The sequence below is a fragment of the Oenanthe melanoleuca genome, chromosome 18, assembly GCF_029582105.1.
Source record: "Oenanthe melanoleuca isolate GR-GAL-2019-014 chromosome 18, OMel1.0, whole genome shotgun sequence".
NCBI classification, from domain to species: Eukaryota; Metazoa; Chordata; class Aves; order Passeriformes; family Muscicapidae; genus Oenanthe; species Oenanthe melanoleuca.
Window position 1 is genome coordinate 6,698,739 of NC_079351.1, and position 273,860 is coordinate 6,972,598.

Here is a 273,860-nt window from a genome sequence, read left to right on the forward strand (position 1 = left end):
TTTATCAAACTTGTTGCCTTCTACTGTTCACTCCATCACTCATCTTATGAGCCTTCCCCTCTCAAATCAGAAAAATCATTCGTGGCTTTAGAGGGAGCCACTGTTTCATGAGAAAAAAACAGACAATTCTGGGCAAGTTCCTGGCAGGAGTGGAACACTAACTTCCTGATGAGCAACCCAAACCCCTGTTAATTCTGTCCATTCTCCTTGTTTTCATGGCTGGGTTTGGCCTTTACCATGCAGGAGGAATACAGGCAGGAGCAGTTAACCTGGATTCCCATTTCCAAGAAGTACAGCCAGTCGTGCCTGGATTTCCTTACTGCAAAGCCCCATGGCATCCTGTGCATCCTGGATGACCAGACCTCCCTGCCTCAGGTGAGGAGCTCCCAGCCTCTCATGGGATCCCTTTCAAAGGATGGTGAAGGTGAGGCTGTTTTCTACAAAGGTTGCACAAGTATTCAATGTTTTTACCTTCAGTTTAACAGTGGCTTTGCAGCCCACTGAGTGTTGCAGCATCAGGAAATCTCTTTTGCAGGCCACAGACCACACTTTCCTCCAGAAGTGTCACTACCACCATGGAAACAGCCCTTGGTACACCAAGCCCAAGCTGCCTCTGCCTGAGTTCACTGTGCAGCACTATGCTGGCCCTGTCACCTACCAGGTGAGCTGGCAGGGGCTCAGAGCAGCTGGAGGAATAACCCATCCTGGGGACAGGCTGAGGGGGTCCTGATGGACCAGCTCTGGGAGCAGAGCTCTCCCCTTGTGGCTGCACATCCCTCCAGAGCATCAGTTCATCAGAAGGGAGGAGGTTGTTTTTAACAGAGCCAACCAAGCTGCCTCTGGGCAGAAGCAAAATAACAATTGCCCTCAGTGACACAACAGCCTCAGAGCCCTGGAAATGCAGGAAAGACCTTGCTGCTGGGGAAAAAACAGGAAAAGGTGAAAGCCTGCTGGGTGATGTGAAGGAGAAGCAGAAGTCATTGTCCTCTCTACCCTGGTGGCAGCAGGAAGATCAGCTTCATTCTCCAGGGCTTTCCCCTTGCTCCACCTCTCCAGCTGCCTGCCCCCAGTCCCAGTGTGTTTGCCTGTCTGAGTGATGCTTTAAATCAGACTTTGCCTCTGCAGGTCCACAAGTTTCTCAGTAAAAACCATGACCAGCTGAGGCCAGAGGTGCTGGATATCTTCTCCCAGAGCCGCCTCAAGGTACAGCAGTGGGTCAGGGGGGAGATCTCTGCTGCAGACACCCAGTGATCCTCTCATTGCCTTTATGTGAGAAGCAGAAAGCTGCTGGTCAGGTGTCAGGAGAACCTGGAGAACAACAAGTTTTATTTTACTGAATTTACTTGGGAATTGGGCTAATTGTCTTTGCCTGCAATTGATGCACTTTATATATAAAACACTCAGAGTGCCTCAGGATGCATTCCTGACACTGCCAGGGACAAGGGGAAATGGCCCCCTTAAGCTTCAGGTAGAAGAGATTTTTCTTTCCCCATAGTTGAGTGAGTTTTGGTAATTTCTCTGTGTTTGCAGGTGGTGTCTCACATTTTCCAGAGGGCCAAAGCTGCCTGTGGCCAGCGAAGGGAGCTGGGGGGCAAAGGGCTCAGGCCTCAGACCTGCACACTGGTGTCCAAATTCCAGCAGTCTTTGCAGGAGCTCACAGCCAGGCTGAGAGGGTGAGAGATGCTGCTGGCACACACAGGTGTGGAGTCCCAGGGCCAGCACAGGAGGAGGGTGACCCAAGTTCTCCCTTCTGCTTCCCAGGAGCCATTCCTTCTTCATCCGCTGCATCACCCCCAACCCCAGGAAGGTAGGGCAGCACTCCAGCTCCTCCTGGAGTCCCTCATCCTTCATGCTTCTCCAACAGCTCTCCTATCACAGCTGGGATTTAAACTGCTTGGTTTCATTGGATAGCTTGAGACTTTTCTTCCCTGTTCTATGTCCCACCCTTCCCTGTGGCCATGTGAGTTAATCCTGTGCTGCAGAAGCAGAACCAGGGTCAGCTGGACACCAAAGTGTTCCTTGGGCTTTGTGTTCCGTGGCAAGATCCAATCCAAGGACAGGACAAGAGAAGGAGAATCTTTCTAAACTCCCTGCTTTCAGTCTCCTTTCTTTATTTTTTTTTTAATTTTTATTTTTTGTTCTTCATTTTTTTTCTTCTGCTCTACCTTTGCAGCTGTCAAATGTCTTTGATGTGGAGTATGTGAGCTGTCAGCTGCGACATTCTGGGATTCTGGAGGCCATCCACATTCAGAAGGAGGGATTCCCAGTCCGCCTGCCATTCCAGAGCTTCCTGGCCAGGTACAGGGGTGTCCTGGCTGGGGATCCCCCAGCCCTGGATGGTTTGTTCTCTGAGGGCTCTGTGTACAGCCCTGATTCTGGTCACAGCCACTCCTCCTGTCCCAGGTACGGGCTCCTGGCTGGGGGCAGCCCCAGCAGCCTGCAGCAGAGGGAAGGCTGTGCAGCAGTGCTGGCTCACGTCCTGGGGAGCCCCTCGGATCTCTATCAGATGGGACTGACAAAGGTGACACCTGCAGAGGATCCCAGCTGGATCACACAGCCCCACCCAGCCATTCCCAGGCTGGCAAGCACAGAGAGGAGCTCAGCCTCTGCCCAGAGAGGGAGGACCTTGCACACCTTCCCTCTTACCTTTGCCTCTTGTCTCAAGTACCAAGGAGGCATTTTTAGCACTTCACATTAACAGGAGGCTCCAGCTCCAGGCTATTGTAGCACACCCAGCATTCCTGGGCCTCTGCTTTTGCTACCTGCTAGCCTTCATCATTCCTTGATGCCTTATGCACCACAAATGCATCCATCTCTGCCACCTGCACCCCGGTTTCCTTAGCAAGAACCCTTAAGGCTACAAAGGGATAAAGCAGCAGTTTTTGTTACTGATCAGCTCTGGGTGAAGCTGCAGCTTCCCTGGGGGCTCAGCAGCTGCTGCCTTTGCCAGGTGTTCCTGAAGGAGGAGGCCAGGCAGCAGCTGGAGAGGCTGTGGCAGCAGAGGCAGAGCTGGGCTGTTGTCACCCTGCAGAGGAAATTCCGGCGCCTGCTCCAGCGCCGGCGGCTGCGGCTGCTGCAGGAGAAGGTGACGCTGATCCAGGCTCACTTCCGAGGCTACCAGGCAAGGTCAGCAGGGCCAGCACCCCAGGGAATTGCCAAGGGACAGCCAGCTGGGGGTGTCCAGGTGTCCTGGTTTGAAGGACAGGTGTCTGCCAATAAAGGCAGGAGCTTCTCTTTGAAATGGAGAATGTAAACCCCCTCCCTCCAAATTATTATAATTTTGAAGTTAAGGGGCTCTCAGGCAAAGATATGGGAATTAGGAATAACAGTTCTTTACTAGGAAAATTAAAATAGAAATACAGCATTACACAGAACAATCCCAGCCCTGCCAGAGTCAGAATCCAAGCTGACACCCGTCAGTCAGTCAGGGTGTTGGCACAGTCCCATTCAATGGTGGCTGCATCCTCCTGCAGGGGCAGATGTGGTTCAGCTGGAGCAGTGCTCCTGGAGAAGGTGCAGTTTCCTCTGAAGCTCCAGGGATGATGTGGAAAGGTCTGGCTTTCCTCTGGAATCCAGTGGAAAGAAGGTGCCTTGGTGTCCCAAATCTCAGTTTTTATCTGGGTAGGAAAGGCTTGGCTCCTCCCCTGGCTGGAGCATCTCCCATGGGATGATGGAATTTTATCAGTCATGCCCTGGGACTCACTGGCCATTAACAGGAGATATCTCCTGGAGGGAGGATGGGCTGTGGGAAGATAAAGATGATTGCCCAGCTGGTTTAAAGATGGCCCATGAGCAGATAATGTGTGCCAGGAGATCAGGGTCACTGCCCCACCTGGCTGCAGCAGATGGGGACAGAATTCACATTTCTGGCCACATCCTGTATTGCCACCCAAGACACCAGGTGTCTCCTCACCTTAGCTCCTGGCCTGCTCCATGAGTATTTGTGTGGCTGATGAGTCCCTCATTAGACAATTCTTTTCTTTCTTTGTCCTTTAGGAAGCGTTACAAGAGGCTGAAGAAGACTTTGGTGCAATTTAAAACCATGATTTTAGTCTCCAGACCTCTGATTCAGTGGAGGAGGCGCTGCCAGGTAGCAGCAGTGCTCTCAGAGCAGGGGTGCAGGAGGGAACATTGGGGCTGGGTGAGGCCAGGGCAGGGATGGCTTTGGGAGGTTTGTGGGGAATGACCCACTGAGGTGTCCTTCACCCTGTCTGACACAAATGTAGTCAAATGAAGGAGCCACAGAGGCTGGAGCCTCCTCTCTCTAAATGGCATTCAGAATTGGCACAGGTGTTGCAAACATGGCTGAGTCACAGCTGTAAGCCAGGGTGGGAATGATGACTTTAGTTTTAGCTTTTCTATTTTTCAGATCCTACATTGCATTAGGGTATAACTGAACTCTAGATAGAGTGTTAGCAAGCTCTCTTCACATTCTGGTCAGACTAAACAATCCTTCCAGGCCTGAGAACCAAGGGCACCATGACAGCCTCAGGCCCAAAAAGTACAAACAAAAGTGAACTGGGGGGAGCAAACTGGGGGCATGTGACTTCATTAGCTGAAGCTGTAATTGGACAATGAACCTCTGATATGTAGACAGACCAAACTTATTTCTGTCTGAAAATCTCATGACCATTGTCCATCTTGGGTGTAACCTCTGTGAGGTTTTTGCTCTGCCCAAGGTGCATTTGTTAAAGGCCTTTAATAAATCCCCTCTTCATTCTCTAACTCTGTCCAGCCTCTGTTCTAGGCAGCCTCCCCAGGCACCACTCCAGGCTGCCCTACAAGAGACAAGAGCTAGTTCCATCTATGATCTTCAGAGCTGCTGTTCTGCTCAAGCTGTAAGGAGTCATTCATCCTGCTTTTTTTGTTGCCCAGTTCAGTTTCTGATGGTGACTGACAGCCCACAATTATCCAGCCTCAGGCTGCTGAAGCCCTTGGCCTTTGGAAATCAGCTGGGCTAAGAACAGGATGGCAGATTTCTGAGAGGATAAAAAAAATGTACAGGAGAGAGCCATGGTTCTGTCAAATGGGTATCATGTATTCTGCACAAAATACTAAAATAAAATTAAAGGAAAATTAAATTAAAAGGGAAGGACCCAGCACAGTTCCTGGCATGGCTGAGGACATGGTGCTGATACAAACCTGCAGAGGTGCCTCCTCTCCTGCCATGCCCAGCCCAGCCTGAGTTTCTATTGTTTCTTGCCCTTCCCACTTGGACTGGATCCAGCTTTTCGTTCTCCCAGGTAACCACAACAGTGCAGCTCTTTTGAATTTGTTTCTATTCCTTCAGTGTTTGTTTGCTGAGGTCTCTTTACGTGCTGTAGCAGCAGCAAAGGTCTCAAAGTTCATCTGCTGCAAAGTTCCTCCTTTCCCCCACCCCACAGCCCTGCCCTTTGGACTTTAGCTTGTCACTGTCTTTCTGAGCCCAGCCCTCATAAGCTCCCATGTAGTCACAGTGCTCTGCACACCTGAGAGGCAGAGAGAGGCAGAGACAGACAGAGACCCTCCTTCCCATCTGGAGTAGGAGTCAGGTGAGTGATGAGGCTGGGGAACAACAGAATGGATGGGAAAGGGCAGAGCTGAGAGGGAGTTTAGCTTCTGGTATCCCCCCACCTTTCTAAAGGGTTTTCCCTCCATGGACGAGTGCACCTGTCCGTGGTCAGGCTGTTATCATGTGCTCTGATGCTGAAGGAGGCAGGGAAACATTTCTGGCAGCTGCTGGGTGCTTTAGTCCTGAGCCACATCAAATGCTCAGCAAGGGAAGGTTGGCAGGGTGCTGGGCAGGGGCTGGAGCCTCCTGCTCCTGAACTGTGAATTGTTGAATTGTTGTGAAGGGCAGGAGGTGTTTCTGCAAAGCTCAGGTGTTTGCCTGGGCAGCCCCTTCTCAAGACACTGTGTTGGTGTCCCAAGGAGGCTCTGTAGCTGTTCTGTCATTTTATCTGCTGGATACCATGGGCAGGACACCATCTCCTGCCTACCCACAGCATCTGCCCCCAGAACAGCTGGAATTGACTTCATACACATCTTTTCCCATCCTCCATCCCCTTTTCATCTCCTAACAGCAGGAGATAGAGGAAAGGAAACAAAGAAGGAGCTCCCTGGCCTGTGGTGACACAGAGAATAGTCCCAGCCAAGGAATGGTGAGTTGTCAAATGGGTGGGAGGGGCTGAGATCAGAAACATCAGGTTCTCCAGGTGTTCTCCCTCCCTTGTGCCTCCTCAGCCCAGGCTTGCTGAACATCTAAAGGGGGCACACATGTGTGGAACCCAGTACAGAATGCAGGCTAGGTGGTATAAAGAGCCTTCTCATACAGGAATATCTCATTAGTTCAGTGTTTCCCAAACTCTGGGCACAGCCAGGCATCATAAATCAGTCCTGAGTCAGCACTGTGTTTGTTCACAGCACTGGACCTGGTCTTCAGAGATGGAGGGAAGATTATTTTTGGGGATCATCTTCTATTGTGAGGGCTGGGAACGAGACATTTCTGCATAAATATGTTAACAGAAGCTGATGTAGAGGAAGGGATGTATTAAATATAACACATTTAGCCTGCATCAACACTTCTAATTAATGCCATTATTTATGTGTCTAGACTGGACACACATTTGCTGCAGTGTCTGATCAAGGGAATCTGAATTGATATTATCCACAATTGTGTATAGATCTGTCAATAACAACAGGAATAATTAGCCCTGGGTGCTCTTGTATCACCTGATTCCTCAGGTGTGGATCCAGAACTGTAGAATTTCACAGTCCACTTCCTGAATACACCATTGAAAAGCCAGACTTGAAGTCAAGCATCCTCTCATGAGCAAAATCAAACTGATCAAAAATGCTGTGAATCTGTCTTTATGTGGAGAGAGATATGATGAATAATGTGCTATGCAGATCTTAAAAAAGAAACAAACAGCACACACAAAAAAAAAAAAGAAACCAAAAAACCCCAAAAGCTCCAGTTTTGGCTTGGTTTTATAGTGCCTTAGCCTGAGTAGTTCTGTCTGAAGTGCCCTGAGCTGTCTCTACATGCAGTGATGCTGGCACACACTCTGGTGTATTGGTCCATTTGCACCAGTGCAAGGTGCACCCAGTGAAACATCAACACTCATTGGCCAGATTCTCATCTGGATTACCCAGGTAGAGATCTGAGCTTTCTTAAGAGCCTCCAACATATATCAAAAATCAGAATCAAGACTCATTTTATGCCGTAGCACTTGTGGATACTGAAAAATCAAAAGAAAAAAGTCAGGAAAGTTCAGGAAGAAATGGCCCTTACCCTTCAGGTGCAATCTCTGCAATGCACTATGCCAGACTTGGCAGGAATGAGAGATAAACCAAAGAAAGCCAACTTTCCTGTCATTCCCCTTGAGGCAGTTGATGTTTTATTTAGGAATTGCTCCCTTTCCCTCCCTTGCTGACCCACGTCACACAGCTGTGTTCATGCAATACCTCCCTGTTTGCAAAGGTTCTGAATGCTGTGGAGGCAGAAGTCACTGCTTTGGCTCAGGTGCTCCATCCCTGTCCTGGCAGCTTTTCCAAGGCAGTTTCACCCAGCCTCAGCTCAGGGTTTTTATGTGTTCCCTGCTGGCAGCCAATGGCTGATTTGTCTGTCTCTGCAGGACGTGGGGCTGCTGGAGATCCCTGCAGAGCTCTCAGCCCTCCTGCACCGTGTGGAAGGTGAGGCATCCTCTCCCTTCCCTCCCTTCCCTGTTTCACTGAGCATTTCCTTGTTTATATCAATGTGTGTGTTTGTTCTCCCTGCTGCCTGTCACTGGGCTGGATTTGGTTCATTATCATTGCAATGTAAATGTGGTAAAGGCAAATGGATGGATGTTTCCTGACATGGTAGGGAGGAAAAGCAACTTGGGCCAGGGGGCAGAACACCAGCTTAAAAACCAGTATATTTGGTAATTTTTCAGCTTTTCTTTTGAACTGGGCTGGTAGAACTGATGGCAGGGATGGTGCAAAGCTCTTTGGTCAAAGTTTTGTGACAGCAAACTGCTTAATGAACCCAAGTCTCTGGCAGAGATGAGTCTGGGGTGGAAGAACTTAAACCCATCTTCTACCTACTCCAAAATCTTTAAGGAAATTAAAGGGGAAGAAAATGACAGTGTTGACAATTTCAAAGAAATATTTTTAGTTTTCATCAAAAATTACTTCCTCAAAAGGAAGTTTAAAACAGAGGGAAGGAAAAAGTAACCATGTGATTGTGGAACAATGTAATACCTTGAGATATAACAATTTATCAGTCCAATGATAACAATTTAATAACTTTAGGATGTAGCACTGTAACAAGTTGAGCACGTGTTAATATATCAATTTAGGGATGCACCGATTGGTTTTCACATCACCAAAACACCACTGACTGCAATGATTTCACAAGCTGTTGATCTGACCTTGAGCAATAAGTTGGGGCAGTTGTGTTTCCTCTGTAGCTCTTTACAATGTGAATATTTCAGCTGCAAATAGGTTGGGGCAGGATTTGCCCCTCTCTGTCTATGTGTCAAACCCAAAGCCAGCAGTGCCTGTGGCTCTCTGTGGGGGACAGGAAGGGACACGATGAGGCACAAGGGTCTGGTTGACCAGAGCAGACTGTGCTGGATCCCCAATAACTCACATTTCATGGCAGAGCCCTCCAGGGACTCTCAGCTGGTCTAGTGAGCAATGTGAGCCAGAGGGGCTCAGGGAGCAGTGAAACTGCTGGGAATGAAAACTGCTGGATGTAGATGGGGAGAGGGAGAGCATCAGGGGACGCGGCTGGGGGTGGAGGAATGCACAGGAGCTCTGCATTGAGGAAATCCCTTCATTTAGTGATGCCTGCTTCTCTCATCCATGATAAATCCCTCATTGCAAAGACCTCTCATGTGCTGTGGACTGGCAGTTGTCATCAGTGGCCCTGCATGGGCTCAGCATCTCCTGCCTGTAAATGCTGCAGGGCAGACTCAAATCTCCAGGGGTTCCCGGGGGAGAAGAGTCTGAGAGTCAGAGCTGTAAAATCTCCCTCCTGAAGAGAGTCCTGGTGGTCTCAGGGAGGTGAGGCTGTGCCTGCTGGGGGTCTGGGCAGCAGGGCTGGGCTGGGTGTCCCTGGAGCCAGGGGCTGGGGCAGGGTGAGGAGCAGGTCAGCCAGGAGCTGCTGGGTGAATTGTCTCTGTCCTGCCACCACCACACCTCCTTCCCTTGCAGGACACCGAGCCCAGGCCAACCAGATAACAGAGACAGAGCCCCCAGAAGTCAAGGTCAAGGATGGCCTCTCCCTCCCACCCACCATCAACAGCTATCCCTTCTCCTCCTTCATCAAATCACACTTCCAGGTGGGAACTCTTTTTATTCCTCTTCACTGCCTCCCCTGTGGGCAGACACACTGGTTTTAGCAACACCAGGAGCAAATATTTCTTTTTTTTTTGTTTGTTTGTTTGTTTGTTTTTTTTCTTTGTAGAAACCAGATTTCCCTGCTCCTGGTCAGCCTCTGCAGCACCCCTTAACCCACCTGGATGCTGAACACCAGGAGAGTGCCCTTGAGATAAACAAACTGGTAAGAGATGCCCTTCTTGACCTTGCTGAACAACAGGTGGGCACAGACAATGTTTTAATGACTTTATACAAGAAGTTGCTGGTGGTAGATACTGTTCCTAGAATACATGGAGAGCTGGAAAAGCAGAATAAATTCTAGGCTCTGGAGCAGCCTGACAGAGATCACACAGCTCCCAAGGGCTGCTGTGTTTTTGGGGAGGCACAGACCAGCCACAGACTGCTGGGATCAAACTGAATTGCCTGGTGATGGAGCCTCAGAGGTTGGCAGGACATATAGGAACAGGATTGCTAAACTTTAATGTCCCACTGTTGCAGACTCAGCAGCAATGATAAGGGAAGTCTGTCTTCTCAACCACTTACTCATCTATCAGTGATAAAGAAGTTTAATTTAACCCAGATCTTTTCCATGATGTGGTTTATAGCAAACATCTCGATTGCACAGATGTGTCAGTTCCCAACAGGAGACAGTGAACTGTTGTTTAAAGGCTGGAAAAGGGCAGGGACTTTGTCATCAGGACAAGTACACCTGGAACCACACCCTCACTCTGTAGTGTTTGTGTAAAGGGGATGGTGCTATGTCATCTCTGTGGATGTGAACATATGTCTTTATATTTCTTCTTTACAATGGTTGAAAATAGGATAAAACTTCAGATACTTTCCAAATAAATCTGGTAATCTTTTTGGGAATTACATATAATTAAATAAGCCCATTAAGAAAGTTAATACCTAAAAACAGGCTCTTGTTTTGTCCTCGTGATCCCAATTACAGAGGAGCATAAGTTTCAATAAAATCTTGTGAATAGGATTGTGTTTAAGCAGAATACTATTATTTTTCTAAAGATCAAAGGCAGTTTTTCTCCCTTGCTAATGAAGCAGGGATTTGCTACGAAGAATTCCATGAGAACTGAACAACTACCATCTCCTGTTCTCTCAGTGAATCTCTGACATGCATTAAGTGTTTTTAGAAGTGTTGTTACTCATAAATGTTCTTTCCAAAGCTGTACATTTTAGAAAAATATTAATTGGTGACACACTGAAGTGTAGAGATGAAAGAAATCATTCTGTACCTAAGGGTGAGAAACACAAACTAGAAAAGCATTGAAGGTGTCGATGTGCAAAGCCAAGAAGTTGAATCATTTCTTCAGTGAGTGTGTTGAGACACCACATCCCACAGTACTTGGTATAATATTAACTGTACCAAAGGTTTTAAACACTCAGTGGGCACAGCAAGTGCCCTGTGGTGATTTACTTGTGTATCTGAGCCCTGCCCAAGGGGAAGTATTTTGCTCTAGACCAAATTCTCAGTCAGACCTCAGAAGAGACTGAGGTCACCCTGACTTTTAGTCAGGATCCAGGCTCCCAAATTGCCCAGCACTTTGGTGGTGCACAAAAACCTGAGGACAGACCCCAGTCAGGCTCACAGACATCCTGGTGTCTGCAGCTCCTTCCAGCTCAGTTTGGGACAGAGGGTCACAGCTCCAGTTCTCTCTTTTTGCCCCCAGATTCTGAGGTTCATCGGTGACAAGAGCCTCCGTGGCTGGCAGGAGGTGCTGCTGGGCAACTTCATTGCTGGGAGGGGTTTGAGTGACGCTGCTCTGCGGGATGAAATCTTCAGCCAGGTGGTTTCCCAGAGCTGGAGGAACCCAGACACGGAGCACAGCCAGCGAGGCTGGGTCCTGATGGCCACTCTGCTGAGCTGCTTTGGCCCCTCACCAGCACTGGAGAAGCCACTGCTGAAGTAAGAGGAGAGGAGACCGAGCCAGGTTTCCAGGGGGGCTGGAGCAGTGCTCCATGCAGCTGCCCTCTCCTAGGTTTGTGTCAGACCATGGCCTGGAGGGCTTCAGCGCCGTCTGCCAGCGCAAGATGCTGACGGCAGCTCAGAGCACAGACACGGAGCCTGCGCCCTGCAGGGCTTACCCTCCCACCCAGCTGGAGTGGACAGCAAACCAGAGGAGAGGCAAGATGGTGCTGGATGTCCACACCTTCAATGGTAACTCACTCTTCTGCCCTCCTGCTGTCTTCTAGTCTCTAAGGACTTTTCCAGTGCAGAAATCAGCATTTGGGAAATAATTCCTTCAGCTAAGTAAAGTGGATCAGAGCACTGTTTGCTGGTACAACCATGAGGGAAAGAAGCATCTGAATTTAGACCCAAAACTTGCAAAGTCTAGGCCTGGTGGGACCTGCTTCTCAGGCTGAGGGGTGAGACTGTCCTGGGTTAGCACTCTGCTCAATAGGGGATTGTTCAGGCTGTGCATCTCTGCAGGGCTGCTATCCATTACAGCCCAGCCCAGGCAGCAGTATTTTGTTACAAGGGCTTTCTTCCCTTCTCCCTTCTCAAATATTACCTGAAGCTGCCTCTTGAGCAGCCAGCAGCTCTGTGAATTGAACACAGAACATCCCTGCTCTGGGTCCTTGTGAGTGGAGTGATCCTCAAAGCAAACCAGGACACTGCAAGAGTTTTGGAAATGCCAGCCTGTGTCCCAAACAGATATTTTGGGTGTGAATGTGTCCATGTGGAGCCTTCCATGAGCTTTCAGTCCTCCCATGGCCCTGCTCAGGAGTGTGTGAAACTTCCCAGCCTGTGTCCCATGGAATGTGGGTGCTGCTTTGGGTCCTGCCAGGGAGGCTGTGGGTACTGACTTTACTCTCTGTGCCAGAGGAGAAGTTCTCAGCTGAGGTGGAGTCCTGGATGACTGGGGAGCAGTATGCAGCCTGCATCCTGAGTGCAAGGTACTGCCAGAGGGTGGGAGGAGCTCTGGGGCTGTGAGAGAGGCTGTCACCAGCTCTAAGGTTCAGACTGGTTTGGTCTGCAGGCTGGGATTTATATGAACACATGAAGAATATTCACTTCTTGCCCACTCCAGCTTGTTCTCCCTTCTTCACCCTTCACATAACCCTCAGCCATAAACAGTGGGCTCCTTTGGGAACAGAGGAACCACTGGTATAATCTGTGAGAGCAGTTTCAAAGAAAAAAAATAGTAAAAAGGACAAATCTTGAATTATTCCTAATTTTTTCTAACCCTGGGCACTTAATAGTTGACTCACATCCTAAATCTGAAGGACTTAAGCCAGGATAGACAAGGCAAGAAGAAACTGAATGTGATGTTTTCCTTCCTCTTCCTTTCCCCTGCCTGCCTGGACACCTTTCCTCTCCCAGGGGCTGTGACAAGAAGACTCGAGGGTGGTCTGTCTCCATGTTCACTGGCAGCACGTGGCAGGACCTGCTGGGCTGTGACTTTGTGCTGGACCTCATTGGGGAGATGGAGGAGACCAGCAACTTCAGCAGCTCCTCCCAGGCCCCCACTGAGTACCCCATCACCCCAGAAAGGGACAGGAGCATCCTCCAGACCTCTGACCTGGACACGTGAGCCTCCTGTTCCTCCTGCCCCACTGTCACACATCTTTCAGCACTGTCCTCATCTCCTTTTGCTCTTCAACAGGATCCCTCCTGCTCCAGGTATCCAGGCCCCTGCCTTCCCCCCACCCAGCCTGCCTCCAGAACTCATTGGTCTCCATCCAGGTGAGCTTCAGCCAGGACTGTGGCTGACACTGGGAAGGGCCAGGTGGGCTCCAGCCAGGGCAGGGGGATTCAGGTGATTCTGATTGTAGGGCTCCACTCTGAATCATGGCTAATAGGGGCTGAGGAAGGGGAATATTTCCTGCCTGCCTTGTCACCAGACTTCTCTCTGCCCCAGACCCCAGGTTTAGAGAAGATCTGAGGACCCCTGTAGGCTTGGATCACTATGTGGATGATCTCTTCAGCCCAGTGCTGCATCAGGGCTCCAGAGTGCCTGTAAGTCCCCTGCTGTTCCTCCTGCTTCTCTCTGCAGCTCTCCTGTCCCTGGAGTCCTTCAGGCTTTTTCCTGCCTGTTCACTGCCCCTGCTCAGCTCAGACATGCCTTGGAATGTCTGTCCCTCTGGGAATCTGTCCCTCTGAGCTCAGATAACTGCTTTGGGTTTGTTTTGATGCAGGAGATGGAGAACAGGGAGATTCTCAGCAGGCGCATGAAAGGAGGGGGGAAGATCGGACCCACACAGAGAGGGATCTTTCCTTCTGCAGGTCTGTAAGGGCAGGGAGACACCTGGGAACACCTGGGAACACGTGGCCTTCAGTGAGCACAAGTCAGGGAGCCCCTAAATGCTAATTATTGCTTGTTCAGCTGGCTCATGCAGAGCACTGGCTGCACAGGCTGCACTCCTCACTCCCCGGAGACAGGTTCTGTGGGAAGGTGTTAGAAAAGGGAACTGCTTCGTGCTTTTCATTTCTCTTGTGAGCTGCTCTTGGGGTCAAGGCAGCAAGTAGCTTGTTTCTGACCCAGGCCATCTCTTCCCTAGACAAATACTTGTAAGTCATGTATTCACCTTCTATTCACCCCGTGCTTCCACAGAGCTGTTGGTGCCTTTATCAAGGGTGGTTTTAATCTTTCTTATTAATTCCTTACAGAACTTCCCATCATCTGTAGCTATTCCATGGGTTAGTAAGTCTGAACCTTGAAGAGGTTCTGGTTTGTGTGTTTGTTTTCTTTATTTTTCCTCATTTCTGTGGAGCTAAGACTGGCATTTGCAGCAGGGTGGAGTCAGACACCAATACATTAATGGCACTGACAAATCTGCATGGGTGGGAACACACCCAGCAGTCTCAGAGAGCTGGGGAATGTCCAGCTCAGTCATTCCTGAGACAAGGACTACTTCTGGCTGTTGGAGAGGCTCTGGGGCATGACAAGCCTATTCCAGATAAATGAGGCCAGTTTACTACTTATGTGCTCTTAGATGAGTGAGGTACATGATGATCTCCCCATGGCATCCCAGGGCCATTCTCACTGGTGAGGACACCATGATCCAGTGGATCTGTGCTGTGTGCTGACTCCTCCCAGCTGAGTCTGACCCCACAGCCCTTGCTCTGCTGCCTTTGCACTCAGTGGGGTTTGTTTGTGACCCCATTTGGGACTTGACTGCTGAGAGCAGAGGAATTCCTTTCTCCCCAGAGCTCCTCCCCATGGCACACAGTGCCATCCAGGCCAGGGCTCATTGTTCATCAGCCTGGCCACCCACTGCAGAGAGCCCAGTATGGATGTGACATTCCCAGCCCCAGAGATCTTTGCCAGTCCTCAAGAGAAACCTTCTGTAATCATACAGGAATTATAAGCTAAATCATGAAGAATGGTGGTGTCCTAAGCTAGACTGCAGAAACTGAGTCTGGACACTGTTATTTAAAATCTGACAGGCCACACATTTTTGTCAGGGCTCCTTTTCCCACCTGAGTTTTGCTGTGTCCTGCTGTGGTTGGTGCATGTGGAGAGCACCAGCAGTGCTCTCTGGAGTTGCTCAGGATATTCTTATTTGGGATTCTCCAAATTTGCACTTGTTTTTTTGCCTCTAGGCTTCTCTGGAATGACTCAAACCCCAGTTTACCAGCCCATGCCCTCCATGGTGGGGATGCCAGCAGCCATGCCCATGATGCCAGGGGTTGGTGGGATGGCACCTATGCCAGGTAAGAGCAGTGTTTCTGTCACTGCAGAGGGGAGGGGGTGGAAGAGAGTCAGTGGGTGCTCAGGCTGGTGCTCAGGCTCTGTGGGGAATGTCCAGCATTTTGAAGGTGTGTGTGTTGTCTTCCACAGCCATGGTGATGCCCCAGCCCATGGTTCCAGCTGTAGACCCCAGCCAGCTGGCAGCACAGCAGCAAGCCTTCATCAACCAGCAAGCCATGCTGATGGTGAGTGGGAGGGCCCCAGGACCTGGGGAAGAGCCACACATGGTGTTTGTGCCTTGGAGGGGAGCCCAGCTCTCCTGCCCTTTGTGCCTGCTCTGTGTCACTCCCTGCTCTGTGCTGGGCTGAGCTCTAGGAAGTGGGGATTATCTAAGACCACAAAACTGGGAATCCTCTTTTTGCCCCTTTGTGTCCATGCAGTGAGTCAGGAGCAGGGACAGGAGCAGGTCCTGAGAAGATTCAGCTGTAATTCCCATGGGGTTTTAAGCTGGGATTTGCTACAGATGCAGGTCTGCAGTGTTGTGCTTTCTGTGCAAAGCCCTGTGAGTATAGGACAGTGTCAGGCTGGCAGCTGAGCCTCTGTGGGGGTTAGGAGTTCTGCATCCTTGGCCAGGTGGGAGAAGACTCCCTGGAAATGCCTTGTCCACACACTGAAAAATTTGCTGTGCACCATGTGGATGTTTGAGGGTTGATTAACAGTGAAAAAACAGGACAGCCTGTGAGTGATGGCTGGGTTTGTGTAGCCTAGAGCTCACAGACATTGCAATTCCTTCCCCAGGCCCAGCAGATGACCCTTCAAGCCATGAGCATTTCCCAGCAGCAGCAGCAGGAGCTGCAGAAGCAGCAAAAGTCTCTTGAGAACTCAAGGCCAAGAGTCTCAAGCCCAGCACGAGCCCCAGCCCCAGCCACTCTCCCAAAACCCAAGAATCCTTTCAGCAGCCAGGCTGCTGCAGCATCATCAAATTCTCCAGAGCCACCTGCTAAGGCAAAAGAGCAGGTATGAGAAACAAACAGCTGAGGTGGATTTGGTTGGAATTTTGTGTTTGGTGTTTGCTCTGTGTCCATCTGTGTGTGGCTGTGGTTTGGCAGAGAGGAGAGCAGAGATTTGTGCTTACTGATGATTCTGAGACCTTTCAAACTCTGCTTGATGATTTTTGCTCTGTGGAGGTTTGGCTGCAGGTTGGCCAACTCATTTCCAGTTAAGATCAATGTTTCCACAGGAGAATTAATTACTCTGAGCTCTTTATCTTCCACCAAGCTGTTTCAGGCCTCTAACATAATCCCCTTTCTCTGTGCTTGGCTGGGGGTTCCTCATGTTGAAAACTGACCTACTGGATGTGGAGAGGTTCTAGATCAGAACTTTCTGGGACAAAATCACCCCTGAGCTGAAGGGCACTGCAGAGGTACTTGTTTAGAAAGTTGTGCACTCCCTGCAGGATTATGACTATGTGGAAGAGGAGTTCTCCAGCAATGAGGATGATGATTATCCTCGGGAAACCTTCCAGCAGAAGAGGGAGTACTTCCAGAAGATGGGTGAGCATCTGCCACTTTGGGAATTTCACTCCTATCACACCTTGCTCTGCAGCTTTCCTGGCATGCCCAGGTGTTCTTGTCTCCCTGTCTGGAACTCAGTTAATCCCTGCAGGAGCTGCTGCTGCTGTGTGTACAGGGGTCTGGGTCCTTGTTCAGCTACAATTAGATTGTGAGCTGTTGTGGGACCAGTTTTCTAGAAATCTCTGGGTTTGTGACTGCCACATTCTCCCTCACTCTAGGAAAAGAGGTTCTTGCTGACTGAGGCAAGACTGGGACCTGTGCCACCAGCGCCAGGTTTTTGGTGTGGGTTTGACCGGCTCACGTCCCCCTTTTTGTGCAGGAGAGCAGCACATCCGAGTGAAGAAAGTCAGACCTAGCAAAACCTGGACTCCTCCAGCAAAACCCCAGCCAAAGGAGGAGGAGGAGGAGGAGAAAAAAGAGCAGCTGGAGAAGAGGAAAGAAGTGAAGCCTGTCCCTAAACCAGAGCCAGGTAAGATGTTGTGCAGTGGAGACCCAAGCAGGCTGACAAGAAAGAACTTTCCAGGAACATCAGGCCAGGATTTAGGCAGAGGAGGGAAGGATCTGGCTCTTGTGGGAATCTGCATCTTTACAGGAGAGGAAAGAGAAACGTCAGGTCATTGCATCAGAGGGAAAGAAAGGGAAGGTTGAATGAGATAAAAGGATTTCTCCTGTGTCTTTGCTGGTCTGTTGATTAAAGCTGTCACCCCAATAGCTCCTGCTTCCCCTTTGCCACCTCCTGAGCCAAAACCAAAAATGGAGACACCCAAACCAAGGAAGGAGCCACCTGTAGTGAAGCCTTCAGGCCCTGAGGCACGTCCTGCACCCAGCCATGAGATTGGGAACATCATCAAAATGTACCAGAGCAGACCAGCCCCCGAGCCCCTGCCCCTCCAGCCTGTCAGGTGAGAGTGGGGGATCCCCTGGGCAGGAGGGACCTGGGGCTGCTCTGTCCCAGCTCTGCCACCTGCCCCATTGTCCCCAACTCCACAGTGCTGGTCCCTGTTCCCTTGCAGGAGAGTGTCCAAACCATTTATAAAGAAGAACGACCCCAAAGATGAGGCTCTGGCCAAGCTGGGAATGATGAAATCCTCACCTCAGCCACCAGTGAGTCCTTTGCTCTCAGGTTACTTCAGGAGCTCAGCACAGAGAGCCTGTCCATCCCACTTCCAGCAGGCTGGGATCTCCCTGGTGCTGCAGTAGCAGCCAGCTGATTCCTGGTTGGGCTGTGACATAACTGGGAGCTCACACCATGTGCTGCCACCCTAGACTGGGTTCCAGCCTGAAAAGTCATCTGAGGTCCTGAAGAAAAGGAGCAGCAAGTCCTATTGTGAGATGCTTAAGGCTGGTCTGGAAGCAAGCAACTCATGCTCTCCATGTTGGCACCAAGGCTTTGGCTTGCTAACATCCTTTTTTTCCTTCCCAAAGGAAAAAGAAAGATGAAAAGTTCACACAAGTGCCTGTGCATTTTGGTGAAAGAAGATCCAAAGTATTTGATCTCAAATACTTGGTGCTCTGGGTTTGGTTGATCATCTCTTTGCAGATTTTGTGTTGATCTAGAGGCAGTGGCGGGCTGCTCACACAGACCTTGCCCTAGGATGGTTTTTAGAACAGCAGAGCCAGTACAGAGCCCAGGAATGCAGGGAGAGACTGGCTCAAATGGTTTTGCTTCTTGCAGCCATCTCCTGTGCCAGAGGAGAAGAAAACACCTCCACCTGTCAAGCCCAAGCCAGGCCCAGCCTCCAGCTCTATCAAGGAGAAGCAGCTGCCTCTCCTGTCCATCTTCAAAGCAGAGGGCTCCCCCCCAGCTCCCCAGGCCCCTTCTGCTCCCCCTCAACCCCCACCAACAGCTGAGGACCAAGGCAGGCAGGAACCCAGAGGGGAAGGTGAGAACTGACTTCAGCCAGGTGGGGTTTGGTAGCAGGGCAGGGAGGGGATGGGAAATGGGGAATGGGGATGGGAAGGGATGGGGATGGGGATGGGATGGGGCTGGAATCAGCCCAGGAGAGCCATGGCACAGGTCCTGGCATCAGCCAGTGGGCAGGGACTGAGCTGTGTGGGAGCAGGGGATGGTGCAATCTGATCTGTGAGCAATCACAGAGATGTCACAGCTCCAGCCTGGCCCAGCACCCAGCATGGCACTTCCCAGCTCTTAACTCTTCCCCTCAGCTGAAAAATGCAGCTAAAAATAGAAAGGTCCTTTGGGCTACAGCTTTATCAAGGTCCAGCCCACCATGCTTTTATTGTTTACCTGCAGCATAATTATCAAAGTGGCAATTAGTGGGTGGACTTTAGTCCAGGGAGGGATGGGAAGCCAGGTCTTTCACTTTACAAATCCCTGGAGGGATCTTAGGCTGCAGAATGAGGGAATGTTTGTCAGAGGGAGGCTGAGCCTGGGAGACCTTGGACACCCAAAGAGTGTTTGGATGCTGCCCATTTAAAAAAAGTAGAGCTAATGCTTATCAGCAGTAGTTTGCAGGTGTTATTCAGTCTTAGTTTTGCCTCTGAATTTCAGTGTGAGTCTGAATTCATTTTATACATTGGATATCTGTACCAATGTATTTCAAGCTGTTTAAAATTTTCATCAGCACCACATTTCATGACCTGCAAGGAACAGTCAGTCAAACACGTTACTGAAGGACCCCATCCTGCAGCAACTTCCCTGTAAAAAAGAATTTCCCTGTTAGCTCCTCCTCTCTTCAAAAATGATTCTTTAGGAAGTCCTGTGAAAGTAACTGGATTAGCCTGAAAAACTATTTCATGCTTTGGAATAGGGATATAGAAACAGCTGAAGAATGGGGATTACTACATTATTTGTCTATGAACTGTGAAGTTTAGAAAGTTTGAAGTGCTTAAATGAAGACATTCCTCCCTCATAAAGTAACTTTGAACAGTTACCTTCAGACTGAGCCTGTCTCTAACACATCTGCAGAGAGACAATCCAGTGATAATTTTGGTGCCCTGTACCAGAGCCTTGCAGCCTCCAAGCTCTGGGGAGAACTTTCATGTCCCTTTGAAACCTCCAGCAGCCTGTTTATAATGACACAAAGTGAAACCTCTGTCTTCAACCTCAAGCACCAGGGGAGAATTTTGTGTGGCAGGCTGAGTGCTCCCCATGTCTGGAATTATTCTGTTCCAGCAATGAACTTACAGGAAGTGTAAATGCTACCAGAAGTTCTGGGAATGGCTGGTTTGTGCTCACATGAGCTGGTTGCTGACCTTCAGGAGAATCTCTGACAGGAATATTCCATCAGGAACTGCCCCCTTTCTCCTGGCAGGTCTTTGCTGGGTGGAAAGGATCTTTTAACCATCTCCTGCTTTTTCTGCCCCCACAGACTCTGCTGTGACAATGGCAGGTGATGATGGGATCAAGACCCAGCTGTACAAGCTCACCACCAGTGTCAGCTTTTCCTATGTCGACCCTGCCTGGAAAATTTTTCTGCGCAAAGAGGTTCAGTTCCTTGCTGAGGGTTGGCTGGGGGGGAGCTCCTCTCATCTTTGGTTGAAATGGGTTTTTTTGGTCATAGGCACTCAATGTAAGATAAGAGCACAAAGATAATTCTGGGATCAGACACAGGAGTTGGAGGCAGGGGATCATGTCATGGGGAAAATGAGCCCTGCTCTGCCTTCCTGACACTTGTCTCAGTTTCTCTGCCTGTCCTTTCCTTCCTCTGTAGGGAAATCTAAAAGTGAATTTGTTGTTGCCTGGTGCTTTCCTGTTAAAATAGTACAAATATGTTTAAAACATACATATATGTTAAATACATATAGTATTGGAGAGTGTGCTAAACTCACCAGGGCTCATCCCTTGGTCTGACCACTCAGGTTTGGTCCTTCTGTTCACATTCAGTGTCTTCTCCCTGCCTGTCTCTGGAGATGAATTCACTCTTCCCTGGCAGCAGGGATTGCAAAAAAGAAATTCCTGGGGAGCTACTTCTGCAATATCTGTAACACCACTCTTACCCTCCCCTTGCAGGTATTTTACCCCAAAGAAAATTTCAGCCACCCTTATTGCCTGAACTTGCTGTGTGAACAGGTAAGCACTGCAGTGTGGCTCAAGGCCAGTTGTCTCTCTGGGGACAAAACACTCCATAATTACATTGCATAAGTCACCTCCACTTCTCCATCTGAGCAGGGCAAGTCTCTTCTCCAGATCCATCCAGTCCAGGCCCTCTGAGACTCAGTTTAACAGCCCCAGGTGCTCCAGCAGAGCCAGGTGTGGCCCTTGCAATGGAAGCCTGTCTGTTCCCTTCCCTGCAGATCATCCGTGACACCTTCTCCGAGTCCTGCTTCCGGATCTCCAGGGAGGAGAAGCGCAAGATGAAAGATCTGCTGAGTAATTAACAGCCCCTTCCCCCTGTGCCCAGCCCAGCTTCTGTCTGGAATGACAAACTGGCCTCCAAGCCTTTCAGTCAGTACTTAGGGCACGGCAGAAATGTCTGTCACTGCAGCAGGAAAGCACATTTGTGGAGTGCAGTGCAGGAATGTTTGTTTATTCCAAATGGCCCTGAAATTTCTGTGAGCCAGAAAAACTTAGTTCTGGAATGTTTATTGTGGGGAGAGGAAACTGGAGCCCCAGGGTAGGATTTTGATTTGTTTCACATTCCACCTATCATCTCTGACATGATCTTCATGGAGAAAGGGGTGCAAACCAGTGGCACACAGGTCTGAGCAGGTGTCCTTTCTGTGCTGTGCACACAGAGGGACTGCTGGGAATGAACCCTGGGAAGAGGGAGACTTGGCCACCCTTGTCTTTCTGAGAATAACTGTTTTGTAACCTTGCCAGCCGAGTTCCAAGTTGGCAGCAATGCCCAGTCCATCCAGGAGGAGGGGATAAAGAAGAGGATTGTAGTGGCTGCTCGGGACAACTGGGCCAACTACTTCTCCCGCCTTTTCCCTGTTCAGGTGAATCTTAATCCTCTCACCAGACCCTGGGCTTGCTTTAGCTGAGGCTGCAGTTCATTCTTTATGTCTCCCCGCCTGGCCACACTGCAGTGATTCTGTACCTCCATCCCTGGCAGGGTTTCACTCCTCTTTTGTGGCATCTGCTTTCTCTGGTGCCACCACCCGTGCAGGTGGGATGGAGCCTTGATTCTCTGTGCTGCACTTGCCTTGCAGGGTGAAAAGGGAAGTGATGTGCAGATCCTGGGTGTTTCTCACCGGGGCATGAGGCTGCTGAAGGTAGAGAAAGCAGCTGGATACCATCCTGAGCACTTCAAGGTCCTACGCAGCTACTGGTGAGCAGAGGGGCCCTGCTGCTGCAGGACAGTTTGTGTCTGGCAGGGTGTTGGTGGCAAACTGAATGGGGCAGCTGAAAATTCCCAGTTGTGCTGTGCTCTCTAGGATTATCCTAGGCCAGCTGTGACTTACTGACTCTCCTTTGAATGAGTCTGGCTTCTCCTTTTCCTTCCCACCTTGACCTTTGCCTGAAACAAGTGAGCTGGGGGTGAATCAGCTCCCTGTGTCATCACAGGAGCTCCTGAGGGTGAAAGCCATGAGCAGCTGGTGGAAGGCCAGCATGGAGAATGTTGAGGCATGTCTCCATTCCCAGTCCTTGGAATGGGCACCCATCCCACATTCTGCATCCCAAGCTCTGGCAGGAGGAGCCTGAGCATGCTGGCTTGTGTTCCCAGCTTTGCAGATGTGCTGTCAGTGGAGATGAAAGGCAGCAACTCCCTGGAGTTCTCCCTGAAGACAGAGCAGCTCATCCTGCACTCTGCAAAGGCTCCGTGCATCAAGGCCATGGTGGAACTCTTCATGCAGGAGCTGAGGCAGGTGAGGCAGCAGCTGGAATGCAGTGGGGAATGAAGGTGAACCTGACAGTGTCCATGGGGATGAGATCTGAGCTGGCTGTGCCCTTTCCCCAGGACTCCAACTATGTGGTGGCTCTGCGCAGCTACATCGTGGATGACAAGAGCCTGCTCAGCTTCAGGAAGGGAGATCTCATCGAGCTGCTGCCCGTGCAGGGCGTGGAGCCAGGTGAGGTGTGCTGGACAGGAGCAGGATCAAGGGCCTGCTGGCTCCATGGTGCCCAGAGCCAGAGGAGCACAGGGCAGGCTGGCATCAAGGACAAGCCTTGTCCCAGCTCAGTGACAGGAATATATGTTCTATGTTTCCTTAGGGTGCAGGAAAACCTGGTGTGTCTGACCTCTCCTTTGGCAGCAGAGAGCTCAGTGCTGTTTCCCTGGGCTGCCCTGTCCTGACTGTTCCTCTGCTGCCTTTGCAGGGTGGCAGTTCGGCTGCAGCGGGGGCCGCTGTGGTCTGTTCCCCACCAGCCTGGTGCAGCTGGCTCCTGCCCCCGACTACCTGAGCAGCAGCATGGACAGGGCAGAGCAGAGGAGGAGCACCAGAGCTGCCCCAGAGAGCAGGAACACCAGCAGGGAGGTGGGCAGCCCTGGCAGGAGCAGCCAGGGGACGTGGCTGGGCTCTGTGGGAGCTGCCAGGCTGGTCCATGGCTCTGGCAGGGTCTGACCTCTGAGGGTGGGTGGTGGGTGCTTAGTCTGTGCAGATGGGACACTCAAATCCATCACAGTGTTGGAGGGGAGGCCTGGCAGCTGAGAATACACACTGCAGTTCCTCAGCTGATGTTTTCGGGCGGGTTTGGTGGTGTTCCTGCAGAGTTCTGTCCTCAGCCTGGCATCAGGAGCCACCAGCACCATGCTAGTCCCTGCTGGTGACCATTACACCATGACTGACTTCGCCAGCGCCTATTTCCGAGAGGCTCAGTCCATGTGAGTGCACGTGCTCCTTCCCAAACACCTGGCTAGCCTCACCCACACCAGGCCCTTCCTGGGGCATTCCTTGGACTGTTTGTTCCCTTTCCTCTGCCTAGGCAGGGCCTGCAGGGGAGCTCTGCTGACAAGAAGAGTGTTGCTGAGCTGGTGAGGCACAGCAAGGTGAGCTCAGCCTCCCCCTGCCCACAGCCAGCCCAGCACTGCCCCGGCTTTGTCCTCATGCCCCAAGAACAGAGCCTTGGCTGCAGCCTCTGGACAGGTGCAGGTGTCCCCTGCTCTGGGTGTGCCTGTGGGGTCTGTGGTGCAGCCTGCAGAGCTCAGCTCTGTGTGATCCCAGCCCTGTTTAGCCCTGTGCTCTGCCCTGCAGGTCCCCATCCAGGCCTCTCTGCTCCGCTACTCTGACAGTGAGCTGAACGAGCTGGCCACAAAGAACTTCCAGAGTAAGGCACTGCCTGGGACACAGCACTGCAGAGGGGGCAGTGGGGTGGGCAGGGGGCACACACACTTTGTGGGGTGCTCAGGGTGGGCACACAGACATTGTGGGGTGCTCAGGGTGGGCATATGTGGATGATACAACTGTCCCTGAAAAGGGCCCCTGGGATTTCATACCCTGACAATGAAACTTATCACGAGAAATGTTCACCCTTCTACTGAAACTCCTGTTATCATTTAGGATTTCTATTGGTCTTTACTAAATGATTGGTCTTTTCTCACCTAGAATCTTAAAGTAATTGGATAGTTCTCAACTTTAATTTTACTGGTTAGGATCTTAATCCCCCTAAACCCTGTAAAAACCCCTTGCTATGCTCTCTATCTGGATTTTGCTGCTGGAACCCTTCAAAGGGCACACACACACATTGTGGGGTGGTCAGGGTGGGCACACACACATTGTGGGGTGGTCAGGGTGGGCACACACACACATTGTGGGGTGGTCAGGGTGGGCACACACACATTGTGGGGTGGTCAGGGGGCACACACACACATTGTGGGGTGGGCAGGGGGCACACACACACATTGTGGGGTGGTCAGGGTGGGCACACACACACATTGTGGGGTGGTCAGGGTGGGCACACACACATTGTGGGGCTGTGTGGCTGTGCAGACTGGGTGAGCAGGGCCCTTGGAAGGAATTTCTGCAGTTCATAACCCCCTGAGTGCTGGCTGAAAGCTTCCAGCAAATGGGACTTTGAGTGCAAAGTGTCCCAGAGCACTGCCTGGGCTTTGGGCTGGCTCCACATGTGCTGTTCAAGCCTTGTAACAGCAGAGGAGTTTCCAGGACATTTCCTTGCCCACTGCCAGCCCATGGCAGAGGCAGCCCTGCTCAGACTAAAGGGCACGTTTGCCTTGCAGCACTGATGAGGTTCATGGGAGACCAGCCAAAACACAAGCACCAGACTGAGGTCCGATGCATCTATGAAATCCTCCAGGTCTGTTGGCTTCCCCTGGAAAATGTGAAAGCACCAGTGGGGATGGAGGGCCAGGACCTTGCTGGGAAGGAAAGGAGCAGGGAGAGCCATAATGGCACCTCCTGCTTGAGGAAGGAGCTGAAAGGGACTGTGGGGAGGGGCTGCATGTAAATGATTTCCCTGGATATCACTGGATGAGAGCACACCCGTCTCTCCTCTCTCCTTCTTTGAGCCTCAATAGCATTAGACACCAGAGGCTGCAAAGCCCAAGCTTTAAGCCAAACTGGCAGAGCTCTGAAGCTGGGAGAGGAAGGGCACAGAGATGACCTGGGGACATCTCTGATGCTGTTTTCTCCTCTCTGGATGCAGCTGTGCAAGGAGAAGGAGAATTTGCACGATGAGATCTACTGCCAGGTCTTCAAACAGGTCACCCACAACCCTCAGCAGTGAGTACCAGCACTGCCAGCTCCTGCGTGTGCACAGCTGGAGAGGAACCAAGTGCTGCAGGGACACCAGGGCCAGGGGGAGGGTGTCCCCCTGTGATGAACTGTCCCCAGCTGCTCCAGTGCTGAATCTCCTGCTGAGCACTCAGGAAATTGTGCCTGTGTAAAATCACTGGTCTGGAATTTTCACTTTAGTGGATATTTTTCCTTATATTTCTGGCTGCTGATCTATCTGGACACCAGTAAACATTCCTGGTGGTTCCTGATCGTGGTGCTGCTCAGAATGCTGTCCTGATCTCCTCCTCCCAGGCTTGGGGAATTGATAAAGACCAGTCAAGGACTGCCTTGGCACCTGTGTGGTGGCAGCAGTGGCATTGGAGTGGCCTCCATTGCTCCCCTTCTTTGCTTGCTGTTGGAATAACCAAATCAGTCTCTTGCTGGGCACAGAAACCTCTGTCCAAGGGCTGACACCTCCTTTTCTGCCCCCTGCCAGAGGTGTTCAGAAGGGCACAAGTTCACTTTGAGCTGCCCAGAGCAGGAATTGTCCTGTCCCAAGGTGCCCACAGTCCTTTCTGATCCACAGGGAGAGTGAGATGCGGGGCTGGCTGCTCCTCAACCTGCTCACTGGGTACTTCCTGCCTTCCAAAATTCTGATGCCCTATGCCACCAAGTTCCTGCAGCTGGCTGGCAGTGACCCATCCAGCACCCACCATGGTAAGGCTGTCCTGTAAAGCAAATACTCCAGATCTAATCCCCCATCCTGCCATTCCTCTTTCCTGGACACTGCCATGGTTTGGATGTGTCCTGGAAGGGTGGGAGCTGAGGTCAAGTCTCTTTGCTCCCCTAGCAGTGACCAGGGGTTAAATTCCACCCAGCCAGGATGAACCAACACCACAGCACACGATGTTTAGCTCTCTGTTTGGCTCAGCACGTGGAGCTTTTTCTTTTTCCTGCAGATATTGCCAAGATCTGCCAGAGCAACCTGCGCAAAAACTTCCTGCACGGGGGCCGCCGGCACCTCCCCTTCGCTGTGGAGATGGAGGCACTGCTGGTACGGGGCAGGGAGCTGGGAAGGGGGAGAGGCTTTGTTGGAGGTGCCAGTGCAGTGTGGCAGGGGCAGCTGGTGCTTCAGGAGAGGAGATGGAGCACGTGGATGGAAGGAGCTTGGGAAGTGCAGTGCCATGGAGCAGGCAGGGAGCAGGCAGGGGCTGTGCACAAGCAGAGGGAGGAGGAAGGAGGATGGAGGATGAGGAAGGAGAGGGAGAAGCACAGGTGGGGCTGGTGGGAGCCTGCCTGACATTGTCCTTTGCAGAAGGGACACGGTGCCCGCCGGCTGGTGGTGCTGATGCCTGGAGGCATGGAGTACCTCACCAGGATCAGGACATTCACTGTGAGTCCCCAGCTGGGAATTCCTTCGTTGGTCTGGACTCTGAGCCACACCAGGGAAATCCCTTATCTTGTCTACCTGCTCTTGGGCTTGCCTGCTCATGGTATTCAATTCCTTGTTTCCTCGCTTCAGGTGGCCAAGGAGCTCTTGCAGGAGATCTGTGAGCAGATGGGAATAGGTGAACAGCAAGAGATGGAGGACTTTGTTCTCTTTGCTGTCAGGAGTGGTGACAAAAATCTTGGTAAGTAAAGTCCAGCATGGAGCTTCTCTCTTCTAGCAACCTCTGCAACAGGGAGCACCACAGCTCCTGCTTGGAATAGTTCCTCCACCCTTGCTGGCTCCTGGGGGGGTCCTCCTAAGCAGCTTCCCTCTGTGTTAGAGTTAAGGACTGGTCCTTCTCAGGGGCTGTGCTGCTTGTTCCTGAAAGAGCTGTGAGGCTCCGTGTCTCTCTGGAATGGCTGATGGTTGGAGTCTCAGGGCAGGGTGGAACTGAGGTGTGCAGGAAGGCTCCTCTCCCAGTCTCTCCACCAAGAGGGATGGATGACCCTGTCTGTGTCATGTAGGTAGAATGGTGAGGCCAGTGAAACTGGAGGAGTATCTCCATGATTACCTGCTGGAGGACAAGCTGGTCAGCATGACCTTACGCAGGCTCACCTGGAGGGCACCTCTGCACTTCGACAACCAAATTTACACAGATGTCCACTATGGACAGGTAAGCAAGAGCAGGACCCTCCCTGGCAGGGACAGATGTGTCCCAGCCAGCAGGAAGGTCCCAGGGGGGCTGGAAAAGCAGGAGGGCTTGGGCTGCTAGGCTTTGTGTGCTGTTTCTGGGAGTGACTAAACACTGCAGCTATGGGTGGCAGGAAGGCTCTGTGCCTGTGGCAGTGCTGTTCCACACACTGTGCAGCTCCCCAGGCTCTTCCTGAGCCCAGAGCTTTGTTTTACATTATCAGCAAGGCAGGATGTGGGTCTGTGCAGCCTGGCACTGCCCAGATTTGCCTGTACCCTGTCAGGTGTAACAAAGGCTGTGCTGTCCCCCAGGTGCTTTGGGATTACCTGAATGGGAGGATCCTGCTGAGCCAGAGTAAAGAAATGGAGATGCAGGTGGGCCTTTTGGCAATGCTCCAGCACTGGGCCAAAGGGGAGCAGCAGAACTCTGCTCCCTCCAGGTATGTCTGGGGTAAAGGGGATCTCTCTTTGGCAATAGGTACCACAGGGGATAGGAACAGGCACCTGGAAGTCCTCTCTGAATAAGTAAGAAATGTTCAGTTCTGGAGAACAGAGAGGGTCATGAGGGTGCCATGGTAATTTGAGTTTATTGCCATGGATTTGTAACACCAAGAAGGAAGGGCACGAGCTCATGGTTTGGGTGAATCCTCCTTTGTTCTCTCTCACAAGTGCCAGAGGTTTCAACCCTGGACACCTGAAATCTGTAGTGAGATGCTCAATGGGAATAAAACTGTCCCTGGATACTGGAAACCTTCAGCCCTGCAGTTCCAAGCTGTACTTTGCCCCTCCTTCCTTTCCTGATGCACTTTGACTTGGAGTTGAGGTACTGCCTCCATCAAATTCCCTTAAAGCACCAGCAGCAGGGAAATGGCAGAACCCTCCAGGTCACTGAAGAGCTCTTGGTGTCTCCAGAAAGGAGGGATTTCTCTCCCTGCACTGGTCAGTGGTGCACAGCTGAATTCTCTGGGGACAAGGGTGGTCTCACTGTCTCTGGTTCCTTCCACCTTACCCAGTGCAGGCATCACCTGCTGTGCTATTCTTCTCACTCTTGTTCCCACATAAACAATGGAAAATTGGTTTTTTTTTTCCCTCCTCCTTAATCCACTGGTTCATGTTTGATTTTAGCTGGGCAGAGGGTGAAATAGAATCTGTTTTTTGGCACAGGGAAGAGCTGAAGGAATACACTCCAAAGAGCCTGCAGGCCTCCATCAGCCCCAAGGATCTGCACAACCACGTGGCCGCCCTGCTGAGAGCAAGGCAGCCCCTCCAGCCTCTGGATGCAAAAATCCAGTTCATAGGTGAGGAGACACCCAGATCTGCTTCAGTTTCTGAGCTGTTTCAGTTCCTGGAAGCTGCTCTGAATGCACTTTTGGGACAATTCAAGAGGTTGTTGATGATTCTTGGAGCCTGGAATGGGCCATGAGAATGGAATTCCCTGACAGCTCCTCACTGTGGATTAGATCTTGTTGCCAAGCACGGTGATCATGGTAGAAGTTTTATCTCTTGTAGGAGTCTGCAATGGATTTTCAGAGCTCTGTAGCAGCTGTGTTTCAGTTGATATTCTGCCTGCATGTCTGTTTTCAGGTCAGAAAAGGACAGGATATACATTCAGGCTGCTGACAATTGAGTCTCAGAGGCCAGGGAGGGAGGCAGAAGTTGTCAATGTTGCTTTTTAATGTAGAAAATCTTGGGAATGTTGGCAGCTTTGACCACCCCAGGTTGGTGCAGTAATTTGCTGGCTGAAAGCTGCTGCTCTCAGGCCACTCTTTGCTCTCTTCTAGAACATGTGATGAAATTGCCTTTCTTTGGCTACACCATCTTCGTGGTGGAGAGAATCAGCGATGAGAGGGTCCCTGTGCCCTGTTTCTTTGGTGTGAACAACGAGGAGATCATTGTGGTGGATGGCACCAGCCAGGTATGCCAGACAGCTCCCCCTGATGTCTGTCAGATACGAACTGAGACTTGAGAAGAACTTGTGCAGGAAGAGGCTGGACATCCCTGCACCACAGCCACTCTGACAGCAGCACTGCCCAAGGCAGGAGAGTGTAGAACAGGATTACTGCCATGGGCTCTTTGTAAGTCCAGTGTGCATGCTAACAAGCACAATCCACAGTAAAACTAAATGTAGAAATTCCTGTTTGTGGGAGTCCTGTGGGAGTTCCAGGGCTGTGCTGGGCAGCTCTGTATCCTGCACACAGCACCCTGTGCCCCAGACCTTCCCTCTTGGAGTGACCAGTGGTGAGAATCAGATGGTTTCACTCTCAGTGGCTGGTTCTGAGGACGCTCTCCCTGGCAGGTGGTGTCCCAGGCCGTGCCCCTGCAGCAGCTGCAGAAGATGCGCACCCTGAGGCCCATCTCTGACCGGGGCCTCCCGGGCCTGGAGCTCCACTACGGCTCCCCTGACAGCCCCAGGGCCCTGTGGGTGGAACTGCCACAGGTGAGACCTGCACCTTCCTCCTGGCACCTCCCCTGCCCAGCTGAGCCTCTGCTAAGGGAATTGCTGCTGCTCCTCCCTCCTGTCCAAAGGAGGAGGGGGATGCTGCATTTCCAGGCTCCAAAGTGCAGCTTGGCCCCAGCACGTGGCTGATATTTAATGATGAGAAGTGATTTATGGGGATATTTAATTAGGGGAAGCAGGTATTCCTGGGGCAGAGTGATTGATGCTGGTTTGTGTTTTGCCAGGCCAAAGAACTGTACCACACCATTGTTGTCATCCTGGATAAAACAGAGCTGCGCTCCTAGAGCCTAAGAGGAGGAGATTGGCCAAGGAAAACAGCACTGTTTCCCTTTCTCTGAACTTGACCAGTGCTCCCTGACCTGTCTTTGGGAGAGAACTCTTCCAGAAGACACCCATGACCTCAGCCAGCTGCTTTCTAAGAATGCCACCACAGTGTTTGTTGATGGAGTGACCATAACCCTCGTGACCTGCCCTCCAGTCCCCAAGCACTTCCCTGAAACAATCCACACTGTGGCTAAACAAACCCCAAGGGCCTCTCCACACCACAGCCCGTTCCAGCAAAGAGCAGCTGACCCAGAGCAAGCACTTGCCTTCAAGCTTTGCACTGTGCAACCCCTCCTTTCTGTTTTGAATTAATTACTATGAGCAAAGCCTGGTGCTTGCTAGAGCTTTGTGTATCCTGATGCCCAGCTGATGGGCCTGCATGGGCTGCTGGTGTTTTCCAGGACCCAGATTTTTCTCTGAATTGATATGCAGAGGTCCTGTAGCAGGACTTGTGAAGCAGCAGTTTGTAGAATTGAAAAGCAGATCAGTGTTAATCATACAATTAACACATATGCTGGCCACAGATTGAGCTGCAATTGTAAGGAAGTTTATTGTTAATTAATTTATCACTGACATAATTATATGCATATGGTTCTGTCTACTATAAAGAAGTCAGTCATGGCTGTGCAGCTGTCAGACTTCAATGATGGCTCCATGCCCCTGGAGCAAGCATCTTCAAACAGAACTTGTATTATACTGAAATGTTTTGGGTTGTACAAAAATATTTAATTTATTTTTATTGCCACAGCTCTCCTAATGACCTGAGGAGTAACTGCCCTTTAGGAAATTGCAATAAAATAATCACAGAGATGTTTTGAAGGTATGATATGATAGATTTTACATCTATCCTGGGAAAACTTAACTGCAGGAAATGGACAAAGATTGAGGAAAATGTTTCCACTGTTGGCAAGGAATGGGGACAGATCTGAGGGTGCTCAGTGCAAGCCCTGATGCACAGTTAGACTTTTGCTGGTGAGTTGATGCCAGTGGGAGCTACAGCATCTTCCCTGGCAGGTGCTTCCCTTTGAGTGCTGCTCAATGTACCTCTGACCAGTCTGTGTGACTGAGTGGTAAGAAAAAGCTTTCAGGAACAATCCACAGCAGTTGTAACATTGCTTTATTGTCAGTTCTGCATATACCCTTCAGAATATTTAAAAAATACAGCTGTGGGTACAGTGATCCAAACCCCTGGGCAGCCTCTGAGGCTGCACATTCCTCTAGCAGCACTTGAACCTGAGGCCACCAGCCCCTATAGGTATGGAATAGAGGCAGAGCCCAAGAGAAATCCAACAGGAAGGACTTGTGCCAGGGAATCAGGATCAGGTTCCATATAAACACAGCAGCAGAGGTACCACACTGTCAATTTGAGGGTCACAGCAGAACCTTACCCAGCTGTAACAGCAGCACTGCTCCCTGTACTGCAGACTTTTGGTGAGGCACAGGGAGCAAATATGGCTTTAGGGATTACAAGGTGGAAGTGTTGCAGAGGTTAATACTGAAATAGTATCAGCTCTTAAATTAAAGGGCAGATAGAATTGGACAAAGTTAAAGAAGTTCACATTAAAAGAAAAAGAATCTAAGTTTCTCCTCCTTTAGAAAGCAAGCACTGCCTCCATGGTAATTGCAAAATGCTCGTCCCCTGCCCTTCAAACAGAAATATTCCATCCAGGAACTCAAACACTGAGTTTGTTACTAGCAGCCCTGAGCAAAGCATGAGAACTTGTAGTATATTGGTGACACTGAAACAAGAGTAGGAGAGAGAAGCAAGGGGAGGAGCCATTTAGAAAGCAAGGTGCCATCCCAAAGCAGAGTCCCAGCTGGAATATCTGAGCCCTGCCCAGACTTGCAGGTAGTAGGGGTTGCAGACAGTGCAGAACATCCAAGGCAGCAGCCCCTAAGAAACACAGCAGGTACAACTTCACTCCTCTTGGTCCTTGAGGGTTTCAGCACCCCATTTACTGGGGAAACTCACCATGAGCTCATAAAAACTGGTTCCCTGGGAATGTGTGTCACTAGGGACAGAAGTGAGCAAAAATGCAGTGGGGAAAAGAAAAATAAATCTCATTTCTTCAGTCTCATAAAACTCTCCATGGCTGAGTTCTTCCACATCCCCTGGTGCTGCTGCTGCTGCAGGAAGAGCCCACAAGAGCAGGGATCAGCTCTCGGAGCTCTGCAGCTCCTCCCAGTCCGCCTCACTCTCACACCTGAGCCTTGTTTTGAAAAACTCCTTGATGAGTCTCTGGGCTTCCTCCTTCACTGCAAGAGAGGAAACACCATCTTTTGAGTTGATACTTAAGATATCTGCCCCCTCTAAAGCCATGAACCCATCTGGCATTGAAATCACCCCAGACACACCTGTCCTGCGGGCACAGCTCTGCTCCTGGGTCAGTAAGTGAGACAGGTGCCTGGCAAAGCCCTTGAAGAGATCCTGCAGCATTGGGAAAGACAAAGAGCAAAAGCTAACACCAGTTACCTCACCAGTGTTTCCATGCTTGTCTTGCCCTCAGCACAGACTGCTGTAGCAAAACCCCTCCTAGACTGAAAACACCCAGCTGGCCCTGCAGTGCTGGAGAAGCCCAGGCACACAAATCCTGCCTTGCAGGGCACAGCAAGGAAACTACACCAGCACTGAACCTGAGCTGTTGCTACTCAACAGGTGGGAGTTAAAAACGTGCCAGGGTTTAATGTGAAAATATGAACAATCACAAGGAAGTGTGGAACCAACACACACCAACCCTTCTGTGGGAGAGGGGAGTTGCTGCACCTGGAGCCACTAAAACAGCACATACCAAAATGTAACTTGGAAATAAAGGGTGGGGTCCAGATCATCTCCCCTTTCTCAGAGCCTCATATCCCCAGAAAGATGAATTCTCTGAAAGAAGGCCTTGAGCTATACCCTACCTTGGAAGCAAATTTGCCTCCCTTGTAGAATGGTGTCAAATACTTGACAACGATGTCTGCAGTCTCTTTGAGGGACATGCCTTTGGTCACTGGCTGTATGCTCTTGCTGCTTCCTTCTTTATCACACTGTGCTAAGTTTGAGTCAAAAGTCACCTTCTTCTTTGTTGGAGCACCACTTCTGACCTCTGGCTGGGTCAGAATTGAAGATTTTGCTGCTGTCCGGAGCCGCTTTTTTGCAGGACTTTCCATATCCTGGAGAGAGGACAGAAGAAAACCAAACCTACCAATTCCTGTGGCAGCATTGCTCTTCCAAGCAGCAGAATGTGAATCTTTACAGTATCCTGCAGCCTCTCCCTTCAGTGAATACCAAGTAGGAATCTCTGTAACCCCTTTCAATAGTGCAGACTCTATTTCCCACACAAAAGGACTTTGAAAAAAACCCTTTAAAGAATACCACACTTAGAACTATCCTGTGCTCCTATTGGGACAGCTAATGGCTAGACCCTGTCCTGCAGAGGAAAACTGACTTGAAAAGATTTCTCAGAATGCCTACTAAGAATACATCCCTCAGGAAGAATCAGCCACATCAGGAGAGCCATGCTCCTGCTCAGTTTGAAAGAGACAGGAAACTGAAGTGGCAGAGACAGCTGCCAAATGCAGAGGCACAGACTGAATGGCAAGGCAGGCTGTGAGCAGGGGTCACTTCCCAATGGTCCCCTGTGTCTCTGGCCTGTGCCTGTGCCTGTGCCCTTGCCTTGAGAAAGCAGCTCCCTAATTATAGTTAGTGACAGATCTCAGGGGGTGGAGACACTCATTCCAGGCAAGTCACCAGCAAGGGCACAGTCACATGAGTTGCACAGAGGAGGGAACAAAGCAGTGGAGGGAGAGCTCTGCACTGCAGCCCAAGGTGTTGGCACAGCCCAGAGGGCAGCAGGGAAACACCAGGAATGCAACACAACCGGGGCTCTCCTTTCTGCTGCAACTGCAGCTGGGCCTTCCCCAGATAAATGATACTCTCAGAGCAGGAGTGGCACCCCCAGAGAGAAATTTGGCATTAGATGAGTAGAAGGAATAGAGGAAATCAGCATTCACTGAAATTTTACCTCATCTGATCCTGGTCGTTTCCCACTGTCATTTTCCCCAACAACAGGCAGCTCAGATTCTGCAATATTTTCAGCAGCACTAAAGGGAAGAGTGGAGAGAAGGCCAATTGTAATCATTCCACAGTGTAAATATCTCTTTATTCACTGTCAGTGGCCATGCATGGTAAAGCAAGAGTCCCCTTCACTCACCCAGACCTCATACAGGTTTCCAGAACAAGGCTGGTGGGGCTCTGGACAGCACAAGGAGCAGAGAAGTACAGATTTTACCTGGAATTCACATCCATTTCCTCCTCAAGGAATTCAGAATCAGCAGCCTGCTGGGTCTTAGAATTCTCCCCTCTCTCAGTCAGTGCTACTTCTGTTTCTCTCAGTTCTTTATCCTCTGCCTGGAACTGCCCAGTCAGATCTCCAGAGGCATCTTTGCTTTCCTGAGGTGTTAGTTTCTCCTGACACACACTTTGAGAAGAAGCCTGAGGTAGTGTGCTTGCAGAACAGCCATCTTCCTTTGCTACACTGCAGCTTTGAGCTTTAGAGACACTTTTGGGGAGGGAGAAGAATTTGGAAATATCCTGTGATTCCTTTTTGGCTGCTTCTGCGAGCATTTGCTGCTTCTTGCTAAGTCTGGACTTCTTAGCAGGGCTGTCCCCAAGGGCAGTTTTTGTGTCTGGACTGGTTTGCTGCCCCTTCTTTTCTGGGTGCAGTTCTACCCTTGCACTCTCACCCACTGCTTTGGTTGCAGTTTCTTCCCTCTGGAGAACAGAGTTTCTGGTATCCAGGTCCTGACTGTAGCTGCTGTTGTCCTGCCCACTTGGGCAATCTTTTTTGACAGGCTTTGCATCACTCTCCTCCTTGATCTTCAGCAGTTCTGAAGCTGTCTGGAACAAGCTGGATTTCTTTGGAAATCCTGCTCCCACACGCTTGGGTTTGAACTGGGGAGACAAGAAGAAGAAATTTTGGATGTGAGATCCCTGTGTGCAGCACCATGAAAGCAGCTAAGTTTGTGCACACAAGACACCAGTGTGGGCAGCTGTAAGCTGGGAGAGGCTCTAAATCTGACTGATCATCACACCCATCAACAGAGACATGAGGGAAATGGATTAGGTGTAAGTCCTAGGCCAGCAATAAAAAAACAAGGCAGCATCCTTGGACAGAGCAAGATGAGAAAAAACTTATTAAAGCTGTGGCTGCACACAGATTATACTCACTAATAACAATGTGACAGACAGGAAAAAGCAATTACAGTAGAAATATGCAGTAGTGGCCACAGAAAGGACACAAAATAAATTTATAAAAAAGCAAACAGATAAAACACACCATTCCCTTGTGTCTATCTCACCAGTACTTACTGAGGGAACCTGGGATGCAGGAACAAAGTCTCCTTCTAGAGACACAGGTTTTGTTTCCAAATTGCTGTTACCACCCCTTCCAGACCCAAAGACTGAGAACAATTCCCCTTGTTTGGAGGCTTTATTGATTTCTGCCACCTGAAAAGAGAACAGAAATATTCTCTAATGGCCAGAAATATTTATGTATTCCTGTCTTTGTACATACTAAAAGCCATAGTAACAAAACAAGTATCTGCCCTGGAAATGCACCTGCCTTAAGAACACAAACATCTTCAGAGAGAATGATGGTAACCAGATAACCTAAACCAGCAGCAGCCTGAGGAATTCCCAAATCCCTGCATTGCTAGAACATTTCTGGATAAGCCTGCACTGCTATGTAGGTTTTCAGAGCCTGTAAAACCAACAAAGATGTGAACCTGAGGTGATTCTGGGCCCTCCTGGAAACAAAATCAGGAAGAAAGATTTGTAAGATACCCAAAGCAAAACAGAGCTTGTCCTTCACCTTTCCCACACAAACTCTGCCCTATTTGCCCTGGAGCTCCCACATGCCAGGGAGCAGCAGGTGTAGATGTTTGTCCCTACCTTCTTTAGCACAGCTGCCTTGTAGGAATTTGCCATTTTGCTGGTCTGGAAAGCTTCATATTCTATTTCCACTGCACAGGCACCAGGGTCTGACCTGAAACACAGGCTGGAGTGATTCCTGGCAAGACATACTTCTGCATCTGCAAAGTGAACACTAATGCTTAAGAATCTCCCAGAAAGTACAAAATTCACTCCCTCTGGTGCAAGAACAAGTGGTAACTTCCAGTGAAGTCCTAAGGGATGTAGTGGTGAGTTGATGGAGAATGGAAAGGGTGATGAAAACGGTTTTAAATGAAGATTCTTGCCCACTACTCCATTTGAGAAGTACACTATCCCCATCTTGTGGGATAGGGAAGAACTGCTGCTCCTGGGATCGAGCTGATAACATCGATCAGCCACAGGAATCCTCAGGTCTGATCTTCAACATCACTGCCAGAAAAATGCTGTTAAGTAAAACTACATCCTTGGACAAAATAACTTTAAAAAGCATTCCCTGAGAATGGTAATTGTGCTCAGGGAGGAGCAGGCCCTGTGTTAAAGGACTCAGTATACACCCCTTTTTCCTCATCTCATACCATTTTCCTTCTGCTGCTGGAATCTTTTGGTTGTTGCTCAAAGCTTCTTCCAGCATCTTCAGGCAGTGTTCCCGGCCCTAGGAAACATGGGATACTCAGTCATGCTCTACTGTCAGTGCCCCTTGGACTTCACCTCTGAAGGAGTAAGGACAGGCCAGGCAGAAGCCTTGTTGGTCTTTGCAACATCACTTACCTTCACAGTGAGCTTGGAGATCCTCCTGCTGGCAGCATCCTTCAGGGGACAGTCTGCACCTGCCACAGGAGAGGAATTTGGGAAAGGAGCCATGGCAGGGCTAGGCTGATGGAGAACATCTCAGCTGTCACAGAGAGGTGCAGGTCCAGGACTGCCTGGCTTTCTCCTCCCTGAATTGTCACCCCAAGGAACATTGTGGTCACCCTTTCTACCTGGAGAAGCTACACACTCCAAAAGAGTAGGCAGAAATCAAAGTGAGAATGTTTTCTCTGATTGAGAACATCTACTTTGGAGTTTAGGACTAACATCTTTCCAAACCCTTCCCACCTCAGAAAACCTTTCTTTAAGGCTCTTAGGAAACTCAGATATTTTCTGTTCCCCACAACATCAACCATAAAAATCAGGTTGGACAGAGTAACCTGACCTATCAAGTGTACTTTTGCAACAGCACCAGACAGAGCCCCACAGCAGCACAGTTACTAACAACAAAGGTTTTCAGCAGTTTTCTTATAGCATTATTATTATTGCTTCTGCACAACCTCTGCAGAAATAGCCAACACTACAAAGTCAGGTTAGACAGAGTTTTCCTTCTCTCTTGCTTATTTGGAAATGTTGTTCAGAAAGATTCATTCCATATCTTCACCCCAACCAAAGCTAAGCTGTGGTCCATCTCCTCCAGCCAAGTTTTCACAGCCAAAAGCTTGACCTCTGTGCCTAGGGACTGATCCCTCCAGTGGTGATTGCATGCAGCTGCAAAATACAAGACTTTCTTCTCCCCAAGAAAACCCATTATAAATCAAAGAAGATATTTACTTGGAGGAACAAATTCTTCCTTTTCTGGTTCTTTGCCCTGGAAGAAAACAAAGATCAGTCAGACATTTCCATTCCTACTACAGACATGCAGATCTAGAAGCACAAAAGACATGTTTTATACCCCTGCTCCAGGGAAAATTTAGGCTGAAGTTATAAAGGCATTGAATAAGTGCCAAAACAGGGCTGAGAAGACAAAGAATGAGAATCAAATCCAAAAGTTCACCTCTGCTATAGGAATATTTAAGAGAAGCTGAATAGGAAAATCTGTTTTTGCTACTACCATGGGCATTAAAACCAACAGGCTCCTCTTGCTTAGCACTACAGAGAAACCAGCACATGAATAAACTGCATTTCTTCCTATTATGGACTGGCCCAGAATATGGAGAGCTCAGCAAAAGCAGAGGTACAAGAAATGAAAGACAACAAGCAACACCAAGATGAAATCATTTATGTCATTGGTGCCAGGAGGCCATTGTGGCTGTCAGACAAGCTCACAGCACACCCTCTGTGCACCCCTCAAAACCTGAGCCCTCACCTTGCGCAGACTCATCTGTTTCTTGTAGAAGTTGTCCCACTCCCGTTTCCGACGCTCCTCGTTCTCTTCCTCCCAATTCCCACCGCCCTCCTCATCATACCTGGGGAAGGCAGGACAGCATTTCTGTAGCTGCAGCATTAACTGGGGGACAAGTTTGGGAAGTCATCCCAGTGATGTATCTCACACCATTTTTGAACATGTCTTCACTCTGAGTTTCTCTGCAATTCCCAATCAGGGCAGCAGTGAGTGTCCTCCAAAAACTCACAGCATTTGTTAATCACATAAACTAGTAGGCAGTGGCATGAACTAAGAGCATGTAACAAATGTCCTGAGAATGGAGGGCTCCATTTCAGAAGCTCTGTCAGATCCTCCCAGGGGGTTCAGGAGTCACTGCCTCATGTCATGTATCCCATCTGTCAGTCCCTCCTGCCATGGGAGCAGAGATGGCAGAAAGGGCACAACATCCATTCCTCAGCCTCACTTGTTCACAGGCTGCTGCAATAAATGAAATCCCCATCTCTAATACACTGAAATGCAGCAGCTGAACCTCACCAGATGTAGCCCAGGAGTTCACTGCTTCCCACAGTTGCCAAACTTACAGGTATCACAAATCTGAGCTTTAGAGCTGCTGACTATTACAACTTCTAAAGCAAAACTACAATCAGGTCATGGAAAGGTTCAATAAACCAAGTGGCAAACACTGTTCTGTACAACAGCATAGGCTGTGGCTTCTCAGGTCCTGAGACCAAGCACAGGCTTAAGCCACAAGTCCTGGTTTCCTCTGACTCAGCTGGACTTGGCCAAAGAACAAAGGTACCAATCTCGAGCTTTTTAAGGTAAAGCAGAGGGCCTGGCCAGCCTACAGCACTGTGTATCCTGGCACAGCTTCATGGGCAGTGCCAGCAGAGAAATTTCATCCTGACACAGCTGCACAGTCACTGCAACTCTGCCAGGGAACAAGGGGAAAGAGAAGTTGTCACCTCCACACTGCCAAACATTTTACAGAATTCATCATGTTTCCCACTGCACATCTTCCTTTTGCTGTCAGCCTGATAAGAAAATGCAGCAATCTGCAGAAGAATCTGACACTGGCACTTCATAACATCTGTGGTGACTAAGTCCTGTCAGGGCTCCTGGCCTGCTGGCCCACAGACAGTTGTGTTAAATCAGGAATGAACTCTGGACCATGTCATCTTGGTCTCAGTTTTAAACATTTTTGATCCTTTTGACTATGAACAGGCTGAGCCCATTTGCTGTTTTCAAAAATTTCAGGCTAGTTTCTTGAGCCAATTACACTGTACAGGGCAATTCTTAGCTCTGTCAAAACAGCTTTTGGTTCTCTGGGACACGAATGTGAACGAGGCTGCCAAAGTGTGTGGAAAATTAAATTCCAGCTGCTGCTGCCAGAAAGTTACAGGAAAATACCATCCACACAGAAACATGTGCTGCAAATAGGAGTGTCTGGGCCTGCTGCTGGTGGATGCTCCCATGAGATGAGTGTAACCTCTCAGTACAGACCTGCTGAAGCCTCTGCAGCCTCTCCTGCCACCCTCGTACAGCTCTGGGTCGTAGCTATCCCAGGAGGACCCTGTGGGCCCAATGCAGGTTTTGCTCCAGTGGCTGCTGCAGCGTTCCAGCTCCTCCAGCTGCCTTTTCACTGCCCCTGGGTTCTTGCAGAAGTCACAGCACTTGTTGCAAGGTGGGGTGACATCACCGAAGTACTTCGCTATGGCAGCGTGGCGACAGCTTGGAAACACAAGGCAAAATCATCTGGTCATCACTTCTATCCACAAAAACTCCACCCTTCAACTGCAATGTCTTTGGATAAAGAGTTGAGTTGTGTTTTTTCACAGAGAATGTCTATTCCAGCAGGAATCACAGGGTTTAGTCCCTGGAGCAGAATTTGGGCTCTATTCCTGGCACCTTAAAGTTTCTGTTCCTCCACTTCCTCATATGTACAAAAAAAGTGTTAATCTCCTCTGCTAAACCCTTTCAGATCTTTGAGATCTGCAAAAGAAGCAGTTGATAAAATAAACATCAACTAAAATGAAATATAAATATATTAATTCTATATCATTGGCTAAAAATATTCCCAGTCCTATCAGGTAAAGGGGCTCCATTGATCACTATACTCAGAGTACATCTATATATCTCACATTGAAGAGCTGCTAGGTTTATTATTTGTGATTTGAAGGTGAAGAAATATATATTTGAAGACACAGGAATGTAAAGCAAGTCCCAGAAATAGAGTCCAGAGTGAGGTCACACGGGAACACCATTCAGATAACACGGTCTGGATCTTGATGGACTCATGCTCCAGATCAGCTCCCAAAGTTTGGGTAGAGTCCTACATGAAAACCAGTCCATTTGCTCACACAAGATTGCACAACCAGTTTACCAGGATTAGCAAACCAGCCATGTGAAGATGATTAGATTCTTCCAGAAATTTTCAAAAGATTCTTGGCAGGCATCAGTGTTTTGGGGTACATAAAAAAGAATTTGGTGACAATATGCTCACTGGCAATATAGGAAGGAAGTAATTTCTCTTCTGAAACACTGCCTAACTTAAACCAGAATACACTGATTTTGCCAAAGAATGATCAGGAAGTTACTTTACCCCCTTTTTTAAAGAAAGCAGAATTTAGAGGAGATTTTTAAAACTAAAGTTTCACAGCAGAGGTGGTTGGTTGTGTGTTAGTCAAAATGCTGATAATAAATATATGAAAACATTCACTTCATCAGGCATTTAGAGATCAAATCCTGCAGCCAAGTGGGAACAAAAGTTATTTTATAAGAAAATTAGTTTTACTACAAGGAAGAACAAGGTGGAATTTTTTTCTTCTCTACCAAGGTGTGCCCTAGCGGGCTTCCCAACTTCATCTGCAAAAAGTGGGTCACAGACAGGAAAAGTAAGAGAGTGAACACCTCACTTACTCTTATTCTAAACCCTTTAAGGCATGTCAGAACTTGCCAGAGATCTTACAAACACAGTTTTCTTCTTCAGTTATGTCTGTGTGTGTCTGGGGGTAACACAACTGAGGGTTCCCAAAGCACCCCAAAGGGGCTGCAGTGGCTGCAGCTCACTCCCTCCCACGGCCTGGGGGTTGATCTGGAAGGCAGCAGAGCAGCAGGTCACAGGTTGCTGTCCCCCAGCAGTGACCTGAGTGTGCTGCAGTGCCAGGGAGCTGGCAGTGCTCAGGTAAGGGGCTGCAGCAGGGTGTGTGCACTGTGCAGGGCACCAAAGCCTGGAGAGGGCTCTGACAAAGCTGCCTTTCTATCCCCCTGCAGAGCCACACTGACTTGCTCTGCTCCTGCACTCAAAGAGCTCCTTTCACATGCAGGGCAAGGGTGGGGGGACCGCGATGGGGGCAACACATTCGATCCCCTTGTCCTGCCTTTCCAAAAGAACTACTGGTGCTGCCTGGCTTGCCAGTGCAACGTGACTAGAGAAATGTCAGCGAGCTGCAAGTCAGCTTTTTGTTTCCCCAAAAGAAAACAGGCAGGCATTCTCATTAGAGAATGAGTGTCTCTTCCCCTCGCACGCACTGATCTCTATTAGAGTTAACTGAGGCATTCAGAGAGGGACAAGCCCTCTCCCCACTCCCACAGCTCACCAGGCTTATGCTGGGGAAGGACAGCCACACACCTCTGTCCTTTAGATGCCCCAGGAGAGGGCTTTGATGGAAGCAGAGATCAGCTGTGAGCTCAATGGTATTTAGAGTTCCAGTTCCTAACCCATCAGGCTTGTAAAGCCAAGCCCTTTCCACCCAGCCTCCTGTAACTGCCTTTTTCTTCCTGAAGAATTACCCAGACTGGGGCAACAGTCCCACTTCAGCCAACCGTTTTCAGGAGTTGGGTCATAACGGAAATTCAGCTGCAAAACTAAAATTGCAATCCTATAATTAAGGTCAAAAGGCAAAAACCAAAAGTTACCAACAGGGATGCTGGGGTTAATCACTGGATTAATGCTTAACACAAGAGTTTCTGAAACATAGTTGGTTATGCATTAACATGTGAGGGGAATGCTTCCCCAGTCACACCAACATCTGACTAATGTCCACAAGATGGAAATGATTTACATAAATTAATGGTAGTTTATATCATTATACATGTCCTAAAATTATTTCATCTTTTAAATATGCTGCTGTATTATTTGCCTCCCCTTGCCCTTCAAAAAAAGTATGTATGAGCTGACCATTGGTGTCTAAAATGTCTAAACAAAATCATTATGTCATTTCAGACACTCCCCTCCCCTCCCCTCCCCCATTTGACACTATGGAATGGGATGAAAACCAAATAACAATGAGGTTTATTAATGCATTTTTGTCTCTGGCAATACATTTCAGGAAAGTGCTAAACTGACCACAAAGCTGCCTGCACCTGTGTCGTTTTGGTAGTCCTTGTTTTTATACACCACATAAAACAGGAGCCCTATTCCTGCAATTAGGAGAAGCAGATGGACAGCCAGAGAACAGTCACATATCCCAAAAGAAGCTCTGCCTCTCCCAAAAAACACCAGCAAAAAAGCATCCCCTTGAATAAGCCAAAGGGTACAGAGCCTCATCAGAAATGCTTTGTGAAATAAACGACTCAGCAAGTCTTGGAATAATGTGAAGTGAAAGGGTTAAAAAAGATAAAAATCATGAGGGCAAATTAGTTATGCAGTTGTCAAGCGAAAGCCACTTAATGAGCTTTATCTAAGAGAAGAACAAGTCATGAGGTTGATGAGAACTTCTAATTTTGCACCTCTCTGAATGGCTGTGTCCTTCCAGCATCACCCTCTGAGACACGACAGTGACAGTCAGCTGTCCCCAGAATACAAGAAGAGAAAAGCTCAGCATCAGGAGAGTGAATGACTTGGCCAAGGGCACGGAGCAAATTCACCATCCCAGTATGAAATGCACTGTCCTGCTGCCCTGTCCGGGGCAGGTCTCACAGTGCTGCACTGTCCTGCTCAATGAACACAAGAGAAAAGCTCCTTCCCCCGGCAGCCGGAAGGAAACTGGGCAGCATAAAGAAAAGTTATTCGCTTTAACATTGCCCCAATGTCGATTCAAGTCTCAGGGCAGAACAAGGCGTCATTAAAAGGTAAAGAAGAAACTCTCAGGGAGGAGATGCACGGAGGAAGGCAGCAACAAGTGCCGGCCCTCGGGCGCCCCGGGGAGCTGGCACCGGCTCTGGCTCAGCCTGCGCTGCCTCCTCTCCCTCCCTCCCTCTTTGGCACACATGTAACACGAAACTTCGCATCTCCGGGACAACCAGCAACAAAAAAAAAGGAAGAAAGGCAGAGACAACAGCTGGCTGTCAGCAGCGGAGCAGAGAGGAGCCGAGCGAGCAGCAAGCCAGGATGAAGGGAGAGATGACGTGAAAGTTTAAGAAGACGGAAAGAAAAACAAGAGGAGAAGACGAGCTGGCGGTCGGGGTAAGGCTGAGCTATCGCTGCTGTTCGGTCAAGCGCGGCACCCTCCGCTGTTAGCGAGGGACTGGAGCCTGGGGAGCTCCCCCTGCTCGCCCAGCCACGGAGCAGAGCTTGGGAGGCTGGATTTGCTTGCCAGGGAACAGAGGAGCGAAGGTGGCAGGAGAAAAGCTTTTAATGGGATTGCGGAGAGCTGCTGTGCCGCAGCCGCCCTGTAACAAAAGGAGCTCCGAGCCCGAGCCGGACTCTGCAACTCCTCTGCCGGGGACAAAGGCTCGGGTTTCTGTGCTCTTACACAGTGTGTGTCCTGATAAGCTGTGACCTGACACAGAAATAGTCGGTGTGGACAAGGCAGCTGGCTCCGAGGCTGTGCGTGCCCTTAGCAGCGCGTATGGAACCGCCGGGTGCCAGCCACAGCTTTTCCCCGGAGCTCCTCCCAGCTCCAGCCAAGTTTTATCCCCCAAATCCTGAAGCAGAGAGCTTAGAAAACAAACCCTGGTCAGGGAACTAGCACACTGTGCAAGTTAAGCATCTGTGTCCAATAGAAATAAACGGAAAGATTTTACACGGTTTATAATGAGAACATTTTAAAAAGAAGAATTCAGCCAGTGTATCAGGCACAGATGCTGGATTAGTGCTCAAAGCAGCATGAGAACCCGCTGCTCTGAGAGGCACGTTTATGCACATACAGCTCATGGCTTACAGTAACCAGACCGTCAAGTTTGAATGCAGTGAGAAGGGAAAAAAAGAGTAAAAGTTTCACCTAAATACATGAAATTATACAACATAGAATCATTTAGGTTGAAAAAGACATTTTAGGCCATTGTGTCCAAGCTTTGGTTTTACAGAGGTGTCCCACCGCCTGTGCTCCTGTCTCTGTTTTCTGTTGGGTAGGGGAAGAGGGGCTGGTAATGGAGACTGGCCTTATAAATCCCCATTTGCTGCCATCTGAAGCTGACTTCTCTGTTTGGAAGCTGCTGCAGCTCCCAGCACTGAGCTGGGACCCCCAGGAGGTGCATGGGCAATCATCTGTTTACAAACAGGAGCAGAAAGCCAATTCTCACAGAAAGAGGTCTTCCCAATCCTACACATGCCTGTAGGGAGGAATGCTAAGGATCAGGTATTTCCACTTCTCTCCATTTCCATTAACGAGGAATGGAGGGCAGGTCTTTCTGACCTAGTGTTGTACAAACACGGGATTGGAACTGCCTAAGTGAGGAGATGTTCTAGTTCAGACCCACACGCCTCCAGCCTGGCCCTAAGGCTCAGGGGATGGAGGGAAGTTTCCACCCTGCTTAGAGAGTCTCTCTAGGTTGGTTGTTACAGTTAAGATAGTTTCTTAAAAAAGCATGTGAAAAAACAAAGTTTAGGGAAACAACAACCAAAAAAAACCAAAAATTAAAGAGGGAGGAGTGAGGGGAGAAGAGCAGGGGAGGGAAGGAGGTAGAGAAACATGCCAAGTTTTCCTGGCCGAAAGAAAATCTTAATGGGTTTGGCTGGGGGCTTGTCCAGCTGCAGCCGTGCTGTTCATGTGTGGGGGGAGAGGCACAGCAATGTGAAACACATGTCTGGATAAAAGCAGCAGGACATGGCTTGTGTTACAGCTGTCACAGTGCCTCAGCCTGACTGCACCCAGCAGTGGTTGAGGCAATGAAGGTACAAAGTTTGATAGAGCTGCTCCTATCTGCAAGATAACCCTCTGATCACAGTGTGCAGTGGGCCAGAGGCACCCACTGGACAGCAGGGACTGTGAGGAGCTGGGAGAGAAATGGGGACAGGGAGCAGCACCCACCCCACACCTCCATGCAGGCTCTCCCCACTACCCCACAGCCACAGCTGATGAGGTTCCAAACAATTCCTCCTTGTTTGCAGGTAGCAGCTGCTGCAGATTCTGGTTTTGAGTTCCTACACCTTTACTAGGATTAGTCCAGGATATTTCACAAAACTCAAAAACGCATGTAAAAAATGAGACTGGTAGATGTGAGATCAAGGACAGGGCACAGAGGTGGCTGTTAAAAGGTGGAGGAGTTTCCAGCACTCCCAGGGCCTCCAGATGCTGGACCTCAAACACCAACTACTGATAGATCCCACTATGTTTGTGAAGTCACTAAAAGGCTTTCACAGGCACACAGCTACCTCTCAGTCAGCTTCTTGGGAAATGGATATTTTGCTAATATTAGAATAGACTTTTAGACTAGATTCAAGCATCACCAACCCTAAAAAAAGTTCTCTTGTGGAAGAGCTACAGGTTTATTTTTAAAGTTGACCTTTTCCTTTCATTGGATGGCTTAGTGTTTTGGTTTCCCTACTTAAGAAATTTCTAGTAGTAAGGAATTATCTCATGGGGTTTTGTGGATGTATTTGTGGGATGCACTGGAGAAAACCAGGGTGCTCTGCAGAGGTGCAAAGATTCCCAGCTCAGTGCCCCAGTGGGTACCTCTGCTACTGAAACTGGGAATTCAGTGCCTTTTTATATTAATCTAATATTAGGTTGTAGGGAATAGAAGGCACATTTACAGTGCTGCCTCAAAACCCACCTCCAAACAGTGGTGGTGGTGATGACAGGGTATTCCAGCCAAAGGGTGACCCAGGCAGGGCAGCTTTAAAATCTCAGGAATGTGTGGCCTTCTCTTCCAAACCAACTGACAAAGTCCCAGCTTTTCTCCCATGGCATTGAGCTACAATTTACCAGTTTGGGTGTGTGCTGTTAAAGGGCTGAATTCTCTTGATACTGGAAACTATTTTCATCTGCTTGGGAATGAATTATAGGTCTGTCTGGCTCTGTGCACTCCTGTTTTAGGAAAAATGGGCTTGTCTGAACTATAGTTAAGATTTACATGGCTGGTCAACTACAGTCATGGCAGCAAACACTGCATCAACAATGATGAGGGAAAACCATTCATTGATAATACAACTGCATTTCTATGGCCCTTTTCATCTCAGCAGTACACTAAAAGCTTAGAACAATGAACAGTCAGGCAGGAATTATGACACATTATGCCAAAATACATCTACACTATAGACACACCTAGCAACCCAGCATTGTTTGAGAACAGGAAGCACTGCAGACCTTATCCATATAAAATCAGAAGGACATTTCAGGGCCCAAGAACAAAGCTGGTACGTCCTGAAACTGGCCAAGCCTTCACGTTCTTTAGAAAGTGGCCAAGTACAGTCAGAGCTCATTTTAGAGTTTTAGAGCAGAATAAAAAGCATTCAAGCATTCCCCCCCTATGGCTGCTCAGCACCCTCCTTCCATGAGGTTGGGCTTGCCTTGTAAGATTTCCTACCAGATAAGGCCCCATAATCCATACAAACTACCCATCCCTGTACAGGTCCAATTTCAACCAACTTATTGGATTTGTCTGAGTAAGAACAACACAACATTTGCTTCTTCAGAGCCACATTCTTAAGGAAAAGCCAAGGTTGCAATGAGAATGTTGCCCTGCCATTCTACTTGATGGGAACATCAGGAAGGTTCTGCTTTGTAAGGTCTCTGGAGCACTCTTGCTGTGGGCAGTGGGCAGTGGAGGAGAGCCAACTCATCATCATTGGGACTTGCTGCATTAGGACTAGAGGCATTGGCAGCTTCTTGTTCCCCCCAAAATTCTCTGCTCCAAAGCTTTACTCCATTTTTAGGTTACAAGAGCAACAAACCCGTGCAAGCACAGTAAAACTAATGGATCAGGATCATGGCAAGAACAGTATGAGGAGCATGGTTGGATTAGGAGCAAACAAGAGTGGAAACCACACTTTCATCTATATCCATCCTAAACAGGCTCAGTGAACAAAGTGTAAGAAATTCTGAGCAAAATAATGGCCAGTTCAGTTTGGAACTGCAGCAAAAGCAGGGACTTGTTGCCTTTCTATCTAAAGATTGCCAAGCATGCTGGAAACTTGGACACACAACAATTAACAAACAAAGCTCTGATGTGGTTCCATGTTCCGCTGTCTCGCAGAGATGAAGTCACCCAACAGTGGGATGTTGATGACTTACCAAAGTCACACAACCAGGGAGCATCACTGGCAGGCCAGGGAGACTGACTATATTTACTAACTTCCAGTCCTGGGGCTAAACCACAGACTTAAATGTGTTCCTTTTGCACTAAAAAAGGCTGCTCAAATACCCCCAGGGTTATGTGTAAACAAGTGTCTCCTTCTCAGCAGTTAATTTCAGCTCACCCACTCCCTACAGCTCACCTTTGGATGCAGCTGTCTCCACACACATCAGGACAGACTAAAAAACTCTGATCAATGTACAGCAATTCCAAAAGGCTCACAGCAGGCTCACCAGCTTCTGGCAGACACAGGGATGTCAGCCCCACTGCACATGGTCACCCTAAAGCTCTTTTTCTTGGAAGAAGCCTCCATATGCAGCCAGATGACAACTAAAAGGAATCTTGATGGAGGCTTTTCCCTTGAATTTCTAGATTGAGGCTTTTTAATGGCTTTATTCTCCAAAGGGCTAAGTAGCCAACTTCTTTAAGTGCTTTAGCATGGCATGAGTCCATTAAAAGAACTCAGAAAGATAATTTCAGTGCTATTATGGCAATTTTCACAGCTTTCTTTGGTGGGCACAGCAAGATGAATCTGCATTAGTGCTTTCTGGGAATCTAAATCTATGTATATCCCAAACACAGGACCTACCTGCACTTTGGTTTTACAGGGTCATGTAATCCTTGCAGCTGAGCAGCACACCTGCAGCTCTTCACCATTCCCCTGCATCATTTCTGTGCTCTGTCCTTTCAACCAAGGCTAATAACTCATGGCACGTGACAGAATGAGCCTTTTTCTCATCAAAACCAAATAAACCCTAATTAAATTATTTGTTTTATTCCCTCCTCCTGCTGGGCCTTCTAACATTAGAGGAGGGCAGAAAGGTCTGATGATCTAGTTCCACTGGTTACGTGAGTTATTTCTTAAGTCAAAACCATGAATTTCAGGCTGCCACCCCATCCCAGCAGGATGTCACAAACTGCTGTCACAAGACATTGTGTTACTTTCTTTTCTATGTGAGATTCTTATCTTTCCTCTCCTCATCTGATTTTCACTTCATGGGAGCTCTAACTACAGCTGTGGAGCAGAATTTCCTGACTTCAGTCTGACAGTGTGTTATGAAGACCACATTGCACTGTGGTCATTTGGGATTTTTTCCATAACATGGATCAGTTCCATCAGCTCTGCTGCCCTACAGCCAAGTCTCCTCTGCTCTGGAGGGTTCCCATCCTCAGTGGGTGAAATTTTGAGGAAGGACAACGGTGAGCAAGAAGAAATTTCCAATTGAGGGAATTAAAAACACTGGCAGACAATTATGTTTGCTCCAAACCCCTGAGAATCTCTGAGGTACTAATTTGAGTGGCTCTTCCAGGCTCTAAAACAGCATTCCAGACCTAGAAAGTAAACTGTCAATTAAGGCCTACAACTTTAATTTTCAAACCTTTTAAGACTTACTTCCCTGTTTTAATAATAATCATCACAGTTACTGCTTCAAATGAGTATCTTGCACCACCTGGCCTTACTACTGCTGGTGACTGGAAGCTTATTTGAACACAATATAATAAAACAAATTAATTCTCACAGCTCCACTCTGTTATTATAATTAATGTCATCACCCTTGTGTTGTAAATGATGCAGATGCATAAGACAACTGGTTTAAATCACATTATCCTTACCCTTGTGCTAATCCCAAGGGTAAAATATTGGTTCCACTGAAATCAATTGGTAAAAGGTCACAACAAAACTAATCCTGAACAAAGATTTTACATCACAAGTAGAATGGAACATACAAAATTCCATGAATGTAAGTGGCTTCCTTGGGGTTATTTTACATTTTTTTTAAGAATTATTTTATTCTTCACCCTTTTGCCTTGCTGCAGAAACAGAAATCCCAAAGCAGAGAGGCCTTGGAAACAGCAGAAAGTGCAGACAACCTGAAAAACATTTGCTTCCTCACGAGCAGGTTGGAGACTGCACCACCACCATCAGACTTTGTCCCTGATGTAATTCAGACCAAGGTAAACAAGCAACATCCACTGCAAGTTTTAGAACAAAAACTCCTTCACTTAGCTCCAGATCAGGTACCATTGGCAGAGAGGAATGTCCATTACAGAGACAGGCTTTATCATTTTTGACCAAGCACTAATCCACATGGATTTCTACAATCCTGATCAGTCATTTTACCCTGTATAACCAAACTTCACAAGTCTGGCTCTTATTATACCTGTTGCTTCTGGTGCAACCCATAGCATGGTATGGAAACTTACAGCAAATTCCTATGAGAAGAGCTTCTGGACAGGCAGAACCACCTCCAAAGTGAATAAACATTTTCACAATGTTAGAGCCAGAAATTTATTTTTTGAATTTTTTTCTTCTAGAGGCAAGAACAGAAAACACAAATCACTTCACCTCTGCCTCCTCCACCATCTCTTGGAATGGAAACAAAATTGAAAACCTCCTGAAACAGAATCCCACAGCACTAAGGATAAAGCAGCCATTTCTGGAGTAGCTCACTTGGGGTATGCTATCATCTGGAAAGAAGTATTTAACCCTAGTCTCAAAAGTGACCTTCTCAGGTCAAAAGACCACAGCTCTGCCTCCTTCCTAAGTTGCACAGTGATCTTTCTGTGGATGTAGATTTTCCATCCACCCCCATTTCTAAAAAACCAGCTGGTTCCGATTTTTATTACTTAGCTTGGATTTAAAAGAACAAAGAAACCCCTTTTTGAATTGCATAAACATACAAAACTAATTTAACTTGGCACTGCAGTACTTAAGCCCAGCATGCAAAGAAACAGCCAAGGTCTCTCTGCCCTCAGTGTGTTTAGAAAAACTGAACTCCAAGCATCCATTTGTTTGAGTAACCAAGCCAGATGTGCAATAAGGAACTAGCTGGTTTGTACTGGAAGTGCTGTCTTGGTCACTTGGATTTGTGTTATCACCAAGATCAGGATATTAAATTGCAGTGTTCAAGTCCCAAAACACAGTGTTGACTGTTACAACACACACAAACCAGTACATTCTGATATAATAATGAAGTAAGAGTTATAACCCATTCAAATGTTGCCCTGTCCAAACACTTGTTTTAGGTGGAACTATGGATATTTCTCAAAAATATCCAATCCCAGTTCCTGACTAAAGCAAAATTTGAAGATTCATAAGTCTTACACCCAGCTAGTTTATTGCAATGCCTCCCAAAATCTTGCTCATGGGGTAAAGAACAGCAGATATTGGTGACAAAACTGAGGCACTTAACTTAGCTAGACTAATAATATTTTCAGTAACAATAGCTCCTGATGATCACTCTGAGAATAAAGAAGACCTAAGATTACTGAGCAGGGCAGAAAGGATTAGCTCCATAAGGGAGGTATCTTCCTGACAGATCCAGGAGCTTTTGCTTTGCTCATCATTAGCAGTGATGGATTGAATCCACTGTTCAATTTATATATTGCTCTGTGGCTTGAAAGGAAAAAAAACCCAAAATTTAGCTTTCTTTATAAAACTACATTTATCTGTAAGAACTTGAAAAGTAACCAGCTGTCCCTAGTGAATGCAGACTTTAATATACATACAGTAAAACAGGTTAATAAAATATTTATTAATGCTCTTGTATTGAGGTGTTGAGGTAAATGCCTTTGCTTCTGAAGGGGAGTTCTGTAGCTCAAAGTGCAAGCAGCCTTCAAGGGAGTCTGCTTTGTGTAACTCAGTAAGAAACAACTGGAGACTATGTACAGTGGAGTTCAGCATTCAGAATTCAAGCTGGGTTAGAAGTGCATTTGTTTCTGGAAGGACAAGTTAGCACAACTGGAAAAAAAAGTACTTTCATTGGGTGAGAGCCAAGAGCAGGCACTGTCCAGTCCAAACTCAGTGTCTGCTGGAAAAAGTGTCCTTGTAGAAGGAAGACTGTTTGGGCTTTGCTTAACAGTGCAGTTGACAAAAACACGCTCAAAGCTGGATTTTGAAATTAAAACAGTCCCAGAACATGCAGCCAATAAACAGTCCTCCACCTTAGCTACTGGGAACAAGGACTGAGACCAGATAAACTTGTTTTCCTTGTGATCACCAGCTGTGTAAGAAGGCTGGGAGCTCCCTAGCATTAGTCAGTGAAAAGGTTTATTCTCTGCTTCTCCCACAGCATAAAGCCTGGAGAGGTTGTGACAGAATGTCTTCTGAACGCTTTCTGAAGGAAGTTCAAGCCATTGGTGAGAAGTTTCTCCTTAAGCTCCAGAGACTGCCCAAGGCTGACCCAGTGGAGATTGTCAGCTTTTCTGTGGTTCTTCTGTTTATTGGTGAGTTTGTGGGTGGAGGCAAAGGGGTGTCAGAATTTCTCTCCTCTCCTCTGGGGTAACTTGCTCCCCAGGGTATGTAGGTGGGTTGGTGGTGTTGGCTGCTGTTTTCTAGGCTGTGCTCTAAGGCCCAGGTTAATTCCTGGGTGATTTTTTAGCACTCAACATGTACCTCTACATGGTTGCAACAGTACAGCTTTCCTCAAAGCTCCCATTTTAAACATTAGTTAAATCCGTAATATTTTAACCAACCCAGAGCTACTGTAATGTTTTGATGCATAGGAGACAGTTTATGACTAAAGGTCTAAGAGCATCTCCCTGCCACAGAAGACACTTAAGAGAGACTCTGAGTGTCATTTCTGTATTGGCTCAGTGGAAACCAATATGCTTCAGATGAGCCTATTTATTCTCCTCTGGTAATGGCAAGATCCCTCCTGCTGCTCTGTGTGGGGATGGCATGGAAGGAATAACAGAGAACTGCTGGGTCAAGGGGGATGAAGTTCGTTTATACAATGGGAAAACAAGCAGGAAGGAAGACAGGCCCTGCTCCCCAAAGACAGGGCTTGCTCTTGGCCAAAAGGAAGGGTGTGTATCCAGCTGGACACTCCTCCCTGGGCTGGAATTCACAGTCACACCTGCTGCTTTATTGGGTTCATCCCTACAGCTGGTTCCTCACAGGTCTGGTTACATGTCAGCCCAGGTCCAGGCTTTAAAGGAACACATGCACACACACAGGCATGCTCACACTCTTACATGTTCTGCAGGATGGAACATCCTTTTCTACTCCAGATAAACTAACACACCCCTGCCAACACCAACCATCCTGGCTAGAGTAGAGGACAGTAAGTTAGCCCACTGCTCTGTGAAACAAACCCCTGCATTTGAAGTATCTTATTTTTTCAAGCTAAATACAGAAGAGTAAAGCCAACCCAGTCATGAGTCTCCATGCTTAAAGAGTATGCTGAATTCACTCTTCAGAAATACAGCTGCCAGTTTGAGTAACCAAACTCCCTCAAGTTTGGATTTTTGTCCTTTCCAGGAACATAGCTGTGCTTAGGTACTGCGTGTCAGCTCTCAAGTAACAGCCGATTAAGTGGGTAAAGAAACCCTCACATGGTTTGGAATGTAGCTCTTAAGGTCTTGAAATACCTGGTAATGATTGTCCAGATTAAATGGAAATCCAATACAAAGGAGCAGGAACTTAGGAGGACGAAGATGGGGATATAGGGCAAAAAGAATTCTCAAGAAACCAGGCTTTGCTCTTTTTGCTGCTCACCAAACAACTTGGAGGAGACACAGGGTTACTCTGCAGAAATTGTCCCTACACTGTGAATATCCTTTGTTTCTGTTTGCAGTTACTGTGCTGGTGCTCATGATCATTGGCTGCAGTTGCTGCTGCTGCAGCTGTGATGGACGCCCTGACCCCAGGCACAGGAAGAGCCAAGTCCGCCCAGCTGCCCATTCATGAAGTGACACAACTGAGGACATGGATGGACATCATGATTCAGTGCTATGGCAATGACTTTCCACGCTAGCCCACTGAAAATGGCAATAACAATATTCATTAACATGACTCAAAGGACCAGAAATCACAGTGTGGAATTCCTTCTCTCTGTGACAGCCACTACTGTGACCAGAAAGGTAAAGCTCCTTTACCATCACTGTCTCCCTCTTCTGGGCTGGGATGAGGTGGGAGGGCATGGACACAGATTGCGGAGAAAAGAGACAGCTTTCCCAAAGACAGCCCTGCAGCTGGGCCAGCTGAGGATCTCCTCTGGGACATGGAGCCACAGAGCAAAGCAGAGGCCAGGCACACAGCCACACACAAGGCACTGCCAGCTCTGCTCACCAGAAGAATGGTATTGGGCATTAGAAGAACCAACTGACACCACTGGGAGGTCCAATTGCTCAGGTCATGGTGGATCAAGGCCAAACCTGCTGCAGGAGACATGTTTAGCTGAGATATCTGCTGAAAACAAATGGTGGACCTTGTGATCCAGATGTGCCAGCTGAGGCTCTAAGTGCAGCTGGTAACAACTGCCCCGGTGTCATTTCATTGGTGATACAATGATGGGAAATTGCCAAAGAAAAAACCAGATCATGTGGAATACTCTTTGTAAACAGAAGGATGAAGGCAAAAGGGAAAAACTCACCAATCCTATGGCTTATTTTGATCATTCTCTGCTCAACATGCTCCCTCTCCATCCCCTGTGGTTCTACTTTTCTGCTTATTGCAGATGAAAGGTTTTTGCAGAGCATGGGAGCTCCAGGAGATGAACAAATCCCAGTCCTTACTTGAGAGATCTGTGTGCCTGACTCCCTGCACTATGTGCAGTTTATTTTAGTAGACATGAACATGATGCCAGGGGTGTATTTATGAGCATGCAACAGAGGCATTTCAGAGGAGTGGCTCATGATGGGAGCCATCACTTCAGGGTATGTGTGCAGCAGCTGACAGCAGGCAGAGTGACAGAGCAGAGCCAAGAATGGGCTGGAGTTACAAGTGCAAATAAATCCCTTTTCCATGCTGCAGTACTGTGTATGTTTGGTTTACACTCTGGTGAACTTCCGAAAGGGATTTATGGACGGACAAGGCTGTGGCACAGGCCACGACTCCACAACTGGCACAGCACAAAAAGGCCACAATTCTGCACTAAACTCTGAACCAGTGGTGTTTCAGCCCCAGATGGGAGACCAACCTTTGTGAGAAGGTATAAAAAATTACATGCATATAGAGAAGTCATCTTCTGCCTCTGCATCCCAACTAAGTGTATGTACTAAAGCCAGTGTCTAGCCAGGGAGAACAGAATCATCAAGCTTTTAACAGTGGGCTTTAAAATACTCTTTACACTTCAGAAGGTACAGAAAATAAAGAAAACTCTGTAAAGAAATGTATTTTCTCTGTTGCCTGCACCCATATTAGTAAAAGGCACATTACATCAGCTTCTTATGTTATTTAATGCACTTTATTTTTTGCCAACAGACTGGATCTAGGTATTTGGTATTTTTGTACTGCTGCACATTGGAATATATCTGCAGCCAGAGAATAGTGAATAGTTTACGAATTATAAGAAAAATAAAATTCCTGAAACTACCAGTGTTACTTTTAAATTAATAAAAAGAAAAACTGTCCAGTAGAAAATGAGGATGTTCTTTAGAAATGAATATTTGAGACTCAACTGAGACAATTACTCAACCAAGAGCAGACTGCAGTAGCATGAGCTACGGCATGCACAGTTACACTGAGACTAACAAACTGTTAAAAAAAAAAAAAAAAAAGAAAAAAAGAATTTATTAGGCTGTCTCAAAGCTGTCACTGACAACCAACATGTTAGGGGGAAACAATCTCAAGCACAGCATCGATTTAAACATTCAGAGGTGCATCACACCAATCTCCTGTCACATAAGTCTTTGCTCACTTCACTCACAAACAAGTGGCAATCAAAGTGACATCAGGAGCCTCAGAACCTCTTTTGGAGACAGACTGAGCAGATGTTTTTGTATCTAGATTAAGTCACGAGACCCAGGCAAGAACAGAGCTCACTTTCCTTCCAGGCTTGTGCCAGACAGTGCCAGCTGCAGACATTAGCAGCATCCCATTGAGGGCTGCTCCAGCAGCACGGAGCCAGCCTGTGCTGAGACAGGGAGAAGCTTGGCAGGCTGGACACACACCAAGGGCTGACAGGTTGCTGTCACTGGGAACAAGCTGCCAGGCCTTATCTCAACAGGAAAAGCCACAAATGCATGTTTCCCAGTGGTGGTACAAGTTAAAGCACTGACAGATAGCAGGCAGAGGACCAAGAGAAATGGCTCCTGTCTTATCTTGGCCACTGTGAGTTCCTGAATTAGAAACAGAATAAACACAGCACTGTTAAAGAAAGGGAAGGAAAGAAAAACAGGCAATCCTCTAAAGGATTCAGGTGGCTTTCTGGAGCAGAGGACCAGCTACCATGTAGAGGGGGCCAATTTCTACACACCTGTCTGGACCTCACAAGCCTGATGTTCTTCTTTGGACTATTTTGTACCATTGCACTCAGCTGCACTGTTCCTACAGCTGGGGTTCAGACATGCCAGTTATTTGTATGCATTCAGGGTAGCCTGAAAGATGCCAGCAAGTGCTCAGCTTCCTGCAGCTCTTCAGCTTCTGCTGACTATAAACCTGCTGGTCCCTGGGTCCCTGCTCAGCCCTCACACAAGCTTTTGTGTTTTGCCTTCAATCAATACTCAAATACAGGTACCTATAGGGAGCAGCAGTGAGGATGGATCCTCTTGTTTCAACCTGCACAGGGAGATTTAGAAAAGCACAGAATAAGGCAAGGCTGCTTCTAATACAGCAGCTGCCACTGATACTGTGAAAGCCCAGGAGGAACTGCATGGGAATACTGTCACTTCAGCCATGATGATAGAAGTGTTGAAATAGTTTCTTTCCCTGAGGAACCTCAAAGAGCCAGCAAGGCCAGCCCCTCCAGGAGACGTGGTTGAAGTTCTACTGATGACTTAGTGGAATAGCTTATGTTCTTTAACATTCTGCCTCTGGTTTGCTTGGCTTGTGAAAAGTAAGTTTCCTTTTACACACAGTCTCACACACCTTACTCCTCCCTCTTCCCTCCCTTCTCTCTCCAGCACCATCCCTCTGGTCTTCTCCAGTCAGGAAAGTGATAGAGTTTTATTGCAGCTCACAGCAGTGCAGAGCTCTGGTATGGGTTTATTCACCTAAACTGTCACAGTGAATTTTGGACTGCAGGGCAGACTTGTTGGCAGTCTCACTCCAGTCTCCTACTGGAGTTTGCAACTCAAATCCAGTCAGGATCTGGGAAATACAGCCCTCTTCTCTCCACCACATCCTGCAGCCTGCCCCAGAGAGAGGTCACAGTGGGCCTTTACAAGCACTGCAACAGCTGTAGGAGTGCATAAAGCCATGAAGAGGAAGAAATGTCTGAGGAACAGCTGAATTAGGACATTTTAGTCAGGTTCAAGGCCTTCCATTTGATTAGATTAGCCACACCTTTGCAGGAAAATCAGCTGTTAATTATTTACTGCAGCCCAAAGAGGCAACTTCCAGGCTACTTCTACAATTCTCCAGGTACAGCAAGGGGTCCCTCACCATAGGCCAAGATCTCTTGGAGGGGTGAAGAGGAGGCAACAGAGGAAACACCTACTACAAACCACAACAGCTTCAGGTATTTATAAAATGCTATACTGCTCTCTTATTCTGGGAGGTGAACTGCAGTTAGCAAAAGAGACAGGAACTTCCTGGGGTGTGCAGTCCCATGGGATTTCTGCTTTGGGGTCTGTGGAACTTATATCTAAGCTGCCTCCTTTTTGAAGGCAAAGGAATCCAAAACAGCTTTGATGTCCTGTGTGCTGGTTGGTTAAAGACTGAGCACAGTGATCTGTCATCTACCCAGAAAAAAGACCATGAACTGAATAAATCTGACTGTTGAGAAAGAAACAAAAACTTCAGTAAGTGTGAGCTTGTGTTTTGAATCAAATCCATCTTGCTGGGGATGGAACTCTCTACAGGAGTAATTATTTTTTTTAGAATATTCAGGATACAGACATAAGAGGCAGCAAGTCAAGTAAATTTTCAAAAATAACCAATATCTCTTCCTGTATTACATCTGCATAGTCACATTTACAAGAAAGTGTGAGAAATATTCCATCCTCTCCCTTGACAAGCCAGGAAGCTTTAGTAAAACCACAAGATGCTCACAAAGAGATGCTGGATGTTCTTTAGAAAGCTGACAGCCAAGTCATTATTCACAGTATCAGTGAAAGAGCAAGTGAGTAGAACCCACTGAGATCCCACTTTAAATTATTACTGGACCTCCCTGTGGGAGGAAAATTTATGCTTCTATTGCAGAGTAACAGAAACCATTACTAAAGCAAACTCCATTAGCAGGACACCCTTTTTAATATAACTGGACTATTCTAAGCCCTATGGAAGAAACAAGTTGGACATGATCCTTGCTTATTTTTGGTGGGGCTTTTTGCTTGTTTGTTTTTAAATAAGTGTTCATTTAATCTCCATTGTGTCCTCAGAGTTTAAGCCCCCAACTCTCCCTTTCAGAGATCCTTCCAATGGTGTCAAGGAATTTCTCCCATTGAATACCAGCCTCTCATATATAGGTTGTACAGCTGACAAAGAGTTCACATTGAACATGCTGGAGAGACACTGTATTATTTAAAATATTGATAAGCTATGATTCAAACAAATCTCAAATGCCAAAATGCTGTAGAGTGAGCAGCTTTTCCTCTTTACATGTCTATAGATGTGATTATTAAACCAGTCTCAGCCACATTTCCTCTGGCTTATGCTCCCATTTCTGTGACTCCCCTTTTGGAGGGGGATGCCTGCAGGCACAGACACTCTGCATACCTGCACTGCTTTTGGGGCTGAGGGCATGGAGAGAATACAACACCTGACCCTGTTGTTGTCTGTCCCCAGCAGGGTGGAAGCCAGCATGTCCCTAGAGCAAGAGGCATCCTCAGTTCCAGAAGACCTGAAGACACTGATTGCAACAAGTGACTGGGCTCTTGGAGGGCTGGTGGTGATTGCCATCTTCTGTTTTGTTTTTCTTGTTCTCATTTTATTTGCTGTTCTCTTTGGGTGCTGCACATCTCCAAGGCACAAACGGGGTAACTTGTAGACAGCAAAGTGAGGACACAGAACTTGGTACAGCTGAGCAAGAACCAGCCTGGGTACAATCTGATTGTGTTGTTCACAGAAAACTCTCATCTCACTCCCCACGTGGTTATTTCTCTCAATGCAACTTCCCTGCATCAAGAGCCATGTCCCAATGCCAGCAACTTGTTCTGGCACAGAACTGTTGGCTGTCCACAGCAAACTCAATAGATGAGACTGTCTGGATTCAGGAACTGCAACATTTGCTAAATACCAAAGTAAACTCATCTCTGATTTTCATCTTTCAAGCAAAACCACCAACTAGAGGTGGCAAATGGTCAGCCACCACCTAAAGAAGACAAAGATGTGTTCTGCTGCTGCTGCAGCTATGTGGGTTGGGTTTTTTTTTTCACCTTACAGAAGAGCAATAGGAAACTCTGGCCACTGAAAGCTTTGTCTGAACCCACTCTCTAAAAGCAGTTTAGACCATTGCTCTCCTGTCATACTCAGGCCTAAATACACTATGCAAAAACTTGTTTGCCAGCACACAGTCTGACTTTATTTGTTCTTATTTATAACCTTGCAAGGTCAGAGTTTGAGGTTTGCTTTCATTGTTTGGATAGTGAGTAGAACTGTATTAATTCAATATGTAAAAAAGAAATGCAACGTGGCTTTGCTTTCCACAACACCTCAATTTCCTGCAGAGTTATGAGCAGGGAAGCCAGGCAGAGTGCTGCAATATGTGACTCTGGGATGCACATCCCATGATCTACAGCTGGAAGAACGGATCAAACTGAGTAAGGGAAGAAAAATTCTGGGAGGGGTGATTTCTAATTAGGTCAGTGATATTCCCTTACTCAGATTATTATTTGAGGATGGTGAGATACTGGTATAGGTTGCCCAGAGAGGTTAAGGATGTCCCATCCCTTAGAAGGCCAGGTTGGATGGGGCTTGGAGCAACCAGGCCCAGGGGAAAGTGTCCCTGCCCATGGCAAGGGGTTGAATTAGGTCACATTTAAGGTCTTTTCCAACCCAAACTATTCTATGATTATACAAAACCCAGCCACAACAGCCACCTGTGAGCTGGGAAAATACCCCAGAAGGAGCAGAGCTCCTCAGACAAGTGAATCAAATTCTTAGAACAAGGAGCCTCCCAGCAGCTACTTCACAGCATCACCCTGACTTTGGGCAAAGAAGCCCCTTCAAGAGCCCCAGGGCTCAGTGTTGTGCCACACTTCAGTACAAGCAAGACTATCCCATAAACCCAGGATTTGTTTGCCAAACATGACAAGGAGAGAACACTCTCACCAAGGCACCAGAAAAGCAGCACGTGTTACATTCATGCTGAAAAAGCTGCCCTAGACCCACATGTGAAAAATGAAACAAACAGAACTTGTAAGCATGACACACAAAGACCATTTTCAGTTAGTGAACATACACAGCTCTCTTCCTGGCAAAATTATAGCTTTGATGTCTTATCCAGCACAGAACAGCAATTAGTGCAATTACAGCATACAAGGCATGAACTAAACCTGAACAAGGCATGTTGTGGTTGCTAGTCTGCATTTAGATTGAGCACATCCATAATTTGAGCCTGTTTCTGAAACATTCTAAGCACCACCAGGTCCTTCTAAGGTCAGTGAGAGTCACAGACACTTTGCAGAGCAGAGACACTGAGATTTACAGAAACAATAAATCTAAATGCTTCCATCCCATAGCTTTCTGTTTGCCCCTAAGGAGAGGGGTGATGTACTGAAGGAGAGTCAAAGGAAAAGCAAATACAACTAAGTCAACCCATCATCAAAGACAGAATATTGTAAAATGCATCACTAGAGAAGTTAAACATCCCCCTGACTTGGTCAGACTCCTAGACAAACATCTCAGTTAACTCAGAGGTGGGAGTGATGAGAGATTTCTCAGGGACACAGACAGGATCTCAGCCATGACAGTTCCTTGGAAGAACAGGGCATGTTTTCCCCAGCAGTAACAGAGGTGTTTGAAAGAAATGCACTCACCCCAGCTTCTCACAGAAGTTCACAATGGCATCAAAAGCTGTCATCACAGCTTTGTCAGACTCTTTTAAGGTGCCTTTTTTTTCCTGAAAGTAGATGGGAAAAGGAACTGTAGTCTTCAATTTAAGTATACACAGATAGAGTAACTAGCAATAATCAAATCCAACCCTTCTGAGCTACATGGCAAACAGCTACAGACACCTCCCTGTCTCTGCTCCAACTTCTGCTCACCCATTCCTCTCTAAGAGCTGCCTCTGGCAGCCTTTTCCTTCCCTGCTTCCCTTCCTTCTGCTATCCCTTGAAACTGGGCTCCACACAGCTCTAGACTCAGAAAATTTAATTTCATCTTTTCATATTCAGAGGCTGCTGCAGGCAAACCAGAGCAGAGCCAAGGCAGTGTACCCAGGCAGTGGGTACTGCTGTGCAGCTCTCACCTGGAGGTTAGAGAGCTCCTTCTTGATCAGGAAGCTGACTTGATCCCGGTCATTCCTTGAGTAGTAGAGGCGGCAGCAGGATGGTTTTCCATCTCTCCCAGCTCTGCCAGACTCCTGGTAATATCCAGCCATTGACTTGGCAATATTCCAGTGGGCAACAAATCTGCATGTGGTAGAACAGGGAACATGAGGCTGCAGGTTTCTGAGAGCAGTGCACACACCAGTGTGGTGTCTGTGGGCATCAACAATAGCAAAAAACAGGGCAGCAAAACATAAAAGAGGATGGTCACAGCAAGAGAATTTGCACACTGAAGTTTTAGTTCTCTTAACACACAGACATGAAAGCAGCAGAGCTGTAAGAATACAAGTGGACCTGGACAGCATGTGAACAGGATATCACTCCACATGGATGGAAAAGAATGAGCACATGAGTATCCCAAACATGCATACAACTGTGCAGCTATGAAGACTGAGAATAAGGACACTGAATGAAAGAGTTTGGAAGATTTTACCATAAAATACAGCATTAATAAAAAAGTCATATTTATTTTGTGGGACTCAACTGCACCATTATGAAACACATTTTTATATACTTCATTTTAAAAAGACACTTAGCCAAAATCTCCATGGGAAATTCCACCTCACTATGCTTCTCAGATTAAGGCAACTTTCCTAACCAGCAGATATGACTACAGAATCATTACTAAATTTTATATAATCTCTGCAGGAAGATTTTCAACACAGCACTGCAAGACTGCTTAAACCTGCTTGTACCTGACTATTCAGCAATTCAGCTTTTACCTGTTTAGAGAGGATTTGACAGCATAGTAATGCTGCCAATGTTTTCAAGTCTTCCTCAAAGCCAGCATGACCCAAGGGCAGGTATGATGCATATGGGTGTAGCTAAAGATTAAATGACAAAAGCAAGCAAACATACTTCTTCAAACACAAACAGCCCAGGAACAGGCCAAGCAGGAAGCATCAGAGCCCTGCACATTTAAACACCATCAGGAAGTTTGTTGAAGAAATTGATAAATAATTTCAAGCAGAACTGAATTAACAGTGAAGAGAGAGGAGCAGATTCCACCAGAAAAAAAAAGGGACACCACCTCTGTTTTCCCTTTTGTCCAGAAGAGTCACCTCCAGAAGTTGTCAGACCTGATCTTATTTGATAAAATATGCATGAATACTCAGAATTCTGCCAATGCAGAGCAAAGGTTAAGCAGCAGTGCCTTATTAACTAGGCTTGGGTATAATGTTCTTTAAGTTATTTTTAAAAAATCCTGTAAAGTGTCATTTTAACTCCATTCCTTGTAAACAAATCAGATTACAAGCATATTTCAGCTATGTTTCACTTTCAGTCAGCCCTATGCATTTCAGTTACTCTTTGCCTTTTTAAATGATCAGTGGGCAGGGCAGAATGGCTTCAGCAGGTCATTAATTCATGTCCTAGGAGACTCCTCACTTCTCTATCTGGAAAGATTCTTCAAGGAGTAAAATTGTCAGTGCAATGGGATCCTGTTCCTGGCAGCACAGGGACACAGAGGGATGACACAGCTGTGAACTGATGGGATTGGCTCAGTGATATCCTGCCCTTCTCTCACAGTATTCAGAGCAACTTCTGTATGTGGATTTTAGAGATCTGATCTGTTGTGGTGTTGTCTGAGCTGTATCTTTAGTAAATGATCACAATAACAACTCAGCACAGCCATATTGCAGGGCAGGAATTCTAATCCAGAGCTCCTATGGGGACAGCAATCTTAGCAATCTTAGTTTCTGTCCTTGGACTAGAGCTATATTTTTATATGGTTATTGCCATTTGTGAAGGGCTATTTTTTCCTCCTTGCCCTGCAAGAGATCTCCAAAAAAAAGCTGGCTCTGACTATTTTAATAGAGGGTGGATGAATTATTTTAGGTGCAGATTTTATTTCCACTGTTTTTTAACAGCAGCTATTGCACTAAGAGAAGTGAAAGAGACAGCTGTGATTGCACTGAGATGGCTCTTTCTGAAACCCTGGAGGGTGTGGCAGAAAAGCATCCCTCCAGTTGTCTTGATTTTGAGGATGGCTGGCATAGAGGAGCTCTGCTGCCCTGTGTTTAATGTTTTTACAAAGCCCTCTCAGGTTTGTTTTTGCTGCTTCTAAGATAAAAAACTTCCAGCACTGGTTTTGTTGGTTTAAGCAAGTGTTAATCAGGCAGTTGAGTGAGGTGTGTTAGGTAACAGGGCCTGAGACTTTTCCCTCCCCCTGCTCAGGTTTCAGTCTCAGATTGTGCAAAACATTCAGCCTCACACACCTGACATTTGCTTTGTCTACTCCCATTCCAAAACTGATGGTTGCAACAATGACAGGGATCTTCTCCTCCATCCATTCATTCTGGACAGAAGTCCTGTCAGCTGCCTTGAGCCCTGGGAAGGAAAAGAGAAGAGAGTAAACAACATCACAAAAAATAAAACAAAAGAAACAAACAAACCGCACCCTCAACAAGGAAAAAACTAAAAAAACCACCACAAACAAAAAAACCCAACTAACCACCCAATAAAACCCAAACCAAACCCAAAAAACAAAACAAACAAACAAACAAAACCTCCCCAATAAAACAAAGAAAAAAAACCCCAAAACCCTAAAAAAACACAAAGAAAACAAAATCCCCCAAAAAAGCAAAGAAAGAAACAAGAGGATTTTCTTTCTCATCCATTCCCCCATTGCAGGCCAACTTCCTCACTAAAACTGACTGATGCACATACTCCTCTCTTCCCCAGGGTTTAAAATGGCCTGGGACCAAGCAGAAGTCAGCAACAGCTGTTTTTATTCCAAAGAAAAAAAATCCAGCTCCCCACTCGGGATAAAAGCAGTTGTTACATTCAGGCCATGAAAAATCCAACAAAACCAGCAGCTCTGGAGACAAGGAATGCCATTGTGGTGAAGGGCCTGCACTTACCTCACAGACCTGATGTGTGAGCATCACACAGAGTGCAGAGCATGCCTAGAAAGCTTTTTTCTAGATAGCCCCAACCCAGGTGGCAGATTTCTGTTCTCCCAGCTAGTAAGAGATGCAGACTCCAGTACCTGCATGGTAGGCTTTGGCTTTCAGCCCTCGGTAGCTCAGCTCAATGGCCAGCTGGTCACACACATCCCTCATCCTGCAGTACACGATGCCACAGCCAGAGTACACCTGGGAGCCAGGAGACAAAGGCCAGGACACTGCCTGAAGTCAAACAACAAAGCTGCAAGTACAGCCCTTCATCCTCTCCTAGCAGACACAAGGCAAGAAGCATCTCACAAACACAGCCAGGTGCAGAGGTTATAGCTGAGCTGCACAGAGTTGTTTGGAGAATTCGTGTTAGAACAGGAAATTTAACACTTCAAATGCTTCTGCTCACCCTCAGCACACTAAAAGAGCAGAACACAAACACACAATTGTCATGGAGGATGTAACAAACCATGTGGAAATGCTTGTTTCATATTCCAAGTCAATTTTTTTTTAGGCTAACCCCCTTCTGAGGACACGTCTGACAGGAACACAACCTTCACATTCTACTTGTTTTAGAGGAACTAAAAAACATATGTGAGCACTTTCAGAGGACTTAGAAAATACACATGAACACTTTCCCTCCTGGGACCTCCTCCTTTCCTGCCACAGACCTGTCAGGGCCTTACCAACCCCTTGAAGGTCAGGGACCATCAAGGTAGATTTTGTCCAGTTTAACTTTCTTCCCTAAAGGTCAAACCTACCCCAGTGGTGTCCTTCACTTCAAGCGCCTTCAGACAGAAATCCTTCAAGTTGGCGTACGGATCAGTCAGGAGCTCTTTGAACTGCACATCATAGAACAAGTTAGATCTGAAACAAGGAGTCTTAAAGGTGGAAAGTGGCTGCTTGAGCTTGAGTGCTGCCACCACGTCCTCCTGGACCTGCTTGGTGGCAGTGGCAGTCAGGGCAACGCAGGGGGTGTGGGGGATGCGGGCGCGCAGGGAGCCCAGGCGCAGGTAGTCGGGGCGGAAGTCGTGTCCCCACTGGGACACACAGTGAGCTTCATCAATGACCAGGTAGGACAGCAGGTTTCTGGACACCAGGGAGTTCAGGGTTGGCTGGAAGGAAGAGGCAGCTGCCATCTCTGGAGTGATGTACAGCAGCTTTACTTGAGGCTTCTCGCTTGCCAAGTCAGCCAGGATGGTTTTCTTCTCCTGGGCAGACAGCTTGGAGTTGAGAGAGCAGGCTTTGATCTTCAGAGCCAGCAGGTGATCCACTTGATCCTAGAGTGAACACAAAACAGAAATGAAAATCAAATGGGAATAAAGAAAGTCACCAGCACCAAGGAAGATTAGTAGGGAGGCTCAGGTGTGGCCCTAGCTTCCACCTCCAGGATCAAATCCCAGGACAACGCACACCTACAGTCCTGTTATTTAAAACTTCAACTCGAGAGCTCCATCCAACAGCTTTTTTGTGCATCCATTCACTTTAAGACAGACTTAACACTTTAAGGTGTTCCCTTTTTGCTGCTAGGGAACAGCAGCAGGGATCTGTGCAAAACTGCTCATCACAGGCACCATGACCTGAACACATTCAGTATTTACAAACCAGAGTTGTCACAGATGGAAAATGAACACTCCCACTCTGCAAGAACAGGGAGCAATTCACTCCAAAATAACTGAAGGATGTTCTAACATGAGACAAAGTACAAGGATCAGGCAAATAACTACTGCAGCAGGACCAGAAGAATGGATGAGAATTGTGTCATGAAAACCAAGACAAAAATGTGGCATCACATCTAGATGAACAGTGGCCATACAAATTCACTTCCCATCCCCTGCTCTCTTGCACTTGACTAGCACCTGACATTTCAGGATATGAAGAGTCCTGAAAAACAGGTACCTCATTGTTTTACTCAATATCTCATTTCAGTCATTAATTTAATGTCTGTTTCTGTTCACAGTCACCCCTCAACCTTCCCTATAATGAACTGCCACAGGCTGAACTCTTGAAGTTTGGCTGCACTGAAATACATCATTGATCATTTCAGGCACAGCAACCCCTTCTCAGGGCTTGATGAGAAGACTCTGGGGGTTTACTCCAGCTCTTTCCCCTAATACTCATCAAGCCCATCTCAATCTATTTGTAACTTTCTTATCAATGGTATACCTTAATCCCCATTTCACTAATTGGCCATGCTGGAGTTTAATCAGTGGTCTTCACACTTGGAAAAAATTTACTCTTTATAGTATCTTTGTGAAAAGTATCACCAAGCCTGTTATTGTCTTTAATATGTATTACAGTGAGACTATAAAAGAATTAAAATAATTCCACAAATAACAAATCCCAAACCAGAAGCCTGCAGCAGATGTCATGCAGTGCTAATGGTCTACACAAGTCTAAGCAATGCTACAGCTGCTCTTACAGGGATTTGTTTCTCCCAACAGGTGATGAAACAGGAGAAAAAGCAGAGGAAAAAATGTCTCACAGATGAAAGTGTTCATGGAGCAACTCTGCTAAACCACTTCTTCCCATCACAGATTGACTGCAATGAAAGGACATGAATTGTGCCTTCAAAGGCAACTTCATCACTCCTGGAGTTACTACTTTATAGGTAAAGTGGCAGATTTTTACTGGGGAAGGATCCATCTTTTGGTGCATTTGAATTACTCTGCTTTGCTGCTTATGTCTGGAGAAAATAAAAACCACCACATTATTATTAAAGGCAAAACTATCCTTTTAGAGAAATGCAAAATATCATACCAGAGATACTCTGCTGTCCTCACCTATCCCAGGGCAAGGAAAGCACATTGAGACATCAAGAGAATCCAGAGGTAGCAGCAGAGACTCATGGGCAGAAAGACAAGAGGGCAGCTGTTGTGCCTCTAGTCTCCTGATCCCTTCCCTACTGCTATTCCCCAACTAACATGAGACAGTTACCTGAATCAGTGCAATCAGAGGTGAAATGACAATGGTGATGCCCACTGCCAGAACTGCAGGAAGCTGGTAGCACAAGGATTTCCCTGCCCCTGTGGGCATGCACACAAAGACATCCTTCTCTCCTGCAAAAACAACAGAAGAAAGCTCAAGGCCTCTGAGTGGTGTTGAGTTCCTGGGGCTTAGGCTGGAGGGGTGGGTAGAAACAGCACATGTGTGCATAGCTACAAAACACTTCAGTTTAGGTTCTAAAAGCACAGCAATACTTTGCATGCCAGCAGTGGTTTCCTTCAAAGAACCTCAGATTGCTTTGTAAACATTTAGAGGCAGCTGTACAAAAGTAACAGAAGATACACAGAAACCAAGATAAAAAGAAGTTAAGTTATTCATGCTGAATCTCCTCCAGAAAAGCTGCTTTTGCTAATTTTACAGACCTCCATTTACCTCATTACCAGCCCCATGACAGAATTTCACCACATCCTCTTAAAGCTTATCCCAGAAAGGCCCCTCACATGAAACAGGAGTTGGAAATCTCAACCACATCAATAATGTCCTGCAGTGAGTGACTGTTCCTGCACTAACCAGGATCCAATTCAAGCCAGGAAGGTGCCAGTGGCACCAGAGACATCTTGCATGCAGAATCCCACTTCTGACAGGTCTGCTGTCAACAGTGAGTGGTGACAGATGGAAACTGGACTGGGCACTGTTCTGATTCACACTGAGAGCTGCTGGGGGAGCTGGCAGCTCGTTTGTGTGAGCTGCCTGTCTACCCCCAGCTGGCTGTTAGGGAGTGTGTCAACATCAGCACAAAAATGTTTCTGATAATGGCCCCATGATTCTGAGGATCTCAGCTATGCCAAGAAATCAAGTCCTCTAGTGGTATTGTCTTTAACACAAGGACAGTTTTACTCTGAAAATGTCTGAATGTTAACAGGTTTGATGTCATCTGACCACAAACACACTGGCAGGTGTGAGGGGACAACTAGAAATGACACCAACAGTGCTGCACTTTCCTGTTTCCCATTTCCATGGCTGATGCAATGGCAGTGTTACAAAACAAATGAAAGGAAAAGATGCAGAGAGCCACCAAAACCATCTCAGAGCAGAGGAGGGCATGGAGGGCTGGGCACTCCTGCTTAGTGTAGGTGAGCTCTGCTCATATCAGGCACAGCAACTCCTGCAGTGTCACCCCACACGGGGATGGGCACCCAGCCGAGTCCCACACGGGGATGGGACTCCCAGCCGTGTCCCGCACGGGGATGGGACACCCAGCCGTGTCCCACACGGGGATGGGCACCCAGCCGAGTCCCACACGGGGATGGGCACCCAGCCGTGTCCCACACGGGGATGGGCACCCAGCCGAGTCCCACACGGGGATGGGCACCCAGCCGTGTCCCACACGGGGATGGGCACCCAGCCGAGTCCCACACGGGGATGGGCACCCAGCCGAGTCCCACACGGGGATGGACACCCAGCCGAGTCCCACACGGGGATGGACTCCCAGCCGTGTTCCACAGTCTCCCATGCCAAGCCTCACCTCTCACCACAGCCATGGTCGCACTTTCCTGCAGGGAAGTCTTGAAGGACTCGAACCCGAAGACCTTCTGCAGTGTTTTCCGGACCCTGCCCTCCAGGCCCGGGGGAGCCTTCCCGCTCATCCTAAGGATGCTGCGAATGGCGACAGGAGCCTGAGCTCGGCCCGGGCGCTGCCGCCCTCCTCTCCTCTGCCCCAGGCCTGCCCCGACCCCGCCACCTGCACGACCTCCCCAGGCCTTCCCTGCCACACTCTCCCTGTTTTTGGGTCTCTCAGGGATGCTTATCCACACCCCCTCACGGAGAGGGCCACGATGTTTATTCTGGGTCAGTCCCCTTCCCACGGGCACAGCAGAGGGGGATTCATGGCGGGGGAACCTCAGTGCCCACGGAGAGGGGTGTAGGGGCAGGCGGCTCCTTCTCACCCACCCGCCTTCCCTTCCTTTCCATGGGCTTGTGTCCTTGCACACCCCACGTCCCCTGTCCCCTCCGCCCTGTCCCGGCCCCCACCCTCCGCGCTCGCTCCACACCCGGCAGGTGCTGTCGCGGCGCCACAAAATGACGTCAAAAGCTCCAATTAAAGGGCCAGCCGCGCACTTTTCATGCCCTCTCCTCTCCCAAGACGCTCCGCTCCGCCTCGCTGGGGGTTTCCCCTCACGCCTGTGAGTCCCCGCGCAGTTTCTCCTCCGGCTGTGCGGACGGGATTCCCCCGCTGAGGGCGGAAGAAGGGCAGTGTTGCCATGGTGATAGCGCCGTTACGTCATCCCCGCGCGCCGGAAGTGCAGCGCGGCCGGGGCGGAAGATGGCGGCGGCGAAGCGCAGCGTTCTCTCCTCGCTGGCGGTTTACGCCGAGGACTCGGACCCGGAGTCGGACAGCGAGGCCGGCACGGCGGGGAGCGATGGGGGAGCGGCCGCGGGTGAGGGCGGGCAGGGGCCGGGACCGGGACAGGCCAGAGATCCCCCGTGCGGCCCGCGCGGCCTGGCGCTTTCCCCTGTGTGGAGGGAAGGCCCCGCACGCTGCCGCTTCCCCTTTCCTCACCGTTTTCATTTTCTCTTCCTCCTTAGGAGAGAAAGGAGGCCTGGTCTCAGTTGGGTACGGAGAAGATGACTTTAGCCGCGTGGATGGGGACGAGGAAGGGTACGAAGAGGAGGACGATGAGAACAGCAGGCAGTCAGTAAGTACCTCCTGCTCCGGGAGCTTGTCTTGGCCCCTTACACAGGTTATAAAGGCTTTTCTCTTTCAAATAAAAGCCCCGAATAGTGACCTGTGATGGAACCTGGAATATCTGATTCATGGTGTGGGTTTCAGCACTTTCCACCTATTCCTTTCCACTTTGTTTTCAAAGTAGAAAGCATTTGCCCTGAAACCCATCAGCAGCTTGGCACAGCTCATGTTGCTCGTTACTGTGTTGGTGTCGTTGGACTCTTTTGTGGGAAAAAGTCTATTAAAGCCATTCCAAATAAAAGCTACTTTTTAAACATAGTTGACATATAAGAACTTTGTAAGAGGACCACGCTGTCAGCTGGTGGATTAAAAAGAATAAACTTCTTTGCTGTCTTAAATAATTCTTTTGTGTGTAGCTCAGTCCACTCCCTGCATTAGGTCACATGATGTAACAGTGTCCTGTCTGCACCTGGGTGGCTTTTGTGTGTCACAGTGCATGGCACCTGTCTGATATCACCTGAGTTCTGAGATAATGACAGGCTGGGGGGACAGGACATGGAGCTCACAGTCTGTGAATGCAGCTGCAGGACACAGAAGGATGTGTAGTTCTGCCCTGGGTCTGGGGGACTGAAACAATAAGTTTGGAGGGGAAAAGGGGAAGTTTTCATCTCCTTTATCATCATCCTTTTTCTTAGCACTGTGTTATCTTCTGCCTGTTCCAGTTCTTTCTTCTACCACATAGCCAAAACCCCAGGGCTACTCCTATAACTTTTCCTCACTGAAATCTGCTTTGTGTGTGTTAGATCAGTTTCTTAGCAGACACTATTTTCTGCCATCTGTCTGCCCAAGTAGCAGCCAAGAAATTCTTCAGTCTCCTGTTCCTGCTTGAAGTTCTGTTCTGTTGCTCTTGGTGTCTCCCTTAACAAAGCAGTGAAACTTTTCTACTGCTTCAGTGATTCTTCTTTTTGTATCCAGCACTTCTAGACTCTGTTTCAGTGAGGTGTCTCTAGTTCAAAGGAAGCTCTGTGTGTGATCCAGGGGTTGCCAAGGTCAGCTGTGTTTAGTTAGTATTGAAGAGGGGTTGGAAGTGCAGTGGCTTTATTGCATACACAGCTTTTGGTGCAGGCTGCTGTCTGTCCATCATCAGCTGCTGTTGGAAATGACCATCAGTCACTGGTGTCAGCCAGGGGATCTTACATAGGTTTATGGTTACAGTGCAGGTTGCACAAGTTACTCTCCTTGTTTTTCTTTTCTATTAAACATTCTCTGAGAAGACTTGAAAACTTCCTTGGCATTGCTTTTGCTGGTAGCTCATGGGGTTGTGAGTTGTTTTTAGAAAGCAGGATGAGGTGGACTCAGTGCTTTGCTCTGTACAACTCAGTGGGTGTTTTAACTACTTTAACAGTGACTGAAAAACCTCTGTTTTATTCAGAGCCAGTTCTCAGTAATACTGCTTTGTTTGTTAATGTTGTTACTCCCTGCTAAGTCAGAAGTTTTTGAGAGCTGTTTCAGTTACTGTCTGCAACGTGGGTAATTCAACCCTTTATTGCTGTGATGAAAATCACTTTTATCTATATAATAGAGACTGTAGAGGGGAGAGCAATCCATTTGTGGTAAACACCAAGTTAGTTGGTTCTTTTCTACTTACAAACTCACTGTAATAAACCTTTGAGCATCTGGACTGAATTATTGTCATATGTGCATCTTTCAGAAAGGGAAGGTGGAGAGTAGCTGAAGTGAAGGAGTTGCGTCTCAGATCTGTAAGAGAGGCATCTTAATTCAGTCAATTAAAACTTCCTGAGGTTATTGGGTGGTCATTCTCTAGCTTGCCAGTCAGAACTAGCTCATGTGCCAATACTTTGAGGTGGGCATTTCATTATAAACTCTTCCCTTCAGTTGCACCTCTCTTTTACTTTCTCTTTTGTTTCCCTTTTTAAAGCTGAAAACACCACGTTCTTGTTTTGGGGCCAACATTGAAATTTGTGGGAAAATTTGGAAGAAAAACCATTTTGCTGAGTTATGTGAGCATGAAAAATACTTTCTGCTCCTCAGACTTGTTTTGAACCCAGAGTATGTGCTTATGTCTAGAAACAGGGGTGCCTGGAGGATGCCCAGTGAGGGGACAGCAGCAGGTTTACTGCCAGTGGGGACCAAACTGGAGCTTCCTGCTCACCTGGTGTGGATTTACACACAATGCTGTGTTCAGTATTTTAAGCTTCATAAGGCAGAAGTTTCCCCAGTTCTTTGGTTTATTTCTGGTTCATAAAATAGATTTTTTAAAAATGGAAACTGTTACCTGAAATTTGTCAGTGTTCCCTTCTGTGGAGGTTCACAGCATCTGCAAGCAAGGCACCAGAGCTCTGCACCAGCAAGGAAGTTGTGTCTGCTGGATCCCTGGAGCTTGGTGCTAGGCCAGAGCCTCTCCAAGCCTGCATGTTTGGTTTGGTGGCAGGCCAGCTGTGTGTCCTGTGTGTGTTGCTGATGCTTGGGACTATCACAGGTCTTGCAAATGCTGCTTTTTCTGTGGGTACTGCTGAACAGAGGCTCTTCAATCACCACCTGCCAACTGGATGGGACAGAATTGCCAAAGGACAAATGCTTTTTCCCCAGTTCTGCTGCTTCTTGTTGTCTAATTCTGAGCATTCCAGAGCTGCATGAGTTTTGTAGGGACAACTGCTACTGAGTGATGCTTTTGCCTACAGAAACCCCCAAAACCAAACAAACACTTCTTTCCCTGACTGTAGGACTTAATTTGCTGGTTGTGAGTGGGTGGGGCAATACTACCTTCCATGGAAAGAGTCTTGGACTGCTGCTGGGCTGCTGAATGCCCTTTGCTGTAACTTCAGTTACTTGTCAGGCCTGGTCTTTAAGCTTAATCCTGTAAATTCTTGTCTTGTAGGAAGATGACGATTCAGAGACTGAAAAACCTGAGGCTGGTGACCTAAAGGTATTTCAAAGTGTGGTCTGGTGGTGGTGGGGAAGCTCAGTACAAGAGGAGTAAGTCTTAACAGCATGGCTTGGTGTTCATTTGTGATCTCTAGTTAGTTGCATACCTTTTTTAGCTTTAACCTGTGTTTCTGACTTTAGTTCTGGCTTCTGCCAAAGGCAGTTAACAGATCACAGGCTCTGAGTCACAATGAAGATTGGCCTTCATGAATTTGGTCATGTTGAGCATTAGATCTGAAGTTTGCTGACAGCATCTCACCTGTTTTGCAGTGATATGGGAGATGCAGTACAGAATTCTGTATGACCAGTGTTAGCTGGAATAATTTCTTCATTTAGGACAACTTAATCAATAAATGATCCTGTGCTCTTAGAGACCACGGAAGGTGTCAAAACCAATTCATTCTCTCCAGCTCTGTCCTTCTGAATGAAGCAGTTTTGTAAAAGTCATAGATAAATTTAAAAATGGAAATAAGATCCCCATAAAATAGCTATTATCATAAATAGTTGAAAGCATCTTTATCTTGGGATTTCACCTTGTTTCTGCTGAACAGGAGGTATTTAACAGCACACAGGACATGGATCAGGCTAAAAGCTGGAGGGCAGAAGACCAAATCCATTTAAAACTATAGACAACTGTGTTTAAATTTTTTATGTTACTTCAGTAGAAGCAGTCCTGTTCATCAGGGATCCTGAGTGATGAACAGTTGCAAGGGAATTTATTTTATCCAGCAGCTTCCTCAAGGATGCAGACAATCTCTGAACTCTGTTACAAAAATCAGAGGACTGTACTGCAAAGCAAAGTTCTGTAGAGAATTTGATTTAGCACAGGGCTGTGATAGGCTAAGATGGAGGCAAATGGATGTGTTTAGCTATTCTATTTGAATTAGTGTCATAGCAGCACCTTTTTCCAGGTCCCACAATTTTCTTACGGATTTACAGTGATACACAGCTGGAAATGTTGGCAGCTGCACTGCAGCTGGTAAAGCCTCAGTGTGTGAAATGGCTCCCAGCACTTGGAAATGGAATCTATTGTCTCCTTTCCTTGTTGCAAGAAAGAAACATTTTTGAAAGAAAGGAAAAGGGAATCTCTCACTTTAATCCTTTTTCTACTTCTACTTTTTTGCCATGGTAAACATGCTAGCAAGATGTTTCTGTAAGAACTGCTGGATTCAAATGTATACTATGAAATAAAATGTGGGATTTCCTTAGAAAATAAATTTGATGTAAATCGAGTTTTTGAAGTTGTGTAGTAGGGCCCTGTTGCAATTGTGTACATTTCTGTCTTCTCTAAAAGGGCTGCAGGACTTCAGGGCAGTGGAGAATAGGTCTGGCAGAGAGAAAGAACAGAATTAGACTGTGAGTGCTCTTATCTGAGAAATCATATGTGACAGAAACCTCACCTCTGAATTGTGTGGTTGCTGCTTCAATATGTCACTGGCATTTCATGTTGGCTTGTTTAAAAAGCCTCTTGCTGTCAATGAGTTTTGTGTGCAGCTGTGCAGGTGCATTTTGTGCTTCTGAAGAGCCACACATGGCCACAGAGCAGCATTTCAGCTTCAGTGAGAAAGCAAAGAAATAATGAATGTATTAAAAATAAAAAGGCACTTTGTATCTTTGTAGACTGTGCAGTAGTAACTCTGCAAGACCTGAAAATGTGAATTAAAGGAAATAAATAAAATAAATGTAAAATGTAATTCCTTTCATCCCAGCGTGGTATGAAAGGTGAGGATTTGAGAAAAGTAGGAGGGAGGCAAAGCTGAACTGAGTCTGAAACTCAGAAGTTTCAGACTTCCATATCATCCTTAATAGATGTCTTCAAACACAGGTGGAAAAGGAAGTATCTCCTTTGGCCTTTTGGGTTTTTTGAGTATGAAGTCATAGCTGTGGAGCCAGCTGGCACTGGGCAGGGTGGGGCTGTGGAGACAGCCCAGTGCTGTACTGGGGTGTGGCTGTGTGTGCTGCAGCTGCACCAGCCATGCTCTTAAAAATTCACTTGGGATGGGGAGAGATGGAACATCCCTGTGCAAGTATTTGTGCTTGGAGCAGTTGGAAATGTTTCCTCTCCCCTTTTTCCACCAAGTGGCAGTGTTCTCCTCCATCCTCACTGCTTGGAGCTTGCAATGTCTGTGACAGCTGACAAGTGTTGCAGTTACTGTAAATCCCAAGTGCAGCAAAAAGGGAGGCCCTGATTGTGACTTGCTAACACTTTTGGATAACTTAATTTTGTTTTGAACCTGCTGTAGTTATGCCTGCTCAGTTTCATGGAGACATCAGATACCTGGAAACATTTTTAAACAATTCCCCATGCTCTTTATATATGGCTAGGGTTTTTCCAAGCTCTGAATCTGACCATAGGAGAAAAGAAATAATTTTAAAAGCATGAATGAATGAAAAAAAATGCAGTTAATTTTTTTTTTTTTTTTTGCTGGTGTTTTGCCTCTTTGTACATATTGTAAATGAGCTACATAGAGTTTATAACTTGAATAATGGAGCCAGTTTGTGTGGAGCACTTGTTGCTGGTGCATCCTTTGATTTGGCCTCATTGTGCACTTGGATAGTGCCAGACACAAAACCTCCAGAAGGGTCAGTTGGTGTCAGTTGTGGATGGAGACAGAAAGTGGGGAATGATGTAAAAATTCTTTAGTAAAGTGATGATGGGGAGAGTGGAATTTGGATCCTGCCTCAAGTAGCCCCACTAGGAAGATATTTTGTATTTGTCTCAGGATTTTCTCTTGATTCCAGGGAATCTGCCCATCTTGTTTTGATGAAGGAGCACCTCTCTGGCTGTTCAGCCCTAGTTCCTCACTGGAGGGGAAGCCAGTACAAAGTGCAGCTTGGGACTGCAGCTTTCCTCTGGGTTATTTTTTTGCCAAGGAGCAAGTCACAATAGGCTTTCCAAGTTCTAACATTGTAATGTCAAACCACTGTTTTCCCTCTACCCTTGGCAAGATAGAGAAGTTTTTGAACACCTGTTCAGAGGAAAAGGTGTGCCAGGAGGAGGAGAATATTTAAGCCTCATCAGTCACCTGGAAGCATTCTTCCAGAGCAGACTTCTGGCCCATGGAGTTCATGTTACTGAGCATCTGTGAGTTATTAAAAAACACACTGTGCTTGCAGCAAAAAGTAGAATCCTTCTCTTTAGGCAGCAGATTCACATATATTCAGTGGCATCCTGTAACTGCATTTTGAAGTGCTTCAGGCACTCATGTGGAACTGGAGATTCAAATCTGGGTAGAATTAACTACTCTTCCAGAAATCAAACCTGGATGGATGTGCCCAGGCTCTGGAACAGGACAGATTTTTGAACCACCACAATTGCTTTTACCTGAGCAGTCTCCAATTGTAAACAAGCATCTGCCTTAAAAGCACTTTAGAAACAAAACCTTCTGCTTTGAAGGGAAAAGAAACAGGCAACAAAGTCTGTTGTTTAACAGTGATGTTAGAACAGTGAAATCCACAGCCTGGGTGAGTTCTTTGTGCCCTTTCCTCAGCTGATGGAGCCCTGGGTACAAGCTGAAGGAGTTTGGGGTTGGGTGTGAAATGTGGTGGTGTTCTGGTTTGGAAGGACAGGGTTAAAGGGCTGCAGGGGCTGCAGGTTGCTGAGGCTCTGGTTACAGCCTTGATGCAGTAACAAGATACAAGCTTTCAGAGCTCACTAAATGGACCAGCCCTGCTGGAAAATGAAAAATGAACCTTAAAATACTGACCTTGTGCTCCAAGCCTCACCTGAGCAGTTCTGTGCTTCATATTGGAGGGCTGGATGAATAACAGGTTGCAAGTGTTGATCAAGGACAGAGCCCAGCCCTGCAGCTTGGCTGCTGGAGCTTTCCCAGAGGGAAATCATTAACTCCTGAGCCTTGGTTGTTGTATCAGGACCAGCCAGTGCAGGAAAGCTAAGAAATTTGCCACTCCCTTGGCAGATGAATGCCTGACACATGGTAGCAGTTTTTAAGAACAGGTGGCTACTTTGATGTTTTCCTTTCCTTTTGGTTTTGTTTTAAGGGTCCCCTCTGCATCCTCTGGATGTTGTATGGAGAGGCAGCCAAACTGGAATCTAGCAGAAGGCTGTCAAATTTTCAGAGGAATACTATGCCTCTAAGCATGTCTAAGTGCCTCCTCTTAATAATCATCAGCTCTTTATTTTGTTTAGCTTTTATTGATCCAGCATACCTGTAAAGTAATTCTACTGTTATGATGTGTAGGTGTGTACTAATACTTAGAGGCTTTTGACTGTGGTGGTTTTTTTTATCTTGCCTACCCATTAACCTGTTTGTTTAACTACCAAAATTATCTTGATTTAAAGTAAAAGTGGTAAGTGCTGAGAACCAATAAATGGGTGTGTGTGCAGTTTTGTAATCCCTGAAATTAACTCTTACTTTGATAAGGCATATTATTTTTTTATGAATTCTCCATACATTGATCAAGCCAAGTTCTCAAAAAATGCTTGAACCTGCTCATTAACTTTCATCTCAGGTATAATTATTTTGCTCCAAAGAAGGGGAAAAGTATGTTTGGGAAAGGTTTTCTCCTTAATGTGGCCTTGCATTATGCATGGTTGTGAGCATACCTCCCTGAACACTTTCAAAGCATGAACTGTGCAGTTCCCAGGGTCGGGGTCAAGGTTGGAACTCCAATAATTTGTTTCCTCACTCATTCCTTTGCCTGGAAACACAGCCTGAAGCTGCAAGTGATAAGCACTCAGATTCTTTTTCTGTGTTTTAACTTCCTTTTAATATAATTGTGTAAAATGCTGTCTGTGCTTCCAACTCTGTGTGGTTTTCTCTTGTTTTGGGTTTCACAGATGCTTTTTCAGAGCTCTGTAGAGAGAACTGGAGAATTTTGCAGAGTTTAGAGGGGAGTAGAGGTAACTCAGCTGCAAATGCTGTTCTCTGCACTGCTACAGTGAATGCCCAGACATGAAACCAGCTGAAACCTGGTTCCCATTTTATCTGGGTGAACCTTGATTATTGCTAGAGAATATCACAGGCAGTCAAAGCTGTTCTGCATGCAGGAAGTAAAACAACATTTGGCATCTGGGATTATTTTACCCCTTGCCACACGTATTCCTGTCTCCAGCTCTGTCTGAGAGGGAGACAGATCACAGCCTTGGAGCTGGAATACCTCCTGGAGAGCTCCTGGCTTCCATCCAGCTCTGGAGCTGTTTGGAAGATGAGACATGTCCATGGACATGCTTGTTCCTTCCTCCCCGCCGGGCATACATGTTGCAGCAGACTCTTCACTCCCTGCAGTACTAAATACCAGGGATTATTGACACAGGTGTGGCTTGCCTTCCTCCAAAGAAGAGCCAGCCTTGTTCTGTTTGTCTTTAAACTTGAAGAAAAGTCCTTTCTGGAGCTGCTTCCCCTCACATATTTCGCCTGATAAAGGTCTGAGTTCTTCAAGTCCAGCTCTGTAGCTGCAATTATTTCTGGCTGCTGTTCTCAAGTAGGCTGTTGTGAGTGTGCAGGTCTGTGCATGTCAGTGAGAGGCTGAGCAGTCAGGAGTACTGCCTCCAACACCAGCAGATAGCTGAAAATAGCTCCTTCCAGCTGGGTACAGAAGGAGCAGAATCTGGATAAACTCCATGGGATCCATTCATGGAGGAGTGAATTTCTCACTGAGGATACTGCTCTTACACCTTGCCTATACTCCAAACCATGGAGAATTTTTAGTACTATGTACTAGGGGAGAAAGCTTGTGCAAGTTAATTTTGTTAACTCTCCTGAGCCTTTGCTATGCTGCTGTGAGGCTTCAGAATTTTCACAGCCCACCTTCACCTTCTACTTGATTCTGCACTGCAACAAGCTGTAAAAAATAAAATCATCAGAGTACCTTGACACCTCCAGCCTTGTCATGTCTTGCTGGTACTTCACCAGAGAATTTCTGTTTCACTGTAGGAAGCAAAAGTGACTTGAAAGCAGAATTTTTGGGCTGTACAGATGAGGGGCAGATTGCTGGGAGCTCTTTTGCTCCTGGGGCTGTGGAGGGAAGCAGGTAGCTTTGGGAAGCAGGTGTTATTAACTGTGCCTCCATATAGAAAGCAAAAGTTCTGGCACACAGTTCCTTGACTGGAAATTACTCCTAACAAATGATCTTTGTCAAATATTGAAATACCATATGTCAGGTGAATAGAGTCAAGTTTCAAAGAAGTTATTTAAGGGCTTTATTCTATGAATGCTTCCTTTCTAAAGCACTTTCTCACTGAAATGTTTTGCCAGGTCTTGGTTGGGATTTTTTCAGTGGTTTTTTTTTTTTTTTTCCACTTCATTTACAAATGTGGATTTTTAGATGCAATTTAGCTGGAAAAGTAAGAGGTAGTGTCAGCTAGACACATTTTGATAGGGAATGTCTCAGGAGCTGACTCTGATTTGTTCTTCCTTCCCTTTCTTTCTGTGACTGTATCTCCAAACAGATTTGTAAAGCCTGTACATAAATGTCATAAATGAAGGGGATGTATCAAGGTTTTTTTCTGTGGTGACTTATTTCTGAGCTGTTGGACTTCTCTTGGTATCTAGATCATGGTCCCTACAGGTTTTTCTTAGTTAAATTTCTTATGCTGAACTGGGCACTTTGCCAGTAGCAGAGCTGGCAAACAGGATATGGCTGTAGGAAATGTGCTTGTTTCAGTCTTTCTCTTGGGATTCTCCTCTCTCACAATACAAGAAAAAAAAAAAAAAGGGAGTGGATGGGGGAGGAATAAAGGCATTATACTCTTGTTGCCTGGCTTTCTCTTCCCCAGACTCTAAATACACTTGACATGTACTCTGCTGCCTTCAGCCTGGGTGCACATCAACATCAGGCAGATCTGGGGAGCAAGGAATGAAATTGTTGCTGTCATGAACTTTTAATATTAAATGAGACATTTCTGGTGTTCTGTTCCCATAAGCACTTCTGATCTTTGTAGAGGAAAAGCAAGAACATAGTTGCTGCCATGTTCCTTTAAAAAAAGAAAATAAAGGGAAGAAAAAAAAGCACAATGCAGGGTTTGGGGTTTTCTTTCTCCTGCTGCCTGCATGATGTAGATGTTTCACCTGTTTGCTCTGGCAAGGCCATCACCACTATTGGCTTAGACAACTCTTCTAACACTTTCTGCTAAATTATAATTTCTTTCCATCATACTCAGCCAAGTGAGGCTGTTTGTGTGTTGGGACTACAGGAAATATTCTGAATTGTAGAGAGGAGGGAAAATTACAAAAACTTGTTGCTGGCACTTGCTCAAATTCAAGAAATTCACTGTAACAGCTGTTAAGAGCCAGATCCCCTTGCTGCTGGTGGAAGGACTGTAATGAAAAATTCTCTGTAATATCTTCAAACTAATGCACTGCTTGACAATGATATGACTGATCTGTACATTTTGTGGCTGGCAGTTTAAACTGGCATTAAATTTATGTGACAACAATCAGGTGAAGTAGTTGGAAGAGAGAGAAAAAATTCTGAAAAACAAGAGCTTTGCTGAAAAGAATAGAAAATGTTGAGGGGGAGATACTGTCTGAGCTAGTTGTTTTTAATATTACCTGGAAGTCAGTGGAAAAATGAAGCTGCAGGATGTAATTGGCTGCAAGTCTGGGAATTCAACTGAGTGATGGCAAACCTGGCATTAACTTCACCATTTTCTTAAAATTTGCATCTGGTGTTGTATCTTCTGCCTCCCTCTTGAACCTTTTCTCCTGGTAGATTGAAGTGCACCTGCACTGACATGTGCACCTGCTTCTGCAAGCATTGCTTGAATTTGTACCTTGTGGTGACAGTTCATGCCAGCAGTTATGCTGGATTTTATGGATCTTGTTTCAGCAAGTATTTAGTGAGCATTGTTTCAAGTCAGTCCATTCTTTCCATTAAATAAAGCTGTTCTGGGCAAGCCTGTCCAAACTGGAATTCTTCAGTCTCAGATTCATATTGTTTTGCTTCCTTCCTTTAATCTCTGTTCCATGCTGTGATGATTGTGTTTGGTTGTTTTTATTTTCCATGGAGCCTGAGCAGACACTGTTTTTTATGGAACTGGATGGAGAGACTGTAGGACTGAAAAGATGGTCTATATTTCACCCCAGTGAGGTGAAATGCAGCACTTCCCCTGTGTGTGTGTACACACACTCTCTTCATCTTGCTCCTCTTTAACTGATGATGATACATGAAAACTGAACCAGCACTCTGGGTGCTCATGAGCCAGGCTCTTGCCTGCAGAGTCATCTTGTCCAGGGCTTGAAAAAAAACATTTGTCTTGGGAAAGTGGAAAAAATGAAAAGCCATTTCCTATACTCAAACAGCATTAGTAACAACATAAGCATTGTCTGCCATCAGTGAGCTGATGTGCACAACTGTTCTTGGAAGCACAGAAATCTATGAAAAAGATGTGGTTTGGGGTTTTTTTAATACTTTGTCCATAGCAGCTTGTGCTCTACAGAGTCTGTTCTTTATTAGTCTCCAGATCAGGGGAAAGGACTCTCCCTCCTGCTTTTTTTTGTATTTCTGATCTTCTTCCAGCTTGGCTCTGGAGCACCGTGGCATCCCTTGACTCCTTTCAGTGTTCTGCTGGAGTGAGGCTATCTGGCTTTGGGCCCTTACACTGTTGGTCTTGTGAGATCAAGGCTACAGAATAGACAGCAGCCAGAAAATGAACTTGCTGAGTGCATGATAAAGCACAGTACTGCTTTTTTTTTTTTTTAGTATTTTTTTAAACTCAGTCAAGCTAGAAGTGAATTTAGAGTTGCTTCTATACAGATTTTCAGGGGTTTGGTTTGTGAAAACTCTGTGGTACAGATGCCACTAGCAAAGTCTTAATCTTGCTATTCTTTGAAATGCCTCAGAATTCAAATGGAAATGAACCCTTTAAGTGATGCCTTTAGCTCTGGGATGCTTGAAATCTCTAATAATTTCATATATTTACTGTGATAGGGAGATGTGACATAAAATCCCTCCTGCTGGAACCACTCACATGTTTGATTTTTCTGCTCCATGTGAGATCCTGATAGATAACACAGTGGGTATTGGTGATGTAATCTACAGAGAGATCACCTTTGCCTAAGTGGATTTAATAACTATCCTATATCAAATTCAGTTACCTTCAAATTTTCCATTGTTTAAATGCTTTGGAATTCCTTTGGAAATCTCTCATCTATGCATAAATATTTCTTCTCTTTCATAACCAAAAGGTAGCAACTTTTCAGTATTTATTGTACCTTATTTTTCCACTTGGTGATTCTTCATTTCATTCCACTTAATAGATTAGATCTGCAGATTGGTGGTTTTTATGCTGTCTTCCCTAATCAGTTCATTGTACTCATCATTTGTCTCAAACTTAAATTAGCCTGAGGGAGTGTAGAACAGTTCTTGTTGTGTGATTGCTCCACTGGAGGGTTTTAGAATGTTCTGGATCTTCAGTAGATACTCAGAGGTTTGAACAAGGTTTAAACCTTGCATCTGCCAACCTTTGGTCAAGTTGTTGGTGCTTGCCTTGTAGTTTTCAACAGCAAGCTGAGCAAATATGAACAAGCACTGCAGGAGAAGTTGGTCATCCATTTGTTTTTTGAAGGCATTTAAGAGGTTTGAAAGCAGCCTGAGTTAGTGTTGATGTCTCAGGATGGGTGGAGGTATGAAGGAACTCATCACTAAGCAAAATTCCTGTCCCCTGGGCAGTGAGGTGTGGCTGCAATGCAGTGCTGAACGTGTTTGCTTTTGCTTGGTGTAGCTCTGGGCTCTCTGATGTCTTGGCTGAGACCTGCAGCTGTGGGTTCTGGACTTGCTGGAGCAGCTGTGGTGGGAAAGTGTGGGCCAGGGCTTGATTTAGCCTGTTATGAATGGGACAGACTCAAAGGATGCAAATTAAAGAAGAAAACTCTGGTAAAAGCAAATTTACTGATGATTCTGGAAGGTCATAGAACAGACTATTTAACAGCAGAGATCAGTATCTAATATAAGGTACATGACAGGACAGGGTTTGGCCATCAGATTCTCTCTCAGCTTCTTGCTTCATGTTTCCTGAGAGCTGTGTGCTTATGTTTGGTGTTAACTCCAGGCATACAGGAGACTTGAAAGTGGGCTTCTGGAAAAGTCAGAAATGCCACACAGCCCCTTGCAAGGCTGTTAGTGGCCCAGATAGAAGGCAGACGTTTTGGGGCCACATAGCCAGTGTCTAATGCACCTGAATTTGTCTGTGCCACTGGGTTGCTTAAGTGCCTGCTTGGAAATATTGCTATTTTGGGGAATATTTCTCTTGCCCTTGAGGACAAGTGAGCAGAAGGAGATGAGGAGCATAATGGAATAATAAATGCAGTGCTGGGTATGAGGAAGGATCAAGAGGTGCTCAGGGACATAGCCTGTCTCTTCCACTTCCCTCTCAGTTCCACTTTCAACTTCTAAGAGATGAGTGCAGGATGTAGTATAGTCAAGGTTGGAGCTAAAGCAGTTCCTCCTTTCACCTCAACAAACATTTGCTTGTCTCAAAACAAGGTGAGAAATAGTTTTAATTACCCATCTATCAAGTTCTCCCCTGAAAGGGAATGAGCAGCCTGCTGCCCACCTGTATGTACTGCTGGTGAGTCACTGGATGTGCCTGGACAGATGTTACCTTGCATCTGCAGCTCTGTGAGCTTCTCCAGCCTCTGTGTTCATCTGGATTTGTCTTCACAGCCCATCCATTACCACAGAATTGCTTCCACTTCTCCAGTGGTGACCTCAGTCCCCACTCTGAGGCTGTGAACTCCCCATCCATGTAGGTTTGTGGAGAGCACAGTTTGGATTCCCTGGATTCCTGTCCAGTGCTCTCACTAAAGAGAGCTACTGCTTTGGCATAAATTTCCTACTTTGAAATGTCATGTTCCTGTTTAATTTTTTCTCTGTCTGTGCTGCTGGAGGCCCTGAGAGAAGAGCTGTTGATGCATACACCAAAGGCATTGTCTCAGAAGTTGGAGCTGTGACACTTCAGCCATCTCAGAGGGGCCAGGGGCCAGCTGGCCAGGGAAAGATGCGTGTTCCTCTCTGTACTCCTTTCTTTTCTAAAATAGCTTTAGCCTTGTATTTTTGTGATCCAAGTGTACTAATGCAGAAATAGTGCTTTCCTTTTTCTTTTTTCTTTTCTTTTTTTTTTTTTTTTTTTTTTGTGTGTCTTCCATGAATAGCTAGAAAAATGCCCTGTAGCAGTTAGTGCCGCACAAAGAATTTGTTTTTCTGCTTCCAGAGGGCTTTGGCTTCTCTGAAAATGGGTCATTTTCAGGTGAGTTTGGCACAGGCTCTTCCCACATCTGGCTTGGTGACCTCCCTGCTCTCTCCTCACCTGATGCACCTCTCACCTGACTGGAAATGGAGAAAAGGAGGGTGGCAGGGGGCAGTTACCAAGCAGCAAGGAGGCAGCATTCTGTCAGTGTCAGTTCAATGAATGGCTTCAGTGTCTGGAGGCACTGAGGAATTTTGGACAAACAGTCCAGTGAGTCACAAAAGGTCTTTGGGAGGGAGGCAGGGAGAGAGGGCAATGCTGAGATGCAGCTGGTACTGTTTCAGAAAGTTTATTTGTGCTGAACTTGATATCGCTTGTGACTCTCCTGGGATCTCCCAGAAGCACCAAAATGTTTGGGTGTTGGTCTCAGTGTGGTGAAACCATATTTAAGAGTATCTTATCTTACATAATGCTCCCTGGTCAGCACACTCTGCTGCAAACATCTGCAAATGAAGTGTCCTTAAATTCTATAACCAGGCAAGGATTAGCTGTGTGGAGATCTCCAGGCAGAGCACTGCAAGCCAGTGGAGCTTGCCCTCAAGTCTCTGGTGTAGCAGGTTGGCTGTATCACTCCTGGAAAGCAGCAGCAGGAGAACTGACAGTGGGATCATCCTGAGTTTCATTCTTAAAATAAAAAAATTCATAAAATTGAGTCTCATTCTTAATTTTTATTCTCTTGTCTCAGAATAAAGTTGTAAATTTCTAAATGAGTAAACAGCGAAGCATTTTAGGTTGTAGGCATAACTTGATTAAAATCTGTTTCTTCCTCCTTTTTGCAGGAATTCTCAGAAGTGGAGAAAAGAGATCCTCAGGAGCTAGTTGGTAAGTTCATTCAGAAGTATTTATTCCCAGGGTTTTTTTCAAGATAGACCTTGTATGTCCCACTTTGTAAAAAGCATCTTCCCTCTGCCCTGGCAATGCTGTGGTTTCAATTACTGCCTGAATATTTTCAGTGAACTTTTCTTCTGGAAGAAGGGTTTCATGTCTAAAAATAGGAAAATAATTTCATGTTTAAAACATGTATGTAAAGGGCAGTGTTGGTGTTTTTCTAGATGAGCTTACAGCCAATAGTGTAGCTTTGTCTAGACAGAGCCAGTGGAACCAGAAGTGATAAATTTGTTCTGTGGCTTCCAACACTTACCAAAAGCATCCCCATTTAAATGTGAGCCACTTAGAGATTTACAGCTGCTATGCTGACATAGTACTGTATGTTTTCTAATGGTTACTGAAACTTACTTGATTTTTGTAACATTTCATTCATTCATTGCACAATTACTAGATTTGTAAAGTCCAGGGTTGTCAGCTTGAAATACAATCCTCTGCTTGGTCTCTTTGGAGCTCCACAGAAACTGTATTTTATATTGCATTTCTGACTGTCTTGAACTCATCCTCTGTTCCTGAGGTTACTCCTGCAATTGTATGGTATTATGTAATAATATCATTAAAAACTAATTATTTTGGAAGGTGCATTATCTCTCAAATCAGTTTGATATTTCAGCCATAAAAAGTGATCAGTGTAAGTTAAGGTGGTAAATACTCAGGTGCTGAGCTTTGACTTCTACAACAGCCATCACTGAAGTCTGGGATTTTTAAGTCCTTTTTAGTTGTCCTGCCCAGGCTTTGCAACTGCTCTGTTGGATTTTCTGCCTTTAGAGGGCAAAACTGCTTCAACAAATCTCATCATCAAATGCAACAGAAATCTTTCTCCAATCTGCCTCAAAATGCACCCTGGAAACATGGATGAGACAACTGCATTTGGGGTAAAAAGTACAGCAAAATATCTGGAAGCCAGCTGACCTTTTCTTCTGTATTTTACATATGGGTGAAGCTGTGCAGTTGTGAAGCAACATAGTGGGAAGTCCTTTCTTAATGAAGGTGTAGGATTCAGGTTACAATTCTGTTTTTTCCCCCAGTGAGTGCCCAGACTGGATTTCTTTGTTCTCACAATGGCTGAGACTTGCACATGGATTTAAAAGCAGCACAGGGAGCTCTTGCTAGTGCCACAACTCATGGGTGAACAGTTTTGGAGGGTCTGAGACCTGGGTTGAGGTCTCTGCAATCTTATCTTTAATTCTTTCCTAGCAGCAGTGTGCAGGCTGGCTTTGTGCAGATGCAGGTTATTAGAGGTCAGCATACTTGCCATGCAGGATTCTGTAGCTCTGTTCCATTAGACCATATCTTATCTGGCTGAAAAGGAGCTGTTGCAAGAGACTTACAGTTGGAGTAATGTAAGAACCACTCCCTTTCTGGAAGTTTGGACTTTCACAGTTAAAATTCTTTAATGGAAAAAGGTGCAAGATTTTCTGACACAGGGCAAGTAGCAGCTCCAATCTGGGCACCTCGAGTTTTGTCTATCAGTCTGTGGAAGTCAAGGTCCTCCTTGGACAGTTTTCCACAACTGCTTTTTGCAATAAAAGTGTAGAGGCCTGCCCTTCTCAGAAGATAACCCTACATTTTTCAGCATCACCTTTATTAAAGTCTGTGATTGTGCAGTTGTTAAGTATTAAATAAATGTAGGCTCCTGCCAAAAGCTCTGTTTGTGTTCTCTCTCCCCCGGCTGCACAGTAACATTGGAGCAGCTCTGGGAGTGGGAGCCAGCTGGGATCCATCTTCACTGCTCTTTTCTTGTTGTTTTTTTTTGTGGTTTTTTTTTTTTTCCTTTTTTTTTCTTTTTTTTTTTTTCTCCTCCCTGTGAGTCTTCCAGCTGGATCCATTCCCTGGTGTGCTTAGTGCATGTTAGGTGGGCACTGGGGTTGGCACAAAGAAAGCAGCAGGGCTGAGCTGCTGAGATGGGCATAGTTGTCCTGACTTGTGCCAAAGTAGTGATCACATAATCAGTGGCTGACAGAATGAGAGGGAAGGTTTCAGCTCTGTGGTTGAGAAGGAAATATGAGTGAAACTTCTTTTCATAGATTCCTACATCAGCATTGTCCTTTTGGCCTTTTTGTACCACTCTGAAGAGTTCATGGTGCTGCCACAACATTGCATTTGCTGTTTCCTGCAACCTTGCAAAATAATACTTTTAGGATGTAGGGGTTTTTTGCCCTGAAATTCTTTGCAGTGTGGTTGTTTACCTTTTGGATCATAAATGTTCTCTCCAGTCCTTGGGATATCTAAGCACAAAGTCAGTGTTCATAAGAGCAGAAAGTATGGCTGAGTTGCAGGTCTCCCTCTGCATTTCTCAGCCCACAGAGCAGAAAGGGACCTGGTGTCCTTCCATGGATGGGTGACTCACTGGCATGTTGTTGTCTCCAGTTCTTCCCTCTGATTTGGTTGTTCTGGTGCCAGGAAATCAGAACCCCCCACACCCTGGTTTATGCCAAGCCTTGACTGGAGTGCCAGGGAATGCAGTTTTAGAGACCAGGCACCACCGGTTTGCATGTCTCCAGGGGAAACCCTTGTCACTGATCACTCTTTCCTTGTTTTGTGTTTTTTGTTTTTTTTTTTTTGTTTTTTTTTTTTTTTTGTATAGTGTGACCTTTAGAAACAAACTGGCATCTGAACTGCCTCTAATCCCTTGTGGCTGCTTCAAGCACAGCATATAAGTGACCCCTGAAGGGGACAGGAGTTCTTCATCCTGCCTGGGAGCAGCATTAATCCAAGAGCCATGATCCATACCATGTCTGTCCTGTACAGCCAGCTCCTGTGCTCTCTGTTCTTTTGGTTTTCTCTGCACTAGGAGAACATTCCTACCCATCTGTAGGAAACAAAATTCCTGTGTGCTCTGTGACAGTGTCTCCAGCACAGCCTTTGGACTGAGAGCAGTCCTTTCCTTCTGGAAGTGGAGCTCACGGTTTGCACTGTGCCACTTTCTGTCCTGCTTTGCAGATTGTCTCCTGCTATTGGGTATAGGTCACAATCCATCCATCTCAAACTGAAGCACATTAAATGCAGCATTTCCATTTGGTTTTCTGCCTCACCAAGATGGGGTGAGCAGATATCCTTCTCTGACTGCTGAGGTGCTGAGTCTTTGCAGAGTACCCCTAATATTCCTTTACCACAGTGCATGTGCTGACTGCACAAAAAGCTACAAACACCAATTGCTTGTGCTGATGAAGGTTTTAATTTTTAGGCCAGCTTCCAGTGGAAGGAAAATGCATGCACTAAGCACCAGCAGCAGTGTCCTTCAGCAGCAGGATGCTTTCAGGGGCAGTGGCCCCTGCTTTCTTGAACCCCATCTGACTCATGGGATCTGCTTCACAGCCTTAGTTCTTTGTCAGGACTGAGAATCTGATTGGGGAAGGTATTTACTTACTGTGAGCCAGAATCTGGGTGTGCCTGGAGTGATTAATTGTGCCAACAGCCACTTCCTGAGGTCCACACTTGGAGATCCTCTAGGCTGTGAGCCTGCAAATCACAGGGCAAATTAGGGGCTGAAGCCAGTGTCACTACCTGTGACTCATGTCAAAGTAAAACTTTGATCATGGCAGGAATAACAGGATGCACAGAGCAGTTAGATATATCCTGTGAGGACACACCTTGCTGTGAGCTGTTCATCTGCAGTTATTGCTGTAGAGATGGTGGAAAGCTGCCCTTGGGACTTGGAAAACACAAAATGTTTTATACAGGAGTGTGTGGCCATACATGCAGGTGCCAGGATTATAATCCCAGCTGCCCTTTCCTCCAGGGTGTGAAGATGCTGTGTATTCAACCATTCTGTCTGTTTAGGGAACAAGTTTGTGGACTTGCTGGAGGGCATGGATAATTTTTACTTCCTTACTGTAAATAAGCCCAAAGGGGTTAAACTCACCTTTAAACTCACCCTTAAACTCACCCTTTTCTTCCTAATGATGTGGCAAAGTGATGAAATAACTGACTAATGCTGCAAGTTTGTGCTCAGTTTATGAGGTGCATGTCCTGCCTTGCTGCTGGCAGTGTTCAGCTGCCTCCAGCTCTGGTGGGATTGCAGAAGGCAAAGATTCCTTAGTTCCAGTTTCTTGTAAACCATTAAAAGATGCTTCCCCCCATAATGCTGATAAAGGATTGTTTTCACAAGGCTCAAACAAAAGAGGAAATGAGCACCAATCTGAAAAGTCATGCATCAAAATATATTGTCTCACTGGGAGCTCTGCCTCCAAAATGATTTCTTTTTCAAGGGGGCTTTGAATGGATTGCTGAAGATACTCTTCTGACTTCCATGTTTTTTGCTGGTAAAACAGAAGTCCTGCCCAGAGTTCCTGAGTTTACATGAGCACACAGTTCCCCTTCCCATAAATGTTTGGTTTCTCTGTGGCTCATCTGCAAAGACAAGGGAGCCTGTGGGATATCTAATGGGGAGCTAGGCTTGATTTTTTTTTAAATTTTTTTTTTCAGGTGCTTTCTTTGCCTTATGAAGTCTGGATTTAATGGCCTTTTTTTTTTTTTTTAAATGTTTCTGCTGATGGTGTGAACCTCTTAAGCTATTAATCAGCTTTTACCTTTCCCAGCAAGCCTTGTGTGCTGTGTATTATCCACACTTCTGTGTCTTTGCCAGTGTCTTTCTGGCTTTCCTGGAGCTCTAATTAACCCAGAGGCCTCCCCATCCCACCAGCAGCTGTAACCTGTAATAAATGTGTGCCTTGTTGTCAGGGAGCTCCCTTTGCCTGCCTTTCTTTGGGGACTCTGGCAAGCTTTCCTCCTATAAAGGCTCCCACTTGGTAAATGCCAAAGGACACTTTTTGTTCATTACTGGCAACTGCTGAAGAATTTAACCCTCAGCAACATCTTAGTGAAATAGAATCAGTGGTTGCCTGCCAGCTTTTCCTCTCCAAAGGATATTGTCCTTAGTGTTTCATATTTTTACAAAGGACATGGAAACTGTAGCAGCACTGATGATGTGTGGTGTTGTTTATCTGTAGCCTCAGCTCTCCAGGGTTCCAGCAGCCCTGGAGCCTTTGGGCCCTCCTGGCTTTTATTCAGAGGAGCTGAGCTCTGGGTGCTGGAGCTGCAGCTCAGGCAGCTCTGTTGAGAAATGTGTAACTGAGGAGCTGCACTTGTGAAAAACTTGCTTGATGTGACTTCTGTGCTGCTCTCAGGTCTCTTATCCACTACAGAGCAACTCTGGGATGTGTTCCCTGGACAAATCATGCTTGAAAACAATCCCAGCTGCTTTACTGGGGATCAAATCTCTGCTCCAAGGCTTGGCCAGAAATCTGCCTGAGTTTCCCATAGTGGGAAAGTAGCAAGCAGTGGGGGGAAATGTGGCCATCTCTTTTGCTGATAACTCTGTGAACTGATCTTTACAAGGCAATCAGGTAAATCAGTAGTACATCCCAGTACAGACAGCTGTGGAAATTTGGCAATCTGGACTGGGCTGTTCCCAGTCCTGCAGGACAAGTTGTTCTTTCTAGCAATAGTCTGTCTCTGTAAGCAAAGATCAAAGTGCCTGTTAAGGAAGTGTTAACTTTAAAATGAAATGTAATTTCTTGTGGCTAACTCCTGACAGCCTTGGGGAGCATTGTTCCTTCCTTGAACCATTTTGGTTTATCCAGGTATGTCTTGAACTGAATAGTCACCAAGTAATTGTTAAAAATGGCAAAGAGCCAGACTGCAGAAAATGGATCCTGTGCTCCTCCACATGCATGGTCCAGTTCTCTCTCCAAGAGTGTAGGTATCAATAAAACAAGCATCACATCTCTCTTCTAATGACCCAATCTTTAGGTTCTTCAGTTGCTTCTTGCTCAGCACCTTGAAAACACCACAAGTGCCATTCTCAGCATTCTCATCACCTTTGCCTTGGATTCCCAATGAGGGAGTAGTGCTGACAAAGACATACATTTAATGACTTGTATGGCTGAAATTCCTGTCAGTAGTGCCAGAACTCATCCCAGTTTGCTCTCTCCAGCTTCTTTTTCAGAGAGAGTACGGAACATGTCTCCAGATGAGATCAAAATCCCTCCTGAGCCTCCTGGCAGATGTTCTAACCAGCTGCAGGTTGGTATAAGTCCACTTCATTTTTAATTTTTTTTTTAAAGACTTGTAGTTCAGGGCATATTTGGGAACCCTGCTCAGTAATTTTGCACAAGACAAAGCTCCAGCATAAAGCTGGGTTTTACCACACTGAGTTTATGAACACACCATGTTAATGCTTTAGGCTTTACAGCAGTTCTAGTTTAGGAATCTCAAAGTAGCTTTAAGCTGTTTTCCAGTCTCTGTGAGTTATTTATGCTTTATAACAGCTCTTGATCCCAGCAGTGACACAGAAGCAATGTTTACTGTCAGGGGTGCTTTCCTCTTACCTCAGCAAATTCAGCTCACTAGCAAAGAACAAATTGTTTTTCTATACAGGCCCAAAATCCCCTAAACTGGAATAGTTGAGGCAGCAATGCCTGGATTCCTTTTCCACCTACATGCCTCTGGATGGTAAACATTTAGAGGGAAGGCTGGTAGCTTAGAGGCAACAAAAGAACACAAATGCATGTAGCAGCAGTGACCAAGTTTGCAGTAAATTTTTGTGTTCTCTTTGAGTGCAAATGAAAGAGCAGGGACTGCTGTCTCCTAACACATGCTTGAGTCTAACTCTGGTTGTCTGCCCAGCAGAAATACAAGTAAAGAACCATTCCTGGACTGCTGTATAAAGTAGCCCCTAACATGGTGGTGATTCAGAGTGACTCACCATCCAGATGATGCTCTCTTCTCCACACACCATACCTGGGCACACCCAAACCTCCTCTAGTGCTCTAGGAGGATTTTACTGTTCTGATGTCAATGAACTGGAGTGTGTTAGACCTGAGGAATGCACAGAGCTTGACAGGGCATACAGAATAAAGCATAATTTTTCCCTTTTGACAGCAGTTTAGTGTGCTACATCAAAGGGGAGCTTGTCCTCTTTGGCAGGTCAAACCACATCTTAGAGCACTTTGAGCAAGGAGATGAGATTGTTCCTTAGAAATGCAAAATGTTCTGGGCTTTTCACTGGTGGTTTGCTCTTTTGTCACATTTTTCCTCTGATAAACTGTATTTTGGACTCTGCCAAAGGGAGGATTTCTTATTATAAAGCTAACTTAGTAGTTGCCCATCTGTGGACTTGGGGAACCCCTTTGCTACTCCATGGGGAGGGGATAAAAGGGAGCACCTATTCAATTATTTCTACTCCCCAGATTCACCTTTTTGCAGTTTGTTTCTTCAAACCTCACTATGTGTGTGCTGGATGTGGAGATTGTGTCATTTCCTCTTGATGATTTTGTGACAACCTGATGAAAATTTATCTTAAAAAACTTTTTTTTTTAATGTTGTTTAGTCTCATATCAGCTCTTAACAATCCTCCTTTATTCAGGCTGCAGCAAGCCCTTAAACAATAGTCAGCTCTGTGTTTGACTGTCCAGGGAGGGAGACATGAAGTGACTTAGCCAGAAGCAACAAAGGAAAATTGACTCAGCTTCTCCCATCCTCTGGTCTTGTTCTGGGTGCCTCTTGTACATGAGAAATTGCTATCATAAAGAAAAGATGATGGCAGTTACTGAGGATGTTTTAGCAGTACCACTTAACTCTCTGATCTGTCTGAAAGCTCCTCTGCTCCCTTCACCATCAGCAGAGTAGGAATACTTTTACATGCTTCCATCCACCTTGCTGAGGAAGGAAAGAATCTTGTTTGATTTGAAATATTTTAGCCTTTTTGGAGAGCAGGCTGCTTGACCTCTGTAACCTGAGTCAGTTAAGTTGCCTTTGGCATGGGCTTGTGCCTTGTGGGTGATGTGCAAAGAGAAGCTGATTCCATCTGACTGGTACCAAAGCAGGATTTATGAGCACATTGTTCCTCAGAGCATTTGGCTGCCAGTGGGCACCCCCAGCAATACCTGATGATCACTCTGGGTTTAGTTCTCCAGCAGAACTTGGCTCTGGCTCTGCCTGGGTAACAGATGAGCAGGAACTTTGCCCTGTGGGCAGTGTAGCCCAGCTGCTGCTTCTCAGTTGCTCACCTGAGGCTGCAGGTGAGTGTCGGTGCTTGCTGTGAGTTGTGGGACAACCTCTGGGTTTCAGAATTGGCTTCTCTGTGTCATGGCTGTAAAGGGAAAGAACAGACTGGGAAGGAGGAGTCTGTGCCTTATATGCAGATCTTTAATCACTAAAGCCTTCAGTGAGTGCAAAGATAATTCCTTTGCCAATCAGACAGTTTATGAAGGTACTTCAGGCATTCAAGGAAAAAGTGTCTCCTAAGCAGCCTGGCCTGGTGTAAAGGTCTGCTCAAGGAGGTCACTGGTTCAGTTGGCTTCTCTCCACATGTACAGCAGTCAGCTGGTGTGCTCCTCCTTTTCATCCTGGCTCACCCTATAACCTTTCTCTTTCAGGATAAAATTCAGAAGCTGTATGAGAGGAAAGTGAAAGAGGGCATGGATATGAACTACATCATCCAGAGGAAAAAGGAATTTCGTAATCCCAGGTGAGCCACCATTTTTTCATGTGACCACAGAGCAAATTTGAAGAATCTTCTTCTTTGTTGGAGTTGTAGCAGAAGGATCCTGAACAGGAAGGACTACTGCTTACAAATTGTCTTTCTCAATTTTATGACTGAAACAGTAAAACTCTTCTTTGTGTTGGGTAAAGCAGCAGTTAGATTGTTGATTAGATTTTAAATGTGAAGGCTCAGGATGAAGTCCTTTAGAAGATATGACTGTTCTGGGAGCTGGGAGGAGGAGTAGGAAATACTGTGGATAATGGGGTGCCACATCCATCATAGCAGGTGCAGCTTCCCAGGTTATTTCACTTTGTAGTATGAAGAGGTAACAACCTCTCTCTGTTGACACATCTGAAATACTTCTGTTCCCTTCTGCCTCCCTGTTGTGTTCTGACCTCTTGCTTTTCCTTTGCAGCATCTATGAAAAGCTAATCCAGTTTTGTTCCATTGATGAGCTTGGTACCAATTATCCAAAGGTGAGGGGCAGTGTTTTTCAGTGGAAAAGGAGTGGGTAAAGGTAACACAGAGGTGGAAAGTCTCCCCTCAGGCTTTCTTGAGCCTGCTTGCTTGGACATCCTGTAGGGCATCCTCAGTCTGAGTCTCTGTGGTGAAGTGAACATTTTTGTGCAGCACTGAGCCTCAGTGCCTCAGCCTTTGCTGCACAATTCTGCACAAAAACTGCTGAAGTGTGGAGGTCTGAATGGAACTCCTTGAGGGGGGAAAGAAGCTGAGTAGCAGAAAAATGCATGACTTACCCCAGCATCCTTTTTGCTCCAAAGCTGTTCCTTCATTCACAACTGAACAAGGTCCCATAAAGGAAGGTCTGATGGGATCTTTGTGTCACTGGGTACAGGAAGAAATCAGTGATGATTCTCATTGTCACCTCTGATTATCATCAGAGAACAGAAATACCTAAAACATTTTTGCACTGGGTTTTGTGTTTCTGTGGGAATAGCCCTAATCTGATTTCTTTCTTTTTTTTCAGGACATGTTTGATCCTCATGGCTGGTCAGAGGATTCATATTATGAGGCACTAGGTAATTCCAGGAAGTCTTTTTTTTTGTCCTGGCTTAGGTCTTTGTGTTTTGTACTTAATTAACTGCACTGGAGTCTTCACTTTCTGTATAAATGAGAAGTCATCACATGCTGCTCTTCAGTGACTCCATTCTGGTTGGATCTGCCTGAATGTTATTGATGCTTCATCAGCTTGGAAAGGCTTTTAATTTAAATTGGTTCTGCAATGTTTTCATCTCTAAAATCATTAAATTGGTGCTGCAATGATTTGTTTAAAAAGCAGCAGTTGCTTTCAAGGCAGTTTAATTTTTCTATATAGAACTTAAATTATATTTTTTTTTTATCATGAGAAGTGTGTGAATGAGAACTCTAGAATTTTACTGATCTCAGTGCTTCACATCTTCTGCTCTTTCTCAGCCAAAGCCCAGAAGATCGAGATGGACAAACTGGAGAAGGCCAAGAAGGAGCGCACAAAGGTACCTACTAAACCTAAAGAGATGCAGCTGCAGGGCTTTTGTGTCTTTCCCTGCTGAATTTTAATCTATTGCTTTGCTATTTCTGTGCTAGAACTGCTTGTTTTATCCCAGATCTCTCTTTTCTTCTTGCATGTGTTTTCCCAAACTGCACAGATTAAGTTATTTGCCCTTCCTTATAGGTCCATTTATAGGTTGTTTATTCCACTGGATTTCCTGCTGTTTTGTCAGTATTTTTAAACCAGAGCTCTAAAAATGGCATTCACTAAGTCAGATACAGGCTAGATAATGAATAAAGAACAGCTTTTTCCTTAATTTATGACATTTTGCCTGGTGCCTAGCCTAGTTAAAGCTTAATTTCCTCACCAGGTCTGAGTGTGAGACAATATCTGCTTTCTGTTCTCTGTGATATTGCCTTGTTGCATCCAATTTCCAGAAAAGCTGGGCCTATTTTAACTTTGTGCATTTTGTGACAAGCCCAGTTATTCTTAGATATGCCCCAAAAAGAACACAGCCATGCTTCAGAAGAGATTTCATTCCTGTCCTGTGTCAGTGGCTGGCATTAGAACATGTCTAATGTTAGAGATTTCCACCTAAGCTGCAGAAGACTCCTTCCATCTCCAGTTCATGGAGGGTTTTCTGTGCAGTGCATGCTGTGTCTTGCTGCTTGTTTTGTTGTTTTGCACAGTAGCCCAGGTATCTGATCATGCCCTTGCCCAGATCTGCAGCTCTGAGGCTGCAGTGCTCTTGGAGCTCTTGTTACCAGGTTTCCTGCTGTGATGCAGTCACAATAAATTGTGCAAGCAGGCACTTGCCTTGCATGTTCTTTGAAGGAAAATTAATAAGAACTGCTAAATGCATAAATACAGTATTTAATGACCAGGATCTCTCCTGTCTGAGCTGTATCAAATCTTGTGCTTGTACCAGTTGACAAACACATTTTATTGTATCAGACTTAGGGCAGGGTTTCAGTTTAGTTAATCCTTAATTCTCATGGCCAAAAGTCTGTGTCTTCCTTCCTGCATGATGGGCAGCTCAGAGGCCAGTCCAGTGTCTTACATCACATTAAAGCTGTTTGTAAAAAACATAGAGAGGTGCTGTGGGTTAAAAAAAGGCTGTGTATCCTAACACTTTATTTTATCTTCTCCCCTTTCTCCTGTGTGTCTGTCCCTTCCCAGATTGAATTTGTGACTGGCACTAAGAAGGGAACAACAACAAGTGCTGCTTCCACAACCACCACAACGTCCAGCACCACTGTGGGAGGTAAAGAATAGCTGTGAATGTACCCCTTGAGCTGCAGTAATGCTGGGATTAGTGCTTCCTGAAGCCTGGAGGCTCCTTAATGATCCTGTAGATAATGCAAGGCAGTGTTTCTTCTAAGGGGTATTGGACTGGCTTTCCTCTGGTCCCTGTATTCATGCTTGTCCTTCTGGAGTGAAAGATTAGGGCCAGGTGGGATAATGAAGAGACTTATTAGTGGGTCAAGAAGCCTGCTGCTGTCTGTGGTTGTAGAGTATCCCTGGGACTGATAGATTTTGAGATTTGCAAACACTGGAAACCGAGGGGAAGGGAGGAAAACCACTGAAGGCTGATGAGTGTGTCAGTGCCTGTAGCTGAGCAAGTGGGGTACATGTACTCTGTTGTAATTAAATCTGCTTTGGGGCAGGGAGTGAGTGATCCTGTCTCCCCTTTGGCTGGAGTTCAGGTCTAAAGTTCTACTCTGACTCCTGGCACCCCCAGAGAAAAGTTCCCTTCCTCCTCACCATTTACTGCCAGTGTGTGCTGAAATTAATGTGAGGGGGAGCTGTCCAGTCAAGCAGTGGGATATTAAGGGTTGACATGACAAGCTGTTAAGAAGGGATTGGTGACCTCTAAGGTGATGTTAATCCTTGTGTGCTTGGTTTAATCCAATTCACAGATGCCCAGAAGAGGAAGAGCAAGTGGGACTCTGCCATCCCTGTCACGACGATAGCTCAGCCCACCATCCTCACCACCACTGCAACACTGCCAGGTGTTGTCACAGTGACAACCAGTGCCAGTGGCTCCAAAACCACAGTGATCTCAGCTGTGGGCACCATTGTGAAAAAGGCCAAGCAGTGACTGCTGTGCTGGGCCTGGATTCTTGGACTTGTTTGTCACTGAAGCCATTGTCCTTGGAAGGGAGGGGTGGCTTTCCCCTTTGGTAAAAGATGACAGGATTCTTTGAAGCAGCCCACAGTTCCTCTTTGGAAGGCTGGGGGCAGGAGCAGGATGCCAGCTGTGTGCCCACAGGAATGGACCTCTGCCCACCATGCCTCTGCCTTTGCTTGCTGGGAGAAGAACCAGGCTGCCTGTGTTGTGCTGGAGGAAGGTGGTGTCTGGAGTCAGCTTGTAAAAGTTTGCTTATTAATCACTGCATTGGGGTCTTACCTACTTGCAAGTTTGGTTTAGGGGGAAAAAAGAAAATAAATTAAAAGGGCAAGCAGTGACAGACTGTCAGTGTGACCCCTGTGTGTGCCAGGTGGTGCTCCAGGACTTCCTGCAGCCTGTGTAGGTGCCTCCCTCCAGAGTCAGCTCAGTTCTGAGGGAGCTGAAGCAGAGACAACCACTCAGTGTCCACGTGCAGATGTGTAGCAGAGACTTGAAGCAAACTGCATCAGTGAGTGTAGGCTCACTCTGTTCTAGCACTGACACCTGTACCCTGTGCTCTCTGTGTAGATCTTAGTGTCAAACTGTGGAACTCTTGAGGAAACTGCTGGAACATCCTGTTACCATCTCACAGGGATGGAGATTTCTATGCAGAACCCTCAAGCTGTAGAGGTTTGATTTGTGAACTCATTGCAAAGACCTGTGCAGAAAACTCTTCCATTGCCACGGAATGAGGTTGGACAGCAGAGGAGAGTGTCTGATCCTATTTGTGATGTTGTCCATCTTTGTTTTAGCTTGTGATGTTCTGTGAATGCACACATGGCAGTTACTGCTTGCTCCACTGTTGTGAAAAAGTATTTTCAGTTGAAAATTTTGTTGTATAAAAATTGCAAAGTCTTTTAAAAAAAACCCTGGTGTCATTGATGTGTCTGCATTTCTTTAGAGTTAAATTGGAGGTAAAAGATGGATACTCAGGTTGGAAACTGCAGTTCTGAGGGAAAAGCCTTTTTCCTTGCTCTGAAAATGGGATTGGACAGGTTGATGACTTGCTGGGCTGTGGTCAGTCAGTGCCCCTGAGAAGCTGGAGGCACACAAGGGTGATGTGGGAGGGACAAGGATCCTTCTTGGCCTGGGAACCATGGCCTGAAGCCCTGAGACAGGAGTTTGGGCTGGTGGTTTTGGAGCTCTGGCTGAGTGTGTCAATGCCTGTGTGCTGAACAGCCCCTGAGGATGCAGCTGCCCCAGTGTGCCCTGAGGCAAACTCAGAGCTGACACAGAGTGAAAGTTCCTTGTGCTGCTGCAGCAGTGCCTGCTCAGGCTGCTCTTGTGACTCTTAAAACTCATTCTTACCTCTCCCTCCAAAGCTATGCTAACCATAGCCAGGAGAGTAAAACCAGTCCCATTTTCATCATTCCTTAATCCAACAATTAAATCTCTGCTCCTTGAACACCACAGGGTTTCTCTTTGCCTATCTTCTCCCTAAGCAGTGGTGTCTCCTAGCTCCAGGAGCTTTGTCTCAGCTGAAACTCCACGTTCAAGTCTGTGTCTCTCTCAGGAGAGCTGCAGAGTGAAGTCATCCTTGGCAGAGCTGGTTCTGCTCTCCCTCTCCCTTCTCAAGTCTTTTCTTCCACCTCCATGCCCTGAGGTGTTGATTTTCTCTCCTATTTGCTTGTTGTGCTTTAGAGATCTGCCCTCCTTTGATGCTGGTGTGGGAAGGGATTTTGTGTGTTCAGGACTCTTTTATTTTCTGTCTCACTGGGTGCTGCTGGGCCCAGGGAGCAGGTGGGGAGGGCAGCCCTTGCCAGCCCCACCCCAAACCGTGGAATGGCAGCACCTGAAGCTATGTTTTAGTTGGATTGCTGCTGCACTGTCTGGTTTAGGGGAGTTATGCACTGAGATGAACAAAAAAATGAAAGAAAGAATCTTCCTTGCCAAGGCTTTGCTGATGACAGTTCCAGCAGTGAGGGGGTGATGGAGCCAACACCTGCACAAGCTCCTTTCCAGCTCTTCTCCATTGCAGGGCAGAAGTTATCTCCTGTGAAGCCCCTCAGACAGGGGGGCTTTGGAATGTGCCCAGAGAGCCACCAAAGGTGTGAGCTGCTCGTTCCTGGGGAATGGTGTGAGCCTGGGAAAGCCCAGAGCTGGTACCTGCAGGGAATCACAGGATGGGTGAGGCTGGGAAGGGACTGCACTGGCCCAACCTCCCTGCCCAAGCACTTGGCACAGGGTTGTGTCCAGACAGCTCTGGAATATCTCCAGAGAGGGAGTGAGAAATGCAGATCATCTCAGCAGGGCTCCCCAGGACTGTCTAATGTTCAATGCTCAGATAAATGAATTGCTGTGGAGGCTCAAGACCCCTTGAAAGGGCAACAAAGTTCCACCAAAGTCTCCTCTTCCCTTTGTGGGGAACGTTTCCCTCAGCACATTCCTGCATGGCTTTTACAGAGCAGTTCCCCACCTCTGAGCCCTCCCTGCACTGCTGTTCCTCTGACTGTTTATATTCCACTTCCTTTTTTTGTTCTAAGCGAGAACCATGGACACCAATGACTTCCAATAGTTGGTCTTTGTTTATTTGAAGCTTGTTTGGCTGGGGCTGGGCTCGTGCTCTGTGTTGCCAGTAAACAGCAGAGCTCTGGGGTTTCACAAGGAGAGGTTTTGCCTTTTTGCAGAGAAGGCATCAGTGTGTGCCCAGCCTCTGGCAGTGGGTGAGGTGCTGATGCATCCCTGAATTAGCTGATAGGATTGTCCCAGGCTGAGGTTGTATCCTGGATCTTTTACTGATGTTTTCTATCTGTGTCCCACTTCCTCCTTGCTGTTCCATAAGCAAATGTTCATCAGGGATGTTCATCAGAGAGATTTTCCTTTAGGAACATGTTCATGACAAGGAACATCCCCTGGAAAACAGGGGGCATGTGTAGTTAATGCTGCCTTGGGGGAAAGGCTGAGGGAAAGAATATGGCAGGATTTCATCTGGCACTTTTAATTGCACAGGGATCATTCAGTGCCATAAATTATATGCATGTTAATATACTTTATTAATACATTATTACACATTCCTTTTATTTAAGCCACATAGCAGGATATTGTCACTACAGTGTACAGTGCAGTGATGGGATTAAGTGTTTATTTTTCTTCTAGTAATCTGTGTTGTTACAGAATTTAAAAAGGGGATGCATGTGCTCCAGCAGCAGGATTTTGGCTGAAACTGCTCAATAAAGACCTAGAAAAAGCCCCAAAGCTGTCTCCAGGCACGCTGTGGTGGCAGGACAGAAAGAAGAAAGGCTCTGTTGCAAGCTGGCGTGGCATTAAAAAAAGAAAATAATTAACCCTGAAATCACTTGTAATTATCAGTAATTGGCACTCGGACTGGTAGTCTCAGCAGAGAGAGCAATTTTGTGTGAGCTATAAAATTCCTTGTTTTCCCTCCTAGGGCAAAAGCTTCTAGGCCACGTTGCCACCACAGAAAATCACTGATTTATAAATGGGAGATTCACCACAAATGTGGCTGTGAGCTGTGGTGGAGCCATCTGCACTGAAATCTGCTGACCCTGCCTCTAAAGTCCCTGTTCTCTGTTCTTAAAAACAGCAAATTTGTGTGGCAAAAGCCTGATCCAGCAGGCAGGGAGAGCAAGGTGTGGAACCAAGGCAAGAACTTGAGTTCACCAGGTGTTCTTCCCTGGTGGAAGTAATTTGGAGAAGTTGCCTGAAAGACAACTCATAAAACAATCTTTTTTTGTTTCTTTCTTTTAAACACAAGATGAAGTTAAAACCTTTTAAATTCTTGTGAGTATTTACATAAAATTTCTAATTCCTCTCTGCTTTTTTGCTCTAAAAATTTGGTGGTGAAGTTTCCTTTATATTAGAAAAGTGCCTTTATCCACCCTGAAAACTCATGTTCCCTGGGCTTGGGGTCTCTTAGATGTTCTCAAAGGTCTTTCAAAGAAAGGTGCAAAATTGGTATTGAGCTGTTCTGGCAGCACCCAGAGGGTTCCACTGGGCTTTTCCTCACAGCTGGGAACACTGGAGAGAGCTGGTTCTTCCTTCTGCTGCAGGGATGAAGGGGAGGCAGAGGATGTCAGGAAGCCCTGGGGCTCTCAGGGTCTGCAGGTGAGACCAGAGCTCCTCTACAGCAGGCAACACAAACATTCTCCATCTGATAGAGAAAGGACTCCAGGAAATCAGGACAATGAGTATTGTGGTAGAAGGTGAGTGCTCATGAGCTTTAGGGGTTGGCTTCAGGATTCCTGTTAGGGATCTATCACTAAAATAACTGGGTTTGTTACTACTATGCTTCTTGCAGCCTAAATTGACTTTTTCAGCTGCAGTGGCAGCATTGCTTTCCTCAAAGAGGGGAATGGCAGCAGTGGGAGGTGGGTGGGGCTGGCTGGGCTGGGTGCTGCTGCTGGACAGGGCCAGGTGAGGTGACCAAAAATGTCTGTGAGCACCAGCACAAGCTCCCCTCCCATCCTGGGAACAGAAACCCAGTTTTAATTCATCTGCAGTGCTGCAGCTGTGGCTCCTGAGAGAAAACAGAACCTTCTGCCTTCAGTCCCTCCATGGGATCTGCTCTTCACCAGCAGCTCAAGCATCAGCACCTGGCACTCACAGCCTGGTCCTGTCTGCCTTTATTTTGTCTCCTGTCCCAGCTCTCCATGTTGCAGTTGCTGTCTTGATGTGTTTTTAAAAAAACAACAGCAAACCTCCTTCATTTTCAGAACTCTTGTTTAAATCTAGGAAATCACATCTCCAAAGGGGCTGGGGTTGCCAGGTCATGTGTTGGGAGACTCGGAAATGCCAGATTTAAACTGCCTGGGCCATCTTCCCCTGCACCCCTGCCTGTTTCCCATTTGCTGCACTTTTTAATGGCACAAGTACATCCTCCTTTATCCTGAGGGTAAGGCAGTTTGTTGCATATATTAATTTGAGCTTCTTAATTTCTTGTAGTGAAAGGAATCCTACTCCTCACCTTTCAATCAGTTCTGGTACAGAGGGAACAGCCTCTGCAATGAATGCCACATTGATAGCAAGGAGGGCAAAATTGCCCTGCTCAGAATTTTAATCTCCAAGTCAGGCAGGAAATGTGCCATTTTTTCATCTGGCTGTTGCTATTGTTTGTGTTGAAGCTCAGGGGATGTAGTTTTTCCTTGTGAGGATCTGTCAGGGAGCTGAAATGCAGCCTTTGCCATTCCATCTGCTCCAGGATGTGTGTGCTCCACTCTGTGGAAACTGTGAGTGGTTCTGAGCTGTGACCAGCCCCAGACTCTAAAGCAAAAGGGTGCTGTGGGCAGAAAAACAACCTCACCTGAGCTCCAAACCCTCCTCTGCTGTTCCTTGGGTTGGGGAAGGGGTTCTGGATCCAGCTCAGCAGAAGGACTGGAGCAGCTGTGGGACTGCTGCCTGTTGCAGCCCTGGACCATGGTGGGATGCAGGTATGGATGGGTCTCGTTCGCGGCGCTGCAGGGGGTGCAGGTGAGGAGTGCACAAAGCAGGATGCAGAGCCCTCCTCTCTGCACAGAGCACCGAGGCTGGGCTCTGTCTCTGCGGGCTGTCGGGGCAGGAATTCCCCTGGTATTTCAGCGAGGCTCTGGGGGTGACACCTCGCAGCCGTGCCGGGGGGAAATTCGGAGAAGCCACAGCCAGGGAAGGTCGGGGAGCTCATCCAGGTGAAGCCAAGCAGCTCCTCCGGGCTCCTGCTCGCTTTTCCCGTGGGATGTGCCGGTGCAGAGGGAGGGTCCGAGGGCTGCGCCCGCCCGGCCAGGTGTGCAGGGAGCAGTGAGTGCCAGCCCTGCGTCACGGGCATCCCCTCCTCCCTCCCAGCTGCCATAAAACTTCTCCTCACCTGGGATCCAATCTCATTTATCGCTGCTCGCACCTTTCCTGCCTGCCAGCCCCTCGGGAGGGGGAGCAGAACAAAGCGGGTGTTTGGCTGGGAGGTGCAGGGATCGGCAGGGAGTGATGCGGGATCGCGGGCTGGCTGCGCTCCCCGCCGCACCGGGACTGGACGTTTAACCGGAAAGAGAAAAGGGACACAGAACAGAGAGGAGGGAGAAAGAGTGGAGGAAAAAAAAGAAAGAAAAGCCCGAAGCTGGAAATCAAACCGCAGCAGCGAAGCAGCACGTTCCCCCTCTGCCTTCGGAAGAATTTCTTGGCTTGCTGTGTGGGTGCCTGTTATTCGGGACAGGATTTGGACTGAGCCAGACCCAGCGCTAATGAGGTTTGTGGAATTAATTCATCCGTGCTCTGCAGCGTGCAGCTCGCCCGAACTTTGCTGCCCTGAACCGGGCAGTGAATTAATGCGCGGGCAGGACACGGAGCGGGGGCTCAGCCCTGCTCCCTCTGCTCTTCCCGGGGTTTTCCCTGGATTTTGGCTGTCGGACACCGTCCGGTGCCCTGGGCTGGCTGGGGAAGGGTCCTGGTTGTGTCCGCAGGTGTTTGGGGTGGCACAGCACAGCCCTTGGGGACAGATGTCGGAGGTTTCTGGGGCTGTGCTGTCCCTCTGCCCAGCTCCAGGGGAAGCTTTCAGGGGTGGAAATGTGCAGGGTCAGCCGGGCTGGGGGTGTCTTCCAGAACCGGGGGCTGCCCCTGCAAGGGGGAAGCGAGGGAAGGGGGATCCCGGAGGAAAAGGCCAGCAGAGAGTGGGGGGCTCAGGGTGGGCTTTGCTGGGCTGCAGGTGTTGGGGTATTTGCAAATTGGTGGATCTGGAATGGACAGGGAACGGGACAGGAGGATTGGTGTGAGGGGGCTGACAGGCGTGGGGAAAAGGGGGATGAGGAGCACCCATGGAGAGGAAGGAGAGAAAAAGTGTTTTGTGGGGCCAAAGGGACAGATAAAGTGTCAGGAAAAGCACATGGAGGGAACGGGAGGGTTCCGGGGCTGTGCTGGAATTTGGGCAGTGCCCAGGCAGGGTCCTGCCCGTCCCATCTCTGCTCTGGGGGCTCCCCCTGCCCGGGATGGCCGGAGATGGGAGCAGGACCAGCCCTTCTCAGCACGGGGTGTTGGCCACAAAGCAGCTCCGGGTCGGTGCCCAGGTGGCTCCTGCTGGGTTCTGTCCCTGGCTGGAGGGTGCTGGGGGCCGGGTCTGGGGTCTGGAGCTCAGCCTGGGAGCTAAAAAACAAATGGAGACACTCACATGGAGTCTCGCAGCTGCAGGAGCACACCTGGGGAAGGCAAACAAAACGAGACCAGTAGGATTTTTGTGTGTAAGTGATGATTTGATTTGTGGCTCGAGTTTTTGGTACTTTGGGGGAGTCTGGCTTGATAATTTCCAAGTTTTGGAGGATGATGCCAGCAGCTCTGTGCCACTGGGAGAGAACATGAGCTGTGTCCCTGATGCCCTGGGCTGTGGCTGCACTGGCTGTCAGCACACAGGGATACATGGATGGTCCCTGATGCCACGGACCAGGGTCAGTCCTTCACAGCCCCCCACGGCTGCAGCCAAGAAAAGAGCAATTCCCACCCAAGAGAGGAAAAGCTGTTCTCAGGGACTCATTGCTTGAGCATCTCCCTCCCTTTCCTGCTCCTGTGTCCCAGCCTGCCAGGGTTCCCCAGCTGGGACCAGGCTCCTGCTGTGGCTTTGTGGCTCATCACAACCTGCTCTCTGTTCCCTCTCCCCCAGCTGCCATTCCACCCCTGTCCCAGTGCACCAGTGCTTTGTTTGGAGCATTGCCTGGATTTTTGGGATGAGGCAGCCAGCCCCAGATTCTCCAGACTCGTGGGTTCTTGGCATATTCAGATTTTTGGCTGTGCTGAGGGGCAGGGCAAAGGCTGGGGGAGCAGAGGAGACCAGGAGGAAACGCTGGAGCAGGTCTGGGAAGTGGAAGGAAGTTTCTGTGCAGCCAGGAGCTGCTCTGACTTTCTCCTTGTTTTTGCACAACTGAACAGGTTTTGTTTTGTTGTCACCATGAAAACCCAACCAAATCCTGCAGCTTTCCTGAAGTGAAAGTGGCGTTTTCCCTTCCAGAGGACACTTCTGAAAGTCAGGGGTGGCCACTCCCGTGTTTTTGCACAAATATTGCAGCTGCATTCCTGCAGTGCCCTGCTCTGGCACCTGCCACCAAAATCCTTGAAGGCTGGTGGCTCACAGGGCAACAGGACGTTAATATTGAGCAGGATTTATGGCCTTTTATCTCAGCACTTGAAAAGACACGATGGCAATTTACGTGCCCGAGGCCCTGGGTGTGTCCGTCTGTTCTTTGGTTACTTTTCCTCACTGGAGATTAAAGGCAGGGCGGTCGGTGCTGGGAGCTGAGCAGTCTCATCCCCTACTCAATCCTTTCCTTGTGGCCCATGGTGGAAGAGGGGATTTGCTGAGTGTTCAGGTGATGTTTTCAGTTGTGGCTCTGAGGATTTCTTCCCTGTCTTTTCATCCCACCTCGAACTGGCACTGTGCTGCGGCAGAGCAAGGGGAAAAGGGATTTTCCTGGTTTCAGCATCTGCCTGTGTTGCTAGCAAGGGACACAATGTTTGCCAGTGAGTGCTGGTGTGAGAACTGGCACTGAAGGAGGTCACAGCATGTCCGGGATGAGGAATTTTGGCTTCAGAGCTGCACCTGGATCTGGGGGGACAGGGACCACCCAAAGCCAAACCTGCAAAGGGCCCGACTGGGGACAGCCAGTGTGGCAGGGAGGGAAGCAGAGGAGTTCCCTTGGTACCTTTTACATTTGCGTTTTACCTGTAAGAAAAGCAGCTCATTGGCAAAAGGGCACATTGGCTGCAGGTCCTGAGGAGCAGCAAATCTTCCCGGGGTTCCCCTGCAGGGAGGCTGCCCTGGGGCTCTGTGCTGCTCAGGTTCGAGCCCTGGGCAGGGACGGCTGTGATAAATCCCTCTGGGCACAGCTGCAGGGTGGAGGAGACACCAGTGTCCTGTCAGCTGGGCTCCCACATGGACCAAGGGCAGCACCAGGGGAGATGCCCTGTGGTGTCAGGGCTGGGTTGGCTGAGCCCTGTGTCTCAATTGCTGCATTCAGTGTATTCACTGGCTGCAGAGGCCAGGTGTGATCTGGTGCTTTTGAGAGCAGGCTGGGTTTTTCCAGGGCTTTCCCTGCAGCCCAGGCCAGGCTGTGGGTGGCTGTCTTCAGCTGACTGCTCTGTGTGCTGGATGTCCCTCAGGAGCTTGGACTTGTTACTGCACACAGCAACTTCTGTTTCCTTTCCCTGGTTTAAGTGATTTTCACATTATTTTCATTTTAGAGTCAGGGCTGACACAGCAAGAAGCTGTAAAACAATTAATTCACATTTTATATTCCACAATTACATCTGCCAGGAAGGAGATGCCTTAATGATATCTTCACACTGCTGTTTCTTCCTGGACTGCTCTCACTTGCCCTGCTGGGTGCAAGGATGAAGCTCTGGCACAGCAGCTGCAGAACTCGAGTTCCAGCTTTGTGCCTTTCGTTTACCACATCCAAATGCTGACTTCTGGATGGCACCAAGTTTCTCAGTCACGTGTGGTGCAGGGAGAATGGTTCCTTCTGTTTAGGATTTGATCCCTGTGTCCATCAAGAGGTCCTGCTGCCCTGGACAGGACAAAGAGGAGCTGCCAGGCTCTCAGAACCACGGATTCATTCAACAGCTCCAAAACTCCAAGCCTGGCATTTCCCATGGCCTCACCCTCTCTTTATTGTTGCCTTGACCATCCTGGAAACTCTTAGTGTGATGGGAAATAGCTGAAGGGAGGGGTCAGTGTTGCTTTGGGGGAGAGATGTTGACAGTCACTTTGTTTTCCTCTGTTTTATTTTCCCCTAACCTGCCAGAAAAAGCAGCAGCTTGGCCTGGCCAGTGCTCACACGTGTGGATGGTGCTGGGCTCTGGCTGGGAGCCTGGTGTCGAGCTGGGCACCCCAACTCCAGGCACAGGGGTTGCTGAGAATTTTGAGCCTTTTGCAGATGCCTGAGCAGGGGACAAACCATCCTTGGCTTTGCTTTAGTGCCCTGCCCTGCAGAGCTCAGCAATTGCTTCCAGCCCTGGCTTCCCTGGGATGTGAGGCTGTCCCACTCTGGTGGGGCTGGGAAGGGGCTCTGTGGGAGCTGCCCTGCTCATATCCAGGTGCATTTCCATCCCCTGGCTCTCTGCAATGTCCAATTCCTTTGTTTCAGGAGGAAGAGGATGAATGTGCTGCCAGGGGCGTGTGCCAGGCTGCTGCTCCTGTCCCTGCTCTGCACCACCAGCCTCTGCCAATGGAGCAAAAGTGAGTGGAGCCATGGCAGCTCTGTCTGTCACCTCCCCTTGGGGACTGTGTACCTGTGCTGGCCTCCAGAAACAGCAGTCCTCATGTGGAGAAACCTGCTGTGTGCTTTTCCTGCTGTTTTCCATCTCCCCAGCTTTTGGGCACCTCCCTTGCTACCTGATACTGTTTTGCAGGCAGTTTCCATAACCAGGCAAAACCTCCATCAGCCTTTCTCACACCCTTCCACTCTGTTTTCCCCATCCCTGCTGTTTCCTGGCAGACAATCGCTGTGTGCTGTCCCGGGCCAGGAGCTGCACCGAGTGCATCCGTGTGGATAAGGATTGCTCCTTCTGCACTGATGAGGTGAGGCCAGCCTGGGGCTGCAATTCCCACCCTGCTGGTGGAGGGATCCCACCCCCCTCAGTGGGACAGGGGCACCAGAGCAGGGGCAGCTTCTGGATCCAGCCAGGATGGGCAAGGCTGCAATGTGGATTTCCTTTTGGTGTGGAAAATGGGGAGGGAGGGGAGTCCAGGGCAGCATTGCAGCAATGCAGGGGTTTATCAGGAAATGTCACCAGAAACAGGGTGTGCAGGGGATGGAGGGAGTAACTCACTGGTGGTTCTGTGTGAGGCTTGTCCCCAAATCTCCCCCCTCTGTTCCCAAAGGCTCACAGCTGTAGGCACAGGACTCTGCCTCCTGCCCTGCTGGCTGTCTGGGCTAGGGTGGCTCTAGCTTCAGGCTGCTATGGGGTCTGGATAGCTCCAGGAGCCCCCGAGGCAGAATTCAGCTTCTCAGCTAGCCAGGAATGAGATCCTGGGAGCTGCTGTAGGAGATCTTAGGTAGCTTTATTTCTTCAAAGGGTTCTACCAGCAAAATCCAGATACATAGCATAGCAAGGGGGTTTTATAGGGTTTAGGGGGATGGAGATTCTAAACAGTGAAATTATAAGTTGAGAACTATCCAATTACTTTAAGATCTAGCAAAGTTAAAGAGCAATAGAAATCCTAAATGATAACAGGAGTTTCAGTGTGGGGGGAACACTTCTCGTGAGAAGTTTCATTGTCTCAGGGTATGAGATCCCAGGGGCCCTTTTCAGGGACAGTTGTACTGGCCACACTGCACCCCCCTGGTGCTGCCTGTGCCTCTGATGCTGTGCTGCTCCCTGCAGAGCTTCGAGGAGCCGCGCTGTGACCTGCGGGAGAACCTGCTGCGCGCGGGCTGCGGCCAGGCCAGCGTCGTCTACAGCCAGGGCCAGATGGGGACACTGCAGGTGAGTGCTGGGACAGCCCCTCCTCGGGCTCCTGCTCCTCCATCTATCCTAGAGACAAGTTCTGCCTTGGGGAAATGCTTTCTTCCCCTGGCCAGGACAGCATGTGACAGTGCTGAAGGAAACCCCAGTGGTTACACGGGGCTGAAGGCTCTGGTTATGGGTTTGGGAGATTTCCCTGATGCTGCAGCTGGACTGTGCCCTGTTCAGGCCCACACAAAGGCTCTTGCACAAATGTACAACCCATGTGTTGACTTTCATTAGTGTAAGGCAGGAAAATCTGCATTTCACCCTGCAGAGAACAAGCTGTTTTGCTTCTGCCCTGTGCTGCCTCTTTCTGCTGCTCCAACACCATCTTCTTGCTTAACTCCAGCCCTCAGTAATTTATCCTTTATGTTTAAACCTGCTGGTTACACCATCACAGGAAACTGGTGGAGGTTGTGATGGTTCCTCATCAGGAAAAATACAAACCAGATGGCTGTTTGTGTAGGGTCTACTCAAAAGCAATGCCTTTGCTGCCTGGGGCACCTGTCCTGACCCAGGCTGGGGTGACTTTGCAGGCAAAGCAGAATGCTCACATCCCTCTGCAGGAGGAGCCTGCAGGACACCAGTGGGTGTGGGACAGTGTCTGAGGAGGGGAGCTCATCCCTGCCTCTCTACTCCCCACACATCTCCCTGCTCCTTGCCTCTCCTCACTGCACACGGAGCATCCCCTTCACATCACTCTCCTTCACAGAATTCCAGTATCAACACGTCCCTGCAGAGGACCCAGGTGTCCCCCCAGGCCATGTTCATGCGGCTGCGGGCTGGGGAGGAGATGAGCTTCGACATGGATGTCTTCCAGCCCAAGGAGAGCCCTGTGGATCTCTACATCCTCATGGACTTCTCCTACTCCATGTCTGATGATCTGGACAACCTCAAAAGCATGGGGCATAACCTAGGTGAGGGCAGAGCTGGGAGAGGAGGGGAGCCTGCTCCTGTGCTGATGCAGCTTGCTCCTGCCTGTGCTACGAGTCCTGGCAGCACCAGAGAGAGGGATGCAGCTGGCAATGGGCTGAGAGGTGTCTGTTTTAATTAGAGCTTCTCATTATCACTGCTCTGTGCAGCCCTGTGTGGGGATGTCTCTCTGGTCCTGCAGGGATCCTCACATGCTCTCCCCTTCCAGCCCAGCTGGAGCTGGTCTGTGCAGGGCCTTTGGCACCTTGAACCTGCTGGGTGCTATTGCAGGAGCTCCAGTTTTGGGGCTGCCAAAAGCCCAAAGATCTTAAAAAATGACAGTTTGGGAATCCTATCTATGAACTGACCAGCAGAGAAGATGCCAACAAAAGCTCCCTGGAGCGGGGAGCTCACAGGCATCTCTTTATTCATGTGTCTCCCCCTTCCTTTGCTCTCCTCCCAGCTGACTTCCTTCAAGCCCTGACTTCCAATTACACCATTGGATTTGGCAAGTTTGTGGACAAAGTCTCATCCCCTCAGACAGACATGAGACCTGAAAAGTGAGTGAGCCCCATGGTCCCTGAGGTGGGAGGAGAGGGGGTGGAAAGTGCCCTCTGTCCGTGGCTTTCAGTGTTGGTGATGCAGGAGCCTCCATCCACCTCTCTGCCTTCACTGCCAGTGTCTTCCCTGGTCTGCCATCCCTCAGGGCTTGCTGTAGCACTGTGACAGTGCCAGCAGTGCCATCCTCTGCTCTCAGACCCTCCCTGCTCTGCCACAACACACTGCTCGTGTTGTCTTCTCCTCTGTCTGTGCCCTCATCCCTTCTCCCCCTCAGTGCTGAGCAGTCCTTGAGGGACTCCCCCATTTCCTCTCCCTGCCCCCAGCACCCCCTGGCTCCAGCCCCTCACGAGAGCCCTGTTTCCATCTCTCCCAGGCTGCGGGAGCCCTGGCACAACGCGGACTCGCCCTTCTCCTTCAGGAACGTCATCCGCCTGACCAGCAACATCAGCGACTTCAGCCGCGAGCTGCGCAAGGAGCGCATCTCGGGCAACCTGGACGCGCCCGAGGGCGGCTTCGACGCCATCCTGCAGACAGCTGTGTGCAAGGTCGGGGTGGCCAGGGCTGTGTGGGCAATGACTGCATCCTCCTGACCCATCTTCTGCTCACTGACCAGCAGAAGAGGCGCACACTGGCAGCTGGAGCCCCGCTTCAGCTGCAGATGGTTCTTGCTCTCCCAGCCACACTCCCGGTGCCAAGCTGTTTTGCATTCCCAATTTTTCCTAAGCCTTAGAGTGTCTGTCCTGGAGCTGCTTGCTGGGCACCCTGCCTGTGCTCTTTGCTCTGTCCCCCTCCACACCTGCAGTGATGAAACTGCGCCCTGGAAAAGAGCCCACCTGGGCTTGGCAGAGAGATGAGCACAGCTCCAGACACGTCCAGGGAAGCGTGGGCTTGCCCCCTGTACATACATGAGCTGCTGGGTGGGAGACACCCCGTGCTTTGGGGGTGCAGATGGGTGCTGGGATTCCTGGGACACGTGGCTGGTTGTGTTTGCTGCCAGGTGCAGGTGGTGCATTATCCCTTGGCTATTCCAGCTCCTGTCAGTGCTGTCCTTGCCAAGGTGCTGCGCAGGGGTTTGGCAGGCACGGAGATAAAGGTTCCTTCTCCCCCTCCCCGGCTGCAGGATAAGATTGGCTGGAGAAAGGACAGCACTCACCTGCTCGTGTTCTCCACCGAGTCTGCCTTTCACTATGAAGCTGATGGTACCAACGTCCTGGCAGGGATCCTGGCGAGGAACGACGAGCAGTGTCACCTGGACAGCCACGGCACCTACGTGTACGACACCCGGCAGGACTATCCCTCCGTGCCCACCCTGGTGCGCCTCTTGGGCCAGCACAACATCATCCCCATCTTTGCTGTCACCAACCACTCCTACAGCTACTACGAGGTGAGGAGAGCACGGCAGTGATGTCACCTGTCCTCCAGGGCTCTGCCTCAGCGCAGCTGTGAGGGGAAAGTGTTCTCCCAGCAGTTGTCCTAAGCCAACACCTGGGTATTTGGGAGGGTGCCACATTGTGTTGGGGGGCTGCTCTGGGCTGTGGGAGGTCTCAGGGTGCATCACTGGGTGTGGGAATCTGGGTTCCTAGAAGCCTCCCTGTGTTGGTTTCTGCTTCTTGTGAAGCAGTGGAGGTACAGAGCTGGAGAGTAATTTAGGTTGGCAGGGACGTTTGGTCCAAGTGCTGCGCAAAGCAGAGCCCGCTCCTGTGATAGAGGAGGGCTCTCAAGGCCTTGGCTCAGGGGGCTCCTGTCTCTCTGCAGAAGCTGCACAAGTATTTCCCCATCTCTGAGATCGGGGTGCTCCAGGAAGACTCTTCCAACATCGTGGAGCTGCTCCGCACAGCCTTTGAGGTAACGGTGCTCCCTGGAGCTTCACTCCTCTCCCAGGAAGGCAGAGGTGGGCACTCCAGGGCAGGAGAGCAGGCACGGGGCAGGATGTGCCTCTGGAGCAGGCTGGGGTGTCACAGGGCACTGCTGAAAATCCACGTGTTGATCCTCTGCCCCCAGCGCATCCGCTCCAAGATGGACATCAGGGCTGACTTCACCCCCAGAGCCCTGAAGACAGAGTTCACCTCCTCAATGTTTGAAAAGACAGAATCCGGCTCTTTCCACATCACCCGTGGAAAAGTGGTAAGTGCTCGGGTGGCAGCGAGGGAGGCACGTGGGAAGGGGGGCTGAGCTCCCCGTGTCCAGCAGAGCTGGCTGACCCTGCAGCGTGTCCCTTCCTGCAGGGCAAGTTCCACATGCACGTCAAGGCGCTGGAGTTCGTTGGAGGGCAGCACGTCTGCAGCCTGCCCGAGAGGGAGCGGCAGGGCGTGATCCACGTCAAACCCACGTCCCTGAGCGACAGCCTCACCGTGTCAGCCGCTGTCATCTGCGACGTGTGTCCCTGTGAGCAGGTGGGGATCACAGAGCTGCCTTCTCCTGGCCAGCCTGGGAATGTGTTGGCTGATGCATGCGGGTCCTGCTCGACCCCTCAGTGATGCTCAGCCTGGCTGATCCAAGCTGGGTGTGATGTCCTGTGGCAGAGCTTGCTCTTCAGGGCAAAACTTCCCCTTGGGTCTGCCCTTCTGATTCCTGAGGTGGTCTTGGGGGCAGCTGGGCCCATTCAGCAATGCCTCTTCTCTCTTCCCTTCCAGCAACAAGAGCTGGACTCGCCCAAGTGCAGTTTCCACGGGAACTTTGTGTGCGGACAGTGCATCTGCCACCCGGGCTGGTAAGGACCAGATCCACCCCTGCAGGGAGCCAGGGACCACAGTGACACACATTGATCCCTGGGCATCCTGCGGGGACCCACAGTGACACACATTGATCCCTGGGCATCCTGCGGGGACCCACAGTGACACACATTGATCCCTGGGCATCCTGCGGGGACCCACAGTGACACACGTTGATCTCTGGGCATCCTGCGGGGACCCACAGTGACACACGTTGATCCCTGGGCATCCTGCAGGGACCCACAGTGACACACATTGATCCCTGGGCATCCTGCGGGGACCCACAGTGACACACGTTGATCTCTGGGCATCCTGCAGGGACCCTGCTGTTTGTGGGGACCCACAGTGACACACGTTCATCCCTGAGCATCCTCCAGGGACACATGTTCATCCCTGGCCATCCTGCCCAGCACCCCGCTGTGCTGTGCCCTGCTCCTGCCTCTCTCAGCACCGTCTCTGTCCCCAGGAGAGGGGACACGTGTGACTGCTCCCCGGCGTCATCCCCTAACAACGAAGCCTGTATCCGCCCCGGGGACGTGGAGCCGTGCTCGGGGAGGGGCGAGTGCCTGTGCGGGAAGTGCCAGTGCTACTCCGAGGATCAGACCGTGCGCTTCGACGGCGCCTTCTGCGAGTTCGATGTGCTGCAGTGCCCGCGCACCTCCGGCTTCCTCTGCAACGGTGAGAGCACCCCCAGAGCCCAGCTGGGGCTGTGCTGGCACACGGGGGTGTCCTGGGCTGGGGGCACGGGCACGGGGGTGGCTGAGCAGTGATGGATGGGCTGCAGGGAGGATGCTCAGGGAGGATGCTGTGCAGTGTCTGCAGCCCCTGTGCGCCCCGGGGAAAGCGGGGGAGCCGCAGGCAGGGCTGGGCAATGGCAGAATGGCAGAGCCCTGGAGCCCAGGTGACCCCTGCTCTCCCCCAGATCGCGGCCGCTGCTCCAGGGGCGCCTGCGTGTGCGAGAGCGGTTGGGAGGGCCCGAGCTGCGAGTGCCCCACCAGCAATGACACCTGCATCGACAGCCGGGGGGTAGGTGCTGCCCTGCCCTGCCCTGCCCTGCCCTGCCCTGCCCCAGGGTTGGCAGCTCGGGCACTGAGCTGCCGTGCTGACCCCCAGGGCTGCTCTCCCCTCTTCTCTCCCAGGGCATTTGCAATAACCACGGCAGGTGTGAGTGTGGCAGGTGCATCTGTGACATGGCCTCGCTGTACACCAGCTCCACCTGTGAAATCAGCTACTCCCTGGTGAGTCCCTCCAGGTTTGTCACTTACTCCCACGAGGAACCCCCAGGGAAGAAAGGCAAAGCAGAGATGATGGCACATCATCACACAATCCTGAGCAAGGGTTTGTCTCACCTGTGCTGTGCCCAGGGAGGGGCTGCCATGGGAGCTGCTTTGCAGCCACAGGTTTTCTTTGCCCTCCTGTTCACCAGCAGCAGCTTTTGAGAGTCTGTCTGTGTGTATCTGCACCCTGGTGATGGGTAGAGGTGAGGCTCAGCTTGTGGCTTGTTCTGATTTGCCTCAAGACTTGGAAAAAAGCTAATTTCCTAGAATCAAAGTGGTTTGGATTGGAGGGACCTTAAAACTTATCTCATTCCAACTCCTCTGCCATGGGCAGGGACAACTTCCATGGATCAGGTTGCTCAGGGCCCCACCCAATCTGGCCTTGAACACATTTGATTTCCCATTGACAAACATGGGCTAATCCCACAGTGGGGATGGAGAAAGCTGGCTTGATTATGTTTTGGAAAGGCCACTGAAACCCTTGGAGAAGATCTAATTGCTGCCCAAATGCAGGCTGTTGGTATAAGAGATTTTGGAGTCAACTGGGCTTGTAAATCCTTCATTAGCTGCTTGCTCTCAGTGACTTCTCTTTTTGGCCTGGACCTTGCCCTGGCTCTGGGCTGAGGAGCTGCCTCTCCAGCTCTGCCTTTCAGGGCTGTGTCCCCTGTCCCTGCTGGGGTGTCCCTGACCACCCCACCTCCTGTGCCAGGGCTTCCAGGCCGTGTGTGAGAGCATCCGGGACTGTGTCCGCTGCCAGACCTGGGGGACAGGCAACCTCAAAGGGAACTGCAGCTCCTGCCAGCTCCAGATCCAGATGGTGGAGGAGCTGAAGAAAGGTGACATGAGAGGGTGCAGCTGTGTGTGGTGTCTCTGTGTGCCCTGCCCCGTGTGTGTGTGTGCACCTGGGGCTGCTCCCCGAGCCTTTGCTGGCCCTGGTGACTTCACAGCTGTGTCCCCTCTCCCCACAGAGGAGGGTGGTGAGTACTGCTCCTTCCAGGATGAGGATGATGACTGCACCTACCACTACAACCTGGAGGGAGACCCCAGTGTCCTTCCCAACACCACTGTCCGTGTGCAGAAGAATAAAGGTGAGCAGGGAATGTCCAGCCTGGGATCTGGATCAGAGTGACCAACTCCACAGTGCCTCCAATCCCTGCTTTGTGCCTTTGCTGTGCCCCTGGGCAGGCTCAGCTGCAGGCAGCACCTCCCTTCCCACCTTGCTGGGTGGGTGACACTGTCTGTCAAATGAACTGCAAGGGGGGGAGTGTGGCACCCTCAGAGAGCCCTTTGGAGATCCTTTCCCTGCTGCCATGGGCAGGGATTGCTGCAGGGTGCTGCTCAGCCCTTTGGCATGGCTGGCTGTGAGCTGGGTGTGAGCATTTCTCATTCCAAGGTTAGCTGGGCTGCTCCATCCCTCAGAGAGCCGTGGTCCAGCCTGTCCCCTCAGTCCCTGCCTCCCTGCTCACCCCACAGGGGCTGATGTTGCTCTCACTTGCAGAGTGCCCACCTGGGAGCTTCCTCTGGCTCATCCCACTGCTCATCTTCCTCATCCTGCTCCTGGGGCTGCTGCTCCTGCTCTGCTGGAAGTTCTGTGCCTGCTGCAAGGTGAGTGTCTCAGCTGGCTTCCCCAGCCCAGGGAAAGAACCAGATATGGCCAAAAAATGACAGATTTGCAGGATCCACCCAGCCTCCAGCACGGCCAGATTGGCAGGGATGTCCCTGTGGTATCCAACCCTGTGGTGCTGCTGATATGAGCTGCTGGTGAAATTCTGGCCAGATTTCCCCCATCTGGCTAAAATCAGCTTGAGAGCCCCATCCACCCCAGGGCCCATGCATCCCTGCTGATGTGGATCCTCCCTGATGGAGATTGGAAGGGTTTTGTCCTTGGCCACAAAGTGATTGTGTCTCTGTCCATTTGTTTTCTAGGCTTGCCTGGCCCTGCTTCCCTGCTGTGCACGAGGTACCAGCCCCTGCTCCTGGGGAAGGGCTCTGGGGGTGCACTGCCTTCCTGGGTTTGGGGTGTGCTGGGATGAGCATCCTGGGATGGGCTGGAGAGCTGGATCAGGGGGCTTTTAGCAGAGGAGTTCTGGGGCTGCTGGTCCACTCTCCTTCCCTGTCCCACACCCTGGGATGCCCTACAGGGAATCCCACTGCTGGCTCTCCCTGTAATGCTTAGCTGGTGAGATGTGCTCTCCCCACTCCCTTGCTGCCCCCATCCCCTCCCCTCCTGCCCTCCCAACACCCTCAGCCTGCTGGAAACCCTAAAAACCGCCCAGAACAGAACCTCTGGCGCTGTCCCAGCGTGCCCCTGGCCCTGCAGGTCGCACTGTTGGCTTCAAGGAGGATCACTACATGCTGCGGCACAGCCTCATGTCCTGCGACCACCTGGACACGCCCCTGGTGCGCAGCGGGTCGCTGCAGGGCAGGGACACGGTGCGCTGGAGAATCCACAACAACGCGCACAGGCAGGGCGGGACCCCCCCTGCCCCCAGCCCCAAGGACCTCGGTGAGTGGCTGTTGGGGAGGAAACAGAAAAACTTTATAAATATGAGTGCTAGCGAAAAATTCTGAAACTGTAAGTGAAATAGAAATGGTAGCAATTTTTAACTGTGAGGCTGAAAGCAGCTATGTGATGGTTTAGGGCTTCTTTCTTTGTTTAGATAATGCCAAATGTCCCAAATACCAAAGAACCAACAGACATCCTGTTCAAAGTATGGCAGGAAAGGTTTAGAGATAAGAAAGCAGTAAAACATGGTAATTTAGTAATTCCTATAGGTTGCATGCAAATATTAGGAAATTAGTATGTTGTAGTAAATTGGTTAGTAGAAATTAGAATATTCAACATAGAAGAATACTTATTGTATTGTAAAAGGGAAATCGCCCTCTTATTCACTATTCTCTCTTATTCTCTTTATGCTCTATTCTCTTATCCTCTTTACTCTCTATGCTCTATTCTCTATTCTCTCTTATCCTCTTTACTCTCTATGCTCTATTCTTTCTTACACTCTCTCCCTCATATATCCACACCCCAATAATAAACTGCAAACTTCAAGACCAAAATACAGAAACCTCCTAAGTCTGTCCTGATGACCGTCCACCCGACATTAACCCCCACAAGTGTCCCTGTCTGTGGGGTCTCCTGAACTTGAGATCACCCACAACAGGACATTTAGGTGTTTTAAAGTTCAGGTTTTCCCAGCTCGTGCACCGAAGAAGCAGTCACAGGCTGTTTTCTGAGGTTTCCATGGTTGTTTATTATTTCTTTATCTAAAGAATTCCTTTTCTGACTAACAGAGGTCCGACTAGCTAGTTGATCCAAGGCACACTGCTCTTATCTTTTATACTATAAATTATGTACCTAATGTTTACAATTACTTTCCAATACATGACCCTTACATTGCCCTGTCCAGTTTTCCCTCACACCAATCCAAAAGTTCCATCCTAACTCAGAAAATGGATGACAAGAAGAAGAAGAAAAGACATACCACGCTCCATCTTAGCTTTAAACACCCTAATAATAACATTTCTAAAAATTCACTTTTCTACCTTCTAACAATCTAATTTATACTCCACTTATTTTTTGTGACTTGTAATTCTTCCTGCAATGATGGTAATTTTTCCCAAGGGCTTAAATCCAGTCTCCAGGAGTCCTGGGTACTGTGCCAAGGCCTCTGAGACCCCTGCCCAGGGGTTCTCGAGGCTCCAGGGAAGCCAGGGGAACACCCTGGACTCCCACAACTAACCAACATAGTACAAGATACAAATTCTCCAACATTTACATACAACCTGTAGGAATGGCTACATTACCATGTTTTATTACTTTCTTATCTTGGACCCTTCCTGTCATGCCAGGAGAGGGTCTCTGCTGGCTTTTTGGTGTGCTTGCATTATCCTAACATCAGCTGGCATTATCCTAACAAAGGGAGAAGACTTTCAGGCATCCACTCTGCTGCTCTCCAGCCACTCAGTCAAACATCTCAATTCAAAACATCTCAATCTCACCTACACTTTCTATATTCTTAGCATCTTTTGCTAGGCAATCATATCTATAGGACATTCCTATTTCTCCTCCCCTGCATGGGGGTGGGTATTTCTCTGAGTGAGAAGGATGGAGTTCCACGTGGGAATTTCTCTTTCCAGTTCCCTACGGGCTGTCTCTGAGGCTGGCCCGGATTTTCACGCAGAACCTGGGCAGGCAGGAGACCCGGGAGTACGAGCAGCTGCGCAAGGAGGTGGAGGAGAACGTAAGAGCCTGGCACGGGGGGCTTGGGGACAGCCCCACGGGGGTGGGCAGTGCCCCTTCCCTGGGAGCACACAGCTATTGAAAGGAAGGAGCAGCTTTTCCTCTTTTGTGAGAAAGCACCGTTTTTAAGGTCATAATTGTAAGAATTAGCAAAGCATCTCTTTGAGATTTCAGGTTTTCTTTGGGGTGTGTGATCTGAAGCTGCTGTTTGGTTTCAGTTTGCTGCCTCTTGCCATGTCCTGGGAAGAAACCTGGGGTGGGTCAGGGTGGGGTGGTCAGAGGGCTCCTGTGTTTTGGCAGCAGCCTCTGCTCCCTGAGCACATCCCTTTCAGTGAGGGGCACACTGTGACAGTCCCTCTTGCTCCTTGCAGCTGAATGACATTTTCAAGCACATTCCAGGCTGCCACAAGGTCCAGCAGACCAAGTTCAGGTGAGTCAGTGGGGGAGAGGCTCCTGCAGGACAGGGTTCCCCCAGGGCACTGCTGAGGATGGGGTGGAGCAGAGGGCTGGGGTGTGAAATCTGTGATGCTGGGAAGGAGTGTGGTCTGTGACACAAGCCTGGTGTAGTGCCTCACCCACCCAGGGCTGCAGAGCAGAGCCCACCCAGCTGTAGAGGAGGTCTCAGCTGGATTTGGCTTTGGAGCAGCAGGAACAAATCCTGTTGTGTGGTGCTCAGTAGGAGAATTCCCACTGGCTTCAGAAGTTTCAGCCTGATGCAAACTTAGGAGTGCCTGGTGCAGGCTGGAAGGAATTTGGGGATGCCAGTGCTGAGCAGGGAGTGGCATCTCCTCCCCACAGCCTGATCCAGATGTGATCTCCCCTGTGGGCACGTTCCTTGCTGCATTGGGAAACCCGGGGTGGGAGGGAGCAGCTGGGCAGGAGGGAGCATGTGCTGGGGCTCTGGGATGGGCTGGCACCCGCAGGGCAGTGCTGCAGCTCAGGCCTGCACAGGGCTGTGATTCACACAGCACTTGGTCTCTCCAAAGCTGTTAGTCACTCTGATTGGGTTGTTTTGGTTTGTTTTTTTTTTTATTCCCCCAGGTTACAGCCCAATTCTGGGAAAAGGTAAGAGGAATTTGCAGCTCTCTGATGCAGCTTCTCCCTCTTTGTACACACTGTGGGGTGACTGAGTGCCCCACACACTCACTGCCCCCCAGCTGCTGTGTGAGATGAGTTACCCTGGTCTCAGCTCTCACCTGCCTTTCCCTGCCCTGCTCCCAGGCAGGAATACACCATCGTGGACACAGTGCTCACTGCCCCTCACTCAGCCAAGCCTGACATCATCAAAGTGGTGGAAAAACACGTTTCCCACGAGGCTTTCAATGAGCTGAAGGTCGCACCGGGTTATTACACTGTGACCTCTGACCAAGGTAGGGAGCAGAGCCCGGTGTGGCTCCTGGCTGGGTGCAGGGGGTTATTGCCCACCTCTCACCCTTGTCCTTTCCCCCAGATGCTGAGGGGATGGTGGAGTTCCAAGAGGCCGTGGAGCTGGTGGATGTGCGTGTCCCGCTCTTCATCAGGGACGATGATGATGATGAGAAGCAGCTGCAGGTGGAGGCCCTGGAGGTTCCCAATGGCATTGCAAAGATTGGGCGCAGGGTGGTCAACATCACCATCATCAAAGAGCAAGGTGAAGGGCTGTGGCTGTGGGGTGTGTTTGTGTTTGAGTGTGCTGTGTCCAGGCTGATGTGGTTTGTAAGGCTCAGTCTGAGCACCCCCAGGTCACAGAGCACAGACTTGCTTGGTGACTCCTTTCTGAAGTCACCTGCCTCTAAACTGGAGCATCATTTAATGATCCAAAGGAGGGTCATCGTCCCTGCTGACAGAAACATTGACCATCACAAGTTCAGATGCTGCCAGTTCCATGGCAGATTGAGGGCTGACCCCATTCCTCTGCTGCTCCAGTTCCTTGAGTGGAGGGGTGAAGCAGAACCTCTTTGATGTTACTGTGCTAATATCCCCAGAACTTTCCTTGTGCTTCCCACCTGGCTGTTAGAGCAGGGAGCACAAAGGGGAAGTGGGGAAATCTCCAGTCCATGCAATGATACTTCATGCACACTTCACACCTGTGGGTGACTGGAGTTCTGTTCAGAGAGGACACAGGTTTGGGATGTGATTTTGTGTACTTGCTCTACACATTCCTTCTGTCCTGCCCCTTCCAGCCAGCAGCCTCATCACCTTCCTGCAGCCAGCCTATTCCCACAGCCGCTTCGACAAGCTGGCCAAGATCCCTGTCCTGCGGGAGATCATCGACAACGGGAAATCCCAGGTCACCTACAGGACCCGGGACCTCACCGCCAAGAATGGCAGGGTAAGGGTGCTTGGAGGGACTGGGAGTGCAGGGCTGGGGTTGCAGAAGAGGGGTTGTCAGGATGTGGCTGGGACAGGGGGGACCCAAGGGTTGATGTCAGCACAAGGGTGAACATTCTTCTCCATCCCTTGCTCCCTCGGGGGGCAGGACCTGAGAGGATGCCTGTGCCTGAGGCAGAGGGTGCCAGCTGCCCCTGGAGCTGTGGGCACTGGGAGGTGAATGAGGACTGACTGGGGGATGAGGGGAAGCTCTTTGGGAGTCTCCTCATGGATACTGCAGCCTGCAATGATAGAACCACAGAACAGTTTGGGTTGGAAGGGACCTTACAGATCATCTCCTTCCAACCCCCTGCCACGGCTGGAACACACCTCTCCCTTCTCCTCCAGGACTACATCCTCACGGAGGGTGAGCTGGTCTTCCAGCCTGGGGAGACCCGAAAGGAGGTGCAGGTGCCCTTGCTGGAGCTGACAGAGATTGACACCCTCCTCAACAACTGCCAGCTCAAGCAATTCGCCATCGACCTCCTCCACCCCAAGTACGGCGCCAAGATCGGCCGCTACCCCCAGACCACGGTGACCATTGCTGACCCAGGTGCGTGTGGCAGTGACAGTGACAGCGACAGCAGCCTGCTATGCCGTGCACAGAATTCCATCCTCTCTGGAAAAGCTCCTCCAGCTCCCACTGGTAGATTTGGGTCCCCCTCTAGAGGCACGAGTGGGAATAGTCAGTGGGTGGGGAACAGATGGATAGTCTCCCTTGGTAAAGAAACAGAATGGATTCTTTATTCCTTTTCATTGGGAATTTGAATGAAAAGCCATAAAAATAAGGGGGAGGTAGGACTTGCTATGAATGGTGCATGGTGGTTCCTGCAGCTGGACAAGAAAAACTGTCATCAAGTGGGTTAATAACATAAATAATGTATTTATCACACCATGGCAGGGTAGTGCTGAGAGAAGCACACTTCCTTCTATTTCATCTGAGTGGGAGGACTGGCACTGATATAAACTTTCCTGTCTGCAGAGCTGGTGGATGGTGTCCCCTCGATGACTGGCCTGGCCCAGGTCCCCCAGTCCCCCAAAGGCCGCCTGAGTGCACCACTTAATCCCAATGCCCGAGCCCTCAGCTCCAGGGAAATCAGCTTCAACTGGTTTCCTCCACCAGGAAAGCCCCTGGGGTACAAGGTAAGGGGGAAGTGGATCCCAGGGAAGAGTGTGGGTCCCCTCCTGCAGGTGTTTCACACAGACATTGGTACCAAAGGGGTCCAAGTACACACCCAAAAGATGGAGCAAGTTCACCCCTTCTGGTCCCCTCCATCCTTGAGGGACCATCACTAGTGATTGAGGGATATGCAAGAAAGATTCCTGGTGGATTCATCTCCCTTTCCATCACTTATGACTGTCCTGGCCTCCCATTTGAGAGGAATGGCACAACACCATTCCCAGAGCTGATTTAGTAAGAAACAAGGAATTTCTCACGTATTATGTGAGGATCTGAGGGAATCACAGCTTGCACTTGCTTTGCCAGGTGAAATACTGGATCCAGGGAGACCCTGAGTCAGAGGCCCATCTCATTGATGTCAAAGCCCCATCAGCAGAGCTGACAAACCTTTACCCCTTCTGTGACTACGAGATGCAAGTCTGTGCCTACAACGCCATGGGAGAAGGGGCTTACTCGGACATCGTGCAGTGCCGCACGCTGGAGGAGGGTGAGGGACCCCTCACCCCCAGCACCAGGGGCAGGGCTCCAGCCCTGAGCTCCTGCTGGTCTCAGGTCAAGCACAGAGTGTCTCCAGCTGTGGTCTCAGAGCTCTGGGCACCCCCTGGCTCCTGCCTTGCACTGAGGGGAGCTCTTTGCTTTTCCCTCCCCAGTGCCCAGCGAGCCCGGGCGCTTGGCTTTCAACGTCGTGTCTTCCACCGTGACCCAGCTGAGCTGGGCTGAGCCTGCAGAGACCAACGGGGACATCACGGCCTATGAAGTCAGTTATGGGCCTGTCAACGAGGACAATGGTAAGAGTGTGTTTTTGGGACAGTCCAGCCAGGCTGAGGGGCTGCAGGACACTTCCTACAGCCTGGGCTGGTCCCAAGCTCAGGAGCAGAGCCAGAAAAGCTCCAGGCATGTTTCTTTTGAGAACTGGGATTTGGACAGATCACTTCTTGATGGAAAAGTTGCCAGTCAGGATTTAACCCTGCAAGTGCCAGAAAACTCTGTTCCCATTCACTTCCAAGGTGTTTTATGTTATTTTTCATCTCGAAAACTTAGTTCACAGGTCTAGATAAAGGGGTGGGGTGCCAGGAAGGTGTTATTTGTGACACACAAACAACTTCAGCATTGGGTTTGGGAGTTACCCTGAGGTGATGCTGCTTGCTGTGAGCAGCCCAAAGAGCTCTGCAGTTGTTCCCAGAGCCAGGCTGTGTCCTGTGCAGGGTGCTGTGTGGTCTCTGTGCCTGGTGGTGACAGGCTGCCCGTGCCTTGCAGCCCCCGCTGGGCCCATGAAGAAGGTGCTGGTTGAGGACCCCAAGAAGCGCATGGTGCTGATCGAGAACCTGCGGGAGTCGCAGCCCTACCGCTACACGGTGAAGGCCAGGAACGGCGCGGGCTGGGGGCCCGAGAGAGAGGCCACCATCAACCTGGCCACGCAGCCCAAGCGCCCCATGTCCAGTGAGTGCCAGCCTGGGGGCAGGGGCAGTGCTGGGAGAGCTCCCCATCGCCCCAGCTGCTCCCCCAGCTCTGTTTGCTCTGCTGCTCCAGCCATCCTGCCAGTGCTGAGGGTCAGCCTGAGCGCTGGGTGGTTTTTTTGCTGCTTGTCTGATGGCACTTTCCACCTCTCCTGCAGTCCCCATTATCCCTGATGTCCCCATCATTGATGCAGAGGGAGGTGAGGACTATGACAGCTACCTGATGTACAGCACGGATGTGCTCCGCTCTCCAGCTGGCAGCAAGAGGCCCAGTGTCTCTGATGATTCAGGTTCGTGTCTCTGAGTTTGAAAAGATCATTTCTAACATTCATTTTCCTTAACAGCAGCTTTCAGCAATGAGCTTCACTGCTCCTTTCCATCTCTCAGGGATGGGGAGATCAAAGTTGTGGAGATGGTGGAGATCAGCCTTTCCAAAGCTCAGTAGCTGCATCCATGAGAACACTTGGCTGGTCACAGTGCAAATAGGGCCAGTGCCTCCTTGTTGTAGCCGTGGGGCAAAGAGAAATCTCAGTGTGGGGTGGGAGAGGAGTTTTTCATGGCCCTCCCTGCTCATCTTCTCTTTGTGTTGCCATTTGGCTGGACCCTGAGAGTTAACATCAGCAAACAAGAGGCACAGATCTCTGAGTCCCTCGGGATCAGGAGGGAACTCAGCAGTGCTGGCAAGGCACTGGCCTCTCTTCCTCCATCCCCTCACTGAATGAGCCTTGTGCTGGGACATGAGCCATGAGTGAAATGATGAGGTGTGTCTGTAGAATCTTCCTGGAGGGTTCTCCAGGGCCTGGGACCCAGAGTGAGTCCCTGGTCTTATCTGAGAGCAAGGTGATGGGAACACCAGGAGTCTGCCCACCCTGAGTGCACACCAAGGAGTGATGAAACCTGTCCTGAGCAGACCACCATTGTTGCAGACTCATCAGGCAGGGACTTTGACTCTTACCTTTTGTCACAATGGACACAGGGCTGGAAAACAGTCTGGGGGTGGAGGAACCCCCAATCCACCATTCTGCACCTACCAGCTGTTTGCACCACCCGAACTCCTGAGCTCAGCCTTGGACCACGGGCTGTGAGCAGCCATTGTCCCCACTGCTGCTTGTCCCTTGCTGTCCCCAGCAAGCAGCACGGAGCTGGTGGCTGGCCCACCCTGACCCCTGCAGACCAACACCAGCTTGCCTTGTCCCAAAAGGCTCCAGGTGGAAATTTGTGCCGCTGCTGGGAGAAGAGCTGGACCTTCGCCGCATCACCTGGAGGCTCCCGCCCGAAACCATTCCCCGGCTGTCTGGCAGCAGCCGCCTGTCCTCGGACACCGAGGGGCTGCTCCCGGAGGAGGACAGCGCCAGGAGCAGCGGGACGCCCCGGCCCCAAGCAGGTGAAGGGCGGCTCTGTTACAGCACTGAGTGTCCTGTCCCGCCCTGCTCACAGCAGGGGCTCTGGGCTCCCCTGGGTGCCCACCCTCGTGGCGCTGTGATCTGCTCCAAAGCCGTGTCCTGCTGTGTCTGCTCCTGGAGTGTCAAGGTAACCCCATCTCGGCACCGACTTGGGAGCCTGCCAGCAAGTTCCTTCCACCAAAGCTGGACCTTCGAGGCAGGAGCAAACTCACATGATACCTGCTAAGTGCCACCTCCAAGGGCAGCTCTTCAGCTAAATTAAGTGCCCTGAGCTTCTGGGGCAGATCTGCTGGACTGTTAAACAGAAATCACCTTCTCATAGCTGGCTGATCTCCCCTGCTGGGAGGGGATGGGGATTTGTTTGTCAAGGACCAGAACAACGGAGCGGAGTTTGCTTTTCAGATCCAGCTGAGATGGGATCCAGAATGAGATCTGGAGAAACCTTCTTCATAAAGGGCCACTTTCCTTCTTCCACCTTCTTTTAAAATCTGAAATTATAAACCAGTGCTTGTGTCTAAGGGGAGATGTGAGAGGATGTGGTGAGAACCACGAGGCAGTGCCCCAGCAAGGCCGAGGTCTGGAGTTACCTTGGGCACCATGGTGTGTCTGTGCAGGGAGAAGTCTTTGTTCACCTCTTGTTTCTGTGTCTCACGTTGGGTCCTGTGGCTTGTTCTAGATGTAGCATTCCAGAATCACCTTCCAGAGTGGCTGAACCTGGGATTCAGCCAAGGCAGGGGGCACCATGATGCCTCCTGCTTCCTCCTCATGGAAAGTGGAGCAGAGCTTTGTCCACAGCCACATCCCTCACGCTGTGCCCTCTTCCACAGAGCACTTGCTGAATGGCCGGGTGGACTTCTCCTTCCCTGGCAGTGGCAGTGGCAGTGGCACCCTGACCAGGACAGCCAACACCAGCTACCACCAGCTGAGCTCCCACGTGCACCAGGAGCACAGGGTGATGGGCAGCTCCTCGCTGACCAGAGACTACTCCACAGTGCTGCTGGGGCATGGTGAGTGCCACAGGGATGGGACCTGTGCCTCCATCCCATCACTGCGTCCTGAAGTCCTTGTGGGGTGAGGAATGTGCTCAAAGCTAAGGGGGCCTATGAACTGCAGGTCTAGAAGGTCATGTCCCCACCACTGGTGTCTTGGTGCTTTGCTGAGGCCCCTCTGCTTGCAGACCTGTTTGGAAAGGCTTCCCACCCCTCACAGGCAGGGAGCTCCATCCTTTTCCTCACACCCCAAAGCACTCCAGGGAGAGCACGTGTCTCTCCTCCTCACTCTGTCCAGCAGTGTATTTGTCTTTCAGCTCCATGTGTGTCAATCAGCTGGTGCTGACAGAAGGTTGTTTAAAGATTCTTCAAACCTGAGCCTTAAAAAGCCACCTGTGCAGGAGCCTGGGCTGAATCTGCTCTGAAATCTCCAATGGTGTTTTTCTCTTTCTTCTTGCACTGCTTCTGTAGATTCCCCGGGGACACTCCTCCCTCCCATCTATGAAGATGCTGGGAGGACACTCCTCTGGCCCCGGGACGTGGGTTTCAGGAGCAGGGCAAAGGTGAAGGGTTACTACCCCAGCATTGGCTGTCGGGACTCTGTAATCATGGCTGATGGGTCTGCAGGGATGTGCAAGTACATAGGTACAGCTTGTCCAGTGCTTCCTCCCAGCCACACATCCCATAACAGCCCAGCACTGTCCATCCATGAGCTGCTGCCATCCACTGCTCACCCCAGAGCTCCTCTGCCTGGCTTGCTGTGTGCTGTGCTGATCTTCCTTCTGACCCAGCCTGCACCTCCATCACATCCCCTTCCCATTTGCAGGTGAATTGCAGGTTTCAACCCACCTGGACTGATTAACATTCACCACCACTGCTGCCACCGTGCTCTGATCAACCCATTGTGCCCATTCTCTTCATTCCTAACAAGCTTCTTGTTCTCAGTCTTACTCCACAGGCCTTTGGAGAGCTCTTGGGGAGAACGTGTGCTCTTTGTGAGATGTCCCTCTGCAAGCTCCTTGTCATTGAAGGGCTTCAGTCCCTGAGTGTCACCTGGCAGGCTGCTGTGCTCTCTGTGAGCCTTGTGTCCCAGTGGGATGAGCTGAGGAGCACCCAGATGTGGTCCCAGGCCACATGAGCAGGGCCTGATTCAGCTGTAGGTTAGGGCCAGATTGATTGAGCTACACCTGATGAGGTCTGTGAAGCTTCTGGCAGACTGGACTGGGTGCTTAGGGGTGAGGAAGGTCACAGCCAGCTCCAGGCCCCTTCTGTGTGCTTACATTCAGTTGTCCCACCCAAGCTTGGCATCCTGAGGCCGTGGGACATCCCTGCAGCTGTGCAGAGCCAGCCAGTCCCCCTTATGACAGGTCAGCTTGCAGAATGACATCTCACCACATCCTCCAAACCATCAGGACCATCCCATGTTTACCTGTGCCACCCCCTCCTCTCCCCCAGCCCCCTTAACCCCCATCCCCAAACTCTCCAGGCTGATGCTCCCTCTCTGCCTCAGACCCCAGGAAGGCTCTGGGCATCCCTGACACCCCCACCCGGCTGGTGTTCTCTGCGCTGGGCCCCACGTCCCTCAAGGTGAGCTGGCAGGAGCCGCGCTGCGACAAGGAGCTGCAGGGCTACAGCGTGCACTACCAGCTGCTCAGCGGAGGTCAGTGAGTACTGCAGGGGCTGCTCTGGCTCTGCATCAGCTGCTCTGAGCAACAGGATTATCTCCAGAGGTGCCTTCCAGCCTCAACCCTTCTGGGGTCCTGCATCCCAAGTTTGCTTCTTGTGTTGCCTTTTTTTTGTGCAGGAAATGTTGCAGCTACCTGACAGCTTTCACTCCTTGTTTCTCCTAGAGGGAGAGCAGTTCCTGGAGTTGCTTGTAGAATCATCTCTCCTCCAAAAAACACCCCCCTTTGATTCTCTCCATCAGCCAAAATACCTTACATGATTTTTTTTTTCAACACGAGACTTATAAAATATTTTCATTTCAATCCTCCTTCTACTTACACGAATCTCAGGGAGGTATTAGTGAAAATATAATTCTTTTCTTGGAAACTTCTGGAGTTTTCAAGAAGCTGTTGCTTCTCTCAAGCCTTTATTTGGGAAGACATCTCATCCTGCACTACCCATTGTTGGTGCAAGGTGTGATGCAGGTGGTTGGGGAGGGATCCTGGATGGCTTTTGCAGGCAGTTTGTCTGAGACAGAGTTTAGGTGAAAGTCGTGGCTCTTTGTGCCTGTAGCCTGGTGTTGACATCCTTTTATCTGTGTGTCCCAGGAGAGGTGCACAGGATCACCATCCCCAACCCCAGGCAGAACTCGGTGGTGGTGGAGGACCTGCTGCCCAACCACTCCTACATCTTCAAGGTGAAGGCGCAGAGCGAGGAGGGCTGGGGCCCCGAGAGGGAGGGCGTCATCACCATCGAGTCCCAGGTGGACCCGCAGAGCCCGCTCAGCCCCGTGCCAGGTGAGGAGCCAGGGACAGAGGGTGGCACTGATTCTGTGCTGCTGCCTGCAGAGCTGGCTGTTTTCTCTCCCCTTGCCACATCCTCAGCTCTCCTTTCCTTCCTCTCATTTTGGAACAGAACCTTCTTCCCCACACATTCACTCGTTGTCCAGGGAGCTGAGCACGTTCCATAAATGCTCTGTGCAGACCCCTCCCAGCTCCCTTTGCTGTGATTCTGACGTGTCCCCTGTGCCCTTGCAGGTACCCCCTTCACCCTGAGCACCCCCTGTGCCCCTGGACCGCTGGTTTTCACTGCCCTCAGCCCGGATTCTCTGCATCTCAGCTGGGAGAGACCCCGCGAGCCCAACGGGCCCATCCTGGGTTACAGGATCACCTGTGAGATGCTGCATGGAGGAGGTACAGCATGGGCTGAGTACAGACACAGCTCCCTTAGGATCCCACAGGATACCTCCAGCTGAGGCAGCAATCTGCTGCATTTTGGCTGGGACCAGTAGAAGAGTTTGCTTACATCAGTGCAACGTGGGGACATGAGGCTGGGTCCAGGGCTGGGAGCTGGTGGCTCCTGACACTTTGTGCCATGGTGTGGTCTGCTCTAACAGATGTGGTGGGAAGAGGAATGACCTGTTGATTATTGCAGCCAAAACCCCGTGGAGGTTGGTTGTTGAGGTTGCCCACTGTAGTGAAATGGGGTTGTTTTAACCCTTGGTGGAACTGGGTGCAATCCTACAGCCATGGGCTGTATAAAGCTCAGAGAAAGCCAAGGCAGCAGATCTGGGGGGGGTGAGTTTGGAGCACCATCACTCTGGTCTGTATTCACCACTCTGTGTCTCTGTGGGTTAGGGGAGCCCAGGACAATCTATGTGGAAGGAGACAACCTGGAAACCACCCTGACTGTGCCCCACCTGAGCGAGAACGTCCCGTACAAGTTCAAAGTGCAAGCCAACACCACCCAAGGCTTTGGACCAGAGAGAGAAGGCCTCATCACCATTGAATCTCAGGACAGAGGTACAGGACCGTGTGGAGGAGCAAAGAGAAACCTCTCAGAGCAGGGGACACAACTCCTGCAGTCACCTTCCAGCTCATGGTGACTCCATGCTCCAGGGAAGACATGGGGACAGTTTTCCATGAAGGCAGTGCTGTCCCAGTCCTGGTGCACTGAGTGAGGGAATACCTGGAAATGTGTAACTGATGGTGAAACTTCTGCCTTTTTCTACAAGTAACCTGGAGGCAGTTTCTTACTGCCCAGGTGTGAGACCTTCCCAGTCCTCCCAGTTCCTCCTGAACCTGCTCTGATATCAGCAAGGGAAGATTCCTGAGCTTGCTGGTGCTCACTGTGCAGGGTTGCAAGATCTTTGTTATTTCTTGACTGACTTGTTCCTTATCCTTCTCCCCAGGTGCTTTCTCCCAATTTGGAGGACAGCAATACACGAGAGAAGTTTACAAATTCCCCACTGAATACACCACCAAAACCAGTATCAGCCATTCCTCCCTGGATCCCCACTTCACAGGTAGGAGCTCATTGTTGCTTTGGGTCCCTCAGGTGGGATTGGGGAGGGTCAGCCCTTTTCCTACACTGTGTCCCTGCCTTGCCCCAGGTTGCAGTCATTTCCACACATGCTGCCCAGTCCTGGAGGGAATGCTGAATTCCAGAGCTCTCCAGCACATCACAGGGACCCAATCATAGCTCTGCCTGCAAGGTTCTATCTCTGCAGAGCAGAAAAAAGCAGAGCAGTGGGACAAACATCTTTACTCACATCAATGTAGTTGTCCTGTGTTGTCCCACTTGAACTTATGGATTCATGTTGCAGCACAGAGAATTTGGGAGCTGTTGGGAGATCCATCCTCTTGACTGACCCTGAATCCCTGGGAGGTTGTCCTGGTTTGAAGGACAGGTGTCTGCCAATAAAGGCAGAAGCTTCTCTTTGAAATGGAGAATATAAATCCCCTTCCTCCAAATTGTAATATTTTGAAATTAAGGGGCTCTCAGGCAAAGATATGGGAATTAGGAATAACAGTTGTTTACTAGGAAAATTAAAATAGAAATGCAGTATTACACAGAACAATCCCAACCCTGCCAGAGTCAGAATCCAAGCTGACACCCGTCAGTCAGTCAGGGTGTTGGCACAGTCCCATTCAATGGTGGCTGCATCCTCCTGCAGGGGCAGATGTGGTTCAGCTGGAGCAGTGCTCCTGGAGAAGGTGCAGTTTCCTCTGAAGCTCCAGGGATGATGTGCAAAGGTCTGGCTTTCCTCTGGGATCCAGTGGAAAGAAGGTCCCTTGGTGTCCAAATCTCAGTTTTTATCTGGGTAGGAAAGGCTTGGCTCCTCCCCTGGCTGGAGCATCTCCCAGTGGGACGATGGAATTTTATCAGTCATGCCCTGGGACTCACTGGCCATGAACAGGAGATATCTCCTGGAGGGAGGATGGGCTGTGGGAAGATAAAGATGATTGCCCAGCTGGTTTAAAGATGGCCCATGAGCAGATAATGTGTGCCAGGAGATCAGGGGCACTGCCCCACCCGGCTGCAGCAGATGGGGACAGAATTCACATTTCTGGCCACATCAACCCAGCACAAGCTCCTTAAATCCTCCTTTCTGTGATGGCAAACACTGGCTGGAGTGGTGACCCCAGGGCTGTGCCTCCCCTGCAGACGGGGTGCTGGTGAGCACCCAGCGCGTGGAGAACTCCAGCAGCACCCTGACCCAGGAGTTTGTGAGCCACACCGTGCTGGCCAGCGGGACCCTCACCCAGCACCTGGAGAGGCAGTTCTACGAGGCCTGAGCCCCAGCACCAGCAGGATTCTGGGATCAGAGGCCAGGATTTTATGGGACAACCCAAGGTGCTTCATCCAGGCAGCTCCTCCTGCAGCACAGCCCCTCGGTGGCACTGCAGGCTCTGGGCTTCTCCTTTGGAGCCCAGCACACCCAGAGCTCTGGCACAGCTCAGTCTGTAACTCATCCTACAGGGGATGTCTCCATGGCTTCAGCCTCTCCAGGTAAATGGAATGAAATTGTTTTATTGTCAGGTCCTCGGTTTTGAGAGGATCTCAGATGTCAAAATCATCATTTATAGAGAGTAACCATTTCCAGTTTTGTTCCAGGCTCTCTGGCAACTCACTGTCCACTGGAGATGGTTCTTTTGTTCAGTATGGGGGTTCTTATGAGAGCTGCAAGTAGGGTTTTGGGGTAACCTGTGCTTTCTTACTGCACCTGTTTGTGCCTGTCCTTTGCTGCTGACATTTGGTACCACAATGGCAAAGAATAACTTTTCATTTGTGTTGCATTACTTGATGGCCTCTGATGCTTTTTTGGTTTTTTTGCATACAATATTGTACAGTTTTAATAGTATATATATAAATATATAAAAAGTATTTTATTATTTTATTAAAAAAATGGAGATGGATGAGATCTATGCTGAATATGGAGGCTGCACTGGGATTGTGGCTGCTGGGAAACATGAATAAGTGGAAGAAATGAGTTAAGGGCTTGATCCAAAGGCCACTTGAACCCTGTGATGAGGCTGGTGGGCTCTGCCTTGGACCTGAAACCTTCAGACCAGAGATTCCAGCAGAAATCTGCAAGGGGCTGGATCCACTCACAGCAGAACATCCCCCAGCTGGAGCACTTGGCCATGGAAGGAGGTGAGGGATGGGGATGGCCCCAGCAGCCAAGATGGGAACTGCATTGGGATTCCTTACACAGCTGATGTGGAGAGTGAGATTTCAGGGCACAGGATCTTGGGTATCTTAAAAGACTCTTTGCCCAGCAGCAACATCCATAAAGGGACCTGTGATCCTTCAGTAAACACAAAGGAAGAGCAAGCCTGGGAACCACAGGCACTCTCACCATCCTGAACAAGTCTGAGACTCCTTCAGCTCCCCTCACACAGCTCTGGGCTGAGCTGAGACCCTGCTGGGCTCCAAGTCCCAGTGCTGGGCAGGATCCCTGGAGGCTCCCTGCCCCCTGCCAGGAGGAACAGACAGACTCCCTGTCTTGCAGAGCAGTGCAAGGTTTCCCTGTGTGTCCCACCTGCACGGGAGCAGGTGAGGATTCTGCCCAGAGCCTGCCTGGAGCAGCAGCTGCCTCTGCTCTGGGTCAGAGCTTCCAACCAAAGCAGCAGCTGCCTGGCAGCATCACCAGCCTGCTTTGATCTCACAATGAACCTTGGCTTTTTTTGTGGTTTTCTTTTTTTTTTTTCCTTTTAATTTTGCACTCTGAAGAAGAGCTCACCACTAATGTTTCCCTCTCCTCTTCAGGCTTTTTATTTCACTGGGGGAAGGGTTGTACATCTTTCAGCCAAAGATGGATGTGGGTGAATCAATGCACAGGATTCTCCATGACTGAAAATGGAGCTGGGTCAGTTTTGAACTTGGCTCAAGGGATCCTTCACCAGCCCTGAGGTTTTACTGTGCCTGCAAGAAGCACTTATTTCTCCTGAGCAAGTGCCAGTGGCATGAGGCTGCCTCCCTCCCTGCTCCCTTCTTGCCTGGGGTTGGGATTTTCTCTCCTTCTGTACAAGGACTCTGTGACTCTTTCCCTGGGCTTTGTGGTCCAGGGTCAACTGAGAACTGCCTAAACAGGGAGTTTCCCAAGCATTTTAACCAAAGATGATCCTGTTCTCCAAGAGCAGAGCATGGCCCATCAGCTGCTCTCCAGGGAATCAGGCCTTCCCCATGCACTAACCCAGACCTGTCCTTTTTAATTTCATCTGGTTCTTGGAGCTGGTGCTGTTTCAGCCTCTCCAAGCTGGATCCAGAGCAGGTCTTTGATCAGATGACTTCCTCTTGCACTCAATAAATATTTTCTCTATATCCTGCCTCTTTATTGTTGTTGTTGTTTTAGTAAACAAAAAAATCCTCCCCTCATCACTATCCTCCATCTGCAGCTCTGTGCTGCAGCTCTGCTGGACTCCACAGCCCTGGCACTGGCTCCTTATACCAGTGCAATCTGGAGACAAACCAGGATCCTCTGAGGAACAGTCCCAAGTGATTTTTGGTTCACATGGGCACAGAACAACTGTGCAAATGTTTTGCTTTTATTAGGTAAATAATGCAGGACAACTGATCCCTTGGAACAGCCTTGGGGAGGGAGGCAATGCCAGCCCAAGGTTCCCAGGTGAGGTGGTCACTCCTCTACAGGGGCAGAGCCTTTGCCCCTCCCGAGGGCTTGGTGAGGTAGAAGGTGGCTGTGCCACTGTATTTCTCCTGGAAAAGAAGAGGAGCAGTGAAGGCTGGGGCTCTGGGGATGGGGGATCCATGCCCTGCTGGTCAGTTCCACACTCACTCTACCTGCACTCTTCACTGGGCTGTAACTCCTGGTCATGTTTCCTCTCTCCCACCTTTGCCTTTTGGTCTCTCCTCATTTCAGACCCTCCTTTCCCTCTCCTCCAGCTATTTACAGGGTGCACCATGATCCCACAGAGCAGCAAAATGATGCTCTGCCTTGCTCACAGGCCCCATGTCCCAACACCCCCATTTCCAGCTACCTGTGCTCGCCAAGGTTAGGTGTTAGGGAGTTAGGAAACGCTGGTGATGGCACTGATATTTTCTCTGAGCTATAACTGCCAGTATTCAGCTCAGCAGTGCCCAAGTTCAGCTCAGATCACTTTTCTGCAGATTGATTTGGCATTCCTGAAGCTTCCCCAGCACCTTTTCATTCCCTTTCTCAATGCAGTGAGGTCCTGGGGCAGGGCTCTGTGAGTGGCACCAGTGCTGATCTGCCTGCAAGGGCTTAGTGCCATCAACAGACTCAGGGCTACCTCTGCACAGCCCTGGATGGGCTCCACCAACCCCAAATGGCTCAGGAGTGACAGCTCAACAGTGTCCCTGTGCTGTGCCCCTGAGTGTTCCCTTGGGATCTTCCAGTCAGTGTCCTTTTCTGCCACATACCTGGATGTGCTGCTGGGCTCTGTCTGCAGCTGCAGCTTCCAGCAGTGTCACTGTGCAGCCTCCAAAGCCTCCCCCAGTCATCCTGCTGCCATAAACCCCATCCACCTCCAGGGCTGCTGCCACCAGCTCGTCCAGCTCCGGGCAGCTCACTTCGTAGTCATCCCTGGAGAGAGGAGAGCCCTGTCCTGCACCGGGAGCAAGCACTGCACCCCCACAGCTGCAGCTTGTGTCCTGGTGCAGCCACTGCCGTGGCAGCGATGCTGGGTGCTGCAGGAGCTGCAGGAGCTGCAGGTGCTGGCCCAGCTCTGCCCAGAGGGGCTGTCAGCATCCCTGGCCATCCTCACCTGAGGGAGTTGTGGCTCTCCACCATCAGCCTCCCGAAGGTTCTGTAGTCCCTGTGCTGCAGTGCCTGTGCTGCCTGTGCTGTCCGGGCGATCTCGCCGATGACGTGCCTGGCCCTGCGGAACACCTCATCCCCCAGGCTGCTCCTGGCCTCTGCAGAGACGTGTGTGCCTCTGCAGCAAAGCCTCACAGCCTGCAGGGCGCTGCAGGGCTGCATCCTGCAACCCTCCCGTGCCAAAGCTTCTCTGCCCGCAGCGCACTGCCAGCACCGCCTGAGCACCCACCCCCTGCCCCAGGTCCCAGCTCTCGATGCCCCAAGGAGTGGCCAGAGACGAGGGGGGACTGTCCCCACCTTCCAGCTCGGCCAGGATGGCGTCCCTCAGGCTGGCCTTGCCGAGCGCCGCCGCCGCCCGCTCGCAGTGCCGCCGGCGCTCGGGGTACGCGCTGCCCGCCAGCGAGTGCCGCACGTTGGAGTTGGTGATGAGCACGGCCAGCCCGGCGTCGGCCAGCGGCACAGGGACGGTCTGCAGGGACCTGCAGGGACAGCTCAGCCATGTGCCCGCCCTCCCTGGCTCCCTGACACCGCAGTGAGGCCACGCAGGCAGATCCCGAGCTACAGAGGCAAAGTCCTGGTGGTTTAGGGTTTCACTCAAGCATGCCACTCCCTCCCAATTATTAGTCCCATAATAGACCCTGCAGGTAAAACAGCCCAGGCAAGCAGCAGAAAGGTTGCAGGAGGAGGAATGAAGACAAGGAGGAATTAAACCTCACCACGAGGTTTTGGGCTGGGTTCATGGCCACAGGGCCAGCTCATCCCCAGCTGCCCAAGGAGGTGGGCACAGCACAGAGGGCTCAGTGCCCGACCCTGACCTGCAGTCGATGAGCAGTGCATGGCCTTCCTTGCCCATCACAGATATGAGCTGGTCCATGATCCCACAGGGCATCCCAGCAAACGTGTGCTCTGCTTTCTGGCACGCCAGCGCCTTGGCCACCAAATCCCCGTCATCTGTGCCACAGCAGAGACACGCAGGTTAGCAGCTCCTGCAACTTTGTCCCTTGCCTGGCAGCAGGGGAAGCAAACATGGAGGTGAAGGGCTGTTTTCCTACAGAATGGGGTTTTGCTACTGCAGGTGCTTGCTCCTGCACCACTGCATGGCATCTATGCCAGGCTGGGCCCCCAGATCCAGCTGGATGTGATAATTGACACTGGTGTTTCAGGTATCTTGATTTTTTGGGGCATTAGGGTGAGGAGAGAATGCTCCCAAGGGAACTTCCTCTCATCCCCTTGGCCAGCCCCAGGAGGTGTCCATGGATTTTAGGTCTGGGCAGGTCAGGCTGGATGAGCCAGGGGAGGCACACAGGCAGGGCAGTGCCAGCTGGGGAGCTGTTACCCACTCACAGCAGCATTTCCCAAGGGCTGTGGGATCCAGCTAAGGGCACCCCCTTACCCCAGCTCCCAGCTGGAGACAGGTGCTGGGGCCCAGGGCTGCCTTACCAGGGCAGAGCTGCTGCAGGAAGGTGTACGTGGCCACCTCCAGAGCAGCCGAGCTGGACAGGCCCCCGCCCAGGGGGATGTCACTGGCCATGACAGCACTGAAGCCTGGCACGGGACCACCTGCAGGAAGAGAAGGGAGCAGGGGGCCATGAGCCCCTGCAGGGCTGTGTGTGCCCCACAGCTCACGGGGAATGACACAAGGAGCCCCTGTGCAGCATGTCACAACACAGGGTGACCCACAGCAGCGTGACCCGGCAGCCCCCCAGGCACAGGAACTTCGGAGCTGAGGCTGAGTTTGCTGGAGCCTGGTCCTGGCAGAGCCGTGGGATCACACAGACACTAGAGGAGCCCCTGGAGCACTCCCAAAGCTGGACCTGAACACCAGTGCCCCGCCAGGGGGGCTCTGAGCCGCCCCCAGCCCAGGCCTTACCCCGGTAGTGCTGGATGACGCCCTTGACGTAGTTGGCCCAGCGAGGCAGCCCCGGGCTCAGGGCGCTGCCGGGACCGGGAGCCGGGAACTGCACCCTGCGGGGCTCGTCCGCCTCTGCCGAGGTGGTGACGATGGAGATGGTCCCGTCCTGCCTGGGGGATCCCACCAGCACCGTGCCCAGCTGCAGGGCCTGCGGGGGGGAAGGTGGCTCAGACCCCGCAGCACCCCTTGAAGCATCCCCACAGGCAGGGCACAGCTGTGGCTGCTTCAGCATCCGAGCGTTCTCCCCACTGCACACTGCTGCCTCTCACGGAATTAAACCTCCTGCCTATTTATTGACACACAGGGTCAGTTTTCCCACTGAATGTTGTGAACCAGCCCCACAACTTGGTTCCGGGTGCTGCTTGTTGGGCTCCGGGGGAGTGGTAACCACGTCAAGAATGGGAGAGAATTCGGGAAGTTTTCTTGCCTGCCAGGGAATTCAGCTGACGCTGCTCGGTCTCACAGTAATTAGCTGTAGGTTCGATTTAGGACTGAGTGGGGACTTCCCCGATGAGCCAAAGGGGCTCCGAAGGAAAAGGAAGCTCCTGCTGTTCTGAACCACCTCTGCCACCAAAACATCGCTCTCTGGGAACGGGAAGTTGTTTGACGGGATTGCAAAAAAAGGGCTTCAGCCTCTCGGAGAGGCGGCTGGGAATTCTCTAATCACATTCCCCGTGCAGCGAGCGAGGAGCTGGGCTGCAGGGGAGCTGCAGCAGGGCTGGCTCCGAACCCCACGGAGGGTCCTGGGTGGGTATCCCGGAGGGACCATCCTGGGACAGGGGTGGCAAAGCGGTGGCCGAGGGCTCCCGGCGGCGGCCAGAGCAGGAGCCGGAAGGGTGACCCGGCCAGAGCCCGGGGCCGGGGCGGCGGAGCACGGCCCTTACCATGGGCAGCACGAAGCCGCCGTTGTAGTCGGTGTGCTCCCCGATCAGGTTCACCCGCCCGGGGGCCCAGGCCGCCAGCACCGCCGCACCCCCGAACGCCGCTTCGTGCGCCCGGAGAGCGGCCGCCAGCAGCGGGGACGAACCGGGATCCAGCGGCTCCGCCATGGCCGAGCTGCACCGCCCCCGGTGTGCCCGCACCGCCCCCGGTGTGCCCGCACCGCCCCCGGTGTGTCCGCACCGCCCCCGAGCATCCCGCACCGCCCCCGGTGTGCCCGCACCGCCCCCGGTGTGCCCCGCACCGCCCCCGATGGATCCCGCACCGCCCCCGGTGTGCCCGCACCGCCCCCGGTGAGCTTTATAACACACATATCCATATCCCAAAGCCTGTCCTAATACACGTAGCGATAAATACATTTGTATCTTTTGTCCGTGTGTCTCATGTGTGGGGGTTCTGTCCGTAAGTTTATCTATCTGGACCGATCAACAGGTGTATGTGTCAGTGTGTTACACCTGTGTACATCTGTGCTGTGCTCTCAGTTTAGGTACACGTACACCTGTGTGAGTGTGCGAGGTTCCCTCCGCTCCTGGGGCGGGGCCCGTTCCCAGTTCCCGGTTCCCAGTTCCCGGTTCCCGGTTCCCCGTTCCCGTCCACCCGCGGTCTCGGGACCACCCGACCCTGGGGGACAAGGAGCCCATGGCCAGGAAGGAGCCGCTGCTGAGCGCCCTTAAAGGTGAGCGCGGGCCCCCCGGCACCGGTCCCGGTCTGACCGGCCCTCGGCGGGGCCGCGCTGGGGCTCCCAGCCCTTGTCTTCCAGGAAGTTTATCCCAATTTCTGCCCGGTGCAGCAGCGGCAGCCGGGGGGTGCCGGACCCGCGGCGGGGCCGTGCAGAGCTGTCCCCGGGACACCCCCTCCCTTTCCCCGCTGAGCACCCACGGGCGTGCCGCTGTCTCCCCCGCAGGAGCGGTGCTGCGGCTGCGGGAGGGCGCGGGTCCCTGCACGGACACCTCGCCGCACCTCGTGTCGCTGTGCCAGCTGCTGGAGAGCATCCTGCGCAAGGGGCTCCGGCGTGAGTGACCCTTGCTGGCCGCGCGGGCGGGCGGTGGCGGCGTCCCCGGGCCCGCGGCGAGGGCTCCGCACTCCCTTTCTCCCGCAGAACCCGCCTGGGGCTTCCGCACACGGGATTATTGGCACTGGCTGGAGCAGCTCCCCGCGGGCACCAGCGGCCGGTGAGCGTCCCCGAGCTGCACTGGGGTCAAAATCTGAGCTCCGTCTGTCGCGACAGAGCCCATGTGCCGCAGCTGCTTCCCCTGTCCCCAAACAGGCCGAGCCCCGTGTCCAGCGGCATCCGGAGCGCCGGGCGCTGCGAGCGGACGCGCACGGCGCAGGGCCGGGGGCGGCTCTTCGTGCGCTTGGCGCTGCAGGGGAAGGTGTTGGCGGCGGCCGTGGGGCAGCTGGCACAGACCCCACGGCTCCTGGAGGTGCGGCCCGCGGGGGGAGAGCTACCCACGGGCGGTGGGCTGCGAAACGGAGGCGTGATCTGTGCTATTTCACTGTTTCAGTTTTATGACCCAGGGAGCTCCATCCTCGGCAGTGAGGATCTCCGGGGTAAGATGGTGGCTCACCCGAGGCAGGATGCAGTCTGTGTTTTGGCACTGCACTGCTGCAGGGGAGGGGGAAGAGTCCACTGTGATTTTTCTAATCCAAACTTAGTGCTGGAATTTAAATACATTGCTGCTGTGATGGGAAAAAAAACCCGTGTAAATATTTAAACATGATTTGAATACATCTAAGGTTGGCTTTAGTGGCATGGGATAAGGAAATTGCTTCTGAAGTATCTTCCATGTTGTTCCTTTGTACCAAGGATTCCGGTTTAAGCAGACCCAGTCTGGCTTTGAGGGGAGGCTGTGTCAGATGGGCCTGAGCTGAGGGGTGGCACGGGGGTTTAAATGGCTGCATTGCCTTGACAGGCTGCAGCACTCCATCCATCCACAGCCAGGCTCCTTGGGGGGCCAGGCCAGGGTGGAAGCCTTTAATCTTTTGATGATGATGAATAACCCCATGTTAAACCTGTACGTCAATGGTTTATAAATGACCCGTGCTGCTGGTGCATGAGCAGATTGCAGACCCAGCAGTGTGATTGCAAGGCTTGTGCAGGAGAGCCTGGGCAGCTCTGCTGTGCTTTTAAGGGGAGAAATAGTCAGTAGCATTCACTGCAAGTCTTCATCTGAATTTTGGGAAAAAAGCTGCACCTGTGCCGGCAGCAGGAACCTGGGATGAGCCCCCAGCAGCAGCCTGGGTGCATGGTGCTGGGATTCTCTCAAGGCCTCACTCCCAGGACTCATTAGTTACACTGCAAAAGGCTTTATTCTATCCTCTGCCGTGCCCCTGTGAGGCTGTGGCTGCCAGGAACCCGGCGGTGACACTGCCTCTCCATCCCCATCCCTCTGCAGAGCCTTTCCTCTCGCTGCTGCTGGTGCTGACAGAGATAGATTTCTCCCTGGACCTGCAGGTGCAGTGGTGAATCAGTGGGGTGGTGACCAGCACAGGGCTGGCCCCTTCCTTGCCAGGACTGATGGTGCTGACGCTCCTTTGTTTGCAGAATTGCAGCTTCTTGGACGAGAGCTGGCTGCTGCCGGTAAGAGCCCGTGGCTCCTGGGAGCCACCCTTCTGCCTCCTGGCCCTCCCTGAAGAGTCAAAGGAGGAAGATAAGGAATGGTTTGGTGGGGAGGGACTGCCATGCACCCCGGGGTGAATCGGCTCAGGATCACCAGGACGAGCAGAGCTGCCTCTGCTCTCGAGGTTGGATCCTGCTGGGTACCTGCTCTGTCACCTGGAGCAGATCCCAGCATTCCTGGGAGTAAAACCAAGCAAGGGAAGTACCCAGGCCTAAATCACTGATATAAGTGAAGTGTTCCCCTGCTCCCTTTTCTGATTTCTTGCCTAGAAAAATCCCCATTTCCCTGGGCTGACACAGATTCCGCATCAGTTGGTTTCACTCTTGGTTTGCTCAGTGAAACATCCGTGCGTTACCAAGAACAGCAGGGACGCCTTCATGTCTTTTAACAATGAAGAGCATCCCTCCACCACCTTTAAAACCCAAAAGAATCCCCAAAAAGCTCAAGGCAGTTTTGGGGCTGGTCAAGGCGTGCACTGAGCCGTGCTGCTGCAGCAGGGCCCGGGATCCCGCTGGCTTTGGGGCATTTCTGGCAGCCAGTGCCCCCGGCCGAGCTGGCCGTGTCTCGGGTCCCCGCTAATGCGATGTGACAGTAAGTGCTGCTGCAAACAGCAGTGGCTTTGGGGAGGGGCAGCTGCGTCCCCTGGCTGCGTGGGGACATGTGGGGTGAGGCAGGAGGGCTCTTCAATGAGCTGAGGGTTTGCTGTTGCTTTGCCATCCCATCCACAGAGCAGCTTTGTCCCTTCAGGGTATGGGCACAGCTGATTCCTGAGAGAGGACAGAGACAAGCGGCCACTGATGGTCCCAGCTCAGCCTGGGGCACTGGGACTTGCCTCTGCCTGGGCTCCCAAAGCCCTGGGCTGGCATCAGTGCCAGAAATTATCCAGGGCATGGGGTCCCTTGGATGTCCCGTGGCCATTGCCAGGGCCACTGTCACCTCCCACTGTCTTTCAGGTGTGCAGTACTTATGAGACAGTCCCGTGCCGAGCTCTGGGGATGGTGCTCAGGTAGGAACTCTTGATCCTCCTCTCCACTCTCCAGAGGGATCTGGTCATCACTGCACTGAAAATGTCCCCAAAAAGGAAATAAATATCCTGCTGAGAGCACTGGGGCTGCCTTGGGTGCTTTTCTCTCCATCAGTATCTGTTGTCAATGAGGTGGCTTTTCCCTGCATTGTGTGTATGGGTGAAATGTCATGGATGTACAAGAGGGGAGCCAGGCAGTTGAGTTGAGGCTTGGCTGCACCCCCAGGTACGTGGACGGCCGAGTCTTTGTCACCAAGGTGCTCCCTGGGAGCCAGGCAGAGGTGGACGAGGTGGTGCTGGCCGGTGACATCCTGGATGAAATCAATGGCTGCTCACTGAGATACGCCTCTCCCGGGCAGGTGGGTGGGGACAGGGGGCTGGGGTGTCCCCCTCTTGTGCTCCTGCTCCCCTCTGTCCCTCCCTGCAGGCTGGGGCCGTGCTGCAGAGGCTGAAGGGACAGCCGCTCACCCTCCGCCTGCTCCGCTGGCGCTGGCACGACGGGACGGTGTTCGAGCCACTGCTGCCCTACCTGAGGGCCCTGAGGGAGAAGGAGCCCCACTTCCAGCTCCAGCACAGCCCCCAGCACCGGGGCCAGGGGGAGCCCCAGCAGCTGCAGGGGGGCAGGTGGGTCTGTGCCATGGGCAGAGGGCTGGGCTGAGGCTCCTGGCACTGGGGCAGCCCCGTGCCCACTGTCCCTGATCCCGGCTCAAGGCTGTGGGGCCAAGGCTGCCCCCGTGGCCTGGAGGTGAGGAGGGGGCTGGGGGCATCTTTCCCTGCAAAGAGCAGCAGGAGGGATGTGTGGGGTCCTTCCTCTGATGCCCCCAAGCCTTTTCTCCCCAGACTGCTCTACAAGCTGCAGTTCCTGGGCCAGACCAGCGTCGGGACGGTGAGGCTGTGGGGCACAGACCTACCGTGGGGAGAATCATCTCTTCTGGAGGTTTTTCATGTGTCCAAGGGTTATTCCCTCCTTCTCATTTCAGTATGGTGGCAAAGAGGTGCTGGAGGGAGCCATCCCTGCCGTGCTGGAGGGGGACTTGGCAGCTCGGGTGAGTGACGGGGCTGGGGACATCCTGGGAAGGGATGCAGGCAAACAGGGTCTCTGCCATGCGAATTTTTCCTGCCAGCTGCAGGTTCACTTGGCTTGGCTGAATATTTGCCACCCCATCACTCCTGCGGGGTTTTTTCAGGTCAGAAGCATCTCAGCAGCCAGGATAGGAAAGGGCATGAAAGAAAAAAAAAATGCAACCACATGCAGGAAAACACTTGGAAAACTCTGGGAAGGCTAAGTCTGATTCTGGGGGTGCTTTAGGGCTCAGGTCACTGTTGTTAGAGCCTCTGGGAGTTGCTTGTGAAAAGACTGAAGTGTGGAAGAGCACAGAGGAAACTTAAAAAAGATGAGGTTGACTGTGCTTCATCACCTCAGCATTTAGATAATCTCTGGTGAATGTCTGATTAAAAACAGAGCTCAGGGCTGTGCTGACTGGGGCTTCTTCCCGCTCATCCCCCCTGCAGGAGGTTTTATTTGATGTGAAGGAGGCAGAAGTCCTTGTGCAGGAGAAGGTTTCTTCCAAGGTGAGTGAGTGACATCCAAGGTCTGGGAATCTGGTGGCGTGGGGAGCCCATCTGGAGGGGTCCTGGGGACGGTACAAACCAGGAATGGGGCCCCCAGTGCCCGAGCACAGCCCCAGCACCGGCCCCTCCCTGTGCCCTGCGCAGCTCCTGAGCCGTCACCCCTACCCGTCCATCTCCTGCGTGGGACGCTGCCCGTGGAGCCCCAGCGTCTTTGCCTTCTGCGTGGTGTGAGCACTGCTGTGGGCCCTGCAGGGGAGAGGGATCTGGGGCTGGGAAAACAGGCAGCGAGGCCCAGGGCCGCCTGGAGCAGGGCTGGGCTCCCAGCTCTGCTGGATAATGGACGTGTTTCCATTTTTAGCTCTTCCCCCGAGAGCCCTGATGGGAGCACGTTCGACTGCCTGGTGTTTGCATCCAGCTCTGCACAGGAATGCGAGGAAATCGTGGGGAGAATCGGTAAGGGAAGGGTTTATGGCTCCAGCCACACCGTGGAATACCAGGAATTCTGTTCTGGTCCACCACACGGAGGATCTGACTTAATTCCTTTTGTTGAGGTTACTGACATGAAGAGACCAAAGTCTGATTTTTCTGGTGTGGGGTTTTTCTTAAGGACCACCAGAGAATGATTTTATTTTAAGAAACAGCTTCTAGGCATACCCAGATGCTTCACTGTTTATAGTAAGGACTTGGAGGAAATACTGTTTTCAAGGGACGTTATTTTAAACATATTTTTCTTGCAGGAGCTGAGGCTTCTACTGCAGCTCAGCACCAAACCAAGCATTCACAAACAAATCCCATGACGTGGCATTTTTCATTTTCAATTGGCCTAAATGCAAGCTGTGTGGTTCTTCCTCAATTACATGGGTACAGAGTATCCTCAGATTTCCCATGGGGACACTCCTGACAGGCAGTATCCTTGGAGAGAGCTGCCCAGGTGATTGACCTGAGATCACTGAGCCTCACCTAACTTTGTGTCTAAATTGTGAACTTAATTACTTTATATCAAAGGAATCTTCCCCCCTACAGCTTTAGCAATAGGAAAACACTCGTTTAAAACCTGTAATTTCAGAACAGGATGTGAGCCGGGGCTGGGTTTGCAGTGCAGGATAGGGAAGTGAGGAGGAGCTTGTGTGAGAAGGTGGGTGAGGAGTGCCTGCCTGTTCCTCCAGCTGCAGGGTTTAGGCACACGGAGTGGTTTGTCTGAGAAGAACTGCACGATGAGGCAGCACTGCAGGCCCTGGCTCCCGAGGTGGGATGGTTCTCATGGTGGGACACCATGGACAGCCAGCACCAGTTTGCCTGGAACTGCTGCTACTCTTCTCCCAGAGCAGCACAGCACTGCCATTGGAATAAATCAAGCTGAGCTGGCTCAACCACGTCCCTGTGCTGCTTTCTGTGACAGCTCCAGCCTTACTCGTACAGCCTGTTCGGGCAGGGCTTGCCCTCCAATTACCCGCGGTTCAGGTGCAGTCTGAGCACTTCCCTCCACCTCAGCCCAGCAGGGACTGGCACATGAAGAACCCAGACCTGCCTTAGCCAAGGCTGAAGGTTTGAGCATAACCCCACTGCATCCAAAGGAATGTGGATGAGAAATGAGAATGCCATGGAGCACCCACCCGTGTGCTCAGCAGCCCATCTGCCCCCAGGGTGCAGAACCAGCTGCTCCCCTTGCACACCTCCCCCCGTCCACAGCCCAATCCCATGGGAATGCTCCCCCACCTTGGCATCAGCACTGCTTGGGAACAGCCAGGAGGTTTTGCTTCAGCCAGACCAGTCACAATTATAGAATAAACTTTCCTTGCATCCATTGGAAAGGAGGAAAGAACTTAGTAGCTGTGTTTGTGCCCTGATTAGAGAAAAGCCCCCCAAAAAAGCCACTGCAGCCTCAACCAGTCCTCCTACACAGCTGTAGGGTTCCACTCTCACTGGCCACAGCAATGACTCAAGCTGCACAAAATCTCCAAAACACTCCAGAAGTTCTCCATTCTGTTGCCAGCCAAGCTTAAGTTGCCACAGCAGCAGCCCAGGATTAGAGGAAGCTGTAGGAGGAGGCAGAAGCTTCTTCAAGCCCATTCAAACCAAATGACAAAGACTCCTCACATGTGAATGTAAAACATTTAATTTAAAAATGTTGACACTACAATATATAAAATAGCTATTATAAATGCACATAGTGTATTCTATAGCTGCCAGGTTTACGTTTTTTTAGGAAACTGTAAGTTACACTGTGGTTAAGACTTGTAGTTTCACCCTCTGAAGGAAGTCCACATTTGATCACAGTGATGCATGGTCAGACTAACAGCCCCAATTGTTAAACACTTGGATCAAGTCATAACCAGTTTTATTGCAAAAGGACCCTGTACACATTTATATCAATTCTAGTACCTTACAAGTTTATCTACCCAACAAGTCATTAACATACAGAAACATGCATGAGAAGCAAGAAAGAACACCCATCCCTTCTGCATATTAGCAACTTGTCACTCCCGAGCCCGAGGCTCAACATCACTGAGGTTTATGTGAACAGTCACTTTTAGCATTCATCCTGAGTGAAAGATGGAATGACTTAAGTACAAATGCAACATATTATAAACAATTTCTTACAAAAAAAGTCACAAATTAAAACCAAAGTATTTTACAGAATTAACTACAAAACACCATAAAAACAGCCTTCACTTAAGCCCTCTCTCCCCGTATCCTGCGAGCCAACTGGATGTCTTTGGGCATGATGGTGACTCTCTTGGCATGGATGGCACACAGGTTTGTGTCTTCGAACAGACCCACCAGATATGCCTCGCTGGCCTCCTGTTTCAAGAGCACAAGAAGAAATGTTAAAAACCCTCAGCGCAGCTCCCGCAGCGCCGCGGCCCAGCCGGCCCTCAGCAGTACCTGCAGCGCACCGATGGCCGCACTCTGGAACCTCAAGTCTGTTTTGAAATCTTGGGCGATTTCCCTGACCAGCCGCTGGAAGGGCAGCTTGCGGATCAGCAGCTCCGTGGATTTCTGATAACGACGGATCTCACGGAGCGCGACGGTTCCCGGCCTGGATGGAGGAAGGAGGGGGCGGTGAGGCGGGGCAGGGCTGCGGCAGCCGGGGCCGAGCCGCGGGCCTTACCTGTAGCGGTGAGGCTTCTTGACGCCGCCGGTAGAGGGGGCGCTTTTCCGGGCCGCCTTCGTGGCCAGCTGCTTGCGCGGCGCCTTCCCCCCAGTGGACTTGCGGGCGGTCTGCTTTGTACGGGCCATTTTTCCTCACTTACCTACAGAGACAGGCACGCGTGACACGGGGGCCCTGCTCTCCCCGTCCCCCCTAGGCCCGACGGCACAGCGGCCAAATCCCCTCAAGCTTGAAGCGCCCCCTCCCCCGGCGCGGGCAGGCGGCCAGCGCGCTCCCCCGGGACGGGGAGGAGGAGTAACGGTTACCCCGCCGCCCCCGCCGCGCGGCCCGGCCGCTCCCGTCCCCGGGGAACGCGGACTGAGTCACGCCGCCTCCTCCTTCCTCCCAGGCCGCTCCGGGGCGGGGGGGGGGAGGTGCGATGGGGGGGGATGGGAACCGGCCGTGACTCAGGGCACGTAGGCAAGGCCCGGCCTGTCCGCCGCGCTCCGGGAGAATCCAAGGCCGCTGCCGGCCGCGCAGCACCACCGCCCGCGTCAGGACGCGTCCGCTATCCGGTACTTACCGGTAGGAAGAGAAGGAAGCGCCGGTGCCGATAGCGCTGCGCGCCGAAGTCTCTACGCTGTAGTGCTAACCCGAACCGCTCCTCAGCCGCCGCGCCGCTCACTGCGCCCTCCCCGCCGCGGGGACACGCATTTTATAGTGGGGGCGCCCGCGCGGCGCGGTGGCGTCACAATGCCTGTAAGCAACGCGCCGCGCTATTGGCCGGGACCTCCGCCGGCGCCGTTGCGTCACCACACACAAAGGCCGTGCTCCGGTTCCCCGGCGCTGATTGGGCGCGCGGCCGGCCGCTGATTGGTTGTTAAAGTAGGAGTCTGATTGGCTGTTGAGGGAGGAGAAGGATCCAATCGGTTGCGGGCGGGCGCTCTGCGCGCTGATTGGACGAAACGGGGCAGGGTTTGGATCCTACCCTTTGTTGCGAAGCTCCACAATGGGAAGTCAATAGGAGCGGGGCGAGCGGCGGCGGCGCCGCGGGATCCCCCGGGCACCCCCGGCCGGGCCCGGCCGCCCCCGCCGCACCGCTCCGGCCCCGGCCCGCGCAGCGGAGCGCCCGGCGGCGGCTGCGAGCGGCGGGGGACGGGCCGCGGGGTCCCCCCGCCTCCGCCCCCTCTCCCCCGGGAGCCGCCGGTGTGCGGCCGCTCCACACCCGCGCTCGGGGTGTCTCGGGGGCGAGCGGGGCCCTCGCGAGGGAACGGGCCTGGCAGCGCCTCCGGCAGCTCTTGCCCGGGCTTGTCATTCCAGCTGCCAGGGAAGGGCTGTCACGGGGCTCGGATTGGCAGTGGGCAGCAGGGCTGGGCTGGGACTGCCCCGAGCCAGAGCTTGACCTTTGGCCCTGGGAAGGGAGATGGGGCTCAGCCCCTCCGCGCTGCTATTCCCCAAAACACACTCTGTGGGTCACCTTCATCCCCAAAGCGCATCCCAAAGTTTCATTGCAAGTAGATATCCAGAATCCATGCTCCTTATTGGTGCCATCTTAGCATTTGTCTTCCTAAGATAAATAATAATTCGATTAAAAAGACTTGTCTTTTGGGGAAAACTGCTGCCCTAAGTTATATCTTGATTTATATCACTATTTTACTGTATTTGCACTGACTGTGGAGGCAAGTCCCTCCCTGGGAAGGCTCCCAGGATCAAGAAGAACAGGTCCCAGATGCCCTGGAGCTGTAGCACGTAGGATATGCAGGGAACACAAACAGACGTTCCTAAAGGCGTCCCTGAGCTTCCCAAAGTGGAGCACAGCTGGAATCACCCACTCTCTGCATCCTCGGCCTCTGGGGTCAGCGCTGGCCCGGTGGGAAGAGGCAGGATGGAGCTTGGCACGTTGGGAATGCTTTGGGAGCATGTCCTGCTCCACCATCCACTCAAGCAAACGTGGCACCGTGGTATGACAGGGCTGTCACATGTGCCTAGGCTGTTGCTGCCCGAGAGATGCCATCTGCCCTGCCTCTGGTCCTCATTTTCAGGTTCATTTTCTCTCTTCTAAAGGAAAAGGTTAATTATTTATCAGAGGCAAAAAGCTGTGTATCCATGTAGTGGCTTGGGAGGTGTAGGTAAACCCTCACTGCGTTGTTTTGGAAGGTGGAAAGAGAAGAATTCCCCTTTCGTCTGAGTTGTTCACGCTTAGAGAAAATAAATTAGGAACGGGTTCTGGTGGTAACAGCATTAATACATTTAATTTGTTACTTTTGGGAGCTCACTGCACTGTCACTAATGCTAAGAGGCCAGGTGAAACTTTACCAGGAGTCAACTTAATAATTTCTTTCCCTAGTTTTCATAGCAATGGCTACTTGGACTTTTCATTTTGGAGATACTTTAGATTTTTTGCTCTCCTGGAGAAAAGCCAGGTGTTCCCTGGGGTGGAACAGGATGAGAGACAGGTGTACACACAGAAGCTGAGGAGGGCAAACCAGCACACGTTAGCAAAAGTGGAATAAATGCACCCTGGGCACATCACCTGGAGTGTCCTCAGTGTTTCCCCATCACTTGGCAGGGCATGTGGCCAGGTGTGAGACAACTGGAAGAGGAAACAGTGTCAGCACCAGGTTGTAAACATCAGCCACGAGGGATTGGAACCTGTGACATCCAAATCCCTCCGGACAAAGCACAGATTGGTGGCATTTTCAGGGTTTTCCAGCAGTTCACGGCTGACAGTGACTCTGTGGGTGTGCAGGTGTGTGTGGAGACACTCACTGAAAACCTGCACACGCTTTGACTGAGGAAAAGCCCTGCTTGACCAGGAGCTGCATAATTCCAGTGCTCCAGCTTCCCATGGAGGGTGATTAGATGAATAAGAAGGTATGGATATCCTGTGACTTACTCCTGCAAATGTCTGGGAATAAGCTAAATCACCTCAGGACAAGCAGCGCCTGCAGTAGATACTAAATCAGTATAAACAGGAATTTTAATAGTGATTTGCCTCCCCAAACCAGTTGCAGAGACCAGGCCTAAAGTTTATTATTAACACTGCTCACCCCATGTGGGCTGGCAGAGGTAAAGAAGGTGTTTGCCTGATAAATGCCATGTGCCCTTTCCCACACCGCTGGAGATCCCAGCGCCAGGAGCGTTTCTGTGCGGAGCCCAAGAGATCAAAGTCCTATTAAAAGAAACTCGTATCATTTCCTCTCCTGGGAGAGAAGTTAATTGGCAGAGGAAGCGCTCCACATGGGAATTCGGCCGATCCCTCGGTCACGGCTGCTTCGGTGGGGGGTTTCTCCCAGGGGAGGACGGGGAGCCCGTGCTCCGATGTCCCAGCAGCCAGGTGCCACTGGTGCCACCTGCTCCGAGGTAGGTTCAACACGCGCTTGCTGGGCCTTCCTCCCCCTCCTCCTCCTCCTCCTCCTCGGGCCGCTGTGCTATTCCCGGGCACTTCCTGCACGGCGCTGTCCCGTGGGTGGGGAGGGCCGTGGAGCGATGAGCGATGCCAGCACTAAAATAACCCTCTGGCCGCGCTCCCGCGTCCACGCTCAGCCCCTGAGGCAGAGGAAGAGGGGGGAGGAAGGAAGTGAGGCCGCCTGACACAAATAACTCCCGGCCCCTCCTCACCAGCCCCCCGCACCGGCCTCCTCCGCTCCCGTCCCAGCCGGCCTGCAGGGGCTGGGCCGCCCCCGGGGCCGGTTCTTGTCAGGGCTCGGTGCCGCCCCATGGCTCACTCCTCACCCTCAGGGGCTCGGTGTCCCCCTGAGGGTCGGTGCCGCCCCTGGGCTCGGGGCTCCTCCGGCCCTAATCCCGCCCCACCACCGGGGGGCGCCCCGGCGCGCCGCCCTCACCGCCCCGCGCACTACACCTCCCGCCGCGCCCCTCGCGACAGGAAGCGCGGAGGCCGCTCCGCCGCCGGCCGCCTCTGGGAGTTGTAGTCCCGCCGGCCGGAAGCCGCCGCCCGCCGCGTCCCGGGCTGGCGGGCGGCGCGCGCGCGACGGGACTACAAGTCCCACCCCGCCCCGCGCGCCACCGGGGCGGCAATGGCGGCGGCGGCGCCTGCGCGCGGCGCCCTCCGTGCGGACCGCGCAGAGTGAATAATAAAGGTCTCCTCGGCGGCGGCGGCGGCGGAAGGCGGGAGGCATGTCCAAGGGCCCGGTGGCGGGCGGCCCCGCCGCGGCCGGGCCGGCGAGCGCCGCCAGCGCGCTGCAGGCGCAGCCCGAGAAGCCGCAGCACTACACGTACGTAGAGCCGGGAGCTTCCCCGCCGCCGCCCGCCCGCCCGCGCGCCAACACGCGCCTGACGTCAGCGTGCGGCGCGCGCGGGGGCGCGCGGGGGGACGCGCGGGCACCGGCTGGAACCGGCCTCGGCCGGCGCGGGCCGGGGGCGGCGGGGGGAGAGGGAGGGGCGGGGGATGAGCGACCCCCCCCCGCAACCCCCGTGATGCACCGGGGCCGCCGCGCCTCCCCCGCGGCTGAGGGGACCCCCGGACCCGCGGTGACAGCGCCGGCCCCTCGCTCCCCGCTCCCTCCCTCGCGGGTGACACCTCCGCCTGGGGCGGGGGTCCGTCCCCCGGGGTGTGAGGGCACCCCCGATCCGTTCGCGGCGGGTGAGGGGACCCGCGAGTGACACCCCTGGTTCCTCCCCCGTGTGCTGGAGGAGCGCCAGGCCCTTGGTGACACCCCCGCCCGAGGCCGGGCCGCTGTCCCACGGGCTGTGAGGGGACCCCTGGCTCCCCAGCGGCTTGGGGGGTTGAGGATTTGGTGAGCTGCCCCCCAGGGCTGTCACTCCTCTCCTCCATCCCCTGCGGTGTCCCGGGGGTTCCTTGGCACCTGTGGAGCCAGGTGTGAGGTGACAAGAGATGCCCAGGGTCGCAGCCTCTGTGGTTGGTTCTGGAGGGTCCGAGTGGGTCCCTCTCAGGGCAGGTGTCTGGGAATGACACAGGTGTGTGGAATATCCCCCTTGGAGGGCTCGCACCGAACTGCTGGTGAGTGTTTGCCCTGTTCACACCGCTCAGGTGCGATCTGGCTGTGCAGGGCACACCACTGGTGTGTGTCACCTCCATCACTGGGCATACTCCCTTAGGGAGCACTTGTTGCTGGAATGTGTCTTTCCTAACCAAAAAATACCTCTTCACTGCGTTGTCCCAAGGAAACACAACCTGTCGGAGCTGTGTGAAGTTCCCTGTGGTCAGCTGTTGCAGTTGGATGTTGTAATGATATTCCCACCCTCTTGTGCACTAGGGATAACGGATTGGGAGCGAGCATTATCTTTGTGAGGTGGTCTGGTGATGGATGGCTATGGTTGGAAATAAGTCATGTGTTCCCTGTCCTTAAAAGAGAAAACTTTGGAACTGTTCTTTGTGAACAAAATACATGTGTTGAGCCGTTTGCCCTTATCATTTTCGGGTGTTGTCTTACAAATACCCTACAAATACTCGTATCTCTGGCTTGTATTGATGCCCCCACCCAAACTGAGACGTGCTTTTAATTTTCATTTTCGTAAGGTTGGTGGTGGACTTCCCTGCGTCCACACTGTCATACCTGTAATAAAAAGAGCTTTGAGGAATTCACAGGCATGGTTCCATACAACCTGTGTTCTTGCTGCTGGGATCACAGGTTACCTGCCACCCCTTTCCTTCAGGCAGAGTGAGGGCTTCCAGGTTTTATTGTCATCGTGAAGATCCTGTCATGATCTTCAGTGAACTGGCAAGCCACAGTCTCGTTGATTGTGTAGTTTCTGGTGTGGTCTACAAGTTTGACAGTTTTATGGGGGAAGTGGGCATGGAAGAGACATTCTGCTGGGAATGTTGCTGTAGGGGAAAAGAGGGAACAGGAGCTGCATATAGAAGTGGAATGACACCAGTGATAGAGAATCGGTCAAAAGCGAGAAGCATAAAAAGGAGATGAGGCTGAGAGAGTGTGGACACTGGGTAGAGGAAGGTGAAGGTGGTAACTTGGCTAAGCATGACTGTGGAAATAATGTTGTGTGGTGTTAGGAAAAATAGAGGAAGAAAGACTTTAAGAAAGAGGACGGAAATGGGACAGCGTGGAACAAAGCTGGTGGTGCAATTAACTTCTTTCCAGAGGGCAAAACTTATGTTTTGAAGATGGATGCTAAAAATACTTCAGTGAAAACAGTTGCAGAGGAGCTGAATAACCATAAGTGAAAGACAGGTTTGGGGGCTGCTGAGTGCTGACAGTGGGATGTGAGCCATCCTTTGGAAGTCTAGGATGTGTACACTGGGTCACATCAGACTGTAAACCTCCTCCTGATAGCATATGGGAGCTTATTTGTTGGTTCCTCATGTGAACAAGTTGTATGTTGTCAAAATGTAAATATTTTCTTCCTTTTTTTTTTTTTCCCTTAAATACAGTTTGTTTCCATAAAATGACACGAAGGTTACAAGTTGTAAACTCAAGTAAGCTTAATTATCTGCATACTTTGCTGTTCCCTGGGGACAGGCAATCTGGTGCTGGGGATCTCTCGGAAAGTTTTGGTTGTATTTGTAAGGAAATGTTCCAATTTCTGTATTAGTGTGAATTTCTAAACTCTTGGTGTTACTTGCATGAGATTTTTTAGATACTTCAGACCTCTGTTTTTCTGTCAGGAAGCCTTTATATATACTTTAGGTGTGCAGCAAAAGAAAATGTGGGAAGAATAGAGCTGGTGATGCTCTCACACCTTTGTCACTGTTTGTTAGCAGAAGAGGCCAAACTTCCATGATTTGTGTCCTTTGGTAGCACTTGTAGCATGCAGCTGGATATTCCTGGAGACAAGCTGCTGGTAGATGCCTAAGTTTGCTGTTTAATTATGGATGTCATGCTCCTTGTCTGGGGATCTGGTATTCCATTTGTAGAACCTGAGTGAGTAACAAAATCCTCCATGGCTGCTGTTGTGCTCTCCCCGGGTTGCTGGATTAGATGTTCTGCACGTGGCTGCTTTCTGATCCTGTAGCAGGATGAGACCAGTGTATTCCCAGGAGCAAAGGGGTGAGACAGCCTCTTTCCTGGGGCTCCTGGAGGCTGGGATCAGCTTGGGGTGATGTGCTCTGCAGGGGCTGGATGGGAAGTGGATTTTGTTTGGGTCAAACCTCAGCTGAGGATTGGTTTTGCAGCATTTCTTGGCTTTGTCTAGCATGTCATTTCTGCAGGTACCTCTGTCTTTAATGTGTATCTACATGTGGGTAGAGCTTGAGGTGGAAGAAACTGAAAGCAATGCTCAGTCACTGGAGCTGTAGGTACGGAGTGCTCTTGGAATAGTTTTGTTTTGATACAGTTTCTCCATTCAGCTGCTGGCAGCATGGTTGGCTTCAGTCAGACTTGATGCTTTAATTGTGAATTGTAAAGATTGTTTCCACTGCTTGGGTGTTTATTGATCTGGCAGAATTTAGATAAGTGAAAGTAGAGCAGCCCTTTGTTCACTGTGCATTCACCTGAAAGTCAGCAGGAAAACAAATGTTCAGGTGGAGATAAATTAACACATTTAATAAGAAATAAAGTCCCTTTAGTCTGGTGCATTCAGAGTACACACGTTCACAAGTGGCATTGAACATAGTCTGATTTAGGTGATAAACTCTTTGGGACACATATTTGTTGTGCATAACCAATTGCTACTCAAGACATTTCTCTTGAGTGTGCCCATTTTAAATAGGAGCAGCACCCTTGGAAGGGACCTTTAGGATTCCGTGTCCTGACCGGCTGTACCCTCACTTGAGATCTGGGTGAGATGCCAGGGAGCACATCCTGTCCTCTTTTGCAGTGCATCAAGATAAGCTTTATGATTATGCCTTTGCAGCATAAGAAGCAAAACTCTTGTCTTCCCTTTTGCACAATGAGAGGAACAGTGGGAAATTCCTGAAGGATTAGTACCCTGTAAGTCATGCTGGAGCTGCATCCACTTGTCTGCTTGGGCTGTCATGTAGTGACTCCTGGCTTGTTGTCACCCAGGCTTTGTCTTGCAACCATTCTGCTGCCATTTAGGCATGGGAGGAGCAGAGGGCTTGGATGAAGGGCATTGTAAATGGGGATGAAAATGGAGCTGGTGCAATGCTTTGGCTATAACTGAAATTGAAGACACCCTGTGTCTGCATCATGCTGCCTGGTGGTTTCTTGGCCTTAAATAGGAACTCAGATTAGGACAGCGACGGAAACGTGGGTGAAGAAGAAGTAAAAATACCAAGACCTATGGTCTATGGTGTGCTTATTCAAAGTCTTATTTACCTCAAAACTGTATGTGTGAATTCTTACTCAAAACTGACAGCTCTCAGAAACACCCCTTGGAGCATCAGTGGTAGCAGAGAGTAATCCTTATCTCCTTATCAGTGGATGGTGTCTTACTACTGACAATGTCTGACTTCAAAAGTGCAAACTGAATGTCTGTGGAAGAAAACCAAAAATCAGATGTGTAGCTAACAATTTTTCAGGGTTGCTGTTTGCTCTTCCAGGACCCATAACATTTGCCTGCACAGTCTGTCAGATTATACATTTGATGTGTTTGAGTTGGGTGGTCTTCACACCCTAGTGCCTGAGTTGAGGCTTTGGAAATTGTTTTTAGAAACCTTTTGTGCTCTTTTTCAACCATCAGGACTCTTAAAATAACAAACTGCTGCCCTGATTCTGCTTTGGTTTTACTGGTGATAACCCTTAGATCAATAAGCTGATAAGGACTTATAGAAGTTGTTTTAAATTCTAAAAAAAGCCACTTCAACAAAACAAAACACAAAACTAAACAAAGAATAAAAAAGCCCAACTAACCCAGAAAACAAAAACAACAGAAAGAAATCCAGGTGTTTTTAGGTTTCAGATTTGGTAATACCTTTGGAGAAAGCAAAGATGATGTATCATAGATTGTATTATTATTGTATTATATACAATGTTTGGTAATACCCTTAGGAAAGCACAGAGTGAGTCAATACTTGTAAACCTGTGGCTTACCAGTGGTCTACTACATCATTACCTGTAAATGTCATCTTACCAGGAAAGTGTAAGCTGGTTATTATTATTGGTGTTTTTGAGTCTGTGTGAACTTCACTGAATGCACATCCACTGCCAGCTGTTATTAGGAAGTGTGAATAGTTACAGGAAGTTGGAAATATAAAGTGCTGGAGTGTGAACAGGAAGAGCTGCCTTCACAATATGCTCTCACCACTGAACACATGTGCTGAAAAGAACATTTTAGATTTTATGGTTCTTCAAAGGCCAAGTGTTGAAAGGCTCCAGTTTGAGAGAGGGGCTGGCAAGGGGCATTTGGGCCCAATCTGTGCCCCAAATGTGTTTGGGCAAAAAGGCAAAAAGGAGTTTTTCCCTCCTGTTGAAGTGGGGCTGGACCTGTGGTTTGGTTGCTGCATTCCCACTTCTTGAGTACTTCTGGATATCAGTCTGACAGGGAATTCACATGTGGATAACTGCTCTAGAGGTGTGATATCAATATTTTGCAGAGCAAAAAGCTTTGTGTACTGTGATGTTTTCAGAATTAGTTTTGGTCTGGCAAGGTTTGCTGTTTCAAAAATCCAAAACTGTGAAAGAGGAGAGGGGTTCAATGGTCCAGAATTTTTTCAATGTGGAAGATGGTTCTTTAATTTTTAATTTAATAAATAAGTATTATGTTGATGGTTGTATGTTGCTTACGTGTATGTTGCTTACAGTTTTTTGTGGCATGGGAGGCAATATTAAAGTTAATAATCATTCTAGAAAATCTAGGACTTGGTGAATCTGTGGGTCCCTCCCAATTCCATTTATTCTGTGATCCTAAGAACCCCAGAGCTTAGAGTTTCCCATTAGACCAGTTTTTCTCTTATTGTCTAGTATTTTTTACATCGTGTGCCTTTATTTTAAGGAAAAACATTTTATTGTCTTTAGGTCTATTCTTCTTCCAGAAAAAAAGTTTTACTATCTTCTAGGAGCAGCTGAAACACTGATCCTTCTTGTTCCAAGGGGTCTGACCAGTGTCCTCAGGAAAATCTTCCTGCAGTGTGTTCCAGCATCCCTGCCTGGCTGCTTGCTGCATGTCCCTGTGACAGTGTGGCAGGAGGGAACGTGTCAGGACATCAGTTAATCACACTTATTGTGTGGCCTGTTAGCATGAGCTGTCACTGGGGACTGTGTTAATGCACAGTCTGAGCCTGGGCAGGGACACAGCCCTTCTGTGGTCCCTGTTAAAGGAGCTGTAATTTCCGAGAGAGGAGCAAAATAAAGAGGCAATAATACCTTTAATTGCTGTGTTGAGGCTCGTGAGAACCTGCTTGTCAGGGCATGAAGAGCCACGTTCACTTTCAGAGGATGCTGAGGAGAGGTTTTGTTCCTTCCATTAACTTTCTGCTTTTAAAAACTTCATAAATCTTTTTGAGAGCAGCAGAAATAGGCTGAAAGAGATGGTGAGAAGTTACCTGGTCCCTTTGCCCAAGAGTCACCTATATCACTTTAGCAAAGATTTTTTTGAGTGTAATTGTCATTGATTTTTAATATTGTATCAGTTTCCACTTTAAACTGGATTTTGGTGAAATTGTGAGTTATAAGAGGGAGTAAATCACAGCAGTTTCTATCTCATAAAGAATTTATGTATGCTATAAGCTTCCTGTAACATTCAGCACATCACTTTCAAATCAGGTACAGAGCTTTTGCTGAAAGCTGTGTGTGCACAGAGCCAGCCAGCAATTCCCCCTAAATTAAGGAGTGTTCACATTGCCAGCAGGCTGTGCAGCAAGTGCTATTTCTTAGCTACCTTTTCCCCCCTCTAATTTATTGAGAGAGAGTTTGTCTTTTATATCAGGGCATCAAAAATGTGGAGCCTCAGCAGAGGTGTGCATAGGGAGATGCTAAAGGCTTGTACCTTCCCAAACTCCTCCTAGTGATGACAGCCAATTTAGATGCTTGTGATGATTTCCTCAGCAATCTCCTGTGTATTTTGATCAGTGCTTGATGCAGTTAATACCAGCTTGACATTCGAAATATCAGTTGGAATGAATGTTCTCTTGAAATGAATACCAACAATTCCTTCTCTCCTTAGCTCTGGTGCAGGCTGGCTTCTGACTCACAGACCCTCACCCTGCTCTAGTGTTCATTCAGGCTTAGGAGGTGATTGTTACAACAAGGAAAGTTCTAGGATTGATTTGAAAGAAGTGTTTTAAGCACTAAAGTGCAGTGATGGCAGTGAAAGACCCAGATTACTGAAATGCTCAATACTGGCCTGATTCTTATCTCTTGTAAGAAGTCAGAGATATTTAATTGAATGAAATTGCCATAACAGTGGTATTGCACTGAATTTGTGGTCAAACAAGAAAAATCTCTCTCTGTTGGTCAAAATATCAAATCCATTTCAGCAGAGCATATACTGCCTTCCTAAGACTGATGGCACTGTTAAGTGCAGCTAAGAAATTAAGGTGGGATAGCTTTTTATCATTGTATGCCTAAAATTTGTTTTGATTAATATGCAATCATGGCCATATGAAAAGGCAATTAGTTATTTGAAACTATTCTGGATGAACTTGGAACCAGAACTTGGGGGTTGGAACAGGATGATCTCTAAAGTCTTTTCCAACTCAGGCCGTTCTATGATTCTATGAATATCTGCAAAAAATGAATTAAAGTCAATATTATTTGTTATCCTTTGTATTCAGCATGTCACCCCAGCTCAAAAAGAAGCTGTCAGTCCACACCCAGTGTGCTCAGAAGTGATTCTTTTTTTCTCCTCTAAAGTTTTCAGTAGACCGTGAGTTTTCATTGATGCCACTTGACTGTTACTGTCATAGCAGAAATACAAACAGCAGATGCCTGAGGACAACTGTGCAGCTTTACAGCAACAAAAAAAAAATATTGTTTGCACATTTAAAATATCATGAGAGTGCCATCAGATTTATCAGTGCATTGATTAGTCAAAGTGGGAAGTGAGAAGCTCATAGCCTGGGGTTTGCCTGCTTTCCCCTTGGAGGAGGGCTGGTGTCAACATGCAGTGGAGCTGCTGTGGGCACCAGAGCGTGCAGGACTGTCATTCAGGGGTGTGCCTGTGTGTGGAGTGTTGGAAGAATCCACTGGGCCACAGCAGGCACAGATGAAGTCTGATTTGAGTGCTGAATGGAAAAGAAAATCGATTGAATGGTTGGCATTGATTCTTCAAAATCAACCAGCAAGGGTTGGCTTTTATCTTTGTGCTGGCACATGTGTTGTGGATGCAGGTTCATGCTTGTTAGATAATCACCGTGCTTTGTTTCAAACTCACAGCAGAAAATGTGTGTTCACAAATGAAAGCCTTTCCAAAGAGGCTGCTGCAAATCTGGTTGGTGTTTAACCTGAGAAGAAGCAGATGCTGTTTCATTTCCAATGTAGATGGGGCTGTGTGAGAGCACTATAGAGCTGTCATGTCATGTGGAGCTTTGGTTGTCTGGTTTTGGTGCTGTGTAAATACAGCCCTTCAAACAGCTCATGTTCTGTCTTAAAACTGTTGTGAGTGTGGGGCTGCAGCTGATCTATGAGCTGCCTGTTAAATCATGAGGGTCTTGGCATGGCCAGGAGAGGGAAGGCTACTGTGCTCTGTTTCCAAAGCACCTCGTGTGAGACAAGATGTTGAGGCTTAGCTGGCTAAAAATGCTCCTAACAATCTGCAGCTGAAAGCCTGAGCTGTGGAATGGCTTGTATGGAAATAATATTTTTCTGAATTGGCCATTATGAATTCTTGCATGTGGGATGTTTTGTTTTAGGGAACTAGCAGAGTGAGTAACACAAGTTTTCAAACAGCCCAGCCCTGTTCCCAGCCTTCCCTGGTGTTTCTACAGTTGTAAGCCCTGGGTAGGCTTTGTTAGTGCTTGAATCGGCGGTGAGAGAAGTACAGTGTGGAAAAAACCTTTGCTGGAACCTGGAACTTTAATTTTTAGAGCACATGATACCAGGGTGTTATTCAGACTTTAATTTGTTGTACCAAACCTGGTGTGGCTCTACCTTTGTGAGGCTATAAACACTAACACTGGGATAAACACACATCATCTACCCCATCCATAAGAGATGGGATAATATAAGTTAATATATGAGATAAAATATACCTGGCTATAAGCTGAATAAATTACCATAATAGATAAATCTGGGGATGGATGTTTTTGTGAAGTAATTAGTAGTAAAATACTTAGTTGCTCATATTTAGGCATATGTTGATATATGGTGCTGACAACTGAAGCAGGCACAGACCTTCAGCAGTGTGCAGCTGTCTGGATGCACTGAGCTCCACTGTTTTCCCTGCAACAGGCTCAACCCACGTTACTGGAAAATAATTATTTCCATATGATTGTGTTTTCATAGACTCAGCACTTACACAGGTGCTGTAGGGAAGGATTAATGACATCTAAATAGTCTGTGGAGCACAAACCAGCCCAGAGAGGGATGAGGGTTGTCTCAGTCAGGGTGATCCATGTTTGAAAACAGGAAAATGTGCTTTAGGCACAGTTTACATAAACTAACGGTGTCAAATTGCAAATATGTCATTTAAACTTGGAAAAATGGGCTGTGTGTTTAAAACATTGCATGAACTGCCTAAATACTGAGTTAATTTTGAGGTCATGTCTAATGCATATTCATTGCCAAGTAAATTGGGAAAAAAAGGATAACTAACTCAAGGAAATGTAAATGTAAGTTCAAGGCTTTATGCAGAATTCTGGATCTTGGTGAATGACTTTTAAGGAAATGCCTCTGAAATGTAGTGCCATTAAGTGTTTGCCTTTGCCAGTGCTTGTTTGTTTTAATGAAAAAGGTGAAAGCTCTGTGTAAACAAACACTTATGTTTGAAATTGGTTTTATTGATATGACTTGGTTATATACATTTCATGCTGATACAATAAGTGCCTGATTTTTAAAGACAGCATGCCAAAAAATGATTCAAATTGCTTTATTTGTCAGGTTTTGAGTGACACAACTTGAGGGGTTCCAAGCAAAGGGATGCACAGCTCCTGAGAAGTCTGAGCAAGCACCTCTACCCCAACACCCAGGGACAGGAGCACAGTTGTGCCTCGTGGAGCTCCTGTCTGGCTGCTCACAAATGTGATAAATCTGAGTTTTATCAAGTGAACTCCACTTTGAAAGCCTTGATATTTGTTCCTCATCAGGACAAAGTGTTGGTGAACTTCTTAGCAGCCACATGGCATTTCTCTCCAAAGAAAGCCATTTTTGCTGTGTGGAAACTGAACAATGTTTTGCCTGAAGCTGGTGCAAATCTCTCTTCCCATGATGGGCCAGCACCACACAGTAGTGCTTCTCTGTTTTCCCTTAGTTTTTCAGTGTAGACAAGGCACAACTGTTTGTCTGACTTTTTCCTTCTAATTGAAAAATGTCCTGATGGTTTCTGCTAGTTGCCAACACGTGTTATTTTTAGCCTGAACTCTTGCAGTCACTCAGTTATCTCTGAAGCATTGGTAGTACTGAATTCATTCGTCACGGCTGAAATGAATTTGCTGTGTTCTTGTCCAGCCTGTGATCTCCTTTGAAATCCAGAAATGGAGCTCCAGCAGGGATCAGGTTACTGTTGAATATGTCTGTGTGCATTTTGGTGTGCTATCCTCAGTTTCCTGTAATCTGGCAATTTGTATTTTGCCTTCTGCAGCACATTCTGCATTTCCATTTATTTGGAAGCATCCAGCTCAACTTTCTAAGCTTACTAAGTCATTCAGGTGCCTACAAAATGGAAGAGTTGAGTGCTGCCTACGTATTTCTGCAGCAAAAACTGGGGGAGCAATGGGTTATGGATGTGAGCAGTTGTCATTTTGACCACTGAGGTACACATTGAGTTATATGAAGTCTTAAAAGAAAAAACCTCCACAACCAAACAAACCCAACTCCATGCATCTGTAATGAGTCTTTCCAACTGTCACTTTCTTTATTTGCCCTCAGACTGACATTGTCAAGCTCTAATGGAAAAGGGGAAATCTAACAGCTTTAAAATCACACACTGCTGTCTGCTATGTGCCCTTTTTCCAGCTGATGGTTCAATTTATTTAGGTGATAAAGAAAACACTGAGGCATGTGAAGTCTATCTTCTTGACAGATCTGAGCTTACTGAAACTTTCTCCTCATCCTTTTCTCCTTCCCCACATTCACAGTCAGCCTTTTGTTTTTATAAAGTGATCCATGCATTTTTCTTTGAGATTTAAATGCTTTCTAATCTTTTCAAGGTTTACAGAAGTTGCACCTGACTCCTGAGGGTGTGCAAAGGCAGGTGGACTGATGGTTGTGGAGATGTCCTGAAAGATGTTTGCCTTTTGTGCCAAGTGGTGCATGGTGTATGCAAAAACCTTGGTGTGTGAAGTGTGGGGGCTTGGTCAGGTCTATGAGGTTATTTTTTTAAATACTGTTAAATGTGGTAAAAGGAGAAAAATCCAATATTGGTGAGACACAGTAGCTGATAGACCTCATCTAGTGTGTGAGCATCCCTGCCCATGGCAAGAGGTTGGAAATAGATGTTCCTTGACATGCCTTGACACAGATTTCTGGTAGAACTTGATGAGAATTTTTCCCAGAATTATGATTAAAACTTTGAAGATTGCTGCTAAAAGTGTTTGTTATTGTTTCATATTCAACAGTGATTCATGTGAGGCTGTGTTTCAATATTAAATTTTATCTGCCAGTCAGTAAAAAATATTTATTGAAACAGACTTGTCTTAACTTCTGTTCTTACTAGAAGGACACTAAACTTTGCAGAGTTGTAAACCAGGCTGCTGGTGTCTGCATCTGCTGCTTCAGGGATTTGCTTGAACAAGGAACTACAACTCCCATGAAGTCAAATTGTTTCACTTCTTTCCTCTCAAGTTCCAAGAAATCTTGAGTTGAAGGTTCTGTTCCCTGTCAGGAAGCTTTGCATTGAAATGCCAGCATTTCCTAAGCCATTGTGTGAATGCTGGTATCAAACTCCAAATTATTTAACTCTCTGTTTTTATCTCACTTATTCTGAAACATCTCCCTTGCCCCAAGAGCAAAAACTCCTGAGCAATGTCAGAGCTGCATATCATGGGTTTTCTCTATCAGTAATATGTTAAATGAAAGGTGCATTAGTAGGATTTTTATTGAGTATCCTGTTGGAATAAGTAGATTCTGTCATGCACCACTGACTCATTTCAATTGCAATACCACAGTTCAGTAAAAGAAAATAATTGAGTCATGGGTTTCTTACTTAAAGTGTGTCTGATATCATCTTTTGCAATAAAATTTTATGAGGGTGAAATGAATTTATAGAGCTGATTTAATATGGACAGCTCTTTTCCTCTTGTGTTGGGGTGGCTCTCTAAGCTTAAGGAGAAAATAGCAGTTCTGAAAATATTCCCAAAAGATAAGCATTATTGAATTAGAAATATCAATATCTATAGTTAGATATTTTCTCCTGGGTTTTGCAATGCTGTCTGCTGAACAGATAGTCTGTTGGATAAGCACACACTGGCTTGCTTCAGATGATTTTATCTGTGTTAACTCAAACCACTAATTTAAATTTTTAAATGCATCTGGTGGGTTATATATATATAAATGTATGTATTTTTATATATGGGGGTTTTTTTGTCTTTTATTTTTGTTTTTTTTTTTTTTTTTTTAAACCTTTCCTAACCTGAATTAGGAAAACTTTCTCCATCCTGCTGTTTGGACTGATCAGTGCCACTTTATAGAGTGGTTCATGGCCTCATGCAGTCCTGTCTGAAACAGCAGGACATGACAGATATAAAAATGCCAACAAGTGTCCCCAGCATTCCCATGTACTTTTGTGCCAATGAAATGGCATTTTTGCCAGTGTAATACTTTGAGAGAAGGCACACATGACTAAAATAAATGGTAATGGAAGAAGAGCATTTTCTCCCTGATATCTGAAGTCTTATAAGGAATGTAAGACTAGGTTTGAAAAAAAAAACTCTAAACCAAAACCCAAGACAAAACACACAAGATAAAAATTAATTTATAGATTTCTTGTTAGATTTGCCTCTGGGGGCTCTTCTGGACAGTGGCTGAAAATCTCTATACAGCCCTGAACTAATAATTTTTAATATTAACACTAATAACAAAGTGAAGAGCCCACACCAGTGGACTTTACAGTTTCTGGATTGGTTTGTTTGACCCAGGAGCAGCTGCAGGGAGGGAGCCCCAGTGACAGTGAGGACCTGGTGTAAAAGCTGCTCATAGCTGACACTGCTGTGACACCAGACAAGCAGTGCTGCTGCAGCCTCTCAGCACAGTTTCAGGGGTGTAAACACACCCCCAGCCTGTGTGGAATGTCGATGCTGGTGGTGTTAGATCTCACTACTGCCCTACATTTGCAGACTGTGTCCTAGTCTGGATTAGCCAGACTGTAGTGGTTGTGTTATCTAATGGTTTTCTCTTGGGTGTCATTCTGCTGCAGAAGGTTCAGATCCTGTTTGTGAGCCTCTCTTTGGGACTGAGAGGAATTTTGGCAGAAAGGAAGGTGGCCTGGCAGAGCAAGAAGGGTTGCAAACAAGAGGAGCTCGTCTTGGGACCTGCATAAAGATCTCAGACAGTGCAAGGGGTGTTGGAGGAAAGCTTTGCATCACAGAAGTCACAAGAGTTTTGAGGAGTTGGTTTTAATATTTTCATTTCCTTGCTCCTTGGTATTGTTTCTCTCCCTGGTCTTTCTGATCCCTCTGTTACAAAGCAGAGACTGTCTTGGCATCAGTGTGCATCTTCCAGTGATTTCTGGGAGCTTTGGATTAAGGCTTTTATGAGGAATTTGGAGCTGAGCTGTGCATTACGAGCACATTTTCCTGAATTGAGCTCACTCCACTGCATGTGTGACTTGGGTCAAGTTTGACAGGAGCTGCAACCCTGGAAGCAGATGGATGCAGGAATCCTTCATACCAAGCTGCTGGAGCACACCAGTGTGAACCAGGAAAGCTGCAGAAAAACAAGAGATCTCTGCTTTAGGAGGCAAGGAGGAGACCAGGACACAGCAATTGTGGAGGATAAAAATGAACCTTCTAGGTTAAAAATTCTTCTTGGGTTCTCACTTTGTTTTTTTTTTATCTCCTTTCTAGGTTTGAATTTTTTTCTTCTCCCACTGCTGCACTTATCTTTTTCCCTGCAGCTTCCAGAGCAGGTTCCTGCTCCTTTCCTCCAGGGCAGAGGGGGAACTCCTGTAATTCCTGCAGAGGTAAACACTTGCTACCCTGCCCTGGAGACTTGAGCTGCTACTGGCAATTAAACACAGTGAGCAGCTCCCCACTAGTGTAAATAATTGCAGAATAATCCCTGCCCCTTCCCTCATCCCAGAGGAACTGGAATTTCAGCAAAGTAGCATTTAGGTTTTTCTAATGCTTTGCTGCTTCTGTTGATCTCTGGGAGTTCCTAAAACTACTCCCAAGAACCTCTCCTCTTGTCTTCCTAGGGAAAAAAAAAATTAATTTCCAGCAGCTTCCATCCTGTTTGACAGCAAGTTCAGCTCAGCCTGGGGACTTTGATCTGCATTGTTCTGGCCAGTCTTGTCCTATTTGTTTAGAATTACATTCATCTTTGTTTACTAGGGCTCATAAATGATAACATTTCCTCCAGGAATCTGGGTGTTGCTGTTGATGTTAATGTATCAGAAGACTCTGCTATGTGCTTTCCACTTTTTAATAATTACATAGTTATGAAAATACCATATATACTTAGATTTATTTTTTTTTTTTACAAAAGTAATATGGAAGTAGCTCCAGTACAAATAAGGGTAATAATTCTTCTGCCCCTCAAGTGAGGGCTGTAGAGTTTCCTGAGAGGAGTTGACAAATGCAAGTTATCGTTGCTGGATTTCCTCTTCCTGTACAGACACAGCGTTTGGCTGACATGCTGTGAAATGTGTACCAGTCATCAACGTGTTTTCAGCTTCGAGGATCCTTCCAAAATTCATTTTTTCAGCTGTTCTGGGGAAAAAAAAATTGCGGAGACCATTGACACCAGAAGGATCTGTCATGACAGTGTTCTCTGCGTTTTGTTTAAAGTCTTTTCAAAGAGGCTTCTGAAATATTAATGGCTTTCTGCTTTGTGAGACATCACATTGCAGTGGAACAGGCTCTGTGTCCTCTCTGTGTTCCCAAAACACACGTGGTTCAGAGTCCTTTTATATATTTTAATACAAAGTGGCTGGTTGAGTGGTCCGTGTTCTCCCAGAGGAGCCAAAACTCACTTCATGGATCAAGAAAATAAAGGGCTGTAAGGCAATTTACCATTCAGGCTATTGTGAAGGAGGGTGATTTAAAACGTTGTAGTGGCTTGGAAAAAAGGAAAACCCAAAGCAGTGATTGAAAGGCTTGAAATGACTGAGTTAATGTGACAACTCCCCTTCCCTCAGCTGGGTCTGCTGCAGAGGTCACTGTGCACAGTTAATGTCTGTGGAGCTCGGTGGTACCTGTTTGCAGGGCTTGCTTTGAAATTAAGAGTGAGACATCATTTATTTAATAGAGACCATTAAAGAACGACTTTCTGATGAAGCAAGTTAGGTGTTAAACACTTTTCAGGTGAACCATTTACTTATGTAATTATCTCTTGTTAACATTACAATAAATGTTTCTCCAGGGAGTTTAGCCAATCATGAAATGCAATTAATTTTCAAATATCTTCAGCAACAATTGAGATACTAGAGACTGAAATCCCTAGTCAGTGTGTAGATTCTTAAACTTCCCTGCTGAAGGGAAGCAGCTTCATCTCAGCTGATTGTGGAGCTGTTAAACTTGAATTTTTAAGTGTTTCATTTGGGCCTGTCACAAGTGTGGAGTTCTGGCCTTGATACCCTAGTTGTGTAATCCTGCTATCTCCCTTTAATTTCCAGAGCACTGAGGAGGTTCAGGATGCTGTTCTTGAACTTAAGCCCAGCAGTGGGTGAGGATGGAGGAGTTAAAATTCTTTTGGTTTCTGTCTGGGATTTCAGTTGCTGTGTGATACCAGCTGGGGCTCATAGCCAGCTGTGCTGCCGTTTGTCTGTGTGTAAAATGGGAGTAACACAAATCTCTTGTCTCTGAGGTGTATCTGGAGATGTGTAAGTGGAAAGTGGTGATTGTATCATCTGTGGACAGCATCCTCTTGCTTAAGGTTACTTAATTCACTTTCTAACCAAAATGTTGTTACAGTCGCTTTTGTTCCAAGTCGTCCTAGTGTGCTGATAAAATAAAATAATCTGTGAAATTCCACCTTGTAGAGCTACTTGGTCCAACAACTTGGAAAGCTTTTTGAGAATAGATGAATTTACCACAGCTTGCAGTTTCCAGATGAATTGCTGGTGTGCCTGAAGTAGGGATGAACAGAGCTGGATTTTTAAATGGGAAAAGGAGCAAAGTGATGTTGTTAGCCCTCACCTACGCCAAGCAGACCTGGTTCTGCAGCTGGCTCTGGTTTTTTGGCTGTTAAGCCCTGGGCCCCAGTGCAGATACTGTTCCAGCCACTCTGGATTGCAGGGGACAGATGGGCTTGAGTAGAGAAGGGCTTACAGTCAGCTGTAGAGGCTTCCAGCCCCGGCTGCTCACAGATCCCAGGCAGTGGAACCTGCAAATCTCACATATTTAGAGGCTGAAGAAGAGGAAGAGCTTTTATCCTTTCATGCTTGCGAAATCCTATGTAGGAAAGCTCTTGCCACTGATACTGTCTCTTCATAGCAAACAAATAAAAACACTTCTGTTGAATCTGTGCATTTTCCTGAGGCTTCTCCTCAGCTGGGGTAAAGAGGAAAGGAGGCTTTATTTACAGATGTTGCTTTCAGAATGAGCTAGCATTGTGATATTATCTGTAAATACATCTTTGGGCATCAGGCATCTTTCCATTTATTTAGAAACAGGAGATAAAGACTGTCTGACATGGGAATGGATTCCTACACTCCTTTTTGTTGCCTTGGAGTACATGTGCAGTTTGAAATGAGTCCGAATCTGCTGTTACATCACCCTGTTGCTTCCAGCAGAATACTTGTATTTTTTTTTTTTTTTTTTTTTTGACCTACAAATCTTGGTCCTTGCTGTTTACACTGACCTCTAAACACAAGAGACCAGAATGCTCTAGGTTTTCTGCCTTGTTCCTGGATGTGTCTCTGAGATTGAGCCTGGTGGGATTCGGGTCTGAGCTCCTGGAGCTGTTTGGATGTTCCCTGTAAATACAGGGCAGCCCGTGGGTTTCAGCAGTGTGGATTTTGTAAGCACCTACACACAGATCACAGTCAGATCATTATGTTGATCCAAACCATTTTGTAATCCTCTACAATCTGGGTTTAGAGACTGTTATTAGTGTCACAAATAAAAGCTTGTGACTTCTTTAGTTCTCGGGATAAAAGAAGCCATGTACTTTCAGGGAATTACATATTAAAATTAAAGCAACATAAACATGTGGGAGTTCGAGGATAGTTATCCCACTTTTCAAGGCTGAGCCCTGAATTCATATGATTGCTAGAGAAAAATTGGTTCATTTTTATTTCATAATTGACCATGTACTGACAAAGCAGAGCTAAACCAGGAGGACAAGACATGAAAGAGTCTTTTAAAAATCTTTCTCAGTAATTTGAAGCTTTAAATACGGCTCAAAAAAGTGTATTATATTTGGATTTTTGTTTTTAACTGAACATGTAGGAAGGAAACCCCTTTTTGCCCAGATAGATTTAAAAATGGGTAGAAAGGTACTTAAGAGTTCTATTTTCTCACAAACCGAGCTCATGAAAAGCCTCTTCAAAACGATCCCGACAGAAAGTGATTTCAGCTCTTGTTACATTCCCGTGTGTAATGGATATCTTGCTATTGCAAACACTGGCAGCTCCCGGCCTCCATCCCGGGAGGGGAAGCAGGGAGGGTGTGGGCAGCACAGTGTCAGTGATGGGCAGGGGCTCACCCCTCCCCTGGCCGTTCCGCAGGTACCTGAAGGAGTTCCGCACGGAGCAGTGCCCGCTCTTCGTGCAGCACAAGTGCACCCAGCACCGGCCCTACACCTGCTTCCACTGGCACTTTGTGAACCAGCGCCGGCGCAGGTCCATCCGCCGCCGCGACGGCACCTTCAACTACAGCCCCGACATCTACTGCACCAAGTACGACGAGACCACGGGCATCTGCCCCGAGGGAGATGAGTGAGTAAAGGCTGCTCCCTGCCCTTCAGGCATTAGGCTTTTGGGATCAGGCCAGGTGATGCTTCCAGCCCGTTCTTGCAGAGATGAGGCAAGTCAGCAGTAAAGCAGCTTTGTCACATACGTAACATGAGACCAGATGTAAAATCTGGAATAGCAGCTCGTGTGCTCCAGGCCTGCTGCACAGACAGTGCTGGGAGTTAGATGGGAACTCAGCTCTTGGGAACTCTTTGTGCTCACAGGCTTCAGCATCTTCAGCAAAGCTGAAGTGGGTAAAACAGCTCAGTGAGACAGTGAGTTTGGAAACACTCTGTTCTCTATGTCCCTGACTCTCAGCTCTTGGTCACTGGCTTAGTTTTCCACAGATTGAAGAAAGAGGAGGAACTTTGTCCTCCAGTCTGTCCCCTGAGTTATCTGTCCCAGCTTTTTAACTCATATCAGTTTATTTTGTCTTTCTGAACTTTTAAGAAGCCAGTAGAGAACTGAGAGGTACCCAGAATAAGGCAACACGAGGAAGAGTTTGGGTTTTTTGGGTGTTCTCCCTGCCATGACTGCAGTAGGTTTCACTGGGGCAAAACCACAAATATTTCTGCTGTATGTGTGGCAGACCCCAGCAATTAAGGGGTTAAGCTGATAATATAGCTTTAGCCATGTGAGAGATATGGGATAAATAGTGTAGCCAAACTGTGGTCAAATATGGAGAGTGTTTTATAGAGAGATGCTGTAAAAAGATGGAATTTCAGTTCCCTTTTGTGGTGCCAGTATAAACACACAAAATTGCTATTTATTAGCAAAAGTTTTTTATTTTTCTACTCGATTAAATAAAGTTTTTTTGTGACTACAACAGAATGGAATAGTCCCTCAGGCCTAAAGCTTCAGTTTCAATACTTTCTTCCTTGCTAGAAGAGATCTGGAAGGAACTGGAAATGGGATGTTTGTGGGCTTTGGCTTCTAGAACACTGGTTGATACATGGCTCAAACTCAGTAAATAAAAGCTGTTATCTTCTAGGAACCTTTGCTCATTTATATTTTTACCTTGATGCTGCAATATCTGAACTTTTCTCATTCCATCTTGTTATATTTCTGTTTTATTTCTCAATGTAGATTGTTGTTCTGCCTAAAAGGGGAAACAAAACAAGTTAAAATGGTAGTTTTATAATTGTTTCCTTGTTCCACATCCTTACTCTTTTCCAGATCCCTGGCAGCCGCTCAGCCAGAATAATGAGGTGCTGCTGGATTGATAACCCAGTTTTCTTTCAGGGAGGGAAACTCTTACATCCTTTGTAGTGACAGGTTTGGGGGTTCTCTGGAGTGTTGGAAGGCACAGCATGAGAGAAGGGGCAGAGTTAGCAAAGTGTCAACTGCAGCATTTCTCAGCAAAGTGTCTTCTGGTAGTTGAATCCTGTCTGTTCCACCCCTCCTTCCTTCCTCAGGTGTCCCTTCTTGCATAGAACTACTGGAGACACAGAGAGGAGGTATCACCTGCGCTACTACAAAACTGGAATCTGCATCCATGAGACAGACTCCAAGGGGAACTGCACCAAGAACGGCGTCCACTGCGCCTTTGCTCATGGGCCCCACGACCTGCGCTCACCCGTGTACGACATCAGGTCAGTAGAGCCTGGGGCTCCTGGGAGAAGGGTCATTTCTGGACCCAAATGAAAAAGGAGATGATGGAAAAGGTGATTTCTGTACCCAAGTGAAAAGTGAGATGATTGAAGGACAGTACTGTTCCAGCCTGAAAATGAAGCCATGGTGAACTATCCCTTCCTAATACGGCAAATGTGGAAAACCTCCAGGGAGGATTCTCAAAATGGGGGAAGGGATCACACTTTGGAATCTGATGGAGGGGGTCTAAACAGTGCATCTGGAATTCCCAGGGAATGAAGACTTATTTTTATTGAAGTTGCTGTTCAGCTAAAGATATTCTGACAAAACATGCATAGCTGAAATGCACCCACTTAGCAAATACTCCGGTATGTCAGGTTTTATACATATTTATCTGCCTCTTCCTCTGCTCAGTCTGTTTGTTCATTTAACTCTGTCCCTGAAGGGAGCTTCAGGCGATGGAAGCTTTACAGAATGGTCAGACAACATCTGAAGGAGGCATCGAGGGTCAGTCTGCAGTTGCTGCCAGCCATGCCATGATAGAGAAAATACTCAGTGAGGAGCCAAGGTGGCAAGGTGAGTGTCACTGAGGGTCTGGGAAAGTTTAGTCTCTGTGAAGTGCCTGCTCCTATCCAAAACTTTTCTGTAGTAAAAACCTTTCTGTGGTCATCTCTCTTGACTCATGGGGTTTTTTTGCAGAAACAACGTACGTGTTGGGAAATTACAAGACAGAGCAGTGTAAGAAACCCCCCCGGCTCTGTCGCCAGGGTTATGCCTGCCCCTACTACCACAATAGCAAAGACAGAAGACGAAGTCCAAGAAAACACAAATACAGGTACTGTCATCCTGGATATTGTACTTCCCAGCTGAGTGGTGCAGGAGGCAGGATTCTGGCCATTAGTTGTTTTTAGTGTGTCTCCAAGCCATGTACTGAGAAATACGATGAAGTATTATTTCTTCCTAGCAGAAAGATAACAAACTAAACAAAGAGTTTTCCTGTATGTAGAAACCAGTACTCTAATAAATGAATTGTTAAATCGTGTTACAACTCTGTTTTTATAGCTAAGAGGACCTGTGTCTGGCTTCCTCTTACTACCTCTGCTTTAGAAAGCAGTGCAGGGAAGAGAAAACAAAAGAAAGTTTTAATCCCCATCTAGAAACAATCTCTCACAACAGTGTGTTCATGGTGAAGGGTTCAGAATCATCAGGCTGCTTGTTGTGTATGCCTGGTGATGGGGATGATGAGGAGGGACTGTAGCTGGACATGCATTCCTAGCCAGCTGCTAAAGGCTCTGCTTTTGAGGCACCAGGGTGTTCTGTCACTCAGCTGTCGCTGGGTTTTTCAGCGTGCTGTGTCTCCCTGAACGCATTTCATCCAAATTATAGGCCCTCATTTCCTCCAACACAACAGAGCTTTTGTTGTGGTCTCAGTGGGGCTTTTCCTTAGTTCCTTTTTGAAAAACATCGGAGTAGACCAGAAAGCCAGGAGAGAAAATACCAGGGATGTTCTCGCTTCTCTTCCCCACCCCCCAACATTCACAGAAATTTTAGAATTGGCACTGAAATTCCATATTTAAAAAAATCAAACAGGCAGCAATCAAAGCAATGTTAATCTCAATGCTTTAAGGAGAAATAGATCCATTAGGGCACTCTTCAGGCAGCAGCAATGTGCTGTTGGCCCCTCTCTGGGCCCTTTGGGAAGGGAAGAGGTGAAATCTTCTCTGCTGCTCTGCACTCATTCCTGTGTTTTCCCTACCCCAGCTGATGTGGCTCTGTTGGTGCTGCTATCTGCTTCCCTCTGCTGTTGTTTGAGGGAATGGTTAAGAGCATAAAGAGCAGGGGAAGTAGGTCACGGCAAAAATTCAGATCTGGGAAAAGGAACTGTTCCTGGCTGGGAGAAAGAAAATGGACTTGCCTTTTCCCCAGTGACCTGACTCAGCCTCTTTTCTACATGGCCACACTATAAACCTGGAAACATACTGCTGTAAGGGTATTATGTGTTTTAGGATTAGCCAATTAACTTCTTAGCTTTCTATGAAGGTGCAGTTCCAAAACAGAAACCAGACCCAGCGTCTCTGACACTAATCACATCAGCTGCTAATATTGTTATGCTGGTTCAAGTTGTATTTCATTTCAAATAGAGAATTAAGCCTTTTTTTTTTTCTCCATTGGGAAATTGGAAGAAGGGGGAGAAGATGCAATAGCAGCTGGGTGGGGGCTCGGGAAGCAGCAGCCAAGCAGATTGTACAGCTGAGGGTGGGCAGCCAAACCTGCCCCCGACTGAGGAATTGTAACATCATGGAATAGTTTGGGTTGGAAGGGACCTTAAAGCTCATATTGTTCCACCCCCTTCCATGGGCAGGGACACCTTCCACTAGCCCCATGCAGCCTGGCCTTGGAGGCTGCCAGGGATCCAAGGGCAGCCACAGCTTCTCTGGGCACCTTGTGCCAGGGCCTCCCCACCTTCACAGGGAGGAATTTCTCCCTTGTATTTAATCTAAACCTATTCCCTTTCCATTTAAAGGCATTTCCCCTTGTCCTGGCACTCCAGGCTGTTGTCCCCAGTCCCTCTTCAGCTCTTCTGGAGCCCCTTTAGGCACTGGAAGGGGCTCTGAGGTCTCCCTGGAGCCTTCTCTTCTCTAGGCTGAACACCCCCAGCACTCCCAGCCTGGCTCCAGAGCAGAGGGACCTTCAGAGCACCTTTTTGGCTCTCTCTGGACTTGCTCCAGCAGGCCCACATCCTTCTGCTATTGAGGAAAGCAAAGCTGGATGCAGTCCTCTAGGAGTGGGTCAGAGGGGGAGAAGCACCTCCCTCCACCTGCCCCCAGTAATCAAAGCTCAGAGCAGGTCTGTGAGTCTGATGCCTTCTCCTGCTCCCTTATTCCACAGATCTTCACCGTGTCCCAGTGTGAAACACGGGGACGAGTGGGGAGACCCCAGTAAGTGTGAAAATGGAGACTCCTGCCAGTACTGCCACACTCGCACAGAGCAGCAGTTCCATCCAGAGGTACAGTAACCTCCTCACTCCACTGGGAAAAGCAAAAGCATTCCAGTCTTGCCAAGTAAATGTCTGTGCCAGGTGGGAGAGGATGTGGGCTGCTTGTAGTGTGGTCCTGGGGTACAGAGAAGCTGCATGTTGGGAGCAAGCTGCAATTCAGCTGCTTAACAGAATAGACTCTATGGGAGGAAGTAAGAGAAGTGGGGGAAAACTCCAGTGTAGGAGCAGTCTCAGGTATGGGGGTCCTTTGGAAAGCACAATGTGGGTCTGCATGTGAGCAAACAGCATCTGTTTCCTTGACTAAGAGTTTGTGGTTCGTGTTGACAGCACTAAACGCCACCAAGCTCTTAGCTGTGAGCATGCCCAGAGCATTCCAGTATCCTTACAGAAAGTGTAATTAAGACCTTTTCGTAGTCTGCTTCATGTTACAGTGTTGAAAAGCTTTGTGGGGCCGGTATCTGCACAGTAACCATTGTCACCGCCTGTCAAACTGGGGGGAAAGGGAATAATCCATTTGCTACAGTCCTTGTCAATGGTTTGTTATTTTCCTTGCAAACACGTGGCTGCAACTTTCTGTGCTGTCCTCTGTCAGCTGTTTCCTACCTCTTGCCATTTGTAATGTCCATGGAGCTTCCAGTGAGTCTGAGGGACTTCATGGCAGGTGGTGACCTTTGGGTGAGCTGGTGTGTGGTGGGTTGGTCTCTGGGTGAACTCTAGCTCTCATGGGCATATTTTGGTGTTTCCAGAACTATAGTGGGTTTTCCTTTCATTGAAGCAAAGCACTGAAATGGTCACCCTGAGCTCTGCTGGCCTTTCCACCTCTTATCTGTGTCATTACCTTGCTGTTGAATTTCTTCATAATACTTCTGTACCTGGTGGTCACTGTTATTATCTGTTCATTTCTGTTTGGTGTTTTTGTTTTGGTTTGGTTTTTCTCATCCTTAGATCTACAAATCCACCAAATGCAATGACATGCAGCAGTCTGGCAGCTGTCCCCGAGGACCCTTCTGTGCCTTTGCACACGTAGAACGTACGTGCACTACTTCTCTCTTCTTTCCTGGATGTTTGAGCTATGGAAAGTTTCTGACCAAGAAAGTTTAAATGTAGAGCTGCAAAACTAGAGTTTCTGTGAAGGGTTAAGCTTTGGTGCTGGTGTGGGAGGTGTTGGCAGAGCTGGAGGCAGTAGGTGGTCTGTAGGACTCAGCCTTTAGCTCTCACTGCACTGTCCCTTGAAGGATCTCCCTCTCTCCTGCTCAGTTCTCTGGGTGTCAGTTCAGGAGAATGGAAGTGGAGAAAGCTGCTTCTCTTCTGTACATGGATGAACTAGCTAAATTGCCAAGCATCATATCTTTAAAAGCTGAAGATAAAATTGCTGAGTGTAGATCATTTATGGATCCATTTAAAAAAAAAAACAAAAAAACTATTTTACTCTTTATGGGGTTTTACTTAGAGTTTTGGTCTTTAAGTCGGGTTGGAGAAGAAAAATATGCAGCTTTTTTTTTTACTGCTTTATCTCAAATCCTCTTTCCTTAATAGCTCCCTGACTTATAGGGCATTATTTCAATCCTCACTTTAATCAACTATAAACTAGTGAAGCAGTTTTAGTTGTAGAAGTTCTACCTGCAGGTGGTCCTAACATTCATAAATAATGGTTAGTTCCTGTCCTGGGGCTCCTCCTCAGATGCTGCTCTGCAATCTCACTGCTGAATTTGCAACAATTGGAGCAGATTACTCAGTAGGTTGGTTCTGATACTGACTCACTGCATGGCCTTGAGAAAATCTCTTTGTTATTTGATTATCCTTTGTAAATGAGGGAATTAGTAATTGCTGCCTTTGACATGGAATGGAGAGAGTAAATTCCCTACAGGTTATGCAGTTCCTTTTATAGGAAGCCTTGTTGACAAGCAGTAATTATAGCTGGAGCTGTGGGCTGTAATGGCCCAAAACACAGCAGTGCAGCTACTCAGTGGGATCCAGCAAGCTTTAGGAAATGAATCTTGGTAAAGGAGCAGTGTTTAGCAAACTTCCTTGGGTATAACATAGTACTTTTGTTTAGGGATTCCTCATAAGATTATTTCACTTGATATTATATTACTTAGAGTAACATTCAGTGGCATTTAGGTCATTCCAACTTGGTTATTTTTTGTGCTATCTTATGGATTTGTATCTTTTGGTCCTTCCTACAAGATCAACAAGGACAGGCCTGATGCAATTAAAATAACAGGAGTCTATTTCTTGTATCTGCTTTTAAACCTGAGTTTTACTAATTAATAGCAGGAAACCAGCATTTTGAGGATGTTAAAATACAGATGTAGTGTCAGTTCTATAGTTGTTGTGAAGATGCTGAGTATTAGATGTAAATCCTACAAATCTACAGCATCTCTGCCTTCCAAACCAGTGCCACTTTTTTTTTTTTTTTTTTTTTAATGATTTGTACTGAGCACAGATGGAAACTTTAACTCCCTCAGCTAATTATAATGCACCCATCAACTTAGTGCCAAGCATAGAAGGAAACTCTGCTTAGTTCAAGAGAGCTGAATGAATAACACACAATTCATCCAGGGAAGATAATTTTAGAGCAGCATTAATGAGCTAAAGAGCAGCACAGTGTGTATGTGATGACAGTAAAAATGTGAGGAATATTAGATAAGCAAATAAGCCAAATAAGGTTTCTCCTTACTTCTATATTTATAAGTAGGTGCTTGTGGAGTGTTTTTTCTCTCAGGAATATCTGGGTATTCTTGTTCCTCAATGTCTCCATGGCAATTGCCCAGCTGTGAGTGTGTTCCTGTGCTTTGTCTCCCACAGAGCCAGCGCTCAGTGAAGATTTACAGCAATCCTCAGCCGTGTCCAGCCCCACCCAGACAGCACCAGTGATGTACATGCCCTCAGCAGCTGGAGACTCTGTTCCAGTCAGCCCTTCCAGTCCACATGCCCCAGACCTTAGCAATGTATGTAGCTCTGTGAAGAAGCCTTGTCCATATTGCACAAATCTGTGTTTCTCTGAGTTTCTCCTAAGAAAAGTATCCAAAAGCCCAGAGGATATGAGATTCTTCTGTTAGTTCTCAGCTCCACACTTTTTAGGGGGATCTGTTTTTTTGGAACATATATTCAGTGGCTTTAATATTGTCCTCTCACCTATAAAATCTCCAGGCCTTCCTTTCTGTGCAGGGTTTGTTGATGTACTTTCAGGAAAGCGGAATACATCCACACATGAAGTCCAACTCCTTCCTGTCTGGAGGTACATATTGGGCTGAGCTTCCAAGACCTATAATTAAAGGCTGTGAGCCAACAGCCTCTAAAGTACATAACTACAATTGGCTTTGTTTACATATGTAATCTCAGAGTCTTAGCCTGTGCATATTGTGTGTTGCATTATAGGATATCCTTAGTTCCCTCCCTCTTGTGCTTCTGGAGATAGAAGTCTGGGATATGTTTCAGTAATGTCCCAGATTGTTGGTAATTAGTTGTCTGTGCAAGAAAGAAGATGTCTAAGTGCAGAACAGATACTCAGAATCAGATTAGGAACTCATGGAATGCCAGACTACATTTTTACTTAGCTTTTTCTTTTTTTTTTTTTGATTTTTTTTTTTTTTTTTTTGTTAAGTCTTTCCTGTTTGTTCTGCACTTGATAAGGTGTGTAACCTTTTCAAATGATTGGCTGAGATTTTGAAAAGGTACAGTGACATGAATTTAACTCATTTGAAACTAGTCAGGCTGAGGTGAGCTCATCTAGGACCTCTGCTTTATTTTATTCCTTCTTTTTGAAAAGAAAAGCTGTGTTTGAGCCAACCTAGCAGTTCATAGTTGTCCTGAATTGGGTTGCTGGTAGAATTCCAAACAGATCTTGAAAAGTCTGGACATAATATTGTCTCTTGCTAAATAACACTGGAAAGCAATAAAGACCAAAACCCCTCCATCTTATGAAGGTATTGTTTAAATTCTCTGAAAACTGCAGGGCAGTTGAAGATATCTCCTACTTTTAGGCTGTTCAGGTCTTGTCTATCTCAAGCTCTTAGTCTTTCAAACAGTCTTTCCTAATCCTTGGTTATGTGCCAAATGGCAACACATGTCTGTCTATGACTTCATCACTCCACAGGGCATCTGCGTGTAGCTTGCAAACAAATATGGCTTTGCTGGTGATCATTTTACATGATGAATTAATCAGAGAAAAAGGTCCCTGTAGCAGCCAGCCTCACGTGGCCTGTTCTGTTTTGTATTTGTACTGTAGGTGTGGAATAAATCAGGAACTCTGCCAACTAGCCCCACCTCCACCACAGTGAGTAGTTATCTTTGCGACTGTAGGGAAGCGTGGACAGCAGAATGTCTGTACAAAAATAAAATAAAAACATTGTAGGCTGCTCCTTTTTTTTTTTTTTTTTTCTCCTAATGCCAGCCCAGACTGTGCCACATTTGAATCTGTGATGTCTGAAGCACAGTTGTGCTTGCCAGTGGAGGCAAATAATTTCTTGTCCCAGAGAAATGGGATATTTGCATTCATCCAGGTGGACACATTCTCTAAAACACAACTTCCTTTGCTGCTGTCTGTGGCTTCATCTGCAGTGCAAAACTAGCCTTGTTGCATGTGATTGTGATCCCTGGTATTAGTCCAAAGAATGGAAGTGTTGGAAATCATTGGATTTTCTTTATTGCAGCTGTTGATACCTGACTTATGTCTATATTAAAACTTTGAGATTTCCAACTGGAAAGCAAAAAATACAGTATTACATATAGGCCAGATATGCCTGATTGTTGTGACTGCCACAGCACCTTTCCAGGTTCCACACCACTTCTCAGAGTCAGACAGGACCCACTGTAGCCGAAGGGAAGAGTGTTCTGGTCATGTTGGGAACCTCATCAGTCACTTCTGAGGCCTCAAAAAGAATAAATGTCACTAGAGCTGTAGGTTAGGTTTTACAAGACTTCACAGTAACAGCAATAAGACCATAATTATGGGACTGTGTAAATTCAGTGGAGCTTTTTCCTGTTTTTTTAATGGTTGTTTACTGGAAGCTTGTATGGTTGTGTTGGCTGTCAGTGTAACTGATCTACAAACAGTGACGTGATTGAGCGTTCCCATGGATGCCTCTCTTTGAGCAGTTCCTGCTGTCTGGCTGTGCTTTCCTGACACTTGTTCCCTCTGTTAGATTCTTTGTAGGAACAGCAGTCTTGGAAGCCCATCTAATATATGTGGGTCTCCTCCTGGTGCCATTGGGAAGCCCCACAGCTTGGAGAGCATTGGTTTTCCTCCAGACTCAGTCACAGCAGCCGGCAGCTACAAGAAGGCACCGGGGTTTGAGCGAGAAGATCAGGTGGGGGCCGAGTATTTGAAGAGTTTCAAATGCCAGGTTAGTGGGGAGTATTGCTGGAAGAGTTGGGGGGATGAGAAAGAATGAGAAATTGCCCAGTGTAGCTTGAATGGGGTTTTGTTTCTGATGGAACAACAGTGGGAAAGCACTGTTCTCATGTGAGCAGTTTCTGGATCTCTGCTCTTGCTTTCAGCCTCCCTTCCAGCCTCTTTCATCTCACATCTGGTCTTGTCTCCCTTGCTGCCATCATACATCCAGTTTGTAGAAGTCAAGCTGCTGCTTGTTTTCCTAACCCCTCTCAACTTCTGTCTTGTGTTGACCCTGGGTAGCTTCCCACATCACTTCTTGCTCTTTCTTTTTCCATGTTTAAGTTCTTGCCAAGAGTTGCTGTGTCTTTTGCTGCATTGTCTCATGGAAGCTCATCTTTCCTTCTGTCTTCCCACTCCAAACTCTTACCTTGATCTCCATGACTCGGTTTGTCCTCTGTTCACCATGCCTTTGGTGTATTAAAGATGTCATGTTAGTTGTCTCTTGCTTCTGTGGCTGTATCATTCTGATCCCTGACTCTCTCCTGTGGCTTCTGTATTAAATTAGAATTCCTCATTCTTATTTGAAGAACCCTCTGAATATTACCCAACCCACATTTCTTAATGACATTCCCTCTTATCCCTTTTGGGTATCCCAGTCTTGCCTTGCTGCTTCCTCAATCTTCTTCCTGGTGTCATGCCTTATTCATGCTGCTCCCCAGGCCTGGAACAGTCTCTTCCAGCTCTTTTGCCACACATGAGCTTTTCCACAGTCAGCTTCTTGCTGTGAATTTCCTTTCTTGATGGTACAATTAATAGTTTCTCTGCACCCTTCCTACCTGGGCTCAACCCAGAGCTTGGGTTTTTTATTTCAATTTTAATTTCTCACTGGGTTTGTAATTTTATCTTGATTTAGGGGGAGGGGAATAGCTACTTGTGTGAGGAGGTGCCTGCAAAAGTATCTCCTATGAGTTCTTTTGGACAGGAGTATAAAAAGGGATAAGAATAGCAGGTCTGTGTTGCCTGAGAGCAGAGAGGACAAAAAGTGCTGCTTTCAGCTGACTATGTTTTAACTTTGGTCTGTGACATTAAAGAAGTCAGTCATAATGAGCCTGTACTGCTGTGAGAAAACTGTGGAAATATCCTGTCCAGACAAGGCCTTGCATAAAGCAGTTGAATTTAGAAGCAGACTCCATGGGTTTTATTTATTTTTTTGGCTTTGGGAAAATATGGCCAAGCTTTGCAGTAGGGCCAGTCTTGAGCACTGTTTAGTCTAATTAAAATGATGCAGTGACAAATCCAGATTAAGCTATATGCATGTGTGCTCTCTTATCAATGCTCCCTTTGTCTGGCTTAAGGGGGATGTGCCTTAGGAAACTGCAAATTGATGCAACACGTCTTTGGGGGTAAAGAGCAGAGCATGCTGTGATCCTGGCACTTCTTGCAGGCACAGCAGCTTGTAACAGTTGTTTAGAAACAAAAGGAAAAACTTGTCCTCGTTCTCTGTGGCCTCTGCTGCAAAGGAGGAGTGAACCCAGAGCTGAAGGACTGAGAGAACCCCTGTCTGCTGCCAGCAGAGGCAGGGTGCCAAGGAGGCCCTGCTTTGGAGAAAATGGGCAGCAAGCCTAAGCCAAGGAGAAAGGGGATGGAGCATGAATAGGACTTCTAAAAGGAGGGCCAGATGATGAGCATTTGTATCTGAAGTCAGATCTGTGCTATAAAGATACATTATTCACAGAACTGCTTAATTATGTGGCTTTAATTAAGCAAAACCTGTGTTAAATAGGAATAAATAGCTACTAAGATATAGACAGAAGTAATCACAGTTGCCTTATGCTGGGCTTCTACAGACAATATTAGGTGTCTCATAAGTGTTCTGATTTAATTTTACTTTAATCTATAATTACTTTTTAAATTCTGCTGTAATTCCCTTTGGCTGCAGTGGGCACCAGAGATTCTCAAATACCCTGTAAATTAGACCCATAATGAGGCATTTAACTTTGTCAGCTCCTGTATGAAAACATCAGAGGAGACACTCTGGCTCAGTTCTGCAATGGCCTTGTCATTTTTCCCCTGTAGAATTGGTACAAATAGTTTCTAACTTATTAGAATGAAAAATGCACCTTCTGTCTTAAGTTTATAGTAAGGCTGAGCCAGCAGTTAAAGCTAAAAATACTTTTCCCAAGTCCCAAAAGATTCAGCAAGCTGGAAAAATGCTGGCTGCACTGGAAGGACTTGAATGCCATGACCAGGAGGTGTTCCCAAGTCTTGACACACAACACAGTAGGTTTGTTCCATGCTGGTCAGAAAACATTTAATTTCACTCATAATTTATGTCCCTTGTCCTCTTCCCTGACTGCAGCAGAGGGAGCTGGAGAATTTCAGCCTGTCCTTTGAATGTCTGTCTCGATGTGTGCCCTTTCTGATGTTATTCAGAGCTAAAGGAGACTGGTTTAGTGGTGACATTTTGTTTGTTCTATTTTTCCCTTGTGCTCTGTGAATTCCAGGCAGTGGGAACTGGGGCTAACTTGGAAATATGTTCACTTTTCTCCTCCTTCAAGAAAAAGTGTTTTCAGTCAGACTGAGCTGCAGCAGAGCCAGCTCCCCACGTTGGCAGGAAGCCTCTCAGTGGGGGCACGGCTGTGTGTGCCCTCCCCTGAGCTGCTGACGTCTGAGATAGCACATTTTGTGTTCAGATGAGTGTCAGATGGGGCAGGGCTGTGCTGGATAATGCAGCAGGAGCATTATCAGACACACACAGAGGCACTCACAGAGCATGGCACAGAGGGAACCCATCGTGGCTCCTTGTTGTGAACATGTTCAGGTCCCCACTGCAGAAGGGTCTTTGTGTCCATCTCCCAGCTGTCTGCCAGGCTTTGACCTCTCTGTCTGCCCATGGGCACAGAGCTGAGCAGAGAAAATTATTTAATGAAGCCAAGGGAGGAATTCTTCTGCTGCTCTTTTGCCTGTCTGGTTACATCACCCCTCTGCAGCATTCCTTTATCTTTGTCATGAGACTGTTGAGGCCAAAAAGTCAGTGGGTGTCATTTCAGCCCAGGGTGGTGCCTCGTGTGCTGCTGTTGCACATCATGCCTCTGTTTCCTGCAGAGATGGTGCCTGCCTGGATTTGGGATAAAAATCAAGCTTGCTTTATGGCTGGGATATGTCTGTATTTCACACTGAGGGGGTTGGAGAGTGAGTAAAAAAGCAGGGCTGACTCCCAGCACCTTTCTGCTGCCTCTTGTGCCCCCAGGGTGGGATTGATCTCCCTGTGCCATGTCACAGCACGGGAGGAAGGGAGCAAAGCCTGCAGACAGAGTGTGACACACTGACAGGCTCCTGAGGCCACTTCCCAGCTGCATCCCAGCAGAGCTGACTGATGTTGCAAGGCAAGACAGTTGATACCCATTAAGGATATAATGCTGGAAGGACCTTAAGCTGAATTTTTAGCCTGGATAGTGGGATTCTAAATGTGTGTTGGCATTCATGCAGCTTTGCAATTCCAAACAGCCTTATGTTTTCTACCTTTGAGCTCTTATGTTAATAAATGAGGGGAGGATTTTAAAATAAAGTTAGTTTGATGATGTTGCTTTGGTTGGTTATCACTGTGTTTTACTTTGCCATCCTAGCTGGGAGCTGGAAAAGTTTGAGGGAAAACATAATCTAGCATACTTTTATTTTCCCCAAACTGAAAAATATTTGCATAATTTAACAATGCAAAGTGTGCCTCCCACCATTTCTGGCCCTTTCTGGGTGTTAGATGCTAGTAGTGTTGATGAGTTAGTTATAGCAAGGCAAAATAATTTGGTTTTGATCTTGGTTCTTAGGATGTGCTTTGTGCTAGCAGGGGTCTTACACAGCATTAAAGGCAAATGTCACTGTGACAAGTTTCTGCATTACTCTAGGGGTGATGTCTTGGTATACAGAAAGCAAATTACTTGGAATGTTTTCAGTTTCCTGTGCTTTTCTTCTCTCCAAATCCACCAGTGCCTTGAGCAGCCTAAGAAAAGAGTGGTCTGTGTTTCCCATGGTCTCTCCAAAGCCAGCAGCCAGGCATTTTTAATTTTGCTAAATAATCCTTCCTCTTATCTTTTGTTTTCTTTCTTTACCGCAGCAAGCAAAGATGAAGTCCCACTCCCTGGAACACAGGAGCCAGGAGCAACCTTTGTTACAGCCCAAACAGGTATAGAACTACTGGCAGGGCTCTGAACCCAGCTCAGGGCTTCCAACACCACAGAAATCTGTGGATCCAGACAGCTCTGCAGGGAGTAAATAACAGTCCAGACACCATTAGGGATGCTCAGCTGGGGGGATTACTTTATGAAGATGGGATGATTTACTAGAGGTGCTATTTGTAAGTAGTTAGACCTGAGTGAATTCAGGGTAGATTCATAGGGCTGGACTGTGCAGGAGAGAGCCTTCAAATTACAGAAAATTGAGCTGGAATGGATGTCTGGAGTCATCTAAGTTCAAGGATTTGGCAAAGGGAATTTAATATCAGGTTCTAAGTCGTGTGCTGAACTAAGGCTGAGTGAGTGATTGTGTGGCCCATGGCTGTGATTGCATGCAACCTGTGGGTCACAGGAGTTAATTCTGGGGCAGCCTGAAAGATGTTCAGAATACTGGGGAGGGGGATGGGGGTCATGGAATGGAGAACAGTTGACAGAAATTAAAGAAAAGCTGTTAATCTCTCCCCACCCCCAGCCCAGTGGTAGCAGTAGCCATCTGTCAGGTTGGAAACAGGTTTGCTGCTGGCACTTGGCTCGTTCCTGCACGTTTCTGAAGGGGTTGTTCTATCAACATGTTTTATTTCCTACCTCTTTTGCTTTTCACACTCTTGTTTCAGGACATCCTGGGCATTCTCCCAGTGGGGAGCCCACTGACATCCAGCATCTCCTCTAGTATCACCTCCAGTCTGGCTGCAACCCCCCCAAGCCCCGCCGGCACCAGCAGCATTCCAGGCATGAATGCCAATGCCCTTCCCTTCTACCCAACCAGTGACACCGTTGAGTCTGTCATAGGTAACTTTGCCTTTTGCACTTATGAAAATAGGGCTTCCTCAGCCATGGATCAAGGTATGAGACTTGCAATAACCTGGGTGTTCCAGTCACCTCCAGTTTTCCGTGTCTGTCAGTGCTGGCAGATTCCTGAAGCTTGTTCTGTGACTGTGACACATCTGATGTTTCCTGCAGGTCATTTGGGATGAAATTCACCCACGGGACCAACTGAAGGCCACTCAGAATGTCACATAGTGTAAAAGGGCCTTAGTTTTAGCTTTGTCAAAGTGACAAAGAGGTCTTGGACTAGGCAGGAAATCACAGGGGCATTTTTCCACAGTTACAGCCCTTCAGTTCTAAATGACAATTTTATAGCCAGAGCTACCATCAGGTAGATTGTAAGGACTTTGCCCTTTGTAGAGTGTAGGACAGAGGCTGTAAGAGAAAGGAAAACAGGAGAGTCCAGAAAGTAGAGTCACTCTTAGATAGGCACAGGCTTTTTGGTCACCTGTTTTTCTTCTTCCCTTTTTTTTTCTTTTTTTTTTTCCTTTTTTTAATTAAATGTAACGTTTCTGAGGTGATCTCACTAATTTGTTAAAAATAATAATAGAAATGAGTGGGCATGTGTGGGATGGAATTATATTGATCATCATTAGTGATGAGGCATGTTCAAATAGATATAACAGTTTCAGGCATTAATAAGCTTTATTTTACCCAATATGTGAACCTCAGAGATGTTTTTCAAGTGTTCCCTTCTCCTGGTATTTCTTTTCCAAGTGGCTTTTCAGGAAAGCACGGACAAAGCACAAACCAGACCCAGACATGCCAAAAGCCAGTGTTCCTGTATGTAAGGGACAGACTTTAAAAGAGCAGTTTGGGGAAGACTTATGGGATCTGCTGTTAATTCATCAGATTTTTGTTTTCATATTACCATTTGGGAGTACTTTAAGACAAAAAGAAACAAGTCAGGTTAAAGAACCTGGACTGAAAAGCTGCCCATGACACTTCTGCCAAACCATCAGAGAGCAGGATGGAGAGTAGGGTCCTGAGAGGTAGCAAGCACAGGCTCCTCTGCATGTAGGCTCTTTGGGCCATCCTATCTCTTGAAGTTGTTGGTCCTTTATAACATAATTGGTACCTCTGTGTCTGGCAGAGTCTGCCTTGGATGACCTGGACCTGAATGAATTCGGAGTGGCTGCCCTGGAGAAGACATTTGACAGCAGCACAGTGCCCCACACGAGTGGCATCATGATAGGTACATGAAAGCAACAGAGCTTTCTTTATCTTCTGCCAAGCAGTGTTGCCCAGTCACCTCAGTGGAGCCAGCCCAACCAAGTTCTAAAACCAGTCCCCAAACTACATTGGTTAAAACAGCAGTTACAACAAACTCTGGCAACCCCTGAGCATCTCTGAAGTGAGAGCTTGCCCTTACTGACTAGCAGAGCTGAGTTGTTGCCATTGGGCCCAGGTGTCTTGGGGATGTTTCTTGAGACTGAATGGGACTTGCCTGATTTTTTTTCCTTTTTTTTTTCCTCCTTTTTTTTTCTTTTTTTTTTTTTTTTTTTTTTTTTGTTTTTCCTTTTTTTCTTTTTTTTTTTTCTTTTTTTTTTTTTTTTTTTTTTTTTTTGAGTGTGTAAGTGGACTCTAGAAGCATCTGATGCATTTCAAATCAGGCCAAAGTATAACAATTTGCATCTTAAGCAGAAAACTCTCCCTAGCTGTAACAGGAAGCTCACTGACCTGGTAATGCCATCCATCTGTCAGAGTGTCATCATGGTCTGCTGATTTGGTTCTGTAATGTCTGTCTCATTTTGATACATGGAGGTGGGCTAAGGCCTCTTCTGCCTGTCTCTGATGGATGTCCAGGGAAAAAAGAAACGTCTTGTTACATTTTTGGAAATGGTTGCAGTTTCTGGCAATCCTTGCTGTGTAAAGCAGGTGTTAGAACAGGAGCTAACTCTGGTTGTCTGAAGGTTTCCAAGGGAACTGCACTGCCTGGAGCTGTATTGAGGTAGGAAAGGACCTGTGGAAAGACTATCACTTCACCTCCCTGCCAAAGATTAGAGCCTGTTGGAGGTTTACTGTCCCTGTCTGCTGCCAGCCCTGCTGCTGCTCCCCACCTGCAGTGCCTTAGGTATCTCCCCTTCTCCCTCTCTTCACATCACACCTGGGTGTTACCTGGTGACCTTCTAAGGAGGGACTTAGATGAGGAGAGAGCAGGGCTGAGATCTCCCTCAATCTGTGAGTGGCAGGCAGAACAACCTCTGGTGTGAGGGGAGCTGATGTGTTTTGTGGTTAGGCTTTTGTTTATTTGGGATTTTTTTATTGCTGATAGATCCAGGCACTCAGGTATGTGTAATTACAGCTTGTCACTGGTTTTTAGTGGTTGAGATCATGAGCTCACCCAGGTGATCTTCTTACTACAGGTTGTTTGGAAGTATTAAAGGCAGAGGCACATGTTCTGGAGGTGAATTTTTTGTGATGATGTATTTCACCAGATACCAAATTTATCTTCTCCAGACTGACAGGGACTGAGCTCTGCTCAGAAAACATTTTGTTCCTTTGGCCATTGAAAGAGTAATCCATTGAATTGTGGAGGGTCTTAAGCTGTGTGGGTGATGGGATGGCAGCTTCAGTGCTCCTCTTAAAGGCTGAGAGGGGAACGAAACCTCAGGAGAAGTGCAGGGAATCCCGAGGGGCACAGGGAGAAGAAAGGGAACCTGACACCTCCTGCTCTGAACTCCTGCCTGTGCCCACACCTCATGGTCATACATAGCCATCCTCTCTGTCTGTTCTTTGTCCAGGTGGGAGTTTGCTGCAGAGTTCTGCTCCTGTAAATATCCCTGGGTCCCTTGGAAGCTCTGCCTCCTTTCACTCTGCCTCTCCTTCTCCACCGGTCAGCCTCTCATCGCATTTCCTCCATCAGCCCCAGGGACACTTAAGCCAGTCAGAAAACACGTTCCTGGGGACATCAGCTTCTCATGGATCATTAGGTAAATGCACAGTGTGTGTGTCCCATGTACATGCCTGTCTGTGCCATGTAAGTATTTTCTTTTCAGTTGGCTTTAATTTCAATGTGTATTTCACTGCTGCCATGTATCTCTTCTTCCCATGAGAACAGCAATGGGATTAGAAGCTGTTTTACCAAAAGTCAGCTAATACCTCATGAACAAGGAGGCAATTCCCTCTACTTCCCTTGTTTCTAGGCTGGGAAAAAGGGGCAGATAGGTTAATTGCCTTGCTCTGATGATGCTTTTCAGGGTAAAGAGCTCTGCCTTTTCCAGCCAGCCATGCTTTGCTGAGACTTCATATAAAACTCAGAGCTGGGTCCTCACCTTGGCTTAGTTTAGGTAGGGATTGCAGCTTGCCCTTGGGAATGCTTGTGAGTCAGATTGGCTTATGGGAGCTCTTGAGCAGGCCTGGGCCACTGGAACTTTTTCTTCTGTTTGACCCTGCACCAGTTCTGCAGTGTGGACTTCCCAAAAAGTCAGTGTTGCAGTTTTGACCCTTTGCTCCTTCCCCTCCTCGAGGGTTGTTCTCCTGTATGAGGGACTGATGGAAGAGAAATTACTTTGGAGCTTCAGGAATATGAGGAAGAACAGGGAATTTAGCAGACAAATCTATTTTATTATCAAGACACAAGATTACCTTGAGAAATAAAACTGTTTGGCCTCCAGGCTACAGGGACAGTTCTGCTCATTTCTGTTTGTAACAGTAAATATTAATTCTCTCTATTGATGCTGGACATAAATGCCTCTTAAAATCTGAGATACACTTTAATATTCACCTTAACCTAACAAAATTATTACATGCTTGTGTAAGCTATTTTTGCATGCACTTATGTGTAACTGCATCCCTTGTTTGCACAGCCCAAGCCCATGCTTCCATGCTTGCTATTGCTGCTTGTTTAGTTTTAACAGCTTTTACAATTACTGTAATAAAAGACATCAGAGGCCATCTCTACTCTTAATTAGGTTGAGGTTGGCTGTTCATCCCAGTTTTTTAAGGAAAGGAAAAATTGCTGTTTTAGAAGAAATGAGTTATGTTTATCTCAACTCTGTATTTATACAGATAAAAAGTCAAAAATTGCAGGAAATTCACAAATGCATTTAAATAATTTATTTATAAAATTTATTTTTTCCATAAACACAATAAATCCTTTGCTGGGATTTTGAGAAGATATTTAAATAGTTTCTTAGCAGTTGGCAGTCATCTGTTCCATTTAACTTCGTGAATGCACATAGCATGTCAAGTGTGTAGTTATCACTTATTTGTATTGAAATTGAGTTAAAAATACCTAGTTCTGGGCTGGTTTCCACTGTGCTAGGTGCAAAGTGTGCAGAAAAGGCTTTCCTGCCCAAAGGGGCTTGATACTTCCAATGTGAAATGAGAATAGCAGAAGAAAAGAGGGAGTTAAAACAAATTACAAGATCAGCTTGGTCAGAACTGTGGCAGAATTTGTGGCTTGCCAGCATCCTGCTTAATGCTGGATTCCCATTCAAGAAAACTGATGTTTAAAACACAAAATGTGAGTTGGGATTCCATTAAAACTTCCTGAGCAGCTGAAACGGATCTGTGGTAAGTGGCCTGAGCCAGCAAAGATCCCTTGCTTCTCTGATGAACCAGTTAATGTGCCTAAGCCCTTGGTGAAGACAAGTTACTATTTTTCAGTTGTATATTTTGTAACTATGTGTTTTGGCTGGGAAGTCAGGGGTGCTGGGACAGACCTCAGTGAGAGGCTGTTGACTCCAGGGTTCACTTGCAGGCACACCTTAGCTGCTGTGAGGTCAGAATTATCAATTGCAGCTTGATTTAGGAATGTTCCCAGCCAGTGGTGAGCACCACTGCATGAAAATGACTCCCACATCAAACTGCAGCAAACTGTGTGGGTAAGAGTCCACACTGTTTCAATATCACCTTTTCCTACTAGTTTTCCCCTGAATGCAAAGTGTGGGTATCTATTTTAAGTGAAAGTTATTGAAAGAGTACAAACATTTGACTCTGGAAAAATAGCCAGTTTTGTCTACAACTGATAGTCTACTCTTTGTCTCCTAAGACTTGAATTTCTTCCTGAAAGGAGAGTTTATTTGAACAAGCTGAAATAGGGAAATGGCTAATTAGTTTTCTTTGATGATGCTCACTAGCTCAGTGCTAGAACTCTGCAGAGGATGAAGCAGATACAGAAACTATTGTCTCTACTTGCTTATAAACAGGATTTTCCAGTTCTGTTCCTTGTGTATGGAAACAGGAATGACTTGGAGCATTTTTGTGTCACTGTTTGGAAGTGACACTCCTTTTCTAAGCCCCATGCTGAGGAGACAAAAGCAGAAATTTCTCAGGGTGTAGGGTGGGAGGAAGCACCACCTGGGGCCTGTGAACCAGCTCTGGCTGTGCTGCACTAAAAAGTGGGAAGGTAGAAGCAGGTCAGGAGTTCTCCTGAAAGAAAGGGGATTCAAGCTGACAGCTCTGCTGTGAAAGTGAAGCTTCTAAAAACAGCCTGATTCAAGAGTTGCCTCCACTCAGTGTCATGGTTCTTCCCTGTATCACTAAAGATGAGGCCTAATGGTGTGAAATTTTCCTATAAAGTCCCTCTATGATGGACTCCAGGGGCATGGGGATGAAACCAATTCTTAGAGATAAACTTTTTATCCTATTTACACATTTTTGAATCCTGGATTTCACAGGGTTAGGGAGGAAATGGGGAAATTGCCAGCACCTGTGACATAACCCTCTCTATTTCCCTGTGAAACAGGTTTAAATGGGATGAACAGCAGCATATGGGAACACTTTGCTTCGGGGAGTTTTTCGCCCAGTACCTCACCTGCATTTCTGTCAGGTCCAGGTGCTGCGGAGATGGCACGGCTACGGCAAGAACTGGATGAGGCCAACGGCACAATAAAGCAGTGGGAAGAGTCTTGGAAACAAGCCAAGCAGGTACTTGGGCAAATCCTGGGGTTAGGGAGTGGAAAGGAGCATTGGTTGTCAGCCTTTCAAAAGGCTCGCTCTGGACGTGGAGGTGATGGACAGCTGTAGGTTTTACAGGTTCTCAGCTTTCTCTCCTCTCCCTTGGAAATCACCAAATCATTGGGCCTGGTGTGTTCAGGTGCTGGAAGTGCAAGGCCACATGTTACAACAGATGCCCTGAAGTGTTTGACAGTCTCTCAGAGCTTTGATCCATGATAATTTGTCAGTATGCAGAGTTCATCCCCTGAACACTGTGAGCCAGATGAGTAGAACCACAGCCCAGGCAGCTGGGATATGTGGAATGAGCAGTGCCTTGAAGTCAGGCTCCAAATGTGTTTCAGAATTTGGGAACAGGGCAGATTGGTGTGAGGAGTGTATGGAAATTGAGAGTTTTGCCTGGGGACAGACCAAATTTTCAGACCACTTCTTTTACCCTCTTTGTTGGAACTTGCAGGCTTGTGATGCTTGGAAAAAGGAGGCAGAGGAAGCAAATGATCGCGCCAACACAGCTAACATGGAATGTGAGCTGGCCCGGGAGCAGAGGGAGGCCTTGGAGCTGCAAGTGAAGAAGCTGCAGGAGGAGCTGGAGAGGATCCACACTGGCCAGGACCCGCAGTTCCTGCGCTCCTTCTCTGACCTGGAGACGCTCTCGCTCTCATCACTCTACACCCTGCAGAAACAGCTGCGGGCAAACCTGGAGAAAGTGGACAAGGTGAGTGCCAGGCCTGGCAGGGCAGGGCTCTGCCCTCTCTGCTCCTACAGGTCACAGCTTTTTCCCTTTTCTTCAATAGACCAGAAATCAGAAGCCTATCATAGATGTAATCAAAATGAGCTCTAGTTGGCTCTTTGTGCCTAAAGTACAGAGTTTAAATCAAAGCTGCTCTGTTGATCCTAAAGGTCCTGAAAGGCATCACACTGTGCTTTCTTTACTTTTGCTTCAGGTGTCCTGGTTTGGAGGACAGGTGTCTGCTAAGAAAGGCAGAAGCTTCTCTTTGACATGGAGATTGTAAACCCCCTCCCTCCAAATTATTATAATTTTGAAATTAAGGAGCTCTCAGGCAAAAATATGGGAATTAGGAATAACAGTTCTTTACTAGGAAAATTAAAATAGAAATACAGTATTACAAAGAACAATCCCAAAACCCTGCCAGAGTCAGAATCCAAGCTGACACCCGTCAGTCAGTCAGGGTGTTGGCACAGTCCCATTCAATGGTGGCTGCATCCTCCTGCAGGGGCAGATGTGGTTCAGCTGGAGCAGTGCTCCTGGAGAAGGTGCAGTTTTCCTCTGAAGGTCCAGGCATAATGTGGAAAGGTCTGGCTTTCCTCTGGAATCCAGTGGAAAGAAGGTCCCTTGGTGTCCAAAATCTCAGTTTTTATCTGGGTAGGAAAGGCTTGGCTCCTCCCCCTGGCCTGAGCATCTCCCAGTGGGATGATGGAATTTTATCAGTCATGCCCTGGGACTCAATGGCCATTAACAGGAGATATCTCTTGGAGGAAAGATGGGCTGTGGGAAGATAAAGATGATTGCCCCACCTGGTTGTTAACAGATGGCCCATTAGCAGAGGATATCTCCCACAGAGATCAGGGTCACTGCCCCACCCGGCTGCAACAGATGGGGACAGAATACAAACTTTTGGTCACATCCTGTATTGCAACCTAAGACAGCAGAGCAGACAGCTGCTATTCTCCCTGCCCTTCCCCAAGGCACTTCCCCTTGCCGTGTGTGTGATGCTGTGCTTCCCCCTCTCTTGCAGGCGGTATTTCAGATGCAGTCAGTGAAATGCCTTAAGTGTCAGCAGGAGCAGCGGGTGGTGCTGCCGTGCCAACACGCGGTGCTGTGCGAGACGTGCGCTGACAAGGGCGAGTGCCCCATCTGCCACCCCAGCAGGCCCCACTCCCTGCAGTCGTGACCTCCCGAGGACACTCCTCCAGATCATATCCTATAGAACTTTTTAACTTTATACATCCGTACATATATATGTATGTGTATATATATATATGTATATATGTGTGTGGATGGGCGTGGCTGTGCACGCCTAGGGACGTGCACACACATGCACATGCACACATGAAAACAGAAATTAGTTGCAGAGCACTTTTTAATATTTTACATCCCGTATCTAAACTGCCCCTCACCCGTGCCCCACTAATTCTAACTCTTGATGAACTTTGAGAGCTGTTTTTAATACAGATCAAAGGGCCATTTGCAAAGAGTCTGTGTTTCTCCTCTTTTCTATTTAGGTGATAACAAATTTTTGACTATTTCCAGAAGGACTTAGAGTGGGCAAGAGGGGCTTCCACGTGCTTTCCAGAGGAAGAGTTGAGATCACACAGGGAGGATCGAGGTGGATTGAAATGATTTGCTCTTGCCTTCGGTCCCCCTGCTCTTTCACTGACCCAGCTTGGTTAAAGCCGTCCTCCCTGATGGGAGCTCTGCCAGGCTCCTGCCTGCAGGGCCTCACACTGCCCATCTCTGAATGTGCAGGAACTTTGTCTGTCATTTCATCAGCAAAGTTCACTTTTTAAATTTTTTTACACTCTTTGTATATTTGTATGAAAAGAAGAAAAGAGGGAAAAAAAAAATTTATATTGGATCTAGAGCAAGCCAAGCCCCAAAATTCAGTGACCAATGTTCACTGCTGATGCAGCCAACATGTTCCAGTTCTGAGCAGCCTTGGAAGTATTACCCTTGGGTGAGCCAAAGCCCTTTATGAAGGAAATTTGGATGCAGAGGTTAGTTCTCTCCAGGCACCCCTTTGTCTGGTGGCTGTCTAGAGACTTTTTACTGTTTCAGACCAGATTAGTTTTGTTTTAGCCACAGGGACCTGATTTGTAGTCACTGCTGAAGTGCATGAACCAATTCCAGGTAGGCTGAGGACGTTTTTGTTGCCTGTGTCAGCAGCTCAGGGGTGGTTTGTGGATTGCTGGCTCCAGAACCTTGTGCTGGAGATGTGTGGTGACAGAAATAATCCAGCAGGACAGAGAAATGCCACCAACTCAGACCTGCCCAGCCAGCTGAGTTTTCCTGTGACTTTTCTTACCACCTTGTCCATTGGATTTTACATCAGGTGGATTGCAGTAACCTGCTGGGATCTCAACCAGAAGGCCACTCAGTTGATTAAACATTTTTATTTTGCACAGGGATGCTCCTGTGCTGCCCCTCTGTGACCTGGAAAAGCACTGGAACCTCCAGCAGCCCACTATTGTAGGAAAACTGAATTTTTACCAGAGCCTCTCAGAAAGCTTCATATTTAATACAAACACATAATTAGGTTTGTTTCCATAATTCCACCTTTCCTCTCCATGGAAGGGGTTAATATGCATTCCCAGATGATCTCTTAAGTGCAGCTCTGTGTAGTTCTTTTTTATGTTTTCCCATTAACTTGTTTTTGGGTTTTTTGGTAAAAATGCTTTTTTTCCATGTGTATTTTATTGTAACTAGCATCAGGTTTTTTTAATTTTTTTAATGGAGAGACACTGTTGAGTGACTATTGTGGCTATGTTGTTTGGTTATAGCCTTTGAATGTCTGTGCCATGGGGCAGCACATCTGCCTTGGTCTGATCTTAAGGAAAGACCTTTTATTAAAGTACGTGAACATTTCTCTTTTTTTTAGGAAAAAATAAAAAATTTAAAAAAATATTAAAAGTGGGGGGGAGGAGGAGGAAAAAGCCCAATTAAGAAAAAAAAATTTACTAAAAATTTTTTTGTAACTAACTTAAATCATAGGAAATAAACTCTTGAATCAGATCTTTAATATTTATAAGCAGCAGAGCTGATCAGGCCGTTTTTGGCTATGGTTTGTAAACACTTTTTATGGGCGTGGGGGTTTCTCTGCTCCTCTGCCTCCCCAGGGGCTGCTCAGGGGTGATGCTGCCTTTTGCCAACCCTCTTTTTGCAGATCTGTCCAGCACCAGCTCCGTGATTCCAGCAGGGAATCCCTCCACATGGAACTGGTTCTCAGTCTCTGTGGGACTTCCAGTCATGGGGTGATGCAGGACTTGGGGGTGTTAAGGGGAAAGAGCTGCTTGCCCCCAGTTTCCCTGGGGTACAAGGAAAAATTCCAGGCCAGAGAAAATGCGTTTTTCCCCTTTTGAGTAAAACAGTTTCTCTGTTTTAAAACTTTTACTGAAGGACCAAAGAATTCAGAATTTCACCTGTTTGTGGCCCTTAAATTTTAACTTTCCATTGCCACACTGCACTCATGGCAGAGCAGCCTGAAGGAATTAGCACTAGACCATTCTCTTGCCCCCATCCCAACCTCTCTCAGCACTCTCTTTGCACAAACACATAGACTTTCTCACTTTCCTCTGGTTCTTGAAGAAACACTTCCTAAATTTAGGTTTCTATCAATTTGTTTGCTGCTTTAAAAAAAAAAAAAAAAAAAAAAAAAAGGAGAGAAATATTGAAATGTGAATTTATTTTCTTAAGCATCAGATGGAAAAGAGAACTTAATCTTTGCATATTTTGTGAATGTTCTGGTGGGCCATTTAATGACAATTTCTGAACCAAATGAGGTGGGAGCAGGGGGAAGGAGCAGCATTCCTGACCCACTCCAGCAGTTGTTGCTGCCTGCTCTGTGCAGGAAGGACAAACCATAATCACAGCACTGCAGTTGAGGCTTAAGAGTCTGTGATCAGCTTTTGTATGGTGTAAAAAGAGCTGAAATAAACCTGGTGCTAATAAGTGCAGCCCCTGTCACGTACTGTCAGGCTTCCTTCTGAAGCAGGAACTCCCTTTACAGGACACACAGTAACACAGCAGAGCTGAGGGGACTTCAAAACAAAAGTGGGGTCCACAGGGTTCCTTGGGGAGCAGCCCCACAGCTGGGTCCTGCCTCCTCACACAGACTCCTTCGTGGATAATGACATTTTCCTCCCCAAATTTTTGGAGCTTCAGAAGAGCTGACCTTGGTGACGAATTGGGCAGGTCAGACACTTCTTGTGTTGAGAGCTGGGGGAAGGGAGTTGTGGTTGTCTTGTGAAACCACAGCATCCTAAAGGTCAATAAACTTTTACATTATTACAGAAAACCAACCTAGAAGCAGGTGACTTGTGGGACAACACTAGCCTGGGTTGATCCAGAGCAACAAGCAGGGTCAGAGCTGTAGGTGAGAGCTAGGAGCTAAAGGATTTTAGCATTTTGGGCTAACAGAACCACTCTGAGCTCTTCTCCAGCCTTAGGTGCTGTAGCCATGTGCCTGTGGGGCACAGGAGGGACCCAGGAAAGGGCTCGGAGCTGGAGCACATTTCCTAAAGCAGATCCCACCCCTGGGGGGTCCCTGCAGCTGATCCCCTGCTGAAGGGTTTTACACTTTTGTACATCTCTGAAGCTGAACCTGAGCCACTGGCAAGGCTTGTGCAGCTGAGACAATGAAGAGAATTCCTCACCCTGAATGGACTCAGTCATCCCTTGCTGTTCCACCAGCCTCCAAACCTCCTCTCTTCCTCCTTTTCTCCTATCTGAGAAGGAAGAATATTACCAGTGTTTTCCTCCAGAGTTTCTATAATCCTTGGAGTGATGGCCAACAGCAAAATAGATGTTACTGATGTAAAACCTAGTATTTTAAAGGTGAAGTATTCCTGCAAAGTAGTGACTGCATTGGAGAGATTTCTGGGGCTTCCCCACTCCGTAGCTTCCAATGTTAAAACAAAATAAATACAGTATACGTTTTAAAGAAATAATAATAATACACACTGCAGTATTTCTGGTGGCAATTCTTGCCCAGTCCCTTCCCTGCTCTCCCCAGGAGGAAGGGCACTGGGCAGAGGCGCCCCTAGTCCGTGTAGAAGTTGGCAGAATGGTGATCAGTGGTGTAAAACGTGTTGTTGATTCCATGTATAGAACTGTGATTTCAGCTGTCGTTCTCTCGTACTCTGTAAATATGTGTTTTGGCTGTCGGAAACCTGGTTTAGACTCTTTTCTTGGCAGAGTGAATTTGCATGTGGGGCTGGAAAGAACTCAATCTGTGTCACAGTTTCCAAGGGCAGGATGGATTTTTTTTTTTTTTTAGAGGACAATAAATTTTTATTTTTTTGCTAAGAAAAAAAAAAATACAAACTGAAGCGGTGTGTGTGTGTGTGCATGCGTGCCCAGGTGGATGTGCAGCCCCAGCCTCTGCTCTGGGCCTTGGGAGGGTGGAGAAATCTGGGCTTTGGAGCCCTCAAAATAACTGTGGCCAATTTTCACACAACCAAGAATAATTTCTGAGCTCCCCTCCATTTTCGGGGTGTTGCAATTGACTTTTCTGATGGAGGTGTGGTGAAAGAGGGGGAACATCAATGCAATGTGGTTAAGGTGGAGCAGAAACCCCTTTGGAAGTGACAAATACAAAAATTTGTCACCCAAATTCTTTGTCTGGACATGGATTAATGTCCTGGAAAAGCCAGGCTGGGCAGAGGTGAGCTGTGCCTGCACAGTGAATACAAACAGTGTTTTGTGTGTTGGCACCCAAAAGAACACACCTGGCCTGTGGATCCAAAAATTACCTGTTAATTTTGGTCTAATTAATGCTTCAAAGATGCATCAACCACTTCCCATTAGTCCAATCACGAAAATAATCTGAATGGGCCCATTTGTATTGCAGATTATTGGTAACACAATAAAATCAGTAGATCTAAGTGCCAGCCCCTCTTGTGTTCTGGCCATCTGCCTGTGTTGGGTTCCTCACCAGGATTAGGAGGAGGATGATGGAGATTTCTTCCACTTTGTCATCCTTGCATTGCTAGGAGCTGTTTTTGTGTGCTTCAAGCCTTATTTTTATAATGCTTGGGCTGTTCTCCTGCTCCATGGGGTTAGTGGTGCTCTGACTGATGAAGGTTTATTAATCTTTGTAAAAGGTGGGATTTCTTTTAGGGTGGGACAAGATCCACACAACTGCCTGGAGCTGAGCAAAATTAAGTTTTAACACCTTGAATAATCCAGTGCAAACAACCTCAAAAGAGAGGTCAGCCCGTGTCACCTGCTCCCTGGGACATGCCTGGCTTGTGGCAGCCTAGAGCAAGGTGGGAGACAGTGATTTTTTAAAAAACAGCTAAAAATGAGCTGAGACCATATCCAAACCTCCAGCCTTGTGTAGTAAACCTCCTAATAAAGCATGAGGTGGCTGCTGCAGGGTGCAGATGAGCTGCAGGGTGCAGGCACAGGGTGCTGGACCTGGCTGAAATGACACCCTGGGACAGCATCCCCACAATCCCAGACTCAGCTCTGCAATATTATTTCTCTGCACTGAAGCCTAAGCCAGCAAATGGCTTCCTTGAGAGCTTGCAGTGCCTTAATCCCTCCTGCTGTGGGCTCTGTCACACAGATACCAAAGGAGCTTTTTTCTTTTCCCACCCCCGCATGCAGGGTTTGACCTGAGCTGACCCACCGAGGGAGCAGCTGCTGCTCAGGCACTGGGAGGGGGATGATTTTCATCCCCTGGTCCCCGGCAGCTCCCGGGACCTGCTGCAGCTCAAACACGGCCACCCCTGTGCAGGGTGGAGGTAGAGGGAGCTCCAGGTGTATAATTAGGACTTAAAATTGCAGCAAAAACAAGCTCCAAAAAGCCTAACAAATGGTTACAACCTTGTCAGGCATTTTTGCTGTCATACTGGGTCACCCCACATGGATGCACCCTGCAGAGCTTCCCACCACTTCCAGAGGGACCCAACAGGCTGGGAGTGATGCCAGGGACCTGCACCCCATGCCTGGGCTGTCAGCTGCCCAAAATGCCTCCTGGTTTGGCTGTGATGCTCTTCATTGCTGCCCAGGATCCAGCAAGATCCCAGGCTCCCAGGATGTTGATAAAATTGGTGGTAAAATAAAGGAAAAAAAAAAAAAAAAACCCCACCAAAAACCAAACAAACAGTCATAAGAGCTATGCACATTTTTAAAAAGGAGAAATTCAGATCTCAAATGCCTTGTCCCACCCCACTGTGCTGCTGCTACCAGCACAGGGCCACTGCCCCAAAGCACACAGCCCACGCATCAGCTTTGTGGCTTTTCATTTAAAATAAGAGGCTTAACCACAACAAAATGAGGGGGGAAAGAAACCTAAAAATTAAAAAAAAAAAAAAAAAAAAAAAAAGAAGGCAGGTTTGGCCATGGCTGTCCCAGCCTGCAGACAGGAGGGTTGGGGACATTGCCAGGAGATGCAGCACTGGCAGTGACAAGCTCCAGGGGGATGGACAGGGACAGCCACACTCTCACATCCCTGGTGTAGTGTTACTAGTCCAGGCAGGCAGGGAAATCCCCTGGAATGCACCTGCCCACGCTGGCGGTGCTGCCGAGGATGGGGTGAGCTGTGCTGGGGCAGGCAGGGACCCCTCTGTCCCCACACCCTGCAGATGGCTCTGGCTCCAACACCGCAGTCCCGGGTGCAGTCCCTCCTTTCAGGGCCAGCTCCCTGCCCCTCCCTCACTCCGTCTCCTTGGACTGCTTGGCTCGTTGCTTGCGGAGCTTAACGAAGGCCTGAGCTTCTTTATCCCTTTTCCTGGACTCCAGCAGCCGCAGGATCTCATCTGCCAGGGAAGAGGGGAGCGATGGTGGGCGATGCTCCCCGCGCCCTGCCAGCCCGGCTGCGGCAGCACGTACCGGTGGGTTTGGGGTGGGTCAGGGGCAGCCGGGTCTGCGGCACCCGGCCCGGGTCAGCCCCGTCCTGCTCGGGCTCCAGGCCGGGCAGGCGGCACAGGGGCAGGAAGGCTTCGCCCTCCAGGTCGTTGGCTCCCAGCACATCGTAGTCAAACACGGTGAGCAGCAGGCAGGCGCCCTCCTGCCGGCACTTCTCGGCGGGGATCAGGCTGCAGGGGCACGGCAGGCAGGGTCAGCTCATCCCACCTCAATCCCAGCCCTCCAGGAGGCAGGGATCAGCTCATCCCACCTCAATCCCAACCCTCCGGCAGGCAGGGATCAGCTCATCCCAACTCAATCCCAGCCCTCCGGCAGGCAGGGATCAGCACATCCCACCTCAATCCCAGCCCTCCGGGAGGCAGGGATCAGCTCATCCCACCTCAATCCCAGCCCTCCGGCAGGCAGGGATCAGCACATCCCACCTCAATCCCAGCCCTCCGGGAGGCAGGGATCAGCTCATCCCACCCTCAATCCCAGCCCTCCGGGAGGCAGGGATCAGCTCATCCCACCTCAATCCCAACCCTCCGGCAGGCAGGGATCAGCTCATCCCACCCTCAATCCCAACCCTGCGGGCTCAGCCCCACACTGACCCCACACAGCCCCGCACCCTCCCAGAGTTTGGGGACCCCACTGGGGTGCAGGGGGTGAAATCCCAGTTCCTGCGGCAGCAGCCCTATAGCAGGGGCTCTGCTGAAGCCTGGGGGGCCCCGGTGGGTGCAGCCCCTACGTACAAGTCGAAGGCTTCGTCGAACAGGGGGTGCAGCTCGTTCTTCTTGCACTGGGTGGTCCGGGCCACCACCTCGGGGAACTCGTGCCGGGGCTCCAGGGTGAGCTGCACGAAGGGGTCGCTGGAGCCTGGTGGGGAGCAGACAGACCTCAGCCCCCTGCCCTGGGATGAACCCCACGGCCGCTCGCACACGCTGGGGTGGCTGCAGGGGGTCAGGGCAGCCCCCGCACAGCCCCAGCCCAGCCCCGGCTCCCGGAGCATCCCTGACCCTGCCCGCAGTGACCTCTCCTGGAGAGCTCCCCAAACGACAGCAGCACGGGGCAAGCTCGCTGCTCACTCACCCTGCCCTTGTAATTGTTTTATCTGCGGCTGCTTGGCGTGATGAAGAAAAGCCACCTGCCCTGGCTGCTGGCTTGTGCCACAAACACAATGTGGGCACTGTGTCCTGCCTGCCACATCCCACTGAACCACCCAGAACCAGTGCAATAACTCCCGCTTTCCCCCAAACCCAGCTCCTTGCATAAAAATGCAAATCAAGAGAGAGCCCAAGCACTGCCAGCATCTCTCCTGGGCCGAGCACAGTGACCCCGGGGCAGGGCTCCCAGACCCACCGTTGGAGTCCAGCGGGATGAGGTTGGTGGCGTTGAGCACTTCCACACGGAGCTTCTGCTCCGAGGGCCGGTACAGAGCCTTGATGGTCACAGCCCCGTACTTCTCTGAGCTGGTGTCCAGCTGGGCAGTGGGGTACAAGGATAAGGATGCTGTCCTTATCCCCATCATGGAGGGGGTGCACAGGGCCTGGCAGAGGCTCAGCAGGAATTTTGGGGTACCAGGATGTGCTGGAATCCTCTGGGATGCATTGAGCCCCCTCCTGCTCAATGCTGTGGAAAAACTCCAACAGCCCCAGGAGTGGGGAAATTCCACATTTCCACAGGCAGGACCTGTGAGCAAGGGGGGAATGTGGGAAGGGGCTGGGAGCACCACCCAGCTCCTACCTGCTGCTGGATCCTGTTGCTGAAGTATTTCTGGATGAGTTTGCGGCTTGGGGCGGAGCAGAGAGCCAGGTGAGTCTCCAGCGTCTGTGGGAGGGTGAGAGGGGATGGCCAAGCACATGGACAGGTGCACAGCGCTGGGATGTCCTCCCTGGCACCCCTTCCTCCCAAAGGAGCCCAGGGGGGCTCCCCATCCCCATCCCCATCCCCATACCTGGAAGGCTGCACTGTTGATGGTCTCCAGGGGCAGCCCACAGCCCTCGGCGTGGAAGCACCGCTCCAGGCTCTGGGGACAAGGATGCTGTCAGCATCCACACACAAACACAGCCTGCCCTTGCCAGGGACCCCCTGCTTCCCCTTGGTACCTTCAGGGCACAGAACAGCCTCTGGCAGTGCTGGACCGAGGGCACCTGCGGGCCCTGGGCTGCCGAGAGCACAGACAGGGTGTGGTGCCACAGGAGGGTGAGGAGGCTGCAGGGCAGAGGAAGGCTGTGAGCAGGATCCAGGGGCTGGATTCAGATCTTCAGCTGAAGGGTTTTGCCAAGCCCCAGGAGGAAGTGCCTCATCCTGCCCAGCCCTGAAGAGGGATGGCCCCAGGCCCATGGAGATGAGAGGATGCTCCTGCCAAGGGATGGTGATGCTGGTGGCCTCTGCCACATCCAAAGTGCCCTGGTCACCTTTTGAAGTTCTCCTGGACCAGATGCTCGTTGAGGTACTGCAGCTCTGACTCCAGGAACTTCATGAGTGGGATGATGGACTGCAGTGAGAGGAGAGGGGCATTGGGGAGGGCAGGGGGTGAATCCAGCAGGGCAGGGAGGATCCCAGAGGGGCTCCTTCCCATGGGCAGGCTGAGCCTGGTGTGCTCCTGCTGCTGACACGGGCATTTTGGCTGCCCAAAAGGATGGTCCAGGAGGGCCTGGAGCAGGTACTTACATCCTCAGGCTTCTGGGTGTCACTGCAGGATGAGAGCTCCTGGATGTGCCTGGCAATGCCCTTTTCCAGCTGCCGGGGAGAAACACAGGAAGAAACTTGGACTTTGCCCTCTGCACCAGCCTCCCCATGCCCAGCTCCACCTGGTCTCCATCCCAGGAGCATTATGGGCTGCAGGACACCTTGGGTGAAACTGCTCTGGGCCAGGGGAGGGCAGGTGGTCACCTTGGTGGCCAGGGCTTGCACCACGTCCCGGACCTCGTGGTCCAGGCAGGCCACGGTGCTGTCCAGCTGGTTGTGCAGAGCATTCTGGATCTGCTGGGGGTCGATGATGCCCCTCATGTGCTGCTCCAGCTGGGTCCAGTCCAGCTGCACCGGCAGCTTCAGCATCAGCAGCCGGAGCTGCTCGATGTTGTTCACCACGATGCAGAGCTGGGGGAGGAGGGTCTGCCTCAGGGCCCACACCCCCTGAGCACCCCACATCCCCATCCCAATGCCATCTCCATCATTATTCCATCCCCATCCTCACCTGTGTCCCATCTCCATCACCATCACCATTCCCATTTTCATTCTCACCTGTGCCCCCATCCCCACCCTGCTCCCCCTGCTCACATCATTTCTCTCCTGATTCTCCAGGATTATGGCTTTTGGTGGCCAAGTGGTCCCTGTGGAACCCAAACTAGGGACGTCAGCTGGGTTCTCAGCAGCTCAGCTCCCTCTTTGTCCAGTGCCAGATCCTGCCCTTCCTGGAGCAGCCAGGACAGGTTCCAACACCAACCTTGTTGGCTGCCTCGCCCTCGTTCTGCTCACTCAGTGACAGAGCCTCAGCCCTCTCCTTGATGAGCTTGCAGTACATCAGGGAGATCTTGCACATGTCCTGCAGGAAACAGAGAGGAAACCAGCAGGACTGAACCAGGCACCACAGGGACACTGTGGGCACTGGGGGTGCTGCCCCCTTCACAGAGACACTGCCCAAGAGCAGGAGGAGGAAACTGCAGCTGCTGCTGGCCAGGTGTACAAACCTCCAGCAGATTGACCATGATCATGAAGGCTTTCTCAGGGTCTGGCCAGTTCAGCTGCTGCCAGGTTGTCACGATCTGGGCGTAGCAGGTGGACAGGTCCACAGTGGATGTGCTGTGCTTGTGATACCCATAAGGCTTCAGCTGAGGGGCAGAGAGGGGAAATGCAGTTTTAGAGAGAGATGTCATCCCAGAGAGCAGAGCTGCTCCTTCACTTTGGGTCCATCATCAGCTCCTTATGCCCCAGTATCACTTTGGAGAGTGGGGATGAGGATGGATGGAGCAGCACCAGCTCCCTGCTTCCCTCCTTACACCCACCCAGTGTTGCTGGACCCCACTGAAGAGCAGCCTGTGGCTGCCTGCCCTCCCCTCCCCTCTTCAGGGAGGTTGGAAACAAAGCAGATTCTCCCACCATGGCCCAAATTCAGGCTCCTCAGATCATGTGGGCTGCCAGGGAGCAGCGAGGGAAGAGACACAGGGACATTGTGTGGGGCCAGGGTGGGTGGGATCAACAGTTCCAGGGCACCACATATTTTGTTATGCACTTGGGAGAGGAACCAGGCTGCTCCTGGGCTCAGAGGCACAGATGTGGTGGTCTCAGGCACAGCAGCAAGGCAGGGAGGACAGCTGGTGTCCCCAGAGGGAGGAGGGAGGTTTCTCCTGCCACGTTACCTGGTCCATCTGGATGGCTCTGTGAGCTCTCTCCAGGGTGGTGCTGTAGGCCTTCTGCAGCCACAGGGGCAATGCTTCCTCGAACCACTGGTGGAAATTGCTCAGAGCCAGAGGTCCATCCCTGGGGATGAAGGCACTGACTTCAACTGCACAGCAGCAGCACAGGACCCTCACCCCTCCTGCTCTCACACCAGCCTCACCCAGAGATGAGCCCAAAACCCTCCTGTGATGCCCCCCTCGACACCAGCAGCCTGCTCTGCCTGGTGTGCAGTGAGTGATGTAGGGATGGCTGGATCCAGAGACCCTCTCAGTTAAACTGCTGGATCCCCCCCTTTCACCTCTCCTCCCTGGGGCTGGATACCTGCTGGGGAGGAACTCCTTCATCTGGCAGAGCTCCTGCAGCTTCCTGTAGAGATCAAAGAGGCTCTCGGCCGTGGGCTTGGACATGCTGCTGTCCACCCTGTGCAGCTGCTCCTGCACGTGCTCTGCCACCTGCACGGGAGCAAGGGAGGGGACACAGTGAGGCCTGGCCAGGACACAGTGAGGGCCAGCTCAGGGCACTGCTGTTCTTCTGGGTGGCATTTCAGGAGATTTGTTGGGTCAAACAGTCCCACAGTCCCTCTGTGGGCACACAGGGAGAGGGGGAGTTTCTCCTGCTCCCCTTCCACGCTTCCAACAAGCAGTTGCCATCTGAAGGGTGGCCAAAAACCTCAGCCTGGCTTTAGACCTTAGTCCCCTGAGGGCAGAGCAGCCCAGGCTTGCTCACCAGGCTCTCCAGCTCCAGGTAGGCAATGGAGAAGATATTCAACTTCAGGTTGCTGCAGAGAGAAACGTGGAGTTGGGAGCCTGCCAACCCCAGCCCAGCTAAGCCAGCCCAGCTAAGCCAGGCAGGCCATGTTCTGGGTGAGGACAGCACAGATCTGAGGAGCAGAGATGGGACCAAAGATCCCACCCTGGAGCCCAAGGATCAAGGAATGAGGTACCCAAGTGCTCTGTCACTCTTGATCCCAGGGAAGGAGATGGGGCTGAGATCAAGCACTGAAACCTACGTGATGAACAGTTTATTCCAGATCTTTTGGCACTGCTTGAGATCTTCTATCACCTCCAGGAGGAGCTTGGACAAGGCTTTGCTATTCTCCTCTATGCTCTGCAAAGGAAAGAACAGCTGGTTTTGATGCTCAGACATTTTGAGGTGACTTTATCATGTCAGAGGGACAGAGATGGGAACTGACCTTCACCATGGGCTTGAGGTGCTGCTTCTGCATGTGAAACCACTCTGCTGTGCCTGACTGCAAGAGAGGAGTCCTGGTGGGATGGCAGGGAAGCAGGAGGAGCACAGCCAGCTCTGCCACCCCCTTCACTCTCCCTGTCCCCTGGGTGAGGTGAGAACCTGAGCTGGGAACCACAGGCTGGGCCACCAGGTTGAAGGGGTCATCCATGTGGATCCATGTGATCCAGGAGGATTTGCTGAGCTGTGGGCATTGGGCAGGGGATGGAAGGAAAGGGAGACCCCCAGGGCCCACCTGCAGGGGTTGGGGTGGGTGAGACCCCCAGTACCTTCAGAGCTGTGGAGACCATCTGGGGCAGGTCAGGGCTGGGTGTGCACAGCTCATGGAAAGCTTTGGTTTTGCACATCTGGACAAGGACCCTGCAAAGTGAGAACCTCAAGTGAAACCCAGCAGCTGCCACCAGAAACAAACACCTGAGAGACCCTGCCCAAAGAGCCTCCCCCCAGCAGCATTCCCCCCAGGTGAGGGATGGGACAGCCACAGCAGCCCAGATGGGGCAGGAAGGGCTCACTCAGAGTTTGCTCAAGCTCAGGGGTTTGTCCATCACAGGGGCCAAGCCCCAGGACCCCATTTGCAGCTGGCACCAGTGACCACTCACCGCAGCAGGGACTGGAGCCTGTCCCTGGACCTGGGGACAGACAGGGGGAAGATGATGCGGAACCTACGGATGAGGGAGACCCCGTAGGTCAGCAGGGACTGGAAGGACTCGGCCAGCTCTGCTTTCTGGGGAGAAGAAAGGAAACATGCACTGTCCTCCTCAGATGCTGGCAGGACCACAGCACCACAGTGGAGGGAGCTGGTGCTCCCATTCCTTTCCAGCCTGCTCCAGGGATGGGAAAGAAACAACTCCTGATGTGTCTGGTGGCTTCTCCCTGGAGGGACTGAACTGAGCTTTGTGCCTAAACCTCATTGCTGTGCATGGAAAATGCAGTGTCTCAGCAGGGTGCAGGGATGCTCTGGGAAAACAGGCTGGGAGAAGCAGAAACTGGGTCATAGTTAAGTTTTGCAGGGGCTGTGATGGCAGGGATGGGGCAGAGGGTGTCAGTGCACAGGGTAAGGGGTTCCCTACAGAGAGGGGGGACAAACCACTGGGAAATGCCCTCCAGACACCCTGGCAGCCCTGTACCCCACAATGTCCTGCCCTTCCTGGAACAGGGGAGTGAAACAGCCCCGGGGCAGCTGGAGGAGGGCTCAATGCCTGGAGCACCCGTCCCTGACCTGGCCCCTCACCTGCTCCGGCCTCAGGCGCTCCTGCACCCAGCGGTACTCGATGCTGGTGATCTGGTGCAGGAGGCAGCTGCTGTTGAACTCCAGGCTCTGGTAGAGCTTGCTGTAGGCCAGCCACTGCCTGGGGAGGGGGAAGGGCTGGGCTGAGCCCCCGGGGCTGGGGGGCACCCAGGAGCCAGCCACAGGCACAGCTGGGGCAGTCACAGGTGTGCTGGGGACAACACCTGAGCCCGTGGGACAGACCAGCTGTGGCCAGGGGCTCCCAGGAAGGTCCCAGGTGCTGTACTGGGGTGTTCTGGGGGTGGGGGACTCACGCCATGTCCTGGTGGAAGTCAGACAGGTCCTTCTGTGTGGCGTGCAGGTACAGCACAGTGCTGGCATGGCTGCTCAGCTCCCCGTCCCAGGAGGTGCTGCCAGCCTGCCAGGAGGGAAAGGGGAGGGAATGTGTCCTGGAGCAATACAGGATCAGCAAGGAGGGGGACAGGCACCACGGGGTGTCTGCAGGAGTGGGGAGGATGCCAGGCATCATCCTGACCCTCATTCCCATCACACAGTGTGGGGGTGTGGGCTGCAGAGGAGCCTCCCCCAGCCCTGCTGGAGGCTGCTCCTGCTGCTGGCAGCAGCTCTGCTGGTACCTGGTGCTGGAGGATCTCGTGGGACACCAGCTGCTGCAGGAGGTGGCGATGGACGGTGTAGCTGGGCTGTGTCCGGCTGCTCGTGGTGGCCCTCTGGAAGAGACAAGGCAGACAGAGCCATCAGGGACACTGCCACAGCAGGGACACAGGGCCCAGGAAGCAGGGCTGGGGAGCCAGGGGCTGCAGGAGCACCAGGAGCAGGGTCTGCTGCTGGCTCAGAGCTCAGGGGAGGCTGCAGCACCTGCAGACCCTGGTGCTGGCACCCAGACGAGCCCCAGGGGACAGGCAGCTGTCCCATCCTGCCAGGACAACGGGAAAGGACCCCCTCCACATCCCATTATCCCATCCCACCCCATCCCACCCCATCCCATCCCACCCCACCCTACCCCATCCCATCCCACCCCATCCCATCCCATCCCATCCCATCCCATCCCATCCCATCCCATCCCATCCCATCCCATCCCATCCCATCCCATCCCATCCCATCCCATCCCATCCCATTATCCCATTATCCCATTATCCCATTATCCCATCCCATCCCACCTTCTTGTGGGTCAGCAGGAACTGCAGGTGGCAGTGTCCCCGCTCAGGGTACGTCTCTGTCCGTGGCTCCAGCTGGTACCACTGGTCATTCCAGCAGTGCAGGTCCTGCAGGCACAGAGGGACAAGAGGGAAGCCCTGGGCACCCTTCCCAGGAGAAGGATCTCGTTCAGAGACCAGGGGATCTTCATCCCGCTGCCTTCAGGGGCAGGAAGATTCTGAATTGGGATAAAACACGGGGTGTGCAGTGACCCAGTGTGCTGGGATGATGTGGCACAGGGAGGGACCCGGCAGAGTTTGTGGCTCTGGGGAGGAGGGGAGGCACCCTCACCTTGAGGCGAACGACCACATTCCCCAGGAAATCATCCTGCCCTTTGTCTTTGCGAGCGTCCTTAAAGATCCTGAAAGGCACAAAGAGCAGAGGCTGGGAAGGGGTCCTGCAGCCGGGACCGGGGTGACACAGACCTGCTGCGCTCCCTCCCTGCGATTTTTAGAATCCAGGAGGTGAACGAGGGTTTCCCAGCCCCTCTTTCCCCAGCACCAACCTTTTGAGGCCGTGCAGGTCCGACAGCTCCCCCAGCTTGTGCCGCATCGACTCCACCACGTCCGAGTCCCTGCGAGGCAAAACCCGCCGGGGGAGAGGGGCAGATCCCGGGGGTGGAAACAGAGCAGGGAGTGCCAGTGATGGTGGAGAAGGGAAAGTACAGGAGCAGGGAGTGTTAGGGCTGAGGGCACCCCCAAACCCAGCCCAAATCTGAGAGCATGAGGCTTCTCTCCATGAATTAAACCAGGGTTTAGGACCTGGGCACAGCCAGCCTGCTGCTGGTCACATCTGCACTGAGCACTGCTCCACAGAAAGCGATGGGCAAAGGGGTTCCCAGCTGCCTTCTGGGCCTTTAAAGAAGCTGCAGATTGAATCTGGGGAGGCAGAGCCCCTGGGGCAGGGTGCTGGGGTCACTCACCACATTTCCAGGTGGAAACTGGCTGTCTCCACGTCTTTAAACTCCCTGCAAGGCACCAGGGGATGCTGTTACTCATTAAAATACGAGTGGTGAGCCCCACCCAAGCCAGGAGCCCTGGGCACAGCCGGGTGCCCCGGGAGCAGAGCCAGGGCTGGGGGTGCATTACAGGATGAAGGTCTCGTTCCACACGGGGCTCAGGGTCTGGTTCATCACTTGGGTGCGGTGGATTTGGTCTTCAGGGATGAGGTCCTTGACCACAGCCTTGATCCTCTTCCTGTGCTCGGGGTGGGCTGGCTCCTGGCTCCTGGCCTCGATGCCCAGCAGGCAGTAGGGGTCACTGAGCCCTGCCAGGGTGGGGGTGTGGGAATTCCACTGGGAGCAGCAGCTGCCCCTCTTCCCACGGGACACCCGCCCTTCTCCACTCACCACTGACATCTTTACCCAAAATCCCCTTGGCTTCCTTCACAGTGGCTTTCAGGCAGTAGATGGGGCTCTGGAAAAATGGAAAAACAGCGATTAATGTGCAGGGTCACCAACCCTGTGAGGAAGGATGGGGCTGGAGCAGGAACCATCAGCTCCCACTCAAGCAGTGACACCCCCAGGGCACCCCAAATCCCGGTGCCAGGGGCTCAGGGGCACTGCAGCCCCCAGCTCCACCCCACTGCACACTGGGGACACTGTACCTCCAGCTCCATGACCTGCTGCATGATGGCACTGTGCTCCTCCGGGTCCATGCCAAAAGCCTGTGTGGATAATGGGGCTGGTGATGGATGCTGCCCCATTAACAGGGGCTGGAGAGCACCAGGGGCTTCCCTCTGCTCCCTGGGAGCAGCCCAAGGGACAGGAGAGTGGCAGAGGCCAGCAGGAAGGCTGGGGAGCAGCTGAAAGCTCTTGAGGGAGAGCTTCTTCCCACCACCCCAGCCTAAGATAAACACTTCTCCCCAGGGCTATTCCCCAGCACAGGATGCTCCCAGCCCTCCAGCTGGATGCTGCTGCTGCATCTTTCACAGTGCTTGTGAAAAGCTCCCTCTGAGTCACCCTGTAGGGGGCCAGAGGAATGAGTACTGGCTCAAAAAAAACCAGAGAGAAATTGTCTGTGGGGGATCAGGGCAAGTTCTGCATAAGTGGGACGGGGCACTTCCACATCCTGGCCCCTGGAGCCTCTGGTCCAGTCCAAGCCTCTGGCACATGGAAAGCCCAACCTTATTCAACATTAATATTCCCAAGTTTGCAAGTAAAAGTTTGTTATCCAACCTCCTGTGAACCACCAGAGTAAATCACAGCCCCTTTAAAAACTCACTGGGTGAGCTTGGGGCAGAGAGACCCCCCCACGCCCTGTGCTGGGAGGATGGACAGGGCAGGGACAGCTCCGGGACACACCTTCTGCACGTAGCGATAGAGCTCCTGGCAGTCCCCGACGTGCTGCGGCTCGGGCTTGCCCAGGCGGTGCAGGATGGTGTACAGAACCTCCTCGTAGAGCAGGGCCAGCTGCGGGGACAGGGCTGTCACCTCGCGGGGACAGCAGCTCCGTGCAGGATTCCCCTCCAGCTGTCCCCGTGCCCCGGGGCTGAGCCGTGTCCCGAGCGCTGCCACCCCTGCAGGGCCACCAGGGCCACCAGGGCCACCAGGGCCACACTCCTACCTCCTCCCTGGAGAACCGGTGCGACAGATCCATCTGCGGACAGGAGAGAGGAGAAGTGCTGCTGTGACAAGGTTACGGAGCAGGGAAAGGATACAGCAACAAGACACTTTCTTGCACGGTGAAAGAACAGTTTATAGTTGTAGAGTTATATACAATTATCTACAGTTATATATATATATACAGTTATATACAGTTATACAGCTATATAGAATTATCTACAGTTATATATATATACAGTTATATACAGTTATAGTTATACAGCTATATACTATTATCTACAGTTATATATATATATATATATACAGTTATATACAGTTATAGTTATACAGCTATATAGAATTATCTACAGTTATATATATACAGTTATATACAGTTATAGTTATACAGCTATATACTATTATCTACAGTTATATATATATATACAGTTATATACAGTTATAGTTATACAGCTATATGCAACTATCTACAGTTATATATATATATACACAGTTATATACAGTCATATACAGTTATAGTTATACAGTTATATATATATAGTTATATATATTTAAAGCTATGGTTTTAAATAAGACAGTTTGTGAAAAACAAGATACAGACATTCATTGCTTAGAGAGACACTTTTTTGCTTTCCTACTGATCTAGCAGGTGTTTATCTTTTGTTATAATTTTTTCTCTTGTGTTTACAGTAGAGAAAAGCTTTTAGCCTGGGAAAAATCCTGGCTGGAGCTGAGAAGGTTTCACGGCCTGAGAAAAAGACTCAGAACCTGAGAAAAGGCCTGGCTGAAATGTGCCCAGGGCTTCAGCAGTGTGCTCAGAGGAGCAGGGAGGCTTTTCCCACCAAGAGAATGGTGTGAGGGGGAAATGGTGGCCGGACAGGGCAGGGCAGCCAGGACAGGGAGGGATGTCCCCAAGGATGCTGTGACACCCCACAGACACCCCACGGCCAAGGGACAGCAGAAGGCAGCACGGGGGGCTCCACCCCCACCCCCATTAATCGAGGGTGGAACTGCAGCTTGGGGTGACCCAAGGAGGATTTAAAAGCCTCCACCCACCCCTCAGCCCCAGAACCACCCAGAGCAGCAGCTGCAGGCTGCAGAGCAGAGCAGCTGAGGGACAGGACACAGTGAGGAGCTCCAGGCTGGGCAGAGATGCCAAAAGCCACCAGGATTTGGTGCAGTGCTACAAATGTCTGGAAGCTGCAAGGGAGCACTGCTCACTCCTCTCCTGAAGGATGACAGCAGCAGCACTGAGCTTCCAAACAACACTGAAATCCAAGCAGTGACACCACCAGGGGAAGGGGAGCAGTGTCCCTGGGCCATCTGCTACTGGTCCTGGCACTGGAGCCTCTGGGAGTGCAAGGGGGTGACACCAGAAATGTGACAGAAGTTTTTAAATGAGTTTGGGCTTTTCTGGGCTGAGGGGTGTTTGCAGAGCCTGGTTCCAGCACCTGCCCATGCAGGGCTGGTGGGGATGGATGGATGGATGGATGGATGGATGGATGGATGGATGGACGGACACACAGACAAATCCTACCCGTGGGTCAGCCCAGGCCCCAAAGTGACCTCAGGAACCCCTAACAGAAAAAAACAAACCAACCCTGAGCTTGAACAGTAACATTTGCCTGTGGCAAATCTAGGGCTGGCATAATCCCCTGGCCATCTGGACTGAATTCAGCCCTTCCAGCCCAGCAAGTTTAACTCTTGTGCTGCTTCTCTCCCTTACTCTGCCTCCACATCCCTTCCTGTACCCACTGCTGGCTGCTGGGGGCTCTGGTGGCTCGGTAACCCCCTGTGAGAGGGGTTCTGTTGCACTCAGGAGGGTCCCAGCCTGCCCCTGCCCAGGTTCAAGCACCTTCTGCTGCTGCTGACACTGTCCTGTCCATGCCAAGCTTTAGCCCCATCCCAAATCTTTCAGCATCCCCACAGTCAGTGCTGCCCCATTGCAAGGTCACAAGTGCAAAGGGGACAGGAAAAGGACTTTATTTCTCTGCTGTTATTTATCAGCAGGGCAGAAGCATCTGCTCCTTGCCCAGCAGTGGGGCAGCACAGGGGGCAGGGGGAGGAATCCCTGCTGGTTTTGGGGACAGGTTCCTGCTGCCCCATCCTGCCTCAGATCTGCTCTGTGCACACGGGACTGATTAATCTAAGGCTGAGCTGAGCCACCAGGACGTGTTTACTGCTGCTAATCCTCATGCCAAGAGCCCAGCTCAAACCCAGGAGTGTTGCTTAAACCCAGGTCTGGAAACAGCAGCAGCAGCAGCCCAGCAGCTGCAGGGGGGGAGGCAGCAGGCCAGGGGCACTTGGAGGGAGGAGAAATCCCTGAGTGGGGACACCAGCAGGACAGACCATCCCAGGAGTGAATCCAGCACAGACATCCCAGGGCAGGGCAGGACAGACATCCCAGGGCAGGACAGACCATCCCAAGACAGAATAGCCCATCCCATCAACAGCCCATCAACAGCTGTATCCAGCAGAGCCCATCCCAGGAACACAGGACAGACATCCCAGGGCAGGGCAAACATCCCAGGAGTGGATCCAGCACAGATCATCCCAGGAGTGCAGGACAGACATCCCAGGAGTGCAGGACAGACATCCCAGGGCAGGACAGACCATCCCAAGAGTGGATCCAGGACAGACCATCCCGGGGTGGATCCAGCACAGCCCACCCCAGGAGTGCACACGGGCACGGTGCCCCGGTGCTCTGGGCAGAGCTGGGGGTCCCATCTCACAGGGACAGACCCAGAGGAAGTCAGTGGGGTTGGGATGGCCTAGAGCAGGGTTTGGGGGAGCTGCCAGCAGCAGGGAGCCCAGAGGGCTGGGAGGGGCAGGGAAGCTCAGTGGGGGCACAGAGCTGCAGCTGACCCCGTGCTCACCCTGGGGTGCCCATTTACACGGGCACAGTATCCCCATCTCTCAGTCACACCCATCCATGGTCCCTTCTCTGCCATTTCCAGCCCCCAGCACTGCCCCCAGGTCCCCTGGGCACAGCACCCTGACCCTGCCTGTGCCATCACACCCAACTCTGTCCCCAGCCCCCTGAGCCCGAAGCCACCTACCTCGGGGCTCTCCTCCCCGGGGAGGGTCCCTGGGGGGCTCTCAGCAGCAGGATCCATCTCGGGGGGAGCTGAGCTCTGCCTGGAGCTGCAGCCTCCCCCCTGCTCAGAGGAGGAAACCACAGCCCTTATCAGAGCGTGGCCATGTCAGCAGGGCGGAAACGCGCTCGGGGCTCCTGCAGAGCGCCCCAAAGCTGCTCCCTGCACCCACGGGCACTCAGGAGCCTGCCACACCCAGCCCCTGTGCCCCCTGTGAGCAAGGAATAGGGAACAACTGGGAGAAACTGCTGAGAAGGAAAAGCCCAGCAGGGGAAGGGGATGATGGAGAGGATTAGTGGAGGATCTGGGCTCTGTGTCTTTGGGATCTTTGCCCTGAGAGCACAGGCAGGCACCTTGCACAGAGCAGGATCTTCAGCCCTGGGGGATGCAGGGGATTTGAAACCCCATGCAAAAGCTGCAGGGTGAGAAATTCTTGCAACACTCAGGACAGTTGCACAAGGTTGGGCTGAGAACAGTGAAGAGCCAAGAACAGCACTGAGAAAAGGTCTGTGACCTTTTCTCCAAAAGGGCTCTCCAGAAAGAGCTGGTTACTGAGAAAAAAAAGCAGAAAGAAATGACGTTGAAAACTTGTTCTTTACCATCATTTCATTCTTGTAAACACTTTATCTGACTGCAGCTGCCGGGCAGTTTCCCCTCCCCCGGCAGATCCCTATCAGGATGCTCTCACTGATAACAGAACACTGATAACTGGGAGGGGGAAGGCTGGGCTGGGCAGCAGGAGCTGGCCAGGGGAAGAGCCAGGCTGCTCCTGGGTGTGTTTGTGTGTGCAGGCACAGCTGAGAGCAGCCTGGGCTTTGGAGGAGCTGTTGAGCTGCACAAGCATTTCCCACGTTCTGGGGAAGGACACAGCCCGTGCTCAGTGCCACTGCTGGGGTTTGGTGTCACTGCTGGGGAGCCACAGGGCAGTGACTCCCCAAGGGGAGGTTTTGCCTTCCCCACACCTTTCAGGCCCCTGGATGGTCCAAAAGCCATAAAAAAAGATGTAAAAAGATGCACACTGTGATCAGTGGGATTTGTGCTGAACCCAAACAGGAAACCATGACCATGGAAACTGCACTGCAAAGTTTGTCTCCTTCACACCAGTGGAGGAATCAGAGCCCATCAGCACAGAGCCCCACAGCATGCTGGCTCCAAGCAGGGCTGCAGGAGGATGCTGGCAGCACCCCTGTGAGAGGGGAAGGCAGCCAGTCCCTTCCAGCCTTGCACTCATCCAATCCTTTAATTGAGGCAGGTTGCACTGTTTTAATTGCTTTAAGAGGGACAGAACCTCCCTTTGCCCTGGGGACCCTGTAAGAGCAGGTTATAATGGCAGAAGAGGCTCCTTGAAGTTGTGGGACCAGGAGATGGAAAAAGAGCTGGGAGCAGAGGGGTTGATATGGGGGCAGATTTTCTTTACCCAGGTCAGCCAGCATAGGACTGGGGCCAGGAGGGGCTGCAAAGCATAAAAACTGTGCAGTATTTACTCCTGAATTTCCAGGAGTAGGGGAATGCCAAGATAATCTACAGAAAAAAACCCTAGAGATACAGTTAGACACCAAAAAGCTGAAATGCACTCCTGAGGTTTTTCAGCCTTGCTCCCTGAGGTCTGAAAAAAGCTGCTTGTTGCACTTCTGCTCCTTCCCCTGTCAGGAGGGCTCTGTCAGGAATTGGGTGCCCCAATAGAACTGGGCTTCAGACCCCTTCTTGTGCACTCCCCAGTTTGGCACTGGAGCCACACTTGGTGAGGATGCCTGTTCCCTTTGCTGTCAGAGGTGCTTTCCCAGCCCTGCCAGCCTCAGCTTTTTCCAGCCTTTTTCCATTGGCTCACCTTGGGCAAACAGCTTAAAAGCATCTCCTCCCTCACTGCTGGAGAAGCCAGTCCCTATCCCATGACATGCACAAATGCAGTTTATTGATCTGGGACATCAGCTCTGTGCTCCTTGCAAAATACTGTTAGTGGGAACTAGGGAAAAGTGCACGATGGCCTCTGGAAACCATTGCTGCTTTTAGCTTTGATTGCAAAAGCAAAATCTGGCCCAGCAAAGTGCAACCCAGAGGTAAATGCAGGACATGGACTCAGTATCCTTGAGCTGCTCACACTTTTCACTGCTCCTTGCCAACAAAAAATAACAGCAATCAGGATGTCTCTTACCTCAACCAGCACAGAGAGAACAGCTGAAAGCCTTTACTCAATCCTCAAATCCACTTCTCTCCTCCTTGTAACACTGGAGAAATAAAATCCACCCATAACTATTGCTAAACATCAGCAGAGACCCTCCAGCCAGGAGCTGGTGGCAGGGCTGGGGCTGTGCAGGCTTTAGAAAGCAAAAGTTCAGCTGCAGTCTGGAAGTGTCTGTTTCAAAGCACTTTCCCCAGCAGTTCCCAGCTGGCCACTGCACTGGTTTGGAAATGCCCAGGCACAGCCCAGCAGGGTGGCAGCACAGCTCCCATCCTTGGGAAGGACTTTGTGCAGGGATCACATGGATTTGAGTCTCTGTGTGTGCCATGGGGGAGCTCTTCAGTGAGCAGGTCTCAAAAGCAGCAAATATCCTTTTTCCCCCTGGCTTTTACCAGCAGCCACCTGTTCCACAAAATACCAGTGACAAAAATCACTGAGCTCCAGTATTTGCACCTCAAATTACTCCTTGTCCAGGAAACAATGAGAGGAACCCTAAAAGCAGCTCCAGAATGAGCAAGGATTTCTGGTTAGCAGAGACAATCCTAATAAACTCTGTTCCCCACACTGGCAGACAACTAGCAAAACATCCCAGACATCCAAGGCAGGACTTCCCAAAGGGAGTGGTTAGTATTCCCCAAAATAGCCCCTGCTTCCCATGCTGTCAGTATGCCTCCCAAAATAACCAACATACATATGCACAATATGGATTGAAGCCTTACATTCCTTTCAAAAACAAGTCATTCTAAAGGAAAACCCTTTATACCTGTCCCCAACATAAATAAATCCACAGTTCACTTGTGAAGGGGGTTATAGGTGCTGCTGAGAAAACAGAGAACAAGCATCATCACCTTCTTTATAGAAAATCACCTTCTCCTAAAGCAGAACCTGCTAGGAAAGGCCCCTACACAGCATTGATAGGAATTATCTCCTACCTCTTGTCCTGGTCCTGAAGCCGCAGCCTGGCCTCACTCTTATCTCTCGGATGGAAATGGGCAAATAGTCAAAAACCTGATTTCAACATGTCCCTCCCTCACTTCTGCTTTTAAACACGGGGTCTGATGACTCTGCAGAAGCCAGTGGAGCCTGCCAGGCATTGGCACAGGGGACAGAGCAGGCACCAGGCAGGGGCACAAAGGTGGTTTCAGAGTGAGATATCCCTGCTCCCCTCTTTGGGGCTGCCCAGGTGAGGTGTCCCCCTGGGAGCCACTGTGCTGTGGGGCCAGTGACTCCATACCCAGGAGGGATGTCAGTGATCCCCCTCCCTGTGCCCTGTGGGACCACCAGTAACTCCAGCCCTGACCCCCCATCTCTCCCGAGCACTTTGGGGGCACCTCACAGAAGATGGTGGCAGCTGGGAAGGAAGTGGGGAACACAAGTCTCCCACCACATTTGGGACATCTTAGAAGGATGTCAAGGCAAACCCCATCCCTCTGGGAGGAGCAAAGGGGACTTCCAGCCACCCACCCAGGACAGGGCAGCTGTGAAAGCTCTGTTCACCCTGGGAGCCCTGTGCAGGAGCAGAGGTTTGGCACAAGAGCTGCCAGCTCCATGGCAGGGACGTGCAAGGATGACTCTGAGAAGTCACAGACTTCATGTGAAGACCTGGATGTCCCTCATTTGCCCCACAGCAACCACTGTGACCACTTTAAAATGTTTTCACCATCACTGTCATGTGCTGTCTTCCACTTCCCTTTCCCAGTGAGATAATTCCATTTCAGACACTGGATTTATCATCCCCTCACTGCAGGGACAGAGAATGGGGTATACAGATTTCAAAAGCCAATTTGTTTGCTGGTTTGGGGGCTGAGTTGAGAGCAGCAGGACCTACAGCACGTGTCTGAGCTGAGGAGGGACCTGGGGGATGCTTGTGAAGGTGGAAGAACCCAGGGCTGACACCCAGGTACCTCCAGGCCCCCATGGTGCCCATTAACCAGGTTATTCTGGAGCAGATGAAAAATTACTGACCAGCTCCAGCACAGAGCATTCTCCCCATGGCTTTCCCACCAACAATTCTCCCCACACACTTGCCAGAGCCCCTGAGAAGCCCAACAGGAGACAAATGCTTGGGTGATGGGAGGAGGCTGCAGGACAACCCCTCCCACCGCCCCCACATTCCAGAGGGACACGCCAAAACATGGAATATTATTGCAGTCAGTCTGTGCCACGGGAAGAGCCAGTGTCCCAGCCAGAGCCCAGCCCTCACAGAGCAAAGGACATGGAAAAGGAGGAGGAGGAGACACAACTTGAGCAGGGGAAAGGAAAAGTTTAGAAAGAGGATTTGCTGAGCTGAGCTCATAAATGGAGCCAAGCTGGTACCTTCTGTTCCAGCATCCTGCAGGAACGGCAGGGAGGGATCCTGCTGCAGCCGTACCTGAGCTGTGAGATCCAGCAGCTCTGAGCCCTGCTCTGCTCCCCGAGCCCTGGGCACTCCATGTCCCGCCGGGGCCTCTCCAGTGGCACAGGGCCAGCCCTCGGGCAAGGAGGGGGCTGAAATACTGGTTCCAGTCTCCTGGAGCTGACTCACTCCAGGGAGCAGACAGGTGAGTAACACCTGCTGTGGCTGCAGAGAGAGCCTGGACTGAAATGAAGATCCCTGCCCTGCACATCTCAGCGTTCTGTCCCCACCCACAAACCTCACATTTGTCCCTCGGGCTTTTCTGTGCAGCTTTAACCTGAAACTCCTCCTGATCACAGCCTGCCTTGGCAAAACTCACCTCCAACACACCCCTGGCAGCTCTTTACAGGTGCTGGTGCCTGTGCTGCCACAGGAGCTGCTCACTGGCAAGGGCTGGCTCTGCTCCTGGGTGCTGTGGGAGCAGTTGGATCCAAACCTCACCCCACACCTCCTGCCCCCTCCAGCAGTGCTTGCAAAGGGAGACAGAGCTGTGAGCCAGAGTTGATAAATCATCATGTGGCAGAGGCAGCTGGACCATCTACAGCTCTGAGAGTGGTGGGAATTCCTCATGCTCTCCAAAGGAAGGCACACACAGGATGGGGAGGTGCTGGCCAGCTGGGCTTAACTCCATTTCCTACAACTTCTTAGTGCATCCCCCCAGCCAGAAAATTAATGCATGAAGCTGGAGCACTTGAGGTAAAACCTGGGCAGAATGGTGTGGAGGAAAAGGACTCATTTTCTTCCATTGTCTGGAGGCAATGCCAGGCAAGCACACACAGGATGGGGCAATCCTTCCAGGGTAAGGATCCTTAATCCCTAAGGATGGGGCAATCCTTCCAGAGTAAAGACCTTCCCCAGCCCCCAAGGGCAGCAGCAGGATTTCAGGGCTGACAGTAGGAAATCTGTCAGCAGCACCTGTGGTTCCTGCAGCAACACTTCTTTGCACAAGGTCTCAAAGCACTTTGGAAATACCCAGTTGCCCCACACTCTCCAGAGGAGGGAAGCAGCTGCATTTCCCAGCATCAGGGGCAGGGAGGGACTTCTCAAGTGAAGAGCCAAAGAAACAGAACTGTAGGTGGTGGAAAAATCTGCCTCTGCCAAGGGATCAACACTAATTGTTCCCTGTGCCTCCTCTTTTCCTTCAGCAGTATAACACCATCCAGCTACTGGAATTTAATGGTACCAGTCTGGCTGTCACATGGCAGCTCCTGCTGCACAGCCAGTTAATCATTGAGGCAGGGGCCAGACCTGGAGACGTGTCAATGCACAACATTTCTTCCTGCCCTACTCCCACCCTGCTTCCAGAGCAGCAGCAGACTTCAAATTGCACTTCCCTGCTTTAATATTTAAAACCTGCGTGGGCAGCAGGACTGGTGACCCTTCCACCCTCCCTGAGCCCTTTCCCCAGCAGAGAGCAGCTCCCAGTTTCCATCAGGGGGATGGCAGGGAGTGCTGAGTACCAAAGCCAAATTTTGGGGTTTTGGCAGGGATTTTCACCAGCACCCAAAAATCTGGATTCATGCTGGCCCACTCAGCTCAATACCTGCCTGACTGTATAACCTGCCTCTTGGCCCCACTTTGCTTTCAGCATTCCCAAAATGTGCTTCACTTTCCAGAAGCACACTCCAAACACATCGAGACCACACCCAACCTCTTTTCTTGGCTTGCTCCTCCTCCCCTCCCCACAGACCGTGCTCAGCTCCAGCCTGGGGGAATGGGAACATTCCCCTCAAACCACTGTGGAAAGCCCACAGCTTCAACTCCAGATTTAGCCCAGACACCCGTGCTAAGGAATATTTCATTTATTCCATCCTGACTCATCCTTTGAGTGCATTTCCCTTTTGCCAGACAGAAACCTCATGGTGTCTCTGGAGGTCTTGCCACTTCTCCACTCTAAGGGAAGTGACTCAGCTTGAGCCATGGAGCTGAGTTCCCATGGGAGCACATATCTAAATATTTCTCTCTCAAGCACACTTAGTTGAGTAAAGGTTTTAAAAGAACCTCATGGATTTGTTCTGATTGTTGGCCTAAGAGCTGCACAGGGAATGGGGCTGGGCAAGAGCTCTGGAAAGTTCATGCAATCTGTGTTTTCTAGGATTCTGTCTCAGAGCACAGGTAACTGGGAATGAGCCAGAACAGAAAGGTTTCAGCACCATCTTACAGTTGGACAGATGTGACTGAGGAAACCTTGATTTGAAGTAATTTAATTCACAAATCAGGATTTATTCAGCTCCTACTGGACTGTAAAATTTTATCTCAATGCTTTCCTCCTTCAGCCACCTTTTCTACAGAAAACAAACCCAAGTGGCTCAGCCAGGTTTGAAATGCAGTCAAACAGCCACGTGGGAGGATGTGGGAGACAAAAGGGGTGTAAAAATGAGCAGAATCTGGAAGATGTCCCTGTTGGCTGGTCAGGGAATTCAAGAGAATGGAGGCAGCCACACTGGGAAGAGGAATGAAACCAAGCAAGGTTTGGATGATACCTGGAGAGCAGCTCCTGTTTACAGGTGTCAGTGTGAGCCAGGGGCACTGAGCAGGACCTGATCCCACGTGGAACACACCTGCCCTGCCCTGCCAAGTGAGACTGACACAGCTGGCTCAGCTCAGAGGGAGGAATGGCTCTGGCACTGCTGCTGGAGCACAACTCCTGGCTTTTCCAGGGACAGGAGCACAGGGGGAGCACACCTGAGTCATGGGCACAACCACCCAGGCACCTCAGCACACTTAGAGGGAAAAAAAAAGGATAAAATTGTGGCTTGCTTCCAATTAGAGACATATTTTAGAGACATTAATTATGCTGAATTGCTGAACTAGTTCTTGCAAAGTAAAACAGTAAACAGGCTGTAACTTTTATGAGGATAATTGGTCTGGAAAAACAACCCTGGGTGACACATTTGGATAGAGTAAAGCAGCTGCTACACCAGCTTCCAACAGGAACTGTGAAATGGGAGTTTGCTGAAACATTTTAATTCCTTATTTTCATTCACAAAGGCACCCAAGAGAAACCAAGCAACTGATGTCACCAGTGAAAAGCCAAGTGATTTTGCTTCTAATAATAAAATATAAAATCCAAGTGGTTTTGCTTCTAATTCCTCCTCTCTGCATCCAAAGCTACCAACTCACCAGAAGTTTACCCACTCACACACACCAACACCCAAATTTTTGAGCTGATTTTTTACTTCACAGTCTTAGCAAAACAAATCTGCATTCAAAAGTCATTTCACATGAATATATTAATCAAATGCTTTCAAAATAAATATTTTTTTAAATAATTTTTTTACATCACCGCAGTAGCAATTCTAGAAAAGTCAGTGCACAAACAGTAGCAATTTCATTAATCAGCTAAACTCAAAAAAAAAGAAAACAAGAGGTGGATCTTTTTTCTCTCCAAGCAGGCTGCATGCAGCAAGTCTCAGCAGTTCCCTAGCACAGGATCTTCTGTCACACTTTGCTGGGAAGGATTTTCACTCTCAGCTGTCTGAAGTCAGTGAAGTGTACAACACAAAAGTTTCCCAGCCCAGATTCTGATCAGTCCTGCAGAGGTTCTGCACTGGAGTTGTTGCTAAAGAGACCAAGGAATCAATGCTATGAGGAGTCCAGGTTTGGGTGATTGGGAATTCACAGTTGGACCAGGAACACAAACAGCAATAAACAACACTTTGTACCTTACAGCTTATTCCAATGTTTTGCATATTCTCTCAGTGCTTCCAGGGCAGAAGTAAACTGCTTTCTGCCCATCAGCTGTTAATTCACCAGGTAAATGCACAGCAGCAAGATGCTTCACTGGCCAAAAAGTGTAACTTGTGTTACAACAAAGGAAAAACAAAAGTGCATTATAGACTATGAGGAGAATGTTCAGGACATCAGTAAACTCACATATCTAACTGGAAAATAAGAGATTGCAGAAATATTAGTGTTCCCATGGGATCTAAACTGGTCAGATGCTACTGGAGAGCCCTGTGAAGAGCAGCATGTCTGAGGAAGGGAAGTTGGTCAGCACTGTCATACATGGTGAGCAGCAGAGAAATTTGAAGAGCTATTAGATTACTTGCTATGATTGTCAGGAATGACTTAGATTTAAAAAAAAAAATTAAAAAAAAAAAGAAACCCAAGGAAGTTTAATATATATCTGAAAAATGTCATAGGTGTGTATTTCCTTTGAGATCTCAAAGGGTGCCTTTTAAGTCCTTTCTCAGAGCAAAGAGCTGGATGTGACACTCTGGATTAAAAATAACCAGAGGCATCCCAGTGTCCAGAGGTGCTCTTGGATGCACACTAAGGTAAATTCAAGACACCTCCCACCCCCAAGAGCCTTGTTTCCATGTCATGATCATGTTAATTAGCAATTTAGAGCAGATGCTGACTCTAAAGAGGTATAATTTAAGTATCAAAAGAAACAGAGCTTAGGGAAGCAGTCACAGGTGAAGAGAACCCAAGGTGTAGTGATGCTGTGCACAGGGAGGAGGGAATGCTGCAGGACAGCAAACCTCCAGAGCTCCACAGCTCATCCAGGCTGCCAAAATCCCTCCCCTTGCTCTGCACAGACCTACTCCTAGAGCCCCTGAAGCAGTGTGCCTTGGGGGAAGGCTCTACTCCTCAGTGCTATGGACTGTGCCCCAGAATTCTGCCAAAATGGAAAAAAACAGAAAGCAATGAATTGTGGAGAAGTTCTGTGTCAGCTTATTGGTTCTTCTTGTCCTCTGGTGGGAAGTATGGAGGAGGGGGTGGCTGGTCCTGCAATAAAGATGACAAAAGGACATCAGTGCATGGCTAGGAATAAATATTAAACTCAAAGCCCCCAACACCAGCTCAGACCAACTCTGCTGTGCCATTGAGAGAAGATGTGCCAGACACACACCTGGGCTCCCCTGCAAGCCCAGAGCAGCAGGGACTCACCGTGGGCATGTAGACATTGTGGGGGTTGCCTGGGCTGTAGTAAGCACTGGCAGCAGCTTCAGCAGCCTTGGCTTCAGCTGTCACAGGGACAGAAGAGGCAGGTTAGGAACACACAGAGAACTCTGACAATAAAACAAGAACTCCTGGCCATCAAGGGTTACTAACAGAGCACCTCATGATCAGTGCTCAAGTTGCAGAATAGCTACAACAAACACAATTGAGCATTATCTCTTCCAGTTACCACAGAATTGTCAATTCCCAGTGAAACAGAGAAGATTGAGTTTGGAAATGTCACCTGGGACTTGCATGTTAGGCATAAATAAATGCTTGCTGCTGCCTTGCCTAAATACAGACAATACCCTTTACAAAGAGGCAGTGAACAAACCATCCTTCCTGGGAATGAAATCAACAGGCAAAAGAAAAAGCAGCACAAGTTTATAGCAGCTCAGGGGATGTATTAAAGATGGTAATTTATGAGGATAATCCAGATCCTCCATTTCTGCAGAACACAAAAATCTTGTACAGCCCCCTGGAGCAATGCCACTTTCTAAATAATAGTTCAAAGATGAATGGTTGTTTATTCAAACCAAAAAGGAAAGTTAAATCCTTATCCAAACTAATATTCTTATCTGCAAGAGATCTATGGCTGTGCCCAACCACAATAGCTCTTTTTTCCTTTTAATAAATCCCAAATGAGTGAAAAATGAGGCTGATATTTCCCCAGCTCCTTTCCATCATCTCTTCCCCTGTTTCATATTGTTTCATCCAAAATAATCACATAAGGAGTGAAACAGGGGAAGGGGAAGCAAATATAACCAAAGCCACAGTTGTGAACTAAAATGGACCACAAACACCTTTCACCATCAGTTTCCTTGTATTCATCCATTAGGGCAAGATCACCACCACAAGAGAATCACAAACTGTATTTTTTTTGTCAAAAGAAGAATAAATCCATGTGTAAAATACCCATTAATGGTGTCTACCCTGGAGAGAATCAGGCTGGACTCCAGACTGAGCTGAATATACAAAGCTGGAGATTAGGGGAGCTCCCTAATCCCCCTTCTAAACAAATATCAACTTCTAAGTGGAGCTTCAAAGCTCCCCAAAAGACAAGAAACAAAGTCTGCTTCATTCCTAAGAAAACTGTTGTGGGTTCATTCACCTGGACATGCTCCTTACCTGCAGGAGTGGAGGGCAGGTCTGGGCCACTGACAGGGGGCTCCATGGGCCCTGGGTATGGTGGGGGTGGAAGCTGCATGTAGCCCATGTTTCCATCTGCTGCAGGAGGGCCAGGATAAAAATCTGTCAGGAAAAGAGATCACACAGCAAGAGAATTAACTCCTCTGGGTGGGGTTATCAACCAAAAGAAGACAAGGTAAACATAATTAAAGTCAGGAACAAAAGCTACACAAGTCATTACTAAAACACTGTGTAACATTTGTGTTTCTTACCCTTTTTACCTATTTTAACTCTTACTCACTGGAAAAATCCCCAGCCTCACTTCCCAGGCCTACCTGGAGGAGGAGGTGGGTATGGATAGCCCCCATTAGCTGCAGGTGGTGCAAAAGCATAGGATCCATTTGGCATGTAGGAATAGCCATAAGCTCCACTGGGTATTTCACCTCTGGAGACTGGAAAAGCAAAGACAAGACCTCATCAGAACATCAAGCCTGCTTCAAATGCAGGCCAAATACTCTAACAAACTTAGAGAGTTCCTTATCAGAAAAACAAGTGTCATCCCAATAAATCTACTGCTTGTTGGATGTGAAAAAAGTATTTTTTAAAGCAAGCTTCAGGCAAGGGCTCCTAAAACCACAGAACTCTGGCAGACACCCCCAGACTTCCATACCTTGTGATGCCACCTGCAGCATCCTCTGCCCAAATTCAATTGCACCCCCAGCTGAAAAGGTCATCTTGAACGTGGCAGATCCTTCCCAGCCACCTGAGGGAGCAAAGACAGCACTAAGGAGCAAGGAGAAGCCATTTCCATGCTATTTAGGTTACATGCTGCATCTACAGATGCTCTGTATATAATTCTTTAAAGAGCTTATCCCTAAAATCCAAATTAAAAAAAATAAAAAGCAGAGGAAGTGGCAGAATTATGGCTTCATCACAAAAATTCACAATTCAAATTGTCAGGTCAAGAGACACCTGAAGCAGAAACATCCACAAGGGAGAGCTTCAAAAGCTTTCTGGAGTTGTGGCTGTTGCCACTGCAGCTGTCACAGGCCAAGCTATCAGGAGTGCTGGATTTGCTCTTGCTTTGGATAAGATTAGTGCAGAAGACAGGGATTTTGTTAATTCCATTTGCTAAAAAGCCTTTGCAACTACACCTAACTGTCAGCTCCAAATTAGTTTGGGAGTCTGAGTGCCCAACAAAGCAGAGAGCTTAATGAAAAACATGGACCACATAAATAGATTAGAGCCTATGGAAGATATTTCAAGTCAGGATAAAAATAATTAAAAAACAAATAAATTAGTGACACATCACACATTACAGTATGAAAAAGAAAAACATGCACAGTCCAGAGCCCCAAGAAAGCATCAAAGCAGAAGCTGTGCTGAAGCAGAAACAAGTAGATTAAAGAGCCTTTTAAGTAAACCAGACTCTCATGGCTGTTAAGACAACATCATCATTAAAAGAGATGGCCTCTGGGGAAAATTCACAAAGATTTAGCTAAAGCCTTCTGCCTTTCACACAGCTGAGTTTGTTGTTAATGCTCAGGCTCCCTCTCATGCTGGATGGTCCCACTCAGCTCCTGGGCAGAAGCTACAATGCTGATTTCAGAACTCCAGCTGAAGCCTCTTACATCCTGTGCTGTGATTTCTGTGCCACTACTAGACTGAATCAAGCTGAGGATGAAAGACTGCTGAACTCTGTGCCTTTGGTAAAAATAAACAAACAGTCAAAACCAAATTATTCTTGAAAATGTCTGCCACAGCCTTCTCATTGAGTTTAATGTGAAACAGCTCCTTAAATTTATTGGTTTCAAGTCAGTCCATTCCCTTTCAAGTGCCATTTTCATTGCCAGGATGCACTACAGCAATAGCACACCTGTCCTTGAACTGCACAAGGAACACAATGGGGAAAGTGCTCTGGGGATCTGCACCTGAACCCAAACAGAGCCAGAAAGGATCTGACTTTCTGGCACAGGAGAACCTGGATGCAGGTGGGAAAGGTGATCCCAAAATTACAACTTCATTCTTGCTGACTCCACTCTGATGTTTATTTGCTGAGATAATTTGTTTGATTGAACTTTATATTTTGCATAGGGCAGGAATGAATTGGGTTGCAGAGCACATCTGCTCATTTTAACTGAAGTTGATAAGGAGAATGTTTTTAGCTGCCAATGAAAGAAGCACGTTTTCACAGGAGTGTGAAAACCCATTTGGACAGTGTCAAGGTTTGGTTAGCCAGGATTTTCTATGAATTGAGCAGCTGAACTGAGACACAGAACATACACTATGTGATACCTACCTCCTGCCTCTGCTTTCACTGTGCCCTTGATGTAATTTGCTCCAAACACTGGCTGCTTAATCTCACAATCTTTCAACAAGTAAAAGGGCATCACAAATGACTGCATAGCATCCTTCCCCTTCGACACAAAGATAACCTGAAAAGATAATAATGCTACAAGAGCCATTGAAAACAAACAGGAAACACAGCCCTGATTTATTTTATGAACAGACTTCTCCATGGACTGAACCTCCCTCCCACATCACCAGTTCCACAAGCCAAAAGCTGCACACAACAGCCACAGAGATAAACCAAATCCTCAAGGTACTAAAGCCTTCCAGGAAGTCTCTTGCTCAGATAATGCTCCACCCAGCTTCCAGAGAACCTGCTGCTCCACACAGCTATGATTTAGTAGCTGTGCTGCTGCATTCAGCATTTCCAGACCACTGCTAATTTCCAGTTCAATGGACTAAACAGCTGCCTGTACAAGAACTAATCAGATTTAATATCTGTTGACAAATAGATGGGATATGCCATGAATTCATAATGCTTCCCAGAGGGAGAGGATGAGCCATTCTTCAAGCAGGAGTAGATTACCCTGACTTTCATGCATTGAGGACATTTAAATACAGACTCCAGGGCTGTTATCTCCTTAGACAAGATAAAGCCTTTCACCACTTACCCGATAGGGAGTCAGGAAAACACTCCCTTTCTTGGTCCCCTTGAAGGCCTCTGGCATTGGCTCCAGATCACTGAAGGTAATTTCTATATGGTCATAGGTCATCAAAACACTGCAAACAGTGACACAAGAGACAGGAGTTACAGCTCAAGGCAGAAGTGCAGTATGGACAGAAGTTTACTGACCTTCCAAAACCATCTGTAACCTCAGCACTGATGGAGATGCTGAGCAGTTAAAATCAGTTCTGGTTTGCCTTTGTTGTTGCTGCTGCTGGCAGCAGCAACTGAAGTAGCACTGGCTGCTTGTTCTCTTCCCAGAGTGCTGACAGAGCTGCTGCTGTCTGCACAACCAGGCAGCAAACCTGGTCAATTGAACTGACTGAAATCTCAAGATTTCGATCTTTTTTGTTTGTTTTAAATTGTTTTGCATTTCTGCTGAATCAGTTCCCTAATTCAGTTGTCCCCTAGTAACATGACAGAGGAAGGACTGCAGGAAAAGAAACTGCTCAGGCTGGCTTATGCAACATGGCTGTTGAAGGTCTCACCACAGCCCAAGCACCTCTGACACAAAAATGTGATGCAGAGCAACTCCCATTCATTGCCACAAAACTTCATTAACTCGTGTTGCCAGCACTGATTCATTAATTCTCAATTACAATCTGATTAAAACCGTTATATGGGCACAGCAGGTAACTTGTATTGACATTACAGCACCCACATTAGGAACTCTAATCCCTAAAGCTGCAGAAATCTCCACCACCTCTATCTTTGGCAGCTGACGTGTTTCCATGCTCAGTCATTTGCCAGCAAATACCTGTCCCTCCAGGAACAGCTCGGGAAGGGCAGTGGGAGCAGCTCTGCTCAGGCTGCAGCACTTCAGCTGCATCAGCTCAGGGATAGGCAGGGAACAGCAACACCTTCAGCTGCTGCAATCCTCTCAGGGAATGCAAACTTGAGTACCTGAGCTGATGTTACTAAAGCCTTCTAAGAAAGACCACATCCCAAGTGGAAGTCAGGGGCAGAATTTTTACACCGGTGTTTAAGTGCCCTGTGGAAAGAAGCCCTGGAGGATGAAGCACTCCTTTGTCCCCGAAGCAGATGACTGCCACGTCAGAACCACGCTGGCAGACAGCGGGTGCGGGCAGCAAAGGGCAGCAGACAGAGGCAGCTCTGTGCAGGCTTGCCGTTTCCATGGTTATATCCAGCGCCTTTTTCCAACACTGTGCTCCCTCCCGCACACACAGAAAGGGGGCTGTGCTCCAGGAAGCCGGAGAACCACGGCGGGCAGCCTTTGAGCTGAGGCACGATGCAGGTGCAGTATCCCCGAGGGGCAGGGCCTGGGCCCAGACCACATCACCTGGGAGGGAGCTGAGCTCTGCCAGCGCTTCCCGAGCCCGCGGGGGAGAGACGGGGGACAGCAGCAGCGGGCTGGGCACAGCAGCGGGCTGGGGACAGCAGCGGCGGGCTGAGGGGGACGGCAGCGGGCTGGGGACAGCAGCAGCGGGCTGGGGACAGCAGCGGCGGGCTGAGGGGGACGGCAGCGGGCTGAGGGGGACGGCAGCGGGCTGAGGACAGCAGGATTCTGAGGGAAGCGGTGCAGGGGGGCAAGGCCCGTGGCTGGAGCACAGCAGAGCTCCTTTCGCACAGGCCCTGGGACAGGGGGATACGTACAAGCCCTAAGCCCTAGGGAGGTGAGGGGAGGACGAGCGACACCGGCACCGAGAGGGTTAAACCACCCCCTTTACCCACACGCCCCCCATGACCCACACAACCAAGGCAGGAGGAGGGCGGGAGGAGAAGGCAACTCGCCACTGTCCCCCGGCTCCTGAGGCCGGAGGAGGGGAGAAGGGGATAGCACCTCACTTCTCGCTGTTGTTAACGATGACACCGCCGCCCTCCGAGTGGTTCTTGTTAAGCGCCATCGCCGCCGCCTCCGCCTCCTCCTCCTCACAGCATCGAGCCCGCTCTGCGCCTGCGCGGGAAAAAGGTTGTTGCCGCCCATGGGACCGAGGGGCATGCTGGGAGTTGTAGTCCTCCAAATTACTGAAGCAGGTCATTCTGTTTCTCCGCGCGGTGCATGCTGGGAGTTATAGTTCACGTCGCACCACCCTTACTCTGCGCCGTTTGCTCGCGCGGTGTATTCCGGGAGCTGTAGTCTGTCCGTGAACGGTACTAACACCCTCCGCCTTGGTCACGCGATGCATGCTGGGAGTTGTAGGCCGGCCGCCATGATACCCCCCCTTCCCCTCCTCGGGGCCTGGCCCCTTGTCTCTATAATTTTACTGTTTGGTGGAGTAAAATAAGAATAATCCCGGATATCTGGCGGTTCTGTACATGAAATGAGGTTTAGCCCTTTAAACAGCAAAGATGCTTCATTTCCAACGACTTTTAAAATTCCCAAATGTGCACTTTCTGTTTCGTACACTTGCAAACAGATTTTTGATCCTGTTACTGGCTGCTTTCAGTGATGGCACCAAGCACATCCGAAAAATTATCCTTTTATATTGAAGTGACTAACTGGTAAACAAGGCAGGACCGTGTCTCTGTGTCAGGAATCAGAAAATCGCTGTGGCATCCTGCAGATCTGCAGGAAGGGTCTAAACTCTTGCCTCCAGCTGAGCAAGTAGGAGGAATTTAAAAAAAAATTAATGATTGCCTAACTTCATTACAAATCAGAACCCTGCAAAACTAATTTGAAGGGCTCCCTCAGATCAATAACTGACAGCTGTATATCAATAATATATATCAATATAATATATATATAATGTAAATTAACAATAAATAAGAGCATGAATTACCCTCTATTACATCATTTTAGATGGATCTGAGCTCCTCCCTGGATTTGCAGCCCAGTCCTGTCTGAGTGCCTGAGAACCAGAGATGGGGAGGAGGGGGGAAAGCAGAAAAACATAATGGAAACCAGATTTAAATAAACGTGGTGACATAATCTGTACTTTCTTGGCAGGAAAAGAACAAGTTTGTGCTGTTCATATCCGCTTTTTCAATAAGCAGTAAGTTTCCCTTTTAAGAAACAGCCATAACAAACAGTTCTGATTCTTCTCCTATTAAAGTCAGGAGCAGAATCCACTCGGCCCAGATGGAGCATTGGCACCTCACATGAACTAAGGCTCACCAAAAAACATTTTTATCCTAACTCCAGCTGACATTTGGGATTAAGAAAAGCAGCCTTCACTTTAAAAAGATGCTGCTGTAATTACTAGTGTGTGTGTGAAGCTCTAGACCTCCTCATCACACAGAAAACCTTGGAAATTTATACTCCAAAACTTGAAAATGCTAAGAAAAAAATACCTAATCTGATAATCTTTTTTTCATTTGGACAGACATAGAAGAGAGAACTGAGACAATTCATTGTTTTGAATTGCCCAGGGCTGACAATTATTATTGGATTTTAAGGTTCTTCCGCTCATTTTGCAATAAAAATGTGTATGTGGCAGAATTCCCTTGGACACACTTGGAAAATAAAATCTGTGTTATTTTATACCAGATGCACAGGACACAGAAAAGTAAACATGAGATAATGGGACAATTCAAATGGTTTGGTATTTAAAAGAAACACAACTCAAGCCAATGACTGTATCATATTTAATGAACAAATCATAGTCTCTAACACCATTATATTATTCTGTTACAGTTTTTTCACACACTGTAAAACACCCTACAGTTACTGTATTTAAAAAATTCTAATTAAAAAGAGGAACACTCTGTGACAGCAGAAATAACCCAAGGGAACAAGGAAAGGCTGTTTAAATTGCCAAGTGCTATCAAACCATCTTAACTCATCTCATCCTGCATTTAACCCTTTGTTTACAGCAAAATCAGGGATCCAGAGCTGGTGCAGTGCACATTCCCTGACAGCTCCAGTTTACAGCCCAAATTACAACAGCACAGAGCAAACTCTGACCTGAGGGGATTGCTCCTATTGTAAATCATCCCTAAACCAGGAGGGTTTTTAGCACTCCCAGCCAGGATAGAAGCAAGCAGCAGGAAAGAGAAGGTTGGGCAGCACTTCTCAACTGCAGCATCCCCAGATGCTCCTCATGGAGCTGCATCCATGAATCCACCCAAAGCAGCAGCACAGCCACACACCATGCCCAGACACCCCAGCAGCTCCTGAGCTGCTCCCACGTGGTGACAGGGTGGAAAGGGAGATCTCTGAGCCCGCCAAGCCCTGAAGGAGGTCAGAGGTTTGTGTCAGTGCATTGGGAAAGTGGAGAAGGGTGGGATGCATGGCTCCAGCCTGGCTTTCCCCTCGGAGCAATCAATCCACCCACAGTGAGACGAGACAGGGCAAAGACCCAGATCTGCTGTTTACTCTGGCAGAACTCCTCGCTGAAACTGTGGGAGCTTAGCCTGAATCAATGAGATTGAGGGCGCCGAGTGGGGCCACATGGGAGATCTCTTCCTGCAGAGATGAAGGTTCCTTCCCTTCCTCCTCCTCCTCCTCCCCAAGCACAGGCTGTGGCACAGCCCCACCTTCCCCATTCCATCAGGAGCTGCTGGCACCAGGCTCTGCTGTGCACAGCAGCGATGCCTGCTCTGTGTCACTGCTGACATCTCGTGCAAGGGCCGGGCCCTGCAGGGGCCGCTGGCGCCAGCCAAACAAAGAGGGTTTGCAGCTCAGGATGCAGGGAATGAATTCCCATCCGGACAGAAGTCTGGGCAGCATTCCCACCAGCCAGGAAAGGCCAAGATTTCAGCTGGAGATTTCACTCTGCAAGACCTACTGTTCCTTTTCCCACTGCTCGCAGCAGTGCAGGAGTCACCTCATGCAGGGCAGGAGGAGGAGGAGGAATTTGCAGACAGATCCCAGCAAGCCCCTTCCCAAACTGACTCACCAGCCTTGCCCTGGGGAAGAATGGCTGTGTTCAGACCCTTCATCCACTCAAATATCCTAATTTTCAGGGCGCTGGCAGCTCTTTCTGCACCAGCAGAAATTGGCAGTGCTGGCGAAGGAGCGACAGCAAAGCCTCAGCATGTAAACGTGGCTTTATATGTAACTTCAAACCTCCCAGCTTTGTGCCTGCCTTTTATTTATGTTCACATTTTTCCCTTTGCTTTACTTGAATATAGCACTATGATTTCCAGCTTATCCTTTGGGGAAAAAAAAAAAAATCATATATTTAGCTAAATGGGCTGTTTATTATCCCTGCTGACGGTTGTTGCATCATCCCTGACTCACTCATGCCAGTGAAGGACCTGACCCTCTGTATTTTTTCTCCAGGTGTATATGACACAGCACCATGGTTCTATAAAGCAAGCTTTGGGAGGTAGGTAGCAAAATAACCCCAGAAAAAATAAACTTGTGGAAAGGCACGCTGTGCTGAGACAGGGGCTGCTCTGTGCTGCCCTCACAGGCAGTATTTCTGTGTTTTCCTCCTGAAAAAGCTCCCTTATGACATGTGAACTGGCAGTTTTGTCTCTCAGCCTCGAGTTTCCACCTTTCCTGAAGGGACTAGTGTTCCCTCTCGGCTTGAGAGTAGTTTTTGTTAATTGTTACTTATTCCCAGACTCTAAAGGGTCATTTAGTAGCTGACTGATGCTGCAGCTTTATCAAGGCACTCACAGCTGTCCGTAGAACACTAAACCAGACCATTTATCTCTGGGATATATTCACAGCACCTCTGTCACTTAAAAATCTCTAAGCTAAGAGGAAGATTTTCAGCTCAAGTGTGCCCAGGGTTCTTGAAGAGCTGCTGGTTTAACAGTACTAAAATCCCCCAGAACAGCAGTGTCATCAAAAACATGGGGGAAAATTTGGCTGTAAAGCTTTGCTAAGAGTTACCAAAGAATGTGTTTACTTAAAGCACATCCTCAAAACTTGGCTTGTGCTGTTCCCTTCCCCATGTGCAGGTGGGAATAGTGGTGCTGCAGGAGGTTTCTCCCTTTCCCAGCTGGGTGGAGATTTGTTTCACATTTGCAGCACTAATGGGTGGGCAGCCCTGCAAGGAGAGGTGCTGCATCACCCCAGCATCACCCCAGCACCCAGGCAGGCTCCTCCACATCCCCCTCCCTGGAGCCCCACCTCTCCCATGCCAGGGCACAGCGATGATGTGGCACCAGGGAAGTGACCACGTCTGCCTTGGGGGTTCACCTGGTCCACACAGGGCTTGCTCCATCAAAGGCACTTTGTGAGGAGCATGCAAGAAGGTGTTGATGAAGCATCACTTAAAAAAGCATCAGCAACAGAGCCTGAGATAAGGCACAAAGCATCTGCACAAGCTGCTGGGGCAGAGCGAGCAGAGGTGAAGGAGAGGGACTGGGCAGGTGGCCAAGGCACAGCTCCAAACCCATGTGGCACTTCTGAGCAGCACACTTTACCAAGAAAGGTTGTTGCAGTCCCTGATGTCCAGAAAGGGAAGCTGAGGGGCAGGGAGCAGCACAGGGACGTGCCCAAGCTCCCTCAGTGGCAGAGCCGGCACTCAGACCCAGCCCCAACAGGAGGCTTCAGCCAGCCCCGGGTCCCAGCAGCGCAGAGAGGAGGGAGGGCTGCCACAGAGACACACAGGGCTACCAGGGAGAGGCGGCAGTCATCTCCAGGAGAGACTCTGTGGGCGCCCCTGTCCCCGGGCGGTCAGCGGCGCTTCAGCACCGACACACAGTCCTTCTTCAGCGGCCCGATCTGCAGGTGGGCGTCCACGCTCTCCAGGAAGAAGGCTGGCTTCAGCCTGCACGAGAAAAGAGAGCCAAACTGCCTGTTGATCTTGCTCTGGAACGGGTCAAGCTTCCCCTTGGCGGAAGGGCAGACCTTGAGCTGCTGCAGGCAGGTCATTTTGGAGTCCTTGACCCCGTAGAAGGTCAGGGCCTTTTCGGAGTACTCCAGGAAGACGCCGATGGTGTGGAAGAAGGGCTGCTGGACGCTGCGCTCGAAGCCCCCGAACCAGGCCACGTAGTTCTGGCCGTTCCACTGCAGGCAGCAGGACCTGTCGTTCCTGCCCAGCCGCCCCTGGCTGTAGGCCTCGCGCGGGTCGAAGTCCTCGGCGATGACCCCGATGCTCACCCAGCCGTCGATCAGCTCCACCTCCCAGTAGTAGTTGCCCCTGTTCATGAGGTTCAGCCCCAGCACCTGCTCGCAGTTGATGAAGCGGGTGGGGCTCTCCGGGTAGGGGATGGGGCACAGCACCCGCTTGGCCCCCTTGGTGCCGAACAGCTGGATGAACTTGTCGGCTGTGTCGCTGTCCAGGTCGATGATGAAGGCAACTGTGTGGGGCAAGAGGGAGAAGTGAGCATCCAGAAGAAATCCTCCCTGCCTCAGCCTTTGATGATGAACATTACCCTTTCTGACCTTTCCCATCACTCTGTCCCCTCACTTTTAATCCCATGGCAAATTTCAGTCAATGAGGATGAAAGGCTGAATGAGCTGACACTCCCACAAGCAGGATGAATACAGGGAACTGGGCAGAGGAGAGAGCAGAGGGGCTGCTTGATGAGCTCAGCTGTGATACCAGACATTGGAGAATCCACCTGACAGAGTGGTGGTAAGAAAATCTCACATAAAAGCCTGTTTCAGGCAACCACAGATAAATGCAGTGTAGAGAGACTCCAAGAAGAGAGAACAGCCAGGTATGCCACAGCTACAAACAGCAAGTGGGGCCATTGGCCATGTGAGGACCACTGATGGATCCCAAACACAGGGGATGCCCAAGGGAACAACCCTGGACATGGATCACTGTGAACTGCATTGCATTCTGAGCATGTCCCAGCCTGACCCCATATCCCCTGTCAGGCTGGACACACAGGTGGGGTGTGGGAGCTCCAGCCCAGCCCTGGACCCTCCAGCCTCAGCCTCTCCTGCCTCACTCTGCTCCACCACTGTCTGATCCCTGTCATTCTGCTGCTGCAGACAACTCTCACCAGCCCAGAGTCCTGCAGCAAAAAGGGCAGATGCACAAACTCTGATCTAATTTAAAGAGGATCCATTTTGTCAAGGGCTGGAAGGCAGCAGGAATTACACAGGACACCTTCAGCCCTGCTGGGGCAGCTGGGCCAGCAGAACCACAGACAAGGGAAAAAAACCATCACCTAACCAGGCTGTGACTGTTGTCAGGAAAGCCAGGAGGCTTCCCTGGTAGCCAAGCAATATTTCCTCTGTTGGTGGCAGCACTCCCACAGCTGCTGGACCAGCGCTGCCAGGCGGGTGGGAAGGAGGGAGGAAAGGGAAGATGGGCCTTAGCAACAACCACCACAGCAAAAGTCCCCTGCTTACATTTCAGGAAATAGTCACGGTGCTCCAGGCAGGCAGGATTGTTTGACTTGTCTGGAAATCGGGATTCAGCCAAAGCTGCAGAGACAGGGACAGAAGGGTTTGCATCAGCAAAGGAGCCAAACCATCATCAAGAGGGGCACTGGAGCATTGTCCCCTGCTCCTGATGGCAACCTCCCCTGCACATCCCACACAGGAAAGGACAGACATCACTTCTGTCACCCCAGGGAGGTGGGCAGCAGGGCAGGGAACTGGCTGCAATTCCCATGGGCATCCAAGAAATTGAGAAAGGAGAGAGTTCAGGTTAAATGAGACAGCATGGGAGAGAGCTGCCACATCAGCTCTCTAACCCTGGCATGTTTGGGAGCCCACAGCCTGCCCTGTGAGGAGGACTGTCTGTCCTGGGAAGAAGAGTCCCCTTTCACAGGAGGCCACTTTGGCCACTTGCCCCCTCCCACAGGGCCCTGCCTAACTCCCAGGCTGTTTGTTGCCTCTCCAGTCTCCAGTCTCCGTGGAAAATTTCACAAAACCTCAAAGAGGCGTAAGCCCAGACAAGGATTGTGCAACGTGCAGGGAACCCGTGCTGAGCAGCTTCCAGGGCTGGAAGGACAGAGGTGAGCACTCACAGGGGCCATGGAGCCTGCAGCCACCTTCCACCCACACAGGGAAGAGGGAAAGGGACAGGGAACCATCCAGGCAGAGCAGACAGGTGAACACAAACCTTCCTCCATCTCTTGGCAATTCAATCCATCAACTCCTTTCCCCTGCAAGTGGTTCCACTGGTTTTTGCAGGCAGTGGACAGCACATCCTTCATGGCACCCACGGCTTGGGTGCACTTGGTGAAGTTCAGTTCTTTCTGGAAGCTCAAAGGTGGAGAGAGGTTTTCTTCCAAGGCTACTTTCAAGGCCTGAAATTCCTGAGCCAAAAAAGACAGAGTTTCAGGAGGTTTCAAACAAGCCAAAATTGTCTCTTGTTCCACAACCCCACCCGGCCCTGGAGGATTTGGGATCTGGCAGCTCTCAGGACTTGGCCCAAGGACAGCATAAGGGAGGAGAGCACTTTCCCAGCCACGTGTTCCTGGCACCTTCTCTTCACTCCCTTTCAAACCCAGACTCAGACCATGCCTACCTCACATGGAGCAGCATCTCCTCCCTAAAATGTCTCCTCTAACAGCTGGGCTGTCAGGGAGTGGGGGGGGATGCTGAGGAGGCAGTTGGGGCATCCCAAACTTTTGCTCTCCCCCACACCCAGGTACCCACTCTGGGCAGCACATCAGCCTCTCCTGAGTCACAGACAGGACACAGAGGTGGGGGCAGTGGAGGGGAAAATCTTGGCTGCACATCCCCCTGGAGAGGAGAGGGAAGATGACTGTGTGAACAGGAGTGAGACTGCAGCCTGCACATCCCAGGGTTCCTGGCCCCCAGCTCCATGGGAAATGGGACAAAACCCCAAAACACAACACTGTCAGCTCCTTCTTGCCACCCTACCTGGAGGAAGTAGATGGTGTCGGTGCTGGGGACGTTCTGCAGGTTCTGCTTGCCCTGTGCCAGCTTGGCTCGTCTCTCCTCCTTCCAGCGGAGATCGGCCTCGGCCTCCCCCAGCATGGAGCGCTCCCCGTCCTCCAGGAACCCCATCACCTCCTTCTGGAAGGTCGCCAGCACCTCAGAGGCCTCTGCAAAGAGCTTCTCCACCCTTTCCCTCTCCTTTGTGGCAGCACCCTGGCAGGGAGAGAGGGGTCAGCCCCACAGGACGGTGTGCCCCGCCCAGCACCCAGTTCTCAGCTTTGTGGAATCCCCCTGGCTCCATCACCCCCTTCACCCAAGAGCTCAGATCACAGCACAGCTGTCAAGGGACCTGGCTGGGCACTGCCACTTACTGCTGCACCACATTTGGTGTCCCCAAGCAGGAAAGTGACAGGTTTGCACAAGAGCCAAAGGGGACAACCCTCCTGAGCCTGGGGAGAGAAGGTGCAAGAGCCAGAGGACTCCCTGGCACAGCCCTTGCCCTATTCCTTCTTCCATGTTAAAAACTAAAGCAACCAGAGATGCCATGAGTGTTAGCAGAGATGAGGAGAATAAACCCTCAGGGATCTCTGCCAGGATCACCATTGTTTCATGTTGCTCCTGTGAGCATCATCTCTACACTCCAAAATCTCACAGCCCCTTCTCCTCCACCCCCAGCCCAGCAGAGTCACCTTAATGAGCTCCACCATCTTCTTGGCCTGGGTAATGGTGACTGCCAGCTCCTCCAACTCATTCTCCACATCGCTGAGGAATTTGGCTTGTTGGGCCTGCAGAATGAAGGACAAACACTGAGCTTTACCCCCCATCCCACTGGAGCCATCGGGCATTCAGCCTGTCCCTAAGCACAACCCACAGACCCTTTCTGACCGTGACCTCGCTTTGGGTGAAGGATACAAGGGGAACCACGAGTTGTTTGCCTGTTTTCCTTCCCTGCAACATCCAACATGCAAACTTCCCTTCTCACTCAGCTGGAAAGCGAAAGGGTCATGTCCAGCTCCATGTTCCCCACCCTGGTCCCAGTGGAAACCATGCAAAACAGGAATCTGAAAGCAAACCCATCAGGCAGTGATTGCAGCAAAGGGAGTGCTCTTAGCGAGCACCTAGGGCTGGGAAAAATCCACCTGGGTTTGGTGCAAAAGCTGAAAGGCATGTCTGGAACACTCAGAAACTCAGCAGAGAGTCCCCTGGAGGTTTGTGTTTAGGAGCAAAGCACAGCAGCTCCGGAGCACGGGCTGCAAAGGAAGCACCTTCCGAACACGGCGTTTCCTGAGACGCTATTGTTGGCTCAGCCATTGCCCATCACGAGGGCAGGTCCCTCGGGAGCCAGCAGGGCACTCCCCAGCCACAGCACCTCCCTGCTGATGCTCAGCCCTGCCCTGCTCCCTGCAGTGCTTGTGCCCCTAGAGCAGGGACAGGTGATTTCCCCGTGTCCATCCCAGCCCGCAGCCAGGGCGGTGGCCCGGGGCGACATTCAGCAGCGCCTGCCGAGGTCTGACAGCTCCTCGGGGCTGGGATTACGCACACTTTCTATTTTAAGGCACCCCATGACTAATAATGCCGATAAAAGGGTTTTCCTAGCAGTCCATCAGGAGTGGGACCTGGCTTGGGGCTGGGCTCCTCCTTGGAAAAGGCAAACTTTCCCAAGGTCTCCAAATGCCTCATGGCCATGCGAGATGCCACCACACCGACAGCCTCACAGGTTCCCCTCTCTCTGCCTGCAGCCCCACAGGGGCCCCACACTTTCAAAGCAGCAGTGCCACCAGGCAGCACCACCTCGGGACTGGAGCCCCGGCTATGGGAAGGCTCGAGGGTGTGAGTTTAGGAGGTGACTCAGTCACATCTGGGAATGGGAGTGATGGAAAAACCCCCGCTGCCAGAACGGCAGGACACAAAGGGCTGGGGGAGCGGGAGCGGGAGCGGGCCGGCTGCCAGCGCGGCCAGAAAAACCGCTTCGGTGGAGCTGTGGGAACCAGACGGAGCCCCAGGAGCGCGGGGGCGGCCGCTGTGGGGTGTCCTGGGCAGCCTCGGCCCAGCCCGACACCCACGGCATTCCGAGCTCGGGAAGACTCCCCACGGGATGCCTCGGCAGCGGCTCTGCCTCGATACCCGTCCCCAGCTGCCCATCCTGTGCCAATCCCGGGGGTTCCCTGATAGCGCAGAGCCCTGTCCGTATGTTGGGGTGGAATCCCCCGAGCGGGTGAGAGTACAGCACCCCCTCCACATGGCATCCCAGCAGCGCTGCACCTGCACACACCCCGCGTGGGGACCGGGCTCCCCGTGGGGACGGGGGTGCGGGATGAACCCCTCCGAGGGATGCCGCACCTCATCCCACCCTCCCCGCCCCACGCACCTGCTTGTGCTCTCGCTCCTGCTCGAGGGGCACCACGTCGTGGGCGCGGTGCTCGTGGGCGCGGCAGCGGGAGCAGACGCAGCTCTGCTCCGTGCGGCAGAAGCCGTCCAGGGGCTGCAGGTGCCGGGGGCACAGCCCTTCCTCCAGCCGGCGCAGCGGGGCCACCAGGCGGTGTGCGCGGAAAGCCGGGGCGCGCCGGTGCGGCTCCAGGTGCGCCCCGCAGAAGGACGCCAGGCACACCAGGCACGACCGCTCCGCCGGCAGCCGGGACTCGGGCGGGCACACGTCGCACAGCACGGCCGCGCCTTCCTCCCCCGCCGCATCCTCCTCCTCGGCTCCCGGCGCCATCGGGGACGCGGCGGCCGGGGGCGATGGGGACGATGGGGACGCCAGCAGCGGCAGGAGCTCGCACAGGGCGCGGTTCTTGCAGAGCCGCAGCCCCGCGGGGACGGGCTCCTGGCACAGCGGGCAGCGGGCGGCCCCGCCCGCCCCAGCGCCGTCGGGGGGGCCCGGCCGCTGGCGGAGCGCCTGCAAGCAGCCCTGGCAGAAGTTGTGTCCGCACGGCACCGTCACCGGGTCCCGCAGCACGTCCAGGCAGATGGGGCAGCCCAGCGGACCCTCGGGCAGCCGCAGCGCGCCGCAGGACGGCGGGGCGCTCCCGGGCGCGGCATCCATCCCTGAGCGCCCCGAGCGGCCCCGGCCCCGCTCGCAGCCCCGGCGGAGGCGGGGGCACCGCGCCCCGCCCGCCCGCTCCGCCTCCCGCCGCCGCAACCGGGCTCCGCTCCCCGCCGCTGGAAACCAGAAACAAAAGTCTCGATATTCAGCAAAATTTGGTGCTGGGGGCACCGAGCCACAGCATCAACCCCGGCACATGGTCCCGGGGCACCCGCCCTCCTGGGAAGGGTCTCACCCCAAATGGGATCTGCTCCCATCTGGTCCCTCTGCCTGGCATCAGCCCCGGAAGATGTCACCCTGCCCCCATGCAGGGTCTGCCACCTCCTAAAGGATCTGCCCCACTGGGATCTGAACTCTCCCCAGCGTTCTACTGCTCCGAAGGGAAGCTGCTGACCTTCCCCAGATCTCCCATCCGGGGAAGCTGGTGCCGGCCCATTCCAATCCCCCTCCCAAGGATCTGCTGCTCCCCTTGGGCATTCCTTCTGCCTTTAGGACCTGCTGCTACTCCACTGCTCCCTGCCCTGGGGCCGCATGGAAGGTCCTGAGCCCCCCCAGTGCCCAGGTGCAGGTGCTTTCCTGCCAGCCCTCCCCATGGCCAAAAAGGGCTGCAGTGCTGGCTCAGCCACTGTCCCCTCTTCCTCTGGGGTCTGGCAGGACTGGCTGGCACTAGAGAGGAATGGAAGACCCTGACATGCTTTTAGAGTGAAGATCTGCCTGATGAGATCTCTGGACCCCTTCTGTGCAGGATACACAGGCAATTTTTTGACTTGGATAAGTTCCCAGGTGCATGCTGGCCCAAGGCCTCAACCAAGGCCAGGGCTGGGAGGAGCAGGGAGGTGTCGAGAGAAGCAGGAAGCACAAGACAAATAACATCTGTTCTTGAAGAAGGGGATTGATCCTTTTAAGCCTTTTGTCCCCAAAGAAAAAAAAATGATGTGATTCACTCCCCAGGCATTCACATCCCCAGCACCTTTGAACCCAGTGCCCAGTTTCACCCCGTTAATCCTCACCAGCACTCCCACAGGAGCCAGAGGAAACATTGGACTTGTGGTCTCACTCTTGGAAAAACATCAATGAAAACTTTAGATTTTCTTCTATGTCAAATCAACCTTGGAGCAGAGCAGTAGGAAACCAGGTTTCCTTATCACAGGCTACAGTAAATAAAGCACCTTCTGGCTCTGCTGCCAGCTGTCACTCCAGGGGTTGTTCATAGGCCCCATAGGGACACAGAGGGACAGGATGGGGCCCTGCAGGGATGGCTGTGAGAACAGGGGTACTCAGCTGCCCCCCATCCCCAGTGCTGCTGGGTCCCACATCTCCCAACAGCAGCAAGGTCAAACCAGCAAAAAAATAAAGCTTTATTGGAAAAAGCAGCATTGTACAGAGAGCTGCAGCGTAGAACCCTGAGAAGATGCTCTGCCAGGCCTGAAAACCACAAGAGGAAACCAAGAAGGGGCTGGGGGAAGCAGGACCTGCCTGCATGTGAGACTGTGTGAGCACAGAGGTGCCTCTGAATAGTTTCAGAGAACCCTGTGGCAGCAGCACCTTCCTCTGGGGTCCCCCTCATCCCAAACCTTCCCCAAGTTCAGGAAGTTTGGCAGGGATAGAAGAAAGAGGACAATGTCATTTTTTCACCTTCCTTATCCCCCCTTCCCTTGCTCTGTCTGCAGGGACAGGGGCACCCACGGTGAGCCCCAGCCCTGCCATGTGTCCCTAGTGATACTTGCACATGCAAATCAAACAGGTTAATTTACATGTCTGTCCCCATCAGCTCTTGTTAAAACACTGCACTCCTCACCTGCCTCAGCACTGAGCTCCCACTGTACCATGACAGCCTCAGCTGCAGCTGCACTATGGCACCAGCCTGGCTATGGCTCAGTGTGGTGGCACAGTGTCACCACTCTCCCCTCACACAGCCAAAACACGGGGTACAGGGGCTCAGTGAAGACACCGTGGAAGGAGTGGATGAGCTTTGTCCTCTCCCCGAGGCCGTAGAAGGAGAGGAGCCCCTTGCCATAATCCAGGCTGACCCCCAGGTTCTTGTAGAGCTGCTCCTGGATTTTCTCAGCCTGGCCCTTGTGCCAGGCCAGGTAACAATCCTCCCTCACCTGCAGCCCCCAGGAGCCCCCATCCAGCCCGATGTTGAACCTGTGGTGCTGCTGCTGCTCCCGGGGGAGCCCCTGGTAGGTGACCCCCAGGATGACAGAGTGGCTGGAGATCTTCACCTCCCAGTAGTGGTGGCCAGGGCCGTAGCCCTGCGTGCACAGCACCTGCCAGGGCTGGAAGCGAGGGCCCTGCTCCTGGCCAGGGACAGCAGCAGGACTGTGCTTGGCTCTCCGGGCTCCCCGGGACAGCTGCAGGTACTTGTTGGCTGTCTGGGGATCGAAGGTCAGGTTGCGGTGGTCTGGGGAGAGCGAGGGCATGGATGGGGCTGAAGTGATTCATCTGACCTTTGTGCCCTCCCTTAATGCCCTAAATTCTGTAGGGCTGGCTCCCAAAATGGAAGGTTGTTTGGGAGGGAAGGGGAGAGGGGAGGATGCAATAGCTGCCCTAGAGGGAATGGAAAAGCCCAGAAACAGCTGTTGAGGCATTAGACACGATGCTTTGCACAGTCTGCACAACCCAGCTCACAACCAAGTGGCCATTGTGACTACAGTGGCTCTGTGGCCATTTTGGCAGGGATGCGCTTGGTTTTAAGAGCAAAATTACCAGTGTGGGTTGGGAGAGTGGGAGAAAGCCAGGTGTTAAGTGAGCAAATATGGTATTGCAGGGAGTTACTCTCCTCTGCACAGGCTGTGATAGCTCCTGCCATGGCCACCAGCATCTCACCTTCCTCCCCCAACACCTGGGCCTGGCAGCTGGCTGGGCTCCTGCCTGCTGCCCATAAATAACAGGGGGGTCCCATTAATAACCATAAGAATGTTCTGTGGGGCCTGATGGAGGGAATTCCTACAGGTCCCATAGGCAGTGATTGCCTCCTCAGCAAGAGTGACACACCAACCCTCTTCCCAACAGGGAGGAGATGGGAAGAGGAGCACAGAGGAGTTTCCTAAAAGCAGGAGAGGGATGGGCCTGTGAAGGGATAGGAATGCTCAGGCCATATCCCTGGATAGAGGGCAATGATTGCAGGCAGGGCTCTGGACTGGGGCTATGTCATGCAGGACAGTGACTGATCCAGTATCAGACAGCCTCAGTTCCATGGGAAAGAAATTCCTGCTGCTGCTAATCCCTCTAATGAGTCCTTTCCCATCCCAATCCATCCATCCTGTCCCTACACCACCCTTCTCTGCATTTAGGGAGACACATTGGAAGAACCAGGGAAGGAGCCCCACTCCCAGGAAGGAGCCTGGCTTGGTGACATCTCTTCCTTCTGGGGACCCCAATGAGCTGCTGTCCCTCCAGGGCCCCTGTGCTCCTTACCCTTCAGAAGCTCAGCTCGGAGCTGGCACCTGGGGAGAGGGGCCACAGCCTTCACCACCAGCTCCTGGGGATGCACTGGGCCTGTGGAGGATGGGAACAGGCATTTTGAGTCATGTGCCACCATGGTTCAGCATTCCCAGCAAGGAGGGGCCACAGGGAGGCCACCCAGCTCATCCCACTTTATCTGTTGAACAGTAAATGTGTCCCATCCCAAACCCCTGTGCCCAGCAGCTGTGTCCCCAGCAGTAACACAGGCCAGGCTCATCTTCAGGATGACTCAGAGCCCTTCAAAGTACCCCTGAGAGCAGGAGGGTTACCTTGGCCAGTGGGGTCTGGGGCTTTGGGGGCCACAGAGCCGGGCAGGTCCTCCAGCAGGAGCCTGGAGATGCTGGTGAGGATCTCAGAGATGGGCTTGATCACAGCAGCCACATCAAACTCCACGGGCACCAGCACCTCTGGGCTCTCCAGAGGTGGGAGCAGGGGGAACTCCTGCAGACAGACACACAGACACCATGCACCAGTCTGGAGGATTGTGCACACCCATTTGCACTCAGTGTCTCTTCAGTGGGCAACAGGGGCATCCCAGCATTGCCCACACAGCTGTACAGGGACCCCCAAAACCAGCTCTTCCCTGTAGCCCCATCACATCCCTGAGCCAGACTGAGGAGGCATTCCCAGTGGGAATGGGTTGAACACGATTCTGCTGTCATCAAAAGGGTGCAAGCAAGGATACAGTGCAGAGTGCTACCTGGAGGAAGGTCCTGTGGTCAGGGCAGGCCAGCAGGCTCTGAGCCCTCTCCCTGTGCTGGCCAAGCACATCCAGGCGATCCTTACACAGGTTCCAGTTCTTGTCCACATGCTCCAGTGCTGCCCCCTTCTCCTGCTCAATCCTGGCCATGGTCTGATGCTGGAGATCCTCCAGAGCTGTCCTCAGGTGGGTGAATTTGCTCTGAATCCCAGCTTTGATCTCAGAGCAGTCCTGGGCAGGAAGAGCCATGAGAACCAGCGTGCTCCCACCCACAGGCCAGCACAGGGAGGCTGCAGCATTACCTCGATGCTCAGTGTTTGCAACTCCAGCTCCTTCATTGCCAGCTCAATCCTCTCTGATTCCTCCTGGGCTTTTTCCAGGGATTCTTTCAAAATGGTCTGTGAACAGAGGCACCAACATAGAATATAGTTGGAAAAGACCTCCAAGATCATCGAGTTCAACCTATGACTAACACCCCCAAGTAGCCCAGAGCACCAGGTTTCGTATTCAGTCATTTCTCCCAGTTGTGTCTAGTTGCACATCCTGTGAACAGCCCAATGCTGCCCACCCAGCCCCCAGGACTCTGTCAGTGCTGCAGGACAAGGCTAACAGGGAAGGAGGCAGCTTGGGAAGGCAACTCTGTGTCAGGATACCACAGAGTGTTAACAGAAGTGATTTTTTGTACTGCCTTTCACCTTTTTTTAGCTGTTTCCTCTAGATCAGAGAATAACATATATGGCACCGTTCATCTTGCTGGATTTCCCCAGCTCACTGCTGCTCCTGACAACACCAGGGAGCAGCTGGGCACTGGTGACACCTCCCTGCTGAGGCTGGGCAGTGTGGCACACAGAGGGACATCACACCCCTGCAGCAGGACACGGGGCAGTGGAAGTGGATTCAAGTGTGCCTGAGCTGTGACAACATCCCTGTTCTCCCATCGCCCCAGCCCTGTCACCTGTTGGAGTCAGTGAGTCAGGGGTCTCTCTGAATTCTTCAGAGAGAAATCAGAGTGCAGGGATAGAATTAAAGCTTTTGGATGGATTGAAATATATTAAGCTTCTCACACATAAAGTAGATATTTAAGTAGAAGTAAGTTAGTAATTTTAGGGTGAGTTCTAATGCTTTTAGTAAGTGAAAGGTTCCAAATGCCAGAGTAGCAGAGTGTGTTCTAGTGAAGGTTGAAACATACTGATATCTTCAGTGGAGGCTTCCAGGCCCACAGTGGTAGACAGGACATAGACATAATAGAGCTATAGTAAGAATATTGCTTACATTTTTCAGATAGAACAAGATAGATTGTATGAGTAGTGGTATACATAACCTGGTGTGCTAAGAAACTAGAATTCTAATAGGTTAAGGAGTGGTGGTTTGAGCTTGTTGGAAAAATCCTGTATAAGAGTTTGTATTGGGGAGAGTTGTTACTTTTAGCCATGCGTCTTCTAGACATTCGCTTATTGCCACTGCATTTGCTATTGCTTGTCTGCTTGCCTTTTGAGACTGATGTGCTTTGTAATAAGATGTGCTTTGTAATAAATAACCTTTTTAACTATTAGCTGCTTTGCTTGTTTAGAAGACAACCTGACGAAGTAGGAGCCAAGAGCACGGAGTAGGTGCCACAGAGCACCTGGAGGTCTGAGAACCTCAGTCACCCACCTGCTTTTTGGCTCGTTCCTCCTCGAAGAGCACCCGCCGGTGGCGCTGGCAGTCCCGCACGGTGCAGATGCAGCAGATGCAGCGCCGCTCGTCCTGGCAGTACAGCTCCAGCGGCCGCCCGTGCTGCCGGCACAGCTCGCCCGGGGCCACCTCGCACCGGCCCGCGGCCGAGCCCCGCGCGTCGCTGTCCCGAGCCAGCTCCACCACGCTGTCCAGGATGACATTCTTCTCCAGCTCCGGGCACCGCCCGAAGCCCCTGCGGCACTCGGGGCAGGTGCAGCTCCCGGCCGCCGCCTGCTTTTGCTTGTCCCAGTGGTTGCTGATGCAGCGCTTGCAGAAGTTGTGGCCGCACGGCAAAGTGACGGGCACCCGGAACAGCTCCAGGCAGATGGAGCACACCAGCTTCTCCTCCAGCTTCTGCGCGATGGGTGATGCCATGCTGCGCCGAGATCGGCGCCAGAAGCCGGGGAAACAGAAACTGAGGAGCGCAGAAGAAAAAGAGGCGGTGCCGCTGTGCCCAGAGGCGGGGCAGGGCTCCAGGCCAGACGCACTCCTAAAGTGACACCCGGTGACTGTCCCCTGGTCACAGCGGCTGTGCCGGAGGGCTGGAGCTTTGCCCGTGCAGAGGGAGGGCTGTGAAGCACAGTGGGACACTCTGGATGGAACGCTGAGTGACAGCACAGGGAGACACGCAGGAGGCGGACAGGGATCAGAGTAATGTGTATTTCCATGAACGTGTTTCCATGAACAATTGGATTTTCACTCCTCTGTTGCCCTTTGAGGGAACTTCCAGGCATCCTCAGCTCTGCCAGGGCTGGATCCCTAAGCTAAGCATGGCAGCCCCCCTGGCACAGAGACCTCTGTACAGAGTTCCTGCCTGGGAACCAGCAGAGAGAGGCACCCACTGCTGCTGCAGCCCCATGTCACCTCGTGTGACACATGCCAGCACCATGTTCTGCCTTGGCATCTTTTAAACCACAGCTCCTGCTGTTTGCCATGTCCCCATGCACACCCACCACACCTTTTCCTACGAACTTCCTTGCAACACCTGTGCACATCAGCACCCTGAAATGCAATAAAGATGGCACCTGGCCACCTGTCCCTGCTCAGGTGGCAGGTGGAGTCTCCTGCCCGCAGCCCTGTGCACTGCAAACCTTCACCCCATTGTCACATAGTTGTTTTCCCAGCCCAAGCCTTATCTCTGAACCAAGCCCATGTGCTATCTTGCACACGTTCCCAGGCTGCTGGGACAGCCTTGTTTTTCAGCAGCTCTGCAGCCTCCCCTCATGAGCAGCTTCCCTTTCACCTGCACAGGTGAGAGCAAGCAGGGAGCAGGTCTCTGGAGGATTATCCAGGCCAGCTTCCATACCACAGGGAGCCTCAGAGCCACCCCTCTGACCACAGCAGAGGACTTGGGATATGTCACAACTCCCTGCATGTCCCAGCAAGCTTCAGCTCCAAAACATTCCTTTGGGTTGCATCTGCCAATTCTGATATAATATTTAAAGCCCAGAGAGGCATAGCATGACCTCTGTGTCTGCCTGGTACCTGTGTTCCCACCATGGGCACCTCCCCAGTGCACTCACCCCAGCTTAAACCAGACCCCAGAACTCTTCAGGGTGGCAGTGGGAATTCAGGAAGATCTGGGGTAACTGGTAACAGCCTTGAGCACAGGCAGCAGGGGGGCACTTCAGCCCAATCTCAGCTGTTTGCTGAAGACTCCAATTTCCTGGTAGAAGGAACCTCAGAAAAAGTCACTGGGAATCAGAGCTGGGAAGAGGCAGCTGTACCAGCAGGAACATGTTGGTATTTGGGGATCCATGTGAACAGGAGATGCACAGTGGAGCACAGCAGAAAGCAGAAGCTCTCCAAGGCTTGGGAACAGGACCAGCAGCAGCTGCAGCTCTGCTTCTACTCCACCTGCCCACACCAGGTACGTCCTGTCCAGGGATAGAGACTGAGGTCCACGTGCTTGGTTGGAGCCACCTCCACAAACACCAATCTTGTGCAGGTTTACCACCTGTGTACCCACACTCTTCCCAAACTACAACATCCAAGAAGGGACGTGACTCTGGCCAGCAGAAGGGCTGCCCATCTCCCCTGCACCCTGCTGAGCTCCCCAGCTCTGTGCCAGCTGGCCAGGGTAACAGACTCTTCCCAATAAAGACAGCTCTGCCAGCATTGCTCAGAGAGTGTTTAATCAGACTCATCTCTCCAGGAGGACTGCACAAAGAAAATTTGACACAGTCCTGAACCACAGCACTGTGAGAGGAGAAAATCCAGGCTGGCCTGGCTCAGTTTCAGCCTGGCCATGGATTCACTTTGAATGTTCTTGTTAAGCAGCCTCTTGACCACACAGCTGCCAGCCCTGTGAGCACCCAGTGCCAGCTCCCAGCACAAGGGAACTGGGAGCTGAGGGGCTGAGACTTCGTCATTTCCCTCCTGAGGCACTGAGGGGAGCACAGGAAATCCAGGAGCCAGCATCCCAAGGACACAGAGGGAACAGCTGCTAGTAGATGCCATAGGTGGGCTCCTGTGTGTCCCGGTACCTGTCCAGGTACCTCAGGGGCTGGTGGCGAGGGAACTTCACCTGGGGAGGGTGGTAGGTGGGCGGCCGCACGAACTCGAACACGGGCTCCCTCATGTCTGCAAAGGGGGACAGGCTCAGCAGCAGGGCTCACACCTGAACCCCTGTGTGGGTTGATGTGGCCAGAAATGTTAATTCTGTCATCTGTTGAAGCCATGTGGGGCAGTGACCCTGATCTCCTGGCACACATTATCTGCTAATGGGCCATCTTTAAACCAGCTGGGGCAATCATCTTTATCTTTCCACAGCCCATCCTCCCTCCAGGAGATATCTCCTGTTCATGGCCAGTGAGTCCCAGGGCATGACTGATAAAATTCCATCATCCCACTGGGAGATGCTCCAGCCAGGGGAGCAGCCAAGCCTTTCCTACCCAGATAAAAACTGAGATTTTGGACACCAAGGTACTTTCTTTCCACTGGATCCCAGAGGAAAACCAGACCTTTCCACATCAACCCTGGACCTTCAGAGGAAACTGCACCTTCTACAGGAGCACTGCTCCAGCTGAACCACATCTGCCCCTGCAGGAGGATGCAGCCACCATTGAATGGGACTGTGCCAACACCCTGACTGACTGACGGGTGTCAGCTTGGATTCTGACTCTGGCAGGGTTTTGGGATTGTTCTTTGTAATACTGTATTTCTATTTTAATTTTCCTAGTAAAGAACTGTTATTCCTAATTCCCTTATCTTTGCCTGAGAGCCCCTTAATTTCAAAATTATAATAATAATTTGGAGGAGGAGGGTTTACATTCTGCATTTCAAAGAGACACCTCTGCCTTTATTGGCAGACACCTGTCCTTCAAACCAGGACAATCCCACACCCCCCTTCACCCACACACAACCAGGGCTGCTCAAACATGCCCTTGGAGTTATTTTAAAATCCTCATCCAAGAATTAGGGGTTGTTCCTTCAGGCTGTTGTTACTTTGGAGGAGGATGGCTCAGGAAGGGTTTAGTTTGTGCTAAGTTTAGTCTGTGCCAAGACCAAGTGAGAGCCTGCAGCCACAGGGCCATGTCCCACCCACAGACCCCCTTCAACATCCCCATTCCTTACTGAGCAGCTGATGGAAGGTGGAAGTGACAGAGCTGTCCCACTGACACTGGAAAAATGCCAGTCCTGCTGGGGTCATGGCATCCTTATGCTTTGTGTAGAAGTCAAATGTGCTAAAGGTTCTCATCTTCAGGCTATAGCTGGAAACAAGAGACAAGCACCAGGTGAACCTCTCCTTGCAGCAGTACCCTGCTCCACATCACCCCAGAGCATATGCAAGAGGTGGAAAAGAAAGCCACTAAAAGGAAATCCCCCAGTGTCTCCAGGTCTGTGCACACCTCTGGGCAGGACAAACCACTCTCTAACAGCCTGTCCTGTAACAGAACTCTGCAGTGCTGGGATTGTGGCTGCAGAGGACACACAAACCCAAAGCAGCCCTGCAGAACTCTGCAGAGTGACAGGAGCTGCTCTTCTGCTGCAGTGACAGGCCCATGAACCCCACAAGCAGCAGCAGCCAAGCCCAGCACGTGAGCAGAGGAATTACCACGGTGTTGGCCGAGCGTCCTGGCTGAAGTCGATGGGGCCGTGCTGCCTGAAGAGCAGGAAGATGAAGCGGTGGTAGCCTGTCCCCATGGCAGGGAAGGGGGGCAGGTAGTGGCACATCTCCTTACCAGCCTTGATGTCACTGCCTGGGATGTTGGTCCTGAACACAAACACATTTACACTCATTTCCCTTCAGCAGATTCATCCAGGACTGCAAATCATTCTGCCATGCTGTGATGGGATTTCTGCCCCATTTGATAAGAGAACAGATAGTAGAGATTGCTTTCACCAAAGGAAAAATCCCACCAGTGATTGGAGTGCTGAACAGCAGCAACATCTGGAACTCCTGCATCCCTATCAGGACCCAGAACACAGGGCTAAAGGAGCTAATGGCAAGAGCACCAGGAAAAACTGTGGATTCTGAGCTGTTGGAGGAGTTTCTGCCCAGTCCACAAGCACAGAGCACATGGCTCTGATGTACTCACACCAGCCAGTGGAGGTACTCCGAGTCTGCATCCCTCAAATGTCCATCTGCCAACACACAACAGAGAAAAGTGACTTAGGGACACCCTGGTGTCAGCATTGACCCCAAACTGAGAATGCTCAGACCTGCCTTGACCAGAGGGAGCAGCTCAAGACCTCCCAGCATTCCTTCTCTAGCAAAAAATGAACTCATTCCTATAGGACTGAGTTCAAAATGAGGAGCAAAGAACTCTGCAGATCTAATTCCAAGATTCATGAAATCTTGGGCAGCTGCAACCCTTCACTGTCTCTCAGGGTCAACAGAGTCAGTAAAGCTGACAGCAAAGCTGAGGAGTTTGGAGGCAAACAAAGACAGGAGTCAGGAAATTGTTTCCTCTATAGTGTGACACAGGTCCTGTTGGGTCACTGTCCCTTCTTTCAACTGCTACAGATTTGGGGAGGCTACAATCTTTCCTCCACATGTAATATGTTCCAGTCTAACAGATATAACATCACAGAATCACAGAACACTTTGGGCTGGAAGGGATCTTTAAGCTTATCTCATCCCACCCCCTGCCATAGGCAGGGACACCTTCCACTAGACCAGGTTGCTCCAACTTGGCCTTGAACCATTTCAGTGTTCATCATCTCTGTGAAGCCAAAAGAATCAGAAGTTAACCTAAAGCTGAGTGAAATGACCAAGTTTAAACACGTTCCTTTAAAGAACTCGCTGCTCACCTGGATTTGTGAGTAACAGGGTCCAGAGGGAGCCTTTGTCTGCCTCATATGACACTGCAGGGGGACTGGAAGCCTAAAAGAGCAACATAAAGAGAGTGTAAATCATTCACACAACAGCTTCCATGAACTGTGTCTGGGCAAGGCTTGGGCACAACATAGACTGGGCACTGCCAGGCCACTGAGGAATCCACCTGGAGAGCTCCAGGGCATAAATAACCATCAGCTTCCTGACAGACAAGATAGGGACAATCTCTGTTCCTATCACATCCATAAAATGTTTCCTTCAGCACGGAGGAAACACCCTTGTGAAAGGCATCCCCTGGAATGAACCATGCTGGTTGGAAGCACCTGGCAGAAAGAGGGTTCCCAGCTCCCCTCACACACCTCTGATGGAGTCACCATGTTCCCATAGTAGACTGGCACGAGGTGCTCGTCATCCTGGCTGTAGTGCACCCTCAGGGCCACCCAGGGGGTGAAGGTGGCCCCCCTGAACAGGTCCCGGAACACCCCGCAGTGCTTGGCCACGCGCTGCTTGTGGAACGGGCCACTGGTCCTCTCCCACTCAGCCCTGACATCCTCGAGGGGAATGAGCACTGCAAGGAGAGGGGGAGGATGCAGAGGCAGCAGCTGGACACCCAGAGCAGCTGGAGCAGGAAGGGAGGGGCTGGGGCACTGACCAGTCCGGAGCCGTGCCGCTCGCTCCATCTCAGCATTCTGGCGGTTCTCCCTCAGGATCCTCTTTCTTTCCTTGAGCTCCTTTGCCCGTGACAGCCTCTCATGTGGCAGGCCAATGTCTGTCTGGGGCTCTTCAGGGAGGGGTGAAAACAGAGGAGGTGAAACATGAGGAACTAAACACAAACCCCTATGAAACACCTGTGAGTGTGAGACAGAGACTTCCAGAGATCAGGATCACAGAAGGGTTTGGGTTGGGAGGGGCACTGAAGACCATCCACTTCCAACCCCTGCCATGGACAAGGACACCCTGTCTGCTCTCTGTGGCACCACTGGGGCTCCAAGGAATCAATTATTTGCTCCAAGTCTTTTGGCAGGTCCTGCCTCCCTCCCTCTGGAAAACTGCCACCCCTTTGCCCTGAAGACATTTGTACTCTGCACACTTGCACATGGGTGTTGGGAAGGATGAATCAGGAAAACCTTATAAATATGAGTGCTTAGCAAAAGATTCTGAAACCATAAGCGAGATAGAAATGATAGCAGTCTTTGACTGTGGGGCTGAGAGCAACAATGTGAATGCTTGAAGGCCTTTTCCTTTGTTTAGATAATGCCAAATACCACAAATACCAAAAAAACTAGCAGACATCCTCCCCACGTATGACAGGAAAGGTTTGAGCTAAGGTTTAGAGATAAGAAAGCAGTAAAATATGAAAATATAGTGATTCCTATAGGTTACATGCAAATGTTAGAGAATTTGTATCTTGTATTAGATTGGTTAGTGGAAATTAAATATTCAACATAGAAGAAGATTTATTGTGTTGTAAACGGGAAAATCTCTCTCTTACCTCTTACATCGTTTCCCTCTCTTATCTCTTACAACTTCTACCCCAATCTCTCTCTCAGTCCTGCTCAAAGCTGCAGCTGGCAGATCTCAGCAGGGCCCTTTTCACCCACACCCTCTGTAATAAACTGCAAACTTCCAGACCAGAATACAGAGAGCGCCTGAGTCTGTCCTGACCACCGTCCCCCAGCAAAGACTCCCACACACAGGAAAGGGCTGAGCCTGTGCCAGAGCACCCCCAGGTGTTTGGGGACACACCCGTGCTGCAGAGCTGCAGGGTACCTGCAGGGGGGTTGGTGTGCTTGTGGTAGGTGTTCCACCAGTGCTGCTTGCGGCTCTCCAGCCGCGCCTGCCGCAGGTAGCGCCCGAAGCTGCGGTACTTCTCCAGCGCCTCCAGCCGCCCCACGTCCACATCCTCGTTGGGCATCGGCCCCAGCGGGGCTGCCCGCCTCCAGAGCACGGCTGAGGGGACACAGAGCCCACGGGGTCAGAGGGACAGGGCAGGGGCAGGGCCACTGCCACCCCACCTCCCACAGGCACACTCATGGAGTCACGGGAGGGGTGAGGCTGGAAGGGACCGGAGTCATCTGTTCCCAGCTCCCTGCTCCAGCACAAGGCAGAGGTCTGTGTCCAGATAGCTCTGGAATATCTGCAGTGAGGGAGACTCCATGCCCCCTCTGGGTAATCTGTCCAGGTGGAGTTTCCTGGGCACCACTTTGTGTCCCTGGCCTCTGGTGCCATTGCTGGGCCCTGCTCTGCCCCTCCCTGCAGCCAGGGACAGACGGGGTGAGGGCTCCTCTCAGCCCCAGCACCTCAGCCTTCCCCAGCACAGAGCTGCTCCACCCCCAGATCATCTCTCCACAGGGCCCCTCCAGGAGCTCCGTGTCTCTCTCATCCCAGAACTGGACACTGCTGCAGGGGAGGCCTCGCCAGGGCTGAGCAGAGGGGCAGCTTCACTCCCTGACCTGCTGGAAATGCTCTTCCTAACGCTCCCCGGGACACCAGAGCCCTTCTGTCCCTCGGGCACGGTGCTGCTCATGGGCAGCTCATTGTCCACCAGGAGCCAGAGCTCCTTCCCCACAGAGCTGCTTTTCCAGCCGTCAGTCCCGGCCTGTGCTGGTGCTGGGGTTGTTCCTCCGCAGGTGAAGGACCCTGCACTCGCCTCTGTTGAATTTCGGCCAGTTCCTCTCTGCCCTTCTCCCAGCCTGTCCAGCTCCCTCTGAAGGGCTCACAGCACTCTGGGCTATCGGCCACCCCTCCCAGCTTTGTGCCACCAGAGAACTTGCTGAGGAGGCATCGACCCCTTGTCCAAGTCCCTGAGGAACAAATTAAACAACACTGAGCCCAGTACTGAACCCTGGGGGACACCACTAGTGGTAAAGCCTGGCGCCCGGGACACAGCCGTTCGAGAGCACCCTCCCCTTCGCTCCTCATTCCTCGGCGGGCTTCGGGGCTCCCCTGGTTCTCCCGTCTCTCACCGGCCGTGCCGAAGCTCCGCCCGCCGCGGGCCCCGCGAAGCGCCGCGCTCAGCAAGGGCGCCGCCATGTTGTGCGCCGCGCTCAGGGAAGGACCCCGTTGCCATCGTGACGAGCGCTGCGCCCCGCAGGCCTGGCCTGGAAGGCCCGCCCACCACGGGGCTGCCCTTCGCGCCGCCTGACTCGGGCGGTCCCCACGGTGGGGCTGCCCGTGCTAGAGCCTGATTAGAAACGTCCCTACAGCCGCAGCTGCTCCCTCGCCCCGGGCTCCCGCTGAGGGAAGTGTCCCAAACATCCTTCATACCGTGTACAGTTCACACCAAGGCTGAGTATAGGATAAAGCCAGTCCTGCTCCTGCCTTGCTTGTACTCGAGTTCCTGCTTCCCTCTAATCCCTGGGAATCATCTACCTCTGGTATTTTATAACCCGCAGAGACACCCTGCAGTGGTGCCAGCCCCTCTGGGAACACGGGCTCCTTGTGAAGCTGTCCCCAAAGGTGGCATTTTTAAGAGTCCATCGCTCCTGCCAGGCGAACCCCCAGCCACAGATGCCTGTCAGGACTCTGCAGAACAGTCACTTACAGGTGTCATTGCTTGACACTGAAATTACTCCTACACCAAAAGACACTCAGCACTTTTTGAAATGCCACCTTTGGAAATGGCACCACAGTGTTGCCCAAAGGTGGAGGAGGCTGCAGGGCTGTCAGGCAGAGTTTAAACACTGTTTGCCTGAGACACAGCAAATCACAAAGTGCACAATGTCCTCATCAGCAGCAAGAAAGGAATATGTTTCCCAGTACATCGACTCCAAAAAAAAGTGGAAAACAACTTCTCTGAATTGAAGCTGCTGCTGCACCACAGGCAGACCCTTGCTGTGGGCACTGATCACCTTTGCTGGTGCTGGAGCTGCAGTGACACTGAGCAAATGGCACAGCCAGCTCTGCCCTGTGCCAGCTGTGCTTCCCCTGTGGCTGGGAGCAGCAGGAAAGGCTGGATGGCTGTGGGATGGGACAGGGAGCCCATGGGATGGCACTGCAGAGCAAAGCCAGGGAGGTCACACTCTAGGAAACACCAAAATCCAGCTAATTTGAGATCTCCTGAACACTTCATTCTACTTCCCCCACTACTTTACATGAGATCCACTGAAGGCAGCATGTGAAAAGAAAGACATTTTGTCTGAAAACTCATTTTTGTAATTTATTAGTTCTGTACACAGCTAGTGCTGTTCTCATTAGCTTATTTTTTAACCTGCTCCTCCATCCCCCCTCCCCAGGCCAGCAGCCTGTTCCACTGGACACAGGGAAGGCAGAGCACTCAGCCTCCCGTGGCATCCTGAACTCCCACAGTACCTGAAATACTCGGGAGCCACAAGGCAAGTTTGATTAGTTTATTTAAAATTAAACATTTCTTTCTGTTCAGCTACTGCACATGGAGCCAAACCTTGGGTCTGATCATTGTTAGTGCCAGAAAACTGATTCAAAATTAGACTAAAGAGACCAAAGCTGCAAAGAAGCAGCTTCTCAGGTGCTGCCTCAAAACTGCAGGATTTGGGTTTATGCTGAAGCTTTTTACCACTTTAAGCTCAGAATTGCCTTTCTCTAGTGTGAAGAGATTTTATGGTTACTGGACAGAGTTACTGGTGTGGAAAAGCAGCAATGATTTTGCTTGGTTGTAGTTGTTGCACTGATTTCCCTGGGCAGCAGGCTGTTCTCTTCCAAGCTAAATTCTTCCTGTTCAATCAGACAGCACTGTGCAAGGCCCAAGTCGTTATCACAACTAAATTAAACAAATCAGAGAAAGCTCCTTGGAAATGCATGGGTAGGAAAAAAAAATTAAAATCTGGACACTTCACTTGGGATTGTCATTTTCTTGACAAATGCCTTTAAAAAACCAGGACAACATCCCAGAAAAATCAGAAGATCCAAGGACTTTGGTCAACTGATCCCTGCCCTCCAATACTGGCTTCATCATTCCAGGTCAAATTTGCAGTTTTTACCACTACATGTGGTTTCTTCCCCACCAAATCAACATAAGTAACATTTGTAAAGTGCTTTGAGATAGTGCTAGAAAATGCTAAGAGTGAAAACAGGGGCAGAACATCAGCACCCAGCTGATTACTATGAGCTGGTTTTTATCCTCAGAGCAGCATCACTGTGTTCTCCTTTGACCTCCTATTAACCAAGAGCTGGCACAAAGGGAAAAGGAGTTTGTGCAGGGCAGTGAAAAGAAGGAAACCAAAGGAAACATGAGGATTTCTTCTGGGAAGATGCCTGAAGCAGAGCTCCAGAGAAGGAGGGGTGTTTACTTCCCAGATCCATCAGGAAAACAGTGCCACACACAGACTCACATGCACAGAGCTCTGCAGGTGGCTTCACACAGCACAAACATTTGCAAAATGAGGAGAGGTGTGACTAATCTTAAAAAAAAATTAGAAAATCAAGACACTGATGCTTTTTTTGAGGGGAGGACATAACTGCTCACCAGAAGCTACTGCCTAAGGGCTGTCAACTATGTTGTTGTAAAGTCCTGCCACCTTTTCCAGTTGACAGAACTCCTCTCTAGTTAGCAGCTTCACAAAAACAATCCTTGTATAAATCCATAAAGCTTTCCCAGATTTTTAAAAGGTTAATTTTACCATTATAATTGCACTTTAAAAACAGGCATCAATCCCTATGCACTCTCCCCAAACACCTCCTCCATTTATAAAAGAGGAAAAAAAGGCTACAATTATTCACTGTCCTACAGCTACAGGATTCATAGGTTTGATTTAGGTGCCTGAAGAAAGGATGCAAACACCCAATTTTCAGGGCAGGGCAAGAGTGCATTTTAAAAAACCTGCAGGCTTCACAGCTTGGCTTGCATTGGCTTCAGGTGTTTGTGGAAAGATTCATGAACCTGCAAGACAACAAGACAGTGGTTACAAGGTCAGCTTTGATCTTTGAAACAGTTTTACCTCCTCACATCTTGCAGTGTGTTTGTGTACTCAGAAAATTTGAATCAGAGGCACTTTGAAGATTTAAGAATAGCCAGATAACTTCTGTATTTCAGGGTCTACATGATGCAAAGCATGAAGATATAAAAACCAGCCTGCCCCACTAGCTTTCTTTGAAGAAAGAAGTGCAAAACTCATATTCATACAACTGTTTGGCATTTTAATTATAAGAAAAGTGGTGCAGGTTTCCTAAGAGACTGTAATGAAGCTCCTAAGCCCCACTGATTTAAGAACTACAGAACTCTGAGCAAGTTGTGGTGGGATTTAACTCCAGCTGCAGTCTCTGGCAGCCCATTGTAGGAGATATAGTCTGCACTCCTCAAATAAAGGCACCAGGAGACAGGATTTACAATTCTGGCTGAAGGAGCAAAGACACTTCAGTTTATTTTTGCTCAGCTGCAGCTCCAATCCTAAGCCAGATATACAACATCTGACACATAAGAACTACAGGGGAGCAATTTATTTTCCCCTCCACTCACTGCTATTGCCTGAAGACTGGAAGATTTGCCAGAAAATGAGCAAGGCTTCCACAGCTACTGTCACTAAGCAGAATCAACAGCAAGTGATAATTGCTTCTGAATTCACTGAGATCATTCAGTTATTTCTCTGTGGAGTGCACCATTTCCTCCCTCAGCTGAGAAACTCAAGAGATCCCACAGGGCTGAATGCAAGGTACAGCTGGGAGAGAAACTACAGAGAGCAAACTGAAAGAAGGTTGTTAGTTTTGGTCCATTACTACTTGTGAGTTTTCTCCCCCCCTCCTCAATTACCTGCTGAGATCACTGGGGCATAATTAACCCTAAATTGAATTATTTCTCTGATCACATGAGAAAAAGAAAAGAGGTTTCTCTACCTGTGTTTTGTTCAGGGGGGATTTCTTTGCCCACTCAAACATGTTCTCGTAGACGTTGCCGTCGTAGCGGCCGAGCACAGATCCCAGGTGCACATCATGGAAGTCAAAGGAATCCACCAGTGCCACTGCATTGGGACGAATGACAGCCAGCAGCTCCTTCACTCGTTGGTTCACTTGGGTTATTTGGGCACTGGTCAAGATACCAGCCTTGAGAAGGAAAGAAAAAAAAAAAAATCACAAATCATAAATTCTTCCTTTCCCCAAGGTCTCACACAGGTCAGCTTTCTCACACACAAAAATGCAGCAGTTCATAAAACACCAAGGATTTTTTTTTCTTCACTAAATAATTAAATTGGCAATTTGCCACAATGCACAAGCAGGAGATGCTCTCCATACTGCCCAGCTGAGCTATTAATCCTGGGTGGGAGACTCACTCTGAGAGTACATATAAGTTAACTGCAGCACTAAGTTTTCTCAGAGAATATACATATAAGGATATTAAATTGTGCCTGGCTTCAGGAAAATTTTTAGTAAGCAACAAAGAGGAAAATGGGAAGACAAAGAAGAGCAGACAAAACACTGCTGCACAAATGCATTCTCAAACTGACAGAATGAAGAGAAGTAATGCCTGACAATGTAAAGCCATTCATCAAAGGATGGGCTAGAATTTGGAGCACAAGATCCCTCTGGAGGGATATCAGTTGTGGAGCACATCTAACTGCAGCTCCTTTATTAATTCCTTGCTTAACACACAGTAGCTGGTCACCAACTGGAAACCATTTCAGCTAAACCTTGGCACATGCCTGGTTTCTATTTATCACAAGGGAAACCCAATAACAGCCGTCCAGCAGAATGACCTTCTGCCAGCCTACAGCCAAGAACTTACACCAATAACATCCATACAGCTTGGCATTTGAAGCACATTCCAAGCAGTGAACCTTGCTTCAGAGCTGGAGAAGACACTAACCTGCAGGAAGTCGCCGGCGTTCCTGCTGATGCCGAACAGGGCGTACAGGAGGCACAGCTCGGTCAGCACCGCGCGCACGGCGGCGTCGCCGACCTCGGCCAGCTTGGCTGTGAACAGCTTCACTATCACATAGTGACAGTGGGCCTGCAGAAACCAAACAGCCTCAGTCAGGGCCACAGGAAGATGAGGAGCTCTCACAGCACATTTCTTTAGCAGGCACGTCACTGACCTCTGATGCCCGCACAAGGTCAACGGAAGTTCTGTTCCAGGCATCCTCCTTGCTCCGTCTGTGGTTCAGCTCAGCTTGCAGATTCTTGGCTGCAGATTCTACAAGCCTGTTTCATATGAAGGAGAAAAACACTTTACATCATAACATCACATTAGCAGCATGACATACTCTGAATTCATACATGTCAGTCATGGCACGAGCTCAGAATTCTTCTCATGTGCTGTAAATGAAGAGGGTGACTGGAGTGACAAGCTGTGCCCTAAAACACCAATAACCACTGCTGCAGCTACAACACAGCTACAGAGGAGTAAGAGGATTTCTGACAGCACACATGTGGTGCTTCAATACCTACTCACAAGTAGGTGTCCGCTCAACTCTCCCACTTCCCTCACAATGAACTTTAATATCAGGATTGTTTCTCTCCACAGATCTCTGACTAGTTTGGTATTTTTAAGTTTGAATATACTTTACACATAAATAAGAAAAATATAAATCCCAAAGGAATGGGGAGCAGAGTAACCAGGCTATGAGGAGCCTCCTACAGCCTCAAAGCACTTAACCCTGGCCCCAACCCAGTAAAGTGTGTCACTTCCTAAAAGCAACACACAGATCAAAGCTTCGCCAGCCATGCCTCAAGAATCCAGCACAAACAGAGCAGTGCATCACCACCACCTCACCCAGTTTTTTCTGGCTCAGCCCAGCCAGTGTGAGCTCACCGGGCAGCACGTGACTTGTAGGCCTCCACCAAGCTGGTGGGGTCGTTGATCCTCACGGTGACAGTCCTGGCAGCCACGTGCTGGGGCTGGATGCGCTGCCTGGAGAGGTCGTTCAGGTAGGACACCATGCCTGTGACCTGCTGCCCAGAGGTCACCTGGGTGTAGCTCTTCATGAGGAACCTGGAAATACAGACAGCAGATGGCAGCTCTTACTCATGAGCTGTTTGAATGGACAAAAGCCCTCAGGCACTGAGGCTCAGGCCAAAAAGAACAGTTGTAGGCACACAATTATCTGTCAAAAATGGGGTAGGGGACAGAAACATGACACAGGTTTTGTGGTAATACAGAAACTTCTTCTCCTCACTTTGTCACCAAATTTACTTCAAACCAGTCAAATAAAAGACTCCTTAACACCAATTTAGTGTTAAGAAGGGCATCATTTGTCACAGGTGCCTGGTTGCATAGGGGTAACTCCTCCCTGGGTGCATGTGATTTTTTACAAGTGTGTTGCTTACATACAGTCACTACATGCAAATTATAATTAACTCATTACCATTAAACCCTTCCCAAGTTCCCAGATTCAGTCCTTGTTTTGGCTATAGCTGCATTCCTAAGCCAGATGTCTCCCCCTTATCTTCCAACTGTCCTTGCTGGCATAGCAGATTCTGCTTGCCTTGTTTCTCTGAAATTGAATTAACCCTTTGGGTACCAACTTTAGCCACAAGGACCATGTGGAGAGGCTGGAAGATCCCTGTGCAGAGTCCCTTACCTGGCTGTCTGCAGCATCATGACAGTGTTCTCCCCCTCGTAGGTGCAGGAGGGGGTGAAGGTGACGTAGATGTCAGGAATGCCACTGCAGCGGGAGTAGCCGTGCCCACCGCAGGCCATCCGGCACTCCTCAATGCCAGCGTTGGCAGTCCACGAGGTGAACGCCTTCAGCCCTGCTGTCAGGGCGTGCAGCTGAGGGGCAACAGCAAACCAGGTTTATTTTCAAGTTTTAGCTCACACACATACATGTTAAGGACTGCAAGTCCCAGAAAAAATAGAGTCAACGCCATTCTTGAGCTGCTCCAAGCAGCTCCTACACATTTTATGTACAAGACTGTTTTCAACTGCCCATTGTCACAAACCCTAACAGAAAATTAACATTTTACAACCCTGACCCCTCAGTATAGTACTGATACTTTGATCAACACACCTATTCTTTGATCACACCCCAGGCACTTGGAAGAACATTTAAGAAGTTACAGCACGAGCACAAGATTAGTCTTAACTCCCAAACAGTACTCCATCATTCCTGGAAATGCACCTTTTGAATAAAAATATATTCCCAGTAGCTTTCTCACTGTGCATTACTCCCTGCTTTTTATAGAGGGCTAAATGAATACAGCAAATAAATGTCAATAGCACCTACTAGACTTGGGGGCTTCTGAAACTACAGAAGTAGAAGACATCTCATGAGTAAAAGACAAAAAAGCTCGATGTCTCTTTTTGCATGCTGTAAAGAAACCTCACACAAATCCAACCAACACTCTGGTTTCCAGAGGACACAGTACCTCTGGCAGCTCAGTGAGGTCCCCCGTGCTGATGTCCCCACTGATACGATGATAGGTGTCCTTTATGTAGGCTCCCACAAAATGGAAAGCATACGCTGTTGCCAGGAGAGGAAAGAGCTTGTATTGTTGGGTTTGATAATCCAGGATCTGGGGTTCTGGTTCCCTAGGGCAGAACACAGATGAGTTAGCACGAGTGGTAGCAAACTGCTACAGAAATCCCATTTATCCCTACTCTAAGCATGTTCACCATCCATCAAGTCAGACTCTCTAAGACCATCCAGCAAAAGCCTTTGGCAGGGGAGGATGTTCCAAGAATGAACAATTATGCACTCCCCAGGACAGTGTTGTGAAACCATACCGAGTGCCAAAGCAGTTATCAGCCACAGCCCCCACTCCTCCCAGTACTTCAGAATTTTCCCCAGCAGTTCAGACTGCCCTGGGTCTCCCTGCACTCACCCTGCCTTCAGCTCAGACTGGTGTCTGACGGCGCTGTAGCGAATGGCGATGGTGCAGGCCCGGGACAGCGAGCGAGCAGAGTCACCCACGATGAGGGAACGGATGAACACCATGGTCCCATAGGTCAGCTTGTCACTGACTGGTTTCACGTAGGTGCCATCTGGTTCAACCTGCCAAAAAATAAAAGATTAAAAAAAATTGCAGCCTGTTGATTCATAAAGTTTGCTCCCTTTTACATGTTCACACTTTAATCTCATCAAGCAGCATTTACAAGTCACCCACAACCCTTTTGGTGCAGTACTCAACCTCACAGGAGCACTCAGCATGCCCATTTCTAACAGCAGATGCTGAAACTCACTGCTTTACCTGGGCATATTTCATCAGCATGTTTTCCCGAGGAATTCGGAAGTTGTCCATTTTCAGGTAGCCATTATCCATTTCATCATAGCCAAATTTGGGGCCAATGTCACCCACTGTAATACCTGCCATAGACAAAGCCACTTGCATTAAGAAATAGTAACTAAACACCACACAAGAGGTTCAATCCTTTTCCAATAATGAGACTGTTTAGTTTTCTAGCAAGTCCTAGCGGTGTTATATGGTAAGAGTTAACAGGGACCTTAATCTCTTTGATGGAAAATTGGTGTCCTGGTTTTGGCTGGGATGGAGTGAAATCATCTTGCCAGTGGCTGGTACAGTGCTGTGGTCTGGATTTAGCATGAGAACAATGTTGATAACACACAGATGATTCAGTTGCTGCTGAGCACCACTTGCATCAGGTGAAGGACTTTTCAATTTCCACAATGCCCCAACAGTGAGGAAGTTGGGGGGACACAAGAAGCTGGCAGGGAACACAGCCAGGACAGCTGATCCCAGCTGGACAAAGGGAAATTCCCCACCATGTGGCATCATGCTGAACAATAAAACTGGATGACACCAGCTGGAGGGGGATGACAGCCTCCTGCTCAGACACTGGCATCAGCCAGCTGATGCTGAGCAATCATACACTGACCACTTGCTCTGCATATTATACTACTATTATTATTGTTGTTGTTACTATTATTAATTTCCCCTCCTTTTCTGTCCTATTAAATTGTCTTTATCTCAGACTACAAGTTTTACCTTTTACACAATTCTTTCCCCATCCCTCTGTGTGGAGGGAATGGCTGTGTGGGTTTAGCTGCCTGGTAAGTTAAACCACAACAACTAGATGGAAATCTCCATCATTTCCATGCACCCTACTATCCAGTCACTGCAGGAGCTTGTCTCTGAAGTTCATCCAGCTCTCTTCCAGGTAAAGAGTGATGAAAGTTCTTCTTCCCGTTTCAGAAAGCAGGATGTGCTGCTTGTGGAATGCATAGCTGGGAGAAACTGGGGAAGAACCAAATCCCAAACTAAACTTCACAGGGCAGAATCAAATTCCAAACTAAACTTCACACTGATGGCCCAGTAGGAAAGATGATTTAGTAGTAGTTCAGTTGTAAGGAAGACTCATTTAAGCCCTGTGATCTACCAGCTGAATTCAGCTAATGAAATCAGCCATGGATTTTAACAAGTCACAGGAGCTGTATACAGAGAAAGAGATTTTATCTATTCCCTGAGTGTGAATCTGTACCTGGCAGAGGTTCATGAGTGCCCAGCTGCCGGATGGGGACAATGAAGGCGTGCAGGCCTTTGCACTGGCCCTGGGTGTAGAGCTGAGCCAGAACAATGGCGTGGTTCGACGTCTTCCCAACTGCAACAGGACAGGAGTCAGCACAGCAACACAGTCAGTCAGACATACACACACACACACACACAGAGTCTTTCTTCTGAGATAACCTCATCACATCGTGAACTAGAAAACCAGACTGACCCCAATGGATGCCATCCCATTGTACAGCTCTGTGACAAAGTGTTGGCTCAAGTCAATGAAGTTGCACAACACAATTTTCTTGACTATTAAACACCAAGTCCTTGGCACACCTGCCAATGAAGCTGAAGGAACTATAAATAATTTGATACAAGCAATCAAAAATTACACCAAATCCACAATGTGATTGGTTCTGAGCAACAGTTCAAAGCACACAGACAATGTTTAGCAGGCTCTGATAAGCCTGCTTGTTCTGGAAGAATGACTGTCTTTCAGCCAACTCTTTGGATCAACTTTCAGCCATCACTCTGTAGATACAACACACATGGCATCACCTCCCTCCCTGAGTTTTTCCATACACCTTCCAGATTTAGACACACTTACGTCCACCTGGCCACCACTTAATGGAGGTGACAGTGGGGCTGTTGAGGATGAACTCCTGTGTAGAGGGGTCATAGGTGGCTGTAGTTTCCAGGCCCCGAAGATGAGTCCCTGGAAACAAGCAAACACATTGTTTTGGTAGGAAGTCAGTCACAGAACAAAGACAAGGACAGAACAGGACAATGGAAAGTGGAACTCCAGTAGTAATGTTAAAATTTTAACTTTGCTTTCAGACTATATATAAAAAGCTAAATATCAACAAATTAAGGAAGAAGAAAGAGCCAGATCACATTCTGGGACTGGAAGTCAATTCTCAGAAAACACTGATTTTTCTCCCCAGAGGTCTAAGACTAGTTTTCCAAGCACCTCCAATCTGACACCTTTTTGCTATCACACACCAGAAGCCCTTTCTCAGTTAAAATGTTCTACAGGAACACACTCACCTGAATTTCAAATGCAATACTGATTAAATTGCAAAATAAAACCATCCAGTTCTCAGCCACAAGAGGAAATAAACAGAGCCCATCACCTCTTCATTCCCTCATCAAGCCTACATTCTCCTCACTTGATGGAGATGATCTCCCAGAAGAGATCATCCATAGCTCCAGGACAGCAAGTAATGGCATCTGTATGCCAGGTACTGATGCAGGTAGATGAAGAGACTGCAAAAAGACCAAGGTAATTCCAGGAACAGTCTTTGTCTTCTGCCCCCAGTGCTTCACTTCCCATCCACCTGTCTCAGAGCAGTGGCACTGCCTCTGAATGCCTTAAAAACTCCCAAAATCACCAAGCCTACTTGCTTAAACTAGACAAGCTGTGAACACTCCTGAGAGTCTGGACTGACAGGGCAGGACAAGAGCTCCAACAGGAAAAGGGAGATCACCTTGCAGCAACCACGTTCCCAAAGCATGGAGGTAATGGCAGACTTCCACAGGCAGCTCAACACAGACTTACTCTGCTGGCAAAGGATCTTCAAACCTTGCTAGTACCAAGAGATTCTCCTCAGACTTGCAGTTACTTTATGCTTCACACAGTCTCTACATTTCCCTTCAACACAAAGGTGAATCCTGCTCATTTTTAGAAAATAATTCTTATCTGCAACTCTGAGATGATCAAAATTAAAGTTTCCCAAGGAAGAATATCCTCCCTTTGAAAATTGAATTTAAAATGTTGCAATCACAATACTGCTGGAGTTATCAAAATCCATTTCAAAGCTTGAAAGTAAAAGAAAAGCAACAAAAAGTCAGCTTGAGACAGAGAACTCAAAAAGCCCAAATCATTTCATGGTCAGTTAAAAAGAACACATGGGAGTGAACTAAGGGGGAAAAGCTCCCCAGAGAACATGAGCATTGGAACCAAGTTAGTCCTGACCCATCTGATCCAAGATTAATCCTGAGGTGAACAAGCAACTCTTAACTTTTTGGCATCTCTTTCACTACCTCAAAGCTCTGTCCTTTTGTCTTTACACTGAACATTAATTAGAGCAAAGCAGAGCCCAAATAGCAAAGAACAGAAGTGCAAAATGAACAGATGCCACCAAACTGACAGCACCAGTGATGGGCAGGAATGGTACTGGTTTGAATGCACAGGGAGCACCCAGGTCCTCATTTACAGAGCTGCAGACATCAAACCCAAAGAGGGAAGCAGCACATGGCATGATGCTCTATTAACCCTTCCAGAGCCTGTCCACTTTTCCCTACAACCACAGCTGCAGGTGTAAAACTGTGGGATACACACCCAGTGTTCTTCCCAGGCACAGGAATCCTCTGCACACAAAGCCATTCTTTAAAAGAGCATTTACTGAATGTACTGTACCATGGCCCATTTCAGTCTGGGCATAAGTGCCAATGATCTCCAGGTTCCAGGCAGGCATGAAGAAGCGATCCTGCTGCTCTGGGGTGGCCTGGGTGAGAAGGGTGGGGAGGAACATGCCCAGGTGAAGGTCCAGAGGCTCAGGCCGTCCACGGTGAACAAAGCTGTGAAGAATTGTCATGGGATGGGAGCATGAAGGGAATGTTATGGAGGAAAGCAAGCATGAGGATTCATGGTGGAGATTCAGGAAGAGACAAAAAGAAAAAAAAAATGATTCATGTGTCAATCAGAATTCAGTAAGCGTATTTTAGAAAGCCAGAGCACTGTCCTTTTCTCAGGCCTGAGTAATAAATTGCATTCACTTTGAAATAAACATGCTGCAATGCATTTCTTTGTAATTAAGCAGAAAGTGCATCTCCAACATTCCCTATTTTTGATGTACTATGATTGACTAAACATAAATCCAAACCAAAAGATGGACCAGACCCTCTGGTTGAACATCAGAGCATCCCTAAGTTCACTGGGCTAAGGCAGTCAGCTGAGAATATCAGTTTGTTGGAGATGTGATGTGGCCGAAGGCAGTGTGCTTTCAACCAAATACAGGAAGTCCATCTTCTTTTTTTTTTTTTTTTTTTCCCATGTTTTGAAGGTAGAACCTGGTGAAGTCCCAGTTTATTTAGCTAAACAAGTTAAGTCTTCAAGGAACTTTCTTTTTTCTTAAAAGGCAAATCCTAACTGGCTGCACTATTTACTCTAATTTTTTTAAATTAAATATCAGACACAATTAATGTACATGGCATTTCAAATCAGCTCCCTTCAACTTCTGCTATTTTAAAGAACTTTCTTAAAAGGACAGTGCTCTGTATGTGTAAGTCACAGTCGTGAACATGAACAGCTTGGGAAGAAAGCCAACATTTTTCAATCCATAAATCACCAGCACAAATTATCTCCAATTAAACGTATTCCATTAGAATTACTTTTTCTCCACATTCTGTCACACATCACTGTGAGGTAATTAAGTGGTCTACTAGGTTTTTCAATAAAAAGAATTAATTCACCATTAAATCTTAAAATATTGACACCTTTGAGTATTAAAATAGTGGGGACAGATTTATGTATGAAATAAATTTATTTGGACTTTAACAGGAATATATATATATATATATACTTAAATTATATGTATTACAGAAAGAGCACTGGTCTGAGCTTGGCTCAAACTCATCTGACATTCTTAGTAAAGTGGGAACAATGCATCCTTGTGTTCTCTAAATACACATTAATATGAACTAGTTCTGTCCCTAGGGCTTCCCAAGAACTGTTTTTTTGATATTTTCAGACTCCCACAAATAAATTCAGCTATCTGCACTGAACCCAGGAGCAAGGTTTTCTAAGCTTTCTGACTGCACAGTGACCAAGCCCAACAGGGGACTAATAGCCTACCAAGAATACCAGATTTAAATGAGTTCAGTACTGGTGAGAAGTACAGAGCTGACAGCCAAAGAGTGAAAAAAAAACGCAAAACAACCTTGTTTTAACAGGAGTAGTTACAAACCAGATAGAAACAGCACAGTATTTTCACTTTTTCACTGCTCCTTCTTGTTCAATTTTCAGCACTGTGCTGTTTGTGTTTTTTCTCTCTGATATTTTTTTTTTTTTTGTTTTTTAAGAGAGAGAGAGAGAGAGAGACTTCTTCACTATGAAACAGGTTAAAATCAATACAGGCTATCACACACATAGTCACCAAGATAAAACTGAGTAACTACTCATCCAGGACAGAGTTCAGTTCAATAATCCAGAGGTCTGTTTCCCCATCACCAGATTTTAAACATCAGGATTAAATTAAACAAAGCTCAGTTACAATTACTGCAGCAGCTTCACTGATGAAATATCAGATAATCAACATTCAGAGCAGGAATGCCAAATGTTTGCATTTTAATTATTCAGCACAGAAAGTATATCTACTTCACTCTATTAGCTCCATTTAGTGTCAGAATATCAAGTTTACCATGAACAACATGAGAACTATAAGGAAATCAACCATCAGCAGGCAAGAAAGTGCAATGATCTAATGTGAAATCAGAAGTAAAACAAATCACTGCAGTGTGGATATGACTGATTTCAAGCAGCTGGTGTGAGAAAGCAAATAAGGCCAGCAGGCACTGATTGTTGCCATCCAGTTATCTCTCAGCTTCTGGTGTTGAGCTGGGTTTGTTGAGCAGGACAGAGGACAGGATTTCTTCCACTGAGTCTTCTACAAATGTTTCAGCAGCTGTAACTGAACAACCAGGCAGCTGGCATTGCCATCCAGCAGTGTCCAGACTTGACACCTCAGGCTCTCTCACTTCAGATGCCAGCACAAGCACTGGAGTCCTTGTTTGTAGACTATTCTTGCTGGTATTTAACAGCCATAATTCCAGGTTCTGTGCTAAAAGACTGTTTTTGATCCATTAAATGTTTTTCCATTTGAAGCAGTGAAAGTTGCTTTCAACAACAGCAGGAATAAGATGGTTTTTTTCTTTGTACACAAGACCTTCCCAGGAAGCTGTACAGCTGCAGTGGAGCAGCATCTGGAGGAGAAGTGCCTGAAGCAAAGCATACCTGACTTTCAACCCAAAATTCACAATCTCCAAGTGCTCCACTGCTCCTACAGGAATGCTCCTGACCTGTTTCTGCAGGCCAGCCATGCACTGAGGGCTCTAGCACACATGTCCCAAAATCAGGCAAAAGTAAAAACCACAATACTACTTTCACTGACATGTTCCAACTGGTTCAAGTGAAATCCAGACTCTCAGGGCTTAGAACAACCTCCTCATTTCAAACCAAAGGTAACAACTACCAATGCAGAGATCAGCTAAGAGGTGCATTCTGGAAAAGACCAAAAGGAATCCTGGGACTGTCAGGATGGCTGTCTGGCTAGAGACATCAACCATTAACTGAGGAATTTTACCTTTCCCCCTTTAGACTGACCCAGGGAACAGTAACAATTGACACACTGGAGTTAGAGAAAAGAGGTTACCCATTGATCCCTGAAGCAACTAACCATGTCCCATTTCGGTTTGGGCGTAGGTGCCAATTATCTTGACTCCACGGACCAGGGGCAGCCACTTCTCCTTCTGAGCAGCAGTCGTTTGGGTCTCTATGGTTTTGTGAAACATGCTGAAGTGGAGACCCAAAGGTTCAGGATAATTGCCCAAGCATGTTCTACAGGAGAGAAATAGAGGGATCTGGATCTCAGTCTTACTGTTACCATGAACCTGAAAGGCTTTTCTCCAACTGGAGCGTAAGATAAATCATCTCTTTGCTTTGTTCAACCTTTTTTTTATTTTTTTTGTCCCACAAGCAAGCTCCAAATGTGGAGATGTCAGAAGCAATGCTAATGGGGAAACAGATGTTTCTTCCAGGCATCTTCTTCACCCCATGAATCCTGCTGTTGCTATGTAACTGGAAAAAATATTATTCTATAAAGGTTCATGAGGAACTTGGAACTAAAAAAGAAATGAAAACCAAATTATTTTCTCCCCGGTCTCTCAGGCTTTGTGGGAATAAATCCCACTGCTGCTGGTAGCCTACAGCTAGGGCATTATTAGTTAGAAGAAATATGTATTAAAAATGAATTCACTTTGGTGAGTGAATTCTTTTTGGAACAGCTCTGTATTGCCCACAGCTGCTTCTATCAGCTGTGCGATCTGGAACTCACCTTCAATTAAAATTACCATTACAATTTAGTGCTGGAGGGAATGGAAAGAAAAACCAGACATTTTAGGTGTGCTTCACCAAAGTAGAAGTTATTTCATGGAAGGAAATTCTAATCATCTAGTAGCCACAATGGCAGGCAAAGCACATTCTCAATTAAAACATCTTCCCTTTTGCTGCTTGAACAATTTCTTCATCTTCAATCTACTGTACACAACTGTTTATTCTATCTAAACTCTAGGAAAGAGGAGAAAAGAGGAGCCCTCTGCATAAATACCATAGTAGATGTCCTGCACATAGCTTGTCAATTACAGCAGCATTTGTGACTGGCATTTTGCACCATGCAGAGAGGAAATAATTGATAATTCAACTGCAGGTCCTGCACAGGCTGTGAAAACCAGCCTTAGAGTGAGAGACAAAGCAGCACTGAACTGCATGTTGCCTGTTTTAAATGAACAAGACTAAACAAGCCATGGATTTTTCCAGAACCAGAACTATTGTAATCAAGTAATCTAATGCTGGTGATTAATGTATTAACTGGGCTTTAAGCTGGTGTGGGTGCAGGTACAGTGTCTCAAGTTTCTGGAATTGAGGCACACAGTTCTTTTGCCAAAAAATACTCTCTTGCCTACAGCAGCACATGTTACCAAAGCTGATGCTTTCAGGGTGACCAAGGCCTTAAATGCTGCAAGAACAGCAAGACAGAACTTTTCAACACTCTTGTGGTTTCCTAAGTGGGTCATTCTATACAGCAACAGCAGCACTCTTTTCTTCCTCATTGCCTGCACAATTATTCAATTATTGTGCACCTACTCTCTGGGCCCAAAAAGGACAAATCTACAGAGAGAAAATGAGTGCTGACTTCGAAACACAAAGTTTTGGGGTAGTTTGGGAAGAGCTTGAATGGGTCTTCACATATTTTCAGCAGTCATTGAAAGAACTCGAGAAAAATGTGCAGCCCATGCTTTGCTGTCAGAAAAATCAGGTCAGACACTGCTTCTTTGAAGGTAATGCTCCAGGAAAAAAATCCCAGAAATCTTCTAAAAGGTCACACCAGCAACTTTCACTGCCTATGAGGAAGTTTAATCACAAGTGCCAGATATCTCATGATCAACTATCACCTTTTCTGACAGGAAGGAGGCAACAGATATTTTGCAACAGGATACTTCAAAAACCCTGTGTCAGGTCATGATGTTTCAGTAGCCAATTGTGCAGCATTTTAACAGCTTCTTGCATTAACTAAGCTGAAAATTAAATTACAGCAGAAACTGTTCATCTCTGCATACTCCACACTGAAGATTTAGGATTTCCTTAAAGTGCCTTTTAACAACTTGAATGACAATGAGAGTGAATCCTGTTTTCCTCAAGACACAGGGCAAACAGAAGAGGTACCAGCTGTGAAGGGAAGAACAACAGGCTTTCCTCCCTTCCTGTTCTGTCTCTGAACTCTTACTGCTTCCCATCACAATTTCAACACTCCCAGCACCCATTGGCTGTTCTCCAAAGGCTGCAGTGTGAAACTGCTCAAACACTCAGCTCCATCAAGACTGATAGTGGCAGTGACCATCTGATCAATGACCAGCTGCTCTGAGGTCAGCCTTGCTACAACAACCAGTGTCACAATGAGGCTGCAGCTCCAAATCCACTTCTGGGAGAAGGCTGTGTAGTAATATGTGCTTTGGCAATATAGACCTTCCCAGATTTCACAGCAACCAGTGCCACCCACACAGTAAAAGGCACTTCTGTGACAGGTGTGTCACTGTCTCAAAGTGCACACAGGATGACAGAAGCAAAGTCTGTGTGTTCAGAGGCTCCAAAGCTGCAGGAACAGCTGCAAAGCCATTCTCAGGCTGCAGAACTGGGTCACAGAACAGGGGCATTTACTTTACATTAGTCTGTGTGCAAACTTTTCTGTTCTGTGCAGCTCTTGAAGTAACTCACTCAAGGACAAGTATGAAGGGTCACCCCAGTGGAGAAGGAGCAGGAGCTGTGTTTGAGCTGTGCTAAGTGGGCTCCAGAGCTAACAACTGCTATGCCATAGCATAAGCTCCTGTTCCAGCTGTATCAAAGTAAGATCAAGCCAGACTCATCCCATCTGCACTAATTTAGCAGTGGCCAGTAAGGCCCATAGCAGAGTTTTTCTACTTTGATTTTGCTCAAAGCTACTCCAGGTCTGAATTTAGAGATGTAAGAACAAATTCCAACAGGGAAAGTGCATATTCATGCAATGCTCCTGAACACAGGAATCATCTGGTGACCAGCAGCTCTCAGATCTTCTCTTCTTCTGTGAGCCAGTTTGTCTCAACTGCTTTTCACTTCTTCATTTAATCCCATTTTCCTCAATGAAGGTTAATCAAAGCTGAAGGTGAATTAAAACTGAGCAGCTCACTCTCTTCCAAGAGCATTGAGCATTACACCAGAAACATTTCCCATTTTTCACGACTTACATTTTGCTGCAGTTCGACTGAGAAAGAAATCTGAAATATTGGCACCTTTAGGCTGATGGCCTTGAAAGCTGTAGTCACAACAGCTGCAACTGCAGTGTCAACACAGAATAATTGCTACATGAAAAGGAATTAAGTATATTTAATAGATCCTCTTATGATTTGGAGTCCAACAAAGCCCTTTGGAAACAGGAAGGAGGAGCATTGACTTGGACATGTCACAGCAGCAGCAGCAATTGTTTAAGTATATCTCCAGGGCAGTGAAGGAAGCAGCATTTCTCCTCACCTACTCATAAATCAAGCTATAAAGTTGGTGAGTCATGTGCAAAGCTACCTAGAGATGTTCTGGAACTTTAGGAAAGCTACAGGAAAAAATGCTTCAAAATTGCATATGTAAATCTGTCCCATCCTTTTGGGGATAACTGACAAAATTTCTTAAGCTTCCATAAGTAGAAATGTCAGTCACAATAATACAACTCGATGTCTGAATCAAGGGTGTCAGTCTATTTCATAAACTTCATTTGAGGCATGTTGCAACACCACATCCATTCAGTTTTCAGCTTGGAAAAATGAATAAGCCCAAACACTTCCTCCAGGTCAGTTTTTACACTAATGAAGTCACTTCCAGTTGGCACCAATTAGCATGTTTGGATATGAGACAAAAATAAACAATTTTGTCAATTGGGTGTAGTTCACCAAATTTAAAAAATATTTAACACTCAACAGGTGGGAAAGTGGGGACAGATGTTAAAATGCAAATGAAATCAAAGGATGAAAAAAACAATCCTTTCATTTCATCCATGTTTTAAGCAGCAGCAAGCAAGCCCACATCCTCCCCTGCCAACACCACACATTATAGTAAAGAAGACATTTCAGAATATTAACAGTGCACACTCTTAGCAAACACACTTCACCTGTAGGCAAGAAATTTATGCACTGCTCTTCATTCTATGGTATTACAGAATAAATATGGTATATAAAATAAATAAAAAATGGCAAATACAGTCAGTCTACAGTAACTGCAATTATATTTTAAAATCCTGAATGGCTGCAATTAGATTTTACCTTGGAAAAAAGAAGCCTTTTAGTTAGTTTTGGACTGTGAATTCTGACTAATCACACCTGACCATTCATGTCACATTAGATATGGAGGCATCTGGTATTTGGTATCTGTATGAAATGTTACACTTTCATCCAATTAAGAATTGCTGACTCCAACATAAGTTTATGGAAGTACAAAACTAGAATGTTTTACTTGACTGCTCCAGAAAAGTTTGTTTTCATATAATATTGTCATTAATGCAACAAAAACACAGAAAATTTGTTAAAATTTTCCATCTGATAGATTGGACAGACTTTGCTGAATTTTCTCTGCAGAAATAAGTAAATAACTGAAGAAACTTCCCTCTTACTTTCAACAAACCTTGTGCAGGAAAAAAAAATTAATAATTAACTTTGGCTGTGCAGCACCTGAATAATTCACTGCTGTCACTGAACTGTTCCCTGTTACCACTGTCCACCAATGATGATTTTCACATTATTTACATTACTTCCACAAGAACTTTCATGACACAGGTCAGTGCAGACCAGTTTCTCTGAAAGTAAAACCACAGTGGACAAGATCATTTTAATTTCCTAGTGCCAATGGTGATGCCCTGGGCCCAAGACAACTTTTCTACAAAATCAGTCAGAGGGGGTTTGTGGTTCATTATTTAATGGGCCAGAGGATATATCCATGGGATTACAACAGATTTCTAGGTCTGTGTAACCTCTGTTATCAGTTTCTGTTTGATTAAATCGGAAAGAGTCTAACAGAATTAGGGGGAGAAATGCATCAAAATCAGGAACTGAGTTCTGATTCCTTCTGGAAAGAATGAAAACTCAGATGTAAAGACAGTCTTATTTTCATTAACTTGATCCAAAGGTAGTACTATCAGATAAACCAAAGGTCAGATAGAACAAAAAGCCTCTGGGTCAAAGAGAACTTCTGTAGCACCAGGAGCTCAGAGGAGGGACACAGAATAGGCAATGACAAACAAGAACTTATAAACCATCTTGGAATATTTTCAAGTATCCCTGCAATGTGACTTTATTGGGTCTAAGTGCAAAGTGAAGTAATCAGCTTTTAGAGGTTTCATTAGTAGCTGAAAACTCACCAAATCTATTCAGATTTAAAGTACTTCAGTATAATTTTTTTACTCCTTTTGAAAAAGAAATCTGACTTCAAGTTCTGTTTTTTAGTTTTGGCACCATACATAAAGAACAGGGTATAATTTTTAAGGTTGCATTTCTGTTTAAAAAAACAGAACTAAGAAAACACAATATTCAGGAATTCAGGGTTTCATCTGACATTCACAGAAGTCAGATTTGAGTGGGCTTTTATACATGTCTTGAGCTTCCTTTAGACAACAAACATAGGAAAAAAGCACAAGCCTAGCACCCCTGGTGATGACTGAAGTACAAGAATCAAACTCTGGATCTTTTCAGGTACCTTTTAAACCAGTAGATCTCCTCAGGATCTGCAATTCCATATTCCCTTAGCTTCATCACCATCAAGGAACTCTTCCTGATGGCTTGTTCATAGCGTTGGCTACGGGACAGGAAGTTCAAATCCTCATGCTGGAAGTCAGGGTCATTAAGAACTAAGGCCTCTGGGGACAGAGGAAGAAACAAGAGGAAAACAAGCTCAGTTTCCACAAACCTCAGCAGGGGTTGAGCAACAACCCAGTATTTTACCTGCTCTACCTCAAGGTAGAGGTATCAGAAAACTGAAAATAAAATGAGAAGTTAACAAAATGAGAAAGAAATAAAAGCCCTTTGCAACCTCAACCTCTGGCACTCTCATGCCACATATAAACCCCATTTCCAGTTCAAGGCACTCTGGACTTGGCAGGAGGGCAGTTCACTGATGTAATACCTGCAGGCCCCTCAGCAACAGCCTCAGAGCTCAGGCAGCCTTGTGAACTCTGATCCCCACGCAATTCCGGCAGAAGGGCAACTTTATTCCCACCGCGCCAGCTGAAAAACAAGGTGCCCAGAGACCACAGGCTTTTTGTGTCCCCTCTTTGGCACTAAAGTTACACAACAGCAGCCTCTGACCAGGGAACAGACTGGAAGTAGCTCATTAATCTCTCATAACCACGTCGTGCCGGGTGACAAACAAATGACATTTGTACTGTTGGGCAAGAGCGTGGTAGGAAGGAAAAAGGAGGGGACAGAGCCCATGAAAAATGGCCATGGAAAGCCACCTCTGACCCTCTGGAGGAAGGGGAAACAGAAGTAAAAGGACACAGCTCTGTCAGGGTCACCCTAAATACTTTCTGGGGAAAAGAGGAGGACCAGGGACATAATGCAGGTCCAGTTCCTCTCTGACTCCTTCCTTTGCGCTGACCTTCCGCCAGCAAACCCTCTCCTCGGGGTCTTCCCTCTCCACAAATGCTCCTCCACACCCCTCCCGCCCCACGACCCCCTCACAACTTCATCGTTCCTCAGCTGCCCGAGGCTCCTCACCGCGCTACCCCCGCTCTCCCTCACCCGCAGGTGCCCCCTGGGCCTCCCCACCCTCCGAGCCCTGCCCGGGGCTGTCTCTCCCCGTCCCCACGGCCCGGGCCCTCCCTCACCGATCTCCTTGCGGCGGCGGGTGCGCTCAGGGCCGCCGTCCAGGATGTGGGTGAGCAGCTCGGGCTGGAAGGTGGCGGCGGCGCGCTCCCTCCGCAGGTCCGCGTTCACCGACATCGCGGCGGCGGCTCTGCCCGATCTCAATCTGAATCCCGATCCCGGTCCCGATCCAGGTCCCCTCCGACCCCTCTGCGCCGGCCCCGCCCCGTGACGTCATTCCCGCGACGCCACGTGGTTCCTGCCCACGTGGGTCCCTCCCCGTGCCCGCCCTTCCCGCGGGAGGCGATGGCGGAGCGGTGAGCGCTGTCCGGCCGTGCTTTATCGCGCTGTGATGTGCAGGGAGCAGCGCCGGGAGAGCGCTCACTGACTCCAGCAGCCCGGCACATGCGGCAGAGGCATGGAGTAGTTAATTATATAAACAGCTCATTAAATGCCGTTGGATACGCGTTAAATGCGCTATTTGATGGCGCTCTGGATTTGCGTGTAAAGGGCTGCGCTTCGGGCTGGGCCTGCCTTAAATCTCTCTGCAAAGTCTTGGCGGTGGGAGTGGTGCATGCATTAGGTAGCACTTTGGGCGGGCACAGGGTATGCTGCGATTGGGGTATGGCTTTTACAACCTAAATTATTCTACATTAAGAAGTGCATTAAATGCACAATGTGCATCTTGTATCCTTCGCTTATCCACCTTGCTGCACAGTGTGATTCAGGAGCAAAACCCGAGAGCTGCAGGACAGCCTTTGCCTTTCAGGAGGTGCAGAATTGACCCTGCTTTTTAAATATTATCTGCGGCGGGCATGCACGGAGCTGCAGAGGGAGGGGAGGTGGGTTTCCACCTCTGGGAGGGTTTTTCAGCGCGCTCTGGGTGTCCTCAGCCTGGCATGGGAATGTGGGGCAGCAGGCAGAGAGAGGCGTGTGCAGGATGGGCTAAGCCAGGATCGCCCTGGTTTCGGCAGCCTCCCACGGAGTCCTCCATGGGGCATTTTGCAAGGTTGCAGCCCCGTGGGCAATGCATGGGGTGGACAAGGGACACCAAGCATTAAAGGCCCAGCGTGTGTGTCAGCTCAGTATTCCCTTTGTTAAGTAGTCAGTGTCAGGGGTCCTTGAATGCCCAGGAACGGACCCACTTTTCTGAGTGGCAGGAGTTCCTGCCTGGGATGTTGTGCAGCTCTCGAGGTCCCCCACAGAGAGATAAAAGAAAGAAGAAAAAAGCTGTAAATGAAGCATGCAAATACTCCAAACGCAGGCAGACTGCAAGGGAGATCAGAGAGAAAATTAAAAAAAAAAATCCCATTCAGGGCACAGCCAGGAGCCTGGCTGTGTCATTGACTGGGCAGGATTAGAACTTTGCTGACACTGCTTTGCATCCCTGCCTTTCTCTGTGCTGTGGCTGACTTGCCTGTGCCAGCCCTGCTCTATTGCAGGAGCTCCCAGGGAGTCCCACCTGAGCCTCGTCTTGGAATTAATCCTCCTC

The 273,860-nt window shown here is 49.3% G+C and overlaps 15 protein-coding genes and 2 long non-coding RNA genes across 49 annotated transcripts in view; 8 read left to right on the forward strand and 9 right to left on the reverse strand.

Annotated features, from left to right (window-relative positions):
* The first annotated feature begins 5,412 nt into the window (after positions 1-5,412).
* Positions 5,413-30,871, forward strand: MYO15B (myosin XVB). Of its 2 annotated transcripts, none has more exons than XM_056506195.1 (43): positions 5,413-5,531; positions 6,063-6,140; positions 7,617-7,674; positions 9,181-9,308; positions 9,434-9,529; positions 11,031-11,266; positions 11,340-11,518; positions 12,186-12,258; positions 12,686-12,892; positions 12,969-13,048; positions 13,224-13,321; positions 13,501-13,588; positions 14,909-15,019; positions 15,147-15,241; positions 15,795-16,013; positions 16,453-16,549; positions 16,890-17,039; positions 17,283-17,472; positions 17,584-17,674; positions 18,246-18,453; positions 19,903-20,018; positions 20,544-20,603; positions 20,828-20,903; positions 21,354-21,472; positions 21,686-21,804; positions 22,201-22,342; positions 22,435-22,546; positions 22,794-22,951; positions 23,186-23,298; positions 23,400-23,463; positions 23,669-23,741; positions 24,652-24,728; positions 25,077-25,153; positions 25,734-25,864; positions 26,107-26,201; positions 26,463-26,540; positions 26,670-26,778; positions 27,101-27,249; positions 27,579-27,706; positions 28,431-28,564; positions 29,048-29,181; positions 29,563-29,703; positions 29,949-30,871. In XM_056506195.1, the coding sequence occupies exons 2-43, from the start codon at positions 6,138-6,140 to the stop codon at positions 30,006-30,008; spliced, it is 4,872 nt and encodes a 1,623-aa protein (XP_056362170.1). In that variant the 5' UTR covers positions 5,413-5,531; positions 6,063-6,137; the 3' UTR covers positions 30,009-30,871. The 2 variants fall into 2 exon arrangements, with proteins under 2 accessions (XP_056362170.1, XP_056362171.1); XM_056506196.1 differs by having other exon boundaries at positions 5,420-5,531; positions 6,066-6,140.
* Positions 30,872-31,144: 273 nt separating this feature from the next.
* Positions 31,145-69,030, reverse strand: RECQL5 (RecQ like helicase 5). 9 transcript variants are annotated; one of them, XM_056506201.1, is made up of 20 exons: positions 68,903-69,030; positions 68,310-68,440; positions 66,776-66,897; positions 64,600-65,118; positions 63,934-64,039; positions 63,161-63,272; positions 60,866-61,028; positions 60,435-60,517; positions 39,615-39,842; positions 38,097-38,196; positions 37,562-37,598; positions 36,749-36,807; positions 36,556-36,632; positions 35,981-36,074; positions 35,399-35,536; positions 34,320-34,981; positions 34,053-34,131; positions 32,950-33,201; positions 32,404-32,476; positions 31,145-32,304 (listed from the first exon to the last, which is right to left on the reverse strand). In XM_056506201.1, the coding sequence occupies exons 2-20, from the start codon at positions 68,428-68,430 to the stop codon at positions 32,204-32,206; spliced, it is 3,126 nt and encodes a 1,041-aa protein (XP_056362176.1). In that variant the 5' UTR covers positions 68,431-68,440; positions 68,903-69,030; the 3' UTR covers positions 31,145-32,203. The 9 variants fall into 9 exon arrangements, with proteins under 9 accessions (XP_056362176.1, XP_056362172.1, XP_056362178.1 ...); XM_056506197.1 differs by having other exon boundaries at positions 31,145-32,325; XM_056506203.1 differs by having other exon boundaries at positions 68,836-69,019.
* LOC130260627 (uncharacterized) lies at positions 43,286-50,021 on the forward strand. The gene is made up of 3 exons (XR_008841819.1): positions 43,286-43,518; positions 49,389-49,526; positions 49,887-50,021. It is a non-coding gene; the product is annotated as an uncharacterized LOC130260627 (long non-coding RNA).
* On the forward strand, positions 53,485-58,969 carry LOC130260626 (uncharacterized). The gene is made up of 2 exons (XR_008841818.1): positions 53,485-56,974; positions 58,243-58,969. It is a non-coding gene; the product is annotated as an uncharacterized LOC130260626 (long non-coding RNA).
* On the forward strand, positions 68,955-97,532 carry SAP30BP (SAP30 binding protein). 2 transcript variants are annotated; one of them, XM_056506207.1, is made up of 11 exons: positions 68,955-69,222; positions 69,371-69,480; positions 72,370-72,417; positions 84,405-84,447; positions 90,449-90,537; positions 92,892-92,983; positions 93,414-93,474; positions 93,984-94,035; positions 94,430-94,488; positions 95,664-95,748; positions 96,404-97,532. In XM_056506207.1, the coding sequence occupies exons 1-11, from the start codon at positions 69,108-69,110 to the stop codon at positions 96,583-96,585; spliced, it is 936 nt and encodes a 311-aa protein (XP_056362182.1). In that variant the 5' UTR covers positions 68,955-69,107; the 3' UTR covers positions 96,586-97,532. The 2 variants fall into 2 exon arrangements, with proteins under 2 accessions (XP_056362182.1, XP_056362181.1); XM_056506206.1 differs by lacking the exon at positions 72,370-72,417 and having other exon boundaries at positions 69,076-69,222.
* Positions 97,533-102,405: 4,873 nt separating this feature from the next.
* ITGB4 (integrin subunit beta 4) lies at positions 102,406-132,423 on the forward strand. Of its 4 annotated transcripts, XR_008841820.1 has the most exons (42): positions 102,406-102,826; positions 106,707-106,798; positions 107,058-107,140; positions 107,947-108,048; positions 108,782-108,986; positions 109,445-109,541; positions 109,916-110,087; positions 110,663-110,926; positions 111,298-111,387; positions 111,544-111,666; positions 111,768-111,935; positions 112,176-112,252; positions 112,720-112,931; positions 113,176-113,279; positions 113,393-113,491; positions 114,240-114,366; positions 114,499-114,618; positions 115,029-115,135; positions 115,457-115,490; positions 115,851-116,036; positions 117,671-117,774; positions 118,145-118,203; positions 118,815-118,838; positions 118,995-119,143; positions 119,224-119,403; positions 119,936-120,084; positions 120,471-120,675; positions 121,105-121,265; positions 121,609-121,789; positions 121,953-122,090; positions 122,560-122,742; positions 122,918-123,049; positions 123,961-124,143; positions 124,990-125,169; positions 125,623-125,796; positions 126,662-126,811; positions 127,425-127,613; positions 127,854-128,009; positions 128,454-128,618; positions 129,008-129,121; positions 130,264-130,608; positions 131,011-132,423. XR_008841820.1 is itself a non-coding variant. In XM_056506209.1 (41 exons), exons 1-41 carry the CDS (start codon positions 102,822-102,824, stop codon positions 130,392-130,394), a joined length of 5,574 nt encoding a protein of 1,857 aa, XP_056362184.1. In that variant the 5' UTR covers positions 102,406-102,821; the 3' UTR covers positions 130,395-132,423. The 4 variants fall into 4 exon arrangements, 3 of the variants coding, with proteins under 3 accessions (XP_056362184.1, XP_056362186.1, XP_056362185.1); XM_056506209.1 differs by having other exon boundaries at positions 130,264-132,423; XM_056506211.1 differs by lacking the exon at positions 123,961-124,143 and having other exon boundaries at positions 102,407-102,826; positions 130,264-132,423.
* Positions 132,424-132,626: 203 nt separating this feature from the next.
* On the reverse strand, positions 132,627-136,903 carry GALK1 (galactokinase 1). Its single transcript, XM_056506212.1, has 8 exons — positions 136,694-136,903; positions 135,768-135,957; positions 135,338-135,457; positions 134,713-134,848; positions 134,195-134,376; positions 133,845-133,995; positions 133,501-133,663; positions 132,627-132,816 (listed from the first exon to the last, which is right to left on the reverse strand). The coding sequence occupies exons 1-8, from the start codon at positions 136,856-136,858 to the stop codon at positions 132,745-132,747; spliced, it is 1,179 nt and encodes a 392-aa protein (XP_056362187.1). The 5' UTR covers positions 136,859-136,903; the 3' UTR covers positions 132,627-132,744.
* Positions 136,904-137,101: 198 nt separating this feature from the next.
* Positions 137,102-143,399, forward strand: LOC130260630 (uncharacterized). 8 transcript variants are annotated; one of them, XM_056506217.1, is made up of 16 exons: positions 137,112-137,424; positions 137,653-137,760; positions 137,848-137,920; positions 138,016-138,172; positions 138,254-138,299; positions 139,145-139,203; positions 139,294-139,329; positions 140,323-140,375; positions 140,620-140,752; positions 140,839-141,017; positions 141,234-141,279; positions 141,374-141,439; positions 141,906-141,965; positions 142,110-142,192; positions 142,324-142,418; positions 143,132-143,399. In XM_056506217.1, the coding sequence occupies exons 1-16, from the start codon at positions 137,388-137,390 to the stop codon at positions 143,164-143,166; spliced, it is 1,266 nt and encodes a 421-aa protein (XP_056362192.1). In that variant the 5' UTR covers positions 137,112-137,387; the 3' UTR covers positions 143,167-143,399. The 8 variants fall into 8 exon arrangements, 7 of the variants coding, with proteins under 7 accessions (XP_056362195.1, XP_056362194.1, XP_056362193.1 ...); XM_056506215.1 differs by having other exon boundaries at positions 137,114-137,424; positions 140,821-141,017; XM_056506214.1 differs by having other exon boundaries at positions 137,111-137,424; positions 138,016-138,299.
* A 664-nt stretch (positions 143,400-144,063) lies between these two features.
* LOC130260425 (histone H3.3A) lies at positions 144,064-145,909 on the reverse strand. Its single transcript, XM_056505839.1, has 4 exons — positions 145,640-145,909; positions 145,078-145,219; positions 144,852-145,005; positions 144,064-144,767 (listed from the first exon to the last, which is right to left on the reverse strand). The coding sequence occupies exons 2-4, from the start codon at positions 145,203-145,205 to the stop codon at positions 144,639-144,641; spliced, it is 411 nt and encodes a 136-aa protein (XP_056361814.1). The 5' UTR covers positions 145,206-145,219; positions 145,640-145,909; the 3' UTR covers positions 144,064-144,638.
* A 3,172-nt stretch (positions 145,910-149,081) lies between these two features.
* On the forward strand, positions 149,082-194,036 carry UNK (unk zinc finger). 7 transcript variants are annotated; one of them, XM_056505832.1, is made up of 17 exons: positions 149,082-149,291; positions 166,876-167,085; positions 168,516-168,692; positions 169,136-169,266; positions 169,390-169,525; positions 171,580-171,697; positions 172,634-172,718; positions 174,497-174,639; positions 175,920-175,967; positions 176,836-177,036; positions 181,138-181,206; positions 181,870-182,044; positions 183,174-183,275; positions 184,825-185,013; positions 187,773-187,954; positions 188,439-188,696; positions 189,739-194,036. In XM_056505832.1, the coding sequence occupies exons 1-17, from the start codon at positions 149,194-149,196 to the stop codon at positions 189,892-189,894; spliced, it is 2,478 nt and encodes an 825-aa protein (XP_056361807.1). In that variant the 5' UTR covers positions 149,082-149,193; the 3' UTR covers positions 189,895-194,036. The 7 variants fall into 7 exon arrangements, with proteins under 7 accessions (XP_056361807.1, XP_056361810.1, XP_056361808.1 ...); XM_056505835.1 differs by having other exon boundaries at positions 187,857-187,954; XM_056505833.1 differs by having other exon boundaries at positions 176,836-177,000.
* Positions 194,037-196,376: 2,340 nt separating this feature from the next.
* Positions 196,377-213,516, reverse strand: UNC13D (unc-13 homolog D). 2 transcript variants are annotated; one of them, XM_056505841.1, is made up of 33 exons: positions 213,430-213,516; positions 212,471-212,543; positions 207,228-207,260; positions 206,966-207,073; positions 206,269-206,328; positions 206,012-206,078; positions 205,752-205,929; positions 205,586-205,630; positions 205,169-205,237; positions 204,955-205,024; positions 204,627-204,731; positions 204,084-204,176; positions 203,763-203,866; positions 203,452-203,569; positions 202,820-202,944; positions 202,490-202,580; positions 202,165-202,221; positions 201,982-202,079; positions 201,699-201,750; positions 201,294-201,424; positions 200,933-201,053; positions 200,264-200,404; positions 200,020-200,118; positions 199,467-199,673; positions 199,245-199,313; positions 198,989-199,068; positions 198,677-198,782; positions 198,526-198,597; positions 198,315-198,398; positions 197,931-198,051; positions 197,324-197,447; positions 196,557-196,762; positions 196,377-196,483 (listed from the first exon to the last, which is right to left on the reverse strand). In XM_056505841.1, exons 3-33 carry the CDS (start codon positions 207,258-207,260, stop codon positions 196,380-196,382), a joined length of 3,138 nt encoding a protein of 1,045 aa, XP_056361816.1. In that variant the 5' UTR covers positions 212,471-212,543; positions 213,430-213,516; the 3' UTR covers positions 196,377-196,379. The 2 variants fall into 2 exon arrangements, with proteins under 2 accessions (XP_056361816.1, XP_056361815.1); XM_056505840.1 differs by lacking the exons at positions 212,471-212,543; positions 213,430-213,516 and adding an exon at positions 210,283-210,686.
* Positions 213,517-218,051: 4,535 nt separating this feature from the next.
* Positions 218,052-225,920, reverse strand: WBP2 (WW domain binding protein 2). Its single transcript, XM_056505842.1, has 8 exons — positions 225,787-225,920; positions 223,928-224,036; positions 223,267-223,402; positions 221,638-221,730; positions 221,303-221,419; positions 220,968-221,090; positions 219,789-219,865; positions 218,052-219,626 (listed from the first exon to the last, which is right to left on the reverse strand). The coding sequence occupies exons 1-8, from the start codon at positions 225,843-225,845 to the stop codon at positions 219,573-219,575; spliced, it is 768 nt and encodes a 255-aa protein (XP_056361817.1). The 5' UTR covers positions 225,846-225,920; the 3' UTR covers positions 218,052-219,572.
* A 1,592-nt stretch (positions 225,921-227,512) lies between these two features.
* TRIM47 (tripartite motif containing 47) lies at positions 227,513-236,722 on the reverse strand. Its single transcript, XM_056505844.1, has 6 exons — positions 236,019-236,722; positions 234,340-234,435; positions 233,633-233,863; positions 232,866-233,061; positions 232,148-232,222; positions 227,513-231,141 (listed from the first exon to the last, which is right to left on the reverse strand). Exons 1-6 carry the CDS (start codon positions 236,691-236,693, stop codon positions 230,516-230,518), a joined length of 1,899 nt encoding a protein of 632 aa, XP_056361819.1. The 5' UTR covers positions 236,694-236,722; the 3' UTR covers positions 227,513-230,515.
* A 1,305-nt stretch (positions 236,723-238,027) lies between these two features.
* On the reverse strand, positions 238,028-244,605 carry TRIM65 (tripartite motif containing 65). Its single transcript, XM_056505845.1, has 6 exons — positions 242,515-244,605; positions 241,164-241,259; positions 240,862-241,092; positions 240,431-240,602; positions 240,114-240,194; positions 238,028-239,097 (listed from the first exon to the last, which is right to left on the reverse strand). Exons 1-6 carry the CDS (start codon positions 242,950-242,952, stop codon positions 238,562-238,564), a joined length of 1,554 nt encoding a protein of 517 aa, XP_056361820.1. The 5' UTR covers positions 242,953-244,605; the 3' UTR covers positions 238,028-238,561.
* Positions 244,606-244,695: 90 nt separating this feature from the next.
* MRPL38 (mitochondrial ribosomal protein L38) lies at positions 244,696-250,973 on the reverse strand. Of its 2 annotated transcripts, none has more exons than XM_056505847.1 (9): positions 250,825-250,973; positions 249,629-249,808; positions 248,511-248,639; positions 248,218-248,426; positions 247,834-247,906; positions 247,119-247,164; positions 246,635-246,793; positions 246,154-246,290; positions 244,696-245,160 (listed from the first exon to the last, which is right to left on the reverse strand). In XM_056505847.1, exons 1-9 carry the CDS (start codon positions 250,889-250,891, stop codon positions 245,024-245,026), a joined length of 1,137 nt encoding a protein of 378 aa, XP_056361822.1. In that variant the 5' UTR covers positions 250,892-250,973; the 3' UTR covers positions 244,696-245,023. The 2 variants fall into 2 exon arrangements, with proteins under 2 accessions (XP_056361822.1, XP_056361821.1); XM_056505846.1 differs by having other exon boundaries at positions 249,605-249,808; positions 250,825-250,913.
* Positions 250,974-252,192: 1,219 nt separating this feature from the next.
* Positions 252,193-272,661, reverse strand: ACOX1 (acyl-CoA oxidase 1). Of its 2 annotated transcripts, none has more exons than XM_056505848.1 (14): positions 272,392-272,661; positions 271,263-271,422; positions 262,638-262,798; positions 260,826-260,933; positions 260,205-260,324; positions 258,956-259,071; positions 258,590-258,759; positions 258,134-258,296; positions 257,347-257,537; positions 256,578-256,757; positions 255,862-255,967; positions 255,633-255,776; positions 254,666-254,872; positions 252,193-253,715 (listed from the first exon to the last, which is right to left on the reverse strand). In XM_056505848.1, exons 1-14 carry the CDS (start codon positions 272,504-272,506, stop codon positions 253,665-253,667), a joined length of 1,992 nt encoding a protein of 663 aa, XP_056361823.1. In that variant the 5' UTR covers positions 272,507-272,661; the 3' UTR covers positions 252,193-253,664. The 2 variants fall into 2 exon arrangements, with proteins under 2 accessions (XP_056361823.1, XP_056361824.1); XM_056505849.1 differs by lacking the exon at positions 262,638-262,798 and adding an exon at positions 265,675-265,835 and having other exon boundaries at positions 272,392-272,633.
* TEN1 (TEN1 subunit of CST complex) overlaps positions 272,630-273,860 on the forward strand; it is a 4,235-nt gene continuing 3,004 nt past the window's right edge. Inside the window, exon 1 of one of the 4 annotated variants that reach the window (XM_056505854.1) lies at positions 272,630-272,784. The gene's annotated coding sequence lies outside the window, so the exon portion shown is untranslated. Of the gene's footprint in view, positions 273,141-273,860 lie in introns of all 4 variants that reach the window. The other 3 variants (XM_056505853.1, XM_056505855.1, XM_056505851.1) reach the window with 3 other exon arrangements.

Excerpts from the sequence above, each read along its gene's own strand:
- RECQL5 (XM_056506197.1), bottom strand. The coding sequence starts at position 68,430 with ATGAGCGGGAAGGCTCCCCCGGGCCTGGAGGGCAGGGTCCGGAAAACA. Across the intron at positions 36,633-36,748 it reads TCTCCAAGCTCACTGTGAAG|GGCCGGGAACACTGCCTGAA; the intron begins GTAAGTGATGTT and ends CATGTTTCCTAG. Across the intron at positions 34,132-34,319 it reads GAAATGGATGTGAATTCCAG|TGCTGCTGAAAATATTGCAG; the intron begins GTAAAATCTGTA and ends TCTTCCCTTTAG.
- MYO15B (XM_056506195.1), top strand. Across the intron at positions 15,242-15,794 it reads ACCAGCAAGCCATGCTGATG|GCCCAGCAGATGACCCTTCA; the intron begins GTGAGTGGGAGG and ends TTCCTTCCCCAG. Across the intron at positions 24,729-25,076 it reads GCATCTATGAAATCCTCCAG|CTGTGCAAGGAGAAGGAGAA; the intron begins GTCTGTTGGCTT and ends CTCTGGATGCAG.
- WBP2 (XM_056505842.1), bottom strand. The coding sequence starts at position 225,845 with ATGGCGCTTAACAAGAACCACTCGGAGGGCGGCGGTGTCATCGTTAAC. Across the intron at positions 221,091-221,302 it reads ATACCCACCTCCTCCTCCAG|ATTTTTATCCTGGCCCTCCT; the intron begins GTAGGCCTGGGA and ends TTTTCCTGACAG. Across the intron at positions 219,866-220,967 it reads CCTGCCCTCCACTCCTGCAG|CTGAAGCCAAGGCTGCTGAA; the intron begins GTAAGGAGCATG and ends TCCCTGTGACAG.
- MRPL38 (XM_056505846.1), bottom strand. The coding sequence starts at position 250,891 with ATGGCGGCGCCCTTGCTGAGCGCGGCGCTTCGCGGGGCCCGCGGCGGG. Across the intron at positions 248,427-248,510 it reads AGCGGCACGGCTCCGGACTG|TGCTCATTCCCCTCGAGGAT; the intron begins GTCAGTGCCCCA and ends CTCTCCTTGCAG. Across the intron at positions 247,165-247,833 it reads CCTGTTACTCACAAATCCAG|ATGGACATTTGAGGGATGCA; the intron begins GTGAGCAGCGAG and ends GTGTGTTGGCAG.
- UNC13D (XM_056505840.1), bottom strand. The coding sequence starts at position 210,339 with ATGGATCCTGCTGCTGAGAGCCCCCCAGGGACCCTCCCCGGGGAGGAG. Across the intron at positions 205,930-206,011 it reads TTTGGGTAAAGATGTCAGTG|GGCTCAGTGACCCCTACTGC; the intron begins GTGAGTGGAGAA and ends CCACCCTGGCAG. Across the intron at positions 199,314-199,466 it reads TGCAAGCCCTGGCCACCAAG|CTGGAAAAGGGCATTGCCAG; the intron begins GTGACCACCTGC and ends TCTCCCCGGCAG.
- GALK1 (XM_056506212.1), bottom strand. The coding sequence starts at position 136,858 with ATGGCGGAGCCGCTGGATCCCGGTTCGTCCCCGCTGCTGGCGGCCGCT. Across the intron at positions 135,958-136,693 it reads GCGGCTTCGTGCTGCCCATG|GCCCTGCAGCTGGGCACGGT; the intron begins GTAAGGGCCGTG and ends TCCCCCCCGCAG. Across the intron at positions 133,664-133,844 it reads GAGAGCCACAACTCCCTCAG|GGATGACTACGAAGTGAGCT; the intron begins GTGAGGATGGCC and ends TCCTCTCTCCAG.
- UNK (XM_056505832.1), top strand. The coding sequence starts at position 149,194 with ATGTCCAAGGGCCCGGTGGCGGGCGGCCCCGCCGCGGCCGGGCCGGCG. Across the intron at positions 169,267-169,389 it reads TGAGGAGCCAAGGTGGCAAG|AAACAACGTACGTGTTGGGA; the intron begins GTGAGTGTCACT and ends GTTTTTTTGCAG. Across the intron at positions 188,697-189,738 it reads ACCTGGAGAAAGTGGACAAG|GCGGTATTTCAGATGCAGTC; the intron begins GTGAGTGCCAGG and ends CCTCTCTTGCAG.
- ITGB4 (XM_056506209.1), top strand. Across the intron at positions 114,619-115,028 it reads CCGTGTGCAGAAGAATAAAG|AGTGCCCACCTGGGAGCTTC; the intron begins GTGAGCAGGGAA and ends TCTCACTTGCAG. Across the intron at positions 117,775-118,144 it reads GCAAGGAGGTGGAGGAGAAC|CTGAATGACATTTTCAAGCA; the intron begins GTAAGAGCCTGG and ends TGCTCCTTGCAG.
- SAP30BP (XM_056506207.1), top strand. The coding sequence starts at position 69,108 with ATGGCGGCGGCGAAGCGCAGCGTTCTCTCCTCGCTGGCGGTTTACGCC. Across the intron at positions 90,538-92,891 it reads GATGTTCTAACCAGCTGCAG|GATAAAATTCAGAAGCTGTA; the intron begins GTTGGTATAAGT and ends TTTCTCTTTCAG. Across the intron at positions 93,475-93,983 it reads TTGGTACCAATTATCCAAAG|GACATGTTTGATCCTCATGG; the intron begins GTGAGGGGCAGT and ends CTTTTTTTTCAG.
- TRIM47 (XM_056505844.1), bottom strand. The coding sequence starts at position 236,693 with ATGGATGCCGCGCCCGGGAGCGCCCCGCCGTCCTGCGGCGCGCTGCGG. Across the intron at positions 233,864-234,339 it reads AGATGGTGGAGCTCATTAAG|GGTGCTGCCACAAAGGAGAG; the intron begins GTGACTCTGCTG and ends TCTCCCTGCCAG. Across the intron at positions 233,062-233,632 it reads ACACCATCTACTTCCTCCAG|GAATTTCAGGCCTTGAAAGT; the intron begins GTAGGGTGGCAA and ends TTTTTGGCTCAG.
- LOC130260425 (XM_056505839.1), bottom strand. The coding sequence starts at position 145,205 with ATGGCCCGTACAAAGCAGACCGCCCGCAAGTCCACTGGGGGGAAGGCG. Across the intron at positions 145,006-145,077 it reads AAGAAGCCTCACCGCTACAG|GCCGGGAACCGTCGCGCTCC; the intron begins GTAAGGCCCGCG and ends TCCTCCATCCAG. Across the intron at positions 144,768-144,851 it reads CGGCCATCGGTGCGCTGCAG|GAGGCCAGCGAGGCATATCT; the intron begins GTACTGCTGAGG and ends CTCTTGAAACAG.
- LOC130260630 (XM_056506213.1), top strand. The coding sequence starts at position 137,388 with ATGGCCAGGAAGGAGCCGCTGCTGAGCGCCCTTAAAG. Across the intron at positions 137,761-137,847 it reads CCTGCGCAAGGGGCTCCGGC|AACCCGCCTGGGGCTTCCGC; the intron begins GTGAGTGACCCT and ends TTTCTCCCGCAG. Across the intron at positions 137,921-138,015 it reads CCCGCGGGCACCAGCGGCCG|GCCGAGCCCCGTGTCCAGCG; the intron begins GTGAGCGTCCCC and ends GTCCCCAAACAG.
- ACOX1 (XM_056505848.1), bottom strand. The coding sequence starts at position 272,506 with ATGTCGGTGAACGCGGACCTGCGGAGGGAGCGCGCCGCCGCCACCTTC. Across the intron at positions 260,934-262,637 it reads CCAGACTGAAATGGGCCATG|GGACTCATCTTCGGGGCCTG; the intron begins GTACAGTACATT and ends GCTTGTTTCCAG. Across the intron at positions 260,325-260,825 it reads TAAGTGGTGGCCAGGTGGAC|TTGGGAAGACGTCGAACCAC; the intron begins GTAAGTGTGTCT and ends GTCCTGTTGCAG.
- TRIM65 (XM_056505845.1), bottom strand. The coding sequence starts at position 242,952 with ATGGCATCACCCATCGCGCAGAAGCTGGAGGAGAAGCTGGTGTGCTCC. Across the intron at positions 240,603-240,861 it reads ACCACAGGACCTTCCTCCAG|GAGTTCCCCCTGCTCCCACC; the intron begins GTAGCACTCTGC and ends GTCTGTCTGCAG. Across the intron at positions 240,195-240,430 it reads CCCAGACCCCACTGGCCAAG|GCCCAGTGCATCCCCAGGAG; the intron begins GTAACCCTCCTG and ends CATCCTCCACAG.